Genomic DNA, 206467 nt, shown 5'->3' on the forward strand with positions numbered 1-206467 from the left:
TGACTTCCTCTTTCTCACAACAAACTTCTTACGGAAATTTGTAAGGTAATTTGAATGACCTCTTTTAGAATCAATGAAGGTCTTAAAATTGATTAAACTAATGATAGGTTTTATTTAAGTATTAAATAATTTTCGTTTTGCTAATTTTTGAGCTAGACTTAGCTAATGCTAAATTAATTATTAAATAATTTTAATTGCTAGAGCAAAGTTAATGTAGCAGTTAAGTTTTTGCAATCACTTTAAAAAATGTTTTAATTCAATCCATACTATTTTGTTACAAGAGTGAAATTGATGTATGTGTTATCACACAAGTTAAACGAAATTTGATTATCATTATATTTATATTTAGGGAACTTATCAGGAATAAATAAACAAAGTGTAAATAAATTTCTGTGGTGTTTCATAAATTTAAAATTTCTTGACATCAAATTTGTTCAAGTAGACTTCATTCTTTAACTGTTATTAAGTAATAACAGAGCAGGCCATTACTTTATTTTGGAAAGAATTATGAATGTTGCAATAGATCCATTACAGTTTTTAAAGAATAGTCTACAAGCAATACTCAAGATCTCCCAGCATTGCGCTATAATGGTAGCTGGAATAGTTATAAATTTTTCCTGATATTTTAAAGATATGACATAAATTCATTTATTAAATAAAATAATGATTTTTAACAATAAAAGAGCTTTCGTTATAATAATATGTTTTCTAACAGAATTCACTAGTTATTTGGAACATTGTTCTAATGATTTGCCTGAAATCGATTCTAATGGTATGAAGGATGTCAGAGTCGCTTTTGCTTTCTCAAATTTTCAAAGATCATAAAACTTAAATTAGATTTTTGTAAATTTGAAATTTTTCTGTCAATTACTTCTTTAATATATTATTAAATAGCAAATTAACTAGACTTAGTATCTATTAATTTGATATAACAGTTATGATATGTGTTAACTGCCAGTAATCGGTGTGTTGTTGAGGAACATTCCACATTGCATGCAGGTTTGAAGTTAATTCTCTTTTGTAAATTAGTAAACTAACAATCGAGACAAAAAAGACCTATTTTTTCGCGCGTTAATTAAACGAAGACCAAGAAGAAAGAAACAAATCGAAGAAATGCAGTCTTGGTGTATAGCGAAGAGCTGGTAATGCGTCATTTACCAGACATTGCCCAACTTAGTACATCGATCCCGCTTTGAAAAGATCCGGAACTAATCGAACTACTTGGCTAATAAATGGTGCCATCTGGACCAAATGAAAATAAGTTTAAAAGAACCAATATTCTTGTATTAGATTAATAATTTTTCCCTGGCATTCAATAACATTAATTTTTATTGCAATTATTTCGTTCATTATTATGTATCATAAAATGAAACAAACTACCTGGAAATTCTACTGATTAAAGAGTCCTACGTTTTTCTGTAATACCTGGTCTTTACAACTCGATAAAAATAACCCTTGACAGCTGTTGACAATGGTATCAGATTAATGTTGCTTAGGGACGTACAAATTTTTTGCCAACTTTATCTCCCCTAAAGTTTTATCATTGACTATTGGTCAGTTTATTATCAAAAAGGCATAAATCATATATGTACAAGCATACATACAACATCAGAATTGTTCTGATTGTATGTATATAACTCAAGGAACACTGAAAACCACTAACTGATTCTATTTGCATTAAACACTAGATTTATTATTACAAATATAAAGATTTACATAACAATCTATGTTGAATTTTATTACTTTAAATAATTTATAAAATTCTAACATTATTATTCAAGCTCTATTTATTTGTGATTTCAATATCGCATCAGAAGATTCAATTTAGTACACAAACACATTTTTATTATAGTATCAAATTGTGTTAACAAAATGATGTTTATAAAAAATTAAGGCCCTGGAATTGCATTATAATTTTTAAATTCTCTAATTAATTCTTGGAAAACAAATTAGTAAAAATCAGGCACTGTTTAAAACTTTAGGCACAATTTTTCAATCAACTATGTTGTTAACAATTTGAGATATATCTTCAAATCCCCCTTCTAAATAGTTTCTGCTGCAACAGTAGCAAAAGTGATCATCCAGGAAGGGGAACATTGATAAATTGACTGTACTATCATCAGTGGACATTTGCAATGTGCTCATTGTACTAGTGGTATTATTACTAGGTAGAAAATTTGACATAGTTCTTGAAAAATTTGTTGCGTCAACTGCTGTAATCTTATTTCTCTTCACATTAAAGGAGCTCTGAAATTACAAAACAAAAATCCATATTAGCTTATTATTTATTACTGCGAGTTACTCTGCAATCAATGACTTGTTTGTAGTGAATTTGTCCAAAAGAATTTTCAATAGAATACATTTTCTGCATTATGGCATATGGGACTTTGAAAATAAATCATAAGAATGTAACTATATACAATAATCAATTTGTTTGTTATACTTTTATTTTGGTTATTGAAATGTTAATGCTTCTAGGTTCAAATAAGATATTCTCATAATTTAAAAAGAAGGCTAGCCTGCAATATCATTTTACCTTACAGAATTGACACCTTTTTTCAGTTTGCTCTAAGCATCCTATCTTATCTGCTGTTTTACATATGGTCGACACAGTAGCTGGAAAATTCTCATGCAGGTCCTTCACAAAATGTTTAATGACAGATTGTAGGCTATTAAATTTTATGTCTTTGACTGAAATGTGTATTAAGTCCCTAATTTTAATATAGTGTTGCAGTTCCTCTTCAGTAATATCTTTCATAGGTCTCAGAACTTTAATATTTTTATCACGTTTATCACAAAAGCCCTGAAAATTATAAGAGTTTAATAATTTTTAAAAATTTTCAACAATTAGTTTAATAGGAAATAGGCATAACATACTATGTCATCTTCTACTTGTGATCCTCGCCCGATTGAAAGATTAGAAAGTAAATTTACTGCTAGAGTAGTTGTTGTTTCTGCAGTAAAAACATAATTACATTTAAGCTCCTTTGCAATTCTGATAAAATTATCATGTTTTATTTTTGTTTCAACATCAGATTTTGTAGTTGGTGTCATCTTGCACAGAATGTCATTAAGATTAGTTCTGAGATCATTCTCAGTATAGTTACTTATCTCCGATAAACAATTTACATTAGGCAGGGTATTCCCTCCTTGAAGATGAAACTTACAAATATTCACAACATATACATTAAAATTGTATTTTCTACATTGGTTTATTACAATTTCAGCAGCTTTTAGATCATCTTTTTTTCCAAATCCTGAAAAAAAATTATAATAAACTATTACTTTATAATTTAAAAGCAGCAATAGGAATGTTGATGTTAAGAAAATATCAAAATCCTGTAAATATAAAATTAATTCATTAAAATATAGTAATCAAAGAGATGATAAATAAAGGTTAAAATGCTTACCTGTTAAGTGCAAGAATATTGGACTAATTCTTAACTTTTTATGATTTTCTTGAGATAAGCCATTAAAAACTAAATCCATTAAAACCGTAGAACTTTGTCCTCCAGTGACACATATTAAAACCTTTTCATTTGATGATAATATTTTATTTTTTCCTATACATGCTCTAAACTTATGATTTATATTTGTCATAAAGCAATCATTGCAATAAACATGTTCTTTACGAATAGTTAAAGAACCAATCCTCTTACATTTTTTGCAATTCATTTTGTCAATAATCCCATTCATACTATGCACCGCACATTTACGAAATAAACATGCTTTTCAGCGATGTTTGTGTTTGACAAATAGTGTAAAAACATAGTGTACACTCTATGGTTAACTTTTTAAAATGAGTTGAATTATAATAAATTTCACTGTCAACTTAAGATAAAAAATCAATATAGACAAATTTTGTATCGGAGAAATATCCTCGAATTATTTCTACGAACAAACAATTATAGGAATAATACATATTTATGATGTTAATGATGATACATAATTTATGGTATGGTAAATTGTTACCGTTTTATTGGTTAAGCTAGTCTAATTAAAATATATTTAATAATAGCAGTAAACGTTGTTAAATTTGATGAATCTTTCTAAGTTATCTGTATATTGTGAACCAAAATGTTCTCGATTTTTGTTGAATTGTTAATAAGTGTAGTAAGATTTATAAAAGAAAAATACATAAACATAGTTAATTTACAAATAGTAATTAAAATTATATTTTTCATAGAATTCATAGAAAATATTGCCAGCATAAGTAGCATTCCAAATTATACTGATAATTTCCTAAAGCACTTTTAAAAAATTAATACATTTTTTAAAGTTCTTTATACTCAAAAGATAGAAATATGTAAAAATCTCTTAATACTGAGCACTTCTGTTTTTTTGTATATTTTTAATTCCACCTTAAGAATGCTTTTTAGGAGTAATATAGAGGTTCTATGTCTCTAATTGAATCGCGCATTCTTGACTTTATTTTGACATGATCCTTATCACCCGTTCTTACCTTTCTAACATTACTACTTGTTAACTTAAAAGAAATCCGGGGTTATTACTATTTAAAAAGACAATTGCTAACTATATAACTGAGTAAAAGTCAATTTAAACGTTTAATGGTAAAAAATAAATTAAATAAATTACATTTTTCACTTCACTCGCTCAAATGCCTCCAGAACTTTTTACCTCTGAAAACCAAGATCTCCCTCGTACAGACTCTTCTTTTCCCCATTCTTGACTACGCTGACGCGTGCTACCTGGATGCCACTGAGAAGCTTCTAAACAAACTAGAGCGTCTCCAAAATGTATGTATTAGATTTATTTTCGGTTTACGTAAGTACGATCATATTTCCCAGTTCCGATCGCAACTCAAGTGGCTTCCAATTCGTCACCGCAGGAACGCTCATGTTCTTTCTACTCTCTATAACATCCTATACAATCCCTCTGCTCCTTCTTATCTCCGTAACCTCTTCCACTTCTCCCGGGCCCAGGACAAACCTTGTCGTACGAACGTAAGGACGTCACTGGCCATCCCCACCCATCACTCTGATTTCTTTTCCTATTCCTTCACTGTCCATGCCGCAAGATTATGGAACGCTCTCCCCTACGAAGTACGTGATTGTCCATCATTACCTGTATTTAAAAAGCGAGTCAAAGAGCACTATTTATCGCTAGTTGTCTAGTATATATAATATTTTTAGTTATATATGTTATATATGTATTTATGCTTATATTATGTATATATATTATTTATTATGCTTATTTATGTAAGTATACATTTATGTTCATGTTAAGTATGTAATTATGGTCAAAAGTCGTATCTATTGTAAATATTTCAATTTAATTATTGTGCACGTTGTGTCTGCCTTACTTTTTATGAATCTCCTTCCGTAGGCCTACTGGAAGAAATTTCTGGTTAGAAATAAGTAGTGCCTGTTGTGTCAGTTATATTTGTATTGTTACTTTAGTGTTTTTATTGTGTACAATAAACTGTTAAATAAATAAAATAAATAAACCTCAACTCTTCAGTAACGTGTATAATTATAGTGAGCATCTGAGGTATGTAAGCGAAAAAGGCGATTCAAATAACCCACGTGAGATATTTGATAACTAATGGTTAGACCTTTGGCTACTTCTTAAATTTTCTTCGTTATAACAACTTATTTTGGTAAAGGTAAAAAAAAGTATAAAATAGAATAATCGCAGTAAGTAGGTTTTAAATTTTGGGTTAATTCTTCTATAAAGCCATTGGACGCCCATAGGTCTCCTCCAAAGATCGTTACGATGATCAGTCTTGTGCTGCCCGCATTCAGCGACTTCTTCTCTTTCGACTTACTGCCTGCTTGCAATTATGACATCGATTAACCTAATGGGGGGCCTACCTAAGCTGCGCCTACCGGCTCGTGGACGCCATTCGCCGTAGCCACTTTTCGGTCCCAACGGCCATCAGTTGCAAGAGCGATGTGTCCCCCGCCCATTGCCACTTCAGACCGGCAATTTTTCGAGCGTTTTTTTTTTTCATTTACGTCGGTGATCTTATCTGTTTATGACCTCTTAAATTATTAGATAGATAAATACGAATACCACAGTCAAAGAATAAAACCAAAACAATAAACAAACCTCTACAAATTATTCATATCTTATGTTAATTATAACAATTTATTTACAAATATCTTGGGATCTGAATTATCTATGGGTAGGTTAGATTAAAATTAAATATTGGTTTTATTAAAAAAAGAAACTATATTTTCTTTAAAGTAGAGAAGTTAAACTTTATTGAAGGCAGCAATGTCGACACTTTGAACCTGTAACAAAATATTTTTACATATCAAAAGTAAGTTAAACTGATTCCTACAAAAACAAACACAACACACACAACAACATAATACAAAATTATTATGTGCATATTCATCGAAAATAAATCCAATCTGTCTAATTTATACTTGAAATTAAGCATAAATACAACTGATGTATTTGATTTGATAAATACATAAAAAGACATTTATTGTTACGTTCACATATGTGCTAAAAAGGATTGAATACTTATGTAATAAATTGTCAATTACCTAATTGATATGTTATCAAATTTTAAAAGGACTCGAAGGGCATAGTAGGTAGATATGTAGTTCAGGAATTTTTTAATTATTAATTAAGAATTGGGTTTAGATTCATGAATATTTTCTAAAAATGTCCATGTATTGTAAAACACATGTAAGGATTATAAATTAATATTTTTTTTGTTATGTATTTAAAAAAAAAACACAATAATGTTGTTTTTGTAATGTGAGACTACCTCTTTGAATATATATACCTAACCTGGCCAAGGTTTACATTTGTATGCATGTAAATAATTTGCTAAAGTACTTACAAATTCTTCAATTTTTTCTATTTCCTCAGTAAGCCAGTCAACAGAGACTTTGTCATCTTCAACAACACAAGAAATTTGTAACTTGTGAATACCAAAAGCTAAAGGTACAAGCTTAGCTGCACCCCAAAGAAGTCCATCTGTGTTTATGGTTCTTACAGCTTGCTCCATTGCTGCCATGTCGGTCTCATCATCCCAGGGTTTCACATCCAGGATGATATTCGATTTGGCAATGAGGACAGGTTCTGTGGAACAAATATGATAACCTTGCTTAAAGATTTAATGTAAAGTTTGTGTAAAAGTTTTGATATTTATTGTTATCTGGTGTAATTAATATATTTTTTAGAAGTTGGTATAAGTTATTAAATACAATTACATGCAAGTACAAACTTTTAGCTTTTTTCGCATTATAAGCAGCCAGACGCTCTTCTCTGAGTTTTGCAGCCTCAGCACTTTCTTCTTCATCATCAGAACCGAATAAGTCAACACCATCATCTGAATCTTCTTGAGCAGTTGCTACAGCCTTAAAGTTCAAGAAATATTTTAGATTATAATATTTTATAAACATCAGGTGCATATGTCCAAATTGTTAAAAATTTTACAATGTTATTGAGTTATAGTCAAGACCACTTTTTTAAAATGATGAAGTCGGAAATTCATGTTGTTTTATTACAGTATGAAATATAATGCCTTTGCCTGAAAATTATAATGAAATTTAGATAATAGTCTTAACTCCATATTAAAAAAAAAAAACAAAAAGTCAATTTAATATTCTGCAAATTTAAAATTTCAATTACAGTACATATTTTGTCCATCTTAAAGTATCTTAGGTTCACACTAGGCAAATGACATATCTATATGTTTTAGATAAAAAAAATAATAATTCACAAATTTTTACCTTTGAAGACTCTGCCTTTAAATTCTTCGTATCTCCCTTCTCTAGTGATTCCACTCTAACTTGAAGGCCTAGAATCAATTTTTGCAAATCAGCAGTAATTTTTTTTAAGTTAATGTTTTCTTTTTCCAAGTTATTTAACTTATTTAAAATTTCAGTGTTTGGCACTCCAGCTAATGTAGCAACACTATCCATCTGAAACATAATAAACAAATGAAAGGGTATTCATTATTTTCACAACTCTTGCTGCATGTGGAGTATACATGACAGAAAAAAATGTTACAGAAACATATTTTGGTAGTTTTAAATTATTTGTGTACAGTCATTGGTTACAGGTGTAAAAGCTTTAACACATATTTCTTATCACCTATATAAAATGGTTTTTCTGTCTGGATAAACAATGGACTTGTACATAGGTTGTGTGGTTGTGACTTGTACCATACATTCAATACCTTACATACAATCTCAATGTTCGTTTTTTTCATGAAAATAAAATAGCCTATTTATAAAGAATTTTTTTTTCTTACAATTTATTTGATTATCCATCAATTAAGTCTTTTTGGATTAAGTATTAATACTTAAACCTAAATAAGTTATTACAATGTGATATTGAAAATTAACAATATTTTTTTAAATATTAATTTAATAACATTATTCTGCTTTTGTACAAGTAAGAACTTTTGAAACAAATAATGTAGGCAATATTAGGAAAATCATTATGGATTGTCCCTACACCACATAATCTCATATCATTTTATAATACTTGAAGATGTTGCTATGATCTTTGGATAACTACACAATTAATGTTATATGATATTTCTATTAACTTACACATTCTAAGGAGTTCTTGATATGTTGTCTGGCTTTAGCTACTTCACTAGCAAGAGAAGAAGCTCCAATTACAATGGGAGAAGTTTGTACCTTAAAGTAACAAAATGGAAACAATTACATTATTTGAGAGAAACATTTCTTTATGAATAACATATTATTTTTATGTAAGTCATATAAATAAAATTATAACTTGTGTCAAAACAAAGAACTAACATATTAAGTATTTAAGAAAAACTTAAAATTTTGTGCAAACACAAACCTTCGACAATGATTCATAGTAATTTTTTTCGGCATCATTGTAGGTGGTTTTGTCCAGCCATATTTTCTCATGGATCAAAGCAGACATTTTCTGAAACATGAACAACTTGAATTTAAGTTCTTTCATAGTTTATTATATTCTGTAAATTATTTTTTACATACTATTGTTTCTGTAATTAGTTGTTGTTAGCCTTTACAGCTTCGTCAGGACTGAGTTCATGGAACGGCAAGGTCCATGAGTTCTTTACATGATATAGATATGGTGATTTTTCAATTTGATTTAACCAAAAGAATGTGAGGGTAATAAAATATTACATCGCTGAATAATATAAAAGATAATCATCCGTCAAAAAGAAAAAAAAACACTAGTTATTTTAACTTATATTAATATTAAGAAAAAGCTTTATATTGTAGGTTATAAAATTGTTCGATTTGCCACTTTTATCACATAATTTTACTATTACCATAAGTTTGAAGAAAAAAATAGTAAAAAATCCGATACCTTTATAATATAAACACACAACCAAACAATAAATATTTTAACTTAAGTTTGACGGATTTTCGAAGGTTCTATTTGAACCGTCAAACTTCAAAAGGAAAGAATATTTTGAAAGAGACAGCGAGACGATAGCAACATGTAAATTTTAACCACGTTGGCTTATTTGGGGATACCAGAGGATATGCCACAATTGTTTATACAGGAAATATCATTTAATATTTCTATTAAACGTGCATTCGAATAATTTAGCAAACAAATACGTTTATGACTTTATTTTATTTATGAAAACATTTAGTTTTAAAATTTTCCTTTAATGAACTTTGGATTACCTAATTACTTGCTTAAAAACATGTCTTTTTTATATTGAAATTAAAAATATACAATGAACACTTTATGTCATTCCTTTTTTTTATGGTTGAATGTGTTACTCTGTTTTATGATTTTTAGAAGTTTTACTTTTAATGAACTATTAAACAAAATTTAAATGGGATGATGACAATAATGCAACAATATGTACGTTGATTAGAATTTTTTTAAATTTTAATTTTGTAAATAGTTGTTTATATTATAGTATTTTTATTCTGCAAAACTAGCTGTACAATTTTCACATTTTTTTATCCAGTAAGCTTTGTTAATAAAAGGAAGTTGTATAAATTCAAATACAACGTACTGTATTTCAAAAGACCTAATTCTATTGACAAAACATTTTGACAATCGAGGCATGCTGTATATTATAAGACAAACTAGAAAAATAACACGGGGCCTTAAATCGCTTTACTGAAGTAAAAATTAAATAAAAAAAAATATCTTCACATATTTTTTAATCATCCATTTAAACGCGTATAAAGATTATTATTAATTAACTAGTTGTATAAAATAAGTGCATTATGATACATTAGTGAATCAAAAATATTGTCGTTATTTTATTATAAATGTCAATCCCGTGGATACATTTACACTAAAATTTTTAAACCAATTTCTGTTTTAATTACTTATACAGCGAAATAAGCAAAATTTTACCGGGGCTCCTTAGTGCGATCTCATAATGATTCCTTAAGCTTCACTTTGGCATTTGTCTGTTGTAAGGTTTTAAAAGCAAATTTCATATAATCGGATTAAAGGCAAAGACAAAGATCAGATTTGTTACAAACAGCAGTAATAGACAGAGTAGCTCGACAGGAGCATGTGGTATATAATGGTAGATGAATCCATTGACTAGATAAATAAAGTGTCCATGAAGTTAATAGGTGTCCAGGGCAACCTTGAACTCTGATAGAATAGAATTGCCAGTCTAAGAGTTGATTTTAGAATGTGTGTGGAATTTGCACAATCATAGCTATCTTTTTTGTCCATATTCCTCAAGATGTATTTAGCATTTTAGTGTCAACATATGAAGACTACATATTTACTTGTTGGTTGCATCCGATCATCTTGTTAAACAATTTATTTCATGAACTATATTTTTGTAATTTAATATCCTGCACAGTATTCCAACTGCATTTTATGTCATCGTTTTACGTCGACACATGTAGTGGTAGATTTCATAGGCTTAGCTTTTTCATATTATTACCCCAATAGCACTTTCTTATGGCAGTGCAAAAACATATGCTGTTTGGCGCAAGAATACTCTCACAAAAGAGATCTATCATTAACGGTAAAAACTAAGTCAAAATTAATAAATTGATCATGACATTGATAATTCAAATGATTGAAATTTTGATGACGTTCCAAGATGATAACGAATGTGTCAAGATTTTTGAAAAGAAACGAAAAACTTAATTCCTAATGTTCATTAAGCCGTGTATTAGGGAAATAGACAGCGCTTGACAGTCCTGCTTTTAAATATAGCACTTTGCTCTTGGTGCTGGAATTCCGATGCGTCACTAACTTGGTTGAATTATCCTTAAAAGGTTCGGAAGAGATTTCATTCGTTCATAAGTTGATTACAAAAGCAACACAGAATCAGTTATAGCATTAAACATTTTCGATGATTTTTTTCCTAAATATATCTTAATGGTAGATTAGTTAGTAAAATGTATTTAACAACATATAATATATAACCCTTTTATAACTTTTATTCGCCCAGTTACGTTACTTAGATTTTTACCGTATTGGGAGGCCGCTAAACTTTTGTTTCATACGTATGGTGCCGAATCACATTATTACCATTTTAGAAAACGTTAGCGCTGGTAGACAAGGAGGATGAATCTCCAGCAACGTTCAGTCCATTTATGTTTAAATGTTGCACTTTTTTAATATAGTCGTACTGCTTTTGGCGTCTAAAGTGCGGCCCTGTGTACTTTTGCAACATGATGTTGACCTAGCAGATACAATTAAAAAGTTTTTTAAAAAATGTCATCGTTGTAATGTTAGAATATAACATTTTTTATTTTATTAAATTCCGTTAAAGTCCTTTATCAGTACATTCATTATTTATTTTAATATAAAAAAAAACAATTAGAAAAGAGAATGGTGTGTTTGAAAGAAATTTATTCATCCAATGTCAGCTTAATTTATATATACCTCGGACTATTCTTAGTAGAAGTATCTAAATGTCAATAATTTTTTATATTTATTTTTTACTATTTGTGCTATATATCATCAGTGTGTTTTAAAAACTTCAATATACAATAAAAACACCTATCATCATCATCGTAAGCCGTCAGCCGTAAGCCGTAAGTTGTCTACTACTAGATATCTCCTTTAGATTTCCACTAGGACCCACTAAAAGTGGACCGCGCCATCTGACGACCTTAACAAAATAGTATGTTTGGGCGTATATCTTACGATGCGCGAGCTTGAAAAGGAAAAAGAAAATGAAGATGCCAACTTGTGAGAATTCAATCTAATTTTTAGATTTTGTTTGTATTTTATGCACAGAATTACACTTCTTAGGAATATGTTATCATTTGTATGCTGTGTATCATTTGTATTTCCAACGTGTTAAGATTTGATTTTTATTACGATATATGTCAGAGATGGCCACAACTTTGTTGGTTGGGTCCTTTAATATTAATATTTGGTGTCAGTGGTCACACGGACCGATAATATTTTTTTTAAAAGATAACACAAAATAAGAAGTAATTCGGATATACTTATCGTGAGCGACAATGATGCTTCAAAGAGCCACATGTGGCTCGCGAGCCGCGGATTGGCCACCCCTGTTATATGCTATAAAAAAGATCACTTTTGGGGATTCGTTTACTATTTTTTACAAATTACTATTAACTATTTGGTGAGAGATAAGATGATTTCAAAAAAAATCATCGTATGGTCTTGATATAGTGATGGGATGTGGCAGATTTTAGTTATTTATATTTAATTAAGGTTATTAACCTTGTATCAGTTCATATTTTTCTTTTATTATAATATAAATACTATTTAAGAGGCCGCTAAATTCGCTGGAATAACTGCACTAATTTTAAATTATTTAACTTTTACTTTATTTTACGCCCAAAATTTGTTACTTGGGTATAATAAATTTTGAACCCAGGTTTACTCATTTTACGGTATTGGTTTTTACGCTAAAATTCTTACCAACAATAGACTGTTTGTTTACTGGCTATAAACATTAATATTAGCTGATTGGTTAAAAAAATATTTAAGATAAGTGTTGCATTAACTTTCCTAATTTATCACCTTTAACTTTATTATAATACTACGTAATATAACCCTGTTGTTTTTGTCAAAAGTTACTTAGTGCAAAAAGTATAACTTGGAGATATTTTGTAAAGCGATCTCTTTAATAAAAAAGTTGAGTTATTATTAAGTCTTGCAAGTGAAAAGAAAAGTATAGTTGTTTATTATAAAGATAATGATGCCTTGTATTAACCAATAAACAATTTATAAACTCTGGAAGACGTTAAATGAATTTAATTTATCTATTGAAAAATGGTAGGGCTATAGTCTATCGGAGTAGTAAATATTGTATATATGTATAATAGAAGCTAAATGTTCATTGATTTTTTAGCTCATTATGCTTGCTAACAGGCAGATCAGTAGATCCGAAAGTTTTTTTTACGGAGCCACTGTTGTGCATTAACAGACGTACTAACTAAATTTTGTTATAATTGAAATTATACAAAATATTACTTTTAAATTTAGAATCTACCATTTTAGTATGATGATTCATTGTGTTTTATTATTTTCGCGTTTAATTATCATAAAATAGTTTGTGATATTAAAATGGAGTGGGATGATAAAGAGAACCAAATTGCTGTGCATTGCATTACATGAAGTAGGTTGATGTAAAATACAATTTTTAAAATTCTCATTGACAGGTCCAATGAAACCTGCAAATTGTGAAGGAAAAAGATCTAGCCGTCTAAATCGAAAAATTCCCGTGTGAAAGCAAAAGATTTCATCTCGGGAGATAAACATATGTCACATGTAGCGTATTTTAAAAGATGACTTTGAACTTGCACCCTATAAGAGACGCATTGGTCATTTCTTAACTAATAATTTCGATTAAGGTGGTAAAATCAAAACAACTACTTAAACAATACGCACAAAGGGGTCACTGAATTTTTTTACAGTTGAGCAGCGCTTTAACAAAAAAATAACCGTGTTTATGCTGAAAGCTCTGAAGAAGCTTCCGAATTAGTCAACTGATAACCAAGTGAGCACTATCCGACTGTAGTGATGGTTTGGTGGGGTGTTAGGTATGAAGGAGAGACTGATACACAATTTTTGTGAAAAAGGTATCAAAACATCGGCACAAGTCAACATCGGTACAAGTGTATGAAGATGTCATTTTTGAGAAGGTCTTTAAGCCCCTTAATAACACTATGTTTTATAATCAATAATTTTCCTTTCAGCAAGACTCGGTGCCGGGTCGTAAGGTTCGAGCCACCCCATCTTGGCTAGAAATTAACGTTCCGAGCTTCATTAGACATGGTTCGTCATCCAGTACTGATCTTATTCCATTGGATAAGAATTTATCGTTAGTTTTAGAGAGTAAGGCTTCTTCTAAACACCATAATAATTTTGAGTCCCTAAAACAATCCATACTTTTGGCAGTGAAGTATTTTTCCATAAGAAGAGTGCGTGCTGCTGTTACTGGCCTCAACGTTTAAAGGACTGTATTGCAGCCAATGAAATCCGCTTCGAATAAGCTTTATATATTTTATTGGTTTTATATTAATGTAAAACTAACACATTGTATTGGTGATAAATGTCACGTACAGAAAAAAATTCTTTCTTTATTAATTGTACTAAGTATACATAGACTAAGTGTACATGATGACAAGACTAAGTATTCATGAATTCAAATAGCAGTGGTAGTCCAGCAGTAGGGGACTGAATGAGTGTTCATTCGTACTTAATCGTAAACCGTGGGTTCGATTCCCGGGATACAATATTGTATAATTCACAATGTGCATAATATAGGATTACTATAGATCACACAGGTTTTCAGAGGATGGGCAGTGTCTTCTGCGTATCAGAATATCACACTGTGATCTGCAACCCGTCTGCAAAATGTGACTATTATGGTTTATCTCTCCATAGATATCTCTGGAGGAGGTTATGCCTTACAGTGGGCGTATATGGGCTCAAACGACAACGATATGGATTTCAGGAGCTATACTGGCACATATTTTTCATAAATAAGTACGACAGCTCCTTCGCGAGCCTCAACTAGTTCCGTTACATAGATTTTTTACAGAATTGAGGCCGTGGAACTCTTGGGACATAAGCCCATAACGAAATGAAAAGCAAATTACCATTGCGTATCCAAAAGTGAGATAGCATGGGACATACTTTGATCAATAGCAGTTTAATATTGTGTCCAATTTTGAAACACAGCGCAGCTAGTAAATTTACTGGGTTAAACGAGGCACGTGCGTAATAAAATCATTATATAATACGCGATAATCATAAAAATAAACATTTTAAACGTAACATTCATTCAAAAGACAAAGACTGTAGAGGTGGTATTCATTAAAATGTAGTTTAGCGGTTAATATTGGTTTATAAATCTGTTTTGTAATAGTAATTTTGTATTAAAACATTATTGTAAAATTGTCAATTCTTTTTCTGTCACGTAATATTTAAACGTATGTTTGTATGTACTATAAATCCACATACGCCTCGTATTCAAACCCATGTTCATTTAAATTTGTCTGGGAAAAAAACAGCACCTTATTAATAAGTGAATTTTAATTTATCCTCAATGTAAAAATGACTTATTTTTTATGGCACTCCAACATGTATGGCAGAACAACTTAAAATATATTTATTATACTGAGTAACAAAGAACATTCTATTTAAAAGTAAGTTCTTGTAAAAGTAAGATTAAGGCTATTTTTATCCTCTAGGACAAAATAGAAATAGTAAGGTTTTCGGTTTTTGTTCTTAGACTTTAATGCCAATTCCTTATATAATTCTATCTTACAAATAGGTTCGTGAAAAAAAAAAATTGAGGCATAAGTTTCCAAAATTTATTTACATTTGACCATAGTATATATGCTGTTGCTGAAGAAATTTGGGAACGGGATCAAAATAGATCTAATTCTGAAGAGACCGAAAGATGTGAAAATAAGTCAGGATGTTGGAACCACAGGGTTATGTGGCGTGCATGTATTAACACATATCGCGTCTCAGCCAAATATTATTTTTTTCTGAGTGGGTAAATTGTGTGTGGCCTGGCGTTCTTCACTTCTCTCTCAACTCCTTCCTTCAATTTCATCAGCTGTTGGCAGCAGAATTACGAATCTATGGTTTTGACAGGCGGTAAAAGCCCATAATAAACATTTCTCCTCAAATTACACCACACCCCTATTGCAATTTAACCCGGTATTTGCCACAGTCTGCGGAAACCTGACCGATCTTCGACTACGATCTCTTTTAAACGTTCTTGTCTTATATGAAACGCTTTTCATCATTAATTGTTACTTTATTCAAAATCGATTCGGTTTAATTACTTCTCAATAAAAAAAATCACAAATGAGTACACGGTTCAATAAGTTTCTGTTATTGAGCTCGTATGGTGCCTAAATATCGAGGCTTTTCGTATATCCAACTTTTCGAATCTGTTTTGTAGTTAAATTAAAATTCTTCAGTTACGACTTAACTGTTAATATGCAAATTTTGATCAATCTTCTCAAAAATGACGTACATTTTGTCCGTAACTAGACGACCCGAGCGAGTTGCACCTTTGATGAAAAAAATTCTAAATTCCCGGATTAAAAAAGCTTCAATAAATTTTTTGCTACTTATACTAACATTTTAACTAACATAAGGTCCATAAACCACACAAATTGTTTTTATTCAATTTTAAAGTAAAATTTTTAAACGTATTTATTTTTTCGTTTGATTCTCTCCTTTTGTCACAAAGAAAACAAATGAAATTTAATAATAAAGGTACTATTTGCAGAGAGGTTTATTCCCCGGCCAATATAAGAAAGTCAAAAATTTTAAAAACATAAATAAAACAACACAGTTCAGGAAAATTTCGCTCCATACATATTTGTAACATAACAGGAATCAGGTTATGTAACAAATATGTCACCTATGCACCCAATTCCCCTTCTTTGAACATTTACCAGGAGACCTGTTTATTGCCAATACTTTATTATATAATAATGCAAGTGAACCAGATTACACTCGGGCGGAATTTTTATTATGATGAATTTTTTAAAAAATGTTTTGGTCGACATCTCAATTTTAATTAACTTTAAATAATGTTCATTTAGCGACATTGATTATATGAACTCGTAACTTGAATAATGTAATACTAATTAATTCCTGAAATTAAAAGAAGTTTTAAAAGAGATGAAGGCATTTATTGTTTTTTTCATGAAGTACTATAAGAAAATTAACAAAAATACAAAAAACTCATTTCCCACAGATTAAAATTTAGGTATGAGATAAGTTTTTGTAATTTTCAATATTATATAGAAGTTAAAAAAAGTTTTAATTAATGTTCGATGAAAGTGAACTAAAGCATTTTTATTTCAACTATCAGCCCATTTCCTAAACCGCTGTTCGATAAACTTCACTATTTTATATACGGACTACTTATTACCATGTATTGTATATACAGTTGCGAGTATCTAGTAAAATTTTGATATTTTAGAGCTATATTCAAAAGTTATACAAAAATATCAAAAATTATAAATAATTTAGTAAAAAATAAAAAAGAATTTTGTTAACATACAAAAAAATAACATAAAAAGTAATCGTTTGTAGGATAAGACTTACGATAGATGAAAAAGATTAGAATAATGCTTGACACAAAAAAACAAAAAAGTTAACGTGTAGAGTGCTATATACAAAACCATGTTATTGAGTGATGAAACTTAGGCTTTCATAATGTCATATAATTTGCACGAGCCCTGCTTTGTTTTGTTATTTTTATAAAGATATATTTAGTCTTAATCTAGTCAAAATCTAGTCCTTTGTTTAACTTTATATAATTTCAAACGTTATTTATAATTACCGCAGAACTATTTAAATCATCACGGTGGACTGAACTACTTTGGTAGAAATAATTTATTCACAATTATAAGCAATGATATTTTTCCGATTTAATGTTTTATGCCGTGTGACAAAGACCTACAAATATTACATTTTAGACAATTATTACGCTAGATATTGTACTACATATTGTCTGTTTAAGATAATGTTTAAGATAATCATTATTTTAATAGAACAATATCTAGTTTATTATATATCAATATTACCAGAAGCTTTCAAGAAATATTAACTTTCGTCTTATAAAGAGTTTGATTCCGTCATTTGACCAAAAAATATTACCTAACATTTTAATTTACGCAATGAATACAATTATAATGCTATTAAGTAATCATGATATGGGTCATTTAATTACATTAAATTTGCCGTAAATTGAATCATTTGCGGTATTCGGTCAGATGAGTTTTAATATTGTCTATGGGTCTATTTATGATAAATTCTGTGACGGTACTTTATTATTAATAATGTTATAGTCCCACCGAAACCGCTGTACCGCGCGTTAGGTATTATATATATTAAAAGGTTTTAGCATGTTATATTCGTATTTTACAATAAAAAAACATACCATATAACTATATCAAAACGTAATATAAAATAATCAGCAGCGCTCTTTGTCTAAATGTGTCTAATAACTTAACACTTATGTATCGAGAAAGTAAGGAGTAGTTGCGTAAGCTTAATATTTTGTAACGGCTGTTAAGATCGACTTCGGCGAAGCGGCAACCGGTAAGATACAACAGTAATCCTTGCCTCGAGCAGTTCCAGGAGGGGCGAGTAGCGCGTCATGTAATTGCAATCTTCAACACTGATTTTTTAAACAATTTTATTATTTTTCATCATTGTGACTCGTATGCCGAAAAAATCCGTAGTTGTACAATAGTGTTTTAATATATTTTTTTAATATCTAGCTGAACAAAGGCGTCGGGGTATAACTCTCATCGATGTTTCATATCATTTTGTCTTAATGCATGTTATTATTGCACTGTGTGGCAGAAATTAATTCCATATGTATTTTACAAAAAAACCTGTGGGCTATTTATAACTTAAAAGCCAGAGGTTCTCCGAGAGATGTTTTTATATATATTCTGACCAACGCTTCTCAATACATATTTAGTCACATAATGTTTATGCGCATAAAAACTTAAATACGAATAAAAAAGTGAACAACAAATGTTAAATAAGAGAAATGAAAATTAACCTCTTGAAAAAGTTCACAAATCATTTTCGGGTCTTAAATGTACGATTTTGTTATAAAAAAAAGTCCCACAATATATCATAGATCTTCTTTTTCTTAGTTTTAAATCTAAAATTTGAAGTATATTATTAATTAAATCTTACTTTAGCATTCAAGAGTTGGCCGAAATGTCTTGAAATGGGTTTGTTCACCTATTTACATGGTTGCTATAATTACGTGTACATCAAACATGGTCAAATTTTGTTTAAAAAGCGAAACTGATGAGTTTTTGTCTACCTCTTCTCTGCAGATCAGTATTCCGAGCTGGTGGTGGCTTGCTAATTATTATGGTAAAATAATTGACGATTCAATATTGCAAGTAAATGTGAACTCGAATATTTTGAATTGAATTTGATATACGAGGCCGTTCGTAATTGTATAGTTGGTGAGACACCCTGGGCAACGTCCTCGGGAAAGAGGTCCAGCATGCGCGGAAGATAAATTGGTCGTTTTGGTGCGTGCGAGAGCGGTGCGGGCGGCGCGGGGCGCGGGAGGCGGCGGCGCCGGCGCGCGGAGGCTGCCGCGCTCAGAGCACCTGCGCCCGCGCTCCGAAGCGCCGCTCGCCGTGTGCTCGAGTCCCCGCACCCGCGTCGCGCTGCACAGCGTCGTGACGCCGCAGCGCCGTGACGCCGCCCACGGTATGTGTGGCGCCGGTAGCGCGTCGGGGTCGGGCGGCAGCGCGCTCGTTACTGCGCAGGCCACAACGCCGCAACGCCGCTTGCTGGCGCGCCCGGATCAGCCGCCTGGCCGGTTTTGTAATTTCGCCGGGCGGGCTATGACGTCACGATACTAGTTTGACGCGCGTGCGTGACGGTCTGCGCCAGGACGCCCGCTGCCTCCGCCCCCGACCTTAGTACCTGTGCAATGACGTGCTCGTTTGTCTTCTCTATTCACAAGTGATAAACATAGTGCAATGCCGACGCCGTATTGAACGTCACAATATTAAGAAAGGATCATGCCGCGCTTTTCTTTGTTCTGTGGTCACTTTTTTATCAGCTCCAATGAGAATTACTTATATGTTGTTTCGAAATTTTTAAAATATATCCGTTAGCATCGTTAAATCAAATCACTTGCGCTATGGAAACAGCGCACCGAGCTAATGTTTTCTGTGTGAGTGAATAAAAAGCGCTTATTTCGAGTCTTACAGTGTTCGGCGAGTTTCGTTCGTCAATGTGTGCGAGAGTATACTTCGATATCCCAGCTCGCGGCGAAGCCTTTTCATACTTTTATTTTTTTTCTGCCTGCGGCGAGGTTGAGGCATTTACGAATATGTAGCTTGATATTAATATATGAATTAAACAAAAATTGTGAAGTAGAGTTATGTCGAAAAATTTTCACGTTCATGGGTTGCCTGTTATAGCAAAAAGAGTTATTCTATTGGTTAAATATTTTAAGTTCTTTGTTATTTCTTTGCATACAAGAAAGTTCCCCACTTACTGAATACGATTGTAAAACAATAATTCTAATTTTGGCTTTTAAATATTTAATATATTCTTAACAACCCCAGTTTTTTTAATAGTTGTACTTCCCAAAAACACTTTTTGAAAATTTTGGCCTTGCAAAACTTGGCTGAGGACTAAAATAATAGCAAGCTCTATTTGCGAAACGAGACTAGAGGCCTGTCTATTTGGAAATTCTTAAGTCGGAGAGTGACGTCTTCGTGTTTTAGTTCTCGATGTTTGGTAAAAGTAAGTGAAAATTACACAATTCCGTCAACTGTCGATTGTTATGCTTATTGCTCAATGACAGGTTCGACAAGCACGTGTTCGTAATAGTCGTTTCCAGTTTGTACCGTTCCGTGGTACTTGGCTCTGAGCGGGCCTGAGCAGCTCCTGAACAAGTTCGGGCGCTACTCGGCGATCAGGTGCTACTCGATACTTGTTCTTCTAACTGGACTCCAGTCAGCTGTTTCTTTGTTTCCATTACCTTAGACAAAGTATACTCTGATATGATAATATGTTTTCTTGACTGTGTTCTAGTCAGTTTAACAATCAATGTAATTTAATTATAATGTGGAAATACGTTCACATTTTAAAAGGTTTTTGTTGAAACAAGTTGTCAAAAGAAAAAAATTTCGAAGGGTTAATTAAGTTTTAAAATAACTCGTTTGTTACACAAGAATATTGAAAGTCATCTGAGCACGCCGCGGCACACGTACAATAAATGTTTTGCTTGTGATGGAGCGAGTAATGGACGAGAGTAATGTATTTCAGAAGCGTGTATCGGGATCGTCTCGTGCGGAGCGGGGCGGTCCCCGGCGGGCCCGCATGGCGTCGCCACAGGACAGTCCGCGCGCCTCGCCCGCATCGGCGCCGCGTTCGCCAGCGCCCGCGCACGCCGTGCTCGCCACCATGACCCCCGTTCAGCCCGCGCACGACTACTACCCCCACAAGGTCGAGATGGATTCAGACGACGGCTACCCGCCAGAAGCTCATTCCTACCGCCACTCCCCCCATGAACTCGCAGCTTATGCTCCCGACAGTAAAGTACCCGTCCAGCCAGATGTTTACGATCAGGGTATGGATTCCATCGACGAAAAGACCCCTATTGATCTCATTTACGAAGACGACAAGCAAACAGTTATTTATACGACCACCCCTGACCAGAAGCGAGTAGAAATGATCAGTGGTCAGTTAGAGGACGGGCAGCTCGTCGGCGGCGGCGGTCAGCTCGTGGACGGCGGCGTGTCCGTGGTGGTCGGTGCGCCCGGACAGGGCACCGTCCTCGTTCTCACCGACCACGTCGTCGACGAATTGGGACAAGTTATCACAATACCCAGGTAATAAAAATATCTAATATTCAATTTATATTGGATGACGGAAAATTTAAACATTTACGTCGTGAACTGGTATCAAGCTAATAATAATTTCAAAATCAACCTATCAAAACTCTTGCCGTAGGATATTAAGCCGCCTTCAAGTTTATCGCCTTTGCATAATTTATGATATATCTTGACAAAAAGTAGTAGTATCAGGTGTCCATATATTTAACGACTGGAATTTCCATTTCGATCTTTTTAAGTTTTGTGGAAATTATAGCAAGCTTCTAATTCCATATGGCAACAAAATATCACATAACGTTCCTTGTGATATTTTTTGTAATTATTTTTATGTTATTGTAATTAACGAATTAAGAATGAAAACGTTAATTTAAATTTACGTGCACACGTTTACGCTATAATATTTACGATAGCACATACAGTTTAGTGGGTAACATGGCAATGAAATGTGCTCAGCATTCTAACGACGAACCGTCTAGTCGAGTACTTAATCACATGCGAGTATTAATTTGTTGGTGCGTTGCCACCTCCTTGGTGTGGTTTGCTTTGTTAGAAACAATGGATTGTTTGTGCAAGTGAGTGGTGTGAGTAGTGTGAGTGGTGTGTGTGGAGTCAAGAATGAGGTGCTCGTGTCGGAGGTCCAGTGTAACGGTTGTGCGCTGGGAGCGGCGCGAGTGTGTGGGCGGAGCGACGGGCTCACCTTGAACTTGCCGCGAGAGCGGACGCACACCGACCGATCTCACTCCGATGATGTGATGTTCGACCAATAAATATGCTCATAGCTTCCTTTAATTTTAACTTCATCTTTGTACGAACACATTTGTATCGTTCAACACACTTTAATCAGATTCAAATATTAAAAATTAATCAAGCGTAAAATTCCTACCCGAAACATAATTTTATACATCAACTTATGATTAAATTTTCTCACGTTGTTCTCGCTGGTAGCAGCTTAGATCAGCTTAGACTGGTAACCTCGAGACACTCGGCCACGAAATACAATGCATAGGTTTCTTTATTTATACTTCGTTAGAAACACGTCAGATTAATTTAAATTCTCGAAACAATGACCATCAAACGTTTGCTATTTTAGGAATTTACGGCAAATAAACAGAAGCGTATTCATCGCCGCGTCGCGTTATTCACGATGTCGCGTACTTGTCTTCTTGCCTACATTAAAACTTAATATAATAGTTTAGAGCCAATGAACGTAAATACAGCAAAAACACGTCACGTGCGTGTCATTCATAATACATCTAAGCCTGGTATCTGCGATGACTACGTAATGAAAAATTTAGATTTGTTTAGTCACTGGCTTAGAACTATTAAATCCCCAGACAAATTTTAATTCGGATCCACGCAAATTTAGTAATCTTGATATAATATAAATGTGTATAAAATTCATAAGCTACCAACTACATATATGCCATATAATATCATCTGTATATTTAAGATATATACATGTATAAACATGTAGGTATGTAGCCATTCATTCGTTCACGTAATGTCGATATTAAAAGTTTCTGTACAGGATTGAGATAAAAAAAACCAATACAGGAGTATAAATATAATGAAAGGCAAGTAAAAATAAATAAATAAGACCGATATGGCTCGGTACCTACCAGCCCAGTGATAAAAACTCGGCTGAATCGTTTAGGTCGCGGGCGAGAGCCTGTGCGACTTCACCCGCCGCGCCTCCAACACTTTAATGACGACTTTTTGTTGCACAGCGGTACACGTCTTGAGGGGCGAGCGAGTATTTCAATTAATTAAAATTATTATCGTCAAAATATCAGTTGATAAACATGTATCCTCAAAAATAATTTAACCCGATGTACGCTAAAAAATTTAAAAAACGTTAAAATAAATAGATAATAGTGATCTAAGAAAAATATAATTGCTCTTTTAACGGTTGAAAAAACTATTTATATAATTATGAATGCATCGTATAAGAGAGCCGTGTGATCATCTACGCAAATTGCCCGCTGTCTGCTGTGACTTACAGAACTCTGTAAGGCGACAGGCTGCCCGCCGCCGCCCGCCGCCGCCTCGCCGCCCGCCGTCGCCCCGGCGCAGTCTTATTTTATTGCCTCGCACTCGTTGCGGCGACCCTCGAGATGAGCTTACAATCGCTTGCCTTCTTGTCCCAATCATTATTTTATGTAATTATTTAGCCAGTAAACATTTTTTGGGGAATCATAACAGTTATACCGGCTTTTTATCAGCCGATATCCTCTTTACTTAAATTTATACAAGGTTTCCAATATTTTGTATAACGTTTACGACTCTTCCATCAGGTATTACAAGGATTTCAAATATTTCCGGAAGCATTTGTACTTTGAATAATAGTAAAAAAAATCCTTCGGCACACTAACAATTGCGGTCCTATTTAATGCTTTGATAAAACTATAATGTATTTTAAAATGAATAAATAATAAACGAAGTAAATGTAAAAAATGCCAACAAAATTGCTACGGACCGGGTCAATAAACTCGTGAAAGCGGGAGGCATTAAAGCTGTTAGTAAAAGACATCAACGGGATCTCGCTTTACTCCCGTAGCGAGTTGCAAGGTAATGCCGTCATATCGGAATTAATGACTTATGTTATAAAAAGATAAGGATTTTAATGGAGTAATATTATTTTATTTAAAGTTAAGCAGTATGTATTATTATATTGAAATCATTTTAAATATATATTGTTCCTCACTATATAATTCGGCTCCTAGAGAAAATTTAATAATCCGATTGTCCTTAAAAAAAGTAACGATCATTCTTTCTACCTGTTGCCGCTGTCCGAGCGAAATAAAAAACGGTTTCCCCTACTAAAGGGTTCACTTCCCATCACAAGGATTCTGTATAGGCACACACACACATTTAAATACCTTGCGGCGATATAGATAGACATACGTATGTGCAACGCAACGTGGCATCGATGCGGCAGTGTCCGACAGAAATCTCTACGGGGGATAAAATTTCTTATAAACATTAGAATAGTATGGATTTAAACTCATATCATAAGTATACTTACTTTTTATGAATACAGATACGATAATATCCTTGAACTGCAATTACCTTAGTTATTAAGTATAATGAGATAATGAATATCATTTTATATTAAATTAATTTATACTATAAAAATGTTATGTCGTAAGGTTATTGAAAATCTTGATATATCTTATACATAATACAACTAATTCATTGCATTTCTTCGTTTTCATAGTATATTCTTAAGTTTTTAGCTTTTAAAATTACACTTTCCCCGATGTTTTTATTATTTGAAGAAAAAGTTATCCAAATATCCGAAAGGAGGCAGGTCTTCCCTTTTTTATCAAAGAGCAACCACAAGAGAAAATCCATTATAAGGCTTTATTATCTTCCGTCGAGGTTTAGAATTGTAAGATATCACATTTTATTGGACGGTTTCGTTGTAACCTTTCGATTAAAACTGAATTCTAAAGAATATAATCATAAGATTGATTTTAAACATTTTGACTTCTACGGATACGTTTATTATTCACGGAGATATGTAACTTTGTTATATTCGGGGATTCATTTGTGGTAGGTTTTTGTTAAAAATTACAATAGTATTCGAATAAGTTGCATGCGATATATCAATTAACACTGTAATGAGGTTAATTTCCATATTTCATTAAAATATGTAACAATACTATACTCGTATGTTCTCGAATTGATTATAAATAATTATAAAAAAAGGATTTTAAAGCTGCTTCTAAAAGTTTCGTAACTGCTCACCTGCGAATTAATAAAAGAGTTTAAACAAAGTCAAAGCAAATTTAAGTAGGCTTTTGTGTTATTACTTAGTAATAAACAAAAAATAGCTTAGGAAGTAAATATTAAAAACAGTTTATTTTACTTCAAAATTAGTTTTTTTAACAACAATAAATAATGTCTGGTAAGTCGAATTTAAATTAGCTTGTTATTATAAATGTTTACGTTTCAGTTTATGTGTCTTTACGGTTCCGAGATATTTAACTAAATTTACTTATTGTTGCGACTTTAAACATATGTTAAATTTTTGTAGATAATATATTTTGTCTATACATATACGTTTATGTACGTATATAAACATTTATGCTCTTGGGAGAGCAGAATGTTTGTTGGTTGTTCTCATTTTGCCGCCATCTTTGTCTCTTACTTCACATGCATTGATTCTGAGGCGATTGCGAGGGCCCTCATCTTATTGGTCCATCGCAGAGCTGGATTTTAAGCCATTTATTTTACCTTTTATAAGTCACGTCAAAATCGTTTTTGTTTGCGTAAAGCGACCAAAGTATTATAGTTTCACAATTTAGAAAAACAATTATTTAACCCGGTAGAGCAATACAAGGTTACAGATAACACTGTATACTTGTGTAATTAAAATTATTAATCATGTGAATTTCGTATTGTTGATGGACTATTGTATTTCGAATCTTATCACTGCACCATTAAAAGTCGCACTATAGATTCTGTAACTGAACGATTCACATTTGGTATATTTATCTGAAAATATTTGTCACCATCATTAACTACTAGTGTTAAGAAAGCGGATTTTATTATAGGTTAAGGCTCTTAATCATTAATTGTATAATATTCTAGAAAATTTAACAAAATTGATTGTTAGTTAATTTTAAAATAAATTAAAAATTTTCTAACCTAATTAAGTTAAACTTAAAATTAGTTAATAACAATATTTTATTGAATAATAATTTAGATAAACTATGTTTGTCGACAAATTTTATTTAGGCATTCGACATATCACTCTTAATGATTTCGAAATCATTAACCAACTTAAATAGATAGGTATCTGTAATCGTTGAATCGTTAAATCGGAGAAACTGTTTATTCATCACATTGACATCTACAGGTCGCCTATGTGTGTGTGCGTGTGTGTGTACGTACACCGCGGGTTATTGGTGTGATAAAGACAGAGAACGTAGTGGTCCTCTGTGCGACCGAGAGACTGAACTCTTAACAAGGTTCGCTTTGCCTTATAAGAATATGAATGTACGATTTAATTAACTTGAATGTTTATAAAGCTAAGATTATTTGTGGTAACATAAGTCAAAAAACAGTAAAAAATGAAAACATCATTTCAATAAAGAAAAAAGTATATGTAGATTGCAGACAATTTTCTTTTTTACTTACTTTTTTATTTCATTACTACTTTTTTCAATATCTATCCAACAGTATAGACATTATAAATACAGTTAAACACCAAAAAAGTTAAAATGCTATTTGTGTTTAAGATATTGCAAGATAATATTTTCATGTATGGTTGTAGTGAGCAGAAATGAATAAAAAATATAATTTTGCGTACGTAGTACATGAGGACACTTGCAAATCCATTGGCGGTTTCAAAATTATTAGTACTATTTACACCGGACTCGGATTCAATTTAGAAAGTGATCAAAACATATTCCATGCGGATAAAAGAATTAAATAATATTGCATTCCTTCATTTCTTGGATGATAAATGTAATATTTTTGTGAAAATAATTGTGAAGCCTCGAAAAGAATTTAGTTACACATGTATTTCATCATCATATGAAACGTTCGTAGATTTTAAAAGGTAGGAAATTGTTTACAAATGTATGCAGGTACAGGAGACAGTAAATCGTTAATGACTTCTCAACACCATTTATGCATCTTAAGGTTGTACATTCACTCGTGTGCGTAACGGCCTATCAGGCAGGGTGTGCGGTCTGGGGCCGAAAACGACGACATTGCGGCAAGGAGCGCTTGCTCGGCGCGGCTCGGCTCGGCGCAAGGGCGCGCCTCTCACTCACTCACGTCACGCCAATGTTTTTCGGATGCCGATATAATTATTGCGCTCAATCGATATCTGCCACGTTTATTATAACAACACATTTTAAATTATTTTATTTTACTTTAATCAAGACGCTGTATTCATAATGGGTCTACATACTGCACATTTTTTGGTTTTACTATTATTGCCGTGCATATATAGAAGGATATACAAAAAGCAAAAGTAAAAAAGTTATCAAAATGATATTTATAATATTAATTTAATATTAACATGGTAAAACATGGTATTGAACAAATTTGGAAAAATCGTATGGTCTGTTAAATGTATAAAATCTGGTATAAAATTTGTTGGACATTTATAAATTTGCTTTTGTACATTCATATAACATGTACGAAAGTAAATACTGGCGTAGCCCAACGGCTTGGAAAATTGAAGTGGCATCGGGCAAGCTACACACTGTACAGAACAGATGGCCGCTGGCGCCTTAAGTTTTGGAGTGGAGACAATGAACTGGCAAGCGCGATGTCTATCCACGAGATGGACCGACGACATTGTTGAGGTCGTCGGAAAACGCAGGATGCAAGTTGCTTCCCACCGGTCTTATTGGGAATCCATAGGGGGGAGGGAGAGCTACGTCCAGAAGTGGACGCCCTACGGCTGAAATGATGACGATCATCACATGTTTGTGATTAGTATTTTTTATTTTTCATATATTACTTATACATCAATTGCTTTAAAAATTATTATGGCATAACAAATACTTTTGCAACACAAAAAGGGAAATTACGGATGATTTGGAAACAATATTACGGAGAAATCGCACTAAGAATGTTCTTTCATTAGGCAAAAAGCAAAGAATGTATAGAAAAGCAATACTTCATTTTTAAAGAATGAAATCTACAAAGGTACTCCGAACTCTAAGAACATTCCTTGGTCCTACCCTTAGTTCACAATATGGAAAAGTCGACAAATAAAATAGAATATTAAGTTTTCGCTACACGACTCAAAGATGTCATCTCTCTTTTAGTATTCCTTTTTTAAAATGTTATATCTCATTATTTATTAAAGTGCATAAGTCAGCCGGATACAAACAGTGCAACAATTAAGGCCATTTTACTTATAAAATTCTAAAAACTTTTTCACCGACCAAATATATGGCCTGTTCATATAAAAAGGTTATAGTGGATTTTTTCCTCATTATTTTGTTAAATCCACATCTTTCCTCGAAGCTAAAGAATCCACTATGTACTCTAACTCGGACGACGAAAAAAGAAAGGCTTGAAGGGGCAATATGGTAGTGTTTTTGCGACGTGGTGCGAGTGCCGGGCGCGCCTCGCGCTACGTACAAGGAATCGCTCCGCAACGTCCCCGCTCTGCTGCGATGTAAATGATCCCCTTGAATAATGTATCCCATTCTTGGTCAACTCTTCTACCATCATATATGGCACATGGCGATTACCCGTTACTTCCAACTGCTTTCTATCTACATAAACTTGCAAAGAAATACGCTAATTGCCAAAGCGGTTACCAGTCTTTATATTTTTGCAGCAAAATCTTTATATGGTTAGATTCCATTCGTCGATAAAATTAAAGTTATGGAAAATTGAGGCTACACTTGGGACTAAAGTACCGGTCCATCTAACACTGATTTATTACTCTCGCTTCTTAAAGTTTTGCTTAGCCGCCATATTTACCTTTTATACAAGTTAAGTGGTTTCAACGTCCATTAAAATTTACGTTCCTTGCATTTTGTTTAACTATATTCACCAATATTATAACTATTAAATTTGCACCAGTAGCTATGACTGGCCATTCAGACCTTAATTAGCTGTTTGTTTTTGATTTTGTTATTTTCCAACCTATCTTTAATACCATGACTACATACCTTCTATTTGCAAAATCAAATTAAATAAATAATTTTCAGACATTCACCAAACTGATAACTTTCTATACAAAATGAAATGTTACTTATCGAATAATTTATATAAAATCATTTACCATAAGCGCGAGTTTCTAGCGAATTTGTGCTAACTTAAACTGTCTATGATCTCAGCGTATCGCTATTTAGTGCCCGCTGTAATGTTATCGACCTAAAGTAGGCACATTATGTATCTATAGCGGCCAGTCGCATACAATCAAATCGCGTGGTAGATATGTACAAGCAAACAGCGTGGCGGAATATCACCGATGTCTTACATACCGTAAAACAGCGTTGTATAGTGTTAGTAACAAATGATAATGAACTCTATGAAAATTCTACTAGATGCGTTTTTCGTGGTATTGTGTTAGGCGAGGCGCACGGGTGGGTCACGACTGACGCGCACGCGTTCGTGACCTTGCCGTGTTCGTTGCGCAGAGGTCACACTCTTGCACTGATGCGCTCTCGCAACATTGAGCTTTCCTCAACAGAATCCAAATATTAAATATCAGTTAATATCAACTGATATCAGTACTATGTTTTACATTTTAAAATTACTATTTAACACGTTAAACACTATCAAAATCGTAGTACAGCTGACTTTTTCATTTCAATGCTTTTTTTATTTAACTCATACATTTTTCAACAAATATTCATTGCTCCTTAACTTATATTATAAAATAGTTTTTTTCTGATTAAAAAATCAATCTAATCGGTATTAGAAATTAGAGTTTCTATTAATGAGACATAACTGCTTTTAACCTTGACTTCCTAACAAAACCTTAGTCTTATCTTCGGCTTAATAAAATTTGCGAGAGGAATTTTCAAAAAGCTACTTAAAATGCGTCGGTGCGTTGCGTTCGCAAGTAAAGTTCAAGAACGATATAATGGCTATGAAAACGATCTTAACTAAACGGTCATAAGGTCTACGCGCGTTGTGCACAACGTGGGCACGGCCGTATAATTATGAGTAATCGTACTAGACGTACGTATGTTCTAGCATTGATCGATTGCACTCCTGTGTTCTGCAAATGAAATTAGAAATTTACCAGCTGTAGTCTTACACGTTGTTACCTACTAGTTCTGTCCCTGTTACGAGAATTTATACTTGCGGCTTAAATACCAATGAGACAGATTAACACGCGTAATAAGGGAAAAGGCAGAGAGGAATGAAGAATGTTGCCATAACCAAGCGTTCAAACTTTCTCCGGCGATGTAGGTATTTCATTGCAGTCCAGATTTAAATAAAAATATATAGTAAAGGGAAAACTTGCATAAATACATCTATATATGTAAAACAAAGTAGTGTTATTAACACCATTTTTAAGTCTTGAGCGGTTTGACCAGTTTTTAACATGTTTGTGTTTTTCTTATTGTCTTCGCCTAAAATAGGATAATAGGTATTAAAATTAGATATTCTTCCATTAAAAAATATCATTAAAAACATCTGTCAGCCATGTATAAAATTTAACAAAATAATTTTGTGAATATTTGGTTATGAGATATCTACACATTCGTGTAGAGTAAGCGAAATGAAGCTCGCAGGCCAACTAGTGTAAGGTACGCTTAATTTTTAAAAATCTCTTTTTATTTAATCCATTGCATCGTTTTCGGGATTAAGCCCAAAGTTGTGAAATACAATGATATAACACGAAGTGAATGACATTTTAGGTTTTAATATTGTGTATGGCAATCGTTAAATAAAGTTGAAGTTTGAAGTTATCATATTCTCCGTTTCACATTTTTTTAAACTATGCTGTTTTAATGCTGTAGTATAGCACAAACATTTTATTGTCTTTAATACACATAAACAGCATTTTAATTGATGTCTGTTAATCGTAGTAAAGTATTTGCAGGAATACATATTATAATATTCTCATAGGTTCGATAAAGATGCTTTAAAAATAATTCAATAACCAAGAAAAAAAATTACTCGTAAGACTATACTTGGCAAAAATGCCGCAATAAAGTCCTCAGATGGCGCTGTTCCATGGCATGTCTTCAGTTTGTAAATGCTAATGCATGTCCATTACATACGATACACCAATTTGTACCGTCTCCACGTAGGGAACTAACGAGAAAATCCATTTTTATTTTTGCTAAAAGCAGCAGTCTGCTCCGTTCTTGTTCACTAAAGGTTTGTTTGTAGTAACAAACTGAAACGCGCATGGTATATAAGAATTATTGGATAATAGCGATGAGTGACCAACTTTAAACTAGTAAAAACACTAACCAGTAATGACACGTTCGTTAAGACAGTATGGACTCGTAATGAATGTGTTTAATTAACAGTTGATTAATATATATGTAACCGACAACCTAGAAGATTGGAGAATTAAAGTTTTGGTGGGCAGGTCGTATAGCGTGTGGACCAAATGGTGGCATGAGCCTTTAGGTTCCGTAGTGGAGACAATGAACCAGCAAGCTCGACGTCCGTCCATAAGGTGGACAGATGACCTTGTTAAAGACGTCGAAAACGCTGGAAGCAGTTCGGTTCCCATCGGTCTTGTTGGAAATCTATGAAGGTGGTCTATGGTGGCCATCCTACAAGTCAAATAATGATCAATGCAATCCTTTAATTATTGTAGTATGCAAGAAACCTTATCGCATTTCGCCATCTTCGTGTGAATATAAAAAAAATCAATTTTAATTAATCGAACTATTATTAACACAATAAGTTCTAATACATAGCAGTTAATACTATTAGAAAAAGTGCTTTATTTACATCAAACTTAGCACCATTTTAATGTGAAGATTATAAAAATTTAATTTCCATTTGATATCAAATGAACTACACATTCACTACTGCAATATTTCTCGTACATTATCTTATGATAGATTAATAACCACGTCGGTAATTAATAATTCACGGACGCTGTACAATACAACGTAAATATTAATATTATAATACTTCAATTGTATGGTATAATTGTTGTTTAATTATAATAATTTATTTAAATAACTTAAGTTCTTATTTAACATTAATCTATTTACTTTGTTTCAAAGTCTGCTATCTATTTCAATATTTTCACACCCTATCCGGTAAAATGTAGCGGCTTGAGCTGAGGCTTCCCCAGCAGCACTCGAACTTCGATACTTTAAAAGAGGTCTTAGAGGTCTCAGAGGTTCAGGTTCTTAGAGGTTCTGAGAGAGTTCTTCTACGCGCTCTGCGCCCTGCCATCACAAACCCGTGGAATCTGCAAATGCCATTTAGGCAGCAGTAACAGTCAAAAAAATTGACTCACATCAGAACATGCAGAATTTACTAAATTTAAGAAGCTGGTAAAAACAACCATTTTCTGTCTCCAATGTGTATTTTGTGATTTCATGTTTCATAATTATCCTAGATTTGTCGTATCGCCTCACTAATGTAACGTTTTATTTCCCTAAAAGTAACGGCCACAAAATTTCTTCTACGTTGGTTGATCATAACTGTATGACATTTATCAAATGTAAGCTATCAATACTTGTTGATGGAGAGCGGTAATAATACATATGCTATTGTAAACGTTATTAAATATCAACATTAAGCAACTGAACTGAAAGAATTTTAACTGGTTAAAAGTTAATTAGTTTCATGATACCCGATTAACGTATAATGTGACAATTGTTTGTTCAATCTTTATTAACAACTTTCATATAAAACCTGTAAGAAATTGAAATTTATAGTTTAACTGTGGCTTGTACGAAATCGTTTAATTTCTTTATAATCCTTTTATAATAATGTGTGTTTATATATGTATATATATATTTATAAAGATAGTTTCTTTACACCTCCCCCCATTAACAAGAATTTTTTTATAAAATTTTTGTTATCCTCTATTTAAAAGGTTAGCGAAATATTTATAAAAAATTTCTTCCCAAACGGGAGATTTAAAGGAGGTTCCACCGTGATTTAAACTCGGATTGCTGGATTCAAAGTCCAGAGTGCTAACCATTACACCATGGTACCACACATTTTTACATGATTATTTTTCTGTTTCTTCTTTAATGGACAAAAAGAAATATTAAATAAAAGGTATGAATAAAACCTTAATTGAAATGCAATGAATTTGAAACGCTCGCTGGAATTGTCCCTTCATAAGATTAAAGCGAGTAGGAGGCGGCCAAGCGATAGAGGAATGAGACTTGCGATCTTGAGGTCGAGTGCTCGATTCCTGGGGTACAACTTTATATAGCACTTTGTGCAATAACTCTATAGAGTTGTCACTATTTACAAACAAGTTTCCAGAGGATGGGCAGTAGCGTCGTCTGCATACTATCCTACAGTAACCAATACTACACTACGATCCTCAACCCACACACAACTTTGGGTCTATTCTTAGCAGTAGGCGTTTATGGGTTGAAAGGAGGAAGCTTAAAGTGACGTGTATAATTTTGAAGACGAAAAACAATGCAAGTAAACTCCCTCTTACTTCAAATCAAGATTTCGATTTCTTCACCATACACATGAGAGGTCTTAGAGACCATGAGAGAATCTGAAATTAAAAAGTCAGACGCATTCTTCTTCGTTTATGGCCAAATCTTTTACCACACAGGCTGTTCAATTATTGAATTAGTTAGCGCCGAGTATAATATGTGCCAAGGCACTACCTTTTTTTATGAAAATGGTTAAGAAATATTTACTAGACCAATTAGTGACATACCCTTTAATTAATTTTTTTCTGTCTCTGTTTCTTTATTATTTCTGAGGCAAGTGCGACGCAAGTCAGTTTGATGTTTTTACTATATCTGTATATATGTATTATACCGTATTGATTATAAGGATATGAGTTATATACATATGTATGTATATGTATGTATGTATATGTATGTATGTATATGTATGTATGTCTATGTTTGTATATATCAGTGTTTTATCAATGTGTACACGTTACCTACCCGTTATTTAGACTTGTACTGTTTCTATACTATGATCGTCTGGAAGAAATTGCCTCGTGTTATAAAACCGCCCATTGCACTATTATGAAACTATGTTTATATTTTCTATCGTTTGCTATAGAGAATATTAACTAACTAAAGATGAAGAGGTTAGACAAAGCCCAATGTGGAGGTCGTAGATAATTTCTTAGGACCAGAATCATTAAAAATACGCGTTATAACCAAAGGTAAAGCAATGTCGATTTTTCTAGTGTCGTTATCTCAAATATAATATTTAGAACAGACAACTTCAAATGGCAAATTTGAAAGAAAGTATTTGTCAAGAAATGGCGGCTATCACGGAGTCTACCTGCTGAGCCAACATAAAAAAGTTTTTTACGATTAAATGAGTGCTGCGAGGAAGAAGGGATACATTTCGATATTATAATTTTACAACGAATAAATTACCGAAACTGTGTACTTTAATAAATATTTACATATTTTTGCACGGCTTACTTATTTTTTTTATTGATACAACGAAGAGAAACTCTCTTTTGAGAATTCTTTATATCTTCTGATATTGCTAAAAAAATTAAAAGGACACGCGGCAACAAGGTCACTTAACGATAGTTTTCACAGTTATTACAAAGACGCATGGTGCAATATAAAAGATGCTAGGACGTGTAAGTAAAAACTATCGATGAAATAGATAAGGTTAACATAATCTATAGCATCAAAAATGACACGAACATGTTCAGATAGAGGAGAAAGAAGATATTGACCTGCTTCGTGTAGGATTTTATTCGCAAAATAGCATATTAATCGGAATAGAATATTTTAAAGCGATGAGATTAACCTTCTCTCATAGATGGGAAAGACCAATGATTTAAAGCAAAGCAAATAGGTATGTAATAAAGGGTAGCAAGATCCGTCATTGTGGCGATCTTTGGGGAAGGCTTTGAAGGAGGTATCCTTGCATCTATCGGCTGACATGAAACAGTATCATAACAAGACACACGTTAGAGCATAACAATGACGTTTTACAACATAGGATAAGAATTTTATTTCTCAAGGAGATAATGAATCGAAGTTTGCTTCCAGTAAATTAATCGCCTGATTCAATCTAAATTTAGTTAAAGTTTTAAAACAAAAGGTAAATTAAACTAAAGTTCCTTTTGAATAACATTTAATACGAATTTGGAGTAACATGTTTAATAAATGTTACACATCTGGTCTATCTAAGACCTGGACCATGTAACCTTGAACATTTAATAATCGGTCGTTTATGTTGCATTTTGAAAGCTAATAGAGGTTTATTATCTTTCGAATTAGAAAAAGATGCATAGAACTAATATATTCGCTACAGAATTCAATATAGAGATATGGAGATATGGATTGAGCGTAAAGCGGCGAAATAGCAACAACAGCGGGAAAACAATGTAGTAGGAAAGCAAAGAATGAGGGAGTTTGTATAAAGCTGGAGCAGGTATATATCCTGTGCGGGGGTTCCAATGCCAAAGTTACACACCAATCATAATTGTTTATAAATGTAAAGCGTTATAGGGGTAAATACGTGAACTCTTGAGCTCGTGAGCCTCTTAATAATTACTTACTTTTTTCTATTAAAATGCAACTGGTTATAATTTCTGCAATAAAAAGTCTGCAGGAACATGTAGAAACAATAATGAACTTTAATATGTAGTCATTTGGATTTATAAAACACATTTTCTTACTTTATCTTAACGTCATACCTTTTTCTTAAACCATGATTTCTGGATGCTGTCGTGTCTGCCTATAGACGCCCACTGCAGGGCCTAGGCTTCTCCCAAAGATATGTATGGGGGATTCACCATAATCGCAACGCTTGGCAGGCGATTTGGTGATCCCAGTGTGGCATATATTGTACGAAGAGGATACTGCTGCCCATCCTCTTGAAACTTGTTTTAATGCAATGTAAGATTAAATCCTGGAAATCGTACCCGCGACCTACGATCGCAAGTCTCAGTCCTCTATCGCTGGGCTACCACTGCTCTACACGATGTACAATACATTAATTGAGTGTACGTGAGCTATACATTCACCCCTTTATAGCGTTCACACTTATAACTATTCATCTTGCATACGTACGGCATAACTAGTTACTAGTGTTTAACAGGCCAATAAGGCATGAATTAAAATGTACGGGTCAGTAATTCTACTTTAATTAATGCTAGTTTAAAGTGCACAGTTTTCATTTTATATTCAAGGCCATTTTATATACTAGGCACCTTTCGTTATACATACAAAGATAAAAATATTAAATAATTGTTATTAAAGTATAATGAAGGACAGTATTTCTGATGCTGCAAAGCAACTGCAATAAAAGTCATCGTCGTTTATTCGCCCCATGTGTACGAGTGCATTAAGTCCGCTCGCAACTTTAAAAGGATAATCGTCGCTAGCAAAATCTTGCCATTTCCTTACCATAATGAACAATATTAAGAACCCCGCTAAGTGTAATTGGGGTCTGCGCAGCAAAGTACTCGGTTTATGCGGCCGCATAATTACATATAATAGGCGACTTTTGCAACACACGCGTAGTCAGAATATTTTGCTTCTTGACGCAAAAGTTTTGAAAGAGTATGTAATTTTATATATAAGCTGCATTATATGATTAAATAAAATATTGTAATTTCTTTTCCCGCTCTGCTTCTGCTTATCTTTGACATGGGATAGTTGTGTGTTGTTTTTGTTTAATAGACGTTACGTACAACAACATGTTTACCTCTATCTTTGTTTTGACACACATATGGGATAAATATACGCGTATCAAACTTTAAAAATCACCTGTAAAAGAGGGAAACCACAACGGTTGTTTTATAACCGAAGAAGGTTTGTTTAACATAATAAAACAATAATAAAAATTGATGACTATTCGAGTATCGCTTCTAGAAGTACAATCCTGCAGACCCGGCTTGTCAATAATAGGACTAATAATTTTCCTTATCTGTCGCAGAGGTCGATAGAAAAAGTTTCATACTTACTCCAAGAGTGAGCATTATTGTGACTCGGAATTAGAGTTAAGCGAATAACATACAGCAACTCTTTGCACCCAAAATAAGGGACCCGCAAAATTTATTTTAAAATATTTTTTTATTAGATTTCCGACGTTAATTAGCCTCTATAGGTTTAGCAAATTTAAATAAAATTATGTGAAAACTATTGATGTGTAGTGATCGTATTAAAAGTATATTTAAATATATAAGTTCTACTATTTTATTTCAATATGAACAACTAATTGTAGGTAATAATTCAACTAATTTAGCATGGGTGTTATATCTAATAATAAACTTTATAATAGCTTATAAAAGAGCAGCAAGGAATTACCTTGGTAAATTTTTTGGGTAAAATTTAATAAGAATTAATTTATATTACTTTACCTTGATATATTACGTATTACAAATATATATATATCAATTCATTTTTGTTGATTATAATATTCATAACTCATTTGTATTGTAACTGATGTAAAACGAGTATCTTTTTCGTAAGTTTTGAAGAAGTTGGCGATTACTTTAAAGTTTTCATTGTTGCTTCTTTAAAAAAACTGCACGACAAAGTACTCCCATCATTTAACTTCTTAAAGTTAATAGATGTCTCTGATGATTTAAGTTCATGTTATGGTAATTTTCTTAACTTCTAACAGGTGGCGCTTCAACTAGTTTGCTCATAGATCGTAATTGCTAAAATTTGTTTTTAAAAAATAGTTACTGATTTTTGCTATTAAAAGTATTACATTTTTTTTCAAAAAATGATGTTTAGATCAAGTTAGGCTACCGTTTTTAAAAAAAAGTAACCAGAAAATCATCAAAATATTGGACTATAGTGTTGCCCTCCATCGACAAAATTATGAACCACTGAGTATTATCTACAATTCAGGGCTGTAAAAAATAACTCATAACTACTGTCGAAGTGGTTGCAAAAAGATATAAACCCGCACTGGAAGCGTGTGTATTCCCTCTCTCAATAGCTAGCTCAAGGAACATATTTGATTTCAATTTATGTGATTCATTTAGAATAAATATCTTTAAATCGATATTAATTGGAAATAAACCAAATTGTTGCAAAGCATTCACTACAAACGCCAAAAATGAAGTTGCTTATTAGTTTTGTTCGGCAGTAGTTGGTAATTGTTCATTTATAGGTTACGTACACTTTTTCTTTGTGTTCATAAGCTGTAGTTTATAATAAAAGGCCTGGTTTGAGAATATAACTACAATATAGATTAACTATTGCATGAAATATATAAAATTAAATCTATAATTGTCTTTAACATCATTTATAAATGTTAATTCTAAATATGTCACATCGAAATATATTGGCATATGTGGTGTACACATTTTTTAAAAGAGATTCGTAAAATCATTTACAATTTCGAAATAATTCGCGCTAATGGCACAAACTTAAATATGTACAATAAATAGGGATCGTGCTTGTGACCATAGCATATGAACGTATTTTTAGATTAAAAATAATGCCATTAATATATGCGAATTACCATAATGTTATTTAAATATATAGTGATAATAAATAACATGGTTAAATGGAACCGAAAATTAGTTTTTTTGCTTAAGTTAATTTCATATATTATTTCCAGCTGAATTTACATTATTTCTGTGTTATTTTTAAAGCCGTATATATATATATATATATATATATATGTATATATATATGCATCTGTAAATTTATAGGCAGCATTTGAAGAATGAACTGATAAAAACAATGTTTATTACAATTTATAATGGTGTTACTTAGTTGATGCAACTTTATAATACAAGCAATAATAACATTAAACATTGAAGTCGTTTTATGATAAAAGTAAGTAAGTTAATCTCGTTACTTAAAAGGTGATGAATTTACTCTTAATTCTTTCGAGGTAGTAGCCAATGGAAGAGGGGATGAATGCTCCGACATTGCTAGTACAGTCACGTTCCCATTGTTCGTGCGCGGCAGATAAAAAGTTTACAGAGTAGTAATAATAAGTTTGAAACCGTATACAGATCGAATTCGCGAAGCAAGAAGCCTAATTACCACTCATAAACCCTTACGGCTAGATGGGTCGATAGGAATATTTCATCAATTTCAACTTAGCTGCTGGGTGTTAAAATCAACATCAATGATGCTTGAAGTCATAGGTACGCATTTTCATATCGAAAAGAAAAATAACATACCATATGCCTTTAAACTTTTACAGCCTGTCCCGTTATTCAAATTATAAGCCATTTGATTGAAATAATATTTATTTAATCTAAGTATTTTGTTTTACGTTATTTTGTTATGATTTATTCTACATAAACATTAATTCCAGAAAATAAATAAAATGGCACACAATGTGAACGGTATTTTACCTACTTTGATACGTAAACTTATAGATGATTAAACTAAAAATTATGCAACAAATGTCAATATTAAAAACGAAAAAGAAAGGAACATAAGTGAGCGTATATACTCTGAATAATTTTTATAATTCATATAAATTTTATGTTTATCGTATATATATATATATATATATATATACATAAACACATATATATGTATATATATACTTATATGTAGGTACATATGTATCTATATATGTATATATATATATTAGTATTAACATTATAATATTCATAAATTAGTGTATCATGAATTTTTATTTTATTATTTTCTGTTAAAGGGATGACTTCTATTTATTTATTTTAAAAATTTTACAAAGATAAATGAGTTTAATAAATTTACACAATAATTTAATCTTTTACAATCGAAAAAGCATTAAAACGTCGACAATGTTGTAGTATGTTATAACCATTTAACGTTTTATTAGGGTTAACTTTCAATAAATTTGTTTCAGACAATTGTTTCCATTTCTAGATAAACCTAGAAGCGGCTCGTCCAGACATTCGTCTCATCTTTGTCTAAAGAACGGAATCCTGAAACCTTTAGGAACCAAATTAAAGAAAATGACATAAAATTGTAGGGCTAGAAAAAGATAAACCTTATTCCGTAAATTAACAAACATGTAATAAATATGTCGATACTAAACGACCTCAATATCATGCAGCGAACTTTTGAAAATGATTGTCACGTGGCTCTAAGGAATTTAGAAAACGTGCCATAATCCTTGGTAATGTACCTGATCAGGAAAACTGAAAAAAAGAAATGAACTGGCAAAATGAAGAACTAATTAATGATTGATGTTTTGCATATTATATATTATTATAAAAGAGGCAAGATCCATATTACTGACGGAATTAACCTGAAAGAAGAAGAAGGATTTCTCACTACATAAACAATTTTTTAAAAAAGTAACCAGACTGTTTCATTAGAGTTAAATTTTGACGTAAAGGTATACACTTATTGCGGATGTTATTATATAATAAATGTTATGTTTGGCATGAATACTTAGTTAAATTAATAGATATTTCGAAATAGTACGCTGATAAATACAGACAGGCGCGCTTGCTGGTTATATATTATTAGGTACGGCCGGTTAGACTATAGTCAGGCATGTAATTTGACCTCGGGTCGAATTTTACTCGGAACTTAATAATTTGTTTTACAAATTAAATGTTAAAAGACAATTTAAACATATTATTTGTTACATAAATTTTTGGGCAACTAATACCGTGTTGTAAAGAAATTTTGAATATGTCCGACATTGTTCAGTTATGCATATTAGTTATTAATGAATTTTGCGCGCGATCTCTTAATTTTTGTGGACTTTTCACAACGTTGAATGATTACCATTGTTTTTGTACCATTTATCGTAATTGTAATTTTAACGAATTTCTTATTTATTAGATCTGTTAAGCAGTAGCTGTATTTAAAAATGTTTTTTTTCTATTATGTTAAAATTTTTATTTTGTTTATTTCGTTTAAGTTAGTTGCGTCCAGTTATTAGTCCATAGTTTAAGTTTACTTTGCTACATAGTCTGATTTTAAACACTTTAAAATAATAGAACTTTATACGTTTTTTTTTTTTTACAAAATTATATACTTTTGTTTATCTTTAATCTTTATTAGTAATTTTTATGCGTGTATTATTATGTAAATTTTTATTAAAATTTATTAACAGTCTAGCAACCGTGTTAGATTATTGAATAGAAAAAGTTTAGACGATAATAAGGTGCATTTGAACTCATCGTTCGAAATTAAGAGCCCGTTAATTTTATGAAGATTTGTGAGTTAAAGGATTTTTTGTGTTTAAAGTTTTTTAGTTTCAGCAGTAAAAAAGAGAACCAAAAGTAAATCATGGTTAATTACATCGCATTAACAAAATCGTTAAGTTTCACGACATCAGGAGATAAAGCAAGGTGCAACCCGCTAACGCACAAATTTGATATTCTAAACTGTTTAAAAGCCTGTTTAAGCCTGTTCGAGTCAGCCTATTGTAAGTCCGGGATTAGGGATTGATAACACCTCGCGGGTTACAACAATTATTGTGGATGACGATGGTATTGGCGGTAAATTTTAGGATATATGTTACTTAGAAAAACGCATTTAGCCTATTTTGAAATGCTTTTTGATCAGACTAAAGAAAAAGTACCATTGTATAGAAATCGATTACTAGTAAGTCCATTTGACTATGTATATATATGTATACATCCAATCAAATAAATATTTTATAAAATAAATATTTATGTTTATATATAAAAACATGTATATATGTACATAACTATATACATAGCGCGTAAAGCTGACGGTGGTTGGGTCCTCAAAGTTCTGGAGTGGAGACCACGGATCGGCAGGCACAGGATAGGACGTCCACCTGAAAGGTGAACATTCGGTTTTGTTAAGGTATTAGATGCAGGTCACTTGTTATAGGTCTTATTAGTAATGTATGGGGGAGGCCCGTGTGCAGCAGTGATCGTTCTAGGGTTGAAATGACCAGGATCTACTAAAATCAATTCAAATCTATTATTAACACCTTGATAACACCTAGTTGGTGTTCCGGAAAAAGGAATTACTTTCCCTCTCTCTACCTTTTCGTACAGAATAAGCCTTTAAAATGAGAAAATAGTATGAGTGTTTAGTATATTTATTAGATTTATGTTTACACTTGAAACATAATGAATATATAAGACAATTGATATATTTCTACATATGAATACCCTATTTGGTTGTTGTAATTTTGAATACTTGTTTTCTTCATCTTTAACATGTAACATTGTTTTATAATAAGAACCAGTAAATTTTATTTTAAAAAATGTATTTCGTCTGAGGAACATGTTTATACATTTATCAACAGTTTAGTAAGGTTTTAATTTAGTGTATGATATGGCGGTGTTCTGTTATAAAAATAAGGCTAATAATTTTTGAAATTTGATCACCTTTGTAATGAAAACCATTTGCTCTGCAGGGACACAAACATTCAGCCAAGGAGAAATAATTTCTTAAACTTTAAAGGCAAATACATTGAATTTGTGTATTTATTGAATTAGTGTCTGCAAAATTAAAAGAGAATTTTGCTTTTAATATTTTGCTAATTGAAATAATATTATCGGTGTTGCAAAGACAAAAAGCAAAGTCAAGGTAGTTATTGCTAATCGCTCCAGGATTTTTTTTAACTTTTTAATTGCCAGATATAAGCTGTATAGACGCTGTGCTGACGATAATTACTTCGGTAATTAATCTAAATTATGTAAGGTATTTATTCACTGGTTATATCTTATTCTAATTACGGTGAATGAATTGATAAATATAACTTTAAATTTTAATATATTCTGAAATATGTGTAATATTAAATATTATGTAATATATATACCTATAGTATATGTCCTATTAGTTTCTAGTTTAAGTTATTATTCTTTAGAATCATTATATAAACTGTTAGAAGCAACTAAAATTTTGAAGGCGTACTAGAAGTTCCCTAAAATGATTTCTATGCAATCACTTATGTCTTTCACAGCTTTCTCACGGATGGAGTTCTCTAACGATCAATTTACATTTAATAAACTTCAAAATAGGACTGCTATAAATTTTATGCCGATTAATGTTTGTGGTTGTTTTGGCTTTCATTAAGTTCCATAGGGATAGTACAGACTATTATAAAACCGAGATAATAAAACCTGTTTGGAAGTTGAGATTTATAAAATGCCGACGATCAAAACTTAAATATAAAAATTCGTGAAATTGTTAGAATGTAATATTTTAATGCAGAGAAAGGCAAATCGTTGCAGTTTGTGAAAACGTGCGTTAAAGATACTCCTCGGTGTACTCTAAAAATAGTCTATAAGTTGACGTTATTAAATATATTTAATAGTTTGTCATTTAAAAGAATAATATCACGGATTAATAAAATTTTCCTTCTGCGGCGTCAATTTGCGTACTACACTAAAATTTGTTTCGCTTTAACCACACTATTATATATATATAATATATATATATATATATATATATATATATATATATTATCATTTAAATAATAATCAGTTCTTCTTATAGGCTACAAGTCATCAGTTTTAATTTTTTAGTCTAGTTTTAAAATACCCGATTTAATTTTAGTAAATTTATTTCCTCAGATAAAATGTTTTACTTTCTAAAAGAATTATTTCGTTTTTTTTTTATACCGCTTTGCCAATTTAGTACGAATAAAATATAGAAGGCTAGATATTTTTGTTAGAAATAGCGAAGCTTTTATTGTACCTCTTAATAGTATAAACATTCGTCTAATACCAAACGTCTGGAAATTTTCAAAAATTGATGATTAAGTCATCATCAATTTTTGAAAATTTCCAGACTTTGTGTTTGTGATTTACTTTGTGTAATGCTATTACTGCAATATGATTCTCCTTATCACCCCAATGCATATTAATATCACCAAAAATACAAACATCGAATGATACGAAAATGAGGAAACCGAATGAATATTCATATAAGAATCTGAGATACTTAATTGAATTGTAATATGATGTTTTTTTACTATAATAGTATTTATGACCAGACGAAATACATAGTTTAGGTATGTGTGTATATATATATACACGCCAAATTTTACACCGATGATTCAGTATAATAAACCAATTTCATAAATAATGTCATTTATAAAAATATATTGGTTACTTCCATTTATTGAAGCGCTACTATTGGTCAATTTATAATTAAGCGTACGTATATATTTTTTTATTTGAATACTAAATTAGATGCTATGGTTCTCCCCTACCTAGTGCTGTAAAAGGAATCCAGTTTAATAAAAACTACTTGTGCGATAATGATTAATCTTATAGGATAACATTTGGTGAAAAGATTTGATTCAACCGCGTGCAGTTGTGCTTGGATTATTGTTGTTTTCTTCTATATTCACAGTGAAAAATTAAAATCACGTTTTGGAGAAATTTAATAGTTAAGACGAACAAAATCTTTGTGTGCTTTTCTCAGTAAAGTGACAAAGATTCTGAAATTCCAACAATCAAGTTAGTTTTGCAATCTCATTTCTAAGAAAACTTAGATGTTTGATATGTTAAATGTTAGACATTGTTTTGTACCTCCAACAATTTTCTTTGACCCTAAGCAGAAAAGAATACAGTGATATCGTTGTGGCATCTGTCTATAAAATATTGCGATAGCCATTATGGACGCACTGTAGCGTCTTCAAAGTGCCTCATAAACATGTTACACGGCTACTAGAAATGTAATTTAGCGGTACCGAGAAAGAAACGTTGATTATCATCAGATGGATGAACCAGTGTTAGTGTGCCATCAAACATTTTTCTGTCAAAAGTGATCTGGAAACTTATCTCTACAATCGCTATGCATGTCAGTAAGTATACGTACGTTTTTTTATATGTCAATGACTTTAGGTGTGCGATTTGTAAAGCGAAATATTAACGATTTTGTATTTATTCGTCCGAAACTTTTTTCATTGTCATTTCACGTCATTAATAAACATGTATAGCTGGCAAAAAATATGTATATTTTTAATATTATCCTGTCATTCTGATAGTTCACACGGTCATTAAAAAACTAAGTTGAGTCCAGAAACTAGAACACTTAATAAGTGTATTGTAAAATATAGGTTAAAATAAAGTATCGTAACGTAATGTTCTACATTGGCTTTAGGAAGTTAAAAGTCATAGAGAGCATGACCGGCACCATTTTTTATAGGTAAAAGGGTAACAAAACCTAGACAGACATTTAAAGTGTAAAATAGTTTAAAAAGATAAATATTACTTTTTAAACAACTATCAAATCACGCATATTAATCTTAAATGATTATTTATTTCCAATTGTCTCCAATAATTATACATAAAAAATAGTAAAAAAGTGATTTAATGTACCTTCAAGTTAACATTGAGTATTTGTAGGTCAAAAAGATCTATAAGTATTCGCTGTATTCATAATCGTTATGAATATATATTATAGGAGTTTATTCGTGCGTTCGTTAAATATGAAACACAGACCACTTAATTTTTAAATTATTCGATATCGAGCGCGAGTGACATTCGACGTTGTCAGATTTAAGTCGTGTTCAAGGTGATATTCTCTTTCTCGCATCGAACTAAAATGGCGACCGAGTTGGCATTTAAATGCCATGCATTTTTAAATTCATTCGACGTACGTAATTAACAATTCTGCTTCGATTACTTTGTCATAAACGTGCGATTTTTTATAGTTTTTGTCCGTTAGGATGATAGTTAACAATTCACGGCACTATTAGAACATAATTAAAGTTTATGATTTCTGCGAATATCAAAAGCATTAGCAGAGAAATAAAATGCGTTGTTTATATGAAACATATCTTCTTTTTTTCACCGTAGCATGTTGACATTACATTTATGTTCCACGTCATAATAAAGGATGGTCAAAGGTTTTTGCTGTAGCAAATTCAATCCATCTACTTTGAAAACGCGTAACTTCTTTAACTTTTTCTTTTATTAGCGTTATCAGTAACTTTTAGAACAGATTGATATTTTTAAAGGGCTGTTGTTTAGTAGTACTGTTTTCGTTATACAAACTAAACTTTTTCTAAAGTTTAAAAAGCTCTACTTTTTTAACAATTTATGGAATTAATGACTTTTTGGAAAAAATAGTAAAAATGTATTTAAAATAATTTCATACTTGTCTGCAATCATAAATTCAAATATGACGTAGGTATTTTCAATTAAAAATGTTATCATCAATTATACATATTTGCTCTGATAGCATAATCATGTTTATTTATGCAGAAAAAAATGCTAATATTAATTAGTATTTAAATTTTAGCATTTTGCTTTAGTAGTTTAATCGTTTATTGTTTAATATTGAGGTAAAGTAAGTATATTGTCGCGTTAAGGCGTGCATTAAGTGTTATTGATGTTTTATAAACTATTTTGTAAGTTATAGAATGTATACGTACTTATCAAGATAGAGTTAGCGTTAAGTAATTAAAATCAATAAGGTTACTCAATATATTAGAGTTGGTTGCAATCAAAAGTTATGGTTAAATAACTCATTATAATAGATAGGTATTCCGAACGCTATCAATTTGAATCCTTAAGACGAATGAGAATATAGGGAAAAAATGTGTTAAATGTAATGTGTGGGAGTCCTTTTAAATATTTTAATTATACAGTAGAGAGTCTGGTAATATTATTACATATTCATCGGGATAAAGATGGGAAATACAGCTGAAATATAATATTAGTCTCAATATTATATACAGGATTATTGGTTATAGATGTAAAACCTTTAAAAGCTTTATATCCATAAACTAATCACTGTGCAATATGTTACATAAATTTATGTTTCCGGTATGAATGGGAAAAGCCAATAACTTCTGGCAGTATAGAATATGCCGAGATAGTAACAATAATTAATTTTAATACTTAGTAATTCGAATTTGGAAATCGTTTTTTCTTACTACATTATCATTGCGTTATTTAGTATTTCTGAAACTATCGATTTTCGGACATACATTTACGATTTTAAAGCTTTTATATTTAAACCAATCTAACTGTATGATAAAAGGCTCAAATTTGTTTAGCAGATGATATATATGTATATATATATTACACAGCTAACCATGCGAGTACGAAGCGTATTTAATAAGCATTAGCAATATTAGTTGTATATGGAAAACAGTTTTTGTTTTATTTACACAAACAATTACGGCGTCATGTACGAAAAAATGTACGAATTATAAAATTAAGCTCGTTCCGATTTTAGCGAATAGTATTTTCGTGTATGTAATATATTATCATATGCTGCACTTATAAGAATCTTTTTGACACGGAATAACATAATTTTTTTGCATTCTACTTGGTGCAAGCCATAATATAATTAACTTAAGAATTTTACGTCAGAAATGAGGTACTTTTCTTTTTAGTACAGTCGAACGAAAACAATTCTTGTTAAACAAATAGCGTAAAATGTCCATATGACACAGATTTTATGTGATGAGAATGAAGTTCACAAATATTCATTTTCAAGAAAAGTTTAAAATTTTGATTTTGATATTAAAGGTTGTGATAATCAAATGTCATTGAGTTATTTATCAAGAATATACAATGTTGCTTTAAACGATTTAAGCAATGCATTTTGCTAAAAAAAATATTTAAATAAAAGATAGATATTACATAGCGCGCGTCAACAATTTCTAATTAATATTTGTTGAGTAGATTTAGAAACACATTTCAGAAGTTAAAACATACAATATTTATTAGTCGTTTTAGTCCTATTTTGCTAATGCGCAAAGTGAAGATAAAAAATGGCAGACGTACTTACTACGCCAAGGTGAATTTCGAGCTAGTGCAAAACCAAATATTTTTGTTGTTTTTTTTTGTTGCAGTATAAAACAGATACAACAGTTTTGATGTCTTTTCAAAAGTTATATTTTTCAAATTCCTACATTCTATGGTTTTATTTTTTACGATATTTATTAATATAAACCAAAGAAATATTTTAAAAGAATACATTATTATCGCCTAATTTCGTTCTTTAACGGTCATTTACTTTATCATATCATTAGAATTTCAACCGTCGGCCGTCCACTACTGATCTGATAGGCCTTCTCATAGATTTCCTATAGGATCGGTTCGAAGCGGTCTGCATCCTGCGTCTTAAGAGGTATTTTTAAGAGGATCTTAACAAGATCGTCTTTTATATTATACCTTGTGGTTGGCCCTACGCTGCACTTGCGGGTCCGTGGTCTCCGCTTAAGGCCACAGCGGCCATTTCGAACTTTATCACCTACGGATCACTTTTTTTTTACTCGATTTATATCATAAGTCATATAGAAAAGTCATTGATTCTAACACAATTAAAGTTTTTAAGGAAAGTCGTTTCGCAATCAAGATTTAAAGATAAAGATACGATTACGCAATTTTATTGTAGCGGTTATGCAAAATTGCAGGACTGCGCTCGCAAATTGCAATTATTGATAAGTTAACTTATTTACTTAGTGGATTTTGTAATACCTCGACCAGGTGATATTGATCAAGATTAAATAACACTATACCTACATAATTTTAGTTAAATTAAGTACGTTCATTCCTTACGAAATATTTATATAATCGAAATGTGTGACGATTTATGTTACATTATTATCAATGATATTATTGGTTATTATTAAAAAAAAATAGACGATTTAACATAAGAGAAGAAACATAATTAATGTCGCTGGAATTAGCTGAATGTAGGCATCGCAAGACCGGTCATCGTAACGATATTTGGGGGAGATCTATGCCTTGTAGTGGGCCTCTACTGGCAGTTGAAGTAAAAATTTGTATAATTTTTGACTTCTAATTGTGCGGTAACAAATTGATTACAATTTTTAACCTTTTGAATAATTTTATTTTCCAAAGAGATGTTGATAGATTAAATAATATACTTGGAGCCTTTCCACAAAAACCTGTTCATATCTTTATTAAAAGCTATAGTATGTAAATAACAGTAGGGAAACTAATTCATAAACTTTTGCAGTTTTCACTAAGTTTTATAAAGAATCAATGATAACATGCTTCACTAACGAAAGCTACACCATAACATCAAGCGAAAAGGCAAGACAAACCGTTATACCGAAATTCTTGCTGACTCCCGCCTGATTCGTGTGGTTAAAAATACAGAGAGAAATCCGTTCATGCCAAAAAAAGCATTCTGGTTAAGTTTTATTTATAATAAGTTTTATATAAAAGCTATCGTTTGCATGCTTTTATGAACATTCCCTTAACCTTCCTCGCGGGTGAAATTTCGTAATAATCCATTCTTAGCTGACCTTCACTCGGCAAAAGTAATGTATATTCATAAATATAAATTACTTCAAAATTTCAAAAACTAGTGAGATATCTTTTATATTGAATCAATTTCGTTTAATACTGCTTTATTAATGAAATAAACAGTAAAATACTAAAACCGAATATTGTTTAGTGTGTTTTACTCCTGAGTTCTTTTAACCGTTGTCTGTTAGTCACCTGTGGGTCATGCGATAAGCTCACACAATGAACCGGGACCGTTTGCAGAGCTTAAAAGGGTGTCACATACCTAAGACCCATTTTTAAAATTTATTGAAAGGGCTGTTATTGAATACGGAGACAAAATTCGAATAAAGGGTATGATGACCACCAATGACCAGTAGACACCCGGAGTCGACTGACCAGTGTGGGAAGAAACTGTGCTTCGCTTAAAAAATTGACCCTTCCATTCATTGCCAAAAATATCTTTTGAAATTTAGAAAGAAAGGGGTCAGTACGAAGAATTAAATTCTTTAGCTTTTTTTGCGCGCAGTGACGGTTAGATAAAATAATAAGAATGATATAAATCTTCTCTACCGTTTTACCAAACTTCTCATGTATTTATTTTTCTACCTATAATTATGTACACTGGACATGGACTCCATGAGACATTTTTGTGCGCACGACGTGAAGGGTTTGCGCAAGAAGTGTACAGGCATTTCTGAGAACAGTAACATGATAAATCGGACCCTCCAATTATTTTTTCATTCGGTGCGCGAAAGTACTAACTATACTTACGGGTATGCTGATTATTGACCAAAATCGGACCTGTGCTCGTTACGCCAATCATGCGTCCGCCGCATTCATGCCTACGCAAACTTTTTTATTTTAACGTTCGAAAATTAGTGATAAAGAATAATATCATTTCACAAAAATTAAACGTTCAATCAGCCCACGTTTTAATACTTTTTCGTTATTAAATAACTGTTAATAATGTGCGTGTTTATATTTAGAGCGAAAAAAATTGTACATGTTCATATATTTAAACTTTAAAGGCACCATTTTAGCCGGTGCGTTTTGCCTGCGTAGAGATGAGAAATATAATATGATAACAGTGAATATGTTATGACTAAAAAATAGTATCTTAATTTTAAAAATGATATGTTTATCTTAATTGCCTTGTCAATATTACAAGAGGTTGTATGGAATCCATTAGCAGTTCGCTCTAATATGAGGTATACATTTGGCTACCTAAAAAGAACACGACACATTATCTATGATAATCCATCTTGGTCGAAGGCGCTCCTCTAATTCTCTTTTACGTCGTAAGTGGGCACGTCGACCGGCATACGTACGTGTACCCGTCAATAAGGCATAATTTCGTAATTATGTAAAACGGTAAAAAAAAAACCATTTCTTAACCGTTTGCTATCTGTATCGCAATATACGTTAATAGCTGTTATAATAAAACTCCGAGACGGCAAATCTTTAAAGCTGTTTTGATATCAATTAATTCACGTAAGTGTTCTACATTTATTGGACAATTAAGTCTAGGCTAACTAAATTATTCGTGCCGATTCGGATACAGACTAAAGTTTAGCGAAACGTAAATTACCAACGTGTTTTAATCACTTTCTATTTATAACATGTAGTTCTGCGAAAAGTTTAGGATTAAGAAAAGATTTACGTAAATGGCATGGTGAATTTTGTAAACTGAATTAGTCGTGTAGATATATTTTACTTAAATTTTATTAATATTATATTTTAATGAGAAATGAGAATTATAATTTTTTTCTTTACATGTTATAAACAAGTTTTATTATATTATTATAGAGTATGAAGTAAAAGTAATGTCTAAAATAAAAACAAAATACGTAATGAAATGTACGATGTTAAATTCCTGTTTTCTTTTATTGAATATTGATATCTTTTGTAGTCACATTGTGAAAGAACAAGGCTATTCGTTTTTGTTTATCAATAACTTTATAAAAGGACGCTATAAAGCTAGTAACGTTAATTATCAATGCGTTAACAGATACCTCGCGGGCGATGACTTCCGTCTCGTTCGGCGTCCGCGTCTATGGTTTCACTAAAATTTTACTTCTAATTACCTCGCCACCGCCGACATTTTATGTTTCCTATAACCATTACTTTAATTAATTTTAACAGCGCTAAACTTTTCTCACGGTCGTATTATCATGACTTTAGAAGTTGAGATGGACGGACATCCATGGGTTCATCTTCAGGTAATTATTACTAAAGACATTAATTAAACATCTTGCTAATTAATTAATTTGCAATTTCTCCACCTTAAAATAAAGTATCCGCCATAATAAAAAAAAACATTGTTTTGTTATATAAAGAAATGATATTTTTAGTATTGTAATAAAAGAGCGGCATTACTATAAATTAAATTATGGGTGTAAATGAAGGAAAGAATATCTTGAAGTACCATTATCGCACAAAGATCTCTTGATCATATTATGCATAACCTACCAGACATGATGGATGCCTCGGCATCATCATGACTTGATAAAGAAGACTGATTTAAAAAAAAATCAAATTCCATCAAACATTATCATTTTATAACCTGTAACAAAAGTCTACGGGCATTGCTAATTATTGAAGATATGGTATCAAATTAATTTATTTAAAATGTGCCAATTACGTCAAAACTCGCGATTAAAATGCAAATTAAATTTATTTATTATTATACAATAAATACTGTATAATAGTTGTTTATAAACATTTTTTGTTGCTCAATTCAATAATTTTTTTTAACTATAATAAAATAATAAGATGGGTTATGTTAATCGGTATTCATAATCAGTATGAATTAAGCAAAATTGTTAAGAATTACATGAAAATATAGTGAATTTTAAACATTTTTGTAATAGAAAAACCATTTTTCTTAAAGTTTATGTATTTTTATAAATTGTTATAGTAAATTTAATTTACAAGTTCTGTCTTTGTATTATTCAGGCTCTATAATTTTATTATATCATCCATAAACACAAGAAAATAACTGTGTTTTATTTACACTTTTTAGACGTCGTGATGAGATAAATATAAAAATGAAATCGACTTGATGTAAGGTATACAATACATGTGTAATTTTTGTAACAAACAAATATATTTTTTTTTAATATTACACTGAATCTGTTATTCAGTGCATATTTTTTTATTTATTATTATACTTTTTTATTATTTTTATTATATATTATACTATTTTATCGTAGGCAAAACATGATAAGAGAATAAAATATTTATTAGTGTAACGGCCAGCAACCCTTTGTAGAGTCGGACAAATAGTTTTAAAAAATTGTGATTAGTTAAAAAATGATATCGACTTTTTATCATAACCGACAGTTATAATATTGGTCCATGACTTTTGCATTGAATTTATTATTCTGTGTATTTTTACTTTAGTATGATCTGAAAATGTAACAATATCATGTTCACTATTTTATAGTAGACAAAACATAATAACCTCTAGAAAAATGTTTATTATGCTAACGGCCTTTGTAGACTTGACCATATTTTTTTAAAATATTGTAGTGAAATAAATTAACACGAAATGTTATAAACACATATAGTGCAATTTTAATAGCGAATAATAATAATACTAATGAATTTCAAATGAATTTACTATTCGTAATATTTTTTTATTTTATAAAGAACTAAAAATGTAGAATTTTAACCAAGTTTACTGTTTTATTGTGAGCGAAAAATGATAACCACCAGAATAAAATGTTCATTATGCTAACGGCCAGCAACCCTTTATAGTTGGACAAATAGGATGTGCAGCGATGTCACCCTTCTCTAAGTGGAGTGAGCGTTTGGCGAACGAGCGTGGGGCGAGCGGTGTCGCGCAGTAGTGAGTAAAGTTGCACCCGGACCACACCGCTGCCGGTCACGCACTGAGCCACCGCGCCTTTTGACCCGATACGAACCTGTTCCGAAATCGGCCCCTGATCGAATCGCACAGAACGGGGTGGAGTGGACATCGTGTTGTGCACAAGTGACCCCTGTCGGACTAACCTGTCAACTGACCACTACCACAGTAATGCAAAATACGATACGGGGTTAGCAGACTGCCCCTCTGCGACTAGTTGTCGACCCGTTCAGCAGGTATTCTCGATTTTTGTCTCACGTGTTCGTTCATCTTGACCAATTATTGCAACTGTGGCGGAAATGCACCGAAGGTACTCTTCGGTTCTTTTAGTTCATCAGCATTGATTTAATTTTATTGATCTGTTTTGTGCTCTTTTATATTGTTTGTTTATCGAATCATTTAGATACATAATAGTACACACTAGTATAAAATCTATAACCATTTGTTAGATTTTACTTGTTATCAAGTTTACAAGCATTGTCATGCTATATACATACATTTACATGTAAGATACATGTAAGATAAATTCAATTTAAGAAGTTAAGGCAATCAAATGTCCAATAAGTAATTAATTGGAGGAAGCGTAAAAAATATAAAACATGTCTTTGTTGTTAAAGCAATCAAAACAGTAGGGGGCGACCGTTTTTTAAAATCAGTATGATTTGTGAAACAAAACGGAAATGATACATTTGGACTTTGATACGTACGTGTTAAGGTGTTTTTGATATTACACGATTCCCAGTAGAAGTATATAATTAGGTAGGCATAAGCAACGTTTCCGCGTTGAATGGCGCGTTCGGCGCTACTCAAAAATATATTGTGAGGTTGGCCATGAGAGTTGAAGCGTAGCTGTTTTTGCTTAACACGTTATATGTTAAAACTTTATTATTTAAAAAAAACTGTATTAATGCCACCAGTCGGCGCTTATATCGCAGTGTAATACAGTATTCATAACTGTGAGTCTATTAGCCCGATACAATTATATATTATAATATATTAGTGGGTTTTATTGTTAACAATCAACTTAAATTATAATAAATAAGGTATTTACCAGTCTTCTGAATTTTATTCTTATTAACAATCTACAAGCATAATTAATATATACAAATATATGGCAAAATATCACATTTTTTGTGACTATATTAGTTTATTTTGCAACATTTAATTGATTTTTTTTTAATAAGTAACAATTTATTACGTGACAGAGTTCAAAGATTTACTTTGTCAGAGACTAAAGATGCCGCTAAAGTGTCAAACGAAGGCGCAGGTAGGTACCCACGTACCAGAGCATCATACATTAGAATAGTATTTTCAAATATCAAATATTGGTTATAGCGACGGTCGCTGTGCAAACAACTAATGTTTATTTCTCTAAAAACGTTGACATCGGCTCGCGACCGCTCACATTTTTGTGCGGCTAATAATTGATTTTTTGTTTACTTCCCGCGTGTAGTCGAACAGGGACAACGGTGGATAGCGCTGTTCAAATTTCCCCACGATATCTACTGCATACCTAAGTTTTAGCGGTATAGATGTTTTCGGCTTAAATTCAATCATTAAGAATCAGCGGAATGCCGTGCCTCGCTGTGCGCTCGGTTGACTGGCTATTTCCGGGTATATGTCATGTCAGATCAAATGCGAGAGATATAACTAAAAACTAATGCACGCTCGGTGCTTTTTACAATCATCGGAGAGGCCAATAAATAAAGCTTCGTCGTAGAACGGGAGCAATTAATATGGGTGCGCCCGACTTGCGTGAAAGTAGCCTCGGCTACGTGTGTGAACCGTGGGCTTCACTGAGCCGTGTTCGCGACCACGTGTTTACGGCCCTGTATGTGGGCAGGAATGCCTGAGATTACATGTGCTAATATTTCTTTTCATTTGTACGGTTTTCACTTCCGCACAATCAGAAATTTTGATGTCAGCTATAGCTTTTTTATTTCTTTTTATGACACATATTTATAAATACAATGAATACGTGCCTATCGTTTGAATTTTCTTGTATAAAAAGAGTATATTAAGCTGTAGAATACAAACGCACATTATTTTTAACTTAGTTAAAATGGTATTGAAAACTCTGTCAAAAGTTTTTGAAGTAGTTGTATTAATTAACTAATGTTTTAATTTGCACAATAGTACTCCTGCTTTATCTAATAAATAATTAATTATAAACTTATAGTATATTCACAGCGTTTAATGAGGTCAAATAATTACCTCCTCGAAGATGTGCAATTATATTTACTAGCAATAAACGTAGATACTTAAACATTATAATAATTATATGAAAGAAATTGCATCAACACCAATAGTTATACTCTACTAAATCTATATGTAAGCGGGTTTAATAATTTTGGGTATCAGACTAAATGCTAATTGAAGCCTCGAGCATTAAGTTTAGTTTTAGAAACCTCTTACTATCGATACATCGCAATTATATTAAAGTTCGTTTAGTTATTTAATAATATCGTAGAGCATAGTTTTATCAATCGACATAGAATTTTTCTGACAAATTGTAAATTAGGCCAGAATTGTTTTGTTTTGTGTCAAAGTGAAAAAGCTTTTACCGATTTATTAAATAATGTTAAAGAAGACTTCTAAGAAATAATAGACTCATCTAGATGTTTCAATGCACCTTCCATGGAAGAATAAGAAATGAATGTACTAAGACTTGCATTTTTCATTCTTTATTTAAATTAATGGTATTGGTTAAAAAAACTCGTTCATATCCAATTAACGGGTAATGAAAGAGTGCCATAAATCGGTGAAAGTTAGTGTCGTTTTGCTCGGCCGCAATAAATTTAAATAATCATCTATTGAATCAGCAGATTTATGAAGTTGGGATGAACTACTGGTAAATATCTAGGCAAAGAGTGGCGCGTTGATTCATACCCACTGAACGCATTGTGGCTACGGGCTACGAGCAGTAGATCATAATCGGACGAGTATTTATTGGTGCGCGAGCTTTCTAAAGCCCTGCTTCTGAGATCTTAAAGCGGCGTACACACGACCGCCAAGTGACACGCAATGTTACGCCCGACGTATTTTATTACATCTCCCAATCGTCAACATTTGTGTCGGCGTATTTTAAACGTGAATAAACCTAAGTGACAGGTGAATATACGGATTTATTACGTACCGTCTTTTATGTAATCCTTCTATAATTTCCTGCCAATGAATGCTTTAAGTTAGTTTACAGTTTTGATTAAAATATAATAGCATTGTCATATTTAAAGTTCTAACTTCTGGACTTGAATTGACCTGCCAGTTATGTTTTAAATCAACTACTTCCTATGTATTATGTAAAGTAATATTTCTACACCGCATTCTTTAGATGAACATTTATATCAAAAGTGATTTTTTTAAATTATATTAAATATATATATATATATATATATACATATATGTATACATATATATATATATGTGTGTGTGTGTGTGTGTGTGTGTGTGTGCGCGTGTGCGTGTGTGAGCGCGCGCGCGCGCGCGCGCGAGTGTGTGTAAATAATTTTAATATTAATTAAAGGGGGGGAATATATAGTTCACATGCTAGAACATAATAGTTTCACCAGTAATAAAACGTAATGATAACACAGTAAATAAAAAGCTTTAAAAGAGTGAACGAATTACTTAATAAATAACGTAACGATAACATAGTAAGAAAAAATGTTTTCAAAATCAGGATTATTACATATTAAATTATATTAAATTAATTACTGTTTACTATCTCTGTAATGCCAGAAGATATTGGTCTGTCATGTCCCTATAGAGAAAAATAATATATCAGCACTATCACTTTCTAGAGAGTGGAGCGTTTACACGAATCAGCCTGTTGACATCTGAATATAATACTGAAAAATGTTACAAATATTACTTGTAAACGTTTTACACTTAAGTTAATAAAATAAACGCCTATGGATCTCCTTTCCCAATTATTACAAGAAAAAATAATATACTGATATTATTAGCAATCAGTGTTCGTACAATGATTGCGTCCATCAACTGAGCCACTTAACTAATCTTGACACTTGCATTTTTGAAACAAACTAAAAGTATGAGATGTGACAAATGTGGTAGAAAATGTTGATGTTAAAGATACGTAGGAATAAATTCAATGGGATAGTTAGGTTATGTGTCGTTTTGGTAATAATGTGGACTAAATTATTTCATTCATTTTAATCTCCTGAACTTAAACTACACAATAAATTTTTCGTTTCGTCAACACGTCGACTAGAAATCGTAAATGTTATTGTTGTTTATCAATCAGCTTCACAAAGATTTATAAATTCAAGTAGTAATTTTGAATATCCTAGATTAATTTTCAAAGATTTCGTATAATTTAGTATGAAGTTTCGCGCGTGTCCCTATTAAATGTTTATCTACGTAATATATTGTAAAAAGGAGATATAACATTAAAATTGAAATAAATAATTATAGAGAGGCAAAATTGTTTGGTCGTCGTAGCTAGGCTGATCGCCTAGGGGAGCGCGGGCCCGCTATGTACCTGCCGGGAGCGTGTGAAGTCCGGTGCGAGCAGGGGGTCTATGACACAAAGGAATATTTAAATGCGCTCCTGGACGTGGCTCGCATGAATGTATATTACCCTATGACCATATTATTTTTAACATGCGAAGATAATGGCTCATCGGGGCGATTCTTAATTTTTTGTCGCTTTCTTTTACTCAACCCTTTATTAGGGTCCGCAATGCTTTAGGGTTTTTGTGCAACCGGCAAATGTTGTCATTAAGGAATACTTATAATTATGTTCTCACCGCAGTCGATTTGATTTCTCTAAATCTTTAGAATTAATTAAATTACAACTTAGTGAACATGCGACTTTGCTAAGGTCGTCGGAAGATACTGGATACAGGCCACTTCCAACCGGTCTTCTTGTATGTCTTTGGGGGAGGCCGGAGGATGTCTAGCAGTGGACGTCTTATGGTAATGATAGCAATGATGATGAAGAATCTTGGGATCTTTAATTTCTGTTTAAATGTCAGTTCGTAAGTGAATAAGACGAAATAAAAAATTGAGTAATATGTTAAATCTCCTTTTAAAGTTACTAATTACATAAAAAAATATACAATAAAATGTTCGACTTACTTAAGTTTACGAGGTATCTAAGTCGATACGAAATAGACAATAATATTAACTATTATTATCATAGCTGATATAATAAATAAGGGTATTTGATCTAAAATATCACGTTATTATATAATCTTTTAATTAGAGTAACTACGGTAGTAATATGAATAGTACTATTAAAAACGTTTAAAATTATTTTTGATACGATTGAATTGGATTATTATTACTATCAAATTTGTACGTACCAAACGTTTACATCGTATAAAAATAGACATTTTTAAACAAAGGTCATAAATAATCATTATAAAATAAATACGAACATTTTTATAAAGTTGGTATAAACACGTAATAAAAGATATTGGTAATTCATTTTTCCGTTAAATTATAAATAAAAATAAAAATTACATAAATTCTTCTTTCATTTTCTTTATATAATTTTTTTCTTTCATAACACCATACAACGTTAAAAATTCTTACTTAAGTATAGACGACAACAATAAACAATAAACATTCATCCAGCGCCGCCGTCTAACTATAACCGGTGTTTATGACAGTTTACCCTATAATTTGGCAATCAATTTCTTACCGCCAACCTCCTCTGAGCTATTGTGGCCTTCGACTGTGTCGCAGTTAACCTGCTGAGCATGGATCCTGTAATTTTGCGGTAACTAAATTTTTATTTTGTTATAAACTAAATGGTAGTCGAGTTAATCAAAGATTTTTCCATGTAATTTTATTACTGCATTATTATTGTTTTTTTTGTTTTATAATAACATTTATATTTTTTTATCAGTGTGTTTCACACGCAGTCTTATACTTGACCAATTTATCTCACAAATGATTCAATAAAGAGTCTTTGTTAATACACCCCTTTTCTTTGGACTGTGTCCATAAACTATGTCTATGATAATGTCTCGTCGTCTAAGTGGGGGAAGTGCATTGTTTCGCAGCCTCCGAGGGTTCCTGACGCGAATTTATGTTCGCCTGTCATAACAAAATGAATTTACGCATTGTGAATCAATATGGCGATTTTGATCTATAGGCTACTATTGTTTTTGGGTGTCGAGAGAACGTAACGTAAACCTTTCGCAGGGATGAAAGTTTTTATCCTTTTATAATTAAAACAAAGCTGCAATGTAGCATATATCGCAATTTTAGCGAGTGATAAATTTGTTAACGGTTTTGATATTTGCATTTATCTGTATTTTTACATTCACACCCGTGACATAAGATATTTAATAAAATATACAAATGTTACATAAAAGTTACTAACTTTACTGGAAAGATGAAATAAAGTTTTTAGAAATATTATTATATTATTTTATGGATTTACATTTTGATAATATTTGGTATTTTTCATACCTGAGTTTTGTAGTAGCAAGTGACACTTGCACTTCTGAGGAAATGTTCTGTAAATGACGTAAATCACAAATTAAAGTTCGTACTTCATTATTGAAATCTTCTTTGTGGGAATGTCATAAAAGGTTACAGTATATAGCCTACCTTTTTAATTTCCAAATATATAAATAAAGGAGAATTAAGAAAATTAATGTGCGCTATAAAGTTTACAAAGAGTCTACCCTCCTGTGGGATCCTGTTTGCTCTTATGCTGTAATTTCATAATTCAAGCGTTTAAATGCATAGCTTTTCGTGAGCAGTTCGTAAAAACTGGAGGCTTGCCGGAGTGGTCATTACGGTCCTTAAAATAACATCGTACGTTTAAGTTAATGACGGACGCACCGGCAAAATACACATATAATTGCTTATAAAAGAATTTTGGCGAAAAATTATCAAGTACACGACTTTGTGGTGTTCTTCCATGGGATCGCAAAGAAAGTTCAAAGCTGGTTAACTTTCTTACTTTATTCATTTATATAAAATTCTAAGCTAGCATAGATATTGTTTAAATTGTTAGTTAATATAAAGTGGATATCACAACATATATATATTTTTGGTGTAACACTCTCATTTATATGTTTTTTTTTCTCTCACGTATCAACATTATTTGGATAATTTTCATAGTTACAATTAATTTAAAATAAAATCTTGTGAGACATCTGTGCCAAATAAAATTACCTAAATTTATTGATTGTTTAAAAATGTTAGACAATTTTTCAGTTTTTGCTATAAAGCCGCGGGATTGAGAGCGCAGGGCGTAGAAGGTGCTTAGCCTTAATTCCGTGTCAAGTAATTAGCACGAGGGGTCCTTCGAAAGAAAATTGGGGCTCGAGCTGTTATACAAACTTATTATGGGCGGACGCTTCATAGAGTGACTAGGTCGGTTGCTATAGACTAGCTAATAAAACAATTACTATCACTTTTATAAGCGTTAGCCCAGAGAGAAGAAGAGGCAGAAGAAACTCCAGCAATGCTTCGGAGTCAGATACTACAAGTCTCACGTCGGAGACGGCGTGGTCTGTTCTGGCTGCTAAATCCATGCCCATTTCACAAAGAATTTTAGTTAGCTTCCAAAAGTAATTACACCAATGTAACAGTTGAACTGATTAGATAAACTACCTATTATCGTGTAGCGCAGTTGTTAGCTTTCTTAATGAATTTAATTTACTGCAGCCGGATATATTTTAAGTTGTTTAAGATTTATTTATTTGCGTAACTATAGTCCATTAGTCATTGCATAGATTTACTTCAAATCTCTAAAATACTTTGCAATAACTGAGAGGATAAGTTTCTATGTTATCATAAATGTAATTGTGTAGCAAGAACTCTTTATTTAGTTTTAAAAATGGCTGAATTTTAAAAATTCCATCATTTTCATTAAACGAAAACTAATTCCAAAATGTGCAATATTTAAAATGCAATGTTTATGTAAAGTTTTGTATTTGTATATCGTTTCCTTTGTAGTTTTACATTTTTGTGTCTTTCTTTAGTACCGCTTAAGAAAATGTTTGGTTTACATTTACATGCCTTTTATTCTAAGTTCTATTCTTGTCTTTACTATATTATATATACTATTTGGTGAGTTTGTTATTTATGCTTAATGTCTATTACATATTCAAGATTAAAAATTACTTCATTAAATATTAAACACTTATCACGAAAATTTGACGAAAACAACTCCAACACGTATAATAATTTCAAAGTTGTGTTTTGCTATAACTATAAATTCTCACAAAATGGCTGTGGTTACTAGGCCGTAATCGACGTAGAGTATTTGCATAATTACGCCAATAAGTGTCTGTATCTATACAGAATTGAAAATTTTTATACGAGCGTGTTCATTTTTTAATGATAACATTGTTTAACTGCTATTATCTGCGGATACCAATGATCTATCGTTATTTTTCGTTTAACATCAGACAACTGAAATGAGCATGCTTAATTTTAGATGTCTTATGCTAAAAGACGTGAGTGCTTCGATTTATTTTGTTAATATCCAAAGGCAGCTTGGGTAAATAATCTTACATTTTTACTTCCTACTAAATATCACACTATCAAGCACATTACGAGCAAGTCTCGGCATTAAATGTTACAAAAAACGGAGGAAAACAAACGCTTTTATGTTGTAAAAAATATTTTATAAGCTGCACATATTTTACCGGTTACAAGGTTAGCCTTTTGCAGAATCACGCAGCAAAATGTTAGCTTATTACTGCATGTGAAATACACTAGAAACAAAATATAGACTTTGATAATACAACAATGCACGGCAGCGAAGAATCTTTTTTAATTAGTTTAAAGGCCTCATATGTTTGTAACTTTTGTTTGTAACTGCTAGCAATTATTTCTTTATCAATAATCGTATAAATTACTATCGAGGTTGAAGGGCGTAACAGCGTGTAATACATTTAGTTATTCAAATAATATTATAAAGGCATTTTAATATCAACGCGTATCTGTTACACCGTTATGGCACAAAGATTATGCTGGCAGTGGATGAATATTTATATTGGTCAGAATTGAGATGTAAATAAATGTACAGATCCATTAGCCAACGCTCTACATTATACTAGTATGTATAAAATGCAAACTTAATTGCATTTATACCTTTTCTCGGTTATGCGTAAAGTGAAGCGAATATTTAAAGATGGAGGCGTTAAACGCAAACGATAAGGTTTCAATTTGCAATTAACGAAAGCTTTAAATTATGTTTATCGTTTAAGCAAGGAAACTAAGTTCAAAATTTGTATTAAACATAGTTTAGAACGTGCTCTCCTAACGGCTCATTTTCTTCATCGTTATTTGATTTGATGACCTAATTTATTAAGCATAGAAAGGTCTTAATCAATACCGTGTATAAAAATACATCTTATTGTGGATATTTTAATTTACCAGTGATAACGTGTAACGTACCGTGATAAGTGAATTTTAATGTCTCGGGTTGAATATATACCATGCCGTAAATATTCCCGCGGTGTATTTTTTGTTGTTTAATTTTATTTATTAGTGTGTACATTATTATCAATTAAGATGTAGAATAGTTCAGAATCAATAATTCGGTTAACATTTACAAATGTTTCTTGTGAAAAAGAAATGATATCAAAATAAAATTTATTTATTAGATTTTCGAAGTGACGATGCAAGGACTAACATCACATTTCTTCATGACTCTTATTCATCAGGCTTAAATGACATATTAATTAACTGGTACATTTAATAGTTCAACGCTAGTGAACTTAATGTCATAGTTACAAAAGCTAGAAAAATATTATTCATTAAAAATCCTTATCGGATATACAATAAAAACATGAATTTTGTAGCATAAAAAACGTACGTTCCTCGAGCGTTGGTATTCATTTTTGTAAACTTTTGCTTATATATTTTGCTGGACTGGTATTATGAAAACGCACTTGTTGTGTAGTGGTCGCTTAGACAAAATTTGCATTTTCGATCATTTCAACATTATTAGCATTTATCCCGTTAGAATGTATATGACTCGTTTGTCTTCGATATCTCAAGTTCACACCAGATTAATTGTTCTTGGAAATGGTGCGATTTATTAGTATTTGCGATATTAACATCGATATAATAAAGTTTGTTAGAAGTAATTTATGATCTAAGTTTAAAATAATATTTTAATGCCCAAGAATTATAAAAAATTTTCTTATTAACTCTGAAACCTACGTGTTAATATAATTATGGTATGAAAATTTGTATGTTATTTTTCTTTATCTTATGCATATGTTCGCGTTTGTGGATTCGTTGTGGTTCGTCGTGTAACGGTGCCCGGGCTGAGAGACTGATTTATTGTGGACACACAGTGGACCTATCCGATTTGCATTTAGATAGCGCGGCGGCGCGGGACGGGAGGGTTATTCTCTGGCGGACGTAAATTAACTACAAAATTATAATCGAAGAAAAATTTAATCGATTCCAATAAGACAACACTCTATCAACCAGCAAGCTATCTAGTTCCTTCCTTTCTAGTTGGACTACCACATACAATCACTGTACCTGGTATTTCTTATAAGTTTTATTTATAACAGAAAAGGTTTTTATCTGAATCCGATATGTATTAGATACATTAGAAAAATGTGTCTAATACATATCGGATTCAGGAAAATAAGAGATGCTTTATTAGTTGAAATTAATAATGACTGTAAAAGTTAAAATTTGTCATTGTTTTATTATCTAAAATTACTTTTTAATTAATTATTCATTCACTTTGAGTCGTTTCGTTATCGCTATAATATTCGATCTCTGCTACGCAGTAAACATTCTTCTGGTTCCACCTACTTACACGTGTTTCGTTCAGAGTCCGTTAAAGTTTTATTTATAACAGCAATTCGTCTAGGGCAGTTACATTGCTAGCGGAAGCCTGATATCGACGTAGTTATTCCAGTGGATCATAAATAATCGGCCTCCGCAATTAGAAGGCGCCGATTTGGCGCAATACATATTCTATGGTTCTCTCGTTAGTCTTATTACAGAGTTCTAATATGGAGAAAATTGTCACATGTTTAAAGTGTGAGTGTCTAAATTGAATACTTTATGAAGTAACATATTTGTTTTTTTTTTTATTTTAAATGTCTGTTTTTTTAAATAATTAATTATCTTTTAACGACTTTAAAGGAAAAACATAAAATTATAGAAATCAACAAATACTATTTCGATTTGTATAAAGTTACTGATTTGCAAGTAAAATGTTAACATGCAAATTTTATCGCTTTGGTTAAGTATTTATTAATTATTAACAGTCTACGAAATACAGTATAAAGGCGTGTTGCTAAATATTCCACCAATAAACGGATGCTGATACCACGGTAGGTTTATTGTATTATGCAAGCTGTGAAAACCTGCAGATTTTCCTAGTGCCTCTATTTTATCTCTCATATAGATGTTATCTAACAAACGCTTAAAAGGAAAAAGGGTACGCCCCTAATTGCGAGATATTCCTCAGTATCTTCGCGAGTATGTAAATAGGCGTCAGAGGTAATTAAAAGCTTATCGCGCGTCCTGCCACTGCACTCCCGTTGATTGCTATGTAAAATGATTGACATTGCATTTTAATAGCAAATTGATAATGAAAACGTTGCCGTTCAGTCGAATACGCACTGTATTTTATTGTTGACAATTACTATTTGCTAAAGATAATTGATCGGGTTCTCACAATTGTCAGCGGGTTGACGAGCGCCTCGCAATTTTTGTGCCATTAAAAGTTAGCTCAGTTGCCAGACATCGCATGTCCATCCATCGGTAACATGTTTTTTAATGGTTGATTTTTTCTTTGTTGGTGTTGTTTTACATAACTATAGCTAATTTATTTTTAAACGACAAATGTTTATTTTATTTAAGGGCGTTATGAGTTGTCGTTTAACACCAGAATTTACATTTTATAGACATGGAAAAATAAATATATATTTTTTTATTGTTTAAACGTTAGCCTAGTAACACATTTGTGAATCAGAGGAGGACGCGATCGACAAGATGTATCCGAGATATATGAGAAGAGATGGCTTGACATTTGTCTACCAAATAATTGATTAATTGGTGGCTAGTACTTATGCATGCATTTTAGACAAATGACGTATAAATATCAATAAAAACTAGTACATAGTTTGCAATTAAGAGGCTAGATAGTTTAGATTTTCGTTAAACAATGCAATATCACAGCTGAGTTCAGTAAATCATAACGCAGCCGTTTCCGTGGGCAGTGTCACAGATCTTTCGGGCATACCTAATAGCTTCGCGATTTAATTATAGTTGCAAGAGTATAACATAATCGGTCATAAATCACTGTGTATAGATACCTGCCAGCCACAACCTGTTTCAATTCGCGCGGTACAATGTCTGCCGTGGCAAGCGATGTATTATGCGCCGGCGCAGGCGACATGGCTCCTAATTTATACCGTCATGCTTATTTACAGCTACCAGATGAATTCACTAAATCTGTGACATATCAACATTTTTACCTTAAGCTCTAAAGAAATTCTACTTTATACGATCTATGGAAGAAGTGTATATTTTTAATAAAAGTTATAAATCATGGTCGTCGTGAGTGCTTTGTTGTTATAGTTTATCGTTTATAGTCTGTATATCACTTAGCACACAATTGTGAGCATTAACATTTTCATTGAGCCGCCTGCTTGCTTAGGTATTAAAAGATTTTCAGATGCTTTGATACCGTGAATCGCACTAAAATATACAACTAGGGGAACTATGTGTTTGGTGATTTCTTGTTTAGTTATTGATGTACCCAGTTAATCTTTTATGTTCAGTTTAAATTTAAAATAAATGTTTATTGCATATTTTTCGCAAACTTAGGCGCAGTCGGGCTTAAAGTTGTAAGAATACTCCTAGTATTGTAACAACTTTAAATATTTTGGTACAAATTTCTACTGAACGAACACATATTTAAGTAGCTTAACGACGGAAATGTTACATTTCTTTGCTTTTTAGTAAACATCTATCACCGTGGGCGTTCATCTTTCAAGTCATAATTGTTAAAGCTAGTTTAAGCAAGTTAATTTTATTTACTGCATTGCACCTATATTTCCTTTTTAATTTTGAACAGTGGCAACGACGATTTTAATTTCCACTAGAAAACATTTAAAATTCGCCCCTGCTAAGGAAGACTTATCTTTATATTATCTCTATATTACCATAGTCAGTACTAAGTAACTAAAAAATGTTAAATAAAAATAAATGAGCGCAGTTGACGATTCACGACCTTTGGACAAGTAAAATCGCAAGAGAAGAAGTCTAAAAAAACCGTGACGAAAAAAAATAAAAAATTAAATGTTCCAACTATTGAAGATAAGAACTCGGGGTTGTGTTTTTCTTTTAAGCAATATTCTTATTACAAATTATTTTTTTTATTTCTTCTCCTATCCTTAAACAATAATAAACAATTGAAAGAGTTAATTTTATCATATGAATCAAATAAAGTCAAACAAAAAACATACACAATAATAACGTTACAATTGAAAATTTTCTTATGGCACTTCGACGACTTAAGATAATTTGCGGCAATGATTATTGATAAATGGCCACCAGTTTTTGCAATATTTCGTTTGAGTTAAGATGCTGCATGTGATACTTTTAACTTTTTTAACATGGCAATCCTTATGAACGTTTTATATCGTAATATTTTTCAATGGTAATTTTAATATTATATTTAACATTTTTTTGGCGGAGAGGCCAGGTGAGGAGGAAGTGCTTTAGTCCTAAAGGCATTTATAATGAAGTGGTAGAGTAAATATTTTCAGTTGTAATAATGATTAAAGTCGACTTCCAAGGTAAATTTCATATTTTAATGACATCTGCAATAATTTAACTAACCCTGTTTTATTTATTACGCGGAGCATTTTTTTCATAATACTATAATAAAATTTCTTGAAACAGAGAAAAATGAAATGTAATAGTGAATTTTCGCGTATAATTGTGAGTAATATAAAAAATGGTCCAAATGTTTTCGATTTTTTTTAGTTTTGAACCAAATGGATAATTGAAAACTTATAATTTTGTGTAATTATAAGAGCATAGATGTCCTTTTCATCAAATTTTAACAAGAGGACTGGACGATGCTTTTTTGATAAATTGTTTGCCTGTAAAAGTGAGCCGCTACACAAAGTATTATAAACACCTGCACAGCGACACTTTGAAAATGTAGGATATCTAATCAGCTTCGTAACTTCGCGAGCCACAGCATCTTGAAAACGGTGGTCATTCTAAAACCGTTCTATTTGGCGGCAAAAATGCTGTCACTTCAAAACTGACAGTAAATTTTCTTATATAAAATAAATTAAAGTTCAGTGAAAGACAAGAGTATATACACATGAGTATATAAAAATTAATTTTATAATATTTGTTTTGTCTAATAATAAAAACGTAACGTAACCTCGTTGGTTACACAGTTATACGGTAATAAAAACATGCAATAATCATAATTCCATAGAAACTGTGTACGGTCACTCGCTATTCATTTTTACGGTCGTGTGCTGAAGGAACGGCCGTTGTTAGAGCTTATAACGCGAAGCTGAGCTTCGTGGACAATACAACAAACACAATGCAATGAATAAGTGCTTCTTATAAACTCGACTGAACGTATTAAATGTCATTCACTGAGTCAGTGTTACACTCGAGCTGTCACTCGTCGGTCAACGAATAATTTTGTCGAAAAAAGATATTGCGCGTCTTTTCATCATTTTATATCCATGTCAAATGTCAATTTTTAATAACGTCTTTCCAGTGATAAAATTTTGACGTTGGTCTATGTCAAAAAGAATTTTTCGACATTCTTAACTAAATAATATTTTGGTTACTTTTTAATTAAAATAAGATCATCAAAAACTTGGGAATACCTTTGGACTGAACATTCTTTGTAAAATATTATTATAATTTAAACGCTACTAGTTCTTCGGTCCGCAGTCATGACTTGTTTAGTGCTCATCTTGTGTTTCCATCTTTAATCTGTGTGGGCGCATATTTCTGAGAAGACATTTTTTTGTTGTCCGTACATAATGCTGCCGAGAACAGTTGTAATAATGTTAGCCTTACTTGTACGACGAAGAAGTCCGTAAATGAATCATCGCATATGCGGACCCCGTCAGAGCACAAAAAGAGGTTTGTCGAAAATGCTCCTCGTTTAGTTTGCTCTGTGATGTCTCTCCGTAGCACACAGCAGTACTCATCCCTTATTTATTTATACTGGTATGAAGAATGTATAGTTTTTGTGGTCCCATAACAGCGTGCGTCCAGCGGCCACAATCCGAGACTGCGAATTCCTTAATTGACGAAATGCAACAACGCCGCATTCCCGATCCAATCGTTAGCTTTATTGTAAGAATACAAAATAGATTCATAGGCAATTATGTATTTTATCCGACATACACGTTCATTAATTTTTGTTTAAAAATATATAACCGGTTTTTTTTATTTTAATTACTATCAAATATAAAGCATTCAAAAATATAAATATCATTATAATTAAAAGCAAACGTCTGCTTAAAAATAAAAAAAATAACCATTCAGGTTATATAGAAGTATAAACGATATAAAGTAAGAAGGGATCCGTGTCGACGACTCTTAATGACTCATTAGTGATGCTGGATACTAGTTTCTCTTATCGCCAATGATAAAACATGCGAAGATTTGTGCCGCGCCCTGTACTTTCCCCTGTACCTACCTGCCGAGCGAGTGTGGTAGAGCTGTGCGTCCAGTTCCGCCGTTTACTCGAGTCTCATTACATCTAGGTATCGTAGTGCGATTCACACATTTATAGGTACGCATTTGCCGATGAACTTAACGTTCAATTGGTTGAGATACTTCGAAGTCTGGTGAAAGTTGAACCAATAAAAAAAACGATCTCTAGTCCATTACGACAATAAAAATTTATTTTTTCTCATTATAAAATTAATACTTCAATGAATTAAATCAAACGATATACGTGGAATATTTGACATAGTTTGTTAAAGTAATCTAATGTCTAAAGGGTGATTGGCTATAGGTGTAAAAGCTATAAAAGCTGAAATGTATAGCTCATTTGTCTATAAAAAACTTTAAAGAATTTATATCTATTTCAATTAATCATCCTGTAGGAGTCATCAATCTGAAATATGTTACATTATTTTTTTTTTATTAAAATACATCTTTTATAACAATATCGAAAAAGTTTTTGATTACTTAAACTCTTTTATATGTGTACACAAAAATGTGTGAAAGATTATTATTCCATAAGTTAAGGTATCGTTTTGTATAAGCTTCGACTTCGTCACGACACATTAAACAGCGCCGCGTCGAATTGGTTTTATTTTGTAAAATATCGCCTAATCGTTTGAATCCGGAACGTATGCATTAGAAAAATGCCGTTATTTGTTTATCTTTGTTTATTAAATGTATTTTAATTTATTATAATTGTTTACACGTATCCAACAATCAAAATAAAAGTTTCCGAAACCGAAACATGTGCAATTTAATATTTGTTATGTTACAAGTTTGCAGTATAAAATCTAAATTTTATGTTACAATTCATAATATTATTGAGTCTACAATTTAGTAAAACGCTTTTTTAATAACAAACAAGTTACTGCAACACGAAAACCAGTGTATTCGTCATTAAACATAAGACGGTTATATCATTTTGTAGATCGTTTGGAGAGTCGTAGATGTTATATATTGAAGTACAAGAAAGGGATTTAAAATTGTGTGGTGATTTTAATTAAAAGATTAATAATGAGGCAATGAAGGCGGGAGGCAACGACCGCGGAGGCGAGGGATAAGCGCGCCTGGCGGGCGCACGCAACCCTGCGCGACATGCGTGCCGGGCCGTTACGACACCTACACCAAATTTTTCCACATGCCCGAACAGCCGAGATAAGCAGCGAACGACGCCAACGTGTTATTTATTAACGAACCGAATGATCGATAGTTGGACGCGACACCGGACGTGGAGCTCAGTGAGTGCCGCCTTTCGAAACCAACGCTGTTACGCTCGAGACACGCTACGACCTCAGATATATCTTCGTCTAACAGCGTCTCCGACAACGCCAACGTCAAATTGATTTTCGAACTCTATTCTCATATGTGTCAAATTTGTAGACTATAGGCTTGGATATGAACATCCGATTACATCTTAAAACAGACGAAACTTCTTAAATCATTAAAATTAACTTGTGCATGGACCGTGCTGACATTGATTGATTTAAAAAATATGTCATATATTTGGTTGTTACCTTGGACATTGTTAAAGTATAGTAATTGCTCGAATCTCATGTGATTCATGTACACCGTGATAGCAGTAAGTGTCGCAATCTGACGGAAGAACGTTCAGGTATGTTTAGCCGTAGCGAATGCTTTATTTGTGTTACCAAAACTTCTTCAACCCTTCGCTCTGTGCTACCCATTCCACTCAAGCATACGTCACGTCCTCGTGACAGCTGCGTGTGATACTTTCTAATCGCGCACTATTCAACAAAACAAATAGACAAGGAGTAGACAACTTACGAAAGTTTAAACGGTTCGACCAATTGACTATAAAGAAACGGTATAATTATTTATAGAGGCAAAAGTATATAGCTATTTTTTATATCGATTGCATAAATTGCGATGTCTTAAACTGTACAAACATGTCGAACTGGCGGCGCGTCGTAGTCTAAACATAAGCTCATGTTTACGTTTCGGTTCGTTGGCGACGTGATAGGAAACAGTCGCGGAAATTCGAGGTTCAGTCGCGCAGGGCAGGTTAGACCAGTCCCGGTGGCCTCGCAAGGACCCCAGCAAACCTGTTAGATTCGTTGCACGATTTTTACGTGCGCACCTACCGGAATCTCATTCACGTGCTGCACCCGCCCCGCTGCCGCCCCGCTCTCCCGCCTGCCAGTTAACTCGTCAAATGACTCACGCTGTAGCTGCTTAAATGCCAGAAGCTGGCTTTTCCAGTTTTCTGAACCAATTCGCATATAATTCTATACTTACTACATGTCGGCGAAGCTTTCTCGATAAACCAATAAAATTAATTGGATTATCCTACATATGTTTTACTTAAAATATTTGCTATCAATTACAAACAAGGAAAATATTCACTTTTATGAACGAAGGATTTATAATAATTCGCCGGTCATTAATTCGACGGTTCCGTTTGTTTCCGGAAATTATATAGTACTGTTTAAGATGGTAAATAATAAAATAATTTATCAACTACTGGTATTGACGACTGTAAACATATATACCTCTATGACAATGGACTATATTCTGACATCAATAAGGAACAGGAATCAGGTAGGACTACGATCCGGTCAAACTCGTCGGACGCGTGCTTCCAACATTTTTTATTTATTTGTTTGCAGCGTCGGATACCGCTGGGTGTGACGTCAGACCACCTAAACTGGTTGTTGAGGGAGCAGGGATTTGCCTCGTATCCTTCCGGTTCTGCAAGTGGTTCGGACCTGTTCTACATTCAGGTTGCGCGGTACCCGGCGACCCGAGCCGCGTGACGTATGACCGCGCGCTCCTTTCTCGGAATGCTTACTTAGAAATTAGATTTGACCTTTTACGAACCAAGAGCATTCAGTCCATGTGACACTTATTTTCACATCAGAAACGGCTAGAAACACCCATCCTGGTGTTTGTGATTACTCAATTCACTTCAACCAGACACTCGTTTCGCTGACTCACTGCTGGTGTACGCAACAATTAGCGCACGTATCGCGTCATACTATGCGCAGACTACCGCTGTATACCATCAAAGGTCAGTATCCGTACCAAAATGGTCACGCCTAATAACTGGTTGTATGTTGTAGTCGATCCAGTCGTAAAACCACCAGCTTTGGGTACCAGTATTTTACGTTGTGTTTACTTTGTTGATATAATAGAATTAATAAGAGGCGATGCTTGGTATACAAATAACTTTTTATTGAATTGGAGATGTGTGCTTTTGCATAGACATCGTTTTTTAGTACAAAATTAAAACGGACTGTGTTTATATTTAACATAGACATATCAACATATCAACTTTAATGATTGAGGTAAAAACTTCCAAACCTTAAATACTTTATCGAGTTGCTTTTCGTTTTGCATAAAATTATAATTAACTGAACCGTCACCTTTGTTATTAGGAGGCGCAAGGAGGTGATGGAGGTTAGCGGCGACTCATGGCGCACCTACTACTCCAGCGGGGCAGAACACCCGCTCAGCGCGGCCACATCCACGGTGCTCGGAGTGACGGACGAAGGGCAGCCCCAGTCTCTCGTGACCGAGTATTACAAGCTGCCGCCCTTGGCACAAGACACACATCTTAATCTCCATAAAGATATGAAAATCGATGTTTGGCCGTAAGTTATTTACATTATTAATAAATAAAATACGAGTGATAATAAATACCTGGTTAGTACAAGAAACATTAAAACACCATGGTGTGCATTATATCAAAAAAAGTTCTGGAAATAATAATAAAACTTTTTAATGAATTAATATAAACGGCCGATTTAAAACCGACAAAAGTTGTGTGAGATGCAGATAAAAAAAGACAAAATAATACTCGCCTCACGGTCCATAAAAATGGACGTCGAGTCAACGGTGATTGCGGAAAATCAATTGCTGTTTCTCACGGCCGTACATCACATCGATCGTTCGTGTATCGACGCAATTATCATTATAATCGTCGAATTTTAAGGCCCAGTGAATACGGAATGAATTCGCGTAAAATTTATATGTAAACTATGATAATATGTTGCCTTTTGTGTCAGCGGAGTAGCATTCGATCTATAGGGTTGTGTGTTAGTAAGTCTCACGGACGACTACACTGAGACATAGGCCGCGTGTCTTCCGGCCCCAACGAAAGGTGTAAGAATAACAAATAATAAAAATGTTAATGTTCCACTCAATAAATCATAAGATCTCATTTGAATACGTATGGCGAGATTAAAGAAATAAGAGTTCGCAACTGCAAAGAACGTCCTGTCCCCCTCATATACTTCATCTTGCACATATCATTAAAATTTCCATATTTTTTGCAGTTGATTAGAGGTACAGTTTTTATCAATTTTTTTTTACTGATATTTTGGATCTGCGTTGTTTAATGTACATCGATTATAAAGAGGTTTTAAAAATATTATAGTTCGTTTCTTGGTAATAAGTATGTAACATATAAATAAATATAAAAATTCTATACTATATATAAGTATATATAGTAAAGAAAAAGTGACGGAAATTATAAAATATATAAAACAACAAAAAATGTACATATTAATGTTGTTTTACCTGTGTATATTTGAATAACAGTAATGTTAATGAATGTTATAAAAACGCTTAAATATTAATATATTAAATTTTAATAAACACCGTTGAAAATTATTAAAGACATAAAACTATTCACAGAAGATAATGTCAGCTCATTCAACAGAATTCTCAGAGAAACGCGACCCCGATCAAATTATGCCCGCTCTTTGAAAGAGGTTGTTAACAGCATCCTTTCAATGGTGACAAAAATGAGCAAACGCCGTGACACATTCTGAATATACAGAGTGCATAACGTTAACTTGACCCTGCAGGCTAGTTCGCTTCTTTTATATTTATGTTTATAATCACTAAACGAAGCGTTAACAGAAGAAACGGTGAAGCAGGTCGGTTAAATGTAACTTATAAATAAACATTAAATTTATTTTAAAACATAATATACCTATTTATGTCTGTAATGGTCAGGTATCCGCTTTACGTGTACTTACTTTAACTAAGCGTGTAACAAAATATGTTTCTTTAAAATAAATTCAGCTTTGGTATAACATAAAAATAGAACTGGAATAATCAACGCAATTTTTGATAAAATAGTCTGATGACGGAGTTTCTATTTTGCAATAGGTCTCTTTTTATTTGAGTTTATGGTAAAGCGGCGCCCATTAAGAAAGTAAAGTTAAACAAGTACATTATATTTATTATATTATATTATATTATATTATATTATATTATATTATATTATATTATATTATATTATATTATATTATATTATATTATATTATATTATATTATATTATATTATATTATATTATATTATATTATATTATATTATATTACATTATATTACAACGCAGCAGAACGTGTACGGGTACAACTAATTATATTTTGTAGTCGCACACGTTAATGTCCGCCAGCACAACACGGCGTCTGGGCTCTGGATTGCACCGGAGCGATGCATTTGGCCTGTCATCCTTGTCACCGTACGGGACAACATAGATGGCATGGATACAAATAGCGACAATAGGCGGATGTAGTTGAAAGTGGCTCACATTGACAAGGACGGCCAGAAGTAATCTCGGCGCATTGTCGGCACGCGTCCCACGCGCACGGCCCAGCGCGCGTCGCTATTTCTCATTCATACATTCAAAATTATAACGAATACTTCACCTCGCCCGCACCCATTCGTGCGTTGTCGCCGCATGCGTTTGTATGCTAATCCGTTATGTAGTTCAGTGCCAGAATATCGTCAGTTTCGGCTCCGTTTTTATTGTCTAAATCGCTCATATTATTTAAATTGAATGCACGATAGATGTTGATCCGAACGAGTTCGGTTTGTATTATGTGCTCTTTCGAGTTTCGATGTAGGCGTATGTATCATAGACGCTGCGGAGCAGACAGGCGATGCAGTCGGTACCTAAGCGTGTATGTCGCATGGGTATTAAGTGAAGACGATAACTATAATCATTAATAATTGTCAGGGAACCGTGTGTGTGAGCGTCAAGATTAGCATAGAAACGCGCGGGATGGTGTCGGGGAGGGCCTGGCCCTCTTGACCCTGTCACCGATCACACTCACAACTAACGGGAAATCGGTTTCTCTGTAAATACTTAATATGCAACGCCTTAATTGGGAATATAAATTAAATGGTTATTTTAAATATCACAGAACCCATTTGAGACGATAACGACCACTTAATGGGTGAGCAATAAATAAGTAGTCGTTAAGCATAACATAGTTCAATTGAAGTTTTTTACAACAAATTGTCGTATCAAGACAATTTATAGGTTTATTTAAATTTTGCTCCGAGCTATTCAAAGTAAATATAAGCTTAACTAAAAACTAAACCTAGAAAATAAAGATAATATCTATATTTTTTATTAAAATGTAACTTACCACTTTACGTTGTAAACTCGCATCAGGGCAAAATGCGTTGTCGCGGTAGTTTAAAAAAAACTGAGGGCGCTGAAACCGTGTGACCCATTTAGAACCGTAACCGGTTTTCTCTTGAAGATACGTGTATATTGTTATAGCTGGGCATATAATACCATACAATATCCGGACCCTCTCGCGAAGATAATGTATAAAGAAAATAGTACATCGTTAGTAGAAGCGTACTGTGGCGGTCATCACGTAACTAAATAAGAAACCGGGACTTGACCAGTCCTGTGAACAGTTTTTTTAGTGTACATTTTTCATTCATATGACTAGCTAAAGAAATTCAATTAAAGTCGTTATAACGCGAATTATCAACAGCAGCTGTCTAAAATATTATTATCCGTTGCAATTTAAAGAAAAAAAAATTAATCATCGGTACGAAAAATATTATTTAGGAGTAATGCGTATTCGATTACTCATATTGTTGATATAGACAAATGGAAAAATCGTTTTCAAATAAAGTTTTTGATAATGTATTAGTTCCGTGAGAAAATTAGCAATAAACCTACATTTGGCTGAATGATATATTCAAATAGAATGGAGTTACGTTACTCGCATCCGCTGCAAGCGCCTTCATCATTTGGTTTTATCGCTTAACAGATTTTAATCTATTCGTCAAACGATGTATAAATTGTCGTCGCTTCTGATCGTAATCACAACGGTACTTCTTCTATGTACACTTACTTTTTAGGCATGGTGCTTTATCACTCGCACGTTAATTCTGTTTACCCGTACTTACTTTTGTATTTCAGATTCTACCAGCAAACATTTTTAAATAATACATGTCTTTAAAATATTACACAATCGATAGAAATAAAAAGCGTCTAGCAGTTCTTAGATTTAAAAATAAATTTAATCAATTCGACAAGTATGTAAGAAACGATATTCTGTAAGTATTTTATTTCTTATTAACCTTCACGAAAATGTTTGCATATAGATGCAAATCGCATCATTATTATTTTAGCCATACAGTCATTGTTTATTTAGCATAAACCTCCCCCATAGATTTCCAATAAAAACAGGTTGGAAGTCATCTAACGACCTTTACAAGGTTGTCTTTCCATCATGTGGGTGGGCGTCCTACGCTATGTTTGCCAATCTGTGGTCTCCACTCTAGATCCCAGGAAGGGGTCCTTAAGATATCAACAGCTTCTATTCAGGGCGCTATGTGGCTTTCCTACTGCCATTTCATTTTACCAATCTGGTGAACTATGATGGTTACTTTAGATTATCATCTGATTGAAATTATAGAAATATGCCTAACTTAGTACAATTTAATAAAACAAATGACAACAACGAGGTATTTAATGATATCGACTAGCATTTGCATGGAGCTAAATATGAGCCGTGTTCTCCAGAGATTGTTTCCACTTCTTTTAAGTAATTTTACCTTTTTTTCAAAATTTTATTTTATTCCTACGATCTTTTTGCATTAAATACCCATAATACGGTTTCAAACGAATAGGTTTCCGTAATATGAAGCTAACATTAATTTTGTAGCCTGAAGCAAACAGAACGTTGACTTATTTTTTTAGACGGCTAAAATTATTTTTAGATAAATGTAATATTATTTTTATTTAAAATATATGTAGGGCTTTGAAAATTAAATTACGCAAATCTCCGCGAAGATTGATTTGAAAGCGATGAACGATATTATACTTGCTACTTTTTAAATAGAGGGTAAGTTGCTCCGTAACGGTGCTTTGTCGATGCCTCGTCATGTGTGAAAGGGTGTTAAGTAAACATTGCAAATGATTACGGATGCTATTGCATCTGTGTACGCAATATTCAGATTTTGCTACGGCGGAGTACTTTGGCATTTGCATGCGAAATATAGTAACAGTTGTTGTAGATTATGCTCATACTTACGCCTTACAGCGCACAATGTTATGCTAATTTTTTGCAACATGATGCTGATATCAGATTAAGTGTTTGGGAATTTGACTTCTGTATCCGTTGCCATAGTCGGCGCACTTATAAATTTTTTATATGATTTGGTTACGTTACGTTTTCAAAAGTATATTTCTATTTGTAACTTTCATTTCGCTTATTTTATTGATTAACGTCTACCTGAATATTAATATTTTATTATATTTAAAATATTAAACAGTTTATATCTCGGTTATAATTATACCATATTTTTGGTCCTAGATACGATAAATATAAATAAGCATATTGAAATTTAAATTATAACTCTTCCTCCCCATCTTTATCATAATTGTCCTCCTGTCAGCCCATAAACGTCCACTGCAAGGCATAGGCTTTAATTTACTAAATTAATACCTAATCAACTTTACTATATTTTACTTCTTCCATAATATTTCTTAATTACTTGTTTCGTGTTTTTTTTTTAAGTTTTTGCATTGTAATGTAAAGTAAATAAACTTATACTACAAGAACAAGAACAAGCAAATTCATCGTACAGTTGTAAAATCAGCTGTCAACGCAACAACGCTTTGTACCGTGTTTTTACCGCTGCAACAATAAACATGCAAACGAACGTCCCCCAAACACATGAATAACGATTTTAGCGTTGCATTGCCTTTGGCACTTGATGGCAGGATTAACGCAAACTCAATTTGCATGCATCAGCAAAAAATGGCAGCAGTAAACCCTTCGTTATGTCACAACACAGTCTGCTCGACGCATAAAATTTTTATTTTTATACTAATTAACACAAAAACATTTACAAAATAATAAAGAATTAGGAAAAAGTTAAATCGAATATTATCTTATCGTGGTGATTTCACACTGGTCGGATTCCGTTCGCAAACCTCGTGCATAAATAATGAATAAAACAAGCGTGCACTGCAATCGCAGTCGCGGCTTGCGGGCGGTCGCGCTTCCCGGCTAATTCGGACGCATGAAATAGTGCCAACTGAGTCTCTTATCTAAAATAAACATCTGAGCGCCAATGAAACATGTCTTCAATTATCATAAATCGGCTCGCACTGACACCGGCCGACGAAAACCGCGCCCAACGACACTCGCGGAGGTGGCTTCGCTCACTCACACGCAAACGAGTCAAAGTTATTTAACGTTACTGTCTATGAGCCGCGTGTAATTATTTATAAATACTTTTTATTGCTTTATGAACATTACAAACGCTACACAGGAAATGTCAATAATGGCAATGATATAGAAAATGAAAAGAAATAACACATGCTCACGACAATGACTAATTGATCTTTTTAATAACTTTTTTATTTATTTGTGTTGTTACTATTTACATTAATGGAACAATGAATTTGTTATGTTTTGTATCTATAAATAATTCCAAAGTCTTCTTAACTTAGCTTAAATTAATATTTATTAATATGATATTACTTATAGTTTAACTTTAAAAAACTTATTTTGATTCAGGTTATAATTATAATTTACCATTTATATTAATTGATAGCTGAGTAAATAAAATTATTCTGGGATCCGATAGTGTTCTGAAGTGAAACGAAGTCTGTTATCGGAAATATAAATGATGTCAAACTTTGAATTTATGTTCTGTTTACTGTAAATTTTGCACTCCTTCAAAATGTATGAGAGAGAGGGTAAAGGTATTAAGCAGGCTCGTATTAGAAAATATTTTGATCATATGTATTTTAGATGGAAGAATTTAAAAAGGTCATAAAGTAATTTAAAGTCTGTTTTTCCTTCTTTCATTACTTATCAAATATTTACTTCAATGACTGTTTTACTTTACATGTAACTACGAATTATTTATTTTTTAAACTCATTAAAATTTGCATAAGTTAACCATTAGCTAAGGCAATATATTAAATATGCTAATTATTTTTCTATCGATATCATTAATTATGTTTAAAGGAAAACCAATTTCGTTTAAATCTTTATCGTTACATTTTAACGTGTCCAATCACTGAATTACACGTTTGGTCCTGGATAAGTTTAACAAATATTTATGCATAAAAACTTACTATTTTTTTTACTAGCTTTTTTTAACTAGTTTGTCACTAGCTTTTAGTAGTTGATTGTTGAATAAAAGACATTTTGTCTGTTATTTTATGTCATGATTTGAATTCTCGTACTAGCAAATTATCAAAATGAAACGAAATTTATTCTTGATAATTTGTTTTTTTAAAAATAAAAGTGTGTTAATAATGGCAGCTTAACGCAGTGACAGATATAAAAAAGATTCCCTTTGATTCGCTAGTTGTTGTTGGGAACCGTTACATCTAGGATAGTTAATGTAGGTAGTCCGAAGTGCGAGAACGACAGTATGACGAGTTTGCGCGCGCACTTCGAGGTCGGTCGTAGAAATAGCGGCGCACACGCATCGTCGCCAATCACGCTTGTCTCCCCTCCGCAGGGCCGGCGGAGCGCTGAAGGCGGCCAATGGCGCGCACGGGGCGGAGCTGGGCGAGCTGTCGGTCCTGCTCCACGCGGGGAGCGTGAAGCGCGAGCCCGAGGACCTCAGCCGCAAGGTGGTCGACGAGCCCGAACCGCACGCGCTCAAGCCGCCGCGACACAAGGTGCGTCACACGTCCGCACGCCGCCGTCGCGCGCGCACGCACTCACACACTCCCCTACCGGTCACTCATGTATTATTTATCGCGGCTAGCGTACGATGCGCCGAGCGCACCGCTCGAGCCGCACTAGCCGCGCCCGCCCGCGCCCATCGCGCCCTCCGACCGGCCGGCCAGCGCTGCCCGCCCAGTGCTCGAACCTCGCCGTTTCCATGGGATTTTGCACATTTGCTCTGTGAACGGATACAAACAATTTTAGTGTACGTGAAGCTGTGAACTGTGTCTCGACGCGGCATGTACGCGTCAACGTTGCGGAGCGGACAGTTGTCGTGGGAGAGCGCGTGTAACCGGCGCGTGTGTCCGCAGGTGGCGGTCGGCGAGCCCGGCGAAGCGGGGTCACCGTCTCCGGTGCCATCGCGGGCCTCCTCGGCCGGCTCTCTTCTCCCGGACGCGGCGATGTACGCAGCGCAGATGTTTGCGCCGCCAGGCACACCTAGTCCAACGCCTTACGGAGATCAGTATTCTCGCCAACCGGCAACCTTTGCCGGGGAACCATATTATCGCGAGTACTTTGTGGGTGACGGCTATCAGCAGCGGAACGCCCCGCCCTACGCCGACCCAGAGCCTGCTCCGGCGTCAACGTTCGGGGAGCGGTACGCGGCGCCCCGGTATCACAGCAAAAGCGTGATCGCGGCCGCTGGGCTCACGGTAGACCTGCCGTCACCAGACAGTGGCATCGGCGCAGACGCCGTCACGCCGCGCGACCACACCGCCGTGCAGCAGGTCGGTGCCACGGATAACAGGGGCGCGGGCGGGCTTCTCACATACACACCACCACACATAAACACTACAAATGCTTACTCTTGCTTATTTACGCATATTAACTTTTTATTATTTTTGCCATTTTTTAGATTTCTTTTCACTGATTATGTGGTAAGATATTTAAAACATGCTGCGCCAGGTACACAACCGAGTTTATAAAGTAAGCTTGTTTATGTACCACGTAAAAAGATCTATTTTATTTGTATAACATACCTACCAACTGTAACATTATGCAAACAAGATTAAGAGGTATATGATAGGGACTACCTCAGAAGCCCGGCCTTGCGCTCTTTGTTATAGTATGTTTACTTTTTGTTTTAATTCAGATTTCGTGGATACGCCTATTTAACGCAATATTTCTGATAATAATCTTTACTAAAGATAATTAGACTAAAAAGATTTTGTGATTCTTATTAGAAAACTATGGGTGATGCCAGTGCCAGGAAGCCAGGCCAGGCTAGGAAGGCCTTCTATGCTTATGTATGTAATCAATGGAATCGTCTTACGGCTGAAATGATGACGATAAAAGATATCTTTCTTCAATGGGTTTAATGGATGCTTTGTGTCGTAAATTTGATCTTAAAAACCTTAATTGCACAAATTCTAACTTATTCAGTTCTTATTGAGTACTCTGTACAATCAAATTAGAAAAAATGCATAAAATATATCCCATAATAAATCCTCGTTAAACAAAAAATTAACAATGCCGAGAATGAATCATATAGAGGAAGAAAATCAGATCGAGAATGTGCAAACTGTTGTTTTCGTTTTGCATTGGGTGCGAGGGAGTCAGAAATCGATTACTGATAACGCTCTACGCAGGGATCCCCGAATATCCAAAATGTTCCTAATAAAATATTGATCTACTAATAGTGTATACTTATTGCATTTGAATTGCTACAAACATTTAATATTAAACTTTCCATTTCATCACGATCTTTTTATAAACGTCGTTACTTATACTTGAATTGGCAAATGATTGTGTGTTATTAAATGCATGTATAAATGATTTAGTGCAGCTGATGAGTTTAGCCATTAATTTACTTATTCATTCTACAGTATTTCAATTCCATGAAAAAAGTTTTATGAAAATCGCAAAATATTTTCTTAAATATAGAATAAATAATTACACATAAAAGATTATTAATAAATTCCATCACAGCACACGTTATAAAAGTATATCTCGATCTCCGTCGATGCAGCTATAAGTCACGACATTGCGGCCTTCTGCAAGACATATTTAAAAGCCCCTTCCATTTTACTACATATTTCTGAGGTATCATATTAAAATAACAAATTGGCTTGACTTGACTATAATCGGGCCGGTAGCCGCGTGTTATTGAAGGACTCGCACTCTCAAGGCGCGGCTGTCACGAGCTTTGCCTGCCGTCAATATTATCTAGCTTAAACATTTATCTCTTGTGCTTCTAGAATAGGAACAACTATAACATCAAGTTGACATATATATATATATATATATATATATATATATATATATATATATATATGTGCTTTGAATTAAATTTTAATCGCGTCATAAAGTATTATTAATTTTGTTTAATTTTCAGTTAAGAATTAATGTTCATATTGATTAGTTTATGAACTATTTTACCTGATCTCTTGAGATTTCTGTGACGAAATAGTCAAGTTCTTTGCCAACTCAAAATTATTCAACGTATCTTAAAATAAATGTTAAATTGTATTATTATGTTAAGTCGTTAATTTATTGGTATCATTGTTAGTCGGCTGTACTAGGAAACGATGACGTAATTATACCAACATTTTAATAATTATAACCATTATCATAAATTAAGATGTTATTAAGTTTAATGTATGGATGACGGTGATATTAAAAATCTCATTACGACGACTGTTTTTTGTCGTTTTAAATCTATTTATCAAAACAACCAACATTCCTGTACCTACAGTTTGGTAACTTAAGTTCACGAAAACAAGTATTTTATTCCTTCCTGTTTTACCACATCGGCTATACAATATTATTTGTATAATATAATTCATGCCATGTTTGTTCAAATAATAGTCCTAAATTTTTTAAAAATTATAACAAATAAGTAAGTTTTTATCATGGTACTTATTACAAGGTAAATAAGATATTAAGTCAAAAATCTCTTCTTTTTACCTCAATAAGTTTAAAGTAAATATTCGCTACATTGTCACGTACAATTTTAATATGCAGGCGGTGATTAAGCATCCTACACAACGGTCTTGCCGTTTAAAATTGTCATTTATTTACATATAATTTCTTAGCACTTTAATGGACATTAGATTCCGACAGTAACTTCGTAAGGTATAACTATAAATAGGCTTATCTAATAATTCTCGCAGTCATTTTATAAAAGGCAATCGCATTTTCACATAAGCATATTCTATCAGATTAGTAGTGAACATTAACCTCTGGGGTTATCTCTCTGCGATCGAGAGGACAGGGTTGGAAACTACTGTAAATGATTGAAATTAATCACGCGAAGAAAAAACGAACACGTGTCATACGGCCTCCAACCCGCCATACTGGTATTCGAACTAATGTGCCGACACTGAAGACCAAATAAAAAAAATCATTAATGAAAAATCTGTCATGCTATCGTTCGAGCCAGCTCGATGGTTTTTTAAACATTTGCTTGTACTATGTCTTTACGTACATACATATATGTTTAATATATATTAAAAATATCAATTATTACATCTCGTTATGATTTTCTTTAGTAAGTACTTGGCTCGGACATTACTCCAATAAATTTTATTTCTAAATATATTTTTTTATGATGTAGAAGTATCAGTAAACTCTTTAATTATTTTTATTCTAGATTCTAGTTATTGTTCGACTTCTTAAATAATATATGTGTTATTATAATATTTTAGTTTCGTTACAAAGTTTAAATAACGCAAAATATATTTCATTACTAATCTATAAAAAAGTTTTTATAACTGTATTAAAAAAAATTGTTAGAATTTTTTGGCTAAAAATAAATATATGTTCTGAAAGTGCACGATGTGCGCATGTATGTATATAAACGGAAAAATAAGTACACTTACGTTCATGATTCTATCATGGCATAATTACAAACAAATATTGAATATTTGAACAGCAGATACACATTATTTTATTCTATTTTGTGTAATTAAAGAGAATTCATAAAACGATCGTGATGCTTGAAAATGTAATAGATGTGTCGTTTTAGCTACTTCCAGTAGTGGTGCCGGCTTTTCCACTGTATGGAGGTGAAGATAGAAGTGATATAATATTAGTGGTTTAATTAAAGCATTAAAACCCATACAGTCGTTCGAGTATACGGTAATCTGCCAGCAGCCGGGCGTGGGCGAAGACGGACGAGGAACCCCATCGGCACACCATTCGCCTGCCCAACCGCCACGCACGCGGCCCTGGCATGACTTCGGTCGGCAAAACGACGCGGACAAGATACAAATAGCCAAATTGTAAGTATTTATCCTCATTAATACACGCGATACATACCTATTTCAAATTAATTAAAACTTTTCAACGTAAATTATTTTTTTCATATTACGAATACTGGTAGAATCCAATTTGATACAGGGATTGTGTTCTCTTACAATTGGCGTCTATATATCTAATTCAGAATACAGTAATAGAGCAGGTAATTCACAAGCTTTATTATTACTTAAAACACGCCTAAAGAGACAAATTTGACAGAAAATAGAATCAGAGAGCTACCCTGCAATAACGCTTATTAGATTAAACTACGGGGGTCTCAAACATGGCGCGTTTGATTTGAGAATAGTCTACAACTAAGTCAGATCGTTTTTTTTTATTACTTCAACAATATCCTTAAATAGAAGACCAATTCATATGAAATTATATTATACATAATGATATCTTTAAACTTTTGTATTCGTCAGTCAATATACCAATGGCTAAAAAAGTTGCCACTAAAAGCAATAATGTTATACCTTTAACCTATAACCACAATATATTTACATATTGTTTCGATTTTGTTCTTTTCAAGATATAAAAAGCGTTTTATGTCGGGAATTAAAAGCTTGTATTCAATTTATAGACGAAACAGATATTTATAATTACAAGTACATTGTTTTTGAATCGACATAAATAAGTAATCCTCCACTAGCCGCCTACTTCGGTCAAATTATTTCATTAAAGTTCTTTTCTCATTCCCGCATAAATTCTAGACTTGTCTGAACGTGGTTCAGACTTAATTTGATGTCGACGTAATTGATTTTAGTACGCGATGGTCGTAAAAAAATTTTATGTAAAAAATATAAAGTAGAAAGTAGTCTAAGCAAGATTGTGCGTTGTCCTTGATCTTTTCTGTCGATCTATTAAATTTTATAAATATGAAATAGTATGAAAATCTTTAAAATTTATGTAAAACTCTTTAATAGTTATTTTATGGTTTTAATTAACTGGGGTTTCTGCATATGTATGCACGTGATTGTTTAAAGGTGTAAAATATAGGGCCTTAATAGGGCGAATGTTTAGCTTATTTGCTGTCTATTAATGTATGGTGCACACTATACAAAATTCTATGGTTTCAGAAACAATAAATAACATAATGTTAAAAGCATAACGAAACGATAAACTTATATACTAGAAAAAATCATTTTCAAAATTTAGATTACTACGCATTAAAATTAATTATTGTTTACTGTCTGAACCTGCAGACTTTGGACTGGCGGAAGTTATTGGCCTGCCGCATTTAAATAGAAAAAATATAAATATAACATATTTCAAAGTAAACACTTTGTACAGGATGATTCGATGTTTTTGCTTTCTGATAGAAGAACTACTTTTACTAAATATTTATATTAATAAATATATATACATAAATATATGAGTTCCGAATGTGTTACAAAATTTTCATAAACATAGCGTCAGAAACTGAAATGTTATTTATAAAAAAATTAATACTTTATGGATATTGTAAAAGTTATCTAGTGATATCATACATACTGACATATGGGTTATGTTTATAAATAGTTGAAAAAAAAAAACAATGCCTTACAACGTTTTTTCACTTCAGAGTAGCTTTCCCTTACTTAGAACTTTACTTAAATTAAAATATTTAGTAACAAGCCTTAACAATATTCATTAGAGCAAATGTACTTAAAGAATCTATCCTGTTTTGCCGTAAACATGCAGCGTTATTTCTACGCATATTAATGACGAGGACTGCGATACTCTCGGTACTTAAGAAGTGTGTGGACTTTTATTGTGAACGGTATTAAGAGAAAAAAATGAGACATAGAATATTTATTTCTGCTTATTTCCATCTATTTATCTATTCAACCTTATATTTTGTAAAATAAATAAGTTTGATTACAAAATGTATAAATAATGCGTAAATTAAAATCCACAAAACTTTAGGGTATAAACCATTTTTTTAACTAATCCATTGTTATATACAAATAAAATTATACAATAACCATTTTTTAAAAAATTATAACGTGATGTAGATTGTAGGTTTAATTTTAAGAATGCCATTATAGGGAAGCTCAATCTGAATCCACTTTCCATTAAATTGAACGCTTCTGGTATTCTTTCCATGACGTACACAAGTGGTCATTGTAAATTATTCTATATAGATAATGATATGAAGAAATCATTATATAAAAAGAATCTAGTAGGAAGTGATATCTCTTATAAAACGTGATTTAGCTACCAGCTTCGCAAATTAAAACATTCACACACATAACATTTTTGAATTTGTCTTCACTAATTCCAAAACGTAATGTCTGTCTGTCTCGGTAATTTCTCTTGATACAGTTAAGCAAAAGATTCTCCATGCAGAAAAATCTTTCTTTTCTTAGTCTTATGCTTGTTGATGGAGATGTCGTAAATACAGGGTTTATTACTCAATTCCTCTCACAATCCTACGCTCCCTCTTTCTTTTCGTGGCACTTCTCAGGCATCAATTCTGGGTCGATTAAGTGAGGACCCTCACTGACGTAAAGCTCGGTGACCATCGTACATTGAGACGTTCATTTTCCCTTAGACAACAACATTCTCCATAGCAAACTATATGCACAGAATACGAACAAACAATTCTAAAATATGAAAGTGAAATAGAAATGGAGGATAAAGGTGGAAAAATGTTTTCAAGCAGTTGACCAGTGATACTTCTGAAATACAGTTGTTCTGTTATTCGGCGGTAGGAATAGAAGTCGCATTGACTGCTTCTTGTTAAAGTTCATTCAAATAAAATGTACAACAAGAAAATTGTAACATTTTCCATTTATTACAAATTTTAGTAACTTATATGGCTCTTCACTTAAAAGAAAAAATAAATACATTTTATTAGAAATTTCCGGAGTGATGCTGACAATCTATCCTAAGTCAAATAGCAAAAGTTTAGGCTCGAAAAGAGCATGGTTTTTTTTTCATAATATAACTAATAATCATCTTTGCCCTTTCATTAGTATTCGATATGTATGGAAATTTATTTATGATATTGTTATTAGCTAATCAGGGCCATGCGTTAAGGTAGCTGTAAAAGGTTGTTGGCATAACTGTTAATAAAAACAATTCACGATATGCCTGCGACTGGTTAACATAAACACTTAAAATAATTTGATTACCGTCCTCCTATACATGCATGGTGTTAGTGAGAATAGAAGGAAACGACCCGCGACCCGAACGAGCATATTGACCAACCACTTCGCACCTCCCGTCTATCTTCGATACGGCGGCCCTTTCTAAGAAAAACATTGTACAACGAACACACGCAGTGTTGCCTTGTATAAAAATACTTTAAATAACACGTGGCTGCGAAGGAAATGGTATAGAAGAACGACATTTACTTAGGTTTCTTTAATTGATAACTCTGAAAATATATGCTATGTATAAAAAAGTAAAGAGAAAGCAATTTATAATAAATAGTTATTCATTGAGCTATTAATTTAAATCTTGGTTTATTTTATTAATAATTTATCAATTCCTTTGTCGTTGTTGTTAGTGTTTTTAATTTCGGTCTAGAACCATATTGCTTTTGATTGTTGAAAATTTGATACACATTGATTTTGCAAGTATATAGATAATAGCTACTGATCACATCGAGGTTCAATCCTATCCGGTACTCTTCAGTAGGAATTCTTAACGCGTTTCGAACAGCAACCCAGTCCAAGGTTCCTTCTTCGAAAAGCCCTGGCAGTCACCGCTCGGAATACGCGTTTTTCTATATACTATTATAAAAGATATTTTGCAATGTGTACAAAAAAGACATGTTATTTTACTAAAAATGTTTTTGTTAGTTATCAGAGTAAGTTCTAGTTTACATAATTAGAACAGCTTGTTATACTCACACCTAGTTAATAAAACACTTTTTTTAATGTTACACACGTAACGAATGTTACCGTTCAATGAATTCAGCAATTGCGTTTTAATTAAAAAATACCTACGTAAATGATTACTTCAACTTTTAATTACTTATCATGCGTTTTGATTAAAAATGTATGTAACAATGAGTAGCAAGCGCTTTTAAAAAGAACAATCTTAGAGTCCTTTTGAATTTTCGTGATAATTCATTGTGCTAAACATTTTGTTAATTTTTTTGAAACTTTATAAGTAATATAAACGTAAATATCAAAAAATACTAAAAGTATTAGCATCGGAAAGAAATTAGAACGAACTGTAGATATTACGAAAGACTGTTTACCAAATAATCAACTCAAGCAATTTACAGCTACTTGTTGAGTAGCACTTCTGTTGTGCACCAATGATAATTTTTAGTTTGAGAATTCCTGACTTCCAAATCTCCTATATTAAATAAAAATACACGTACTCATTACACGTTATTTTAATAAATACTATAGTATAGGTTTTCAAATAATGTGTCAGTTTTGTCTTTGTTTCACTCAAATGGTTTTAAATGTGCAAATCATAAAGGAACACCTTTGAAATTTTATAATCATGTATACATGACTACATAAAATGCAAAATGTAGAGTTAATCTAGTGATAAATACCCTAGTGCGCAATGTTGCAAAACAGAAATCACACAGCAAGCATTTAACTTATTTATGATATCATTGGTGATGATTGAATATGGGTAGCCGTGACCGCCGATCATCCGGTGACTACTTGCTATATACTCGTTTACCTCCTTTTCTCCGTAAAGCGAATGGCTATAACTTGTATTTTTACATAGAGTAATATTTGTGGGTTATTACTATAGGCGTGATGAACTTATAAACCGTTTTAGCTTTATATTCAGATGTCTTAAAATTTAAGCGGGTAAATTATTGTATTCTTTAAATCATTCATTCTCATTATTTTAGGTAGTTTAGTATATATTAATGTAGATAACATTGGGAACTTTACAGTGATCGCTTGTGTTTCTCTATAACGGCATCCTTCAATTTATACCTAATAGGGTTCCTAACGCGCCCTGAATTGTAAAAAGCCTACAACAAACTCAGGGGTATTTTTTTGTGGTCACTTTTATAATGTCCTTAACATAGTTATTATTTAGCTGTTATTAATACTTAACCTATACAATATGAAATTGTAGCACAAATAGTAAATATAGTAATAAAAAAAAAATAATGTTTTCACGCTGCCATATGTTGGAAGGTTTATAAAGGTAAGTTATGTTTTTTTTTTAATATTGGACAAGTGATCCGAAGACGAATGAAAATAATCAGCATAGTCCAGCAGATTGGCTAGTTGAAATGACAACGGGCAGGCTACATAGCGCGCGAAATACATGGCCGCTTTGGCCATAAGGTTTTGAAGTTCAGAAACGCAAGCGCAGCTTATGTCGCCGACCTACAAGGTGGAGAATCTGAAGACGCTGGATGCTGGTCACTTTCAATGGGACTTGTTGGGAAGCTGTAAGGGAGATCATATAAATAAATATATACATTTAAATATATCTATGTATTTATATATATGTGTATATTTATGTATATATATATATACATATGTCATTAATTTTCTTAATCAATTTTATTAAAGAGTAAACCCCCTTCTTAATTGTACACGATCGTACGAACAAATCGTTGTACAGGCGGCTCCGGCTGTAGTGACGGAAGCAGTCGTCAACATGATAAGTGCATTAGCATTATTATCTCGATAATTGCTTGCATTTGTCCCAAATAACGTGGTCGCCTCTACTTTCTTAAATTACTTATGATACTTGCTCACTCCCCAACCGATTACCAGCATTCGTGTTAGCGCCGAAGTTATTTCAAAGTCCTCACAGATGTTTGAACAATTATTTACCGCTCAGTTAAGTAGTCGGGAAGTGTTCAGCCGACCGGCTCGATTCCCTAATAGAAAATTTATTTACTCAGTCGATGTTCAACCCGAGAATCAGCTTCCTTAAAGTGGTAGCTTAATCAACTAATGTATGCACATTTTGTTATCACGACGAAAAAGCTTCTAAATACGAGGTAATGAGATGCGTTAATGAACTGTGCACTATTATGCCGAGCTCAATTAAGATATCACGTACTCTCATTTGTACTTCGTTTTAAAATCTACAAATAATATTTAATGCTTTGTTTTTGGTTTCATCTTTTGCTAATACACCTAATATTGATTACAATAGTCCTATTTTAACATTAACACTCGGAGGTTCGTTGTTTTTCCAAAAATAATGGGTCGTATGCATTTCTAATCATAGAATTTTGTCTACGACTATCTACATAATTGCATTTCATTTATTATAGCTATATTATTTAACCTGAACTATGTAAAAAAACAAACACAATTTATAGTTCTTTTTTTAAATACGAAATAAGAAGTTTATACATCAAAGAAATTAAATAATATAAATCTCACATATTTTTAGTTACAGAAAATAGATGCTTTCTACTCATGTTGTGTGTATGTATTTTTAACGTCCCGAGGGCGACTTTTAGGGTGTGGCTGCTGCACTCTGTCAATAAATCGAATTAATTTTTCGAGTACTTAACGTTTTTATCAACAGTTAAAACTCTCCGATTCAACAAGTCCAATCAGTTATAATATACCATTAATCTCTTGTTAATCATCGTTTAACATTATTTGTTTTGTTAGAACGGCTGAACACAACGTTGGTTTTGATTTGCAACTGGTCTCATATTAGCGGACGATAAACATAAAATTGATTTTCCATAAGCGTTTTACTTTTATTAACGGGTTAACAAAACTTAATTTCTATTAGGAAGAATAAACTTTTTTACACTATTATGTCTAATTGTTTAGAAACTATTGTCAAGAAAAAAATAAAGTTGTTAAAACAGTCATTGTTATTATTTGTAATAACTTACTTCTTTAAATTTATATTCCATAAATAAAAGAATTTTTTTTCACGTTCTGGAATAATTCACTTTCCTATAGTAAATGTAATAGAAAGAAAATAAAAAATGAGAAGAAATGTCTAAAAGAAATGTGTAGTCTATTTTTTTCTCATCTGAATTTTGGTGATGCTGACATGAACGCGTCATTACCTAATATTCGTCGCCAGAAAATGCAACCGAAATGTATAGTCAGAAGTGAAATAATGATTAGCAAATTTTTTGAACGAGTCTTTAAAATTTTGAGGGAGGTAAGCAGCAGTTCAACGCCTTTTTAACATAATTTTTCGTGATTGTTGCTTTGATTGATATTTCAAAAACTGGCCGTAAACCTGTTTAGAACTCCAAATAAACGACGATTAAATTTACTAAGGCTACAACTTATATCATATAGGCACTCAAAATAAGTAGTAATGGCGAAAACGGAGCCGAATTTAATGATAGCCCGAGTTAGTTGCTTTCGAGATCTGTTGCAGCGATTCACAACATTGTGTCAGTCGAGACATACGTCTCGTCTGGACCATACAATGGTCCTTCAATTTCCATCAGACGTTGATAAGGTAAAGACGAGTCCGGCTGTAATTCGCATAAAACTGTTTTCTGTCTGAATTTACATTCGTCGCTCCCAATGCCGATGCTAGTGCTACATCGACAATTCTTATTTGCTCGGCTTTTTGGTAGTAATTGAAATAATAAGACATATTTTAATTAGATACATGTAGATTCACAATTTATACCAAAGTAGTAATAACTAAAACCTAAACTTAAATAGTAGTTTAAGTAATTGAAATTCGTTTGACGCCATAATTGTTAAAAAATTAATACATTGAAGACACCGGACTTATCATTGTCAGGCGAGTTCATATTGATATGATCATCATTGTCGAGGATTCATGGTGGGTTTTTGTGGTTTATAATGGGGTTGTTAAAAGTATGGCGTTTGGTGCAGAGTGTATTCAACATGTACTATAGGGTCGTATTTATGCGCATCTAATTTGGCGCTGGATCGCTCGCGCTCGGCGGGACGTCGTTTCTTATCGCGCTGAACGTTTTTATTGCGAGCACTTTGTTGTCGCTGCGTTCCGAAGGCTTTTTGCCCGCTCATCAATTTCCGCGCCTCGTCGATTGATTTATTCATGAAAGACCCTCGCCTTCACGCAGGAAGTGTCTTTTTTGGTCGCCGCGTTGCTGAAATTTGTAATGAAGCTCATTCGAAAACAATGCCTTATTTACTGACGGCTACGGAGAATTTACGTAGATACTTTTACTTACCTGCAGGCAGTTAAAAATATTTATTAAGTGTATCATAAATAGTTATTTTGAACAATAACATTTTAAAAAGATTTTAGACAAAAAGAACAGAGAAATTAAATCAAATAAAGACTTGTAATTACATCAATGATGCAAATAAAACTCGCCCAAATAACAATAGTTGCCTTTGTCACAAAGGGAAATTACATTTGGAATAACTTAGAGAATCAGATAGGCAAGTACTGCAGAAACCGATCCGTCAATGTCGGCCCGAGTTTGCATTGCACGGCCTTTATCTGCGCAAGCTCGGCTTAAATCGCAAACATCAGCGGGATTGTTTACCAAATTGTTTTCAATAAGCTTTAAGTAATGGTGTAACCGCAAGTCAAGCGCTGAACCGTTGTGGGCCGGCTATCTGCATGCCGCTGAGAGATTTATTAACAGATTAGGCGTTCTTTAGCGATTTATAGCATTTTATCGAGTTACATAAGTAAGGTGCGGTACAATGAGGCGGAGGAGATAATGACGTCGTCGTTTCCTAGTGCAATTTTCTCTTTGTGCGAGTGTCGCGTGGGCTTGCTTGCGCGACACAGCGTCGTCCGCTGCTCACGCGTGCCTAACGAGCCGCGGCACGCGATCGCCACTAAAGTAGCGGGCTTTTCCTTCCGTCGGTCCCAAGCACAGGAAATCATGAGAAAACTTAGTTTTTCATTGCTCTCCGCGAACTGGATCTCCACACCTTTATGTAACACCGCCCGCACCACAATTAAGATTTCCACTTTTTGCTTACTTTTATTGCTTCACTTCATGGAAACTTTATTGTCGAGAACATGTATCTGTTGATATGTATCTCAAAGAAGAAATCGCACTTTTTCTAAATGTCTCTCACTTAAACCAGCTCTCGTCTTTATTTATATTCCAACAAATGGTTACTGCAACGGCTTACCTACAGCGCACTACGTAATGTGCAACTTTTAAGATTTATCTTAATCTGTTGTACGTACGAGGCGTTGGACGAGTGTGCTATCGCGGTTACTAATCGTTATCATACTAGATTCTGTGTTAGCGGTTAACTTATATGTGTATGTTTGTGCAGGTTTTCACCGTACGGGTTCAAATACCATCTTGAGACAGCTTCCAGCAGCTCCCAACGGCGCGAGGATGACCGCATTACCTACATCAACAAAGGCCAGTTCTATGGCATTACTCTCGAGTACATTCACGACCCTGACAAGCCACTTAAAAATCAAACAGTTAAGGTATGTCTTATCTTTTTTATAAGTAATACAAATATAAATGCCCATTAATTTCAAATATTTACTTGCTTTATTTAAGAATATAAATTATATAATTTGGACTAAAACAGAGTGAAAGGTATTACATTACCTCAATTTTAGTGATACGCCCCATTTATATGAATGCATATAAAATAATAAATCAAGAACGTAAGCTATTAATACGTCAATCAGTTCAAAGTAAAAATATATTTAATGTAATTTATAGCATAGTTAGAATGTACAGGTAATGAAGCAGTTGACTCGACCTGCTTGCTTTAACTAATAACTGCATCCAGTTTGCCTATTAATGAACATAATATTATTTATTTCTAATTGATATGTAATTAGGTATTTAGCTTGCAAGTTCAAAAGAAGCTGAAGATTTCAATATTTTACTAACGAAGACTTTAGCTTCTTTTTCACAAGTTACATTTACAAGTAAAAGAAGAATTATGTACAATATTAAATACAATAATCTTAAGAAAATCTCTCTTTCTAGAGGTCTTAAAATCTGTGTATAAAAGACTTCAACGAGATCTCTCATTAAATCATTACAAAAAATCAGAAATTTTGTCACTATTTGATTAGAATAAGGTGCCACTATGGAGCGATGGCCGGATGTTTACCTCTTTTGGATATAAGAAAGCCAAAGCGTACATTTAAGATACGAGCAGTAGTTAGATATCCTTATGATATTGTGCTATAAATATTAGTTCTTAAAGCTATCTTGCACAGTCCCGTGGCAAAAAATAATTATTATTATGTTCGTGGAACTGATTTTTACAAGAGAAATTAATTATTATCATATATACTGAAAATGATGAAATATTAAGTTAAGTTCAAACATTTGTAAGTTTTTACAAAAGTTATCGTGATTGTTACTATTTTTTTTTTTTGTCTATGTGTCATTTAATTTTAATGTTTCTATTGTTTTAAAAAATGCAGTTTTAAACCTGTCTGTACCGATGGAAACCTAGCTTTAACATCAAGTTACTAGCCATGCATACCATACAAAGAAGGCGAAAATTAAAAAAAACCTTTTTCAATAGTTATTTAGATTATGGATCATTAGTCATAATTTTTAAATGAAATGTTAGTTTCTAAATCTTTGCAACAATTATGAAAGGAAAAATATCTCAACAAATAAATCAAATGTCAACGGATAACTCCTTCATGTGATACTAACAAAGTGGTATCGCCAGATCCCGGAGCAAAAGCGAGGGTCCCAACCACAACTGCGTCTCAATTTCACTGCGTTACGTGTTTGCCTTCAACAAGTCACTTTCATAACCACTTATTTTTTACAGCTTTTGTTTTGTTTTTTTTTTTAACGAAACTAAAGATATTACTATTTTATTACACACAGCAATTGTTTTCCTCGTTTTCTTTTCAAACTTAAATATGAGATATTTTTTTCTCATGGCTTCTAAAAAATGCTAAAAAGTAGTTGAATTAGAGATTTTTTAAAATAAATTTATGTTTTTGTTCCCAGTTTACTTCGTTCATTTCGATGTGTGGGTTACAGTAAAATCATTAAACATATCGGTTCTTGTGCCTTATAAGAACACGTTCAAACTCTTTGCCGCAAATGATTTTGTACTTTTAAATTTAACTTAACACTGCATTGTTATATTTGAGAGTTTGACTTAATAAATTGATAAAATTAAAATAAGAACAAAAAATATGAAAAAGCATAATAAACAAGTTTCATAATTTATTAAATAATTAAAAATAACATGCTAAATTTTTTTAACTTTCATTGGTTAGTTATAAAATATTAATTTATTAGCAATTGTTAGCAAGATTGGTTGACCGTTTTAACCGATTCTTTTGGAAATCTATGGGAGAAGCCTGTAACCAATAACGAACGTCCTACGGCCGAAATTAATGTTACTGAATTATTCTTACAAAAGTTCTATTTTTTAGTTTAAAAGTCACGTCTTAGTCAGATTGCTAAATGTCAAACATCCATCAGTAATAAAAGAAAATTTTAGGATACTTTTTCAATTAAAAATATAATAAATGCGTAACAATTGTTGATGGTAATGATTTTACCATAAACAATTAATACGATAAGCGAATAATTAAACCATCATGAAATGACATATTTCGCATGGCGTGACTAAAACTGGACATTATCTCATGGGAAAAGGGAATAAATAACAAAGGTGGAAATTCTGTCGTAATTTTTCTATAGAAATTAGATTTACCCTTAGAATTTCCCGACGTTTACTTTGAAATAACATAATAATCAGAAAACTTGAAAACGTTCCAACCATAATTGCTTTAAATTACTTTAGCTATTGTATAAAAAACGTATGATTCGTTCTCATTGTTATTAGAAATACACAACAATACAAATAAGCTGATACAAATATACAATTATTGCGGAGTTTAATTGTAAACAATACGCGTCATAAGATATTCCGTAATAATTGAATTTTCCTTCGTTTTTCTCGAGGCATGTAACCTATTCAAGCTCGCTTTATCTCGATTCAATGGGCTTAGATCGGAATAATCAGAGATACAATGCGACATACGTTTGAAGTTATTATTAAGGCAGCAAGTAGGTTGCAGGTCCGGCTGCGTATTCAATAAAGACTCGGATAGATACACGGTGCTTATCTCGCCGCAATCGAGTACGCATTGTATGGCCGCGCCCGATAATTAAGACGACGCTTTTGACATTCGCCATATAGGAACACAATGACCGCCTCGGGAGCCCGCGCTCGCTTCGGATAATATCGCTCCCTTAAACAATAACCTCGCCGTATTATGATAAAATAATTTCAATGCGGCAAACATCATGTTTTCTTAACGAGCTTCTTTTTTACATTGCAAAAAAATTTCAATGTATACAACAGGCAGCCCAACAAAAATTCTGCTTTGATTTCCGTTTTTTAAGCAATCACCGACATGGTTGATATTATTATCCATACACAAAAACCACAATTAATCAAATATCACTTAACACATCAGATTCTTTGAAAGTACGACGTTTACTGTTTTTGAAAACCTTTACTGTTTTCGTAAAAATTGTAACAATTATTAATTACTTCAAAAAATTAGCAGGTTATGAAGACATTTCTTCAGTTAAATTTGTATTTAACTGAAAAAAATGTCTTTATAATTGACTGATTTTTTTTAATTAATACGAATAAAAAGTTCACGAATAATAATTAAACAGCATGGCTGACAATTTAAATTCACACGCAATACCAATACGTTCGCGTGTCCGAAAGAGGTTAGGAGCTGTAAGAAAATTTGGCAAAAAGAGAGATTTGACCGCAGCGTGCGTGGCGAGATCGTAATTACGCCCGACCCCGCCCTGTTTCGGAAGAGCTTTGCCGTGCCGCAGACTGTCGATATCATTGTACAGATTTAGCTGCCCAGACATGTCGAGTAGCCCGTGTACAAAATGTTGCACCTAATTAAACGAAACCTTATTCCCTATATAACCAAAACACTCCTCGTTGTTACCGTTCGCACGCAGTTCGTATACCATTTACATTTGAATGAACATGATAAATATAGTTTTAAAATGTTTTTTTAAAAGTTTCCGTCTTGAAAAGATGGCTCTTAAAAAGTTCTTATGTGTAACAGCGTGAAATAAAATCGATCAATCACAGAATATGGCTGCAATTAATCACCTAGCAAACGCGTCGTTTTTTATGTTGTATATCCGCATTACCTAAAGGGTGCAACCGCTCTTCATTATAATGATTATTAGTTTAAGCAACCTTTGTGGTTATTATTTAAGAAACTATAGTTAAACTAACTAACGATTTAAAATGATCTGCCCTCTTTGCTGTGCGCGATATATTATTTAAAATATATTTTGTTTAGATAATTAGAACAGTCGATACATTGTTTTAATATAAAAATGTACATTCTTCTATTTAAAGCACATTAATTGTTTATGTTTAAAAGAACGTTTTGCGCGTAAAAAGTTGACGACAACTTGGCATTATGCACATGAAGTCGAGCAGTAGATTTGTATCTATTTGCGATACGTAATTAACATACGAATGATATTTAATACCTTTTAAGCGCCGGTAATAAACTTCCGCTTATCTTTTTATTCTCGAGCGCGATTAAACCGTATCTCTCATGTCTACAGCGCTTCTACTCACTGGGAGCACTTTTTGCTCTATTTCTTATCGACGCACTGACATCATTGTGCTCACTTTCGTAGCAACGGAAACTCGCGTAACGAGCCAAGTCGTTGTATTATTTTCTTTTTGCAATATTTTACGATTTTAATGATTGCTCCGGTTTGCCTTTTAAAGGCAATCTTTAATGATGCCTTTTACACTCAACATGTTATGCTTGATGAGGGATTATAACGGTCGGCATTCGGAACACACGGCTCCTACCGCGCGCCTTTCGACCAGCGTTGCCGGTGCTGACATGTGAAGGGCTGTCATATGAGACAGATCGAATAATTCTCACAGGGAGCATTGACGTGTAATGAAATTTCGTATTCACCACGGACAGGGAGAATTCTTTAATGTGTGTACACATATGTGTATACTTACAACAAAAAATGCGAAATTTGCATACATTCAGTCGATAGTTGGAAAACGCCAATCATGCACTCGATTAATCATCCGTTGAGATGTCTCAATTTAGTTTACACCCCTGTTGGGACCACGTTGAAACTTTTGCCTTGCGTCTTCCTTACAAGTCTTTCCGGTGTCGGAATAACATTAATGATAGTAAATCGCGTAATTATACAACTGATATGCACGTACACGGCACCAGGTTTTATTTAATTCCTTTATTAAATTTCTGCATAACATGAATAACGAAAGAATGATATGAAAGTTTTAAGAATGTATTATGTTAACATTTAATATTTTTATGGGTTATGTTCATGTGTTGCGTAAAATTTTCTAAATGCTTTTTACAAATACCAATTCGTTATGTTAAATATGAAAAATTTATCTGTATAAATTTTCGTAGTATAAACTCGGTTCATAAAAATATTCGCTAAAATAATCTCGCGACCTTTACTATTTAAAAGTAACATATTCTTACGTGTTTTTCCATTCAAGAGATGTAAATAAACATGAGCCTGTATTTGATTTTAAGCTGTTTTATTAACTGATCAATTTATGTTAAAGTTGAAACAATGTATCGCTACAAGTTTATCGGAATACCTAAAGTTATTTATCACTGCCGCCAAGCGTTAATGTAATGTACTTTTTATGAGTTTTTTGAAAGTAATTTATGTGAATTTAATGTAATTGCTTTTTTGGCAGTTTTCTTTTTAGTCATAATATAGCTCTCGGCAATTCTGCCCGACTTGGAAAAACACAATTATCTCAGATCGAAATGTTCCGTTAAGTTGGAGATGTTGCGCTTTGAGGTGATAGCCGGTCATGGTACTTAGTAAAAAGGTAACTAACAACGCAACCATGTTGTTACAATTACGATTACTACAACTTTATTAGCAACGTGTAGCGCAACTGTTTTAGGTAAATAAGAGCGAGTTTAATGAATCGATTGAATCGCGGAATAAGTGCAAGCATTCCACTGCCGCGTAATTTTTTTTCGTTAATTTCTGGTTCTCGTAACACTATTTGATAACTGTTACATTAACTATTACGTACTATTCTGTAATGTTGACTCGTAATAATTATTTAAACGTAAGACCACGCTATTGCATATGTTTTTGTTATTTTCTAATTTGGTTATATTCAATAATCTTAATTATTTACAAGGCTTACTCATAAAAGTGAAAATGTTGTCATACGGGTTGCTATTTATAAATAATAAAAATTAAATGTAATTTCACGAGAAGAAATTAATCAATCATATTTCAAGTCGACAGACGAAAGGCTAAACTAAAATAAACTTTCACTTCAGTCTAAATCTATCGTTTGAATGACAGCGGAGGTGGACCGAGATAGCGTTGCGTAATGCGAAGTTCGTCATTGTTTCGATATTGGAAGTGTCACAGCGCGCGTATTTAGCGTCACTCGGAGATAGCATCGGGCTAACATGAGACCGTAATCAGCGGCATTAGGAGATATAAGGTTCAATTACGCAACGCGCAGCCGGCACGGTTATCTTAATTCTGAAGTAAAATAACATTGATTGAACGAACCGATTGTTCTAAATACTTCATAAGCAAAATAACGTTGGTTATTTATTATACATTGAAACATTATGAGCTTATTACCATTAAGAAAGATTACAATCGGAGTATTTAAAATGTAAAACAATACAGGCTCGTACAGTTTTATTTTTATAACATATATATATAATTTTATTTAACTTATGCTTACACATATTTATTTATTGAAGAACAAACTTACAGGTTTATACACTAACTATCACAATTATAAGACACAAAAAACTATCCATAACTAACGAGGTGTCCACTGATAACCTATGTAATATATACTAAAAACTATATATATACTAAAAACGCATGGAAATAGTATGATACGAATAAGTTACAATATAAATTTAAAAAAAAAACAAAAGCTAGTCATTAGCCAAAATAGACACTGCTGTATAACATATATAATTTATTGAGATATATCACGGTGATATTACATCATTAGTTTTGAACTGTCTTACTGTTGTGAAACAAGCATTTTTATGAACGAAGTAGTGTCTGCCGATCGAGTACTTATTTATCTTTGTGATCTTTTTACGATTACTTCAAAATTATTTCGTACGTTATAATTATACACCCTCACAGCATTTTAATACATGATCTACAATTATAGGTCTTCAACTACTGGACTACTACAGCTCAATATTTAAAAAAGTATTTAAATAAAATAAAATGTATTACACGTGAGTTAGTACGTAACATAAAACTATACTTTTTCTTTTGTATTCGTTCATCTTCAGTTTTAAATCAACGGCATCTTAAAAGTAGTGTTGCCGTCTTTTCTCGTAACATTGAAAGTATTACCGAGCGCACTCTAAGCTGTAGGTAGGACGTTTCAAGACGTATCACAACTCGTCCAGAGCCCTGCGTTTTACAATCTGACATTTCCTTTCGACATTTAAGCAGATTAGTGTTACAACGCGACTTTGGATGTTAATCCGACGCTGAATGGATCGCGGGAATTGCTCTGATTTAATCGAGGTTTAGCGGTAACTGGCTGCGTCCATTAGTGTTTTAATTCTGTAGACACTGTTATGTATACAGACTACGTACGGTTGCTTTTTCATAATATTATTTCAAACTATAACATATAATAAATAGGTAGTTTTTTGATATAAAATAGAGTAAAAACTGACGTTGCCGTATAAAGAATGATTGATTATAGATTTTAAACTTTAAAGGGGTCAATGTTTAGCTCATTTGCCAGTAAAAGCTAGCAACATTTTACACCTATTTCCAATAGTGTAATATAAAATGATCTCTCTGAAATAAGTTACCCTATTTATTATTTCTGAAACCATTCATTTTTAGGTAGGGTACACCGTAAAAAAATGTAACCCTTTAAAAACTTTTACATCTATAACTAATCAACCTGTAGAATTTTAGGGCTAAAGGCGCGGAAACTCGCAAATGTAGTTTAAACAATTTTTTTTGTAACGACCGGATAACAAATAAAGGAAAACTACAAGATAAGTAATGAAACTATTTTTAACCCATAATAGCATAAAACATGCTTGCATGGATATCAGTATTATTGGGTCTTAAACATGGACGTGGCACGTTAAATTAGAAGGGATGGCTGTTGCGCCGGATGCACGGCGACTGTAGGCAATTTGTCGGGCAGCGGAAGCTTCTCATCGCTAGTAATCTCTCGGGCCCTGCGGCGCTCTATACTATTACATTAGATGTATCCACACTCTACATTAATATCTATTAATAATTTGTTTTATGTATATTTAAACTAGGTTTTTGATAGGTAAGTTTTTTTTTTTAATTAGTTTAAAAACTAACATGTATGTTAAATTCTTCTTGGAAATCTTCTTGGAAATAGTAGACGCAATATAATGTAATATTATTAGACTAACTTTAACATTTTTATACGAAAATAAGCTCAAATTTGATTAAAATAAAACAGTTAAAAATACTTTGTATATTACTAAAAATTTGTTAATTTAAAAGCATATTTCTACTAAGAAGATGTTCAAACATTATAAAAACTAATAAAAATGTTCCATAATGATATTATTTAAGTATTACCATTAGTTCAGTATAAATAAGATGTTGATTATTTTTATAGTAGTCGTTGGAACGAAGATTTTTATTATATTATATATCTAATATCAATGTGGGAACATTTAAGCGGACGTCATATCAATTTAATATCATCAGAAACGATCACCGCAACCTTCCTCGCTGTGTCATTAATGGGAACGCCTCTTGAATTGCTCGAATGCAAGTTCTTATTTACGAGCCGAGAGCAGCCATTGATAAATGTCATTTGATGCGAAATAAATACCAACACGTATTCTACGAGCAAACGCACGGCAGCTACACCCACATTTCCGCTCAGAATTTATGTCGAAACCGACATTCACCGCGGAGAACATTCGCAGCAAATAATCTAGGTGTTAAAACAACCAGCAAAACTAGCGCACTTTACAAACAGACCTATCCGAATCAGATATAGTCAGATACAGAGTATCACAACGACAGGACATTACTCCTGTTCTATCGATAGCTGTAAGTGAAATAGTTTCGTGGACAGTAAACATAAATAATTGTCATAAAGGCGATAGGGGCTGATGGATGGGCGCCGCGCGCGCCCGCTAACGAGGAAGCCGGACAAAAAGCCCGGGTGAAGGAAAACACGCGACGACGATCTTCTACATAACACTGTTATTCAACGCATTGCGCTTTGTTCACGTAAACTCGTAGATAAACAGATGATGCGAATACGAATAACCGTTCCGCTAGCTGCTGTCACGCGCTACTTGCGACGCACGATGCTCGTATGCGAAACCGATAATGTCTAAAATTTATTCGATTTGATAATGTAACATACCGGTAATTTTAAGGCCATTCATCTGGAAAGACGGAGTTACGTCTTTTACATAAAAAAAACTTTTTTTCACTTTGAAATTAAGCGTGTACAATTCATTATGTTGAACGTAAAATAGATTTTAAAAATTTTCATTTACAATTTAGCGTTAACCTAAAGTTATTGAAAATTTATTCGATATTCAAACTACTAGCAAAGTATGGAGTAATTGAAAATGATCATTAGTAAATGTGTATAAAGATTACGCGATTTTTTTAATGTGTTCGGCATAGAATAGTTGGCATAATGTATGTTACAAAGTTTAAGTGGTTATGCATAAAAAATTTCAACGTAGCTCTGTCTTAAAAATGGTAATATAATTTAACTAAAATACGGTCTTAAAAAAATTTATAAGTCAGTATGAGTAAACACAAACGTAATTAATTCAAACGATAACTTTATGTGCGCACCAGTTAAGGAACTTGAATATTTTTTTATATATTATGAAAATGCACTTTTTATACACATTTATATATCGCAAATTAAAAGTTGTAATATGAGTGTACGTTTTTCCTATACATTTCTTTAATATTATTAACGACAACAACGACACCAAAGAGAAATTGCGGTGCGTACAGAAACAAAGTGGCTACAAGTACGGCCACGAGTTTTAATTAGAACATTTATCTGGAATGAGATCAATCGAGTGTCTTAGTTTAAAACGAAAATATTATTTCTTTTTTAAATCAGGCTCTGAATCTCGTAAATTTTAAAATGGAACGTTGTGAGCCTTTAATCAATCTTTTTACCGTAACATGAATTATCAGTCGCTAATAAAGGGTGATTGGTTTTAGGTGTAAAAGCTTTAAAGGGGGAATGTATAGCTCATTTTCAGTTACCCTATGTAGAGTGATAGCTCTGAAATTTGTTATGTTGATTCATTTTTTCTATTGAAATGCGACACGTCAACAAACTTTTTGCAGTACAAATTCTGCAGGAACAAATAATAAACAATAATTAATTTTAATATGTAGAAATTAGAATTTCGGAAATTTTTTTTGCTATATTATCATTACGTCATTTATTATTTCTAAAACCATTGGTTTTTGGATAAGGTGTGTAACGTACATTAATTAATAGCAAATAAGCTTTACATCTACCCTTTTATAGCTTTTACACCTATAACCAACCATCCAGTAGATCAGGTGTAAAGACTGCGGAAATTGAAGCTTACTTAGGACAATTAGGACTACCATTTTATGTGTTAGAAGATTACAAGCGGATCATGTTATGTATTAAATAAACGGCGAACAGTTCGTTATTCAAATACAGTGATGAAATAAAGGCAACACGTTCGGCAACACACGTGCACCGCGAGCCGCGCCGTGTGTCACACACGCGGAGAGAAAGCGTGCTTAATCAGATAACTCAGATTGTCAACCGCGTCTGGGCTCCTGAAATCGGGTCGAATGTTGATACACTCGATTAATTAATTGACGGTCCGAAAACTTGGAGGCAACTGGTCCGAGAAGGCAAAACTCTTGTGAAACTTGTAGTCGTTATGTGGAAGTATCTACACTTCCACATTACGACTATACGTATATACAATGTGATTGGACTGAACGCCCGGCCGATAAGCAGTAATTTTTTAAATGAGTTCTGATAATATAATTTACTAACATTAAAACCAAAACGGCAATTGTTTTAACATATCAATCAGTTAAACTCAGTATTAAAACCGAGTTCTGAATTTCAATTCTACTCCGGCGTTTTTCAACCCCGCTAATTAATTAGATAAGAAAATATGTAATGAAAACACTCAGGTTCTTTACTTTTCGAGATTATCTCAATGGTTAATATGATATATAATCCCGATTGCTATCGTCATTTGGACATTTTTCTCTGTCAACAGTTACGGAAGTTAATGGGATTACTCAAAAGCCCTTTCGTATTTTATAGTAGTTTGGATAAAAGCTTGCGATAAATAACTGATGACGCAACTTGTATTTATTGATACTTTGAATACGTAAAAACGAGAATAGTAGAAATTATGTAATATTGTCATGAAACATATAAAAGCTTTTGATATTAACTTAAATAACTGTTATTTACATACTTTATTTACACTCGTAGACATATTCTGTGATGAAATAATAAGGTGATATTGTCATTTAAAACTCCCCGGCTTTAGGAAGGCAGGTAATTTTTTTCGTAGGTTGGTAGAACTGCCTAGAACTTTTGCCATGCGTCTGTTTGTTAAAAGTTGGAATATCGTTTGACTCAGCCCAAACTATATTATAGGAAGTTTTTTGTCTTTAACGCGTGAAATCTCAATTGTAACCAAAATCGCTAATTTTTTGGGGAAAAAAGCCTTCTGGCTACTTAGCAAAACTAAAAGGCTAATGCAGACACGCCGTTTTAGTACGATGGAGAAGATAACAACCGAATCGAATAAGTTCTGCATGGCTATACTGGAAAAAGACTATCCCGAATGTTTCGAGGACTGGCGTTAGCATAAGTGCGTTTTATCGGACAGGGATTACTTTGGGGGTTGAAATTGATTTGGAAGAATAAATAAAGAATTTACAATTTATGAATAAATTCACCTTACTTTTTGATCACAGTATTATATATGCGTTTTCATGTAAATGTTTATTTACTTTGTAAAAGATAGACTTAAACGAGCTTTCCGATTACATGGTAATAAGTCATCGGTCATACAAATTGAAATTGCAACGAAGTCACTAATTTGCAGTCTATAAAAATATCATTCATGTTTATCTAATAATTTATAATTAAGCACGGTAGAATTAATATGTTGAAAATGGGGGCACATAGTAAACTTATAATAAAATAACTAATGTCGTAAGAGCGATATAATTTGATTTTTCAGATACTATGACATTCAAAATATTTAAAATGAAAACGTTAAATCCTTTTTAAATCAAAGAGTGTCACAAAAAATGATGAGCCTGTTTCGAAAAACCATTTGCATCAATAAATATAATTAGGCGCGAATTGTTGAGTTTCAAGTATCTAGATTTATATTAAGGTATGTACATGTGTGTACACATTATGTATGTGCATTTTTGTGTATTTACAAGTGCAAAGGAAATAGTTATATAATCGTATTTATATGAATATACGGTTAATAAAGAGAACTAGTGATATTTTTGGCCTCCTGGTAGTCTAGACTATGAAGTACATTCTTGATTTTACTCCTTAAGTTCTCAAATTTTAGTTAAACAAATAATAAATTTTTACTTTCTACATCTGTAGCAGGCGACAACGGCATCTCGCCGATTTAATTGTAGTTATTTATAAATCAAATGAAACAAATAAATTAATCAGAATACTTAACTTTATCGTGTCTATAATTGTCAGCACTGATAACAACTCAATAAATAATAAATTGAACGAGAAATATTAATTCGATAAAACTAAAACTTGCCTATGATACATTGCGTAATTCAGTCATTTAAGCCCTAGTTATAACTCTGTGTCTCTGTCAAACAACAATGGCAACATTGTTCGGTGCCAATTGTAACTTTAAAGTAGGCATTAAGTTACGTAAACCATTACAACTGGATAGACCTTAGATTAGTTAGTAGACCTTATGAATCATTTATCCTACCAGTCCAAAAATGTGTTTTAGATGCTGATTACCTGCGGTGTCATAGTAAATAAATATAATATAAAAATGTCAGAGACTAATAAACCTGGTTTTTGTGGCATATGAATAAGAGATAAGATATGGACCTACCATCTAATTCGTATTTACAGTTAAGCATGCATTATGAATTTGGGGAATTCTAATAAAGCAGTAAATGTTGATATTTATTAGCGGAGACGTTGCGACGTAGAGGCGGAGTGCACCGTTACAATTTTATACATGGGCTATCTACATATTAGTATGCATGATTCCGTTCAGTTTATGTGCGATCTCCGGAGAAAGCCAGTGTCCCGCTTATAGAAAAGCGTAGCTAGTCGCCGACGCAAATTACTCATAAATACATCGATTCATAATAAAACATTGTTTTTATTGCTCGTTGCCAATACCGTAACCGAGGGTCCTTGCCGTATTTAATTGCGATCCAAGTACGATAACACTGCCGTTATGGTATCGAGCACTTTATCTTTGTAGACTTTAACTTTTCCAAGAATACACGCAGCGAAAGAACATGTTATAAAAATTCTTAATTCATTGCAGCTTTATTATTTTTAAATCCAAAAAAATATTCTAGACATGTAACCATAACTATCTTCGTGTGCGCCAAACTCGGAGATGAATAAGTTGTAATTATCGAAACCTTTCAGATATCTCAATAAAACAAAACGACTACGATCCCATAGACGTAAAATAAACAAACTATTAAGATGTTTCAAGAAAACGATACGTTTGTATCGTTAATGTTTTTCTTGAATAGGTTTCGGCGGTTGGACAGGGTGCGGTCACCGCACGGCGTGGCTGTCTATCAATCAGAGGCGACGATCGGAGGTGCTTTCTCGTCGTTAGCCCTATATGGTTAGGTCTGGCACCACGCCTGACGCGAGTCACTTCTTTTTCCCTTCATTTTCTAACTCGTCCATAGAAACTGTCCACGCATATTTCGCTACATATTTCGCCCATACTTTGCAACGGAATCATGCGTTCGCAGCGCAGCCCATTGTATAGGGCATTTAAATGAAATATAAAATTAAGATGCCTGTTTCGGCAACGTAATCATATTCGTTTAACGTAATAACTGAGAAATGCTGCAGGTAATCGCAGTCAGTTTATTCGCGAAATGCTCACGGCATTGCTCGCCCTCGCTTCTGTCATTAAAACTTGTCGATAAATTAAGCGGAAACATACCTTATAAAGATTCTAATGATTTTAATATTATATAAGTTGTATGGCTCCACGATACAAGTACGTTACATTATTTAACTTTACGACGTTTTAATAAATACCTATTAATACTTCATTGAATAAATAAAATATTTGTTATGCTTTTGCTTATGTATTAAAGTTTAATATTAAATTTGATATTGTTCCAGAGCGTGGTTATGTTGATGTTCAGAGAAGAGAAGTCGCCCGAAGATGAGATCAAAGCGTGGCAGTTCTGGCACGGCAGACAACATTCAGTGAAACAAAGGATACTAGACGCCGGTGAGTCAAAGCAATCAATTTATGATTTAATTAAAATAAACGGCACATCGCGTGACTCGCCGTAATAATTACAATACAAATTGATGATTTTAAAAATACAATGACTCCTCGCATTTCTTATGCGAACGCACGGCGATCAGACAGTAGCTCATACAGGGGCTCGAGACATGATATTTACCGCAGAAAAACATGGTCAGTCGTGCTCGAGGCGACACAGAAACATGGCAGTGAAGTTTTGCGTGCGGCGAGCACGGCGAGGGCGGCGGTGGCACGCAGGACCTAATTACCGAGCTGCGAGGCAGAGCGCCGCGCGCCCCTCTGCCCACCATTATGTGTCGTTACGACATTTGCATAAATAACGCGCTCCGTCCACGGCCCACACCGCCCAGCAAACCTATCAATCGGCTCGTCTAAAAATAAACACTCGTGGCGCCACCGCCTAGCCCCATCCCCCGCCCGTGTCCCAACCCCCTCCTCCGCGTATTGCCTACGCTCCTAATGACACATTCCGGCTCAACTAAATTACTAATATAAAACAGAATGTTACGTTTCCATGCGGAGAGGTTAAGTAAAACGATATAATAAAGATATCCAACACGAGCACTATGAACGCAACGACGGACTAACAGGAAATCGTAAAAATTCGTGAGAAACTTCCATCTCCGAGAAGCAGTAAACACCTGTCCCGTGTCGTCGCGTCTGTTTAGTTGAGGCTCGATATAAACATTTTGGAAAGACGGCGATAGCATTGATTGCTTGATATGAGCAGCAAGTTGTCTAAAGCGAACGCCGCGTGTATAAGCAAGCATACGATATAGTCGCGCGCGGACATAATTACCGCGATGGTATCGGGGAGCTGTTCATTAGCATGTTAATTGTGCGACGAGCCTCCGCCCGCGCACCTACCTATGAAAATTATCGCATCCGATAATAGGGCTGCCGTGACATTCTTTGACTTTCTGATACCTGGCAAACAATGGTGATAGAATAAACGGAAATTTATGTCTAAATTTAATTCGATACGGTGAAACACAAAGCTATCTCTGTCTCTGTTAACAAAGCGAATATTAAACGTTAGTTTGGTTTTATTGCCACGCTGAAGAATTAACTGAACAGAGGCTTGCGTCATCAACGTCGACGGTATGCTAGCTTATTAATCGGCCGCCTGGCCGGCTCAAGTAAACAGCGCTGATATATGACACTTTACACATTCTAACATTACTTTACTGAGGCTGGAAGCATTTGTAATGACTGACGCCGCGGCCACAAGCAGCGCCTATAAATTTAATCTCAAGGAAAATAAAAACATGGAAGCCATTAATTCGCGCGGCCGGGCCAAGTTTAATGTCAAGGTTTTTAGCTTATCTCGATGTTAGTCAAGTTTTATTTTTTTGTTGATGTTATTATACAAAATAAAATAACATCTAAACACTGCAGAATTTTGTCGGTTTGAACCGTATAAGACTAAAACAAATGAGTTAATTCAAACGTGGGTGTTAGTGAGATTTGTTATTGTCAATTCACGATATTTAAATAATAAGATATCGAGCGTTTTAATGTTTTGTGTAATCTGTACTATTTTATAATTATTTCTTAGTTATTTTGTTTTCTAACCGTTTTCTTGGCTATGATACCACTGTATGCACCAGATTATTTTCAAGGAGATTCTCGTTAATATGGTAAATCATCAGATGTAATTTGTAAGAGAATCGTGCAATTAAAATACGCTTGAATACATTAAACGAACTTGGAAGGAGCGTCAAGGGCGATACCGGACACCTGCGCGCGGGCGTGTGAAAGCCCGGGGGACGCAGGGCCGCGCACACGGCTCGGGAAGAGACTGCAACGCACCGCGAGCCGACACAATACCTTCTCCGATTACCTGCATGTCTTCTTGTATTGCGTGTCCACCGCCCGTTGCAGCGTCGCTTCTTCACTTCCACCGATATACCTTTAGACAGTTTTCGCTCGTAACACGCTTGGCTGAAACAACACGATGCAACCAATGTCCAGACATAAGACAAACAATAACACCGTTTAAAATTTGCCGAAAAATATTCACTTCATATCTGATACGAGAGCAACGCTAAAGTATAACGAGTACAACGAGTAATAAATGTATATATGTGTGTGTGTATACATCAAGTTATAAATGATTTACTATTTATCAAAATAGTCCCCTTGTTAATCGATGTCACATTCTGTAAAACCATTGTAAGACGCAGAGGGCCCACAACTTCTTGGTAGTTTTGCACGGCGTTTTTGAATTTCACTAACGTCGCCTAGTGCTAGGCCAGCACTTCGAACAACTTTGAAATATGACTCCACAATTCTACACCTATCATATTCAAATACTCGGTTGTTAGTTTGGCCGAGTGCAGTGAGGCGTTGTTCTGGTTAAAGAAGACTCTACTATGTGGATTTTGTTGTAGAACTCAATCTAAAACAACACGTAAACAAATGCTGACTTGGTAGTGGTAATGCTAGAATTTGCTACCTTGTTGCTATTAATTTAAACAGCAGAAATAACGAAATGATTTTTAGTCTTTTCGAGAACAAGAGTCGCGTAATGTAGTCGCTTCTTCCTCTCTTAATGTTAATATGCAATTCTTCTAAAGAAACCATGTTATGTGAAGTAATCTTCAACCAAAGACAAGAGAGAGAAGAGACAATCCTCTTGGTTCCAGGATGATAATAATAGATCAAAGTTACGTCACATGTTAGAATGACAAATAAAGCACCGATGTCGGTTTTCAATACCATTTCACGGCACTAATCAATGTGACGAAGTTTTTGAGCTTCAGTCAAAATATAAGTTATCCTGTGTACGTACTAGTGCAAAGCTTCCTAACGCCTAAATTAACAAAATAAGTCTGAGTAGTCACTGTTACAGGACATCCCTCATACCTATGAGGTTACTCTGTGATCTCAGCGACCTCATTACAACTCCTCATGAGAGAAGAAAACTTATCATCATAGACGTCGGTTATAAGTCTATCGTGACTTTATTGCTGACTGAGATTGCAAAGGAAATATTCACGTGTTTTGTAATATATTTTGTTGTATGATTTTTCTTATCCATTATGACGCTGAAACTTAATTTATAAGTAACCATAAATGTTTGTAGATGATTAAAGGAGTGAATAATTAAATGTAAGTAAAAATTTCGTGAAGAGTTCTATATCCGAATTTTTCAAATTCTTTTTGTAATATTATTTTAAAACTGGTCAGTTCCCATTCCAGTATTTTGTTACAATGATTATAATAACAAATTTTGCAGACTTTTGCAACTTTTGCGACATGTGCACTTAACAATAAGTAATCGTGTTACTTCGTGTGTTAGATTCTGCCCGATTTTTACAAGTTTGTTTTCTTTCTAATAAATATGATCCTCTGCCCATTTTACTACACATTTTAATTTCCGCCAATATTCATACCGATTACCTCTCTTTACTGTTTAACGTACCTCTGACTCCTCTTACTGATTTGGTATTTAATAAATAAAATCACACGATATATATTCATAACAGTATGCCAGATCTCCTCAAGTATTATTTTCTTAAATAAAGAATGTTAACATGGGTGATTTAATGTTAGAGAACGGTCATGAGACAGTCATATTTAACTGGAAAGAAATTTTTGAACAAAAAACGCTTAATGAAGAGGTTTTGGTACACAAGATTGTTGATTTCTTCAAATAATATACAAGGTTACAGGTTACAGGTGTAAAATCCTAAAAAAAATGAATATATAGCGAATTTGAGAGTAAAAATCTTTAAAGCTTTTACATATACGTATTTCCATGATCATTCTGAAATATGTTATATTAATTTATTTTTTCTATTGAAATGCGACAAGCTTATAACTTCTGACAGCCAAGTCTGCAGGGACAAATTTTGGTAACGGTTTTCCTTGCTATTAATAATAGTAAACAACGTAATGATAATTCATAACGTTGTTTACTTTTTGTGAAACTAATAATTTTTAGAATTTTTAATTAATCACGTTTTTTGATACATTAATTGACAGGAAATACATTTACCCCTTTAAAAGTTTTTGCATCTCTAACCAATCATCATGTAAGCTAAATAAAAACATTTCTGTGTGTAAATATTTTTAAAATTATTGGTACAATTTTATTATGATTTAATCAGATGTAATGTAATGGAGACAACGGATTTTATCTAATGGCATGAAGTATGATATTAAAGTACGTCATACTATGTGTGATATCTTTCCCATTATAACTTGAAGTAATTTGTGTACTCCCGTAGGTGGTCCTTCCTCACATTTGTCAAACTACACAATTATGAACATTGTGAAAAATGAAGTTATTCTTTTAATTATGCCGTTGCACAATTTAGTACATACATTTTCATTGGAAGCTTTCATATTTACCGAGTACATTGGTCAGAGTAACCTCATTAAGGAATGCATTCAGTCTTGAGCCATGAATAATACTTTGACTGTACATTAATTTAAAGACATACCGTGGAACGCGTTTAATTGACACGAACCTTATATATTTTAAAATAATATATCTGTTGCAATTAAATTATATTACATAATAGTCTTCACAGAATCTATTATAGTTGCGATTAAATTAATGAAACCAAAATAATGACCGCAAATCATTATTGAGACATACCTTAATACATTGTTGTGTCGTTTTTTGTATTATTTGCAATTAGCCTAAATTTTAAAAGTAAAAATTTTTGGAGACGAGAGGTAAGAACGTGTAAAAAATAATTATCGCTTCATTTACTTGTGTAAATAATAAATGTATTAGCTTTGGCAATAAAGCATCTTATTAAAAGTTGAAAATACGCATCTTTTAAGGGAACTGTTCGTTCTTACTTAAAACGCAAAAGAACGATAGTAATATTGTTTCAATACAGCCATAGTTTGCTTAAACTTGAGATAGTAGTTACGACTGAAAAGTAACAATTACAAATGTGTTGAGTAGGTGTTAGCTCGCGCCAAATAGCAGCAATGTTAGTTTGTCTCGTAAATTCGTTAAAGCCAGCCAAACAATAAGGCATCGTGAGGGCGGGCGGCGGTAGTACTGCGTCCCATAAACACGTCAGCGAACAGCTCGCGCCCGCACAGATTGCGGCCCGAGTGATAGCGGGCGCCCACGCGACCAGCCACCACCTAGCGATTACTCACTAACGACCTCACGCGCTTGTCCTTTCGTCCTCTCCAATCTATTACAAATGTAATAAAATATTTGTTCAATACACTATTAAACACTAATTAAATGGCGATCCCTGGGAGAGGCCTATGCCTGGCAATGAGCCTCCATCGGCTGAAAGAAGAGAAGAAGAATAAGTACAATAAAATCTTTTAAGTTAAATAAATAACCAAACCATTTGAATAATTTTCATTATCTATCATTAATGAAGTATTGATTTTTTATTAGAAATAATAATTTAGGACATATACTATATATTAATCATAGAATTTAAAAAATTTATTCTAATACAAAAATATGAATAATTTATTCATATATCCACATAGGATCGCGTAGGCGACACCCATGCCCCCGGTACACCGTAAGGTGACCGACCACTCGTGTAAGTCATAAGAAGAATACCAAAGGAGTCCCATTTGAAAAAAAAAAACTAGAATCAAATTATGTTCTCCTATCGGCATCAAGTTAAAACTATAATATATACCCCTCATGTTCGCTCATGTCGCGCTCTCTGAAAAGCCCAAACAAAATAAGACTGGTTTAAGGTTATTTTTACAATATATGTTTTTAATTAAATGATAAAGCAATTCATTCCCAAGCGTTATTATCACTTTACAAGTTATTTTGTTAAATTTATTATATGAAACATTACATGGGATTACGCACAAAAGTTACTAATTTTATGAATCCTAGAGAAAGGGATAACAAGCTTATCTTTATTTGCACAGCTAGCTTTGTGGACATCGCATCGTCATTTTCTTATAATTATTATTACCGTTTTTATTACATGTGCCACATTTGTTTTGAATATGTATATTAATAATCTTCGCAAAACTTATCCCTTAGTGCGCTCTCATATAGATTTTAGGAACAGCTCTCTTTTGTAGCATAAAAACAGTGGTGACGTCATTGAATAGTAATAAAGGAAAGATATTGTTTACGTTATATGAATCACTCAAAGGATACCAAATTCTATGTAGTCATTATCACGGCCATCCGCATTACACCCTCGGACCTATCGATAATATCGTGTTATTATTCACGTCTCGCAAAATATATTTCGCTCGTCAATGACGTATTGTGCGTTAATATCTTAATCGAAATCTCCATGAGGTTTGCCCACAATTATCTATAGACAAGATTAATGACGTTCTTTTGTTTTATTACAGACACGAAGAACAGCATCGGTCTCGCCGGCTGCATCGAAGAGGTGGCGCACAACGCCATCGCGGTGTACTGGAACCCTCTCGAAAGTGCCGCCAAGGTGACAAATGTTTTATTCATTACATTGTTTACATTTTCCATAATCACAGTTATTTTATTCAAAACCTGTCTTTGTCTAAATAATCATTCCAGTAAAATCTATAAGTTGTTTATATCCGCATAACTATGACAGATAAAAGGTTTTTCAGTAAAGTAACTACTTATAAAAGTCATGATAAAATGTATTTTTTCAATAACGTAATAAGCATAAACATACTATAAATTTTGCTTAAACCTTTTAAGTATTTATAATAACTAGTTTGAGTGACTAAAAAGGTTCCCGTATGCTTTGTCAATTTATATTGAAAGGTAAATACAACATTAAATAAGAATGTCATATGAACAAGACAATAGAACAACAATTTATTAGATTCATCGCAAATAAGTCGCAGCGAAATTAGTAAGTTATTTCTGATATACATAAATATGCACATACATTAAGGACATATTGTAAGTACACAGCGTGCTTCTTTTTTAAAGAAATTAAAATGTGGATCATGATTTTAATGCACTAATTAAGGATCAATTTAATTGGAGCTTGTATCCATATTGGGTCGAATAGCTTGGTCCACCGCGCAAAAAATGGTAACTGCACTACGTATAAAAGAGTCCCATACCATACAGCGAACGTGCAGCATTGCCAGCCATTATTATTATAATTAAACTAGCATTACTGTTTTTATAAAAGTTTTGCTCTCTTTCTTAATTCTTGGGAAATTCTATATTGACAAACGAAACATCTCAACATTACAAAAGCAATTTGTTTAATTATTGTTTGCTGTTGAAAGTTGACAATGAAAATCCCGTTAGTCAAGTTTTTATTCTAGCATTATTAAAATAAAAACATTTCATAACAACAAAGAAAATTGAATTTCAAATATTGTATTTGAAAATTGAAAATGATGTATTTCATTGTTAATTCTGCATTTTGAACTTGATAATTAATAAACGGTGTTTATTAAACAAAAAATCATATTATTAGAATTTAACTATGACTAAGACAACGAAAAAATTAATATTTACACATAGGAATATTGAAACTGATTATTACCAGATAATCGACTTAGTTATGGCTGCATTGAGCGTAAAACAAACGCGACCAAATAGTTCCACAAGCATTGTTAAACGTAATAAATGGCCTGTTATAACATTTCATCGTATTCATCAAAGAGATTAGATCGTTAGAGAGATCGAAGAGATACGAAAACGAACGAAAGTAAACCATGACCCAAAGGATTGGCAAGTAGACGTGGCGGCGGCAGGCCACATAGCGACTAGGACAGATGAGCATTGGAGCGTTAAGGTTCTGGAGTGGAGACCACAGACTGGCAAGTGCTGTATAGGATGTCCTCCCACGAGATAGACGATGTCGAGACAGACGACATTGTTGAGGTCGTCACAAACTGCTGGATGCAGGCCACTTCCAATTGGTTATACAAATAACCTATTGTATATCTATGGGGATGTGAATTGATGATGATGAAGGGAATTTGGTGATGAATAGCCTCATTATTATGATCAGGAATGCACTGCTTAACATTAGGTATACGTCTTGCACGTTGAATCCTGTATTTTATAAAAAAGAATATCCTTTAAGTTGTGGTATTGCCATGTTTTTGCGAATAATCGATAAGTACGATATAATTATTAATTATTACACAAAACCATACCGGATGAAAGTCGTTTGCAACAGTAAATATGCGTTGTGACAGTGATCGGTGGCGGTGTCGGCGGCGAGTAAAAACTCGAGGGGGGTCATTTGCATAGAGTGAGGTAATGCGTGGCACGGCGCGGCCAGCAAACTCTGTAACCGGCTGCTGCATAAAAACAACCGCACGCTGTAATGCAGCCGACGTGCAAAGAGTTTCATTAATGCCTTCTCCGTACAGTTTTTGTATCGACAAAATTATTTGCCATCGGGCACTGAAATCATCTTATCAGATAATTTTAATATAACACATACGAAATTATTTTATAAGAAAATGGAAGAAAAAGTTATGATGTGGGTATGGTGCTTACAGTTAATTTGAAATGTGCAATGTGTAGCTTCTATAGTTAATAGTTATGTACCCTACAAACACACACGTTTGAGTATAACAATTTGGGTAAATAATAAATTTTGAAAATACACGTGCACAATTCACAGATACACATGCAATTTAGTTTTGTAAGTAACGATTATATTTTATTTTACTTGCTTAGTTTTAATTACGATTCCATATTTTTTAGGACATTGTTAGGTATGTTATTGTAATAAAGGTGCGAAGCTGCCATAAGGAATCTTATACTTTCTAAAAGGTTTTAACTTCAAAACATTATGTAACTGAGTTTTTGTTACTGCATAAAAATGTTATTTTTTATATATAAAGTCTATCACTCATTTCAATTTAAATAAGCAAGAAAAAAATTATACGAATATCATACTAAATAACAATGCATCTTTTATGTAAATTATTAAAATTTTTACTTTCAGATCAACATTGCAGTGCAATGTCTTAGTACGGACTTCAGTAGTCAGAAAGGAGTAAAGGTCAGTAAATACGAATAAAACGCTTGTACTGAAAGCACAAGTTATTAAACTACATCTAATTAGTAAACACAATATAATCAGTAATTAGGCGTGTTTTTGCGCAGCATTATTACTAAATACTACAATGGAATACATGATGCTCCGACGAAACTACGTCAATCAAGAGGTCGGTAACCGCATTGTCGGTTGAAACACTTGATAGCCGCAGTTCGCGACAACATGTAGCTTACACGCCACGCGACACCAAAACAAAGCCGGCAGCGGCAGCGGGTTCCCGTACAAACCCGCAACCGCCTATGATTTACGGCACGCGGGTGATAGCAAACCTGTCCGATATCAGACTCTCGGTTACCAATCAGGCGTATGGTGACGCCGCACCGTCGACCTCGAACCGACGCAATTAAGACGTTTTAACGCGATTCGATTCAGACACGTGCATATTTTTCCTTATTCGTAAATTTATCGCAATTATCCCTTGTGAACGTTTATAACAAACAATTTTTTAAAACACTGAGATAAACAAAGTTATCAAGCGTGAAATCATATTAGTCAAAATAATTTGTTTGGGTGACTATTTAATTGACTATGGCGATAGATAAATGCAAAAAATCGAGAAAGGTATTCGAGCAGATGAACCGAGAAAAAACTAATAGATATAACTGTTGACGTTAAACTATTTTCTTATTTCTCATGTAACATTATCTTTTTCAGGGACTTCCACTTCATATTCAAATTGACACTTTCGAAGACCCTAGAGATACCCAAGTTTATCATAGAGGGTACTGCCAAATAAAAGTGTTTTGTGATAAGGTAAGATTAATATGTTAATTATCCATACTTTATTTTATTTTAATGTTTCTATTTTTATTTCAAAGTTTTTATTGTTGAAGGGCGCGGAAAGAAAAACAAGGGACGAAGAAAGGAGAGCTGCTAAAAGAAAACTTTCAGCTACTAATAGAAAGAAGCTTGATGAAATATATCATCCGGTGACCGAGCGTAGTGAATTCTATTCGATGGCAGACCTTTCAAAACCTCCAGTGCTTTTCAGTCCAGCAGAAGACATCGACAAATTAGCTGGAATGGATATTCAAGGTTTCTATGGTCACGATGAAGCAGCTTTAGCAGAAGCACACTTAAAAGGAGCATCGCCTTTCCTTCTACACGCAGCGAAACCACAAGTGCCGGCATTGAAATTCCATAATCACTTCCCACCAGATGCCCCGGCGTGAGTATATAATGAAATAAATAACTTGAAACTAGTTGTTTTTCCAACATCAAGATTATTTTGTTACTGGCTCTCCCCGGTCTGCTGCACTGTCTGGCGTAACTCTGAAGTTTTGTAATAAATTTATAGTTTGAATATATGCAATTTTGATGAAGCCCTTTCAAACTTCTTTCCGTGTGGAATTTTGTATAAATAGTTCTAAGCTGACCTCTACTCAGCGAAAGAATCTTCTTACTAAATTTCAATTCTCTTAGCCTTATGGTTCCAGAGAAATCGGGAGAATTAGTACATAGGTACGTATTTAATAATAATTAATCTTTTTTATTATTTCAGGTACCGTTCTGACGTAGGCGGGTTATCTCCTTACAGCGACCGTAAAGACTCGCTCGAATTAGAGGGCGTGCTGGGCAAGCGCGCGCGCACCAGCACGCCGCCGCTCAGCGAGCGCGTCATGCTGTACGTGCGTCAGGACACCGACGACGTGTACACTCCGCTCCACGTCGCGCCGCCCACCACGCAGGGCTTGTTGCACGCTGTGAGTCCCGTCCCTTACCACACACGCTTGATACGTCACATTGACCGAAAACTTCACATACGTTAGTCAAAGTTACGTATCAAGAACGCCAACCGCCGAGCGCGGCGAGCACGACAATAACCTTGGTGATGTTAGCTAACCGCAGAGCACGAGTGAGCGAAATGGACTCCGTCTTATCGGTTACTCGTGCTATCGATATTCGTTTATGAACGTCTTATTCTGTTTGAATGTTAACGTAAACGAAAGGAATCGAGACGCTTCGTCCGCCCGCTGTAACCGATGTGGCGCTTTATAACCCCGTCTAATACTTACAACACACGATCATCATAACTGCATGTTGTAATTAACACCCGCGCGGCCGGCCGCTGCACAGACCACTCGCGTGGTTGACGCGCGAGACCTCCAAATTGTCTTATAAAACCACTAGACCGGTTATGAGCCAACGGCGATTCGTTAGACGAGACGTCTCGGTTAAAAAAACCAAAGGCCCATTGTAATTCTTTTTATTTTTTGCTCATTTTCAGATTGAGAATAAGTACAAAATTTCAAGTTCGGCAATTAATAATCTTTATCGAAAGAACAAGAAAGGGTAAGTGGTTTTCATTGGCCTCAGACAATTCTATAAGCACTACCGGCCGCCTCGCGTTAACAAGGCCTCGCTTGTCCTGAGGGCGCGCCACTAACTTCACAATGCTTAATATACAAAATTTCCCTTTAATTACGCTTCGTAACATGATAGAGAGATACCTGTATATTACTTTAATTCCTCCACGCAAACTTGGCACCTTAGAATTTTAAAAGCATTGGCGTCTTTCTTAATATTATGGCTATTTAATTTTGAAGTAAACATGTGTTTTAAAAAAAATTATTTTAGGATTACGGCCAAAATTGATGATGAAATGCTGGCGTACTACTGCAACGAGGATCTGTTCCTGTTGGAAGTCCGACCGGCTGGCGCCAGCGAAGATGAACCCCTGTATGACATTACATTCGTTGAGCTGCCGCTCGACCACTAGCGCCGCGCCCGCGCCCTACGCCCGCCCACGCACGCGGCCCACACGACTACGGTCGCCTCATCAGCTGTAAATTTCAAAATTTTAGATCGTTTCCTTAATGCGCTCTCTAATAATTCACACTTACAATTGAACATTTCGGATATAAGTACTGGTTATAAATGGCGGATTACGCGAAGGGTTGTCTAAACATTCCCATTTAATACCCATAAATTATATAATAAGGTCTCAAAAATAGTCGATCTCAGATTGAAATTTACTATTAAGTGTTTCATCACCATAATTTTGTCATAAATACACCGAGTGTCACAAATTATTGTTTGTCATTATTATAATGGCGATCGATAGAGTAACCAATTTGTAAATAACTAATTTAGTGCCTTATGAAATTATGAAGCGTCATGAAACGGTTTGATGATGGCAAGTGACATGTTGATGATTCGGAAGTGTGTAGGAGTAACTGTAACCGGACTATTATGTTCGTATTTTTAATATGTACCTTACATGTAAATGATGAATAATCTGCTGCTTAGATGAATTAAAACGTGTGTGCCATTCACTCGGTTATCATTCTAGATTGTAGTTATCGTTTCAACAGGTACCTTTTAATCTTGCCATGATGATAAAGTAAGGAATTCTTGTCACAAACATTTAATAATGTGTAGATATTTAATCTACAGTAAATAAGGACAATAAAGTGCCTATGACGTAATATTAATGTTATTATCTTCTAAGTGTGTTAAGTCAAATTAAATGCCATCCACTTTGTTAAGTTTTATAAGTAAGTTTGCTTTTATAAGCTCGCTCAATTCAATCATTTAGTGAAGATGACGTTAGTATTAAGGTCGAAATCATTCAGTGATTCAGTAAACCGCTTATATGAATTACATTTCAAAGTGCTCAAAATTCTGATCGTTTATTTTATTTACATTTTTCCCATATATAAGTGCCAATAACAATAAGTAACAATATTCAATTTGTTGACAGTAGAAAAGTAACAATCGTCAATTATTCGGCTGGTAAACATTTCAACGTATATGTGTTATACACGGTCACACGTATGTATACTTCTAACAATATCAATTTAGTCACAAATTTCTTTTTGCAACATTAACATCTTTGTCGGGAGTGGTATGATAAGTATTTTAGGATTTATTTCATTAAATAGTTTTTATAATCTTTATATTTTCGATTTCATTACGTTAGTGATCGAGCCATGAAAGTAACAAACAAGAACGTGAGCATCATTTTTGTCTAGGGCTTATTCTTCGATTTGAAATGTTTTTTTTTTGTCTATATTTTTTTCATCGTTCCAACTTTTATAACATCGTTGACAACAACGAGCAAGACATCAAATAATAGTCGTTGATAACGAATTGAAATTAATTTGATATTTCCCAAATTATCTTATGTTATTAAGTGAATTTCCACCGATTATTTCGAAATTCAGAACCAGGTTCTGTTTTCTCCAAGGGATTGGTCGCAGACAAAGTCGCCCAAGGTTTTGTGTAAGGATGTGCCTAGTGCAGACGGTTCGATTAACTGCCATATTATGACATAATTTAGATTACTTAGGTGTAGAACATTAGTTTAGTTTGTTGCATTATGTCACAGATCTTAAAAGTAGGTCAAACTTAAGATAATGCTATGGATTATTGATATTTTATGTATTATCGTTTTCTTGCGAATCGAGCTGCGCTTGCGTTGTGACTAGTTAAGTCCTGCGCGTAGAAAATCGTTATCTTCCATACATTTATATTTTACACACTCGTTAATATCTCTTCACTATTATTAAGTAAATCGAAATCTCTCTATAAAAATTAATTTTATTACTTTTAACGCATCTCATTGCTCAAAGTCTGCATTTACCTTTCTCATACGGGGCGGACTCTAACATTGTTTTATATTTTACCTACTTATACGTATCGAAATAATAATATTTATTTATATTATATGTACTTATGATTATAAATTGTGCAGCTTTAATGTTTACTTACAATGGTTTTAGATCGTGATTTTGAATCTCGTCATAAGTCACAAACGTCAGTAGCAATAAAATACGTAAAGCAGTTTAAGAGTAAAAGCGCGTTCGCGTCGTCGCCGGCAGGTGTCGCTAAGCGTTGTTGTGCAATTTTTAATCAGAGTTTAGGATAAAATGTGTGTTGTATATTGTGAGGGCGATTGCACCGGTTGCGCCGGTCAGGAAGGAACGCAACGTGTGCTGCCGGCACGCCGCGGACTCGCCGGGGAGATAGTCACACTAGTTATGATCATAACTTGAAAATGTTAGTGCATTTTCGTTATAAAATTTTACTGTACTTAATTTTTAATTACATAGATGTTACGTTATTCTTTTATATGATGAATATTTGTAAGTTGTCATAAAAATATTATTAATATAATTATTTTTATCAAAGTTTATAATCTAAATAAAAATGTTTTTCTTCAAAACATCCAGGTTGTTTTAATTATTAACTATTCCCTTTCTATATGTTAATTTCACTATTGTGAATCTAGATTATTAACTACTGATCTAGTTCAAACATTTTAAAATAAGTTTAGGTATTTTTTTTAATTTTTATACATTGTTTATTGCATGTTACTAGTTACTAGAGGAGATAGATGACTTCAATCGTAACATGAATTAGGTTGTTGGACTTTTAATACAAGCATTCAGCAAACCTGAATATCAGTTGTTCGACAAACATTTTTTAAAAATGAGATTTAAATTGTGAGATTGGATACTAAAACTTATATTTTTTTTTTATAATTGCCACTGATCACATTTTTTACTCTTATAACAAATAGCTATTAATGAACAATGAACAACACAATAACTTTCATAATATTTTTATTAATGACTTATTATAATTAAACAACAATTTCCCACATAAATAACTTGAGAAGCAATACATAAACATTACTAAAGCATCGACATTAGATTGTAATATGTTGAATATTATAATTATTTAGCAAGTCTAAAAGGTGTAGTTTTTTTTTCAATATTACAGGACAACAACTTTAGTAAGGTAAGAGAAAAATACATGAAGATATTTTGAAGCAAAGAAAATACAATGAAAACTACGTTTCAAGATCAGTCGAATTCTTAATTTAATGCGTATATAAAATATTTGTAAATAAATGAGACACTCCATCTATCTTACATGAACCATATGTTGATTTACCGCAAAATCAAAGAATCTATTAACTAAGAACTTTTGGTGAAATATATTTAATGATAATCATTAAAACACTGCGTTAGAAAATTAAATACTAAGTATCGGCACATTCTACTCTAGGCACTTATGTTTGCAAATTTACCAACATATTAACTTACTATCAAGTTTTAACATAAATAATTATAGAAATATGATCTACTCTTCATTCAAGTAATACTAAAACACACCAATTAATCAAATATACATTAAAACTACGTAAAGTTTTAAAAACGACTAGAATACAAGTAGCACTCGTACAACATGGTATCTTATAACATAGTTACGCGATAACACGATTCTTAAATTGCGGGAACTTTCCTACAACACGGCATTCTATAACACGGTTTCGCTATAAAGTGATGAGAAAACTCGAAATTTAATGTACATACTGTATGTACTTCTACGGCCGCGGGGAGACTTACTGTCCTAAAGATAAAGCGTTCAAAAAGTGTTTTGAAATTCATAGCATAAGAATCCAAGGAGAGTCTGTGTCGGTTCATCACGAAGCCGATAAGACGTATCGTAAGGAAGGATACACAGCGGATCAGGTTTTAAATGTCGACGAAACTGGGCTTTGGTAGAAAAAAATGCCCAGTAAAACCTTTATCACCAAAAGATGAAAAAACTTCACCCGGATTTAAGGTGCCCGAAGATCGTCTAACTATCTTTTTGTGTAGTAATGCTTCGAAGAGCTTTATGACGAAAGCCTTGCTAGTTTACAAATATTTGATTATTCGTGCACTAAAAATCACGTAAATAAAAACACCCTGCTGGTATACTAGAAAACAAATCCAAAAGCTTTGGGAATTATATATATTTCCATATTTAAAGATAAGTTTTTAAATTGTTTTGTCCCAAGCGTTGACAGTGATTAAAGGCCATAAAATTTGCCTTTCAAGCCGCTATTAATGTTAAATATTGCTCCGCGCCTACCACAAGATATGACCCAACGTCAGAACGGTGTTCCTACCACCTAACGTCTTTACTGTAACCATTGGATCAAGGTATTATTTATACTTTTAAAATGTAGTATATAAGAAGATCCTTACAGTAAATTGGAAGAAATATTCAATCAAGTATTGTAAATCATATCTTTGTCGCTGTAAGGAACAAGAATATCAATCTTAAATGTATGTTGGAAGAAGATATCGCCCACTTCAGTTGAAACAGAAAACATACGTAAAACTTCAGAAAAATTAAATTGGTGACATATTAAAAGTCGCATAATCAATCGGAGGCGAAGGTTTGATTGAAGATATTCAAGATTTATTAGAGGAAGAAGTAGTTGACAAAGAGGATTTAATGGCATAGGCATGTATGGACGCTAATTAAATCTATTTGAGGACGCTAGCTACTGTGATTGTGCAGTTAAAAAATTTACATTTCAAAATTTACAAGAAGGCCTTTGCTTAGCGAAAAATCTCTAGTCATTTTATGGAATACAGACCCTTCCAAGTAAAAAAGTTTCCATACGGCGAAATTTACAATAACCTAATAAGAACCAACAAGCAAAGTTCTATTACAGATCTATTTAAGAGGGGGTAAACATACAAAAACATTAAATAGAGAAAAAAAGTTTTGAAAATGAAGCCATTCCATCAAATCGTTCCACCGATAAAATATTTTCTTCGTTGATTATACTGAGCACTGACGACGAATAAATACATTAAATTAGGGTTGTGTTAGATTGAATTTTATTCCCTTTTTTTAATCCCCTTTTTGTACTAGCTCATGTAAAATGGTTTTACACAACACGGGATTTTCAAGGAACCTAACTACCGTGTTACCTATACATCATTATTATAGCAAGAAGGCTACTATGAATGAAGAACGTGACTAAAATAAGCAATATAAAAAATCTGTTCTAATACTGAAATAAATACTAATAAAAATATTACTATTTTAACAAGCCAAGCCTACGATAATTAAAGAACGTGAATCAAATAAGCAGAATAAAAAATCTGTAATATTAGAAAATACTGAAACAAATACCGTATACACACGTATAAACGTGACCAAAATAAGCAGAACAAAAAATTTGTTCTAATACTGAAACTAATGATAGTTATTTTTATTACTTTGAGTATATTTACTACATTTGAAACATTAACTTTAAAGTCCGAAGACCAAAATAGTTTATTTTTTGTTTATTTAAGACTAATTTTCTTATTAATTTGAAAGGTTTTTAGAGATCCGAATATATTTTAAAATCAACAGTTAAATGGATAAACGATATTTATATTTATAATACGACCTGATTGCTTTATTTTTTCCTATTATGCTGTATTTATAAATTCACATAAAACTATATAAGCTCACAACAATAATTTTAATGGGTACATTTATTCTCTTGTTGAACATTTAAAATTAAAAATGACTCAATTTTGCGAAGAGTTATTACATACAGCAGGCAAGATTTTTATAGTAAAAATTCTAGCAAATAAAACAAAGAACGAATTATTTTTCATCAACACTAAAGTTTGTATTCATCTATCAATGACCTATAAATATGTCGTATGCACATGGTTACGGGAATCATTCAAAACATAAATATTTTTAAAAAGATCATAATCTAAATTCCTCGATCCGACAAAAGTGTAGTACGTAACGACCCGAGCCGAGGCTCCCCAGGGAGCCTTCGAGCTTTGCTACCTTAAAAAGTGGTTTTACGCTAAGCGCCCTCTGCGACCTACCGTCTCGAACCCGCGGCAACTTAGACAGCAATGTAAGCAAAATCAAAAAAATCTACACACAAGTAAAAAGACAAATAAGTAAGACAAGTATAAAGCGAAAATCAATTTTGTAATAATTATCAACGATTTTAAATTTCAATCTTGAACCGTTCCCCATCGGAGCAGTTCAAAAGTGATGGCTATTGTATCAGAGGTGAGCTCTGACTGTCGCTGAAGTCGAGGGTGTAGTACATGTCGGTGGTATCGAGTGCAGCAGACGGGGGTGGGGGCGCCGGTGCCCGTTTGTCCTGCAACCAATGATGAGGAGGACCAGCCTCTGCTACGCGGGATAGGCGAGACAGGAGGCGAGCGTATGTCTTGTTCACACGGCAATGGCACGCTGTCACCTGGTAAAAGAACATGGTAACAAAATTAATATTGAATGACGTACTAATATTACAATATTCATTCTTTCAGTCAGTAGATGCAGCCTGCAATAGGTGGACCGACAGCATAGTTAGCGATCAGTTGCTGGATGCGGACAGCGCAACAGCACTCATTGTGGTGATATTTAGGGTACAATTTGACGGTGTGAGTAAAGCTCAAGTTGATTAGTTACATAATACTAATCTTATATATATATATACACTCTACGAAGTGCATTATGATCAATTTATGCAGTGCAATGATGCATAATCTAGCTAGTGAGTCAAAAATCTGATTCTCGTAGTCTAAAGATTTATTGTCTTTACAATTACTAATTAAATCACTATCTTTGCATGACAGGGTTATGATAAAGGGACAAGACAGACAATTTACCACTGAGTATCAAGACAATTTACCACTGAGCTCAGCGGTAGAGAACAGAGACTTGCGATAGTAAGTCTAGGGTTCGATGCCCAGCATACAATTCTATACAATTTAAACTTTTCGTATTAATTATTTAGTATTACCACTGCTCACAAACAAGTTTATAGAGGATAGATAGCAGCAACCTCTGCGTACCATAATACCTTCATGGTATATCTCCCCTATACATATCTTCAATAGATAGTTACTACAACAATATTAAGACAGATATATTTCACATTATTTTCAGATTTTACATTATTCTAAGTAAATAGTAAAACATTTAGTCTTGAAATTTATCATAGATATAATTTTTAATTATTACTTATTTACCATAAATTGTTTTAACAGGTAAATAAATGAACCTTATCACAATATTTCTCAACAGTCACTTCGTGAATTTTAAATTTGAATCATCACGATTTCAACCATAAGTCGTCAAAACCATAATTGTCTCATAACGATTTTTTTAACAGCTAAATAATTTATTATCGTAATATATAACGACAGCCACACTGCAACGCACTTGAAATATCAGGATATGACAGAAAATAAAATATCCATTCATACTTCATAATACTATTTCTTTTACTTCATAATAAAATTTTATAGAATCAAGAAAATCACTACAGAAATCAATACATGATTTTTTATTGGCCAGCTAGTTTTTGACTAATCCACTTGGGGTCCCTACGACATAAGATGTAGTCCCTCCATCGAATACAATATCCATTTATATACAAGTAAGCAAAACTTTTTATAATTTTAAAATATCACAGATTAAATCGCCGCTGGTGCCTTAAGCTTTTGGGGTGGAGACAACAGACCGGCAAGCGCAGCGCATGACATCCAACCGAAAGCGGGCAGACGGTCTTGTTAAGATCTTGCTGAATATAGGCCCCTTCGTACTGGCACTATTTGAAATCTTTAAGGAAAGCTCATGTCCAACTGTAGACTTCGATGATGACGATGTATTGCTTATATTTACATGAACTACACTTACAACCACGCCGACTATAGCGATAGCAGCTCCAAGTGTTCCTGCTGCAATGTACACGTTGTGCAGGCGATCGTGGTACAGACCCATAGGGAGTCGCAGCTCTCGTACTCCACCGGCACGCTCGTCGGATTCACGAATGCCCATGTCACCCATTTCGCCATCCACCACCGGTTCCAAGATAAAATCTTCTGTAACGTAAATATGTGCATGAGAGCTATCAATTTACAATATGTTAACAATCTTGTGTGCAACAATTTCCTACGCTTAAATATCGATATCGCTTAACTTTTTATTCAGTTTAAATATAACATTGCAGAAATCGTTTAACTGTTGCTACTTTAACAATATGGAAAAATAAATGCTTAATGTTTTTAACTTAAGTTATTTCAAGTATATGTTATTGAAATAACTCCGTAATAAATACTACATAATATTAATAATCGACATCGATTTTTCTACGACAAAAATAACATTACTTCAAATTTATTAAGGATCCAACGTAGAAACATCTCTTCAGTTTATAAAATTAATACACAACTGCCGTTTTGACAATAACTTAAACATTAAGAATGAACAAATTTACTAATTATAGTATAGCTCTAGGCTTTTGCCTAACTGTACTAAAATACATAAATATATTTTTCTGAAACCGTGCCTATCTTATTATTTCCTGTGTTGTTTTAAAATAAATAAATAAATATATCTTAAAAAACGTATAACCTTAATGATTTATATTTAACTGTAATTATACCTTCACAAAGTTTTCCCGTGTATCCAGGCCGGCATGAGCAGTAAAAGGAATCAGAGCTGCTCCAACAGGTGCCACCATGTGCGCAAGGGTTATTATCACATGGCTGTAAACAATATTATTATTAAATTTAATATAAATAAAATCTTCTATTATGGAACAAAGCAATAAATTTGTCTATCAAGACAATTACAAAATTGGTTATAGGTGTAATAGCTTTAAATGAGCGAATATATATGTTTATTGAAGTATGGTACACCCTTCCAAAGTTCAATGGTTTCAGAAATAATAAATAACGTAGTAAAAAGCGTTTTCATAATTCAGATTACTACATATTAAAATTAATTATAGTTTACTATCTGACTCTGTAGACTTTTTACTGCCAGAAGTTATTTCCAGTCGCATTTCATTAAAAAAAAATACTGATTGATATTTCGGAGAGATCACTTCACACAGAGTGATTGGAAAGTGGTTTAAAGTATAAAAACTCTTTGTTGTCAAATGAACTATACTATACATTCACCATTTATACAATAAATAACAATTATTAAAATATTACAAATTCTCCTTTACGGTTAGTGGCTTAATAGGTAACCAAATATATTACGATAACATTAACTGACCGATCTCGACGGTGTGTTGCAATCGACGCACTCACACGTGTAGGTATTGCCGCGATCCACGCAGTAACGGTTCTCGGTACAAGGGTTCGGAGAGCATAGGTTCACCTAGAATTATTGTAGCGTCATCAATTTTGTAATTACGAAAATTATTTATAATTATGGTAGAAAAATCTTATTTATATCGGTTTCATTAATTAAAGTTGTGGGGTCGTAATTACATGCTCATTAACCACTTCGATACGAGCATCGACTGTAGTCAACGATCACAGGTGAACGCGAATAGCTGGCTCTTACGTGCCACCACACTGAGCCTGTCTTGCTCTTTAACACACTTGTGATGTGAGTGTTTTACATTGGAAGCAGATATAAATAACCATTACGTTCACCTAATGCTATTATAATAAACTGTAATTGCAGAAATAGGTTAAGCTTTCTTGATTCACGACTAAAGTCGACGCTCGGCCGTGGGTATGGTTTGTTGCCGACAAATACTGTACTGAATAACATATTTTAATAAAATAAAATAACCGACATATTCTATCGGATTGGCCAGTTAAAGTAGCAGTAGATAGGCCACGTAGGTTCTGGAGTAAAGGCCATGTACCTGCGAGCGTAGCTTAAAGCGTCAACCCACAAGGTAAACAGACAACCTCCTTATGGTCGTCGGAAGACACTGAATGCAGGCTGCTCCTAAATATTTCTGTTGGAAACCTATGGAGAAGGCCTATGTCAAGCTGTACACGCCCCATGGCTAATTTTAATGATGGTTACAACGTTAAAGTATGAAAAAAGGCAAACGAGTAATATTGTTTCTATACAGAATATGTGAGTAATAAACAAACAAGCTTACTATACGTTTTCATAATAAATTAGAAAGTCATATTATAATTGCAAATACAAGGTTATTCATAAACCATTATTCATTTTATTTATATTTTCACATTAACCGTCATAGCGCACATTTGAGTAGGAAGTCAACAGGGTTGTCCATATTTTACTCAACAAATTATTATTAGTATTTACCTTTGTCAGTGCTACGCGACATTTTATCTTTAATGGGTGCGGTTAATTAACATAGAATAGACATATTACAATACCATAAAGACAAATATGTTATTATAATGTCGTTGATATAACTACGTATTGATTTTGTTTAACCTTTCTAAAAACCAAGAAGTCATTAAAACATTACGCAATTACTACACTACACTTTTAACTAAATTTTTAAGCATCTAATTTTATTATTTTTGTTATAAACTGATAACATCACTAGATAGATCTAATATGGTAGGGGATCGCCGGCCGTTGGGGACGAAAGATTCTGGAGTGACAAACGCGAGCCGGTAGACGCAACGTGGGTAAGCCTCCACTAGGTAGAACGACGACATAGTTAAGGTCGTGAGGAATCGCTGGAAACAGGCAGCACTACAATGATTAACGTGGAAACCTTTGGGGAGGCTTTGACAAGAGGAAATTCTTCCCGGTAACCTACCGCGCAATGCGTACAGTGGAGCCCAACACGGTTACGGTCTAAATGTTCACAGGGGTTTTTCTGAGTTTGTACAACATAGGTTTGAACTCAAGAGAGTCCCTCGTACATCTGTGACCCAGCGGTGGATCAGGCCGTGGTGCACGCATAAACAAACTGTCACGTAAACGGTGGAAAGTGGCACCGTTGCTTTCCTCACGGGTGATACAGAACGCCGCCATATCCGAAGATACTGTCAAAATTGTAAAGGAAATGCCAATAAAAAAATAAATCCTTTGGGGGAGGCCCACGCCTTATAGTGAATGTCTATCGGCTGTCATGATGATGATGGATAGCGTAGAATTACGAGAACATAGGAGGTGATTAGTGGTGGAAAGTGTTACCGATTTGTACTACTGAAAATAAAAACTCATTTTTAAGGTAAGTACTAAATGTGTTATCGATTACCTTCAGTTGACAGATGTTGCCGGCATACCCGCGCCCACATGTGCACAGAAATCCGCCCACACGGTCGGTACACGTGCCCCCGTTCATGCACGGTGACGACTCGCACTCATTGTATTCCAGTTCGCAACGCTCCCCCGTGTACCCTATATCAATTGTACTCGGTTTATTCTACCATTTATACATTTTGAAAGATTTACATTAAAAAAAATTTACGTAAATGAGGAAACATTTTAACAGCTACGTGTTTACGCTGTTGAATTTTTTTTTATATAAAGTCAGTAGATATGTATGTTAATTTTTAGTCTGTTCTTTGCAGGAGTTAAACTTAAACAATATATGTTTAAAATTATTTAATTATTTTTGTAAATACCAATGTTGTACCCGAATAAAATTATATTATTATCAATAATATAATTTATATCACTTATTTGGAACTAAGTATAAGATAATTTCAGCAGAAAATAAAATTAGATTAAATTCATTTCATGTAGTAGTGCTAGTGGTAGTCGTTTGTCGCTTCATCCCAATGACGCCCGCTGGAAGGCATAGGCTTCCCTCCATGATATCTATCTAGGTTGAATAAATATCATAATCGCCGCACTTGGCTGGAAGGTTGGCGATTTCAGTGTGGTATTGTGGTATGCAGAGGACAACAACAACGGTAGAGCTGCATTCAAAATGAACATGATTCCGCTGATAATAAAATATATGAAGTATACTGGCAACCTTTCATATGTTTTTGAAATAAATCGAAAACAAATATGTTTTGGTATACAAAGTTATATATGGTTATATCTAGATGTAAAAGGTTTAAAAGGGTGAATGTAGGTAGAACCTATTTATTAAACTTACCAGGCTCACAGAAACATCGATAATTCTGACCGTCACGATCGCCTTTTGTCTGTTCTACACATACGCCGTTAGCACAGGGTATCGTGGTGCATATCTTGCTAACAGCGTACTCACACTGTGGACCTGCCCACCCAGCAACGCACGCGCAATGAAATGTAGTGGATCCGTTCGCAGCCATACTCATACAAGAACCTCCGTTCAGACATGGCGCCGTGTAGCAAGGATCTTTCTCACATTTTCTACCTGTAAATCCTGGAAACAATATATCTCTATGTCTTCTTTATGGCGTTTATGAATGCACGCATCTACAACATCAACATAGAGTTATACGTTTTCCTAATAATCAGTAACATTATAATCAGAATTATTTTTACTCATTTAAACTCTACCGATGTTGAACAAACTACGAATATTTCTGTTTGACATTAAAATACTTCGGAAAGGTAGCAAAGAAACTAGCCCCACCTTAATTGATTGCAGCCGGGTGCTTATTGTCTGCGAGGATATTAAATAAGACTGACTACATTTAAAACTTTAAATTAAACGTTATTTTTTTACCTATGAAAAGGAATGACTGTCGGACAACTGTAGGCGCTTCTTTTCATTAAATACGTTTATTAATGTACGTATTTTAAATATATAATGTAGCTATAAACAGAATTCTTTAATTTAAAAAAATATATAATATTATGTGTTTTGCATTATGCACAATAAAATAGAAATATTCCAGTTAAAAAGTAATTTGTTTGTTAACTAATATTTACTATGTTCATTTTAAATGCCTTTGACTATTATGAAGAATAATAAGACGAAGATTCGTCGGTTTTTTATGTGTCGGTGTTTTATGCTTAAGATAAAATTATTAAAAGCAAGATATTTTTAAAAGACGAATACGTATATAACCTTTACTCTGCTACGTAATATAGTGCAGCTAAGTCAGAACTACAGCACTGATTTCCGGGAAGAAACACTATTTATTGTAGAATTACTTAGATTATTATGATTAGACAAGTTTTATTGAAAATCTCAAAATTAAAAATGTTTTAATAATTAACGAAAATAGATAGATACATCAAAATAAGCCGATAATTCTTAGTAAAAAAAATATAACAGTATTACGTAAATATCACAAGTACATAAGACTGACTAACTATATGTAATAGATGTAAATACTCATACCATAAGGGCAAAGGCAGTGATAGTTGGCCCCGTTGAGAGGCTGTGTCAGGTCGACACATATGCCGTTATTAAGGCAAGGTAATGGATTGCATGCGTCCTTTTCTTCGCAATGCGGGCCCACGTAACCGCGACAACACTGGCACTCGTAACCCTCCTAAGAACAATTATTCTGTCAATACCACGGCGAAGGCAATAAGGCAATGTACACTGTACCACAACGCCATTTGATAACCAACCAATCTTATTACAAATAAGGTCGGATCGTATAACAGAGAAGACGACAACGCCTGATCGTACTAGATAAAGTGTTACTGCAGTGACTTTTTTTCCAGCGCTAATGCTTTCCTAAGTGATACTAATATTACCCAGGCGATAGCAACCGACGAAGTCGAGGTTCAGCTCTCCGGGCCGCCCTTATCTCGGAATGGTAAGCGAGTATTATAGTCGAGTGACAGCCCTAGAGCCACTTCATGACTGTCCACCGAAGCGAAAAAAATCAATACCATAATGGAAGGAAAATAAAAGGCTATTATTATTATTATTTATGCAGTAACTTTTGTTTGATGTAAATTCTTTAAAAACTAGTATTTTATCATGACTTTTATTGCAACCATAGTGGCATTTCCAGATTCCGCGAGTTCGCAAGGCAGGGAACATAGAGCTCTTAGCCTAAAATCTTTTTTGAGGCAGCGGAGCTCAAGAACTCACTAGGAAGCCTCGGCTCAGGTCTTCATAGTGTTAAAAATAAAAAAATACTATAATGAAGCAGTGTGTAGAAGGCCAAAAAGAACTATACATAATACTTGACATTTTGTGATAAATACATAAGAATGAAAACGTAAAAGCACATAAATTGCAAAAATTTGACCAAAAACTAGTATCACATGTGATGTGACAGTTATTAGTATTTAACAGGTTAACTACGGCTGTAGCTTCCATAAACAGAAATCGAGTGTATAATAATTATCTGAATAAGCTATAAATGTTTTGAATGTAGAAATAATCGCATTGAATATGCATAAATCTCTTTTGAGAACATCGGTGCATTTGCTTTTGCTCAAAGTTTTGCCAATTAGATTCCAGCACGGAAAGTACTCGAATCGATAAATGTGCAGTCTGGCTTTAATTATTCAATGCATACGGACATAATTAAACCAGCTTACCATAGAAACGTTCGTGTAACACACACCCTTTCCTGAACAATCCTGCGAGTCACCGCAATTGTCCGACTTTACAGTCACCCTCAAGCGAATACATTGAGAGCCCCAGTTCTCGGAAACAACTGCAATAAAAGTGAAGCCAGTATTTACACACAATCAAAAATCAGTTTTTTACGACATGTGCTATAAATCATAAAGATTTATTTTGAATACAAAAATGCCAATAATAAAATATAATTTTTAATACTTAAAATAATCGTCACCAATAAATGTCAACGTTTCGTGAAGATTTTCTCTACAAACCATTTTTGAATTATCGATAATGTTATTTTCCTATTGGCGGTTTCCTCGGGTTTAAGGAGGCAAAATGTTGAAGGTACCAAGCTAAGGTAATAAGCCCTAGACTTTTTCACAGTATTAAGCCCGTGCGCACCCTCGGGAGCCTTAGATTGAGCCATTACATTATTTATTTTACCGTTTCGATGAAAAGACCCTCGCCCACTTTAATCGTAATATAGAAGACAAAAAACAACAATTTCGACAGTCCCTAAGGGTACAATCCGGAAAATGCGATCAAAAATAGTAATCTGAAAAGACCAACATACGGATGACCGTTTCAATTTGTTTGTAATATTGTTTATTAATAATGTTATTTGCTGTCCTTTATATCTATCTACGAAGTATTCATTGTTAACATAAGTTTGAAATTGTTGTCAGATTGAGACTTGTAATTAAAAAGAAAACAACGTGAAGAAAATAAATATGAAAAATATCTTATTTGAATATTCGACAATGTTACCTATAAGCAAATTTACGCCTTCAGTAAGATCTTTGTCGTAAAGCGTAAACAGTTTGGAACCATTTTCATTAAGCGGTGTAATGTCAAGAAGCATTCCATCCGACACATCGCAATGTAGATGCCCCTGACGCGTCACCTGGTACACGGCTGGCTGGGGCGCCGTGTGATGCGTCCTGGAAAACATTTCTTCCATAAACGGACTTATGAAATGGACCGATGAACATAGTACGAACCTTGTCACGGGTCACTGAATCATAAAGCAAAGTCTATCTATAAATATACGTATAATCCTATATTAAAATATGTGTTATGTTTTCATACTAATATCTAAGTTGTTATGGAATAAACTCTTCATAAATAACAAAAACTTCTGTACTTGCATCAAATTCAAATTATCTTTATTAAACGCATTTACGTACACTTTTCAATCTTCAATTATTTTATAATTAAAAGTAGCAAGCTACCACTGGTTCGGAATGCTAATCTGCTGACAAGAACCAGCCAGAAACTCAACAGTTGCTTTTTTATGAAATTCAACAAATTTTGATGTGTATGTAATAATGTCAACTATGTAAATGAGTCAACAAACCGAATTCCATAGATTTCGATTGACAAAATGTTATAACGAGCTATATTTAATAACATAATTTTATTTTAGATTGAAAGGTAAGAAAAGAAAGATCTAAGATATCGTAGGGAATATTGTTATATATGTCAAGGATATGATAACTTTTTGAAAATGAAATTTGTGCGTTTCTGGTTTATTTTTAATTTCTTGTATTACGAGGATCATAGGCTAGATGAATCCAAATTTTGAGAGCAGTTTTATATTTCATTAGTACAAAATTATAAAACTATTAACATTGTCATTAATGGCATTGTTGAACCATCATGCGATTTAGTTCACACAACAGTCTTATATTTCAATCGGTATAGTGAATCTCTCTTTATTCCTAATCTTCTCTAATATCTATTCGTAGTTTAGTTATTTTTGGTTATGAACTTAAAGAATACAACAAACCTTTCCCTAACGTCATTGGAATTGGAATCTTCGCTGTCATTTTTCGAGGCAATGTGACCAAAGGAGTCTAGAAGCAGGGGGTCGACAATCCGTACGATAAGAATGTCTCCGCTCTGGATGTCGGCGGTGCCCTCCCACGATACGATGACCGGGGGGCAATCCTCTTCGCTCCCGCCTCGCCCGGCGCCACACTCCTCCTCCATCCACACCACAAAGTCACACACATTAGTTATACTACCGAGCGACATTAAAGTTACAACAGGCACGTATACTCCCACGTTTTATTTAAATATTATCTTGACATATTATTAATAATTACAATAGGAATAGCACAGACTGTTTTCTCTTTAGAAATCATAATGATATTAGATTATTTGTTACAATATATCGAAGTATGAACATATTGAGATGACAGTTTAACTTATAACTTTTTGTAAATGTACATTTCTTTTAATAAAACTTGCGTACCATACAATTACTGAAGTAATAATAATCTAAAATGAATGGTGTTAGACTATCGTAAAGCGCGTGGGTAATAAACAAGTTTTATCTCAATAATTATTTCTTATTGAAAAAAGTAAATTAAAGTTAATTAAATCTATAAAATAAAATCAATTAAATTCCTGTAAATTAAATTAAATTCAACCTATAAATTATGATGGAGGTGACCTTTTTATTGGAACATATCAGAAATTTTAACATAATTTTTTCATAATAATTTTAATATAGTAATTAAGTATTACAGAATAATAACCAGGACAAATTTATAAAAGAAGCTATTTCACCTATTCACGCATTTGCAATCTATAAACGGTATGACATAAATAAAAAAAATATACCTTGGAAGCATAAACACTACAAACTGATAAAAGCAGGAAATCTATAGCGGAGAAAATTACATATAGTCAGACTGTCGACTTTTTTAGAACTAATGAACTGGTATAAGTTTTATCTACTCTCTATAGATAGAAGGTAAAACTAAATAGTAAAACTATATAGTAAAACATTTCTTCTTAATAGTGCTTTTATTTTTAAAAAAATCACCTAAAGATTCAATAAATTGTCTTTAGCAAACTCATTGCCATTATAAAACTTCTACTGCTGGACACAGGCCACCCCCCTAGATTTCCTAATAGGACCGGTAATTCAAAAGCAAAGGTATTAAATATAAATTGAAGTAATAGGATTTCTCTGTCATATGTTTATTTTAATTAATTATTGCTTATAAAACTCTTACAATGACATGCGCTTTTATAGTAAACACATAATCAAGAACGTGATCTGCTTTTCTCTATAATTGTTTTTCTCCTGTCATACTGATTGAAAATGTTTAAAAAAAAGTTCGATTTTTTCAGAAATAAAACTCTATTCACCGCTCAAACGATTTATAGATTATGTATTTGACCTCGCCGTGCCCCTTGTTGCTGTCACGATCAAAGTTACGCAAATAACAGCATAATATTTTTCTGAAATATGGTTTACTCAAGCGTAGCTTCCACCAGAGCTATCCGTGTACGGTGAAGATAATCGGAACGAGTTTTCTTTTATTGTACATCGTAAATAATACAAACATAGTAGTTGTAACTCTTTAGTTTTGTTTTAAGATATGTATAGACCTACGTATGTAAATATTATATTGATAAATACATATACACAACATTGACCACAACATGAGTTTAACAGGTTTCTACTTCATAAGCATGGAAAAATAGACAAAATTTAATTCGTAAAGATAAGCAATAGTTTCGTTTACGCTAGTTTATCGTAACCAATTTAGCAAAAAATTATTTTAAAATATATATCATGGGTATACTACATAACTTACCGTCACGGGCAAGTTCAGTTCGTGAGTCTCATTTCCTCGCCACAGACGTGATTCCCGCGGCAACACTGGCAAATCGCAGTCCGTAGCGCCCAAGTGGTCTTGAAAACGAGGCGAATGCGACGCCCCACTATAGCCACTAGACGTAGTGTTTAGCTTTTGCTTTCTTGCACTTTTCACTGAACTCTTTGTTTTAGCTTCTGAAGGAGCCTTTGTGCTCGATATGGTTGTTGTGCTCTCGGTTGTCGCGTGCTCTATTGTTGTGTTCGCCTCCTCTTTTGTTGTTGAAGTAGCGGTTATCAACGATAATGTAGAGTGTAATAGTTTGTCACTTGACTGTGTCGATAGTGAAAAGTTTGAAGCGAGAAGTGTTATGGTGCTCGTTACCAATTCACTCTCTTCCTTCGTAGTCGAAGACTCGCAAACTGCATGGCTCACGAGTGCAAGGAATATCAGTGACATAACTATTAATCTTCGCTTTGGAAGATTCTTCATTTTTATTACTATAGGAACGTCTGTGTCGATTCTCTTCTTATAAATCGCTCTGTGATTTATTCCGCCTTCTATTGTTTCCTGTTTAAATATCAAAATTCATTTGTCATCATATTCACTTGTCAAGCTCACAAAGTTTATTAATTTGTAAAGATATTTATACTGTGATTTAGCATAGTAAGCAATACATGTCCCGATTAATAATAGCCACGTCCAAAGTGAAGTGTTCGTTCTTATTAACCGTGAAAGAAGAGCGGCCACTTCTCAGTCAAAACATCTATAATTGGACAGGCTGAATGGCCCTCGCTTCGATGGTGACCCTCTTCAAATCAGAAGACATACTTCGGGCGAACTTTACTTAACTAATTTGCATTTATAATGAAATTCTATAAATATATTTTTTTCGCCAAGGATGCTTCTTATTTTTTATACGTATGCGTATACTATATGATTATAATGAGTACTGAGCCATTTTATTGTTATCGTGTATTAAAACACTTTATAGCGATATCAATAACTAGCAGTTAGATTATTATCATATAAAGTGTAAAAATAATCCCGTTTATGCCTTATTGCGAAATAAATATTTATATACAAATTACTTTTAGACATTTTGCTAAAAAAATGGGTTATCTACTGTTGACCGTATGTTTATACTTTTTAAATTATTACGTGAAAACTATTACTACTCCTGTACGAAAGTAGAATATAATATTTGAAGGTATGTCAAAGAATAAAGTAGAGCAATAAACGTATAAAAATTCAAGTAGATAAGGGTTTTAAGAAGATAAATAAAAACGTAATTATTCATTTACTTTTTTGTTTGTTAAAAAACACTGAATACTTACGTAAGTTTTTCATCAATAATAAAATTACAGCATTCCATTATTTTTCGTTGCTGTATAAATATCTCCGTTCACCACGCAGGACTAAAAGGTAAAGTTCATCTAATGTTGACATTAAATGCGTATTGATGATTCTTAGTATAGTACGAAAGTCGTACCTAATTATAACATTTAAAATAATGATAGACAACACTGTTAGAGGATTATACAAGTGAGTACATTTTATATTTAATATTTTTCTGTTAAGGATAGGTGTCTATTAAACGTGGATTCGCGCTGCGGATGAACTGCGCAGTCGACCGCAGCCTCCGTGGCACTGAGGGCTGAGGGCGGCCGCGACCGCCGGCACTCACCGCACCCGCGCACCCTTTGCGCACAACCTCCATATCCTTGCCCAATTTCCCTCCGTAGCCTTAATATCATAACACAGTATAATAACAATAAATTTCTCTTTTTGACCTAATCTTAAAAATAATGAATCACGTTTTGAACTATAACTGGGTACATAAAACTGAACTACTATTGCTTCTTGTAATAACAAAAACATTAAACAGACTTTTTTCCACACATATATTTTATAAACTTTAGATTTTTACACTCTTTTTAAATAAACTCGACACTTGGCAATACTTAACTGGATTGTTAAAAATATTTTAAAATTTCGATTTTTGTAAAACGTACGTAAAAGTTTATGTAAAAACATTGTATTTCTTTTTAGTACGATAGACATAATTGCCCATTAATCTTAATAGTAGATATGTTTTTTAACAATAATTTAAAATTAACTCTTGTATAAATTCGAATACATAATTAATTTTAAAATTTTGTAAGGAATCGCGCATGTACAGAAACATAGGCATTAAATGGATATTTATGAAATGTAAAATCAAAGTTCTCGAAGAACGTTGGAATGGAATATCAATAAAAACCAAATATGTTGAAACATTTTTGTCCACCTGATTGGTTACTGCGTTTCACTATTTATGAGACAAATTTAATTATTAATTTGCAATATTATTATTTTACCATTGCAAAGCATAGGTGTGATGTAACATTCAATGCATGTATCGCTTTCGGTGTTACGTAATAAACAGTGAAGTGTGAGCGGTTGGCCATCCGCCAACGCGCTAGCGACGGTTATCTCACGCGCGGCCAATACAGCCTCCGAAGAATTTTACTTCGTCTATTTTATTCAGAATACTCTCACATCATAGCCCATGATACTGGCCTCAGTCCAGCACACATAGTTTAAATATTTATCCAGTGGCATAAACATACAAATGTTTATTGATTCTTTTCCTTTTTTTTTAAGTTTTTACTTTTTTTGAACCAGATCCAGATTGACCAGTTTGTTCAAACGTTGATCACTCTAAAAAGCATTTTTTATTAAATTCAGTAGCTCGCAGCTTGTACGCTAATTATAAATTTTCTTTACAGGATAAGAAATTTAGCTAGTGTTCTAATAAGTACCTAAATTTCCACATTCTATTAAATAGAAAATCATAGGAGCATAAGTTAATAATGCTTGTTAATATTTAGATATTAAATTGTAAATATATAAAATTAAAAACATTACGCTCTGCCAAAAAATACTATATGAGATATAGCTTTCAATTTTCTCTCCGCAATGTTTACTTGATTAGTACCAGACAAAAAAGTATGTGGTTACACGATTGATTTTCGATAGATAATAAAAAAGCTTAAGCATCAATGTACCTCTACTTATCACTTACACGATTATTGTAGCTGGTACAATTATACTTACGCTTCATGCTACTCAAGATCACAACACAATTCCGCTTGATCATCCTTGTCTAATCAGTAAGTTTATTAGAAATACCAAACAGATGTGTTACGAGTTTTTTCCTTTACGTTTGAGAGTCATTGAGCCTTTATAACGTAGTGGCTGAAAGGGGAACAACAACTAATTACGTAAGTGACTGCAGCGCGGTTTTCCGAGTCGACGCACCCTTTTTGTTTGTCTGCAGCTTATGTACACAGTTTTTTGCACTTATACGCGAAAAGCATTTTATGCTTGACGAAAGTAAGTACGCTTACTTAACTTTCTATCCACTTATAGGTTTCTTTATTGTCAAAAGATTAAGTTCAATGTATATTTGTGATATTCCTCTTTATAATACAGTTTTAAACAAAATAAAACAAAGGTTTAGTAAGTTTAATTCTTACTGGACTTCTTGCGTATCTCTAAAATAAAGATAAGTAATTTAAATAACGTTAATCAAAGCATGTGCAAAAGATTTTTTCCTTTGTACAGAAACTTAAATGAAATCGTCTTTTCGTTAGTCATAATTTTTAAAAGTACATGGCAAATCCCTGATCGTATTAATGGTCATGATATGATGTTTGCAAATAGCCTAATTAGAACCACACTCTACTGTTGTAATTTTTTCGTTATGATACATGTATACAACGGGGCAATAGGTATAGACTTTAAATTTAGTATGGTATGTGAAGCGAATTAAGGATTGCTTCTTAAAAGTCCATGTCTTTTTGCCATGTTTTTAGTCTTGGTTTTTATATTAACCATCTTTCAACTCTAGATTGAAAAACTTAGTTACCTCTTTGATAAAAAAAAAATATTATTATATCTTTTAAATTGATTTCAATGTTCGTATCAGACCCAACAGCTATTGGTTTTTTTTATTATTCATAGGCGAAGAATTTGACATCCGTCTCACCTAATCTTAAACAATGACGAGGCCTAAGCCATCTTACATGCGCTTGGCCAGAAGAAAGCCATTCACTCTTAGTCTTGAAGACTTTTATGTTATAATTGTCTGGAAATGGAAACAATGACGCCGGAAGTGAAATTTGAACGTGATTGATCACACGAAAAAATTGTAAATATTTTTTTCTGATTATATCACTAATTTACAATTCCAATTTGCTTAGTTATTATTCTTTAAGAAATTATTGTGACGACTTGAAGAGCAACTATGTAATAATTTATTAAAAATAACCACATATTCTTAGAGGCCAAACGTGCCCACAAACAAGCGTCGTCTGCTCACTCGCAATCACATATAGTTATCGCTCCCGCTGATTTTCATAATAAGCAAACATCCATCAGAATATTTGATATCCTGATATTCGCATATCATAACTTTTCAAACAGCCGATACTTCTACCAGGACGAATTTTTGCCATTACATTTATGAAAACAGAATTAGCTTAACTTAAAATCGTTATTTCAGCTGTTGAAACAAGGTGAAGCAAGTTTCTTAGATTTCATCGTTTTCAGACGACCTTGATAAAATCATTCATCTGACATATCTCTTTACTTTAAATGTAGCTAAAATGGAAAATAATTATATAATACAAGCAATAAATGTAATAGATTCTTTATTTAAGAAACAAATTTCTATAATGAAGATATATAATAAAACATGTTTTTCGACATAAAACACCGCCATATACAACTAACTACAGTAACTAAACAAATGAGATTTCTTAACTTTAATATGCAGGTAATGTTCCACTTTATACATACTATTTAATTTGTATAAAAATATTAATCTAATAACGATTAAATCTCCAGCTTCAAAATACTTGTTTATGTTGTCATTAGCCTTTTCACTGTTAGTTCACGTCTTCTTTCAAATTATTAAAAGGTTTGAGATGTAATTTACTTTACGGGGTCAGAACTATATTAGTAGATATATAAATATATAAGATACGTCATCATATAGATTTTTATCGTTGTATATGTTCAATTTTACTTTTTCAGTTTTCATACATTTGTGATCAGTGGCCATATTACATGTGTGCGCACGTTACTACCTCCAAATGCATTATTTATGTTTATACAAGCATAAAAGTAAACATAAATAATACACTGACAATTTCATAATAGTATATTTGTAAATTTTTACTAGTGTGTTGATATACAGTAGTGATATTATAACAAGATAACCTAAAAGGTTTGAGACTTCGCTACAGAATGCAGTCCGGTGGAATTCGTTTGCTCGAATAGTTTCATACAATAAGTTAGATAGCTTCTACTTCATTTTTCGTTACTCCGACCGATGGGTCGTTTTTGAGAAATTCCTGCGCAACAGAAATAATTAAAAAATATAATAAATCTATGATATAAGTATATAATAGTATTAATTTCAGATTTTTGTGTGTTAAGTTTTTTTAATTATACCATTAATTAGTTTCAGACAGCACTTAATAATAATAAAAACGTACGTGATGTATCGCGTGTGCAATGGCGTCGTACGAAGGAGCATGCGACTGCGCCGCGGCGGCCATCTTGTCGGCGTGGCAGCGCAATCTGTGCGAGCGCAGCGTAGACGCGTATGCAAACCGCTCGTCGCACCACTTGCACGTGAGTGGCTTATCACCCGTATGCATGTACATATGCACCTGTATTGCACGTAAAAATTAAGTGATGTTTTATATTCAATACGATACTATATGAAATAAGGGGCAACATTTACTGAAAAAAATATCCTACCAATGTGTTGTCGATAAAAACTATCTTCGTAATGAAATACATTATTTTTAAATTATTATCGTGGTGTGTCATCGATCTTATGTTAATCGTATTATATATATTTATATATATATATATATATATATATATATATACGAGTACATAACACTATGATTAGACACGGTATGAAAACTCCTTAAACATTAGTGGTAGTACAAACTAATATATTATTCATACTATATATTATTCATTAAAATAGTTTATGTTATTGCAAATATATATTTATGTTTTTTGTACCAAACATTATTAAATATACAACTAATAACTTTTGGGTGGTAAGCGGATAATTTAATTTAAAGAAATTTATAACTTTACTTCGAAATTATACATATACACAAAGGGGAGATAAAGAAACAGCTCAAAAGAACAAGATTTCATTTAGAATATTAGTTCTCAAATTGGTCCAGGTTGAGCCCCTGAGGTACACGAAAGATTGAACAGGGGCCTTTGTTGGCGTGAAAAAAAAAAGGGGGTGCACGTTTGTGAGGATAATATATCTGCTTTCGACAGTGAAGAACTAAATTATCTTTACAAACTCGGCGACTGGTGTTTTCAAAAGTGTCGTATTTGGAATACCAGCAACAACGCAAAATTTCATGGTTAAATCTAATCTTCAAATTTTTATCGAGTTTTGGGAATATGCTAGAAATATACTGATGGTCCACCGGAACAAACAATTTTGGAAGTTGTCTGAGTGAAAAAATCTTAGAAATATATAATGGAAGGATGTAGAGGACATCCAGCTTAGGACCTCTTTTAAGGTAACGAAGCTCAAGGGCTCCTGGAAGAGCCTGGGCTCGGGCCGCTACTTATTACAATACAGCGGTTACATACTAAGCTTCTAAGGAAAATTAAAGATAAAAGTGAAGCAAAGAAGTGGAACCTTTAAGGTTTGCCTGCGTTTAAAGGCCTTGTTGCAATAAGAGCAGACATGCCGGCACTTGTCTTCGTGTACCAGGAGGTGTTTGCGCAGCGTACGTCGGCTGTTCAGTACACGACTGCAAACGTAGCACGCGTACGAAGTGTCCTCGTGCGTGTCCATATGCGTCTTGAGGTTTGAATACGTTTTGAACCTGGAAACAACGTTTTAATTTACATACGGGATAATTGCCTATAAAAGTAAAAGCATTAAAGGGTCAAAGTACAGATTATTTGTTATCAATTAGAGTGTGTTTTATTTTATCGAAAATCAATTGGTTGTAGAAATAATAAATAACGTAATGAATATAAGAAAAAGTGTTTTCAAAATTCGGCTTAATACATGTTAAAATTAATTAATGTTACCGACTAATTCTGATCATTGCACATTACCGACGCACATATATAAATGAACGCTCGTGTAAATTCCTTTCTATTAACAATTATTTGGGACACGTTATAATTTTGTCCCGAAAACTAGGTGGTACTATAGTTATTTTAATGCAAGAAAAAGTCTTGAATACGTTATAACAAAAAAGAATATGAATTCACGTAAGAAAAACAAACGCTTTTGAATTTCTCGAGCAAGACACCAGAAACGTAACGTGTCTTTCATTCAGAACAACTCCGCGCTACAATAGAGTGCGTTTTATTGTGTTCAAGTTAAACCTACTTTATGATTTTCTTTCTTTTCAAGCAATAATAACTAGTTCATCTCGAAATGTACTCGACATTTTAATAAATTTGTAGTTTTTCATTATAAAAAGAAAATAAATTGCTGATTTATTGTCTCCTGGATGTAAGAGCTATGTCACCTTAAACATGGTCCCATTGTAGTGTTCACACATTTATGGTGAATATACCTCAGTTTTCCTTTTTTTTTTGACGTCGAATATATTTTTATTACAACACAAATATTATACGATGTGCGAGCCGTAATTTTCTAATTTTGTTAAGCAAATATAATCTTGCTATCTTAAGTTAAATTAACGAGACTGCAATTTTAGAAAATTTTATTTCTAATCAACAATATTTTCACCATCGTTATCAACAAACCTTTTGCCATCTATTACACAAATTTTCAATCCCGGAGCGATCAAATTTAATCTGTTTTTCTGTAAAATTTTTAGACAGAAACAACATTACTTTCTAGTCCCCCTTATAGCAGTGTATACGTTACACGTATACACTGCTATAAGGTCACACTCAAAATTGTAAAAACTGATCAGTTTAAAAAGTACTTAAAAATATTTTAAAATTCGAAAAAAAGAACTCTTAGGTTAATCTTTTCACGTACAATTATATCAAGCTGTCATTTATTTTCACAAATTGATAGCAAATTTAAGAATTACATATAACCGTCATTTTTCATTTAAGATGTGAAAGTTTCCGTTGCATGATTTGATTCCTGATTTTTACTATTTTTGTTCTAGTTTTAGCAACAGTCACAATAGACGTCAGTTAGCTTTTCTGACAACGCTTTGGTGTACTCGGCCAAATGAACAATCGAATATTTGACTATGGTAAATGTTGTTCAGTCATCCATTTTACAATCCCATCTTTAACTATGCGATTTTAATTTAAATCTTCGTAGTATAATAGGGTTTCAGGACGCCCAAGTAGCAGTCACTGTGTTGAAAAAAACTTCGTGTAAGAGACCACCTAAAAGAGCAGTGGCCCACTGCTTCTCACAATGGTTTTACAGCATACAATGAAGCATAGGTTGTCACGTGGACTGTATAGAAAAGAACGATAGAACATTAAGTTTCTTATACTTTCAGTGGCACTTCTCGTATCCATGCCGTGCAAATGCCGAAAAATTAATGTTAGTGAATTATTGTAAACAAATATTTTATTATTGTTATTAACGGAATACAACTACACTTTAAAATACTTTGTTTTTGTTCCAAGCAGCGGTTTCTCATAGACCATGATTTGTTTAGTTACAGTAAACGAAATACACTTTGTCAATTTTAAACTAATAAAAAGTATAAATTAAAGTGGATTTATTAATTTGTGCCTGAAAACAGCCATTTTTTTAGAGTTTTGCTATGAAGGGAAAAATAGATGGATATTAATGAAAATAACACCGTTTTTCCCATACGAACCACAAAGTAAATTAAAATTCCAGTCAAACTAGTATTCAAACATATAACATCAATTAAAACCAAAATAAAGCTTGTTGAGATGGGTTTGAATAAAAAAATGATGACATTGTTACCAAGTCTCGCAGTACAAAATAGACGATGTAATGGAAAACTTGTTTTAATTAATCGTATTTTATTAAAATTATAATATCCTCTAGAGAGACGAGTATGATATTCTAGATTAAATTAACGGAAGTCGTCGTCATCGAGAAACAGAGTAAAAGAGAAAGAATACAGTACTAACTACATAAATATTACGAATTATTTAGACATTAAATCGTGATATAGGCTACACTTTATTTTCTTTTGGATTGCAATATACCAACAAATTAGTTAAGACAGTGAGACGTCTGTCAGGGCAACAATAATAAAAAGTAAGGCAATTATAAATAAAAATGACATTGCATACGGTTTGGAGCATTTCCTGCAGACAAAGGGCTTGTCGTCGCTGTGTATGGCGCGATGTTGCCGCAGTTCGCCGTTGGTGCCACAAGCGTACCCGCACAGGTCGCACACGTAGCTCTTGATCTTCTCATGCACCACTCGCTTGTGTGACGCAGCCGACGACCGTGTTGTAAACCTAAGACCAATAATAAATAGTACTTAACCAACGCGGTCTTTCGCTTCGGAACTAATTGGCAAGCCACGATTTCTCAACGAGCCGTGGAGACGCTTATTGTTAAGAATTTCGCTACGAGATCGATTCAAGAATGACCAGATCCGTTATCATCGCTTCAACCGTCCAACGCAACTTCTGAGGACCTTCTCAACAGTTCTTGTTACTGTCAACAGTAACGTATCAAAAACGCTCGTTAGCGCCATCTAGGGAACTAGTTAAATAACCTAACAATAGCTACTAATAGGCAATCAATTTTTAATAGTTTTTATTTCGCCAAGTAATCGCAAGTCGCGCATGCACCTGCTGTTAAATTGATATGTAATGGTAATTCATACGAAAAGAGGGTAATTCATACCCTCTTTTCGTATTGAATTACCCAACGCAATACACGCTTAACTACTTAATCCAAATCTTTTATTTCGGACATCTTGTTCGTCACAGAGCATCCGTACAGTTCTTTATTCACTTTGTGGGTCTGTTGTCTCTACTCCAGAACCTTAAGGTTTTAGCTGCTGTTTTGTGCGCTTGTGCGCTATGTAGCTTGCCCACTGCTACTTCAATTTGCCAATCCGCTGGGCTATATCGTTTACTTTCGTTTATCTACGGATGTGATTCCTGATTCAATCTAGTAGAGAAATCGCTGCCTCGTCAAAGGTCCACTTCATTATATAACATTAATATATGTTATCGGACATTTAATTACCAATAAGATAATAATGGCAAAGAATTTTTAAAATTATTTCTAAGCAAATTTCTAAGCAAAATCGCTCATCAATAACAATTGATGAGCGATTTTGCTTATAAACAGAAAAAATAATGATACTAATTATTTAAAATTATATTGAACTGTGTTAGCGGTATTTCCTTACTTTAAATCGCACATATCGCATCGGAATATTTTCCTTTCTTCAATAGGTATGTGTGATCTCTCGTGTGATTTCAGAGTGTCCTTGCTGTTGAACGTTTTGTCGCAGGTCGCACAACAAAATCGCCTCTCTGACTTTGGTATATGTCTCATTTTATGCTTGTTCAATGCTTCTATTGTTTTTGTTATTCTTGGACATTTATCGCACCTATAAATTTAACAAAATTAAAAAATATCAGTGATTAAATTATTGAGATACGATATGCTAATAGTAAATCACGTTATACTGATTTAGTCACCGAGCTTACGATAATTTTGGCACCAAACCTCTTCGTTAATACCTGATTATTACAAAAGCACAAATGTTTTTCCGTCGCGTTATATAGTATTCCGTAAAATATAACATTTAAAGCCTTATTTCCTCAAAGTGGTCCAGGTTTGGTTTTAGGGTCCACGGGAGCATGGACCAACGAGGATTCGAAGAGTGTCTATGTTAATGACAAATATGTCAAAAAAGGAATCCAATATCAGTTATCTGCTTTTGTTAATGAAGAACTAAAACTTCTTAAAATTTCTGCTCAGCAACTATTACATGTAAAAACTTACATATTTTATATTCGATACAAAATGTCAAGACTTGCAAAGCGTCGCTGTCCGCAACTCTTGTTAAGGTATGCAAAGGGACTAAATACTAGTCGTGGTGTCGCAACGCAAGTTTCTATAATAAGATCTGATCTTTACATTTTGTCGAGTTGTGGGAATATAGTAAAAATATAGCTGATCTGTCCACAACAAACAAGTAAATTTAAAAGTGATCTCTGATAAAAAAAGTCTGTGAACCTATTTGAAATAAATGAATCGTTATACTTACGCTAAAACATTTGGATTTTTATGGTCCTGAACATGTTTATACAAAACTGATTTTGACTTAAGAGTTATTCCACAAACACAATTTACAACAGGTAAAATGTTGTGTTCCCTTTGACAATGGGCTTTTAAAGTGTACCAACTCGAACATTCCTTTTGACAATTATTGCAAACAAAACTGAAACATAATGACCAATTTATATTTAAAATATTTCATGAGTGGGAAAAAACCTCTGCAAAATATATATTTACTTTATGAAATCTTTGACATTTAGGCTAGAATATTTGGATTCGTCTTGTTTATCGACATCTGAATCAGTATCTTTCCTTAATCTTCTACTTTCGATTTTGTGATCGGAGACATGTTTGTAGAGCACACTCTTTGATCTGATAATGAACCCACAGATGCAGAACACAAGAGGTTTGCTTTTATGGCTCTTTGCATAATGAACGCGAAGTGCACTCCAGGACTTGAAAGACTCTTCACACACATCACATTTTAACCTGTAACAAATTTAGATTACATTTAACAAAATTACTTTTTAATTTTGTAAATCTTTTTAGCCCTTAATTTGCAAATATTAACACAATAAATTCATTTTTTTATTTTTTTTTAAGCTGTGAATGACCGGCAATAAACAAATAAAAGTCTTAAAGTGATATATTCAAAATGGCCTATGTTTTATTAACTAATGCTTTGTCAATCACAAGTCAATTCACTTATTCTGGAAAAAACAATTCACTCTTTCTGCTTATATATCATCAAATGAAATGAAAATGATGATATATATGTCAAACTTACAAATAAATTCGTTTGTAGCAAAATAAAATTTTGCAATAATTTGTCAGACAAAATTTAAGGTGGAATATTCTTTCATCTTAAATAATAGAAAGCAATTTTAAGGAAAATTTGTTTGAAAAGTGGGAGTAAATCAAACTGATGGTTACTTTTGATTTCATTCATGCTATATCTGATAAAGTGTAAATGTATAAACTTGTGTTAAACTTTATTAAAAGTTTGTTGTTGTGGAGTTTCTTCCTCCTTCTTCTCCACAATTATAACTACTTACAAAGCAGACCAGATTAAAAAAAAGGTTAAAAAAAATAAAAAGTTGACATTTAATAAGAGTTCTGTTAAAAGTTCCAATGTTGGATAAACAAATTTGATCTTTATCTTTAAAAAGAAAATGTACTTACTTAACAATATCCTTGACTTTAAAATTTGAACTTTCCAAAACTTTTTGAAACTCATTTGCTTCTTCTTCTGTCAATGGTTTTCTTTTCAGTCGTTTTTTCTTCATTTTTTTCAAAGAGGCTATTGAGACATCATCTAAGTAATCATCATCTTCGTCATAGTCTTCACCATCCTCGTTGTCATCATTGTCAAAATCATCATCTTCATCTTCATCAATCAGATCTTCATCTCTTTCAAATTCTGACAATGAAGCCCCATTATTTATTTCACCTGCCCAATTTATGGTATGTTAAGATTTAACTTTATAATTAACATAACATTACAATTCAGAACTGATGTTGGTATGGATATATAATTGTGTATTCTGTTCTAATACATATCTTACCAACTTGCATCAGCACTAATACACAATATATACCAGGAAACTAATTTACTTATCAAATACTAGTTGCATACCAAGGGATCTAAACACAATCTGAACTCTAATTGGAAAAAAGTAGTGGTGTTAATCAATCAATTAGCTCTATATTTACTTAAAGTAAATAGTGTATTTAAGAACTTTATTGCTTATAATTTGAAATAGTTATAAAAATAAAACATTGATAAAGTAACCATATAACTAAAAAAAACATTGCTTAAAAGATACTCACATACAATATCTTCTGCTGTTAATTCATCTTTCACCTAAAACACAAAGTTTTTCATTATAATATTTATGCATGTCACTTTAATATCTTCAAATAAGCATAATAACATTGTAGTAGTTGGTTAGTACCAGTAACTTAATATGTCCTAGACATCTAGTTTTCATTGAACAACTTACATAATCTAGAATAATTATCTATCTTACACTATTCCATTTTCAAGATGCTTTTAAAAAGTGTTTTTTTTCTACAATTGTAATTTGCATAGATATGCATTTGAATACTTATACTGTTTATAGACCAATGCTAGAGATATGCTAATGTTTTAGATAAGATAATATGTCTAAAATAGTTTGGCAATCAAGAAGCTGAATCAGAAATGTGCCTGTGATGCCATGTGCGGCAGAGGGAAGTGGGGCCAGACATTCATGCATTGGTACCAAAGGGATATGGAGACAAATTGGGACAGGTCTTTCAAGGAGTGGGCTGACAACATAAAAAAGGTGGCCAAGAAAACTTGGACCAGAATGGCAGAGGACACATAAATATGGCAACAGATAACTGTTTGGAAACCTTTGCCACATTGTGGCACACAGAATAGGTTGGAAGTGATAATTACCTGCCAAAATATGTATGTGTGTCTATTTATACATATATATAGACGTATATATATATATATAAAGTTATATATATATATATATATATATATATATATATATATATAACTTTAATATATATAATATAATATGATAAAGTTATATATATATATATATATATATATATATAACTTTATCTTCTGAAATTAAAATTGTTTAAAAATAATAAAATTTCAATTTAATTGTCAAATTTTTATAATCCTGATGTAGTAGATAAGGATCTTTATGATTATAGGGGACATGCCGAGGGACTTAAAGTGCATACAAAGCACTTTGCAATACCCAACATGACAGAGTCAAAGTTCTCTCACATAAATCACATTCACCATTCTATGTTGCTGATGTATGTGATTTGAGACAAATTCAGCATTGTTAATTATGTCAATTAAATATTGAAAACAAGTCATAATTGATCTCAACTTTTGATTTAATTTCAACAGACTTTAAACCATTAAAATCAACCAATACACATTTGATAAAATGATACACAGTACAGCATCTAATTATCAGTACTACCTTTAAAAATTTTTATGTAATTTTACAAGTCTCTGTACTATATAAAGTCAAGTCTACTTTGTAGTTTCAAACAGACATGTTACTAATGTATTAAAGCATTGCTTATAACACTTGTAGCAGATGTAAGGATAAACACAGTGCAGTTTTATATTGAAGGATCTCAAAAGCCACCACTTCTCAAAGTGCATATCCATAGTATGAACATCATGTTTACAATTACAGTAACCCAAACAAAAGTATAAATTTAATAATACTAACATAATTTTTATTAATAACTTTATTATATTCTAATTGAGGAACATTCAGAATAAGTGCCTAGTGTAATTGCTTCATAGAAATTTGGATTTACAAAAGATCAGATGGAACTCAAGAGTGACACTTAAAAATTAAAGTACCTTCCTTGCATGACACACTAATTCAAGCTGTTATTTTACCATACTTTTCATGCATTCAAAATCAGGTTTAAGTGTTCTTTCTAACATATATTCATACCTCTGACTTAATATGTGATGTTTCTATATCTTCTACCTCTTCTAATTTTATGTTAAAATCTCCACACATATCTTTTAAAGTTTTTTGAACTTTGCAACATTCCAAAACAAACAATTGAAAGTCGACCATTTTCTCTTCGCAGCTCAGACAAATCTTAGTAGGCAAATCATCATTATCATGGATCTGAAAAAATACAACAGGTTCGGTAATATTTCCCAGCATCACAACACTTAGAAAAAACTTACAGCGTCGGTATGTACTTGTTAATATAACATTAAGGATACCTACGACTATATGCACAAACTCTTTGATTAGTTTAAGTAGATTCTGGTTGCTCTCGTGTAACAGATCTTTTGTAAATTCGTCTTCCTTTGCACATAGCCGACATAATTCTCGTAAATTCATGGTCATGTTATCGTTAATTAACCAACAGATTACTTTCAATTAAAACAAGTTATTTTATCTTAAACTCATTTACGCATTTTATAAAATTTTAAACTAATATACTATAAACTCTCTTTTAAAATAAACTCTCAAATGTAAATTATAATTATTAGCACTCACAAATTAACAGATTAAAAAAACAACAAGTCAAAGGACTAAAGTGCTACAGATAAAAATTAACTACTGGATTTAATGTATTTATTATTATAAAATGTTTAATAGTAATTCATACGTAAATGTTTAGTATTCTTTTTAACGAAATGTTTTTTTTTTCTTAATAAGTGTTAGATTTTGAACACGATATAAGACACACAATTCCAGTAACTAAACATTCAATAGAATTGTGCAAGAAAACGTTAAGATGAAATATAATTTATTCCAGAGATGGAATAAAACGTTTATCACTAATTTTGTTTGTATGAATGTAGGATTTTTTTACATTAGTACACCGCAATGAACTTTTCATTTTAGATGCTGAATATCTAATTAGGACAATTCAAGCATCACAACCTTCGAAAATTGCTCAACTATCCATACGATATGACAACATTCAGGCATCCTTGAAATGGGTTTCTGAATATGTCTTAAGTAAGAAACTAAGCTGGAGTTTTTTCTAAATCATTTCATTCATCTTTCATCTAAGCGACCTAAGAACTCAGAGGCAGTTCGGTAATTTCTATAATGTTTAGAACATAAGCGCTCTAAGCAACCTTGAATCGGAATTACTTTTAAGTCTAGTCCAAGCGCGTTTAATTCTCTGCCACCTTGAATACTTTTGAGGTGGCATAGAGGGGTTATTTACAATTCGTTAGGAACTAACTGCTTCTGTTATTTCAGTAATTATACCTGTAAAGGCATAAAAGTGTATCAGCAAATTTTTACTACTAAATAAGAATACAATAAGCATATTAAAAATCAGAAAAAGAGTTATTAAAATTATCAAAGAGATATTAAAAATGAATTTTAAAAAGTTATAAAAAAGAACATAACTACATTTACACAATTTCTAGTTATGGTTTGCAAAAGATATATAATTTACGTTATACGTTACCTCCGAGTAAATACCGTTTATAATAAGATTCTATAGTTTTGTCTTGTCTATACCCATATATTCGAAATTGTTTGCTTACCTGTCACGGCTTGTGGTGTTTTATGTATAGAAGTTTAAAAACTAAAATTTAAAAACATAATTGATAAATAAATTATCAACCTCTGGAAGTTTAATTAACAAATATTTAGTGAGAAGTTTTTATTGTACACAAAGTATAATCTCTTGAATATAACTTATAACTCTAAAGACGGTTACGTTACTTCAAGCGCTGGTTGTGATTATTACAATATTGATGTCAATTTCGTTTCGTTACGGAGTTACATACTTACGCACAAAATGGATTTTCCAACGGATATTATTGAACCAACGACACCAGTGTTAGCTTACGATAGGATTAACAGATTTTCATTACACGAAGATAGCGGATACCATACATCTAACACCCAAGGATCCTTTCAATATTCCGATACGTCAAGCGACAGTGTTAATTCTCATGTTGTCCAGGGGCAATTTTGCCAAATCCAGGTAGACTATTATAACATTACCCCAGAAGTAGAGCTACGCCTGAACCAGAGGCACTGTCAGTGTTCTCATTCAATCAGTAGTTATGAACACTCCAGGGAATCCTCTGCAAATCGTCGAGGGGTCAAGCGTTTATTTCAAGAGAATTTAGATGACGCTGGAGGAAGTAATTTTATATCAACTCCAACTACTATCATTGCTGGATGCTTGGATAAACTTAAATTTAGTGATGGAAACAAAAAAAGCAAAAATTTGGCAAGCAATAGATATACACATACAATTTTACATGAATTTAATTATCCACATGAATTGGTACAAAATGAATTACCATATCCAACTACACCCATAAAGAAAAAGTGCAGGAACAGCTGTAAACTGAGGAGCCCTTTCTGTCAACTAAAACCAAGAGACAAGTTAATGACTCATTCTCTCTTATGTGACATTAAATTATTACAACCCATAAAACAAAAGCCAGTTTCTGACAAAAATAAGTATTACTACATTAAACCAAACAAAAAAATTGATATCATAAAGATGTTATATGAACATACTGCAATGCCACCAATTATGGAGATATTTAAATACTTATCCAATGAAGATATTTTTAACTTCAGTTTAGTTAGTGACACATGGTTAAAGGTTTGGGATGAAGTTAGTAAAAAATTAACAGTGAAGCAAAATTATGTAAAGTTTATTCAAGATGAAAAAGATAATCAGGAAAATAAGGGGGCAGCACAAAAGGGCAACAGTTACACCCAAATTCGAATACCCATGGGTGTGCATAATGTAGCACCTGGTCTAAGTATTAAGAGTAATGCCAACAGTCCACCTGGAACACCTAGAACCAATAAGTTCAAAAAGTTTACGAAGGTAAATTTACTACTTAATTAATTATTTTTGAAAAGTAAATATTTCTTGCTGACATATTTTTTCAAAATAATCTAATTCTGTTTTTTTTGGAATGATGGACAATGTCTAAGATGTTTAAAGACATGTCCAGTTTTTATGTAGTTGCTGTGTAACATCTTTAAATTTAAGCTAATGAAACAAATCAAAATATAAATATTAAGAAAATACTATATATTCCTGTAGAGCTCTATAGAGAGGTAACTTCAGTGATTTTATAATTTGATAACTATTTCTGGTATTTTTAATCCCAAACATTTTTAGTAAATTAAAGATAGGGAACAATTTTGACACGTGTAATACTTTCTTCTAAATAACCAGTATATAATAATACATCCTCGATATTGAGATTGTAACTACAAAATATGTTTGAGGAAGTTTTACCAAATATGTTTTATTACTCTCTCATGTGCAATGATTTAACAATATCTTTGCAACAATGAAGCGATATAATAGTTGAATAAACGATAGGAACAGAACTTGCACTAATTAACTACTGACTGTTGACAATTGTGTATTGACCCCTGAATAATATGTTCACCAAAGGACCATTGGATTAAAGGGATCATATTAAATTTATTGTAAAAAAAAGCTTAAATTAAAATTGTATTTAAAAACAACAAACATCAAAAAATTAATCTAACTTATTATGTCAATTAATATATTAAAAACCTGAATTCCCATATCTTTGTAAACTTTCTGTTACAATTTTTGGGAAAATAGACATTTTATGATATGAAACCTAGCCATGTCCTTTACATGAATCAAAACTTATGTTTAGTTCTGAAAGAATTAAAATTCTTGTTTATCTTGAACTGAAATTGTGATTTGAGGTAACAACTGTACTTTATAAACTATTAATCTACAATAGAGTTTCTCAGACTTTCACAGACCACTTTCAAAATTTACCTGGTGGTTACCAGTGAACTTCCTGTTGCTACATTTCTACCATATTCCCAAAACTGAATATGGAGTTTCCAAGTTATTACAAGTAAAATAATATTTGCTGACATTGAAAAGCTGACAGGCCAATATTTTAGTTCTCTTTATAAAAAGCACATACATTTTTTTGGACATCTGATTATGAACTGTGGACACCTATTTTGTGGTCATCCCAATTTAGACCACTGTCTAGTCTCCAGTGGACTACACAGACTTTGATCTTTACTTAGTATTTTTAGTGAATTGCACTTGTATAGTACACATTACTTATTGAGTTTAAAAACATAGATCTTGTCCACATTTGTTATGCTAAATATAGAATTTGTGCAGTAGCAAAAAAATAAATAAATACAAAACTGCTATTTTTTAATGGCAATTTATGTAACATTTTATATGTATGCTGATATTTGATAAGGGATAACAATTGGCTGTTTATTAACTTTATCTTTTAATCAACTGCCAGTTATTTTTGCCAAATGTCTTTATAATTATTATACAATCTAAACATTGCAAAATGTATTGAAGAATTGAATTGTCAATATTCATGTTTTAATTTTTAGGCAGCATCATTAGACACCCGCATCCAAGTTGTATGCTCAAGATGTGATCAACCAGCTAAAATAAACAAAGAAGATACCGAAGAAGAATGGGTTGAATGCACCAATAACACTTGTGCCTATCAATTTTGTCGATTTTGCAGATGTGATAGACACCCAGAGAAAAAATGCCGCCAATACGATTTGGAAGGACCCAGTCCCACCAAAAAAAGGAAAAATTCTTATCTAATGTGCACAAAAAAAAGCAAACGAACTTTGCGTAGGCTTCTTTGACTTATAATGCAAAGCATTTACCCAGTGAATTTTCGTAATATTAATTCTGGTAACATTCCATATCCAAAGATAGTTATATGATTTCAAAAATCATTGTATAAAAGACAGAAGGAATGATTATTAGTTGAGATTATAATAATTGGATATACCAAGGTCTGATGCAGTGCCATTTTTGAATATTTTTTTAATGATCCTTAGTCTTTTAAAACTTGGTTTATTATAATCCTCATTTGGATTTATTGAATAATAGCTAATAAATAAGTAAATTAGAAATTTGACTCTAAAAAATAAGTTAATTTCTTTTTACTTAGACTGATTTATCACATTACTAGAAGGGGTAAAATAATATTATGAAGTTTTTAAATTATTGAACTAATAACATGATTTTAGAATTTACACAATTATAATAAATTTCATCATAATTTTCTTGTGCGAGTTATTTCTACTATGGCTATAAATTACAATTTAGTTGTATGATAACTGTTACAGCTAATATGTATGTTGTTAACTGTGATATTTCATTTTACAGTCATAGTAACAATAGTAATATGGACTTTTTATTGTCATTTTAGCAATTTGTTCTGAAATTCAATACAATATATTCAGAATTATTTTTGTCTATACTCATTAATTCTATTGAGATTAATTTGTATATCTTTTGACATACATCACTATTTGCATTTATTTTAAGTTTGAACTTTATGTATACTTTTATACTTATCTATATAACCCATAATTTATAGATCTTATTTAGGTTTTAACATTTTAAACATGTTTTTATGTGCCTTGTAAATAAATTTTCAAATAATAATTTTTTAATATTATCTTAATTGGAAAAGACAATTTTTTTAATATGCTAGTCTCGAAAATTTGTTGAGGTCAGTGTTACTTTTTAATGTAAAAGGGACTGTAAAAACGATATTAACTATAAATCATTTTGACTTTGTTTTCTTTTAGCAAACAATACAAATTGATTTTATTGGCTCAAATAATGTTCATAGAAAACATACAGCTTTTATCACACATCATAATGAAAGTGTCCCAGTATCTCAATAAGCCATATTTATAATTTAGCGTTACCTATACCACTACTTGTCTTAAATGTCTCATGCCTTTGCATATTAAGGAAAAAAAATCATATCATCTTATGTTTGGTAGGAAAAATTAGATTAGCATAATAACATCTTATGGAAGCAATAGCTCAAGATACATGAATGGTTATTTAAATTTGTCAATTCTCTGTTAAAACAAGTTCCGCTTGATGTTGTGTGAGAATAAAGATAGAATTGTGAACACAGTAAAAACCAATTGAAACACTTGAAATGTTTTGGCAGAGCCTAGATACCTCATTAGACAAGTCAGCATATTACTTAACGTTATAGGACTATAAAGCGAATTTATTATAGTTTTCGCAAAAATTTTACTTTCTTATAGGATATGATGGGATGTCTAATGCAGTGACATTTTCCTAATTTCTCGTGAAAACGATTTGAAATGATTAAATTACTACATGCAGAGTAAAATCACATACCAATGGCTTTCTCACATTCATACATAGACTGATTTCATTAATTGAACTAATTGAAGCCATATCAATATTAAATTTTAAAACTTGTGTTGTCGCACATTTCTTAAGTTTAAGTGTATATATATTGATTAAATACAGCAGGGTTTGATTTGTATTTTAACATGTTTCGGGAAGTCTTCCCGTTTTGTGGTTTTGTTATTTTATGTACCTTCGCGTTTTTAAATGTATAATAATTCTATTTCTGCTTTTTACATCATATAACGTTAATGTACTATTGTTACAATTAAAATGGATGCCTTATTTTTTTGTGATTCGGTATATTTTCGTTATGTGACGTAAAAAAAATATTCAAAATTTTTTTTAATTAGTATTAACATTATTTGAAACTATGAACAAAATAAATGCTCTCTTTTCTGATTTTATGAAAAATAAAAAGTTCAAAAGAAAGTCGTAGTTTTATTAAAATAAATTTATTTCTTACTATTAAAAAATTTACAAATTTTATTTACAAATATTAACAACATCTTGATTGAGAAGCTTAAAATGAATCGTCGACATTTTATTATTTACTATGTGAAATAACATTCAGTAAGTATACAACGTAACATACCAATGTAAAAAAAAACATGGCTTTATAAAAATCTGAATAAAAATAAGTAAAATCAATAAATTATGAAAGTATTTAAAATTGTTCTCAATGCGACTAAATCCGGTGGTGTATTTATCTCTTGTCTATTCGTGTTGTAATAATTTTTCAGCCCAATCCCATTATAAACTTTGGTATTTGATAAGCCACTTGTGGTAATTGCATCAGCATTGAAAATCTGAAAACGTATTAGTGACAGTGTTATAACTTTATAAAAGTCTCTCAAAAACATCACATTTAGAATCATAAAATTTACATAGGTTGTTAGTACGTTACATAAAATGTTTTATAAATAGATAGCCTTCAGATTTATTATGAAATATAAAACAAGCTTTCCACTAGATAAAAGTAGTCGACTTTGGAGTTTTCGGTACCATAGACGAAAACTTAAAAATCTTTTGATCACCGGAAAAGTAGATGGACGGCGACCACAAGGCCGCAGCTCTATGCAGTAGTCCGACTAGATCCGAATCATGTTCGCAGTAGCCGAAGCAATACTCTAGTGCTCGACAATCCAAAAAGGGTCATAACGCAAGGAGGAACAAGCGACAAGCTTAATGATAAAGTGGTGTGCAAGTTTAATATGGACAATTTCGAATTAGTTATATTTAATTTCATTCTGGGATAAGAATAAAAAGTAAGTAGTGTACAATTATGCATAGTGTTCTTAACATTTCAAAGACACGGAGCTTAAAGTGGAATTGCTAGGCTGATACAAAACTTCTGTGTACCGAATTAAAATACTAGTTACACTTTTTATTAACCAACAAAAGTTTATTTTAGTAAGTAGGTAAATAAACAAATTTTAAAAGATCAGAGATCTTTAAAAATTTTACCTAAAGAGAAATCTGTAAAAAATTTAAAATCATACCCTTATTAAAATCACAATTTATTTAAGCGTAGCAATTTAACTTTTTTTCGATGTCTGAATTTTGAATTGTACTTCTTTGTTGATACACAAATTTATTGATAAGTTTTTACGGGAATTTTCATAAATAATCAAGCACCATACTAGGCCGGAATTGAGAGCATAAAAAAGATTTTATAAAAACGACTTACACACACATAGCAAAATTAACCTTAGTAGTGTATCGGTGAAGCTTAATTTTGCTATGATTGTTAGAAGTTCCATTCGCAGCTTTATCTGGAATATGCCCCTCGCCTAAGTTAATATGTTCCTACAAGTGCTGGTTAAATTATTGGATTAAATCAGCTATGAAACCAATAAAAGCGGAGCTGTCTAAATTTCAGTATCAATTGCTGGACTCTGTCATGCCGTTATTTATGGTTAAAATCAATTGTTTATATTTTTGTTTACTTACCCTTATTGTTCCGTGAATAAAATGTTTTTACAATCAGAGCAGTTCAGCATCAAAAGCAGTTATATATATGTATAGAATCATAGTATAAAGTAATTTATTGGTTAGATTTTAATACCTACTTATTTACAAGTCCATCATCCACCATATTTTATGTGCAGACCTATTAGAAATCCACCACCGCTTACACTTGCTGTACACTAGGACTATCTCTGTCAAAAATATTTCAATGCAAAGATTAGTTAATTTAATCATTAACCATACATTCTATGTAAATAAATTTTTTAAGCTAAGGTTTCTCAGTATACTCCTTCGGTACCTGTAACGTGCCAAAGCAATTCAAGATTGTCCAACCTCCTCATCTCTCACAACAACTGTGTTGGAAGCATGCGCTAAGAAACTTTTCACTTATATAAAATAACGAATGTCTGTCGCTAACAGACTTACTTTATAATAAAAAAATTGTCGTTTTTTGTTAATTTTCATTAAAAAATTTACAATATTTTTCCTTAAACCTTTGTGCAGTAATAAAGTAGACTAAGTATTTCCATAAAATATTTTAGGAAACGGTGTAGGAAGGTAAATACAAGAAACGTGCATATTTCATAGCGATCGAAATGGATATAAAATAGCTGAAGTAATACCATTACCTTTATAGCATATAGCATATTTATAGCATTAGTTATCTACGTAATAAAAATTAAATCTCAATAGAAAGTAGTATTACAATTATAATGTTCGAAAGATTTACAATACGTATACTTTTAATGTAATTTTTAATGAGAAATTAAAGTACACAGGTCGAAAAAAATTATGACGTTCTGGCGAATCGCTAAAACGGCCATGTATTTGCCAATATTAATGAGCTTTTATAAACGCATTAAAAACAGAAAAATATCCTTCAGAACTGTTTGTAGTACATTGGTAAAGAATACACACACACACACATATATATATATATATATATATATATATATATATATATATGTGTGTGTGTGTGTGTGTATTATATATATATATATATATATATATATATATATATATATATATATATACAGTATAATACTACACGGATATACATATTTACAAAGAAAGAAACAAAAGGGGAGTTGTCGGAACTTACGAAACAGACAGGCCGTTATAAAGCCAAGCTCGCCACGTTTGAGGCGCAGGCGCAGTACTGTCAATGCGCGCTTCGATGTGGCCACAGAGTGCGCGGCGGTCGTGTGAGCGGCCTGAGCGGGCATCGCACACTAACCGTTTACGGCACTCACCATCGCACGAACCTCGACGGGGACTGTTCTTCCAATAATGTCTATAACAATACGATATCTCCAGATATTTTTTTTTATAAATTACATACTATTAATGAATAGTGTCAACAATAGAAAATATTTTCATACTGATCACTGATGATTTTTGCCAACCAACTAAAGATTATGTTTTGGATTCTTAATACTTTTTTTTTCAATATTTAACAGAATACTAACAATGAGGTATGATATTTATTTTTAACCATTGAATGTATTATAAAGATATATTATCCAAGTACGTATTAGTTAAATAGCTTGCATAATTAATTGCAAAGAATGAATAAACGTTAGTTAGCTATTACTGTAATTTTATGAATTATCCTAAATATTTGATTCTTTTTAACATTTTAAAATTATTTCAAGGTTATTTTAAAACGTAAATATCTAAAGACAAATATTTATATCGTGACTTTCGTAGATATAATTTTGGAAAATAAATGTTAGATGTTCATTAAGTTATTTACTTGAAATATAAGTTGAAAACCTCTTCCTTTGATGTCATATCATCTATAAATTTATCCCAATCCTGTGGCCGCAGAGACTGCATTTGGTACGCAGACCGCGCTGAGTATAATTTGTACCAGATGGGATAACCGAATAAATTTGCATCTTTTAAATTCATGATCCATGTTTCGTGATCCACCACAAGCTAAAAAATATAATTAAAATGTGTAAGAAATGTTAAGAATATATTTTTTTTAAAAAGGTAAAAAAAATACCCTTGTGGTAGCGTCATGATCTCCATCTATGTAATAAATACGATATCCTAGATTTAAATCGTAATATGGAGATACCGATGGTCCAACATAAGCTATACTGGTTGCTCTTCCTGGAAGAGAGAAAATGGATTCATTTAACACAACATATTTCAAGTTTCAGTGTTAAAAAAAATTTATGCAGTAATTATTTAAACGCAGTATTTATTAAAGTGCAGGAATTTAACAACTTAATATTAGAGGGATCGGAAAGTAATGTCGCTTTCTTAATTTAAATTCACACGAATCCATTTTTAACAAGTTTTAATTTCTTATCACCTTCGTTATCAACAACCTTTTGCCTTATTTTATACAAATTTTCAATGTCGAAACGGTAAAAATCAACCGGTTTTTTGTAAAAAATTTCGATAGAAACGTAGTTACTTCCCGGTCTCCCTAATATATTAATAGTAATAAACACTTGTATTTATTTACTTCAAACAAATTTTGATGCAATAAATTACGTCGAATGTTTACTATAAATAAATATTATAATATTTGTAATACTGTTTGCCCTACCTAGATCATTAGGATCATAAAATACTTCAAATTCATCGAAATGTGTATGACCGAAGAATTGGGCTGTTATTGTAGACTCGTATCGATTAATTATAGCGTAATAGTTTCGACTCCAAACTTTGAGACAATCTGAATGGCCGGGTGGTATGTGACCGATGATATGTACTTTCTCTCCGCTAAATTCAGCTGATTGTAATTCGTATATTAACCATTGAAGTTCCGTAGCAGGGTCTGTACTGTTTAGTAACAACCACCTGAAAAAACAAATTTTTAAGAATGTTTCGATCACATAAGTTTAAAAAATCTGCATTATTTTTTAACGAAAATCCTTTTTTAATTAATAACCTAAAAAGAATTACAATTTCTAGGAATGATAATTAAGATTCAAGACCAAAAGGTCATTACGATACCATCGTCGTTGATATTATTCGAAGAAGGGTGCTCCACAATCTTTCTAATTTCACAAATTGTGATTGATCAATATTTTTATAGAATAATGACATATGAACGAGAATATTACTTATGAAATAAAACATGTAATGGATAATGTTACGGTTTAATTCCAAAGTTTCGAGTGCTTTGCAACATTCATAGTTACGAATAGAACTAATAGGAAAAAATAAACGTTGCACAGCAAGACCTTAATCTGTGTAGTAGCATTGGGCAGACTACATATTGCTAAAGGCCTTATAATTCTGGAATGGAGACCACAAACCGGCAAAAGCAGCGTCGTCTACCGACAACTGGACAGACAACTGTGTTAAGGTCATCGGTAGACGCTTCCAGGTAGTACTACTGTAAATCTATGGGAGAGGCCTATGTCCAGCCGATCATGTCTTATAGCAGAATTAAATGCTGATGATGATTCCGTGTATAAATTTTAACAATTTGTTTGAATATACCCCGGAAAAATGGACTTCCATTTAATTTTTCCGTCTGGTAAATAAACCACGGTATATTCTGTTGAAAATTAGTTTTATTTAATGATTAAAGAATGTTTACCAGTTCTTATTGTTGCAGTAGTTCATGTTTAGTGAAATTATGCGAAATCCTGGACGCACGAGCACGGAGTAAAATGCGCCACGTCGCACCGTGTGTGAAACGCCAGCAGGCAACCAGCGGCGCCATTGCGCGTCTAATTCGTTGTAAAGCCACGCGATATTTGACTCCGATGATGAGATGTATGGCGGTGGAAAACTAGTAAAAGAAAGAGAGACTAATATTAGAAAAAAAAACGGAGAGATTTGTAAAGGCATAAAAATGTGTTATTTACGGAATGTAATATACATCGAATGAATTCCAAATAATGTAATTATTTCAGATTAATTTCATGTTTAATGGTCAAAGTGTATACGCGCGTTTCAACTTTGATTAAAAAGTTAACAATGATATTATAAAAATTTTTAAACTAGAATTTATAAAGAAATTTAAGTCATTCTAAATATTAAAAAATAATGAACCTCATTACCTATTTACTGGTGAAGATTCGTGATTTCCTAAAGCTGGAAAAATCGGTACTCCTGGAAACATATCTGACATTTGCGCTACGGTTTCTTGTAGAACCTTTAAATTTTCCTCCTTCGTCTGATTCCAAACGTCGTGCGGTGGTAAATCTCCCGTCCAAAGAATGTAATCTATGTCCTAAAAATTTTTCTTATTCTGTTTTACTTTTACATGTCGATAGTAAATACAATATTTTAATCAATAATAATGAACGTGTGTGATAAATTTAACATATTATTGAAGAAGTTATTCTATTGCAATATTTCTGTTTTAGAAGAGTTATTATCTATGCTGATTGGTTATGGTACACCCTATCCGAAAATCAATATTTTTAGAAATAAAAAAGAACGTAATGAGAGTATAAGCATAGCAAAGTTAGTTAAATAAGCGTTGTCAAAAATTGGGTTATTGCATATTAAAATTATATGTTGTTACATGTCTGTCCCTGCAGACTTTTTACTGACAGAGAAGTTATTGGCCTTTCGCAATCACCAGCACGTTTTAAAATTTTTTGCTGATAAATGAGCTGTACAAACACCATTTTTAAAGCTTTTACACATATATAGAATATATTACAGTAAGGTCTACAGTATTCGAAATAAAAACGGTTATTGGAGCTATAGCCATGAATAGTGGGTTGTTTTATTATGACACTAACGGGATGAGTGTCAGCTATATGTTTAAGCATGTGGTCGATCGTCCGCTTCGGTGTGTCACATTTGCGATAGTCTCCCCAGCGACCCGCGCCGCCGCTAGGGGTCCGTGCCGGCCCGCTTGATGCGCGACAGCAAAGCGGCTCGTTACACTCAGCATTAGCTCCTGTAACCAACGAATCATTATTTTTGTTCACTTAAATGGTAAGTGGACACAAGGCTATTAATTTATGTATTGTTTAATTATTAATTCTGCCATTGTCGGTCCCAAGCTCAGATAAGAAAAGGGGAGGGTTCGTTATAGAAGATCTACCCAGTCATAAAAAAAACAACCACAACGCCGATAATGGCGGCGGTCAATTTACCTATTCATACCGATTCACCCACTCTAGGGGGAGAAATTCCTACAAAAACATCTGCCGCGGAAAGACATGAGAACCGAACAATACTCTATGGAATGTTTAATAATGGCAGCGAAAATGCGCTGGACGATTCGACTAATCATCGACGCCATTCAATTACTGATGATTGAACGGTGGAAATATGTTATCAAAACTTCCGACGAATTCATCGCCGACTGTTAAAAAGTGACACAAGAACCAAGTACCATTAGGTAGACAGAAATATCACCAAAGTAACTTCATGGCGAAGAATAGGATAAATACCCATTTTATCGAAAATATTTATCTAGTTTGAGTAAAATAGGTTAACCAAATTATCACAATGTAATAAAATCTTAAAATTAAGAAGTTGCATTAATGTTAGTGTAATATGCAATGAAGACCTTCATCTAGTAAAAGTGATGTCTGTTATCGACATTCTTAGTTCTAGATAAACCACTATAATTAAAATAATAACGTCTATGTCCACAGTTATCGGAGTTTTTAGTGTTTCATTATTAAATATTTACAATTCGTGCATATCGATGGAAATAAATGTTAAATAAATTTGTCTTGTTTATTCACGTACCTTCTGCATAGTAAGGATCGAAATGAGTATCAGATATTTGGAGAACTTTAAACGTCGGAGCTTTTTCTATTGGTGCTTCTAATGTTCGCGAAGGTGGTTTTTGCACCGGAGGGAATGCAACTTCCCATTCATGATATGGATTATAAACATCGCCGCAAGCGTCACCAATGACAAAGCTGCAAATCTCGTCGGGGCCAATTGTAATTCTTTTTAAAACGTACACTACCTCGCTCTGAAACAATTTCACTTATTAATTGTGTTTAACCGTTTTTCTTTTAATTTACTGCCTTAAAAAGTAAAGTGTTTCTTACCCCGAATAATCTCGTTATACCCTCACACACACGAGCCGATTGTATGTTAAGAGAAACACAAAACTGGTAGATCATCTTGTTTATTTCTTCTTTACTTTTACCTAGCTTGATATAATGTTGCAAGAGACCAGCACCTGCTTTGCACGCCGTGCACGAGACCCTCGACATAACAGAATGTTCAACTTCGTAGTACACTTGTTTTAAATTAAGAAGCTTTAACGCCTTTTCCACGAACAAGGGTAAGTTAGTGCTTTTATCACTGTCCCATAGAAGGCGGGAATAATTTCTTTTGAGTGATGCCATGTGGCTTAATATTTCAGTTTCATTGGCAGTTGGAGGCAGTTTGTGGGTAAAATTAGAAGGTGTAAAAAATGGTTTTTCGTTTCTTGGAGTTGATGTCCAATTCCAGGTATCTGTTGGTGGCCTCCATCTTATAAGAGGTCTGTTGCTTCTTGCTGTTTGTTGACGGAATGTTGGGCTACCTGTAAGTATACAATTAGTCTCAGAGGTGATTAAAATGTTTTTGAATCCGTTTTTTCGTAGTTGATTTAAAGAAAACGCTGTATAGCTCGCGCCAAACTTAGTACGTTCTGAACACTGAGACGAGTAATCTTGTAACAGCAGTTTAGAAATATTTGTGGGATGAAAACAACGAGGGACAACAAGACACGCCACCCTGCACCTGTGCGCCTTCTATGGTTTTGCTTATTATCGACTATTATTGTTACTGTTGTTTCGTTCATTTTGGCATATACTTCGCGCACATTGAAGTGTTTTATACATAACACCATAGTGCAGTACTTTATTAGCAAGGTTGCAACTTTTCTACACTATATATTATGATCTATAGAGGATTACATACTGCATACACAGAGAGCATTTAATAATTTTGTTAAATTTTATGTATTTTTATTATTTTGTGTACAGATATACTAACCTGAAATGTGTATCACTGATAAGCTCGATAACATTATTAGGAGACATTGTTTTCGTATAATCATAACGAGGTTGCAGAAAAGTAAAAACTGTAAAAAAATAAGATAAATATTAAATCTATGTTATATTTTGAGGAATATATGTTATGAAGAAATTGTAAGCTCTTTCAAAATCTAAGAAATGTGAGAAAAAAAGGTTTTATTTTCAGACATCATTTTTTAAAAATATATTATGTACATATGTTCAATAAAACTTTTTGTGATTATTTTATTATGATAATAAAGTACGTAATTTATGTTACATTATTGACTTCTCTCAGACGTTTTCTCGCGAAAGCTCATCCATTAGACATGTAGATGACAAAACAAGTTAGCATATGCGAAGTTAGCGTTTTGAGTTATTTCTATTTCAAATGTCGACGTGCTTTCCTTATAAACAAACGGATAAGTTAGCATCTGAATAAACATTGTCCGAATGTTTCTGAACAAAGGGTACGAAATATTTGAAAAATTAGAGGTACGCATTTTGAAACAGTTTGTTTTTATACTTTGTGTTGTTATCTGTTTAAGGCTGTACATGAAACGTGTATTGAAATTAAAATATTTCATCGTCATCTTTTCATCCGGGGAATGTCCACAGATGGATATAGGTATACCTAAAAGGTTTTCTAATAAGACCCGTTCGAAGCGGCCTACACCCAGCGACCTCAACAAGATCATATGTCCACCTTGTGGGCAGACATCCTACGCTACGATTGTCGATTCGTGTTCACTACTTCCGAACCTTAAAGCCCATCGGTCATCTGTTCCGAGCGCTATGTGATCTGCCCGCTGCCACTTCAACCTGCCAATTCGCTGAGCCCCTTAAAGCTGTTTCCGAAAGTGGAGCCCACGCCCCACAGTAAGGCAATTTGATTGTTAAGAGGGCAATTCGAATTGGAGCCGACCCGAGTTTTACCCTTTCGCGTTAATATAAAAAAAACATATATGTTACATAAAAGGTACATAAAAAGTTGAAAAATACTGTCCTAGAGATTCGATTTTAATGTGAAGATTCGTCGTCAGATCTAAATTTAATGGATAAGTTATATGATTAAATTTATGTATAATATATTATTTAATTTATTACGTTATACTAAAAGAGAAAGAAAATATTTTTGTATCGTAACAAATATTATAAACAGATTATTGTAACATATTACGGAAATTAGCACGTACGTTAATTATTTATAACATTAAAATATCAGCGAAAAACTTTCTCCGTATGCGTGTATCTTTTGACTAAAAACAGATTCATTAATCTTAGAGATAAACGTTGTAGGTCCAATTGCCGGAGAGTATAGGTATCGTGATTCACATATGTTAAAAATTTTAAAACAAACGTTTTAATGAAGCGTGTAGTAATTCATTTATAATATATTAATAAATCACCCATAAGTTTTAGTGCCGCAGCGATTGTTTATTGTTAAAATGGTTATAAACATGCAATTTTTTATTGTTGAAGATTTAAAAATACCTCATAACTAATAACTAACCTAACCATTAATTCTATGTCAACAATATCCATTTAGGTTTTTGAAATAACTTTTTGGCCAAAAAAATGTTATTATTATTTGGAAACCTATTTGTCTTTATCGCAACGTTGAAAATATTAAAAATTATGTGGTCAGCAGTCTATGAGTCAGCATATTATACAGTTGGCACCGTCACACGGACGTGGAGGTCGCCACTTTCTCCTCGCTTCATTGACTTTGTTGGAAAGAAAGTGACGGTAATATCGCACGGACGCTTGTAACTATCACACAACACAGCTGCTCCATAATGTTACTCTGTGACTGCAGTATCTGTAGATAACCGACTCATCTTTGAATGTCTTTTATGACATTATGACCGATTAACCGTCTAATTAAAATTTTGGGCATTTAATTATTTAATAAAAGGCTATTTAATAAAAGACATACGTTAAAGCATACGAATAGTTAAACAGATTTCCTCACCTAACGAAAAGGTGACATAGCTGTTACTTTCTATAAAGATAAAATGTCCAGAAGAAAAAGAAATATTAATACTTAAACGAATATCATGGGTAAGACTTCTTATCTGAAACAGAGTATAATTATTTATCGAAGAAATAATTATTTGATTTTTTTATATTGTACCTGAAAATAAAAAAGTGATAACAGATTACAGCCTAATTTGAAAATAAAATTTTGAACGCATTAAATTATACTAGTATGTGTGTGATGTGCTATATAATGCTTGATATTCTAGTCAAGATTTGCATCCTTATCCAAAAATCAATCATTTCAAAAATAATATACACCGTTATGACAACGTTTACTCTCTCTCCCTGCAGACTTTGTGCTGCCGATAAATTAAAATTAAGTGTATGGCCTGTCGTATTTCAACAGAAGAAAATAATTATTGTAACATACAGCGATCGCGTTAAAAGTTTTTGCTGTCAAATGAACCACCTCCAATCACCTTTATAACGATTACATCGCTGTCATCATAAATTATAATAATAATAATAAATCTTTTAATATATTTGAATATAAGAATTTTTAAGTTTAACCGATGAATCGGTGTTATATTATTCATTTTTATCATTGTCATTATACGTGCAATTTTTTGTGTGATTATTTATAATGAAATGTTATGAATCTTGATAATATATGTAGACATTATGATGTAGTATTGACATCGATGTTTGCATGTTTTTCAAATCTTAAAGATTTTTTAAATAGTATTTTAAACATTACATTTCAGTAACGAATAAAGTTACTACTATTATGTTAAAAAAAATTTATTTGTTTATTGTTCATATAAAATAACTAACATATTTGTTAGCTAAGAAATGTCAATCCATCTACAATATACATATGAATCTTTGATACAATGCTTATATAATTGTGTCGCAAACAAACTTGTCTAATACAAAAAATAATAATCTCTAAAATATGTTATGCAAAGGAAATATATACCATAACATTCTATGATATTCATTGTTTTTATTCAATCGAATCAATCTAGAACAGATCTGTTACGCCATTTTTTATTACGACGTGGCGACTGATTTCTTTGTTAAAAAGTGGTGTTCACATATTTGAATAAGTGAAATTGTGTAATTTTTATGTTAAGTTTTTCTTATTTATTTTAAACAATGAAAATATTTTAATATCCTCTATAGTGTCAAGTAATTAGACTTTTGATAACTTAAAACACCAATTCTCGTGACAAAAAATAATTAAAAATTTGTTCCATTAAGGAATTATTATAAAATTAAAATTAATGACTTGTGTCATTGATTTATTGCTGGCTTATTTTATATCACACTAACATTTTCATACATTTAAGATATTACAGCAAATTATAATATATTTCATTGACGCTATCCGCTAATCCTAATGTAAAATTAATAAATAGTTGGGAATTTTTTTATAAATAATCATAAAAATAAAATATAGCCAAGTGCAGTCTTATTTGTATATTTATATTTAAATTCTCATGAGACGGTAGCGTAAAGTTTAAAATATTATGAGTTAAGTTTTGCAACACGCGTGTAAATGAATAGGATTATCCATCCGAACCACTTTCATCGCGCAACGGACATGCCAGCAATCTCAAAATGTTCAGCCTCATCCACTTTCACTACGCATTACCACAGACTGTCCTTTAAAAGACAATTACTGTTGTTATACAAACACTCAACAAGGAAATATTTTATAATAGTCGATAATTTTTATTTCTACAATTAACAATGTATTTAATTTAATAATTCATTAAGCACTATAAATATTATTGCAAAGAAATGTTTAAACACAATAGGGATTATATTTATTACACAACACTGAAATAAAACTTATAATCTTTTCTTTAAGCCTATTGATATAATAAATCTATACAATTGTACTGCAGATATTACTTAAATAGTTATATTTACAAGAACGTGCTTAAGATTTCACTGCACGCATTTGTAACACACTCCATTCTTAACAAATGATTAATAATAAATGTTGATAGTATGTTCGAAAATTACAAGGCATTTGAAAAAAAAAACAAGTTCTAATAAAGATTTTAGAAACAGTTAATTCAATGTAATGAAATTTTTTTATTAATTTTTAAAATAAAATTGTCAATCAATATTTTAGTTTTCTAATCTGGTTTAGATTTCCTGAAGAGGAAATCTAAACGCGAGGGAAAACAGGTTAGCGAAGATATCACTTAAGTCGTTTGCTGCTGGCAAAAGGACAGCCAGCCAGCTATCGTGGCTGTGGACGGATAAATAATGCATGATTAATTTATATTACAGATATCGTTACACAATGAGATAAAGTATAATTATTTTGTTTTATCTTTCACTACACCACGCAATATGCCACTTATTATTTCCTGTCAAATTATTACTTTTAAACAATTTGGGTAAGAATTTTATTGAGAAATTACGAGAAATATTTCTGTCTTTATAATTGATTGGAAATTTATCTATTATGATGTATAATGTCGTACTTGCTAATAAATTAAGGTTTTTCTGCTACGAGGGGCTATATGCAATGACAGATATAAATTGACAGTCCAAAATTGACTCTCGAATTTCTGAATTAAAAAAGTCGTAACTTTAGTGTTTATTATCTACATATAAATATCAATCCACTAAACCAGTATGGATCAAAGAATTAGGTTAAATTAAACTATTAGAATTTACTTATAAAAAAAACTGATTATAAAAATTACGCTTTACGAGAATCTGCAACATTTTAAAACTTTATGATTAAAACCTAACCTAAAAACTCACAAACGCCCCTATGCAACCATTTATATTAAAAATATGCATTTACTACCACTGTTAAAATGATACTCATATTAAAAAAAAACCCGTATCACCTAAATATTATACGATTATGAAATTAGGTTACATTCTTGTTTTTAATCGTAATAACCTATAGTTAAGCGTATTTTAACCGTGTTGTCGCTAACAAGTGTGTACAAGCTACCACATTTTTACAGCAGCAAGCAGCAAAATACCATAATAATGAGCGAATTATCTGAATAATGGAAAACAAAATTAAACGACGTGCGAGTCTTTTAAGTTCTTGACTTTACAACATGTCACCACCATGCAGTCACAACAAATATAAACCAACTACATTTTCATTTTTTGGAATAACGTTCAGATAATAAGTATTTAATCAAAAAAGAGAGGCAGCGTTATATTAAACTTGAATCGATAAAAACCGGGATCAACCTCGGTAATTCAAGAGATCACGGGGTCTTCTATAGAATGCATCGATCCTCTCATCTCGATACTGTCTAAGCATTCACTTATAATCTGAGAACTGGCACACGAGACTACTTCGTAGTATATATATCTGATTTGCATTTATTCATGATGGCAGCCCTCGACATCGACGTTCCGAAGCATTATATTCTTAATGATATGTCAATAATAAGCTACTTATGTTTATACCACTAGACAAGTGTAATCTATATAAATATAAATGTATTCCTGCGCTCAAAATACTCAGTTCGACTAATCCGTTTAATTTTTTTTTAATTTTTGTCAAGACTCGCGTAAGGTTCTTGCGGTGAGATATATAGCATCTTCTATAGCAAGCTGTCCAATATTGATGAATTTAATCTAAACCTAAAAGGCTTTCTCAGGACATATACAAACAAAAAAATACTGTACATACACATTGTATGTACAATAATATCAAAATGATATATAGATTTAATGTGATTATCACATTGTTACTAAAATCTTGAAGTGTACTAAATAGAAAACCTTCTTTTGTTAAGCAATCGTCTTTTAATAAAGCCAAAATAATAATTGATTTCAGAAATATCCAATAACTCTACTGCGACCAATAACTTTTGACAGTTCAAAGATTGTCATGACTACTATTAAGGAATTAAAATGAAATTGACTTTCCTCTAAAACTAAACTATAGCTAATTAGTTTTTAGCGATTATATTTTATAATTTACCCTAATTATAAAATATGAAATGTTCAATTTAGAAAATAATAATTATAAAATGTTATTAAAATACGAAAAAAAAATTGTGACTTAAGAACTATTTTTAAGTTTTTTTTTTGTATTTTTACATTTTCGGTATATAATACTTATATATACGAAACATTACAACTCTGATATAGATATATTTTATAAAATATTAATTATTACAGATAAGCTAATTTATAGAATGAATAATTTATTACGTAATACGAATTTATAATCTCTTTTTAGTCCCATTCAGTTTGGTTCATCGAACTCACTTTCTCCTCCTAATAGCTCTTCTATTGTAAACGCAGTTTCATTGGAATGCACTTCCCATTATATTCTTTAGCAGCTTCCATATTTTCAAATGGTATTATAGCATTAAACTTCAACATGCTTAATTCACTTTTTAAGCTTCTTACTTTATATTTAAATACAAGAATCCAATACGTAATGAAAAAGTTTGTTGTTGCGCAAAGTGAAGTTCTTATAGTTGTTATTACATATTACAAGTATTAAAATAAAAAAATACGTCATAAGCATATTCATCTGATGGTTTTATTTAAATGTAACACAAACATGGATTCGGGGGTATTTATAATCTTAATTGCTTTAGATACGTTATGTTGGCGGTTAGGTAGTGTGAGTCTGGTGGACTTGAAATAATTTTACTCATTTGTTATTCAATGTCCGAATAGTGTAACGTTGCCTATTTATAAATTGTTTATGTGGAGCCAAAAATCAAGATTATTCGAGTATATATATATAAATATTACTGAGAAAACTGAAATTTGTTCATGTTCTCGGGTCGGCTTTTGTTGAAAATATACAATAAAGGTAAGATAAATAGTATTTAAGAAGCGAAATAATATACGTAATAGAGTTTACTGCGGAATTGATCTGTCTTGTGTTGTTTGTTTTCTTTTATTTTTCTGAGTATTATTATATATGTTATTTTCCATTAAAGTACTAAAAGTTGTAACTTACGATGATTTATTCGAACACGAACAAATTCGTACTTACTAGACACCTAAATTTCACCCCTGTTTTTTTTAATGGTAGATTACGAAAACTTTTTATTCACTTTTTCGTTTAACATAAGTGTTAATCCGGTACGGTGGTACGTGCGTCACAATTAATACTCTTGATAGGAGTAGAGCTTGCTTTGATCACAATTACAATAGTATGATGCATACAGAGAATCAGACGATAATTGACCCTAGCGGCCCCAAGACCGATAAAAGAAAACTGACCTCTAAAACAAATAAATTTTAGAAGTAAATTCTTTAATGAAGGATTATTTTTATTTGTTCCTACCGACATAAATGGAATAAAATCTATATTCGTCAATTATGAATCAATATTTGAATTAGTAATTTATAAATCAATATATAATTAATGTAACTTATTTTTTATCCTAAATATTAATATTAAAAATATATTTACGACAGTAGTCCCTTAAGAAATTCTATTACTATTGTAATGTTAAAAATATGAAGCTTTATCAATGTACTTGAAAGCAAAGAACCGAATACATTTATTTTTACTAAATGAACTTTTTGTTATAATATTTCTTTTTTATGTTTCACTTGACTTTTAAATAAGAGATAATTTTTGTGACAAATCTCTAATATATATATTGCAGTTTAACGATTAAGCAAATTTGCCGGTTATTTAATTAAAATTAAACGAACGGACAATTAAAAACCACTATTTAAGGTATCATTAAGATTACTGTCTCGCGATGTTATTGAAATCAACATTTTGATATATCATTATATTCAACAAAGAGTTTCATCAAGTCTTTCACATATGCTATTGTTATCGGTTTCATACTGTTTGATACTCTGACTAATATAATTATGGGTTGTTGGAAGTTGGTGTGTAACACGCAACTTTGACGGCGGGTATAAAACGTAGATCGCAGTAGCAAGAACAAAGAATTTGCACGCGCATCTTCTGATCCTTTGTCAGTCAACTTCATAAAACGGTCTAATAGGCTTTGAGTATAAAAAAAGTTGAACAATTGTGTAACAGAAACGCTTTGCTGTATATTTTAACTGTTTTTCAGATACCTTTAGAAGTTTTAATTATGGTACAACTTCCTAGACTAGTTAAGATACTTCTAAATTTTCTATGTCGTTGTATAATTAACTGCTCTGTCATGTTTCGTATTTTAAACAAGCCCTAAGAATTCAAAAGTACAAAATAAATTGTTTAAACTCTTTTGAGCTGCTTAAGTAAACACTATTTATTTTGTCTTAATACCATAAAAACAACGAATATTTTTTTTAATTAATATACTGGAGGACTTCAATAATGTGATAATATTTTCATGGAATTGCTTTGTGGTACTCCACTTTATTAATAAATATTTTATAACCTATCACGCCTTTCTGCATTTTTTTTCAAACAGATGTTTTAGTTAACTTTGTGTTTGTGCGTTTGTATAGAAAAAAAATGTTTTTATGCCTTTCTCCCAATTTTAATTTGTACAATGCACGTTGCAAAAAAATCATTAATAAATTGTATTCGCCGAAAAATGATAATAATTAAAAAATATATTAAATGAGTATTAGAAAAATCTTTTTCGGTTTTATATTGCAGTTAAGTTGATTGTTCCTGTTTACCTTACGACGTTTCGTGTCAAATTGTTTTCTATAAGACTTATACTTTAGCGCGTTTATGCATGCAGAAAATAAATTAAAAATAAACAAATACATAAATTATTACTTGCATATGTTTTAATAATTTCGCTCTTAAAGATTTCATCGCATTTTTATTAAAGTTTAAAATGTTTTAATTAGAGCTATTAAAAAGTCACTAAAGGCATTTTCTTGTCGATCAAATAATAAAATTAACTGTTGCTCAATTTAAGTTTAATGACCATTTAAATTGATGTAAATAATTTAAGAGAAATTGTAACTTACTAGTATAATGATGTCTATTATTTGTTTATTAAAACAATGTTTTAAAATTGATTTCTGAAAATACGTTTAAACAAATATAGATGCTGTGTAGCGCAATGTGTTTAAATTGGCCTTCGACAAATAAGGTCGAGGAAAACAAATAACCATTTGTAGATTTAATTTCGCAATAAAATAATACTAAATTTATTTATATCTATGAACTATTGATTATACATGTAAAAAAACGAGGTCAAAAATCGTAATAACATTTTATTTAGCCAAAGATAAAATAGATAATATGTAACTAATGTTGGTTATTGAAAGTGTTGAAAACTCCATTCAGTTAAATAATAAGATTCTAAGTATAAGAAAATTTTATGGTTTCTTTCATCCATGACGACTTTAATGACGATAATGATGTAGACATTAAAGAGACAAAATCATTTTTAACTATTATCCCTCTAAAGCGCATTTGCAAGTACGTACATATTTAAATTGTAAATAGTAATGTCTAATTACCTCGCTTTCATTACACATAATGTAGTAAGAATATTTATTTCCTTTTTAGGATTTAATTTTTATGAACTTATTTTTATCTATAAACGAAAATAAAGACAGAATGCTTATAGAAAAATTAGTATTAAGTGATAATTATTAAACATTTTAATATAATTTTAAAGCAGGATCGATAAATCCTGTTCACTCTTTAAAACTAAATTGTTGTTGTTTTTAAAATATCTATTTAAGTTAATTATTATAAATGTACATAGCAATGGACTCTGCTGACTATGAAATAATCGTTTGACCTTCGGCACGCTTTCATTTTTACTGTCGGACTTCTGATGTAACGTTGTATAAGAAGCCCTTGTAGGTAGTACATAATTACGTTATGTATTATGGTTTAATGATCTTGAAATCATTTACTTTGCATACACATATAAACATACGAGGAAATTTTATAAATATTTTTATTATCGGATATTGGGCAGTGTAGTTGCTGTTGGTTAGATATGAAATATATTCCATAAAAACTGTACTCTACTGCATAACTTAAGCATAAAAAATTCCACAATAAGCATGTATTTAGAACAACCAACATAGTTTATAAAGAATCAGTGTTGATTTTAAATTACATTAAAAATACATTGGTCAATGTCATTAGTTAACAAATTATCATTATGAAACTTATAAAACATTTAGCTTGCCTTCTTGACCTTATTGAGCAGATCGATTGCTTTAAAAATGTTCGTTTTACAGCAATCATACATCTATTAGATGTAACAAAAATTATTATTTTAGCTTAACTATCCGATTAAGTATAACAAAGCGAAACAAGGCGGTTAAAGATAAAACTTGGTTATAAATTTGTTTCTTTTATGTATATTTAAAGTATGTTAAGTATCTATAAAGGATAGTTTAAAACTTGATTTGTTGATCATTTGTGGAAATATTGACTGTTTTTAATTAGGTCAATATACGTCGCATGTAACCTGGTTACCATTTTATACGCTCCCAATATAAATAATATCGTGCACATCAATTTGCAGTCTATCCACGTTGCAATTCACCGTTAACCTCTTTCGTACAACCAAAGAAAGTTTCCGGGACATGACTTGGTTCTATATTACATTAAAATGTATAATAACTTTTAACAATTCCACAATGTATGTATTGAGTATAAAGTTTTGTGTTGGTGTGACAGATTACACATATATTAACTTATATATAATAACTTGACGTGTTTCATACAATAACTGGTATATTTCTTTGATAAATGAATATACGTAACTAATTCATTTTGCTATTCGAATATATTCAAAACAGTTTTAAATTACCAAAAAAAATAGAGTTAGCTTATAAAAACATGTCGCACATAAGTCATGTTCTAGTAGAAATTTTATAAAGTTACAAAAAGGATTTAAACACCAGATTTAAATGCCTATGCCAATAATATAATGGATGAAGTTGCCTTGAAAATAGTATTGTGGGGCATAAAAACAATTTATTGTTTATATATTCATTTATTATTATTGTTATCAAGGTAGGAATATATATATAGTGACTTTATGTACGTCATGAGAAGAATACTTGGAGAGAACATCAAATAATTGAATCCTTTAACTCAAAGCGAGCATGGTTCTAAACGCACTCTGATGCTGCGATCTCACAATTGACTCGCGGTTTTTTTAATGAAAACAGTGGTCGAGCAGTTAATTTCTCAATCATTATTATTCTATCTAAGAGAGAGCCCTTCACACTGTAATTGGAATTTTCCATTTATTATTCCAATTATTAATTTAATAATCATCATAAATTTATTCAGAAACATTACATGGCAATGTATTATTACAGCGTACGCAGTTTGTTTATAAAAGAGTTACTAATTTAATGATTACTTGTTATCGATAATCAGCTTAATAGACCGGGAAATTATATTAAAAATATGAAGGTTTTTTGGTTAAGATGTAATCTGATACTATTTTATCATTTAAAATAGCACCAAAACAGGTACATGTTTATGGAATAAACATCATCAAGGATTGAACGTTCAGTTACGCCGGTAGTTCACTTAGTCACTTGATCATTGTAAATCCCGATCTAAACTGTAACATTAAACGGTAGAGATTTTTTGTGCTTAGATATTGACTACAGAGTAAAAACCAAAAAGGTCATCTGGTAAAACTTAAGCCAACGTTCTTACAACCTATGCTTATACTTCTTTTTTTTTTCGATATAAACAGACATATTACACTCCATCGCTTTACGAAGTCATAATAGGTTTAAGCTCGCCTTTATCGTGTGGAATGCATGCGGGTATAAAAGAAGTAGAAAATTCATGGAAATTTCCAACTTACTGGCACTGACGGAGAAGTTATGCGTCAGTTAAGATGAATCAGAGCCACCTGTATAAATTCTTTACTACTTTATTCAAAGGAGTTTCTATAGAAAAAAAAAAACAATAAATGTTTAATTAATTTAGCATAGGAACAACCGACCTATTTTGGATTAGTCCATACATAATATTCGATTCAAAATTGCACAAAAATTTCCTCACAAACTTGGTAGAAATTTGTCAAACTGTTAAAATTTACATTTACTTAAGTTTTCTAAATTATTTTTTCTTATATAACATGCTCTTAGCTATGGCAAGATAAAACAATGACAAAATTAAGGCGCGCTTATTCAAAGTGTGATGAAATATTAATCAGTATCAGAAAAAAAGCAGATGAGCAAGTAGTAACAATGACAATATACGTCTAATTTTAAATAACAGATTGATTAACCCTTTTATTCCGTTTTGTCAATTTTAAAATCATAAGCCATTAATCAACCTAGTCTTGAAAATAAACAGAATGTTTTTTACGTAAAAAGGGGAGGAAGAATTTGTTTAATATTAAACACATTATAAGTATCAGAAGATGGGTTACATACACTCATCGGTTTCACTTTTTCATTACAAAGCCAAGAGTGCCGAATGACGCCGACTTTGCCAGTTGAATACGCTCTCTCTAGACGATATTTATACGACTACGCATACTAACGATTGCGTTTTCGTTCGAGGGTAACTCGTAAACAAAAAAGAGTTCTGAACAATCAAATATCTTTTTAAATAATAATTTCCATCATCCCCATCACAAATAAATATCTATATGTAATTGACGTAGAATCTATTCTTAATACCGCATAGGTACTAACCGCTAATCATTAACTTAATTAACCAAAACTTTGAAATATAATATATTTAAGTAAAAGGTTTCAACCACATTTGTTATTATTTAAACATTTAAAATTTAAAATAACTAGTGAACAAATAGAATAATGTTTTAATAAATTAATAGACGAACGGGTTGTAGTTTCAAAAGTACATCTTAATAAAAATCAAAATAAAATTTACGATGTTTCGTGTACTGTCGATTCATTAACATTTCTATAGCAAATAGAAAAAATTACATTTCCTTGTATGTAAAAGTATGTACTCTAGATGCTTTCAATAAGAAATAGTTTATCGTCCGATTGATCCTTCGATTTAAATAGTGAACAAATTTTATGCACCTTTAAATTTAAGAAAAATAAACCATTAATTAATAGGTGAAGTAACTACTAAAGATATATAATATTACATACATAGGCTGTTTGGTAGTTTGAAAGAATTTTTTTTCTGTTGTGTATTCGATGTTACTCAATAAAAGCCATAACAAGAGCAGGAACTTTTGTCCGTACCCACCAGAAGTTCGTAGACGTATTGCTCTTAAGAACGGTTACTAAAACTGGGTCCGCGCTAGATAGCTAGCTTCCTTTGTAGGATATTTTCAATACAGACAAATGTTCATCCTTCTTATTACTTTTGAAGTGGAATAATCGAAATAGTAGCACTCCACCATAGAGTATCACCATGCATCAAAGATGTCCTCCGCGGCAGTTTCCCTTTACTTTAAAAGTTTTCAGGACCTAATAACGTTAATTTAAAAAAAAATTTATTAACCTGAATTATATTTTAAAAAGATTGCAAAGATAAATTATTTGGCAGAGTAAAGAGAAACATAAGTTTTCGTTTCCACGCATATAAAATAAATGTGTGCCTCAATAACTACTGCAGCTTGTAAAAAAAGTATCATGTATAATTTCTTGGGTTTAAGGTAAATAGCCTTTGTTAGATTTTTAACTTTATTTTTTATTGATCAACAATGTAAGCAACTCCACTGAGCTATATATATTTTTAGTCTTTTTATATAACTGCATATTTAGGAAGTTATGCCAAAAAAAGCGGAACCTTTACGACACAGTAGCAAATTAAATAAATTTTTCTTTTAATCTTTATTTATAATGAAGGGTTTTAATTTTAATATGGCATCCTCATAGACCACCACAAAACACAAATACAAAACATTTTATTTACGACCTAGGGATATTTTTCAAATTCGTTTACATAATAATGTAGCTATTTTCAATGTAGGAAAAGCTATAATACTATTTATTAAACCTATAGATAGGTTGTTATATGTGTTGATATGTTACCTCAACGCTTCGGTTCGGAAACATTCCAAAATTTCATTAAAAAAAATATTATTAAGTCATATTATTAAACTTTTTATTAACTTCTTCAAATGACACTTCACAGATCCAGACTTTTTATGCAAAAGAGAGTAACGTGATTAAAATTCTGGCCTGATATTGATTGAAACTGGGGTAACAAAGGTCTACACAAAAAAAATACTTAAATTTTTTTGGCCAGTTAAATAAATAAAAAAACTTTCTTGACTTCCCGATTCCATTTTCACAATATTTTCTTTATTGTCTCAATCTCCAAGAGGATCGTTTTAAAAATTGCAAATATTAAAAACGCTTGCTATTAATTGTAAAATTAATTTATGATTTTTATTGTTTTTAAGACAATGCCGATTTGTAGATATTTACATATTATTATTTTTTAAATTGTTTAAAATCTTATAGTTTTGCGATGTGGATTATTACATATTATTAATTTATTGTAATTTATAGTTGCCAATAGCAGAATATAAATTCAATTAAAAGTAATTTCGTGCTGATGTAGAAACTAGTTTTATCTGTAAGAAAGAAAACTTAGAAATTAGATACGTACATTCTGCATACCGATGTTACGTGATGGTATATCATTTATGTATTCATTCTATAATCCTACTTTAGTTAGATAGATTAAAACTACGTTTGTCGTATTGGACACCTCACAACCTATGACCAACACAGTGACACAGTATTTACTCGACTCGTCTGATAGGAAGTAGGCCGTCTATTTTAATGAATGATGTACGCGAATTCTTCTTTTAAGAAAATAATACTATATGAGCGCAAAACAGTCTAATTAAAACTTGCTAAAAACGTCTTTATTCTATCCCAAATTGTGATATTGCGAATATCACCCGCAATTATTTAAGCACGACTAACATTCAAAAACATTAAGCTCACCTGTACAAAGCAAAAACGACCAGTTCCTCATGAAGTTATGTCCAAGTATGAAATGAAGTAAACGCACGTAGTAACGATTAGTTAGCGAACAGCAACATTTCACTCGTTTTGGTATAAAACAAACAAAAAAATATCGTATTCACATACTAATTTCGAGCGAAATGCAGTTGGTTACGCGCACACCGGCGGCTATGTTACTGAACACTGAGGTGTGTGGCGAGCTGGGCGAATCGCGGGCGAGAGGTGTTGAGAGGCGAGTCGCGACAACCGCACACGGCGCGCGCAGTGAGAGTTGTGCCACCGCGCGGTCGCGTGTCGCAGGCAGCGTCCGCGGCCGGCCGCGCACCTGATGCCACTCGGCGCCTGCATCGAGACGCTGTCACCGCCGCATGCACGCACACCGGCTCCGCAATCCACAATATAGCCCAACACTTCGCAGGTGAATTGGACTCTGTTAAATCCACTGGGAAACCTCATGTTCTACACTAACATTCATTGTACAAAAATCACAAACCAAACAAATTGATTATTTTCATTTAAACGTATTTAAATTAATAAATAGTTAATTACTTACTAACTTTTCCAATTAGATTAAGGTAAATAGATTTATTGTTGACCTAATTTTTATTTTCAATTTATTTTATTATTAACCTAGCGCATGTTGCGGTAGCCTGTCATGAAAATCAGAATTAGTCCTGAATTTTTTGATATTCATTTGTACTGGTACATACCAATGATCCATATTAAATAAAATAAACATTTTAGTTATTTTTATAACTATTTTTTACCTTTTTTCATTCAATACAAATCAAGTTAAATTGGATACTCAAAGGAAAAAATATAAATTTATTTATTTACTGGTGTAATATAATATTTCTTATTGTAAGTATCGGTATCAAACTCGTTACTCGTATTAATTAATTTAATTAAAATCAATGACAGAAAAGAAGCCGTAAAATTTTGTAGAAAACGATTCAATTTATTAAAACAAAAGGAATTTAATTTGATTATTGTCGTCATAATACCAGAATTATTTCTAGAAAGCATGTCTTGAGTTAACCTATTCTCAGTTCATTTTAAAAATACTGTCCACTATAATTATAGAGCTCAAGGAAAATTTTTACAGCTCCTCTGCCCCCATAATACGACGACTAATAAAACTCATAGAGGACCAATTAAAACAGACAAATTAAAGACAGCGTTGAGTCTATTAATTTGACAATTAAGATTTAGATGGTAATAAAATTTAACACTGAACATAGAATTAAGAAATTTATGCTATTTGTTATTAAAATCTATTTTACATATAATTCGATCAAAAAATTATTTGAATCAAACAGTTTAATGACCTTTAATTACATAAAATAAACTCTTTAAACGTTAGATATTAACGTTGCTGTTTTTAAGATTACATTGTTGTCCTTCTCGTAATTATAAATTATTTTTAACAGACGTAATTATTCATTCAAACTGCACAGTGCATTATATATAAATAATTTAATTAAAGGTCTATTGGAGTGCAAAATTGCTTTAAAAAACTTCTGTGGTTAAATTTTAACTATAAAATAGTAACTAATGATAAAGAAATATTTAAAATGGAATCAAGTAAGAATCGTTATGCGATTCATTTTGCAAGAGTCGAAATAGAGTATAAAATATATATGAAAATAGCCGTTCCCTTTGCATTGTTCTGTTGCAGAAACATAAAAATCCTTTATTTTACTATTTTGCTGAAAATTCACCTGCTTTAAGATCTATGAACTTATTACTAAAGTGATTAAGATTTTATAGTTTTTAATTTATCATATATATTATATACATTTATGTTAAATATATATTAAATAATTAACGCAGCATTAATTTACCATGGAATTACGAGTTGCTTAAGAATGTCATTGTATCATTTTCATGTCAATATATTACGATACGTCTAATAAACATGCGAATGACACGTTATTAAATTATGTACTTCTATGTTTAACAATAAAGTGTAAAGAAATTCATTTTTAGATTACATTATGAAGATGTATTCTCGAATAATTTCTAAAACCAATATTAATGTTTAAAAAATTGGGTAAACGTCGCGATGTATTTACGGAATAGATTACGGCATGATGATTCAGTTACTTACGATGTAATTATAGTCATGTGCTTTCAACCTGCTGTTCGACACTTATTAGGTTTATGAGGGTTCTTCAACCAACAGCTGGCCATTCAGTTGGATACATAAAAACGTACCGCGTGTTACTCTTGGCTGAGCACAGGCCTTGGCCGCTACCGAGTCGTACGTAGCCAACCCCGTTAATACATCCCTTTCTACTAACAGTCATATGTGTTCAATTCGTCTCTTTCGTTCATTGGTTACGGGGTGCTGGTGTTGGTGGAAAGTTGTTTAGAAGTTGTCAACAGCAACCGCAGTCTATACTCGACAAGCGGTTGAACAGTACTCGGAGCACACAGAGACCACATACCAATATATTTAAAAAAAGGTGTGCGTTTATGTAGCTTCATCATCACAAGTAAGTTTTATCTCACTATACACACAATCTTCCACTTCCTATTTAATAGTACTAAGTACTTATAATTATATAATATGTATTCAATGATCAACTAAATAAATAATTTATTTAGAGTTTGTAACAAGGAAACGAATAATTATCATCATTTTTGCAGGCCATTTCATATAAATACATATAGCTAATTTTTAACGAGAAAATATTAGTGACGTTTATTTGGAAACAAGAAAATTGACTTCAAAATCTTTTCAAATTTTTCGCACAATGCTTACACTACATCATTACTACTACATTTTAGGAAAGATAGACTTCTGCGCTAGGCGAATAAAATTTTATTGAATAAATTATTATTTTTAATGCAATTTTTTACTTTTTTGTGTTATCCATCAAAAATAAAAAAATAATTTACATTAAAAAATAAATCTTTAATTACAATTTAATTTAATTTAATTTAATGTTTTCGATATGAGAAAGGGTAATTATTTTGTTGACAAATATAGTAATAGTTTCTGACTGTCGAGTACTATCCTTTATCAAGAAATTTTAATTTTCCCAACAGATTTTGTACTGCCGGAAGTTATTAATTACTTGCATTCTTATTGAGAAGAATAATTAATCTAACACATTCCAGTCTGTTTTATTTATAGGCGAAATGGGAAATAAATATATTTTGTAATCTTTACTTAATAACTGACCGACGCAGCTGGAAACGCTGCGGAAATTTCAAAGCAAACTGTCCAATAATCTTTCAATAATCATTATATTTTAGAAAATTTGTCAAATTTCTTCACAATTTTTTTTCCACACTTTTAAACCAATTACAAAATCGGTAAAGTCGTTCCCAAGTTTCTAGCGTAAGCACGGAGATAAGTATATATATATACATACATACATACATATATATATATATATATATATATATATATATAACTAAATAAGGAGAAAGTGAAAATAACAACATATAATATAATATACATCAAACTCTACGTAGTGCTCTTTTCTCACTAATGTGATCTTAATTGATGATAAAACAGTTATGTGTGTAAATTACAAAATTAATACAAACAATATTTATGACATAATGTTTATACAATATATAGTACTATTCTGCGTATACAACGATACAAAATTTTAAACTTTCGTATTTCATTGGTACCGCGCGATCAATGAACCAGTTTGTATATTCAAAAGTTTAAGGCGAATTTAAATAAATATGCCTTACGTTAAAACAGAGATACACTTTTACGTTAAAAGTGAAATAAATGATAACTAATATATTTTATTGAAGGTAAAATAGCGCTTCTATTACAAAAAATAAAGGCTTTTCCTCGTTTTCAATGAATGTGTACGTATTTTTAAACAGAGACACAACAGGTCAATTAAAATATAGAATAATATTATATGCATTAACATTAGCAAAAACATACCACATTAGCAAAAATATACACTAACAGTACTATCTACGATAACTTGTAAATAATGAGCTCAATATTTTACATTATAAACATTTCTTTTGTTGCGACAATCATAATCATCATAATGTTTATGAGAACGCATCATAATACTCATTTTTAAAATATCTCGAAGTGTTCAATTTTGATACCTAAGATAAAATTTCTAATTGTTTGATACCTGCATATTCGCTATTTTTACTCGTTAAAAAAATAATGACCATTATAATCTTTGAATTGTAAATGGTGTCTCTCTTTTTCAGATGTTTCAGAAAGTGTTTACTATGTCGACGAGATGACAATTTCTCTATTGAAATCAAAATGTCATTATCGAACAATTGTGAAAACAATTTGTCTACGACTAGTGAGATAACTGAGACCTCTAATTGTAATTTAAAATCATTGTATTGCACTCATCTTTGGTCAAATAGTAATTTAAGAAAAACAATAATAAATGCACCAATTAATGATAATAAAATTACCAAATATTGCACTATTTGTAGGGAAAAAATAAGAAACTACGAAGTAAAATCTCTTAATGGAACGTTTTTTCCGAATAATTGTTCTACTCCAGGTGAAAAATTTGCTTTAAAAAAAGATGATTTAAGATTTAATAACATAGATAAAATAACGTGTTGTGATGATGATAGCCTAATCAGAAATAATTTTAATGGCGATGAAAATATAAATTTAAATAGAATACAACGTATCTCTACCATATCTCAAGAAATCGATTCTAATTTTCGACACAAATTTAGATGTACTTCATACGACACACGTTCTTCTACTCAAGGCCAAGAAAGATTGAGAAAAAGCCTGAAAGGCATTGGTTGTGTTGACGATTTTACTTTCACTGAAAGTGTAAAAAAAAAACGAATACAAGTGTGCTCAATAAGCATAATGATTGTAGCAATAGTTATTATAAGTTTAATTTTAGTGAATTTTACATCATTTAGTATAACAGAGGATACCGATAATGTAAGTACAAACACTGTGCCAATCACTAATATAGACTTGGATAATACTACTTCAGCGACTGCTAGTTTTTATTCAGAGTTGCCTTTGACCACTACTGTAATGGCACCAGACAAAGAAGTAACGACGCTAAAACCATATACTAGTTCTAGAAAAAATTTATCTCATATTTCTAACATCATAACAAAAATACGAAAAAATATTAAGACATATCCCAGAGAAGGGAAAACAAATCCTCCAACTATAAAGAAAGATGATCTAAGTAGTAAAAATGTGTTAACAACATTTTGCGCGTGCCAAGAAAACGAAGTATGTATGTTAGAAGAAAGCAGCGGAACGTCGGTATGTAAAAGAGCAGCAGATCTCAACGACCCCACAGGTACTAAGCTTTAACATACTTATTTTCATAATAACATTCGCAGAAGTTTTTTTATAAAGTTTGCAATTACCATCGTCATTATCATCATTTCGGCTGTATGTTGTCCACTGCTTGACTTAGACCTCCCTCGTAGGCATCCAATAGGAGCCGTAGACAGCGGCTTGCATCCAGCGTCTTCTGACGAGCTCAACAAGGTTGTTTGTCCAACTTGTAGGTGGACGTCCTATACATGTTGGTCGGTGGCCACTACTCCTTAAGGCCCCAGCCGCCACAACTATGAAGAGTCATAATTTTCTATGATTTTCTACTACGGCATGAAAAACTAATCAGTGACAATTGACAATTGCAATGTCCAATGACATTTCTGTAAAAAATAATTATTATTACATGTTCAAACAGATAAATATTATGTGATTCTAAATCTCGAGATTGTTTTATTTTTTTTTTTGTCGTCTGGATCTATACTTTTATTGTACTGTCTTTTACAAAGTCCGAGGGTTTGAGAGTTAGAGCGTCGAATACGCTAACTTCCTAATAAGTAACATTGCTTTAAAGACGCTCGACAAGTACGGCTCAGGCCAATACATCATATTATAACTAAATTACCTCAAGGTCTATGCTCAGTAGTTTAGAATTATTATAGCTTGAAATGTTGCTTTCAGGTTGCGGTGGATTATGTGCTTTAGAAACCGAAGCCTGCCATTTAGTAGACAAGGCCCGCAATGTTCGTGTCTGCCGCTTATTAACACTTGTCACTTGTTCTCCACATGAATATCGCTGCAAGAACGGTTTCTGTGTATCAGCTGATGCCCGTTGCGACGGCTCTATTCAATGCTACGACCGCTCCGATGAAATGCATTGTGGTAACATTCATACATGTTTTTTACGTATAAAATTATTAATTAAATAATGAAAAGTCGCGCCTTAATCAAAATTTAATACAAGGTTTTTATTTAAAAAAAAAAAAACAAAAGACAGCTTTAGCGTCTACAAAAACCAATTCAGCAATTTATACAGAAAGAAGTTATTTAAAATTATTATAATTCAAATAATTTCATTTAAAGTAAACTTACTTTCATTTTATTTTCTTTAAGATTTTGTTTTGTTCCAAATTTTCCAATTCTGAATATTAAAATTTCTACATCTTTTGTTTCATATTGACGAGTATTTTTATCTTGCAGGTTGTGATTTAACTAAGCAGTTTCGTTGCGGACAATCTATATCTTGTTTTTCGAACACAAAGCTTTGTGATGGAGCCATTGATTGTTGGGACGGTTTTGATGAAATTAATTGCACTTCAGGTTTGTATATATTTGTGATTTCATAAAAATACCGATTGGCTAATACTAATAAAACATTATTATTCCATTAATAACAGTTGAAAAAATTAACACGACAGAACTTATTGTGATAAATTAAGAAGTCGTGTGTGCATAAACAATACCTTGCATCCACAGTTCTACGTAACTCGTGTAAAGTGAATCGATAAAAGATGAAGAAACAATTCCTCCGGGGTCTTAAAAATTATTAATCGGTTGATTATTAATTTGTGCTATACTAAATTTTAAATGTTGTTATCAGTATCGCATAAGAGCATAATCTAATTTAGTCTTAAAACATATTTTTCTTTCGACCTAGAAATGAATGTAAATCGTACTTATACCGTTCAGCAACTCTCGAAACTAGGTTACGAACGCGCTCATTGAGACCTAACGGGCCTTCCTACGCCAGTTCCTCTCGGGTTTTGTTAATTTGACAATAATATTTTATAGCAAAATATTTGAGCCGAATTGTTGCGGTTCATTGATTAGAAGTTATATTGCTGTACTATATTTGCGGGACAAACTTAATACGTACACGTTAATGAACAATTTATCTGATTGCTTTGCCAAAACGAAGTGAGGATGCATTTGACATTTGCAAGCTACGGATGCATTTTTTTTGCTTTTACGTTGATTGTTCTCGCTTACCCGCGACTTGGGGTCACCTTTTAAAAAAAATAGGCACATATAAATGTAATTTTTAATTACTTACACTTACAATTGTTATCGCTCATTTTATATATATGGATAAATAAAAAATATTTAGAAATAAAAACACGAAAATTATCAATGATACAAACAATATAATTTCTTTACCCTTATAAACAGCGGTCATATTAATAAGAAAATTTAATAAATTATCGATTCAAAATTAGTTGTTATTGCGGATTGCCAATAAGCAATTCTTTACTAATGACGTGGAGTAACACACTACATATACAAGTTATATTAAACGTAATGCAGCTTGTGGTTTCGTTTCATACTGTGATCTTTATATCTTGAAGTCTTCAAAGCAATGTCTTTTCCTATTTTTTCCGTACATTATATCTTTACATAAATGCAGACTTTAAGAAATATGTTGTTGTGTATTTATGTAATTTAAAGTAACTTACTTTAAATTACATAAATTGCTTTGTGATTTTTTCCTATGAATAATAAAATAAAAAATATTTACAGAGTGTCCAGAAGATCAATTCACGTGCACCAACGGGCAGTGTATTATTTCCTCTCGATTTTGTGACGGTTTAGCGGACTGTCGCGACGGCAGCGATGAGCCAAATGGGTGTGAGGGAGCGTGTAATGCTCATGAAATACGTTGTTTAAATAAACGCTGTATCCCGCGACATTCACGATGTGACGGTCATGATGATTGCGGAGACAATAGTGATGAGCTGCAATGTCATTAATGTAAAATTCGACAACCTCCAACGACTGAGGTCAATAGAAACTCAAATCTAAAACTTATACGTGACATCTGTATGTCTTTATTTTAAACATCTACTGTTAACGACGACTATGACGTGAACTGTCGTAAATAACTGAATATTTCATTTTCTTAATTTTAGGACAAAGTCTTACCTTAGTTTTTAAACAATTTATAGTTAATAATTTTGACTTTTATTGAAAAAATATTGGTATTAGTTTATAAATAGTAAAATTTTAAGTACAGTTTTATAAATCCTTAAACAGAAAACCTCTGTGTGATTTTTATGTACCGTCACCTTTATGATATGCTATTTATGTATTACTTTTAAGTAATATGGCACGCAATAAATATTTTTTTATTTTTTCAATGCTTGTAAAGATTTTAAAAACACTTAGTTGAGACTATTGATGGGAAATTGTTGTTACTTCGTATAAATTCAATTAGACGAATCAAACTTAAAACTTTCTAAATATTCAACGTTATTAAATAAATCTTTTAGTTTTTAAAATCGCTTTTAATTATAAATCCTTATTGTATAAATAAAGGTCAAAAAACTTAATGAGATTTGCAATAAAAACAAATTTTTTGTTTAATGTTTTTAATCCGTATTAAAACTATTATTGCCTGTTCTATTTTAGTTTCAGAGTTACTTTAAAACTACTACACACATTACCACAGTGTATAAAATATAATTAAAACGGAAAAAATTATTATATCTGTGTATTTTACATTTCAAATCCGTAATCATTCCACACTTATTTATTCGCCTAGCTAATATCACTTGCGAATCAACTTGATTTCTGCCTTGCCGCCGGGGGAAGGGCCTGGTCACCGTATAACGTAGTGAAACCACTCTGATAAAGTTAACTAATCGGTGTCTTCCCCGTTTACTTATTACTCACTAAGTAAAAATTAACGTTAAAGATTAATTATTTATAAAATAAATATTTTTATCATTTATAATATCAAACAAGTTTCGCAACAAAAAGTTCATATAGCTGAGATTTTTACGAGCATGCCCTTTATTTTTTAAGTCTCCTTTAAGAAAGGATAACTCGAGCCTCAAAATTATTGAGTAAAAATTTTTATCGGATCATCGGGAAGAGTTAGTATCCATCTATCATCGCCAGTGCTGGTATTAGTCCTAGATAGCGCTTTTGGACCGCTGTTTTACTGGCAGGCCCACATTTTCTTTTCTGCAACAGTGGTGCTAATTAGTGTTGCCAGCAGTTCTGCCAGGCCCGAGTACTCAAATCCTAGATAAAGAAAAAGATAAAATTTGTTTATTCAACATTGAAACTTTTAACCGAACTCTTATTGATCGTCAAATTATTTTCATTTTTAATTTATTTTATATTTGACTCTATTCTACTTCGCTAGGTGTTAAAATTATGGAGAAAAAACAGGAAAAAACTGCACAGCAACACATCTTTTAATAAGGTTTAATACAGATTAATACATATACATTTTATCAGAAATAGCCTAAATGAAATCAAAATAATCAGGCAACATCACTGCCAAGGATTTTGATCATTTAAGTATACATTTATTCAGTAGTAAGCTTTACCTGCCAATTTATAGAGACAATATAGCTGTAAATCTACCATTAACCATTAATGTAACCTGTTCTGTTATTCGTCCATAAAAATTGATATAGCGAATAATTTTATTAATAATTAGTAGCCGAACAAATAAAAAAAAAGGAAAAAAAAGGCACAATTTTCTAGAACTGTTAGAATTGAATTGTCAAATAAATTGTTAGAATTGTCTTTAGAAAGCATATATATTATCCAGAGAAATTGAAAATACTTAGTTTCTATTGAAAAAAATAGTATTTTAATATGTGTTGACTCCTGTCATTTAAAAATAGACTAATTAAATCTTTAAGAGCTGGGAAAATAAATATAATTTAAAAATAGTATATTAACACAAATGCCGTTGACGTTGTGTAACATATATTTTGCTAATAAAAGGGTAAATATGGTTAAAAAATCGACATATATTATAAGACCTAAAATTGCAATATTTACCTACCCGTAAACTGAAAGAACGCGGTCTTTGTATCATTCGGAGACTTGACTTTAAAAAGTGAGCTATAAGTCAAGCAACAAATAGTTTAAGTATTATACAAAAAAAAAATAAAAGTTAATATTTATATAATAAATTAAGATAATTGTAAAGTAGTTAATTAACACGGGTTCTCACATTTTTAACAACCATCTGTTAAGACATTGAGAAAAGTGGACCTTTTACTGACGAATAATATGTATAATGAACTCTAATAAAAATTTGAAAAAGTGTGTTTTAAATTGAGAGCTTTACAAAAATAACAAATATTAAATTGTTAATTTTGTAGCTGGCAATATTATTGTGCGAAACTAATAAATTTTTTTATTTATCTGTGCTTCGTTTACGACTCATTTTTCAGCCACATAGTAAAGGTTTAGTACATCTTAACCGTTTAACTCGCTTTTAGTAGAATCTTACAATTCATTAGATTATTGAAGCATTCTTGTTAAAATGGCTGACAGTGATGATGAGTATGATCGTAAAAGACGTGACAAATTTCGCGGTGAAAGAGGAACAGCAGAAGGAAGCAGTTATCGAGGCAGTGATCGTAGAGAAGATAGAAGCCGTGGTAGAGAAGAATGGTCTGAAAGGTATCTATTATTTTTACTTATAGTTTCTAGATAATTATTTCATTAATACAATTGATTCATCATTAATCAAATTCCAGATCCCAACCTCATTCCCTGAAACATCCTGACGTGTTTGTCCAAATTCCTAAACCTAAGAGGTCTATAGCTTTAGTTGGAAGGTAAAGCTAAAATGTTGACATGTTCATAATTCAATAATCTAGAGTTAGAACTTACCATTAACCATTGTTGTAAAGATAATTTTATTTATAAAGCCCAATAAACGTTAATTCCTACTAATGTTACTAAATTGTTAATGTTTGATGTTGACTAAATTGAATTTTACCTTAATGCATACGCAGCAAACCACCAGAAATCAGGTAGTTTATCCATATAAATTAGATAGTTCTTTGGCGTGGCACTTACAAATTAGTTTTAATTGTACACATATCTGGTTTTAGTTTAATGCTTATTATCTATGCTAAATTTTTTTGCATTTGTAGTGAATTTATTTTTTATATCTATAAGTGTTATTAAATTATATTATGCTTTTATTATTAGACATTATTAAATAGTTTTGTGAGTTTTTATTTGTAGTTATTTTGACATTTTATATAGAATTTAATAATTAGGAAAAAGATTGACGACTTATTTATAATTTTTTAAAATTAACATTAGAGATTCTTGGGTTGGAAGATCTCGTGGAGGTCGTTCTGGTCCTGACTACAGAGACTACAGAGGGGGTGCCAGTGCTAGTAGAGGATACTCTCCTGTGAGAGGAGAAGGCCCACCAAGTAAAAGAATAAGACCTGAATGGCCCATGGAAGATAGGAGATATGGAGGAATGCCCCATGATGCCTATGGATCTTATGGTTGGGGACATGATCATTTTAGCCCTCATCCTGCACATCAAGGTTATGGACAACCTATGGCTCCGGTGCCAGCAAGGTTAGTAGAAATGTAAAATATTTTAGGTTGAAGGTAGTATGTTTTAGTTATTTAATCATTTATTTGCATCAAATCCAGACCGTGAATTTCATAAAAATAGATAAATCAATTTGATTGCTGGTTAATGAATGCTATGCATTATTTACTACCTACTCTTTGAAATTATGTGGTTTATTTCATTTCAATGAATTTTGTAGGGATCTATCTTTATATATATATAAACTCCTATTTATACTTTATAACCGAAATTAAGTAACAAATTTATGTTGAAATGTTTTTACTTAGATATTACTTTTTTACTCCTATTTCTATTAATTTTATTAATTGTTGGAATAGTATATTTATCTTGAATTCTTTCTAATATGAGGAGGACAATTTAGGATAATAATAATATAACAAAAATTATACCTTTTTCCTTGATAAAAACAATTTTCAAGATGAAATGTCTTTGTACTTTACTTCTTTCACCTAAAGGCCTATTTGAAATTATTTGTGTTATAGTCACTGCTATATTTATATTTTTATCTTAAATTTTAAAATGCAATTTCTTAAAACATTGACATTATAGTGGTGATGTATTATTAAATAGTTTCAATTGTAAAATTGATATGTTTATAGAGATGCAGTTATACCAATGGGTCCAGTTGATGGGCCCCCAGCTATGATGTCTTTCAAAGCTTTTCTGGCTGCACAAGATGACTCCATCACAGTAGATGATGCTATTCAGAAATATAATGAATACAAATTGGAGTTCAGAAGACAACAGCTCAATGAGTTTTTTGTGGCTCATAAGGATGAAGAATGGTATGTAATTTAATTTGTATGATAATATCCACCTAGTAACAAAGTTAGGTGTGTAAATATAAAAAAAAAATTGTAAAAGAATATAGTTTTTGTTTAAAAATATTGGTGTCATTTGAACAATATTTTTTCGTTTATTTGCTGGTAATTAAAAAAGTCTAAGCAATTACTTACTTTACACAATTTATAAGTGGCTACTAAATAAGTTTTTATTACTGCTTAGATTTTTTTAAAGGTGCTATGCAAATGTTAATAGTAACCTTTTTTCCCCCTACAGTCTACAGCGTTTTCGTGTGGAATTGCTGGACATCATTAAGAAAATTATATTCAAACTTTGTACAAATGTTAAAATGTGTGTGTAGCTAGCTATTTTCGCGTTGACCAGTAGCGCGCAATGCTACAGGTTTCGTTTCTGTTAGGGGTAGGGATTAAATATTCCACATGTGTGGAACAGGTGAGATTGAAGATTTTTTAAATTTTTAATGTCAATTTAGTTTCTATTTTTAAAATTTTTTATCTTCCATTATGTGAATTTGATTTAAGGACTTTGTGGGTATTTTTAGACCAATTTTCATTTTGTTTTACTCAAACATTTTTTAGTCTAAATAAAAAAGACATATTAAAAATATTTTTATCAATTGTTATTATACCTGTTAATTGTAGTATAGGTTATGTTATACATTGTAGCTAAACCAAAACAAGCTAAATTTTACTAAGCTAAATAACTTAAATAAACAACAAATAATTATGGTACATTTTACTATGGAAGTTGGTCTATTTTGTGATAATTTTGTAGCATTTGCAGTGTCTCATTTAATTATTTATATGGAAGAGTGTATTCATTTCTTAGGTTCAAGATCAAATACCACCCTGAAGAATCTGTAAAAAGGAAAGAAGAACAATTAGCAGCATTAAAGGTACAGTGTTTCTTTTACTCAACATTGTGTGTTTGTCTTTATTGGATACACATTTGTTTCTAATATTTAACATATGAAGATTAAAAAGAAAATTTATTTTAACAGAATCGTCTGCAAGTTTTTCTGGAATTGTTGGGCCAAGGAGAGTTAGATAAAGTTTCAGTTGATGTTGAAAAATCTGATAAATTGATAAGACTACTTGATACTGTAGTTATTAAGTTAGAAGGTGGAACTGAGGAAGATTTGAAGGCACTGGATGACCCTTCTCCACAAGAAAATCAATCAAATAATGTTGAAAAACATACAGGTATTTTCTTTATCAATCAATTTATGTAAAGGTTAAAATTCTTTTATTCACCACAATATGTGATTTAATAAAGCTAAATGTTGATGTTTCCTTTGTTGTGTTAATTGTGAAATAGTATCAAAACAATAGTTAGTTAGTTTTTTTTGTTTTTACTGCTTAACCTAAACCAGATTATAAATATTTAACTAGTGTTAAAGTGTTCCCTTGAGTTATTATTAAAAAATAGATATTGTACATAAAAATGTAACATTAACAATAGTTCAATTTTTAATTCTTCTGTTATATTTTGATTTTAGACAAAAATGACGTTGATAAGCCTGTGGTTATTGATGTGGATGATGTCAAAGTTAAAGAAGAAAAAGATGACCAAGATAAAGATAAGGTACAACATTGTAATCTATTTAATGTACAGTTAAGACTTGTTTGCTTCAATTCAATGTATTAAATTTTAAAGGAGAAGAAGACCGAGTCTCCAAAATCAACTGCACCTCTGACTATGGAAATTGATCCCCATTTACGCCAACTTCAAGAGCAGGCGAAAATATTTTCAAGATTTAATTCTCAACCAGGCAGCGAAGGTGAAGGGGAAAAGCCTCCTGAGAAAGAACCACGTAAGTTTATACTTAAACTGATTTAAAAACGTCAGACTTATTATTTACATATCTCATGTCTTTAGCAAATTTTTATATGCTAAAATTAAGTATTTATGTAAAAAAATAGTTTAAAATAATGCGTTTATAATTTTTAGCCCCACCAGCCGTATCATCATCTAGCTCATCATCGTCAAGCTCTTCGTCTTCCAGTTCTGAGGATGAAGGCGAATCAACCACCAGGCGAAAATCAAAATCTAAGTCTAAGACACCTGACAAATCACCTAAACAAAAGCAAAAATCTCCAAGTGTGGAAAGAGTTGAAGTGACATCCGAAATTGATAAAGACAAAGAACAAAACGATGAAAATAAGTCGGAAAGTGGAAATGACGTTATTGTTGAGAAAAAAGAGTCTCGCGCTCTCCACAAAACTACATCAATATTTTTGCGAAATTTAGCCCCATCTATAGCCAAAGCGGAAGTAGAAGCAGTAAGAATCTATCTTTAATTGTTTGTTAACTTGAGAACTATATTTTTGGTATATATATATATATATATATATATATATATATATATATATACATGTATGTCTTCTGCCTATGTAATATATACCATAAGTCTTTGTGACTTGAAATTTGGTAGTAATAAGCCTTTTGCCGAGTAAAGGTCAGTTAAGAACTTTTTATGAAATTTTACCCGCAAATGGGTTAAGTTGCGTTCAATAAAAATGTTATCTATTTTTTTAAAAAACTAACTCCCATAGGTAAATAACCTGTCCAGAATTTTTTTTATAATGTCAAAAAATGTCAACAAGGGACTTTATAAAATTAGATAGGAGATAGGAGATAAGTATATATATAATTTTATGATTGCATTTACCTCATATAGGAACCCTTTTTTAATTAAGTTAAACCTGATTTTTATAACCTGCCGTACGTTTTTCATTATAGATGTGCAAGCGTTATGGAGGTTTTCTTCGCGTGGCTTTAGCAGATCCTTTGCCTGAGCGCCGTTGGTTCCGTCGTGGTTGGGTAACCTTCCGACGGGAAGTGAATATTAAAGATATATGTTGGAACCTAAATAACATACGGGTAAGTTCATTCAGTATTTATAGTAGTAACAATTTAAAAAAGATAATTGCAAGAACAAAACTCTTGCAATGTAGTAAGTCACAAAAAGCTTTGATATGCTTTATTTCATTATAGTTCCTTGTTACTACACGTCCTCTAGCACTATTCCGATCACTATACCTTCATCCAAACAGGAATTATGGACATTAATGGCCATCATCATATTTTGTTGGTAGAAATGCTTTACATTATCATGTGAAGACAGAGCAATCCATACCATGTCATCGCTGGTAACACATGTTGGTCAAGTTCTAATTAAATGTATTATTTTATTTTGTGATACCTCATACTTTTTTATATATTCCTGCAAAACCTCTCGTACATAACTTTGTTTCGCTTCACTCTAGTTTAATTGATTTAATTTGTATTACATATTGAAGTTACGCGAGTGTGAGCTGGGCGCGATAGTGAACCGCGACCTGCAGCGACGCATTCGCGCGGTGTCGGGCGTCACACTAGAGCGCGCCGTGCTGCGCGCCGACGCACGGCTTGCCGCGCGCCTCGCGCACCTGCTGGACACGCGCACCAACCTGTGGCAGTGCGAAGATTCCGAGCTCAACGACAAGTCCTCGTCCGACGACGTCTGTATCTTAAAAAATGTTTTTCTTATACCGTGTCCACGCGATTGTCAAACCTCAACAAGCTGTTATTAATTCAAACGTGGATAGCGTTTGACTCACACACTAATATTGAGTACAGACACCTACAAACCAAAACTATTTCTGTCTAATACAATTAGCTTTGATTTTGTGAATAAATCAAAGAGAATTAGCTGCAAGCGCTTGCTACGCATCCATACGTTGTTACGTTTGTGCAGTAGTGGCAAATTAAAACAATTTCATTACCTAGTATGGTTTTTATGAATTTTTGATTTTTACCATTTTCTTCAATGTCTATTTTGGTTTAATTTCTTTTCGTTTTCTTGTACCTATAATAAAGTTAACATAAACCCAATGTTACAGCCAATATAACTAAATTGTCTGTCGTGATTCTCTGTTAAGAAATAAGGCACAATGAAAATCAAAGCCAATTAGAGTAAATCCATTCATCATCAATATACATGCTTAAAGAGCAAACATGCCGTCCCTATAAAATTGTACAATGAGGTAATACCCCAAACTGAGCATGCACAATACCTAGGAATGTCCTTGAATAGAAGAGTGATGTGAAAAAAGCACATTGGACCAAAAGAAAACAGCTGGACACAAAACTCAGATCCTTGTACCTGGCTAGTGGGACGCAAGTGAAAACTATCACCTAAAAGCAAGTCATCTATCTACAAACCACCTATGGTATACAGCTTTGGGGCACAACTTGCAACAGCAATATTGAAATCATTAGAGATTTCAGATTAAAACACTGAAAGTCACATCATGCTGAATATACCCAGCTATGTGAGCAACAAATTTATACATGCGGAGGATATTATGATACCTACTGTGAAACAGGAGATCACAAGACATAGCAGAAATTACCAGACGAGAATGCTAACACACATCCACGAACTAGCATCATCAAGCACAGGAAGTATCACACATTCACAACTGAAATGGCATTGTGTGTCTATGATGACCGTGAGATTCAACAGTAAATGAAAGGAACATACATAGTTTCCTTCTAATATTGCAAATTCAAAATTGACACTATCCCAGCAGAATGGCTTGTTGTGTATCACACACAGATCGCCGTGTTGCAGAAAGGAAAAAAAATGGTTTTCCCTTAGGACTTGGGATTTTTATTTATATAAAAGATTGTTAATAACATCTCTTAATATAACCAACACTTTTTTTTTTTTTAATTACAGAGTTTCAGTCTACATTCTAAGAATCCGGTACTGCACAAAATAACAGAACATCTTATTGAAGAAGCATCTACAGAGGAGGAAGAATTACTTGGCCTTGAAGCTTCATCTGAAAGCACTCCACAAGAGCAGCCTGATCCTGAACTGATGCGCGTTTTGGATCGTCTCGTGCTGTACTTGCGTATTGTGCACTCTGTGGACTATTATAACCATTGCGAGTATCCGTACGAAGACGAAATGCCGAACCGTTGCGGTATAATGCATGCGAGATCGGGACCGCCTCCTAACAAGGTGAGATAATTCCTGCTTTGAGGTCAGCCGATAGACGCTCACTGTAAGGCATAGGCCTCCTCCAAAGATTGCCACAATCACAGGTCTCTTGCACCACTCGCATCCGGCAACTTCCTCCAACCTTCATTATGTCGTTCGTCCACTCAAAAACTTTGCGGTCCCAAGGACTTTCTGGTTAAAAATAGAATACCTTGTTTAAAATACGATAACACTTATACTAATCAACGTCATATTTACAAACCACAATATAGAGTGTATTTGTTTTTTTTTTTAAAGATATTTTCCCAAAAATATAAAAATAAAGATTTTCAAATAAATTCTTGTAATGAATAGAGCCTTAAATCCTGGAAACTGGTGATTATTTTTTAATTAAAAAATAATGTTTTAACTTTTATTTTTTTAATTTAAGCCTTCACAACAAGAAATTCATGACTACATTAAGGCATTTGAAAACAAAATGTCTGCATTCTTACAAGATGCAAAGCCACTGTCTGATGAGGAACTGCAAAAGCTTGGGATTAAGGTAAAATAATAACAAAGCGATAATTATTTCAATTATATTATTAATAGGTGATTTTATTGTGAACATTTGTGATATTTGTCAGGATCCTGATGCGGAAGTAGAGAAATTTATTCAAGCTAACACTCAAGAGTTATCGAAAGACAAGTGGCTTTGTCCATTGAGTGGTAAAAAGTTCAAGGGTCCTGATTTTATTAGAAAACATATATTTAATAAGCACGGTGAAAAGGTATGTAAAACAATTTTATTTATTTTTTACCTCTGAGAAGCTAAAACAATATTGTGTAAGCATATGCTACCTGTAGTAGGTATTGTAGAAATTAGATACCATATAATATGTAATAACAAATTTGATTTGTCATGGTGTAAGTTAAAATTAAAATTTGCATTTTATAGAATATTACTTGGTCTCTTATATTTGACCTGAGGTTTTATAATAAATATGGAGCGGTTCTACAATCTCTTTTTGTTGTATGCATACAAGAAAAAAATAAGATATTAATATTAACTTTACTTGTTTTTAACATTTGTAATAATCTTGTTTCTTTATGTATCACGTTGAATAGGTAGATGAAGTTCGTCGCGAAGTAGCATATTTCAATGCGTACGTGCGCGATGTGCGACGCCCGCAGCAACCCGAGCCACCCACGCGCTCGCAACCCGCTCAGCATGCACCACCGCCTACGCCGTACGTAAATTTACGTGTTAAACGCAACATACCCTCTATACGACCGACTTTATATGCTAGACTTACTATGCTGCTAAAATGATACCAATTTTTTTTTTGGCGAAACACCTTCGCATGTCAAGGACAGGTACCTTTGAGATATATGGTAATGTTAAAATTATTTTAAATCTCCAGGTACGGTGGCGGTCCTGGTGGCGGTGGGCCACCAGCTCGGGGCTGGGGTTGGGGAGGCTGGGTACCGCCTGCTCCATATGCGCCAAGACATCCCCGTTTTTCACGACCTAGGTAATTATATTACGAATTTATGACTCTATCAGCATCTATTTCTTATGTATTTATATCACACTTTTATCTATTTATCACCAATCTGTTCATAATCCGGCATCAGAGATATGAAAAAGAAACTAAACAAAATTTGTAATAATAAATACATATTGTTCCTTGATATTCAAACAAAGATGGCGCATAAACAGAACAATGTTATATATTCTTAATCCTTTTAATACTTTCATATCCTTAGACATAATATTGCTTTGGTACATTAACTTATTTATTAAGAAAACAGCAGAAGCATATGCATTGAAATGGTACAACTAAGGATTATAACAATTAAAAATTCTGATACACCTATTTATTTAAAGTGTGAATAACATTGAACAATATTTATGAAATACAACAGCAAATAACTAGGAAAACTGGGTTAAGATCTAATAACTATACAACTTATTGCAAACATTATTTAAAAAGTACTGTATTGGTAAAAATAAAAGCAACCATCTTCAATACAAGTACTTCTTGTAAAAGAATCAATAGAAAAATATATTTCATGTTTTTTATTATTTAGACAGTAGCATACACTGTGCTTTGTACAAATAACAGCATGAATCAGCTCAACTTGAAGATTAGACTCAATGTCTATAAATGAGTACAAAAACACATGATATTATTATAAGTAGCTTATTTAATAAAAGTGATTAATTGGTGCGATTTAAAATTAAAATAATTTAAATTAGAATTACATCAGATTTGGCCTTTGATGTTGCACCAAGTATCCATATTTATTCATTTTTAAAATAGAACTTTTTAATAGAAAATATAGAATATATATTTATTGGTTAAAATCTTACTTTACAATTTTACTGTCTTTACTCATGGGATTGGTACAAAGTTATTTAACAACTAGACTGAGAATATTTTCCAAATCGATAAAATAATTTAATATCGTAAATAAATGTGTAATGAAAATGTTACAACAATATCCGTTTTAAATGATTAAGGATTCAAATCGATTTGATAAAAATTGGATAATATTAAATTTGTCAATTTTTATTTCTTGTTAAGAAATATTAAATGAAAAACAAAATATTAATTTTTATTGGAGGACGTGAAAGTAAATTCAAATGCAAATGGTGCTACCATTTGCATTTGAATTTACTGATACTTACTAATTTTTTTTTTCGATTTTGTCACATTTATTACTCAAAAGACTTGTTTTTATTTTAATTAGTAATATGGGCATTAATAGAACCTCACAAATACAACGTAAGAATAATAAATCATGCTATTAAATAATATTGTTATTTGGTAATATTTATTGAATCATTTTCTTAGCTCTGGTTTTGGGTTTTTATTACTTTTTTATTTAAAGGTCAAAGTTGTTTTAAAGTATATCTAAGCAAAAACTTGAAACATTCTCTTTAGGTAAAAAAAAACAATAAATAGAAATTGATTACATGAAAATGTTATTATTACTGGAATGTTACTTTAATAATAGTAAGATCTTAAAATATTGTCTAGTTCTTTGAGAAATATCACATCTGTGGAGTATATATTGTTACCATTTATGCCAAGGGTCATGGTTCGTTATCATAAATCATTAACGTAATATTTCTTTTCTTCATCCTGATAAGTTTCAGCTTTATTGATAGAATATTTTTACTTCATTGAAAAAGTGCTTAGATTAAAGAATTTATTAATCATTAAATCAAGACGTTTAATTAATATAAGTATACTGAATACTAATTAGTTATACATGTGGCAAGTTTCTCATAAGCAGTGGCAAATTTTGTTTTATTTTGTTTTATTGCTTGACCTTATTAAGTTAAAAAAATAGTTATGTATTGTTTTTATCTAATTGTTGTTTGCTTTATATGTACATTAACGCTGTTTTATGCACGCTATAATGTTTAGCGGTATCACATATGAAAGTTTTAAGCTTCAAGGAATAATTTGCAGGGAAAATGTGGACCGGTCCAGGCCCATTATTGCATACAACGATCTTGACTTCCCGGAGAGCGGTGACATATTCTAAGTTGTGACGTTGACAACTGCATTGACATTTCCATTTACGAGGATGTTGTTGTGTCAAAATAAAGTATATTTTAAAGAAATAAATGTTAATATTAAAAATATTTACAATAAAATATCTCCATATTTTATATAACTGCAATCACAACCATGATTTGTCACAATATGTTTGTTTATTATTATACCTTAACAATCTTATTAGTCTAATGTGGTACGAATTTAATAACAATAATGATTTCTCGTTCATCGCATTGAAATAATGAAAATTGTAATAGTTATTAAAACGTGAATGTAATGTGTTGTTTGCTTTTTTTAACTTTTATTGTATGAGAATATTAATAAATAACAAAGAGATTTTTAAATTTTTATTAGTAATCCTTAACATTAACCCATTAATACATATCCACCGGGAAGCTAAGATTTAATCGTTTGAAATTTTAATGATATCAATTAGGAAATTACATGACGATGTAGATATTTTGTGCATTTGTGAGTGAAATTGTTTTGATCGTGGACAAGAGCTGCAGTCATAAAGTACTGAAAATACTAACTGGTAATTAATTGTTGAAGGAATGACGGCGCAGAATTCCGCCCAGTCGTTCACTACCGCGACTTGGACGCACCGCGCGAACCTGACGAGTTCATTTAAGCTTCCAAACGAAAAGCATTGCCTTGGCAAAGGATGTTTACACTGAAAACTTTAGTCTATACGCCTCACTTGTACGGTTTATGGTTTATTGCAAGTTTTAATTTAAGCCTAAGTTATGCCGAAACATTACATCAAACCTTTTTTTTGTCTTTGATAAAGTTAGTCACAATAAATTTGTTGTTGAAATAAAACATTTGGTATTTTTTGGGTGATGGAGTTATACAATAAGAACTGTAAATAATAATATCTTGATCGAATTACAAGGTTGCTTGTAACATCTCACAATATAGTTATTATAATGAAATTAACAATACGTTTACCTTTCACATCCTCTTTGAGGCGGCATGTATCTTTTGAAGTGAAAGCATTACAGAACTGATAATTATTTTAATATGAAATAAGGTTCTACAATGATTTTACTGTTTGAGATTGATTTACGACCTACAATTTGTTGCAAATTTAAATATACTTTTATAGTGCATTACTTATTGCCAAAAATTTATATATTATGATCGATTATTTAGCTGCCGCCTGTTTGTATATATAGAGCATATAGCTTTTTAAGATGAGCGTTGCTGCTGTGGGCACGAACATCATCATTAGAAAACATTATCCTTAGAAAAACCACTATCTATAACACTTTTTAAAGGTAAGTCCTAAAAATGTTTGGAACTTATGGTACGAAGGTATGTGATCTTGCATTAACCTTATATTGTAGAACAAAATACCTCTCGTTTAGCAATTTTTGCTTATCTTGTTAACATTAGCTTAATCGGTCTCGTTGTATACATTTGCAAGGTATAATTAATAATTCCGTTCCAATTCCACTGCACGCTAAACTAAAATTAGTTTTCTTTTAGCAACAGAAAGAGCTGCACGTCTGCGTTTTGGTCACCCACATTTTCTTGCTATACTTTGATTTAAAAAGATTTATTGTGTGAAGCTTAGGGCTACGGAGACGTCTTATCATGGCTGTGCAGGATTTTATATTTAAAAAGTATAAGTAACACCACACACGTTAGAGTGAGTCGTATTAGTCAAAAGGGTCGTCGTTACGCTCTTCGCAACTATTGTATGGCATGGATTGAAGGATAGCAAAATAAGACGTCCGAAGACTTGGAGATACATTTTATTACTACGTTTCTACCGAAGGCGGTGTACCGCGCCTTAGGAAAGTGCGACTAATGAGGGCGGTGCAAGAAACACTGAGCTTCCTCGCTGCGGACGTTAACGGCGTACTGACGGGACGGAGCTGCCGATACTGTCCCCACAACATATAGCATTGCTATTTATTTATACAGTAATGCGCAACCCCGAAGTAGTTGGTGCTTTAAAAAATAAAAATATTTAACTCTTAAACTACATATTATATATTCTATTTACAGACTGGATTATTATGTTGAAGAATATAATTAATTATATGACTTACTCGTCCTTTAATCGAATGAAACTTATTTTTATGTAAGTTTCCACTTTTTTCTTATTAATAATTAAATAATGTTACCACGGATATAAATATTGTTGCTAGCCGCTCGCAGTCAACAAATAAAAAACTGAAATAGATCATCAATATTCTGCACGTTTCAAGATAATAAAACTATTAGCTAATGTCTGAACTGTTTATTTTGAAATTGCATATGTCACCTTTCGTTCCATTCTATGTTTAACAGTAACGATTTGTATTAAGGCACGTTGAATTTATTTTACTCATATGTTCAGGATTTTATTATGTATGTCAAATTGGATATATAACTATTAATATTAAATATGAAAACCGCTGTACAACGCCTTTGGAATGTGGCGGGAGAGAAAAGAGAGCCGTGAACGTTGACGGCTGACTGACGGAACGGTGCTGTTGATACTCCGCGGAACAGCGATTTCGGTAGCACTTGTACCTTGTACTTGTGTATCGTTTTCGTGGGAGCATTCAAGCTAATTTACTAAAAAAGAAGTTTTGGCTAAAAGCTCTTACACTTTCAATTGGCTGCTCTTACACTTGCAAACTAATGCCAATAAGGCACAGTCACCTTCTATCATCAAGAAATATACGGACCGCTTATTAATAGTTAGCGGCTTTATTACACCAGATCGATATCACATTAAAAAAATAGAAAAACCAAAAAAAAAAAATTCATGACAATATCGTAGATATTGCACAAAGATTATTCATTTGATTCTTAGCGTTGAAGAAGTTGAATAATAAGTATTATGTATTGAAAAAAATTTCCCGGATTCAAATGGCCGAACGAGACGGATGTCTATAGTAGATTGTGTCGGTTGACTCCGGGAAAAGTTCTTTTTGTCTATTAATCGATTAAAAACTTAGAAAATTTAACGTATAAATATGCAACCGAATATCAAGTATTCGATAACTAGCAATGTCTAACTTTAATGAGATGGATATACTCAAAACATGGTACGTGTGACGATGTCGGAGCGATCATGATGGCAATGCGTCACCCGGATGTTCTCGTGTACGCACATTATGCAGCGGAATGCAATAAGGCGCTGTTTTATTACTTTAATGTAAGTTTATTACGTAACCATAGACTCAGATTTTCCAAAGTGCTATATATATACATAATTAGCGACCTGACAATGAATACTAACAGATTTTGTGAATAGATGATGACTCATT

The 206467-nt window shown here is 32.4% G+C and overlaps 9 protein-coding genes across 23 annotated transcripts; 4 read left to right on the plus strand and 5 right to left on the minus strand.

Annotated features, from left to right (window-relative positions):
- Positions 1–1758: 1758 nt before the first annotated feature.
- On the minus strand, positions 1759–3748 carry Ctu2 (Cytosolic thiouridylase subunit 2). Its single transcript, XM_068770764.1, has 4 exons — positions 3411–3748; positions 2878–3257; positions 2537–2803; positions 1759–2247 (listed from the first exon to the last, which is right to left on the minus strand). Exons 1-4 carry the CDS (start codon positions 3694–3696, stop codon positions 1993–1995), a joined length of 1188 nt encoding a protein of 395 aa, XP_068626865.1. The 5' UTR covers positions 3697–3748; the 3' UTR covers positions 1759–1992.
- A 2423-nt stretch (positions 3749–6171) lies between these two features.
- On the minus strand, positions 6172–9433 carry LOC137926510 (probable elongation factor 1-delta). The gene is made up of 7 exons (XM_068770128.1): positions 9304–9433; positions 8803–8892; positions 8544–8633; positions 7716–7907; positions 7208–7340; positions 6821–7062; positions 6172–6257 (listed from the first exon to the last, which is right to left on the minus strand). Exons 2-7 carry the CDS (start codon positions 8887–8889, stop codon positions 6219–6221), a joined length of 783 nt encoding a protein of 260 aa, XP_068626229.1. The 5' UTR covers positions 8890–8892; positions 9304–9433; the 3' UTR covers positions 6172–6218.
- A 10138-nt stretch (positions 9434–19571) lies between these two features.
- Positions 19572–121948, plus strand: grh (grainy head). 7 transcript variants are annotated; one of them, XM_068770985.1, is made up of 15 exons: positions 19572–19647; positions 21223–21788; positions 72493–72708; positions 79866–80028; positions 80389–80805; positions 84143–84300; positions 93484–93646; positions 107653–107764; positions 114128–114222; positions 116695–116751; positions 117463–117561; positions 117642–117976; positions 118310–118511; positions 119036–119100; positions 119386–121948. In XM_068770985.1, the coding sequence occupies exons 2-15, from the start codon at positions 21277–21279 to the stop codon at positions 119525–119527; spliced, it is 2736 nt and encodes a 911-aa protein (XP_068627086.1). In that variant the 5' UTR covers positions 19572–19647; positions 21223–21276; the 3' UTR covers positions 119528–121948. The 7 variants fall into 7 exon arrangements, with proteins under 7 accessions (XP_068627086.1, XP_068627085.1, XP_068627087.1 ...); XM_068770984.1 differs by lacking the exon at positions 19572–19647 and adding an exon at positions 19919–20119; XM_068770983.1 differs by lacking the exon at positions 19572–19647 and having other exon boundaries at positions 21144–21788.
- A 3346-nt stretch (positions 121949–125294) lies between these two features.
- On the minus strand, positions 125295–137898 carry wry (weary). Its single transcript, XM_068770725.1, has 11 exons — positions 137398–137898; positions 135582–135775; positions 134561–134733; positions 133765–133883; positions 132602–132755; positions 131423–131674; positions 130571–130713; positions 128635–128739; positions 128015–128117; positions 127267–127451; positions 125295–125821 (listed from the first exon to the last, which is right to left on the minus strand). Exons 1-11 carry the CDS (start codon positions 137896–137898, stop codon positions 125615–125617), a joined length of 2136 nt encoding a protein of 711 aa, XP_068626826.1. The 3' UTR covers positions 125295–125614.
- Positions 137899–142133: 4235 nt separating this feature from the next.
- LOC137926765 (oocyte zinc finger protein XlCOF6-like) lies at positions 142134–152731 on the minus strand. Its single transcript, XM_068770463.1, has 11 exons — positions 152467–152731; positions 152179–152361; positions 150521–150554; positions 149873–150140; positions 148928–149179; positions 148680–148853; positions 147813–148016; positions 146734–146904; positions 144143–144332; positions 142953–143129; positions 142134–142808 (listed from the first exon to the last, which is right to left on the minus strand). Exons 1-11 carry the CDS (start codon positions 152587–152589, stop codon positions 142749–142751), a joined length of 1836 nt encoding a protein of 611 aa, XP_068626564.1. The 5' UTR covers positions 152590–152731; the 3' UTR covers positions 142134–142748.
- A 1054-nt stretch (positions 152732–153785) lies between these two features.
- LOC137926917 (uncharacterized) lies at positions 153786–157336 on the plus strand. The gene is made up of 2 exons (XM_068770657.1): positions 153786–155065; positions 156604–157336. Exons 1-2 carry the CDS (start codon positions 154010–154012, stop codon positions 156871–156873), a joined length of 1326 nt encoding a protein of 441 aa, XP_068626758.1. The 5' UTR covers positions 153786–154009; the 3' UTR covers positions 156874–157336.
- A 1551-nt stretch (positions 157337–158887) lies between these two features.
- LOC137926570 (sphingomyelin phosphodiesterase) lies at positions 158888–182472 on the minus strand. Of its 6 annotated transcripts, none has more exons than XR_011107714.1 (13): positions 182176–182471; positions 167327–167414; positions 166390–166871; positions 166079–166310; positions 165115–165275; positions 164422–164594; positions 163956–164150; positions 162954–163207; positions 162399–162508; positions 162144–162328; positions 161490–161681; positions 160489–160578; positions 159138–159225 (listed from the first exon to the last, which is right to left on the minus strand). XR_011107714.1 is itself a non-coding variant. In XM_068770218.1 (12 exons), exons 2-12 carry the CDS (start codon positions 167388–167390, stop codon positions 159156–159158), a joined length of 2118 nt encoding a protein of 705 aa, XP_068626319.1. In that variant the 5' UTR covers positions 167391–167414; positions 182176–182472; the 3' UTR covers positions 158888–159155. The 6 variants fall into 6 exon arrangements, 4 of the variants coding, with proteins under 4 accessions (XP_068626319.1, XP_068626322.1, XP_068626323.1 ...); XR_011107715.1 differs by having other exon boundaries at positions 159140–159225; positions 160485–160578; positions 182176–182472; XM_068770218.1 differs by lacking the exon at positions 160489–160578 and having other exon boundaries at positions 158888–159225; positions 182176–182472.
- Positions 174084–190645, plus strand: LOC137926571 (uncharacterized). 2 transcript variants are annotated; one of them, XM_068770224.1, is made up of 6 exons: positions 174084–174160; positions 182343–182614; positions 186406–187496; positions 188159–188359; positions 188678–188797; positions 189995–190645. In XM_068770224.1, the coding sequence occupies exons 2-6, from the start codon at positions 182565–182567 to the stop codon at positions 190222–190224; spliced, it is 1692 nt and encodes a 563-aa protein (XP_068626325.1). In that variant the 5' UTR covers positions 174084–174160; positions 182343–182564; the 3' UTR covers positions 190225–190645. The 2 variants fall into 2 exon arrangements, with proteins under 2 accessions (XP_068626325.1, XP_068626326.1); XM_068770225.1 differs by lacking the exon at positions 182343–182614 and having other exon boundaries at positions 174093–174160.
- A 2032-nt stretch (positions 190646–192677) lies between these two features.
- Ars2 (arsenic resistance protein 2) lies at positions 192678–204013 on the plus strand. Of its 3 annotated transcripts, none has more exons than XM_068770422.1 (16): positions 192678–192904; positions 193559–193828; positions 194447–194632; positions 195480–195546; positions 195652–195853; positions 196150–196235; positions 196308–196464; positions 196602–196933; positions 197394–197534; positions 197954–198154; positions 199378–199665; positions 200075–200188; positions 200271–200414; positions 200752–200873; positions 201048–201158; positions 203751–204013. In XM_068770422.1, the coding sequence occupies exons 1-16, from the start codon at positions 192765–192767 to the stop codon at positions 203827–203829; spliced, it is 2640 nt and encodes an 879-aa protein (XP_068626523.1). In that variant the 5' UTR covers positions 192678–192764; the 3' UTR covers positions 203830–204013. The 3 variants fall into 3 exon arrangements, with proteins under 3 accessions (XP_068626523.1, XP_068626525.1, XP_068626524.1); XM_068770424.1 differs by having other exon boundaries at positions 193577–193828; XM_068770423.1 differs by lacking the exon at positions 203751–204013 and adding an exon at positions 203109–203511.
- The last annotated feature ends 2454 nt before the right edge of the window (positions 204014–206467 follow it).

Source organism: Battus philenor, unplaced genomic scaffold (genome assembly GCF_028537555.1).
Source record: "Battus philenor isolate CCGP_79_NKW_IND1 unplaced genomic scaffold, ilBatPhil1.0.hap1 SCAF_3, whole genome shotgun sequence".
Lineage (NCBI taxonomy): Eukaryota > Metazoa > Arthropoda > Insecta > Lepidoptera > Papilionidae > Battus > Battus philenor.

Excerpts from the sequence above, each read along its gene's own strand:
- Ctu2 (XM_068770764.1), bottom strand. The coding sequence starts at position 3,696 with ATGAATGGGATTATTGACAAAATGAATTGCAAAAAATGTAAGAGGATT. Across the intron at positions 2,804-2,877 it reads CACAAGTAGAAGATGACATA|GGCTTTTGTGATAAACGTGA; the intron begins GTATGTTATGCC and ends TATAATTTTCAG. Across the intron at positions 2,248-2,536 it reads AAAGGTGTCAATTCTGTAAG|AGCTCCTTTAATGTGAAGAG; the intron begins GTAAAATGATAT and ends TTGTAATTTCAG.
- LOC137926510 (XM_068770128.1), bottom strand. The coding sequence starts at position 8,889 with ATGTCTGCTTTGATCCATGAGAAAATATGGCTGGACAAAACCACCTAC. Across the intron at positions 7,341-7,715 it reads TAAAGGCAGAGTCTTCAAAG|GCTGTAGCAACTGCTCAAGA; the intron begins GTAAAAATTTGT and ends TTGAACTTTAAG. Across the intron at positions 6,258-6,820 it reads TAGAAAAAATTGAAGAATTT|GTTCAAAGTGTCGACATTGC; the intron begins GTAAGTACTTTA and ends ATTTTGTTACAG.
- grh (XM_068770983.1), top strand. The coding sequence starts at position 21,187 with ATGGAGCGAGTAATGGACGAGAGTAATGTATTTCAGAAGCGTGTATCG. Across the intron at positions 114,223-116,694 it reads CTCTCGAAAGTGCCGCCAAG|ATCAACATTGCAGTGCAATG; the intron begins GTGACAAATGTT and ends TTTTACTTTCAG. Across the intron at positions 117,562-117,641 it reads TAAAAGTGTTTTGTGATAAG|GGCGCGGAAAGAAAAACAAG; the intron begins GTAAGATTAATA and ends TTATTGTTGAAG.
- wry (XM_068770725.1), bottom strand. The coding sequence starts at position 137,898 with ATGAAGAATCTTCCAAAGCGAAGATTAATAGTTATGTCACTGATATTC. Across the intron at positions 133,884-134,560 it reads AGGCGTAAATTTGCTTATAG|TTGTTTCCGAGAACTGGGGC; the intron begins GTAACATTGTCG and ends CTTTTATTGCAG. Across the intron at positions 130,714-131,422 it reads TCGATGTTTCTGTGAGCCTG|GGTACACGGGGGAGCGTTGC; the intron begins GTAAGTTTAATA and ends CAATTGATATAG.
- LOC137926765 (XM_068770463.1), bottom strand. The coding sequence starts at position 152,589 with ATGACCATGAATTTACGAGAATTATGTCGGCTATGTGCAAAGGAAGAC. Across the intron at positions 143,130-144,142 it reads AACGCAGGCAAACCTTAAAG|GTGCATATGTACATGCATAC; the intron begins GTTCCACTTCTT and ends CGTGCAATACAG. Across the intron at positions 142,809-142,952 it reads TTGCACACGCGATACATCAC|GAATTTCTCAAAAACGACCC; the intron begins GTACGTTTTTAT and ends TCTGTTGCGCAG.
- LOC137926917 (XM_068770657.1), top strand. The coding sequence starts at position 154,010 with ATGGATTTTCCAACGGATATTATTGAACCAACGACACCAGTGTTAGCT. Across the intron at positions 155,066-156,603 it reads AGTTCAAAAAGTTTACGAAG|GCAGCATCATTAGACACCCG; the intron begins GTAAATTTACTA and ends TTTAATTTTTAG.
- LOC137926570 (XM_068770218.1), bottom strand. The coding sequence starts at position 167,390 with ATGATTATACGAAAACAATGTCTCCTAATAATGTTATCGAGCTTATCA. Across the intron at positions 166,872-167,326 it reads ATCAGTGATACACATTTCAG|GTAGCCCAACATTCCGTCAA; the intron begins GTTAGTATATCT and ends GTATACTTACAG. Across the intron at positions 164,595-165,114 it reads ATATAGCTGACACTCATCCC|GACATAGATTACATTCTTTG; the intron begins GTTAGTGTCATA and ends AAAAATTTTTAG.
- LOC137926571 (XM_068770224.1), top strand. The coding sequence starts at position 182,565 with ATGCACGCACACCGGCTCCGCAATCCACAATATAGCCCAACACTTCGC. Across the intron at positions 182,615-186,405 it reads TATAGCCCAACACTTCGCAG|ATGTTTCAGAAAGTGTTTAC; the intron begins GTGAATTGGACT and ends TCTCTTTTTCAG. Across the intron at positions 188,798-189,994 it reads TGAAATTAATTGCACTTCAG|AGTGTCCAGAAGATCAATTC; the intron begins GTTTGTATATAT and ends AAATATTTACAG.
- Ars2 (XM_068770422.1), top strand. The coding sequence starts at position 192,765 with ATGGCTGACAGTGATGATGAGTATGATCGTAAAAGACGTGACAAATTT. Across the intron at positions 196,934-197,393 it reads CCAAAGCGGAAGTAGAAGCA|ATGTGCAAGCGTTATGGAGG; the intron begins GTAAGAATCTAT and ends TTTTCATTATAG. Across the intron at positions 201,159-203,750 it reads CCCCGTTTTTCACGACCTAG|GAATGACGGCGCAGAATTCC; the intron begins GTAATTATATTA and ends TAATTGTTGAAG.